The sequence below is a fragment of the Cydia fagiglandana genome, chromosome 11 (assembly GCF_963556715.1).
Source record: "Cydia fagiglandana chromosome 11, ilCydFagi1.1, whole genome shotgun sequence".
NCBI classification, from domain to species: domain Eukaryota; kingdom Metazoa; phylum Arthropoda; class Insecta; order Lepidoptera; family Tortricidae; genus Cydia; species Cydia fagiglandana.
Genome location: NC_085942.1, coordinates 16,880,311 through 17,148,511, shown reverse-complemented (window position 1 = coordinate 17,148,511; position 268,201 = coordinate 16,880,311). Strand labels below are relative to the sequence as shown.

Sequence of the window (268,201 nt, the reverse complement as noted above, 5' to 3'; positions counted from 1 at the left end):
CACGGTTCGTGAGATACAGCCTGGTGACAGACAGACGGACAGACGGACGGACAGCGAAGTCTTAGTAATAGGGTCCCGTTTTACCCTTTGGGTACGGAACCCTAAAAATATCATCTACTAATGTTATTGTTATGCACAAGCAGAAGATATTATAGAATCTTGTTTATTTACAAGAAGATGACATTTTTCTCCACATACCTATATATTTTTGAGAAAAATATAGCCAGGTATTTTAGTTTAAAAATCATTGTTACAATAAATATAGGCTTTTCCAGAGAACATTTACCGAAACGAAAGCAGAATTCACAAGGGTTTTCGGTGGACGACCGTAACGCGAATGATTGTTTGGACTGACCTTTCTATAAATATATAAATGTATTTTATTGTGTAATAATCATAATAATTATTAAGTTATATTAAATCTGGGAATGAAATTATATCAGAAAGGAGATTCTTAAATGAGTAGGTATACTCGTAACATGCTTTGTGCATTAAATATACCTCCCTCTAATATTGAGTGAAAATAAAACAAAATACACAGGTAATCTGTGTTGCGGTTTTAAAGTGCCATCTGTTACACCTTTGACAAATTAAAAATGATTGCTTGTCAAATGAAGTCGCCATGTTAGAATTACACCGATACTATCAGCATCACTCACACAAACAAGCAATGAGGCAAAATTTTACCAATATTCAAAGGCTTTTTTCTTAATAATTTTAATCAAAATCTAGTATTTTTTTACGTTAAGCGAAGACAGAAATATATATACTACCCAAACATTACATATACAAGTGAAGAAACCCTATATAATAGGAGCTAGGGTGCCAAGAAAGTTGTATGAAAATCGAGCAAGGAGAACCACCTTAAGGCAGTATAAAGGATGTGTAAAAATTGTGCCCCTGAGTTTGACAATAAAGTAGATGACACTGTGTAGTCAGTATCAAAATGATAGCGACGGCATAGAGAAAAATATAGTAAGACGAGTGCTCACTCCATACATCAGTTTTGGTACGACATCTAGCATCGAGTAGCGGAATTATCAGTACTGCTACTTGACAATAGATGTAGCGGCGACCGAAAAGTCTAATGCTCAACAATTTTCAGCTAATATTATAAACGGATTAACCGGGACTCTATTTTCAACTCCTTCTGCTTCTAATATTACTTGTAAATTGTTGTTTAATGCAATTTTCGTTGGTCACCACTTGAGAGACATCTGGTATCGAGTAGCGGTACTGATAATTCCGCTACTCGATGCTAGATGTCGACTATGAAAATACTCATATTTTTGGTACCAAAACTGATGTATGGAGTGAGCACTCTTGTCTTACTATATATTTCTCTATGGCGACGGCCAACTGCGGCGGCGATGCGACGGTTCGGTCGTAACAGTATATTCGGTGCTGACTGTACGGAGCCATATATTCTGTGACAATTGATTTGCCAAACGTCAACTTTTCACAGCCAGAGATCATCACATAATATATGAAGCCGTACGGCGCCATCTACATTAGCTGTCAAATTCTAAGTGCGATATTTAAAAATAAAATACTTAGTAGATGATAGATAGATAGATAATTTCTTTATTCATACCCACAACATACACGGCATTGAAAAAGTACAAGACAAGAACATGCAAAACAACTTAATTACTAAAAACTATTAACTATTACACTAAAAAATTATGAAGCCATGTGTCTTAGTAGAAATTAAATCAAATTGAACTAAAAATCCATGCTACTAAATGTACCATGTTTAAGCATTTTACGTCAAAAATGTGACAGATACGTACGAGTATTAGGCAGTGGCGCCCTCATTAACTTTCTACTATTTTATGTCGCACTATACGTCTAAGACTTTAAACATTACCAATGAATCTTTTTCAATAGTCAAATATCTACTCTGACCACGCTAACTGTGCATAAAAGTTTATGAGCCAGTAAGAATCCATATATACGTACGAGTATAAACTCTATGACGTAACACTTGGCATGAAAACTTAGCGTGGTTTGACTCTACCTACTTCTTTCAGTGTTATGTGACTTATGTCCCATTCATATCTCTCAATCGCTCACATAGCAACAGATTGAAAAAATTCCAAGATGATTCGCGGGTTATCTTCCTGGTGTTACCAATTAACCTAAATTAATTGTTTAAATACTTATTATACTCTATCTGTGCATGTTGGGACAGTGTTAAATGAATTATATAACATTTTGATGGGTACGAAGTTCAAATATTAGTAAAAAATAATGTTTTTGTCACTTGTTGCTAAGTTTATCTGTCTCCTGGGTCACCTTTTAACCCCAGGAACCTTATCGACCATGGACCTGGATGCTTAGCCTAGATGCCAATTGGTTACGCTCCGTAGCGTAGCGTAGTCATTATATACTATCACTCTTCCATATTAGTGTGACGTGAGTGTGACAGAAACATTTGCTTATGGTTCGCTAATACGAAGCGTAAACGATTGGCACGTTGGCTAGACACGCTGATAGCCTAGCCAAATGACAATCGTTGATAGAAAACGCCAATCGAAACTGAAATATGTAATGTGCCCTGTACATTGTTACTTAATTTTCGATGAAAATCATATATCGATTACCTACGTTTGTAACATAATATTAATAATATAATAATGAATATGATTTTTTTTATTTCAGGTAACTAGTGGCCCATACATGAATACCACCATAATACCTACACACCCTCCGAATCTGTTTCAATGTCATTGATGACGCAACGTCTATGGGGGTGCGCTTGTAGTGACGTCAGGGTGGCTTCCCATTCCTTACCAAGAGCGGAGGAGAGTCGTGTTGATACGAACTTCTGCTTTGCCCTAAGGTTGACTGGCAGAGAATGCCTAAGTGCCTGACTGGTTAAGTTCGCCTTTTGTACATTATGTTATTCTTTTGTGCGATAAAGTTTAAATAAATAAATACGACCAGTATAAGAAGACCTCTATATCTTCTTTAACTAGAGATTACTAGAGGTACGAGAAGTCCGTCTAAGCTAACTTTGCACCGATTTGAATATAACAAAGTGAGGGAGTGTCATTATAAACATCACATCTCATATTTTGACCTTTATGATGACATTGCCACACAGATGGCAAACGCCATGCAGTTATATTGGTTCGACTCTAAGCACAACAGCGACGGCGCACCATCCCACTAACCCGGGGTTAAACCTGGAGTTAAGATGGTTTCCAGTACAATTTGACACTGGTCGTATAAATTCGGCCTCTAACGTTCTTGACTGGATAAATTGGAGTGACAGAGATGAAAGAAAATCGAATATTGTGGTGACGATGACGTCATGAAATCGACGTTGTCAAGCAATGACGTCGAGGAGAACGCTAGTTCGCAAATCGCGGGGATATCTTTCCCTTTTACTCGAATGAAGACGTAATTAGATTAGAGTGATAGCACTGAGAGCAATTTGCCAAGTTCGGCGTTCGCGGTAGGCCGTCGGAGAACATATTATACTCTCTGGTGACTCTGGTCATCGCTTATCATTCATTATCAGCGAGGTTCTTCAACTTATCAATTCATTTAATTGTTGACACTTCTATGGGGTGTGTCCGGGTCAAATTTAAATTAAAACTACCGATAGGTAATATCGATTACCAATACCTACTAATGATTGATGTAATGGCCCTAACGGGATTTTAAGCATGCTATAGTTAGACGTAATGTAAAAAAGATGTAATGAAAGCATACAGAAAACGATACTTTTCAAAATTACTTAACATTTGTCGTGTCGTGTTTGTACCTATATTTGTGTTTGTATCTATACTTTTTCGGCCCTATAAAATAGGTACCATGTCTTAATAATTGTATAACTTGTAGATTTACGCCATAGTTTGAAAGTTGGATCAGCTGACTAAACTAACGCATTTTGATTTGTACCGTAACTAATCGAACTCGTAAATGTCATAATCATTCACTGTAAAATAAATAGACTTTAACTTCTATATTAATCTCCTTTTTCGCCAGTAGGATAAGCAGTTGATTGAACTATTTCTACATTAAAAGTTGCATCACGCTTATCATAACATAACAAGTTAGTTTTAGTGTTTATATTTAGCGTAACTTAGCAACTATGTTAACGGGACATCAACTTAGCACGTAGATGTCTCTATAATTAAATTAAACTCAGTGCGTGTATGGTGCAACTTCACATCTTAGTTATTCCCGAAAATACGAGTGACGCAACTATTTCACCAGTTTCATCCTTTATTTATATTCTTACAAATCCTGTGCAATGAACACCTATCCTGTGGTAACAGTATTGACTATGTTGCGCAACACCCACTATAGATAACATCTAAACTGTAACGTAAACATTACTTATCAAATCAAAGCTGACATACCGACACTAGTGCAAAGGTTATCGAGGTGCGATTGACAATAAGACGCAAGAATCCGCCATTACTGTTCGAACTAGGGGTCCGGGACGCGCGCATGCGTACATTAACCGCAAGCCGAATATATACCGACCCGAACTCATCGCGCCGGCTGTCGTAAATAGTCCTTCGAGCAATTTTTAATAAAACATAAATTAAAAACTGTTTATTCTTAAAAAGTTACGAGTGAAAAATGCCCGGGAAAAGTAATGGACCTGGAGAACCCGGCGAGACCATAGAGCTATTGGACAAAAAGGTAAGTTTATGATTAAGTGATGTAATGTCATGGAAAGGTCATGTGAGTTTGAAATGTTGATCCTTATCTTAAGTAGGTAAGGGTTGTTTTCGCTCGGTATGGTTATGATTTTTTTTGACATACACGATCCGGTTAAAGGTCATTATTTTTTTTTAACAAATTATTTCTACATACTAGTCTGTATACTGTTATGGAAATTTACCTGTTTCTGTTATATCAGTAATAACAATAATACAATTAAAATGCTCCTCTACTACTTGACTCTTAAAGTTTTCATTAACATTTTCCTTCAATAGAAATACAAAACGTTCAATATTTTGTACATATAATCAATTATACGGAGTAAATAAAAAATGTAACAATAGTTCTGTAGAATTAGCAAGTAGATAAATCAAACCATTATTATATGTAGATTATACTCGTAGTATCATGATAATTGTCTCCCTCTTATTTTCTTCAAGGCGTTGACCTTTTTGATCCCGTAGTCCCACCCAGTTCTTTATTCCACAAAATCAGCCCTGTTATTAAGCGTCTCGTGTCTCCAAACATCTCTTTAGGCTTCATTTAGATGATGCGAGAACTCGCATGGGAGTTTCATTACATTGCGGGTTTTGTTCGGTCGGTCGAGTTGGACGTAACCAACAGTCCGCATTGTATATCAGCCCACTCTCCCTTTCTAACTTAGTCAGTGGGTAGCAAGATCTGGTTTCACATATATACGAGTATCTATAGATGAAATAGCTTGACTTCTGCCTACGTCTGAACTTTTCACTACTAATCTAGGAATCAAAACAAACTGTAGTGAAGCCTTACAGCTAGTATACTTGTACGGTCGAGTTCACAATAATTTTAACAAGCCAGCGTTCCAAAAATATACACACATAGACAGTACATATGGTACTAGTGCTACTTTACCACCCTAGTGTCGCAACTAGCACAATACTTACGTACGTATGTCGAAAATTAAAGGGCCATAATGTCCTGTAAAACGTTGTACAGTACAAGTGCGCAAAAGGTAATTCGCAACTCGCGTATTTCCTACTTTTCGAACTAGTATCGTAATGTTACACACCTTTAACACTGACAATAAAGTTGTGTAAACATATTTTTGGAACGTTGGCTTGTATAGATGTTTGCGAACAAGACTGTACCCCTTCAAATGTGTACATACGAGTATCTAGGCGGAATGTTTCGGTGTTTCAAAGGCAGACCTACATAACCAAGGTCGCGTTAATTGTATCTGAAACCTATATTAGTCTCATTAATGGTTTATAATTGGAATTGTTTACATGCGGTTAGCTATAAACAATTTGTTACATTGATGTCAGTAAGTCACATAAACATCAGATATGTATTACGGCCCGATTCGGATTATGAAATAGACTTCTATTAGACATCTTTTAGACATCACCAAGATACAATAACGATATGTTTTAGATCTAACCTGTTAAATTTGACATTTGCGCGATTCTGGAGATACTCTTGAACGATTTCCACACGATATGACTTATTAGAGATCTAATTCACATCTAATAGATATCTTACTCTATCTAACGTAAAAGTGACATTGGTTGCCCGAATTGCGCTGCAAAAGTGAACTAATTGATATCTAAACTATAACGTATCTAGAATGGATCTAGTACGTGTCGTCTCTTGTGAATATCTTGAAGTTCGAATACGGCAGTCAATATCTATTTCATCACATCATCACTTCGCTAGACTAAAATTCTAGGAATCAATTAATTTGTGACCGATATAGGCAACACTCACAAAACTGAGTGACAATAGGTAGCTACTTAATTGTAATTTGGTTGAAATCAAGTCAGGTACTTATATTTCATGCAAACATTGCTGGCTCAAAAAGGCTACGGGCTACGGCGTAGCGCTATGAACATAGTTTAGCACTACATCCTTAAGGCTTTAGAACGATGCCGTAAAAAGGTTTTCATCACACTCGCTCAGTAAATGTGGAATTGCACGCAGGTTTAGCGGGAGTTATAGAAAAAGCGTTCTCCCTAGGGAGTTATGAAGTTTTTAGTGCCATAATTAACAGTTTTTTGTCTTTATACTTAATTTTTGTATCGCTAGTGTGATGAAAAACATTGTGTGTAACTCGGGGCGTAATAATATTGCAAACTCGAGTCTATAAATCGCTCCGGCAAGCCGTCGCGATTTAACTTACTCTCGTTTGCAATATTCAACTTACGCCCCATGTTGCACAATGTACTATTCCATCCCATAAGAAACAAAACACTATTGCACAAGCAAACAATAAATGATGGTCATAACATGCGGTCATACAGCTACTAATCTAGATCTTTTTGACTGCAGGCCTGCAGGGAGTCCATTACCTAATTAAAACACCACTGGTTTTTCGTTTAATTTCTAAGTAATTACCCCGTGAGTTAGTTTCAGTAGAATTTGGGTTAAAAGCGACCGACATTACAAATAATATGGGCCGGATTCGGATTCTAAAATATACATCTATTAGATATCTTTTAGACATCACCATGTTTAAGATCTAAACTGTCAAATTTGACATTTGCGCGGTTCTTGTATTCTTGAACGATTTCTACAGGATATGACTTAGAGATCCAATTCACATCTAATAGATATCTTACTCTATCTAACTTAAAAGTGACATTGGTTGCCCGAATTGCGCTGCAAAAGAGAACTAGTTGACATTTGCGCCCTATTTCTAAACTATAACGTATCTAGAATGGATCTAGTACGTGTCGTCTCTTGTGAATATCTTGAAGTTCGAATACGGCAGTATGTGTGTACTGAATATGTAGGTTCCCCATTCAGACGATTGCTACGTTATCTCTATGTTGAAAGAATAAAACGTCAACAGAAATGGAATTACTTCAGGTCATTTTATCTGAACCCTCCTTTAAACATCTCAAGGTCATATATAGGTCATTCAATAGTAATAGATAGTAGTTAGTATACAATGGATAATAAATAAATACAAATAATTATACAGAAATCAAGCACTAAATGCTTGTGCTGTGTGCACCTGCAAAAATATTAGCGGATGATATTACGCGTCAAAAATATCTATCAATTTCTCTGATAGCTTTATTTAAACATTTTAAACAGATACCTATATCTCTATGTCAGGCGTGTCTCACTCCGCGATTTCGTCCTTTGCTACAGGTAGCTAAAAGTACATCCGTTCGACCCCAATTTTGGGGTTTGCCATAAGCCGCGCGTGGCGCTGTAGCCACCTAGCGGCCATATCTGTCCTGATCGTAACAGACGCGTTTTATAAGAGAGTGAGTCTTCTGTACCTAGTACTATTATTTATTCTGTGTCTGTGTATAACTAACCAAGACTTGTTGATACTTTTGAATGCATACTGTAGAGATTCCGACATCTTTATAAAACTGCTAAAGAGCGTACTATAACTTAAATCATAAAAATAAGTGTGGCATGTATTTTTAATGCATTGACGCTGAGTATAGGTACTTCTACCTACCAACAAAGACTAATAGAAACTAACAGAAGGATAACAAAGAACCCCCCACAACTTAAAGGATCTTAAGACGATCGATCCCTGTCTTATTCTCCTTATCTATATTTAGTAAAGTACATAATGGATGCTGTAACCGGCGGGATGAGAGACATCCGGCGTCGGAGGCCGGAGGCACGTAGGTGTGACCACAGTGACACAATTGGGATATTTGGGATGATGACAAATGTTGAATTTATAAAAACAAATTAGAAATTGTAGAGATAAAAAATTATCAATTTATAACAATAAATTGGACACTAAAAACTTTTTGATAATACTTAAACATCAAAATTTAAAAAAATCGGTTTTATAAACGGATCCATATATATGCGGCGATTAGGTACAGTGATAGAGTGATATCTCAGGTGTCAAACTAGGACGCATCACTTTTTCTAGACTACATCTCTTCTAAGACCTAAAAGGAGATGGCGGGACGACTTGGACGCATTTGATCCGGATTTGCAGAAACGTACAAACGACAGGGTTGAGTGGAGGACTGGAGGAAAGACGGGTAGGCCTTTGCCCAGCAGTGGGACACTAAACTAGGCTTTAAAAAAATCTACTTTTGATAATTATTTTCTTCAATTTAAAATACCAAAAGTTTTTCTAAATGCTCCTCAAACGTGTACGTTACCCCTTCAACAATCTCTTAAAAGCTGCAACACGATCTGACGTCATGAAAAGCTTTCCCGCGCGAATCGGAGCGTAACTCGCAGCCAAGCTTTCTTTAATAGCCTTTCCACCCGGCAATCTCATCGAACTTCGATTTTCCCTGGCGTAGAATAGGAAATGTGATTTATCCGTAAACGCTGTGAATACAAAGATTGCACTGGTTGATAATAACGATACCTACCTACACTGTATTAAGTCCTGAGTAAGATGCTTGTGAACCCGACCATACCTTAGGTACTCTGTCCTATCGTATACAGTGGCCCCAAAAAACGTTGATAAAGAATATTTAGGAATATTTTTCTTACTTACACTTCTTTTACGAAATTTCATTAAAATTAAAACAATTAATCATTTAACTAATACAAAACATATTACCTTCAAAATATTACTATCCTTTAGCTTTGGTATACAAAGGTAAACGTTATATCGTTAAAATTATCAACAATATGAGTCAGTAAAAAAATGACAACTTTGTTTCGGGCCAACCTGCACATTTGATTAGTTAGCGCCACTTGCACCATTCTTCTAACCCGGGGTTAACCCGTTAAATCTGGAGTTACCATGGTTACCAGTACAATTTGACACTGGGTTAACGGTTTAACCGCTTTACCCCGGGTTAGTGCGATGGTGCAAGTGGGCCTTAGTAAACTTAGTTGGTTCATTAGAAAAACCCCATAAAATCAACAGACACGTCCGCTGCGGTATCGGGGCTATTCGGGGCAATTCAACCCTCTGCAATATAGGGATACTTATCTAACACCTTCCCTGCGGTATGGGGTCGCAAGAATTGGGTACAAAAGACCCAGTGCAGTCAATTGCGAGCGAAGGTGTTAATTGCGATTGCCATCAATGTTATGGAAAATTATACAACTATGTCATCAATAAGGAAATAAACGTAAGACAACGCAAGTATAACATAATATTGAATGTTCGTGCGGACGTAATCAATTGCCATCGGATTTCCGACACGCAACGTTCACCCTATCTCATTAGCAGCAAAGTATTTTGAAATCGTAAGTTAATTCTCAGAATTCTATTATGAGAATTGCCTAGTAGGAAGTATATTTTCGCAACGATTGATGCTGGAATATTTTTATTGCACTAAGCATCAGCATCTCATCGCCATATTAGTCTTGCTTAATGCTTAACTTGATATAGAAGCAATTTTTACTTAGCAAAACACGAGCTGACTTTTATTTATTTTTTATTATAAATCAAGTTAAGCATTAAGCAAGACTAATATGGCGATGAGATGCTGATGCTTAGTGCAATACAGTACTTAGGGCCACTTGCACCATTCCACTAACCCGGGGTTAACCGGTTAAATCTGGAGTTGCCATGGTTACCAGTACAATTTGACACTGAGTTAACGGGTGAACACATACATACATTTTTACATAACATAAAAATTTTATTTTTGTTTTGTTTTTGTATGTTTCATGTAAAATTAATTACGTGCAATAAAGTGACATACATACATACCTGTTACCCCAGGTTATTGGGATGATGCACGTGGCGCTTAGTGATATTGTTGTTTACTACCTCAATAATCCTCCAAGCAATTAACTAAAGGAAATTTTATAAAAAAAACATTTAATTCCTTCCACTCATCCTTGTAACATATAACGCTGTTATCTTAAAACCTATTAATAATTAATCCGTATAGTTTCTTCTCATTAATCGATATTTAATACTAATCCCAATAAGGCCTAGTTTACCCTCTGGGTTGGAAGGTCAGATGGCAGTCGCTTTCGTAAAAACTAGTGCCTACGTCAAATCATGGGATAAGTTGTCAAGCGGACCCCAGGCTCTCATGAGCCGTGGCGAAATGCCGGGATAACGCGAGGAAGAAGAATCGATATTTAATACTAAGATGGCCTATTGGCACAGTGGTTTCCTGGGCATACGGGTTACTGGTTCATAACATCATAGTTAGGTCGTGGCAAGTCTGCGTTCAACTTCTGACAGTTAATTATTTAAACGTAACGATTTGTTATTGCCGTGTGACGCTGGGGTCGGTGCCGGTTTATCAAAATCTGACGAAAATAAAAGTACAAAGAAAAATATCGGCTCAAGTAGGTATTTTATGCTCTACCTACTCTAATGATTATATTCTCTTTGTACCACTTACCAGCTGTGTAAATTTTAATGTATTTCTATTTATAAATTATCAGTACATACAACAAAACCTAATGCTACCTGTTCCTATTAAGTAATCAGTCAAAAAATAAAATAAACAAACAAATGTTTTACTTAATGTATCTTAATGTACTTAATGTATTTCGCCATCTATCTATCTTAATGTATTTGTAGTTTTAGTTTATTTTAATAAGTTATTTTATGAATTTTCTGTATCTTGTCTTCCATTGGCATTAAAGATGATGCTTTGTAAGATTATGTATTTAGATATATAGGAGCGGCCAGGGTGCTTACTAATATCTGAACACGCCCCTGTTGTCAAGGCGTTAGAGTGCGTTTTCAGATATTTTTGAGGACCTCGGCCGCTCCGATATATCTGTTTTATATAGTACCTACATTAAATACTTACGTTTTCCAAGTTTTCCAACTGAAAATACTGCAACAAATATTGGATTCACAATGAATTTCAACATGCGAATCAAACATGCGTGACCGTAGCAATGTAAACAATTGCACAATTTCCAAGTAACTACACTGCCTGCTATACCTAGCCGGTCAGTGAGCTGCAGCCAGCAGTGAGAAAACCAATGATTAAATGTATTGAGCGCGTTAAATCAATCTCTCTGCGTTAATGGAAGTTTTACTGTTTATTTGGGTTAACCTTTTCTAAGACTCGCGCCAGTCTTCGCGCGGGCTACACGGCGAACGGGTTTCCCGCTCTTGACTTTGACACTTCGTTTGGCGGGAAAACTACCATAGACAACACGGCGCCCAGTGAAATTTAGTTTTAATTTCCGGTCAAAACACATGGAAGTGTAAAAACGGCCAGTATTTTTTTTGGTTATTGGTGTTTTTTTTTAAATATGATCAGTGATAAGATTGGATTTATTGTTGAGAGGAAGGACAAAGAAAAGTGCGGCTACGACAATGCGGGGTTCATGTATACGGAGAAGGAAAAAGTCCCGAATAAGGTGAGTTATTTTGACCACAAATTTCGCACTGTGTTGAGTATTTCTTCAATAATTGACGCAAGGATGTTAAAATGCTAAATTAGTGTTGACCTCGCCGCTTACCGCGCCCCCTGGTGCATGACGGTTTAATCAGATCACTTACCTACTTAGTAAATTTAACAAAATACTATAGGTACTATAAAAATAAAAAAATATTTCAAATTAGAATCTGTTATCAGTGCTCCATTCTTACTGCAGATGTTAATATTTCTACATTTTGTACCTTGAGAAAATACACAGCAAAAAAAAATACAGCAATAAACCGACTAAACTAGCTCAGTAAAAAATTAGTAATTAATTCAATAGTTGGTCGTATAGTTTACTTATAATATAACTTATAAACGAGCTCGAGAATTTCGCGGAATTTTACATAAGTGTAGTAAAAAAAGCGTTTTTTTTAAGAACGCGTTTGCGGAATCCTGCTTTAATAGCCATGTGAAATCAGGCAACACGTGCCTGCAGAAACGTGATGCAAAGCTAATTGCACTGTTTGTGTTTACGTAGGTATGCGATCTGGCCAAAATCATTACCTTCATTACAGTCATTACAAACTAATGACAGTGGAGGTCTTCTAACATAAACATAACCAAGTAGGTAATTTTTAATAGGTACGCACCCGTAAAATGTAGATTAGTTACTATATTCAGAATGAGATGGAGAGAACTGACATCAGTTTTTTTTTATTTTTTTTTATTTTATTCAGGCAACTTTACGACAGCAATCGAACGAAAAAGCACGCGACTCCTTAAAAAGTGTTGTGGATTTAAACTGTTTAGACGTCAACGGTTTCACTCACTTGAATTTTTAGTCGCTATTGGCGACATAAAAACAGTTTATATATGTCTACGAAAATTTAATTTCGAGTATAAGATTTATATCATTAAATAATATTTACATTTAGTAATTTCATAAAAGTTCATTTAGATACCTGCTGGTTATATTCGTCTAAATGTTACCCACGTTTTCAAACAAACAACTAAAGAAATTTTCTTGTCAATGTATTGTTAATATTGTTATAATGAAAAATTAGGTGGCGTCCATTCATTACGTGAGGGATTCAGGGGAGGAAGGGGTCAAGTCGAATCTCACTAAATCTCACGTGGGAAAGAGGAGACGTATAGGCAAATAGGTACCTACCACGTAATCCTCAAACGCCCCTACTATAACTTAGACTACGACATAATTCTAGACGCTCCCTTACCTTAGCGGCTAACATTTCTCAATAATCTCAGAATATGTTGTTACTAAAATAATTTATATTTATGGACCATACGTTGTCTTTAATAAAGAAATTTTAATTAATTAATTTAATAAAAATAACTCCGAAACATTCGAGGTATGTTCTTAAAATAAATACATAGTGGGTTTCTTAGTTGCTTCCAGAAGATCGGAAAGTTTCCGTACCTAACAACTCACGTAGGCCTAGTGCTAATGGGCCGTAAGCCGTAATGCACAAACGAGCTGTTATGTCAACAGCGATTACCCACTTTTGACTATCGGACATTATTTTGCAATTTATTCTGTATCGGTTTCGGTTCTAATTGTTTAGACACTTTAGAGCGTGAAGTAACCTTGTAATGTATAAAATTAATTCGTCACAATTAGGTCATCGAGTTTACTTGTTTGCTTAAGTTTTGGTAGGTTGGATTATGTAGGTATAGCTTATCGATATAATTTTAAGCGGCAAGAGTGTGCTCTACCTCGAATAATAACAATTATAACAAAGCCTTACATGGCTTTGTTGTTATTCGAAGTAGAGCACACCCTTTTACATTGTAAAAGTGTCAAACGTAAAAAGAATCGATGGTAGCGGTTACTGATACTAGGTGGCCAATATGAAAGTTGAAAACTTCTTTAATCTCTTCTTATAGGGTCCGTTTTGATCAAAATAGGATAAGTATTTCATCCCAAAAATAAAAAATAAACTTTGACCTTACCTACTCGCATGTAATTGAATCACATCAAATTAATCTATTTTATTTTAATATTCATTACACCTAAAGTATTTTTTTTGTAATCAACACTCAACACCATATTTATATTATCTTTTTTATAAATAATAATAATTAGATAATCTTTAATGTCTTGACGTATGTCTAATAAAGAGATAAAATAAATAACAATCACATTTCCGTCACTAATAAAAGATACACTCATGATTTAAATAAGTCGGTTAATCAAAGCACTGCGCAGTTTGCGCATATCTTTTTATACAGTTTTTTCATGGTATTTTGGTAACGGAAATAGTAAGTCCGGCTACATTTATCTGCGAATTAAAAAAACAGCACAAAGATAAAATGAGAGTAATCTTTTATTTTTTGCACGAGCTTGGCGTGTGATTACTGGCCTCATTAAAGTTCATTATAACGAGTCATTAAATACAACATAAAACTAAAAAAAAACTCAAAAGTGATTTTTATAAGTGCATAATTTTGTGGGTACTTAAGTTGGTACCTATTATGTCTTCTGGTCAACACATTGTAACAAACAGATTGTAACCCACCGAGGGTTCCGTACAAATTTAACTAATTACATATATAGATAAGTACATATAATAAAATAGCTAATCTACGAATTTTCTTTATTATTAGAGAGCTTGCCTGCGCCCCTTTTCATCTCGATGTGCCCTATACGTTGGGGGGGATAGTGAAAAGGTTAAAATACATCTTTACAATAATGATAATGTGGTTTTATTCATTAAAAAATGCCCCCTGCAGAAATGTAGGTGTGGTACCAAAGATGCTAGATGGCAGCATTTCCGCGCTGGAATGTTAAGCTGATACGTTAAGCTGCGAGCTCTTTGGTCTCCTGTGCTGTTATCTCAAAGACGCCAATGTAACTTCTTCTTTTTGACAGCTGACTGGGCCAAAAGTCATTGACCCAAGCAAGTAGAAATGCTAAAGTCCTAATAACTTGCTCGCATTGGCAGTTCATGATTAATTACTGGCTTAATGGATTGTTTGCAACAATATAGCGACCAACATGGAATCAAACGTGTGTACCGTGTGAATTAAAGGCGGTCGGCAAAGTAGGTTTACAGGTAAATCGAGAGTAGGTTAGATTTGAATCTGTACCCAGTTAGTGTTTAAACTTTAGCACGACACCTTCCAATTATCGTGAAAGTTATTTAATACTGATGATTTATCAAATATTAACTAAATACCTAATAGTGGCTTTCTGAGCTGTAAGTAAATGACGCCAATTCTCAGCGCTCAGCTAAATTGCAAAAGTCCTGAAATTAAATAGAAATAGACTAAACATAGGCATAGTTATTGAACCAGCAAGCCTATTATGGACGGCTTGATCCAAATGACAAAATATCCGTTACTTTTTAACAGAGCGCGATTGAAGGTGACGGACACCGTTTTATCACGCTGTCACGTAAACAAGAACGACCAATATCAAGAATCGATTGAGAAAATGCTGCAAAGACATACGAGTATGAAAGCATTTTTGCCTGAGCTGAAACAGAGGCGCTTTATACTCTCTCGGTCAAAAATAAGTAATAATATAATATACAGATTTAAAAAAGTATTTCTCATGATAAATATAATGAAAGAAAATAGGAAAAACATCCGGATTACCATGCCGAGTGTAAACATCGATGAAGATTGTGAAGTGACGGTGAAATATTAGTCGAAATTAGAATAAGTCTCTAGTATTCGGAATATTTCGATAAATCGATCTATTTTTAAGAGCCAACAGGAGTGGTCATTTCTCAATACAAACGTACTCTGTTTCCTTCGTGGGTTTTGATGCTAGAGCAATGATTTTTTCAACACAGATTAATATTGTCAATATCTGTGTCGGACCGTTTTGCTTTTTTTGATATTTTTGTTTTTTTAAGGCGCTAGAACCCTTCAAAAATGGCCAAAATGGCCTAATTGACTATGCCGCAATGAGAGGCGTAGTATTCAAAACTGATATCAATTAGCCAAAAAAGCAAAACGGTCCGACAGAGATAATTTCATAATCATTTAGATTTCTAAGTTTGGTTAGGATTGGTTAAGTTTTGGAGGAGGAAACAGTCGAGTACGAAACCTCGATTTTTGAGATTTTTACGCGGGAGTTTTCGCCTTGTCCTTATCGCACTAGTTTTAGGAGCCGCTTCCGTTAGCGAAACGGGTATAGTTACCTAAAATATTTAAAACACAGCTTCTGTTTCGTCTTAGGTAATTAATAATTCACAAAACACGAATTCTTAACCCACGCCACTAGTGTACCTAAGACTTTAACACTAAATACCTGTTTAAGGCTGTTTGCACTTCAGACTGCGTCACAGTAGAAAACACCTATAAATTAATTGTGTTCATTGGTTTGTTTGTCCTCGCCAGTTACTGGAAGTGTAATTTTATAGTGTAAAGTTAAACTTAGATAAACCGAATGGAACTATAAATAGATTGACTATTTATTGATTATTTTGCATTACTCTTTACAGAGCTAGTAGGTACACGTTATTCATTATTAATGACTCTATCTAGCATAGTTTATTGTTAAAATTGTTATTGAAGTTTAAAAATTGTATTTAGTTCTATGACAACTTACCAATATATTGTACGCTTTTGTAAGGCAGGATATGGAGGACATAAATATTTTGTACCACCTTTGTAAACCTCACCCATAACCATACAATAAATATTTTTTGATTTTGATTCATTTAATTTGGAATCGATGGCACAGTGTTCTTACGCTATTATAGGATGTTTACGTACGAACTGTGGTACGACGTAAAATTCTGACAGTGCATGCATTTGAATATATTACGTGGTTTAATGTTGTTCGCAGAACAGAATATCATAAAATATTTTCTACGACTGATTTCTTTCTATATTTTAGATTATTTAGTGGACATGGTACAATTCATTCACAATCAAAATCGCTCAAAACTTAGGAAACAACTTAATAACAGTTCAGGCACCAGTGAGTATTTTAATCTCGTGATCAATTGAAATCTATAATTTTTAACCTTTACATAAGATTAGAAGTCATTTAGAACCCAATTTCTGAACTCCAGGCGCGGGTTAATTTCATTCTTGATTCACTGAGAGAAAAATCATCACCAGGAATTAAAAAACAGTTCTGTACTGGGGGAAAAAATGAAGTTTTAGTAATAATTATGGACGTTTCACTATTTCTGTAAAGTTTATTTATTTCTACAAACAGCTCAGTAATCCCAAATATAATTTCAACAAACAGATAATAGAACTTGCAAGAACTAATAGAAATTGCAAAAGTCAATTTGTTCCTATTAGTTAACTCTCCTTGTCCCCGGATTAAGTTTATTTTTGTAATTCTAAGTGTATTTTTGTTGTACTTTTCTCTCAGTGTTGGATCAAGACTTAAAACTAATCTGTATAAAATAGAAATAGAATCTGCATAAAATAGAAAATAAAATTTACGCCAGGTGCAGGATCTCGCAAGGCTCTCTCTCTATTCACGGACACACTAATTAAGCTACCGGACTTACCGGAGATTTACAAAGCAGTTTACCACGTTTCACGCCTAGGGTTGCCAGATGGTCGGGATTTGGCGGGATTCTCCTGATTTTTAGCATGTGTTCCCGATTCCCGACAAAGTGAAACTTGTCCCGAAAAACAGCTTCACGTTATAAAACAATAATTTCAAGTTCCGAACTGTCGCCGAGCAAGCGAGCTGACTTAGTGCCAATAATGTAAAATATCGTTGTTTTTGATATAATCACTATAATATGAATGTATTTTTTTTTCCCGAATTAAGTCCCAAAATCCCGAAAAATTGATATTGTTTCCCGATATTAGCGCCTTTCAATCTGGCAACCCTATTCACGCCGGATTCGATGACGTTCGATTTAATTAGCAAGCGTTAACGATATCGAAAGTAAATTTACGCGGTAGGTACAATAATCGCTTCAGGATTTCCGTGTATTTCTGTGAAACTTACGTTAAGTATATTAAGAGTAGTTTTTAGGAAAAAAATAATCGATGTCACAGTTAGGTTAGGTATTAAATTAAATTAATGTTACGATTGAATAATTTTACGGTTTAAACTGACTTGTTTTTAGTCACTCGCGCGCTAAGCTCGCGCGACATGTTAATGTTAGTATGTCTCACAACAGTTTAAAATCGATTAATGTTACGATTGTTCATTGTATGTAACAAAGTTGTTGAATTTCGAAATAATGGAATTCAAGGCAGGCATCCTTTATAAGGGGTACTTAAATACTAACTGATCACTCTTATTGAAGGTCGTACATAATTAAATAAACATCCGGTATAGATGTACAAGCACAAAGTTTGTAATATCACGTTATTTCACAAGCAACTTACCTCAACTATCATCACCATTGTCCATAACTTGATCTCGATTTTTCAATTAAAAAAAAATATTTACAAACAAGATATATACAAGATATATAGTGGTATTACTAAAAGAAATTACTAGCTTAAATCTAAAATAGGCCCTCGTGGCATTGTACCAAGGATGCTGGCGGCATTTTCTCGCCATATCGCAATTCTGATAAGTTGTCCGAGGTAGCCGCCAGCTCTTCGGTAAAAATAGTTATATTGGAGATCACATTTCTGAGGCAATCATTCGGCTGGCAATCATTGGCAAATTAGTTATTCGTGGCGTTGGTAAGCTAATTAGGCACGTGTCAGGCCGTGTTTAGTACCAATTGATATTTTCCACTTGAAGTTTGCTCTGGACATTAGTCGGGGTGTGTCTAACAAGATCCTTGTTATGTGTCACGGTGCTAATTCCATTAGTACATGCGAATATGTGAATAATATTTGTAAACTTGGTGACTCTGATGGAGTAGCTAAGATTATGTGTCTGTCTTTGTCCTGCCATGCAACTTTAGGCACTACACGGGTATTGATGTGGAATAAATATTGTGGGATCTAATTCGATTTCTAAATACTAAATACTGACTGCTTTAGGAACAAACATAATATAACTTCGTGATATTAATTTAAGAAATTGCACATATTAAAGATTGTTAATATAATAATAGAAAAATAAATACTATTTATTGATTATATTTATATATTTTAATATTTCTCATCATCATCATTATATTTATATGTTTCTCGTCTGAAAAAAAATAATAGAAATTCCCAAATAAAAAATCGAAAACAATTACAATAAATTTTAAATATACAGTTTGATACTAGGTCATGGACCCAGGCGGTTCTCCCAATTAGGTTTGGGGGGCTCGGAGTTCGCACTTCGGCCAGCTCGGCTTTACCTGCTTTTCTGTCTTCCGTGTACGGCTCGCTGTCTCTCATCGGTGTCATTCTAAACCTTCCACAGATACTCGATGATGAGGTAGCGAGCCTCAGGGAGGCCAGAGAAGCATGGTGTCAGTCATGCCCGAGTGCGGACATCCCAGACGCCAGGCACGTTCAACGGGCTTGGGACTCCCCTCGCCTAGAGGTAGTCCATGCCACACTCATAGAAAACAGCCCGGACGACTATGATCATGCGCGAATTCTGGCAGTTTCGGCCCCCGAGTCGGGCCACTGGTTACAGGCCCTCCCTTCAAAGGCGATAGGCACGGTTCTGGACCCAAGCAGCCTAAGAATAGCAATAGGCTTGAGGCTTGGGTCCAGAATATGTGTTCCCCATACATGTGCCTGTGGCAAGAGCGTGGACCAGCTGGGCCGACATGGCCTATCTTGCGCAAAAAGCGCCGGCCGCATATATCGCCACGGCACTATCAACGATTTGGTCCGTCGCGCGCTTGCCACCGTCTCTGTGCCTGCAGTTTTAGAACCAGTGGGCATGGCTAGAGACGACGGCAAGCGTCCCGACGGAGCCACGTTAGTGCCGTGGAAATTAGGAAGAGCCCTGGTGTGGGACGCGACGTGCGTTGACACGCTTGCACAGTCCCACATCGGGGCGACCCGCATCCAGGCTGGTGCTGCGGCTGACCAGGCCCAGATTCTCAAGCGTCGCAAATACTCGACGTTAGTTAACGATTATGAGTTTGCGGCGCTCGCAGTTGAGACTCTGGGACCTTGGTCATCTGACATGAAGGCATTCATGAAGGCTTTGTCGGCGCGGCTGGTCGATTCCACAGGGGACCGTAGGGCTGGCGCGTACCTCTCTCAGCGAATCGCCCTAGCGGTACAGAGAGGTAACGCCGCCAGTGTAATGGGGTCCTTGCCGCAGTCCGAGCTGTTAGACGGGGCATATCTGTTATGATTGGGTTAAGTTTTTATACTGTAAATATTCTAGGTAGGTACTAATTTATTATTAATTTTTAATTCTAAGTTAATTTATAGTATTTTTTTTTATTAATTTCTATTGTTCCAAATGTTATTATTGTATGTTTAATAATAAAGTCACTTCTGTATAGAAAAAAAAAAAAAAAAAATTACAATAACTATTAAATTCAAAATTAAAAAAAAAACTACGCTATAGGCCAAAAAAATCCATCTTATGCCAAAAATGCCTTACATACTTTTGGAAAAGAGCTGATACTCTTCAAACTGCAGGATCCATTTCCTAAGAAATACCACAAGGAAACTGGGTTTCAAGAAAAGCTTAAAAAAAGAAAAGGTTTATCCGTTGGAGAGCTACGATGCCACAGACAGACACACAGAAAGATAAACAGAAATTGGCGTTAAACATATTGTAATATGTTGCGTATTGCGTCGGGGATTAAAAATGTATTCGATCGAATTTCGGTAACAGTTTCAGCACCCAAAGATACTTTTTTATACTTTGCCCTCGTGTTGTACTTGTACTTTGTACTTATCTAAATCTGTCGCAAATATTTTCATCATAATAATTATTGTCTTTCGATCGCGGTACCCAAGGACGATTCAGTGTCCCAATTGTAAGAGAAAACTAGAACGGAAGGTTCCCTTGACCTGTTGCTATCAATCGAATGTTTGTTTGCCCATGGTTGTAGTTAGTTAGTATGGAAAACACTACATTATGTCGGAAAAAAATGTCTGTTAAGTATCTACTTACTGTATTTATACGTATATACACGGTGGCTAAAAAATAACTGCATTCCCGTTGCCAGGGAGGTTTTAGGATTATACTGAGCAACTCTTACTAACCCCGAAATCGAGAAAAAAAAATTACTGTCCCACAGAAAATGGGCCAGTCAAAATTTATGTTAAAGCCAATTTTTTTTCGCGTTTTGGGGTTTGGTCCCTTAGTAAAAGTTGTTCAGAATAATCCCAAAACCTCCCTGACAACGAGAATGCAGTTATTTTTTAGCCACCCTGTAGGTATGTATTTAGGTTCCAATCTGCGAGAATACTGGTGTCCGATACAAATTTAACAATTTATTATGGTTTCAACTGGTTTTGATACGACCTTAAACGATCGTCTTGGTGATTGGCGATGGCGATTTTCACTTAAATTCGCATGCACCAATCAGCGTGAGCGTTCTTCATTGTCGTACCAAAACTAGTTCAAGCCCATAAAAAATTGAAAATCTGAATCGGGATCGGACACGAATTTAGATGTAATAGTAAATAAGTATATTACAGAATGTGGTCCCAATACTTCTCGAAAACATGGAAATATTCCACACAAGTTCTGAGATTTATTCAACAAAGAGTATAAGTACTTTAATAATATTGTTAGACACAACAAACGAAAAAGAAACATTTTGCTAAGAATAATATCAAAACCCAAGAAAGAAAACTTAGCATCATACTATTAACTACTTTGTCTATCTTAATGAAAATCTACATCATGAATCAAAAGGTTGAAAAGCTTTTATATACTGCATTAAAACTAAATTGATATGCTAAGCGAAATTAAAGTAATTTTCTTAAAATGTCATGAATTTATTTATCATACTAATTCCAATTACGTCCTATTAATAGTATTCATAGAATGATTTATGCTATAATTTACATGAGTGACGTCACAGCTTGTTATATGTCATTAAAGTCATTATGCGCCGGCCTTGACACTGACACTGCAAGTGGTTCGCAGCCACCGGTGGAACGGACAGACGTATGTACGCCAAAGTTTAGTCGTAGTTTATTAGGTAACCCGGCAACCTTCAAATCAAGAGTGAACAGGCACCTTCTGGGCGAGCTCGCTCCATCGTAGGCCACGTCTACGCCTCGGCTAGTCTGTGGCCATGAGTAAGCCCATTCATAATAATTTAAAAAAAAAAGGTATTGGAGTTATCTTAATATTATGATATTAGGTACAGTAAGCAGCAGAAGCTGCTAAGCGGACGAGATGTTCAAAATTACCTTGACGTGCTCTTATTCTCTTTATTCTTTAAAGTTTAAATAAATACAAGTATAAGTTTACAGCTCTAGATATGCCAAAACACTTAACTCTTAATACATAGTCATAAATAAATTAAAGTCTCGTCAATATCATTTTGAACACCTCGCTCGCTTAGCAAGTATTGCTGCTGACTGTACTACAATTATACTAATTTGTTGTAACGTTTGTTTTTTTATTAATTCTTATTGCGCAAATAACTTAGAGTGCCCAAACCTGTTTATAATATTACTAAAATATCTCTTCTCAAGTCGGCTATTATTAAATTCACTGTAATATTATATTCATAAAACGCTTTAGAATATTTCAATCTACTAGTTGTGTGACGTCACAGCTTGCCTACTGTGTGTCATCGACGTCATTATGCGTTGGCCTCGACATTGACACTGCACTGGTTCGTGGCCACGCGCGGAACGGACAGACGCACGCTACAACGGCCCGATTCGAACTTTGAAATAATTACGTCAAATATTACGTCTAAACCATGGTATAATAATATACTCCGCCTGGTACTCTCTTCCCGTCCTCTCTAGGTCACCTGACTGACACAAGCCTACGTCATCAAGCGACAGCGCTATATATAGCGGCCATGTTTTGTGACGTAGGCTTGTGTCACTCTGGGAAGAGAAGACCATGTTTTATTAGACTATGGTCTAAACTGAAAACCGTAATTCAAGACCAAAAAAAAGTAAGACAATGTTGCCACTTTTTACTAGCGCGTCTTGTATTTATGTAAAATAAGTAGGTAAATAAAAGTACTTTTTTAAATCGTAGGAGTAAAATTACCAATAAATAGATTATCTATTAAGCGTGTTTATTTATAAAAAAGGAATTTACTATTTTACAAACAAAACAATGTATTGCAGTGGCAACATTGTCTTACTTTTTTTGATCTTGAATTACGATTTTCAGTTTAGATACAATATTGATTAGATATATCAGTGTCAAAAGTGACGTCTCTTCAAACAAAAACGTCTAGATACGATATTGATTTTAGATATTTTAGTGTCAAAAGTGACGTTTCTTCAAACAAAAACGTCACTTTTGACACTTTTGACACACAAAGTGACGTTTTTGTTTGAAGAAACGTCACTTTTGACACTGATATATCTAAAATCCATATCGTATCTAGACGTAATGTTTGACGTATCTTAAAGTTCGAATCAGGCCGCAGAGTGACTAGTGTAATGTTGTACCTAAACTGTAACAGATGTAGTAACCATTTGAAGTTAAATAATGTACAATAATGACAGGATGTAGGTGTTTCAGACGCTCTTTGTCTAGTTACTAAATAACACTGTTGTTGAATAAAAATATCTATACAGGGTGATTTCTGGGTCGTGATTCAGAACCACTTTTCCTGACTCTGTAAATGATCCACATTATCATATTTGATTAAAAGATAATTACTTTAATTGTTCTTATTTTTCAAGTAAAATTAATGTTATACTAAGTAATTATGGTCACCCTATGACTTTTGACATACGCTGTATGGAAAGCGACAAGACGTCACATTGAGTAGGGTCACCAAATTGTATGCAAAAATATTTATTCCTACTTGTCATCTGGAAAATAATCACCATTATTGGTGATAAACAATAATTAACAACATCATTAGAGACTCATCTTTGGATTCTGTATGATGTCTGGCTCTCTTGCTCCACGACCCCGAAATCAGCCTGTATAATGACAGTCGTCAGTTTCACACAGAAAAGTTGTTTTTCTATGAGGAAAAAATTGAACTGGCAAACTACATTCGCATGTTGACATTATTTTGTGGCAATCGGCCATAAAAGTAGATTTGATTTTTTTATTCTACTGCGCAAATGTAAAGCTGGTGCATCTAATTTCTTTTAATTTTCATTATGTTTTTAGATATACCTACTGTCTGAATATAAAGTATTAGGAAAAATACACACAATACAAAAATAATGGAAAGGCGGCGCAAAGGTGCCCATCACACTCGCTGCATTGCCCCTTTGAATTTCAATGTATAATAGCAATGATAGTTGCAATTGATAGCTTTTGCACCGGAAATCACACATTAATTGCATAATCACTGCTTGCATTGGCAATCCGTTTAACAAGGTAAACATTGCCAAAGTGATCATCACAAATGACATGTAATTATAATACGATACCCATTATTAAGAATTTATTACAGGTAATGAAGTGGTAACCGTAAATTAAGCGAAGTGGCGATTGTTCAGTCGACGTCAAAGATATCTTTACACTTTTGCATCTTACTGCAACGGAATAAGGTGCAAAAGTGTAAAAATATCCTTGACGTCGACTGTTCAAAGGATTCAATTTTTTTTTCAATAACATTTTTTTTTATGTCGTGTCCTTAATTGTTATTGAGCTAATACCGACAGTTAACTGATCATTGACTCCTCTGTGTTTACACATTTTGTATCTTAAGGGGCCCACTGATTAACAGTCCGCCGGACGGTATCGGCCTGTCAGTTGTTCGGAACTGTCAAAACTTTGTTCTAACTGACAGGCCGATACCGTCCGGCGGACTGTTAATCAGTCGGCCTCTTAATACAACGAATTGTCAGTTAATAATGTGGGTAGTTATTTTTAGGAAGCCTGATTGAACTCACGAACCAATGATGTGACTAGCGTCGTTGAACTGTTGAATCTTCATGAATAATTGCATTGTTGCAAAGGAACGGACACATTTGCTAATTTTAACCAATCGAAAATTACAGTGCCAATCGAACGACAGCAAGACGTTGTAGAGCTTTAATTCCCTTCTGTGACCATTGGTAACAAATCTTTTTCTTCTTCTTTCTCTGTCTCCACAGTGTGCGATCATAGGCTATATGGGTCACGTACTGCATGTTGCCGCCAACCACCCTCTTCACAACATCAGACCATCTCGTTGGTGCTTTTCCTCGCACTCGCTTGCCCGCTATTTGGCCCATGATAATCTGCCTTTCTAGGTCGCGCTTTTTAGACCGCATGATATGACCAAAGTAGCTGATTGCGCGTTCTTGACATATTGTAGAGAGCCGTGTGGTGATTTTCAGCTCTTCTAGGATGGACTTATTGGTATAGCCGTCCAGGGTATGCGTAGGAGTCTTCGGCAACACCACATCTCAAAAGCTTCGATTTTTGCTCTCTCGAAAAAAATAAGTAAAATTAATGTTCACTGACTACACTTGCACTGCACTTCCTACCTTTTGTAATAAAACACTTTCTTGACAACTTAATACTCATTTATGCCGAAATCAAATTGACTATATACGGGGCGGTGGATAAATCTTAATAGCGCGAAGTAGCCGACAGAACAGCGACATCTACCGTGAAATTGGGCAATTATAAAAACTAAACATTACTACATTCAACAATGAAATAATAGCACAATTTTATTATTATCAACCGCAAGGGTGTGTACGTGACTGAAATCCAGTCACAGCACAATCCCAGTCTGCGGTTTGGGTGACGTCCGGAGGCTCGTCGCAGTTGGCCCGCGTTTTGCGTACAGCTAGGAAATCAGGACCAAGAGGAAAACGACCTAAACCGACTAGACGACTTCTTGGTATCTTCGGCTAGGTAAAATGGGTTGTAAAAGAATCCTTTTACCCGTTTATAAATAGTAGGTTTCTGTTAGCATCTCGATAATAGTGTGATATACTAATCTAACGGAAAAGTGGCTACCTAAAGGCCCACTTGCACCATTCCACTAACCCGGGGTTAACCGGTTAAACCTGGAGTTGCTATGGTTACCTACCAGTACAATTTGACACTGGGTTAACGGTTTAACCGCTTAACCCCGGGTTAGTGGGATGGTGCTAGTGGGCCTAATCTGTTAGGTTTGTTAATGTATGTGTTTGCATGCATACATATTGTCAAATTAATTCAAATGCGCTTGCAAATAAAATTGTCATTCATGGATTTCATATTTCCAATTCAATGTTAGCCTCGAATACTCGTCTGTGGGCAGCTTTAATAACATTTTGTTGAAGTGTTCATGGAATGTGTCAATATTTAGAATGGTAAGACGTTCACAACCGGTGACTGTATACCGTCGCGCGCACTCGCGGTGGAAGACTCAGGGTATTTTCGAAAATTACAATATCCATAACGTGTTTATAAGGAAAACGGACAAGATATAAGCTTATGCGCAGCCCGCTCGGGTCCATTTGATTCTGTTCCCTATTCTAGTGTGTTGAAGTGATTTGTGAGTCATGGAGTTTGATAATTACGGGTTGAATTTGAAGACGTACAAGATTTATGAAGATCCTGAAAAGGAGGTAGGTTTTTAAAGTTTACATTAGGATACTAGTTTACATTTATACCTATTTACATAAAATAAAATAAAAACCAAAAATCGGACAGCAAACAAAGGGCAGAACTGCATATACATTTCTTTCCACGACAAGAAATCTTCAGTGAAAATTCTAAACTTTTCTTTTTAGATTTACATAACTTTGTGCATGATGTAATTAATATTTAATTACTTTGCATGAGCAATTTTACTCATTTCCTATACATAATTAGTAATTGTTACTCAACTAATTATTTCTCAGCGAACTTCAAAATTGAATTTTGTTGAGCATTTTTTTCACATGATTTCGGGTTATGTCCACCCGGGAAGAACTGAAGTTGCGAAAGTCCGGTTTTGAAAATAACGGATCGGAATCCCAGGTCTTAGCTCCGAACGCTAAAATAAATGCCGAGCCACACCGGCCTGCGTGTGCGTGACGTGCGCGTGTGCGTGCGCTAAAATGTTAGAGCCGCACACGCACACGTCACGCAAGCGGTGTGCCATCTCTCATAAGGATCTGTATACTACAAACTACAACGCCGCACACGCACGTGCACGTCACGCACACGCAGCCGGTGTGCACAGGCCTTAAAACTTAGCAATACTCATAAGGACAGCGGCTTTCAAACTTTATTGGTGACGGAACCCTTTTGGAAAGCGAAATATTTGACGGAACCCCAAATAAAAAAAATCGTTCGTGACTGTGACCAGACATATCTATAGATTAAATTGTTACAAGGATTATCACGGAGCCCCAACAGAGGCTTTGCGGTGCCCTAGGGGTCCTTCTCTAATGCAGCAAACTATGAAATTTCCCACGACAGACAGATCATTACATTGTTAGTTTAAAATATCATTATCCAATCATCAGCGCAACACGTGCCGCTCACGTGAACGAGCGTCACTCAATTCAATTGGCCAATTCATTTTAATTTTCACGAGTCAATCGAACAATCACCCGAATTCAGAAGCTTGTAAACTAGGATGACCTCGGGTCACTCACATATTTTAAGTCGAAAAACGCTCCACATGTTTCACTCCGTACCGAGGAATGTGAGATTGGCTAGTCAGGATCTGATGACGGGATCTAGGAAAAGTGGAGGAAAATCTTCATACGCATTTTTTTTTAATTTATTGGCTCTAGGAAAGCATTTTAATAAATAGTTGAATTGCAGGCGAAGGCACACGAGGTATTTACAAAGTATTTTTCGTAAAATATTATAAACGGTAAACTAATTACAATTAAGTAGGTATTGAATTTGAAATGCACAAAATACATATATTGTAGATACTAATCCACTCTCTGGGATTCCCATGGCACAAAATATCTATCGACATCTGATTAAGATGCAGAGAGCGCAGCAAAATTGTGGTAAATAGATTTAGATATGTTAAACACCCGGAAAACGCCGTTCCGTGGATAACTTTAAACACTAATATGTTGCACTACTTATTACGCAATTCCATGTTACTATTATGTACCTGCATATAATATACGTACTGCAAATAAATTTAGGCGTTTGAACGGTTCCGAGATTTTCCGCCACCTTTCACAAAACTCTATATCTAAAACCTACATAAATACTATTTTGAATACTCAACTAACTATTTTTAACTAAAAAGAAGAGAAAGCAACAGTGATATCCAGAATTAGGATTGTTCATTTTTTTTCAAATGTTCTATTTCGAAAACCATTTCGAGATATAAGGTCTTTAAACAGTTTCCGACATTTGCTGCGATATAATAATTGAGGATTGAAGATATTTCAACAAATATCCTTATGACCTTAGTTTGACCTTCTCCTGGGCTGAATGTAAAGTCATTGCATAATAAAAGTTATCGAACCATAGTATAATCCGTCACTCACGTATTGTCAAAGTTATCATTGTCATCGATTGTCATAACAAAATTTTTCAGTTAAACCGCTGCGCTTGTTTGTTACAATTTGATTTATACCTAAACAGTAGATTTCATTGCTTAATAATATATCAAAAACCTTGTTCCTATGTGTGGGAATGATTCACAAAAATAATAGTTCGAATCCACGAAGACCTACGACGTGAAAGATGGTGCCGTGAATTAAACTTGGAATACCTACCTACTTCACGTGTTACACACAGTATTGCTGTGAGAATCACGTCGATGTAAGTATAAAATTAATATTAATTTACTACAATTAAGTATTTAAAAGCTCACTTTATTGGTAGGGTCGTGGTATCTATTTATTTTCTGTGGTAATGTAGCCAGAGTATCTAAAGGCAAACCGTTAAACAGAGATGGTGCCTACTAGAAAGAAGGAATATACAAGAATACATAGCCATACTCAAAATCAGCCTGAAACTGCTTTAAAAAGATATAATTTCTAATTTCCAGGTACAAGTTGCAGTTCAAGCTGCTGATATCATGGTGGACAAGACTTAATAAAGAGTTGTGAATAATAAAACATGTTTTTGTTTACCTACTTTTTTATTAATTTGGGAAATACGTTATATATGTTTCCAAAAAAAAAAAATACCTTTACATTAAATGTATGTTTATCATGTTCTGCACGAGCATCTGACAATGATGGCTTCTTGTTGACCATCCAGAAGAGAAGTGTATAGTTTGTTATTTACTCTGTTCCCAGGCATTATTTACGGTCGTAAAGTATTACGACGATTAATAATTAATATGACGTTCGTTTCAATACAAAATGCTCAACTTTGTTCTGGGCCCAAGTGCAGTTACATATCTCACAGCTGTATCTAAATAGGAATCACGATGACCTGAAATAATAGGATATAATTAGCAAAATTGGCATGTTCCTAATATAGTAGTATAAGTATGTAGTACAATATCCAAACAATGGTGACAAGCCGGTAGAAAGCACCCACTGGGTGCTAAGCTACCATTAGCAATGGACGCTTGTAACCATTTTATGAATCCAATCTTTTTACAAATCGAATCAGTTAAAATATATATGATGTAGGTAACTTACATTTGTATTTTTGCTCCCTTGATTTCAGCCAAGTTATGGTTGGAGTTGGATGCTATATGGATACATACTCCAATAAAACTAAGTTATATTATACAGTGAAACCTGGATAAGTGAGACTTCAAGGGACGAGCAGATTTGTCTCACTTAAAGAGGTATTTCACTTACCCAGGTTCTCAGTTAGCCAGGTACAAATACATTTCTGTCTCATTTATAGAGGGTCCCATTAATAGAGGTGAGAATAGAGGATATATCTCAGTTATAGAGGTGGTAAGATAAGGTATTTTGTAATTATGTTTAAATGTTGAGGTAAAATAATCCTTGTCCCTAAATATTTTTTAAGTCTGTTTAAATATTTCTTTGAATTTATTTTGAATGATTTTCCAAAGGATAGATTTTTTCAATTGAATTTGATACTGACTTCATTGTGTCTTAGAAATTTATTAAATGAAAATCTGTTTATTCTTGTTACTTATAAAGAGTTCAGCTTTCGTTTCGATAGTTTTGAAAACTATATAAAGTAACTAAATGAAACCTGAAGTCGTTAAGACACTATTAAGCAAATGCGGATTTGTGGATAGACTAAGAGTTAGTAAGAATACGGAAATAGATCAATAAAGTCCAAGTTAGAGAGGTCATAGATTGACGTTATCTCAGATACAGAGGTAATTCGTATAAAATTATAAAAAAAACAATTAGGAAAATGTAGTCTTATAAATATAGTCTCAGTAAAAGAGGTAAAATACAGTCTCTGTCTCAATTATAGAGGTAAATGTGACTATAAAATCACAACAACTAATCCCAGTTATAGAGGTTCGTTTTTTCTCACTAACAGAGGTAATTCAGTGCTAAAGTGTAGGGACCGCGCCATGAGTCCCAGCTATAGAGGTTTCTCACTTATCCAGGTCCCACTTAACCAGGTTTCACTGTATAACTTAGGCAGATTTCTGGAATCAGCTTTCTCAAATTTATAGCGTAGGTATTTTGAAATTAATGATTCAAAATAAACGAGTTTTCCATTCCAGACGATTGTTATTTATAGAAACACGTGACACTGACATTGTCGACAGGTGACATTAAAATCAATTGACAATGACAACTATTTTTTTAATGCTTGTTGTTGCTTGTGCATTAACCTAATCAGCCGACGACATGTAATTTACGAGAAGTCGTATCTCATATTTTCAATAAATTATAAATATTCAACCGAGCCACGAATTACTAAATCATTCAAATTGGTATCTTAAATTAACCTATATTTTCAGAAAATAAAATAAAAATGGGGGTTTAAAAAAAATGAACAATCCTAATTAATAAAAGCCAATATATATATAAATTGACAACAGTTTGAAAAAAATATTCTGCATTTTCGGCATTGATTCGTAGAAAGAAAGCTTTTGGCATTATGTCCGCCTTCCGTACGATAAGTTTTCTTTTGTGCAATAAAGTTTAAATGAATAAATAAAGACAAATTAATATTACGTAATTCATAAAATCATAAAACATCGAGAATTTGTATCATAAAGTTGCCATCTCCCCAAAAGGCCACTTTAATCGAATGTTTAAGGTGACTTTGGATTAAGTACCATTATTTATATCAGTGGATTTTCTTTTTCCATTTACTTTACTTTTTTTGCGTTATACTCTTGTCATGATTTTCATCCTATTGACGCTCTAGCGTGGTTTAATGTGACTCGCCTCACTCGCCCTACTACCTCACCTGCGATAGGCCGATAGACTACAATGTAGTGACCTCACCACTCATTGTGCAAGGATCATTACCGTGCCGTGCACGTGGCCACGTGGCCATTGACTACTGTGCCAAAGTCAGGGTCACTAGAGTCAACGAATGAGATCTTTCCTAAGGAGCCTAGACAATATGACAAAAGCTATCTTATATACGAGTAGAAAACAATCTTTGTTTTCTTTACAGTATTTGCGTACCCATTTTTTATGTGATGCGTACATTTATTGCTATAGAAAAAGCACCATTTGGTGTAGTAAAATTGCTAATGAAAACCGCAAAATGCAGGCATTTTAAACATTTTAAACATTTTTGTGTCAGCATTTTTTTTTTTTTTGTAATTAAGTTATACCTACCTACTTAATGCCTTAAAGATATTGTCAACAAGCCACGGAATGCAGAAACGCTTTTGCTGCAGCAAAAAAAGATTAAGGGTTTAATTTAATACTTTATTCTTAAATGTAGGTATTCAGTTTTTAGCTATAGTTCAAGTGTTGAAATCAACTAAATCATGTCATACATAGCTATGTATGAGTGTTAAAATCACCTATTCGGAGCATTCCATGAAATTGTCTACCGTTTGTCCTGTACAAACGAGAATTTTCTGAAGATTAGCAGGTATAAGAGTTACTTTTCTATGACAAATGGTCAAAATTATGCACAGAAAAATAATCGTATATTAATCGTATTACCTTTAAATGCCGAAAAAAAGTCGCAACACAGGAAATAAAATGCGTTTGTATGGGACAGCCCATGGAATGCTCCATTCATGTAACATTTATATTACTTCTTAATTACATCATTGTTTTGTTAATAATAAGGATAAAACAATGGAAGAATCTGCTAGGTAAAATATTGTGGCAGACATACTCGTAGACCATTCTACCGGTTTTTTTTATTAGAGGAAAATCAACCACGGAAATGGTCCATTTGCGTACGCTTACGACATAATATATCAATGTGCATACACATGTATGTTATTAATAATAATATAGTGTAGGTTCTTTATTGATAGAAACAAAGAAATAAATTAACAAACATAATAAAACTTACAAAAACTATAGGTAAAAAATTTGCCCCAGATCGCCGTCAACGGGCAAGGTGCCCAGAAGGCTGGCCGTATTTCCCCGCTGTATAGCGATGCTAATACGCTGGGCGAAATAGTGGCCAGCCCTCTGGTCACCAGAAGCCTCTAATAAGCGCGCCGACAAGTCTTTGTACAGTCGACGCGCACTTGGCCCCCACGCCCCCAAAGTTTCGACACCAAACGCCGCAAATATGTAGCTGCTTCCCAGAGCGGCATATTTGCGGCGCTTGAGGCTTTCGGCTGAGGAAGCCGCAGCGCCAGCAGAATCCTTGGTGCTTGGAACATGGGACGGTGCCAGGGTATCAACGCAGGTAGCGTCCCAAACTAGCGGCCGACCCATGCTCCAAGGCACCAGTGTCATTCCGTCGGGCCTCTTGCCGTCATCCCTGGCCAGACCGCTGGGCTCGAGGACTGCAGGTACTTTGGCACTAACAAGAGCCCGACGGAGGACATCATTTATGCTGGCATGGCGGGGGATCCTGCCAGCGCTTCGAACACATGAGAGGCCATGGTGGCCAAGAATGTCCACCGTGGTGCCACATTGACAGCGATGTGGCTGATTGGTAGATGCCCCGAAACGTAAGCTAGTGTAGGTACATTCTATAGAGTTTTTTTTAAAGATGATCGTGAATTAAATGTACGGGCACTGAAAATAAATATGTATCAAGTCCAGGATCGTATACTTAAAATCCGAATGCATATCATTTTGCCGCAAGGCAGCTTTTATACTCTGAACTAATGGGGTTGACCGGTCGAAGTGTGCTAGAACTGTGTCAAATTCTTGTTTATTTTTAATTCAAATCTCACTAGAGACAGGGAAAACCTATGCTGGCGCCATCTATGCAAATATTTCACAGTTGCCATCCCCATTGCTACTATTCCCGTTAAAGACATAAAATTAGCAAGATTCATTTCAAGACGTAGCTATATAGACATAAGGGTTAAATTCCTCTACATTTACAAGATTAGTAAAATATTAAGTAGAACAGATAACATTTTATCTTCACTGTATTTAGCTAGTAAAGCAATTGCGTAGTTCGACAAACAAGTAATAAAGATTACTTCGACACGCCTGGGGAATACTAACTGCTGCATTATAAGTATATACTCGTACTATTTCTAACTATTAAAAGTAATGACAGTGACAGACGCACCAACGACTTTGTTTGTAAGTACAAAGGTACACACATACGTAAGCGGTTATTCTATGTCCTCATACAAACAGCAACAGTCCTAACTGGACATCGGTGGATCTTATTACAAAGGATCCACCAATGTTCAAGTACCAGTGTGGGCGATGCTACAGGGATACAAAACTAGAAACAATCAAATAGGTGGGTACCGTAATAGCGTAAAACCACCCAATTATAGTCCGAAAACTAAATCAAATAATATATAGTCCGACAAGATTGAACAAAATTATTGTGAGCGCCACGTCCTACGTAACTGTCACATTTTTGACGTAAAATGCTTAAACATGCCAACAATTTAGTATGGATGTTTTTTAGTTCCATTTTATTTATTTCTATTTTTTACTTCGTACAAGTATAAATATTATTTCAAATATTATTGTCAGGCCATTAGCAGAACGGAAAATAACGCATGTTTGTATTATTTTTCCAAAATGTGGGCAAGGAAAATCTTATTTAACGTCTCTTGAAATTTAATCTTGATCTAAGTGTGTTTTTTGTGATCATGCCCTTTTATTTGCCAAGTAGGTATGAAGTGTATTCATTAGTCATTAACTTGACAAATTATTTCCCTGTAAGCTTTAATAATTTTCCTGTTATGACTCTTCAATCCGTGCAGTAAATAAATACGTATGTAATTAATTATGATGTTCGGGTATAAGTAAATTGATTGCTTTAGAAATAGGTACTTTGCAAGGTTGCATTTCTTGAAACGCCATACTTATTGCATTCAAAACATTTTTATGGTGATGTGATGGCGTGACGACTTGAGAATGTAGTTAGTTTCAAACAAGGCGGGTTCATGAGAATGTTGGTTAGTTGCGAATATGCACCATATTACTCGTACAAATACCGGTAGTTTGTTAGCAAAAACTGATTTGGCAACAAATAAACATATACGTGTCACAAAATTCAACAATAAGCTGGTACCAGAAGATGGACCTGCTCATAACTACTCGAGGAATAAAATAAAAAAAATTGAAAAAAGAAAGTTAAAAAATTGTAGACATGGTCGTTAAAAATACCACTAGGGGTGTCGTTATTAATTTTTTTTTGTAATTCCATAATAAATTGAGATATTTTTTTTTCTTTTTTTTTCCTAGAGTAGTCATGAGCAGGTCCATCTTCTGGGTGCCAGCTTATCGTTGAATTTTGGGACGCGTGGTGTACATACCAAAAATATATATTTTTCCATTGGTTAAGTAAATAATATCGATTAATTTCAATGTTTTTGGAAAATTACTGGCATTGTTGATAAGGCCATGTCTAGCGTGAGCATAGTTTATCTTCGCGTAGAACGATAAAGCGCGTTTTCGGTACTCGCGACGTGCGTTACCGGCGAACACGCAGACTCGCTTCGACACGCGCCAAAGACACATGTTAACAGCGTTGATTAACTGCCTTACAATACTTAGGAAAATTATATATTAATAATTTTGTTAAATATATAGTTAAAAACGAAAAAAATAACATAACAAGTAAAAAGAAAGCACCTTTTATAATTAAGAAATTTTAAGGTTTGTTATAGAATCTAAAAATAAAATCTAACGATGCATTTTCATTATATCCATTTTCTTGAAAAACAAAACAGCATCTATCGACACCGCGCAAAAAATCTTAAAATAAAATTCCAGTTAAAATGATGACAGTATTCTGATTATTCTGAAGCTAAAAATTTTCACGCTACTATATTTGTCACTCTTTTATTTTCTTCGCATTAGACACACCATTTCTGACAAATGGCAGTTCGCGCACGCGTCGCGCGACATATGGCTATTGTGATACAATTTGGAAACCATTGGAGTTGCGTTACGTACACGTATCATAACAACATTATTATTTAAATATATGAGGACGGGAAAGTATGGTTTAAGACATTTATTCTTTAAACTGGATATTGTCTTTAATTACCGCGATATGGAAGACATTTTTCAATCAATCAATCAAAATAATTTATTTCGAACAAAAGTCCATAATATGTTAGTAACATACTATGTAATAGGTACTTAAATCTAGGGTTAGTACAAACATAACATTAAAACAATTTTTTACACAATGGGACATGTAGATGCACCCAGTGCTTCAGCCACAGTGATAATCTGATAATAATCCCACCAGTCCTGAGTGGGACCCACGGAATACAGTAGACGGTGCAGGGCGGAGTTTAGGCAGACCGAAAAGGAGATGGCGGGACGACATATTCTACCCCAAATGGTGGGAAAATGCCGATGACAGGGTCGAGTGGAAAAAACGAGGGGAGGCCTTTGCCCTGCAGTGGGACACCAAATAGGCTAGAAAAAAAAAATCCCACCAGTCGGCCAACGTGACAGGATGGTATTGGACTTTTATAGGCCTCTGCTTTTGAGTTAGAAATGCAAGATTTTTTGGCCTACAAAATTAGGCTCTCATCATCATCATATCAGCTAGAGGATGTCCACTGCTGGATATAGGCCTCCCCCAAAGAGTGCCACAATGGCCGGTCTTGCGCCACCCGCATCCAGCGGACTCCCGGGACCTTTACCAGGTAAATTTGGCTTTACTCGAAGCGAATGCTCCTGGTATACAAAAGTACAGTAAGTAGTGTCATGTGTTGTGCTTGCTTGACAGTAATAATGGCACCAGCGTCTGACGTCGTTTAAACCACCTTTCTGTATGCGCAGGCCCACCCTTATGTGTTTAAGCGCTATTTGCATATTTGTGCCCGCGAGCATAACAGGGCGGGTATCAGGATTCTGAGACCAAGCCTTAGAATATCAAGGACCTTTACATTACTTCCGTAGGTAGCTGTATGGGTCATACAGCTAGTTTTTCTCCTAAGGAAAAATCCACAGAAAAACTTAAAGGAGTCTCTTCGGTTCCCAATAAACAAAGATAGATAGTGGAGCCTAATTTCAGGTTGTGACTTATGGCTTTAAAACGGTTCCGACGTAGTTTTGTCATTGTATCAAAAAAAATAGTATTTGCTATTATCCGTCAAGTTAGGTCAGAACCTTAGAAACCTGTGTGTGTGTATTCATACCTACGAAACTTTTCTGCTACATTATATTGAATACCAACCCACCCATACATCAAATTATACAAGTATTTTAGATTACTTTCATAGTGTTTTTATATCAGGTGTGGTAGTACCTAAAAGGCATTCTGAATTATTACTAGCCTAAAAAAGCCTAAAGTTTTCAGTCTGTGAGTCAGTGTTATTGTGGGTAGTTTGACATTTTAGCCAAGTTGAAATGGGTACCGTAAAACGGGGTGAGTAGATTTCGCGGGGAGAGTTGGGTTATGAATGGGGAGAGAAGGTTTGAGAGGGGGTTGAGAAGGGATTTTATTAAGGCTACTGCTACTACTGCTACTACTGCTACTAAAATAATAGAGCTATATGCTCCAGGGGGGTGGAAGTGTTAAAGGGCATAACGCCGCGAGTAACTTCGGAGAAAGCGCAGCACCACCTCTCGACACCCCTGAGCCGCTCACGCCGGTGTTGCGCCTGGCCGTCTTTATGATGGCGCATCAGGTGCCCATCTAACGAGTGGCGAGTCACCGCCTGTCTCGATAACTTGTGTAAGCAATGTTATGGCAGGTGTCCGGACTTCTTTGCAATAGCCCAGTCTTTTTTCCACCCAAACTTAAACCATAGACCAGTATTCTGACCATATTCTTTAAAATAGCTTCCAATGCCTGCTGAAACCGGTTCACGGGTATTTATTGATGTACCCGTGAATGGGTTCCAGCAGGCGTTCTACATGACACCAAATCTCTCCAAATGGCCTCTACGTGTTGGATCCATATCCCCACGCACGCCTTATAAATGACCGGGCTCGAAAGACCCGAGAGTTTTAAAACGTATAATAAAAAAATCGATCCAACAACAATCTTCCAAAATCACCTTTGTATGAAAAACCCTCTCACCCCAAATACGAGGCACTACGGGGTGAGGTGGGTTTTCCTCTTTATCGTCAAAGTTATGAAAGGGAACTACCCAAAATAAAATACAAACTAAAATACAAACGTCCGAACCACTTATTATATACACCATTCAGTTTTCACATGTAAAAATAAAATATTATCGAGGTTTGAAAGTCAAATTTCACCCAACTCACCCCATTTTACGGTAAATAATTTTTATTTAAATTTTATAATCATTTCACTGATATTTTTACATTTCCTTGACCTTTCTCACTATGATCGATACTGCATAACATTCAACATATCGTCCTTGACTCTGAACTAGTACTATAAATCGCTGCGGAATAAATTGTAAGCATATTTTTACATTATAACTTAGTTTATCGCGATCGTTTCAAGAAATCGATTTAAAAAGGAACACCCGATACCAACATACTCCGTTTTCAACTACCTACAAAATTTAAATATGAGAAAAATATCAGTGAAATAACGTAGGTACCTAACTATTGAAATTGAAAGACAAGAAAGTCTACCGCGAAACCCGAAAGTCGAAATTTCTTCACCTGCCTTTCTATAGATCGCTCGAATATACAAGAGCAATAGAGGCAGTTAAGATAACGTAGGTAATTTTGATTTTCGTTTTTCGCGGTGGGCCCTCTGTTTCCACTGTGAACACCTTGTTTATCAATATCCACTCGACAGCTCATTGTGAGCTAAGAACTGTTAACAAGCATTCATGTACGGATGCAAAAAATATGTAAACAATATTCACCCTATAACAATGGAATAAGGTGCAAAAATGTAAACATAACTTTGACGTCAGCTGTACGTGTGTGCACTCAAGTATAACATCGTATCTGCAAATATTTTTCTAATTGGTACGATGTTTGATTTCACATTTAGACAATATGTATGTAAATATAAATGAGTATGAGTATTTCTTCAGTATACAAAAAATCTATATTGATAGCTACATACTTTTTTCTTGGTTCACATAGAGATATAATCCTATATTGGAGCTATGACTGCCTATTGTCTATACCCTGTACTTCAGAAAAAGTGCTAAGTCTAGGAAGTGAATTATAAGAGGATAAGTAACTGATCAATCAACCAGTAGTGATAAAATATCCCTCGAGTAAATAGGTATTAGGTAGGCCCCATTAAATACGATGTCAGAGATAAATACTCCATATATGACATGCACTGTATCGCTCAATTGAGGCGTACCCCGTACCGCGGTCAGTGTTGTCGCGATCTTCAGGAAAATAGGCCGCCGACTGGCAGCCTTTGCCTGAGAAAAAAAATAAAAATCGAAAGTTTACTTTTTAAATAGTTCGAGTTTATTCGTTTTTGTTTTAATTGTAAACTGCGGTTTTGTTTTTGGCCAGATATATTTTAATTTGTACCGGCGTTTTTTACTGTGATTGAGTTGGTGAGTAATTTTACACATGTTTCTTAGATAGTCTTTTCTTTTTTATTTTGTATTTTTTCATACATATGCATTTAGAAATAACCGATTTAGGTTAGGATTTGTTTTAAGTAAGGGATGGTTTTTAGACCTCGGGGGGGGGCTGCTATAATTTGTCGGAAGGTTTATTTTTAAATTTGCTTGTTTAACCTATGTATAACCAAAATCTTGAATTTAATCATGGATATATGTGACGGAAATGAAAAGATTAAAAACGTAATCCATTTTAATCTTAATATCGCATTAGTAAAGAATCCAAGATAAACGTTTAAGAAACAAAGAGATTACATTTTGTAACGGTTAAGATAAAATAATTCTTAGGTATTTCAAACTACATACCTACGTTAGATACATGTCTGGCAGGAAATAGTGCAATTAACTGAATAAAATCGGTGGAAAACGGCGAAATGTGCTAATTTTTGAAATACGAGCGATAGAAATTTGGAATAGAGTGGTATTGACCACTGGTTTTTGATTCTATTAGTAGAATTTTAATATCTAGTAGTGGAGATATTATTGAAAGGAATACCTACACGAAATCGAGCGGTCGAAATTCAAAAATCGGCCCCCTGTGCGGAAAGAGAAGAGTCGTTGAATGTATTGGACCCCAGGATACATTTCACGACTCTTCTCTTTCCGCACAGACTAGGTATATAAATAACATCTACCTACGTAAACCGATCTTTTAATGATAGGTATCCTGAAACATATAATAACAACAATACAATTAGGTAGGTATATTTATTTGACAAGAAGGCGACAATGGAACTTTTACATATTTAATTTAATATTTAAAAAAAAACAACTAACTTGGCCTAGGTATCGGGCGAGACCAGCGTCGATGAGCCAACACGCGCACGGATAGATATGTATTAAAGCTCCTGCGAAACTTATGCAAATTTCAAGTCCGAATGACGCATATGAGTTTTTCATTCCCAACTAAATAGGTTGATCGATCGGCTGGTCCCTCTGTGACAAGACAGACAATCTCGTGCCAAGTATGTACCTAATGTAAATATTTGTTGCAAACCATGGTTATACATTGGTGTTACAAATATGAAAAGTTTCATGTGGACCCCGATGGGTTGTAGCAATAGGGAAGTTTCCTATACCTAAATAAATTATTTCACACCTTGCACGAAATAGCACGAGAAAGCAGTTATTTTTTAACACAATTTCTATTTAATAAATCGGATAGAAATATAAAAAGTAGGTGAGTTGACCGTGATGATTGTTTTATTTGTGATAGAAAGACTTGTAAGTTATTTTGAGTTCTTTAACATAGACATTCATATAAAAACTATAATACCATAAACAATACGGCCAGTATGAATCAATGATGTCTCTATACTCGTTTTCATATAAATTCCATATTAGCAAATCGTTTTGACAGTTCTAAAAAAGAAGCTGATTTGACTAGTAGGAAGGACAGTAATCCTTATTGTTGGTTATACAAACTTTCTCTTCAAATGTACGATCACGCTCCAAGATTGTTGCGCTATATAGGGTCCTAGCTAAATTGGTTGTTCAATACTTACACTATACAATTTCCAATTTACCAAGAACCCTAAATAGCATAACAATTCCGTGTGGTGACTGTACCAGTGTACCTACATAGGTATCTACATTCAAATGTACCTACATCCAGACAACAGCGTGATAACAGCCGAGTACCAAAGCAAGGCCAAGGAAGGTGAAATAAAACTATTTCACAAGTACTTGGTATTTGTTATTGTAGATAGAAGGATTAAAGCAACATCTACTTACATATACATATATCAATAACACAAAGACCATAAAAATTATACGACTTGCAAGATTTACACGAAGCAATAACCATGACGAGTGATGGTGAGCGAACATAATTTTAAAAATAAATATAAAATAAACAATATCGGGGGGCATTTTCATTTAACTTGTACTTTAAAGCGCGACTTAAGTCGTGTTTCAGTAACGTCTAACTGTTACATTCCTGACCAAATGTATGGGATTTGACATTGACGGTCAGTTTTGTAACGATTGCTAACCGGCCGTTAAAGGTGTTCAATTAAGTGAAAATGCCCGTGGAACAAAACGACGGATTTTTATACAAACGGGGATTTGTTTAGGCTACGTACTTTAACTTTATTTTTCACTTATTAATCACGTTAGTATTTCTAAAAGTTTCTGAGATACAGTTTGTTAAACATTAGTGCAAATATCTGTATGTTTCAACTCAAGCATATAGATCCTATGAAAGACAGACATGTGTTAATTTAAAATGTAAATAACTTTGTAGAGTTGTTACTGATATAAAAAATATTTCATTTTAATGATTTTGTTTTACTTTTTAATCCAGCCAATTTAGTACGATTATATATATAATAACTCGATTGTAGATGTAGATCATTTAGAATACTTAGATAACACTATCCTTTCAGCTCAGTCTCCAGAAATGTTCCACCATATTTTTGCATTATTATTGTACAATGAGCCATTCAATATCAAGCAGTAAAGCGATTTTGTAAATTTTTACTGAAATTTAATCTATAATGTATGAGTTTGATCAATATAATTGAGCAGTAAAGCGATATCAGGGGTGCGACTCCTGACTTCGGCCAAACTCGGCCCCGCTCGGCTCAGCATTGCTCCGAGCAATTATTAGGGTTGGCACCACATGACTTCCTTTTGCGTGCACGACCACAGATAAGATAATCACTTGCATTTTGACACCCTAAATCGCCGAAAGGGATAGTGCCATGTATTAGAAAGGGATAGCATTGTTTGACCCTGAACCGCTGTCAAACTTCGGTTTTGTAGGAAGTTTCCTTTCTGTACAGTAGTACTATTATTTTATCTGCGGCGATATGTTAGGATATAAGTTATGTGATAAATAATGTGAATGTTTGTCATAGCGGGCATATCGACGTAAACAAGTGTCCGTTTCAAGTCTGTTTTGATTTAGCGTGCACAACAAGAAATCATGAATAAGGATGGCTCCACACTCACGTATAAAAATAAATAACAGAACTAATCAATAATAAAATTATTGTATCTTATAATATTTTAAACTTTCGCGTTTTGAATACATATTAACTCACATTATAGACGGGTCTAACGCGAATTATATTCAATTACCTTTATCTATCTATCTTTATCTTTATTTATCTTTATCTTTATCGTATCTTTTTTATTACTGTTCCATTATTCAAGTCAAATTATTCATATTTAAAAGACATAATGGTCCAATTATTATTAGTTTTTATTTTTACTAAACCTACATTAACATTAACATAAACCTACATTGTATTGACCCGGGTATGTCCTTAAACTACGTCCAAGACCACCGGTGGACGGGCAGCAGCGTCCCTCAAATTCGGTGTACTCGACTGCGATCGCCAACCCGCCTGCCAAGCGTGGCGATTATGGCATTCACCCCCCAAAAAAGGGGGAGGCCTATGTTCAGCAGTGGACGTCTTATGGCTGAGATGACATTAACATTTTAAAATATTTATCTTAAAGTTTAGGTTTTAGTTTAAAGTAAAATATATTTTTAGATTAAATAATCATCCATGCCATCGTTATTTTTAAAGTTCTATAACTTTTTTCTCAATGCTCCGGCCAGTATCGACAACAGTGGGTATGTGCACCTAGCATAAACGTCGCACGGTGTCATTGATCCGAGGGCCTACTACGAAGTTCGCAAATAGCGGGCATCTTTCTCTGTCACTCTAATTACGCCTTCATTGGAGTAAATGAGAAAGATCCCGGACCGAAACTTCGGTGTTCGCGGTAGGACCTCTGTTTATTGCGATCGCAACTGTACATGTATACATGTTTATGACGATCGGAAAAACTGATGAGGGCCTACCGTGAACCACGTTCGACGTGTTGCCTCTCTGTCGCACTTGTAAATTGGTACTTTAGTGTGACAGGGACCCAACACGTCAAACGTGATTCGCGGTAGGCCCTCTGCATGCTGTATTTAAGTATTTAACTACCGAGTGAAGGAAAGGAATTTCGGCGCGACCGGACATGAGTAACAATTTACTCGTAAGTGCAGTGGATTCCGAACCTTGCATGCTAGGGCTGTCAAAAACATACATACTTACGACTTTTTTCTGTTCAAAAAGTCGGGAAAGCATTTAAAACATGCATAATGTGAATGTAATTTTTTTTAAATTGCAGATACAATTTTTATCAGCGTGCACTAATTTAATATATCAGAGTAACATTAATATTATTGACATGCAAACTATCCAGAAATAATGCACTTTTTATGTACCTATACATTTTTCAAACAAAATTAAATGGTTTTTGCCCCAAACCCCCCGCTGCTTAAAAATTACATTTTAAAAAGTTATATTAAAGATTAGTCTAGGTACATAAATAGTCGGCTGGTGGTTAAAATATAATAGTTGTACTTAAATTGTTGGATTATTATTTTAATTATTTTATGATGAACCATTATCGGTATTTTGTCAAGCTTGTATCAACTTTTATTTACTCGAAGGGGATTATTTTAATGATGTGTGAATGATTTTATTGGCCAATGATTTCCATATTGATTATCGCATCTTATCGTTTACAATACTTACAACGATATATGTAATCCGATTAAAACGAAATACTCGTAGCATAATTAGCTAGCTGTTAGTAATGTAACTAATGGGGTCCATATTGGGTCACATAATAATTAATTGTCCTAATGTAATGTTACGCATAAAACTCATTTCGCATAATTGTTATTGTGCTGGAAATATTAACATTTCTGAAAAATTATAACACAAACCTAACCTAACCTACCCTATTCTACACAGCCTATGCAAAATATTTTCGAAAATACTTTCTGTTTCAGCTGGAGAAAAATTATGCGAAAAGAGATTTATGCGTAACATTGCATTATGACAATCAATTATTATGCGATGAGATAGGATCCCGTAACTAATGTCACCAAAAAATATATTTCAAACATCACCTAAGTATTGTTTATTCATTTTTTTTATCAAGTAGTAGACCAGGTGCCTATATTATTTTCAAATTCATTTTTTTGGAGCTTGTGTAGGGAATACAAATCGGTTATTTTTTGTATGGAAATAATCGGTTTTTAACTGAAACCGCGGTTATTTCCATACAAAAAATAACCGATATGCATTCCCTAAGCTTGTGACATCCCTGAAGCCTTGACTAGGTACTTGTCTTTTTAAGGAAAGTAATTTACTATAAGTTTAAAAAGATAACAATTCGCTCTCAATTTTAGCTCTTATTGAGTTGGCATAAAGTCGGTTACTGTTTAATACTTTCTGGAGTACGAAAGGTCATTGACCTTTTGATTTAAGGTTACTTTTAAGTACCTATTTACCTACTTAAAAACGTCTTATCAATAATATCAATCCGGATATCAAATTTATTACAGGATACGTGTGAAAAAAGAAGGAACTTGATGCTTGTTGTTGATGAATGTTGGATAAAGAATCACGTACAATTTGGTCTTTATGCTTTAAATCACTTTTAAAACATCGGAAGTATGTAAAGGGCTGTAAATTTTTATTGTTATGGTCTCATTGTTGGATGGTCGATGACAAGCCTTTGTGAAGCCTCGCCTGTTGTCATTTACAATTGAAATAATCTACTACGTTGTAAATAAACACCTACTTTACTTTAATTGTTACAAAATAAAATAGACAAGCTAAATCGCGAAAATGTGTTTTCAAAAACCTGCTTGATTTATATTTGCAGATAATACCTGCCTACTGTACTACTTACGGAGGGCGATTTTTGAATTTCGATCGCTCCATTTCGTCACTCGAAAATGGGTGGAATACGGTGAAATGCTAATTTTTGAAATACGAGCGATAGAAATTGTAAATCTAATGGTATTGACCACTCGTTTTCAATTCTATTAGTAGAATTTAAATGCCTCTAGTGGAGATAATTATTATTGTGCGAAATAGGTACCTACACGAAATCGGACGGTCGAAAGTCAAAAATCGGCGGCCTTGGCCGTTTGTGGTCATTTTCATGGTAGGTAATCATAATCACTTATACATTTTGAATACCGAGATCGAATCTAATGCAAAAGAATGTATAGGTACTATTTTACATAAGATAACAGATTTCGAAGAGCAAAAAAATCATGCATGCTAAGTCGTTGACTTTCCTCAATCCTTTAAAAACCCAATCTGACCATAAAAATTTACAAAAATATGTAAATTGGATCATCAACACTTGTCCAAAACCCCGTCCAAACCGGTTCTGATGACATGGATACAATTGAAATTACATGAGTAATCAAAGTTATTATGTGATAAAAAAACGCAGGGAAGAGCAATTTGCTATAAGTACAGGGCTATTTACGGCACGCTTTAAGGATGACTCACGTTAGACCAGGCCGGGACCGGGCCGGGGCCGAGCCGGAGCTTCCGGCGCTTCGTTTCCTATGGAAAACACTAACGTGATCAACGATCAGCCTTCATAGAAATTGACATGTCTGATGCCTCGGCCCGGGCACGGCCTAGTTTAAATTGAGTCATATCCTTTACTCAGACTGCGCACCTCTGGCAAGCCAGTAGGTAGATAAGAAATCCCTAATGAAAGGAGAGACTTCAATCATCACACAACACACAGGCGAAAAATCAATAAAAGTGGGACAAAACCTAAACATTCAGGATTATTATAGAAATCGTATTAATGCAGGTTTGCCAACTAATAAAAACAAAATTACAATTATATTATGACATTTTATTAAATTTTGATCATAATATCTTCTTCTAAAAGCGAAGCTTCTTGGGAAGCGACTTTTTACCACCCAATTTTCTTAGTCCTGTTATATAAGGATCGGAAGACACTAAAAGTCTCTTGAAAGTGTCTTCCATAGCCATTTGCCTAAAAAAAAATGTCGCTTAGTCACATTTTTGATTAAACTAGTCATCGATTAAAATGAAAATTTTGTTAAAATGTCGCGTAAGGTCGCATAAAATAATGGTTGTATGTATGTTAAAACCCAAGTTCTGTAGTTTCTAAAATTGATAATATCAAAACCGGATCTATCAGGAAGTTGTACTTTTCTCCTTGGTGAAGTTGAACAATGTGCAAAAAATACAAGACATTACACTTATTTTTATTTTATAATAAACAAGCAAGCATAGCTATCAAAAGTAACTATTAGTAATTAGGTTATTACCTCCTGGAAGGGTATCCATCATTAAATCACAACTTTCTGAAAGCAAACGATAAATAAGTAAGCACATAAGTAACACTTCGCAGAGCACTAAAATATTCGCCTTTGAACAAGTCGAACTTTGGAATGAGAACGTGTCGCGTAGATGACTCTAACATGAAAATGATTATGCGAGTAGCGTGCACTGTTTATTGGACTACCCGCTAAGATTGGTTTTTGCCTGTTGGGGCTACTTAGAAGTTTTTTGGTTTTGTCCGACTTTTATTGATTTTTCGCCTGTGTGCACAAGTATATTGATTCGGAAAAGTTATATAGGGTGTTACTGACCATCGGGCTTTAAATCCAGGGTTCGATTCTACTCGCTAAACTGAGCTACTTTTATTATGGCACCAACCCCGAAATCCCGATTTTTTTTAACGTTTTCATACGTTTTGTCTGATCAGATGTCGACGTTTTCTATGGAAAAGACAAAAAATCTTCCCCGATTTTAGGGTTGGTCCCATAGTAAAAGTAGCTAAGTTTAGCGAGTAAAATCAAGCCCTGGAATTAAAGCCCCATGGTCAGACACATACTGTATAGGTATGCTGTAGTCGGAATAACAGGCCACCTCGAAATGTAACCTAATTTTTGAAACAGGAAATGCAATTTGATAAACCAAATCTAGCTCTGATAAGATGTACTTAAGTAAGAAAGTGGCATTTTTTCCACAAAAGTGGCAGTCTTTTTATTTTCATGAATATGCAAAAATATTTAGGTTCATTTGCTTCTCCGATTGCTGTCTAGATGCCATTTTGTAGTTTGATATGATTTTCATACCTACTAAATAATATATGTATAGCTCTATATCTACCAGTGGCGGCGCGTCAAACATATCCATAGGCAAGCCGGGGCTAATTTGACATATACATATTTCCTTTACAACTCTGTTCAAACGTCCAAAAGTAGGCAAGCCGGTGGGAATCGGCTTTTATGGACGCGCCGCCACTGATATCTACTATATAGCTCTTTTTTAGGGTTCCGTACCCAAAGGGTAAAACGGGACCCTATTACTATGACTTCGCTGTCCGTCCGTCCGTCCGTCCGTCTGTCACCAGGCTGTATCTCACGAACCGTGATAGCTAGACAGGTGAAATTTTCACAGATGATGTATTTTTGTTGCCGCTATAACAACAAATACTAAAAACAGAATAAAATAAAGCCCCAAGCTCCCATACAACAAACGTGATTTTTGACCAAAGTTAAGCAACGTCGGGAGTGGTCAGTACTTGGATGGGTGACCGTTTTTTTTTGCTTTTTTTTGTTTTTTTTTTTGCATTATGGTACGGAACCCTTCGTGCGCGAGTCCGACTCGCACTTGCCCGGTTTTTCTAGAGTTTCTGTCGGTCATTTCAAACAAACCTATCGTCTCAAGCTGTCCAGCAAAATCCCTCCTTTGAGCGTTATCGACTGAGTCACATATATGAGCCCGAGTAAACATTGACAAAGCCCATTGCGATAAATTAAATACCACCACTTCGTTAAGTACCTATTAGAAGTAGATTTTTTGAACAATAAATAAAAGAGAACCATAGAAACGTTCGTTAAACATGTAGATTTTTGAGTCCGCAATTTTACCGTAGATAGTACAGATATATCGGAGCGGCCAAGGTGCTCACTAATATCTGAACTCGCCTCTATTGTCAGGGAGTTAGAGAGCGTGTTCAGATATTGTGAACACCTTGGCCGCGCGCTCCGATATATCTGATGGCGACTGTACCTACCCGAGGGATGCTACCGTAATAGACAGGCGATTGAAATTTTGACATAAGTAAGTAAATAACTTAGTGTATCATTAAGACTGATTTCCTGTTAAATTATAAAATTAATAAAATCTAAAATTTTGAAGTCAGCAGAAAATGTTCGGAAATGTGGAATCCCCAGAGCTCGAGTGCGAAATGCACTCGGCCAATTTATTTTATAAGCAGGTATACCTATACTATACCTATAGCAGGTATACCTACCTAGGTAAACAACGCCTTTTGTAGTGTACATAAGGTCTTTTCTTTTGTGCAATAAAGGTTAAATAAATAAATAAGCAATTATAAGGCAGTCAGTTATAAACAAATCCAGTTTTTGTCTGTGACGAGTAAATTATCAAGACAATTTTTTATCCGTCATTTTTCTTTATTGCTCCGTCTTCTGTTAGGAACGACTTTTTGCCAAACTCGTTTTAATAGAAACAGCGGAAGCCCAATTATAAAGTAAACAGGATAAAAGTGCAAGGCGGACGCGGATGCAACAGAGGTCGTCCTTACTCGGTCTACATGTCACCACATCACATCACGCGACAAATGCAAGCGCCTTAAGGTGACAGTCCATTTCCAACCAATTTTCTTTTTACTATGAAAATCGACAATAACAGCGACGCGTTCAGTACTACGTAGGAGTGCAGCTGCGGTTAGAAATGGAATGTTAACATTACGCGCTCTTACGCGATGATTAGCGAGTAGCGACATTAACATAATGTTGCTAATGCATAAATGTGGTCATCGTAATAAGCATTAGTTAAAATACAGGGTGCTTGTGAGCTAAACGCCTTGTGGCTGGAAGTACCTATTCCTTGCTTAGGGACCGCGAGGGGCAGGAGAACCGATGGGTGGATACGAGTATAACGACTGCTGTCAATCCTATAAAAAAAATTCAACCTTCTTGTATAATATGTATAGGTTGATTCAAAGTGCTAGCTTAGATTTGTACCTAGGTACTTACTAGACCGGACTATCAAAAATTTCACTTAATATCCGCGCCAGATTTCGTGAATCAACCTACCTATAAAGATATTTCGCAACTGGAATTTACTCTGCAATTTTGAGAAATACGTTCAAGAATACCGACAAAATTTGAGATAAACGGCAGTTGGACAAGAATTTCGAGTGCTATTTTTATCCTTAGGTACCCTAGTTCTATAAAATACTACTAAATATAGTTCATCTCACTGGAGATCAACTGATAATACACACAGCAGAATAGAGAGATTTCAAAACACATATAATCTTAACTACGTAAAGATATAATTTAATCTTAACTTGATGATAACGTAGAGGAGTTTCTATCACGACTGACAGTCGTACTGATAATCGTTTTTATCTTATTTAAGATGTATAACGTAAAAAATAAAAATAAACATTTGTCAAAAAAAGACAATTCGGGTACCAAATGTAATTCAAACACCCTAAATACGTTCATCCTTCTCAAATTAATCTTGGAAAATAACCCACTCAACATTTTCGATAAAATTGATAAACGAGTTAACTTTAAGACTGAAAATAATGAATGCATGAATTTGGATAACTACTTAGTTAATAGCTAATAGCATTATTTTTATTTATCAATACAATTAACCACCGTTTTAGTATAAATAGGTTTAGGGAAGTTGTGGTATAATCGATTAAATTTATTTAATTTTCAATATGGAATGTCCAATCGCAGAGATACCAAAAATTGCCTGGGGTATACCGGGATAACGCGAGGAAGAAGAAAGGTTTAGGAAAGTTGTGGTATAATCGATTAAATTTATTTAATTTTCAATATGGAATGTCCAATCGCAGAGATACCAAAAAATGCCTGGGGTATACCTCGCCTTAACTGGGATGTATGGATCTAAAACTGATCTAAGGATCCCTAAAACACTCACACAAAACATCATAAATGCAATCCATATCTCATATCGCGATGTCAAAACTTCTACATTTCTACTGTAATCGCATCTGAAAACGATATAATCTTGAAAATAGTGTCAAGAGTGTTTAAGAAATTCAAAAGTATTTTTCATAGATTATTGAGAAGTGTTTACAATGTTTGGTCAATTCGGGTCGGATGTGGGGATTTTGGGGACCGCGGCCGTGTTTGGTGCCCCCGCTCTAGCTGGGGCATTAGTGGTTAGGGGGACTGCAGGAGTGTTTAGCGGAACTATGGGTGGCATGTGTTCTGGATCCAGTTCATTGGTAAATATATCTACTTGTAGTATCCCGCTATCGTAATTAATAGTCGTAGAATTCATAGACCAAATTATAAACCAAAGAAAATTTATATCGCACCAACAATACCTAGATTATTTCTAAAGTAGCTACCTGGATGATAGAGAAGCACCCCATATAAATATACATATAAGGTGAAGGTACTTACTGTAGGTACATAATTAATTTCAATTAACTCAAGATTTCAGATGTGCGTCTTAAACATAAAGTTAAAAGAGCAAACCAAAATAAATAGGTACCTATTAACTATTTTTGAAATATGATCCGTGTAAGAATAACGTTAATGTATTATTTATTTATCAGTTATCACCAATTGTGCATTACAGGTAATTAATACAGATGTCAAACAATTTTGTTCCCTGTAATATATCTTGCGACGTACATTGATCTTAGTTACCGTTCATGCGTGTGTGAGAAAAGCGAATTACAATAGCTGTCTAAGTAAATAAGGAGAAACCCCACTTCCATGTAAATAAGCAAATTTAAATATAAAACTCAAAATGGATAATCAATATTACTTCTATTCCCATTACTGCCTAATAACACTATGTTTGGCGTATAATTTAGGCATAACTTGTCGTTATTTATTTATTTACCTTGGTTCAAAGTATATACAACTGCTAAAACAATCACTGGTTGTTATTGGGGTTATAAGTATCATAAATAAAATAATAAACACTACATGTGTTGAAAATAAAACTGTTTATTAAAGTCAATCATCCTATTTATTCACCTTATTATCAACAACTAATAAATATAATTACTAAGAGTAATTATTCACTAAGAGATGATTGAATTAATTAATCCATCTAATTAATCAAGTAAATACTTAATTATTATAATACATATTATTAATTATCAACATAGTATTTACTTAACTTTGAATATTCCTTTGGCGACGACTAACTCAGTGCTGATGCTCAAAGCAGACTGACCCAAATGAATTTGGTCGGGCCCTTTTATGCCCATCGCTAGCCAACCACTTGCACCTGGTTAATTATGCCACTTGTCATTCCACAAATGACGTCACAATCGTGGTTTCTCATGTACCTCGTCTATTTATCAAAATATCCAACACAAAATGATTATAACATCTTTTCATTAAATTCCGTTATACATAATTACTAATCAGTAATATAAATACATAATAAATCACTTAAAAGTAATGTACAAATCTTAGTAGTAGTTTAACTACTATATTATTATTAAAGTTACCACTACCCCTGTTTCTCTTATCTACCGTGGTTTCGTATCGTACCCACATAAATCACCAATTGTGTAAACTTCACGTGAAGTTGTGTTTAAGTGTTTAAATAGTGCAATATATTATCAACATTGGACTTCAAAGAGAAACAGGTCAGTTTCATACGTAATACAATTTGTACATAGGATAATAATATTCTAACACATAGGTAGTAGCGTAAACTTAAAATAAGAAGGTAGTCCTTTCTTTTGAGTCACGCGTCACGTTTTGAAAACGTCTTTTAGCTTTCGCTATCGTTTCACTTCAGCGGAAAAACCTCACACAATAACAGTTTACCATGACAAAAGAAACATTCTACCTAAGACGATATTTCTGAGGATATAAATACGGCTATTGATTTCTGCATGTTGTTTTGAACACTTACTCGTACCTATCATGAGGTTTAAAATTGTAGAAGACGAGTGAATGGTTGCGAAATGCTCTCGTTATCAAACGAGGTCGCAACCCTCGAGTTTCTACTTCAAGTTAATGGCTGTCATTATAGGTTTTTAGAAGAAAAGCTAAAACCTTGTTGGAGCAGAATTACAATAGGTAGGGTATTGTACCTATTGTACACACACAAAAAATAATTATTGCACTAGTTTCTAAATAATAAATTGCATGTCAAATTTCTACGTCGTGTAGCTATAGCGCCCATAAACTTATTATTATTACTCGCGTAATATTATTATGGGCGCCACGTGTAACCGGGGATGGTCAAAGAGGTCCTGTGATTTACACAAAATAGCTAAGAAAAGGATCACTCACTGAAAATAATTATCATGAGGTCGCGTGCGTTGCATCTCTATGCGCCAACCGAATCGGACTGCTATCATGGCGCACGCGAGGTGATTGAGTGATTGGTTGAGTGAATATGATGAATGGTGAGTGTATGAAGATAAGGGGGTTCACAGACGTGTGTATGAGGGTGTGTCTACACGTCTGTGTTTGAACTAAGGGCTGTGCTACAATTTCTTATAATTGAAATTATGTATTGAAATTGCATAGGTAGGTAAATACGAGTAATACAATATATTCATAAAAATTCGATAACAAAAGAGTCAAGAGATAAAGAGGGGAATTTTTATGTCGTACATAAACGGGATTAGGTGAAAGTTACACAACAGTCAGAAGATAAACGACGATTATTATTATTAAATACCCCCAATACACAAACACCAATAAGCATGATACTTAGTCACTTTTATCGGTTATCGCTAGCGATAACATATCACGCGTTGACAAATGTGTCAAGCGCGAAACTGGCATGCATTTCTACATTTAAGAAGGTAAGCTTAAGTACCTCTAATTCCCTAAAACGGTAGTTACAACCAATTACAGAACATTTTTACTCGAATCTTTAATATTCTTCAACCTACCTAAGAGAAATACAACATTTCGACTAGCCGCAGAACCATCGTTATGACGTTATCCACCCAAAATAAGATATTACCTGCAACAGCAAAACTCGCTTAACTGTACGTCGGTAGACCTTATTACAAAAGGTATAAGGTCCAGTGTGGGCGATGGTACCTACCTATAAGGAAGTGCCCAATTTGCGAGTCTGGCTTTAACTGTTCATATATATGTTTCCTATGTCATGTCCATGTCATATTATGCGTATTCTAGGTATGTTGTTTAATGCAGGCACACAATGGGATTTAATAACACGGAAGACAATCATATATATTACGATGCCAATTGAAGGTATTTAATTTAACTTCATAAAATCGTTAGAAAATCTCGTCCTCAATTGCCACTTGCTATCTTGACAATGACAACTGTTATTGTAGTATTACCCTAGCCTAGGCCCTAGTATAATAATTATGTTAAACATACGCCTTTTTCAGAAAGAGATGTATCGAATGAGATCCCACCATTTGGTCATCAATGTAAGGATGTGCCATATTAACCGTGTCAATTTTTAGTGTTCCGTACAAAACTTTGTTTACGGAACACTTATGGGATCACTTCGGTCTTGTTTGTGTTCGGTCTCTATATTTCTCTCTAAAGCCCCCCCCCCCCCCACATCTAGCGTCTTTCGATCGTCGGCGTCTGGTCAGCGCTATGGAAAATGACGTCGCTGTGCAGTTGCGCCGACGTTGCGTCGAGCAGCGGCCATAGAGTTGTAGACGCCGACGCTCGAAAGACGGTAGATGTGGGCTAAGTGTAGAGTTAGTGAACTAGACTATAAAAATGTACAATTCTTTGATTGGCATTCAATTGACTACATCAATAAACAGTCACGAGTCAAGAAGCGTGCCTGTTGCTCAACTACCCGCGGTCGTCGTAATATTATGGAAATATAACATTAAATTACATAGTGCCTACTCAATAATGTTTCAATGAATACTGTGAATGATCTTCAATTGACTATATTAACATAACTTAATTCTTGCACTAAAGGATGAATAGTTCAGTTCAGTTGTGCAACGAACTGTAATTAAAATGCATACACAGCATAATGAATAAATGAGACGTTAAATATTTATTTTTATTTACAATGTAGAACGTGGCAATAACATTTATGGCGTAACGACTGTGGTGTTAGTTTTTAAATGAGATGGAATTGGAAAATGATTAAGGAATCACTATGCTAATCTAACCTAAAACTTAAGCAGTCAGTTTTTAGGGTTCCGTACCCAAAGGGTAAAACGGGACCCTATTACTAAGACTTCGCTGTCCGTCCGTCCGTCCGTCTGTCTGTCACCAGGCTGTATCTCACGAACCGTGATAGACATAGACTAGACAGTTGAAATTTTCACAGATGATGTATTTCTGTTGCCGCTATAACAACAAATACTAAAAACAGAATAAAATAAAGATTTAAGTGGGGCTCCCATACAGCAAACGTGATTTTTTACCAAAGTTAAGCAACGTCGGGCGTGGTCAGTACTTGGATGGGTGACCGTTTTCTTTTTGCATTTTTGCGGAACCCTTCGTGCGCGAGTCCGACTCGCACTTGCCCGGTTTTTTTTCTCTTGCAGTGATTCGCGCGCCCAGTATTGCACTACATATTTAAAGTAAGTTAATAATTAGCATAAATAAATAAACCCATCGCCTGCGGTGTTAGGGTTGCGTAGCCAAAATGACAACAATGGAATACCTGCCTACTTAGTAGTGCAGCGTAAAAAAAAAGATGTCATAGATCCTGTAGCCTTGCAGCATACATACTTTTAAATTACACAGCGAAGTGAGCTAGCTCTAATGACCGAGTCAAGGGCGAAGCGGTGCAGTGGCAATGGCAATGCCAATGTCAAGTGCGTGCGACCACCTGGCAGAACGCCTGGGGCCCTATTCTGGGCTATAATAACCGCGAAAATCGAAGTTCGCAAATTGCGGGCATTTTTCTCTGTCACTCTAATTACGCTTTCATTGGAGTAAAAGAGAAAGATCCCCGCAATTTGCGAATTTCGGGTTTCGCGGTAGCCCCTCTGCCAAGATGAAAATCGTACATCGACAAACGCCAAACGAAAAGAAAAAAATGTATCGGGATGACAGATGATACGAAAAGTCGCGTGATTATTTCCATACATTATTTAAGTAGGTATCTATTGGCATTTTCTATAAGAAATTGACGATTGGCATCTTGGCCAGGCATCCTGGGCGTCAGCAGACAGGCATTATACGTAAACTAGACATTTTTCGTCAAAATTTTAACACAATTTCTTACAAGGCTAAATATAGGTACTTAGCTGGTAGTTTGAAACCAGTAGGGCTACCGCCAATACCGAAAATCGTCAATTGCGGGGATTTTTCTCTGTCACTCTAATTACGCCTTCACTGGAGTAAAAGAGAAAGATCCCCGCAATTTGCGAATTTCGGTTTTCGCGGTAGCCGCCCAGTTCTCTAGAAACAAACACTCTGGCTAGCTATATCTAGCTACTCGTACCGACTTAATTTTATGTCCCGTGTTGAAATTGCGAATTTTATGATCACAAGACGAATGTAACTCTAAGCTATTAAAGTAGTTGACAAAGTACTTACTTACCTACTTAAACCTTACTCATGTGCTATTGTTTTAATGTATTTATGTAAAACAGTAAATATGGCTAGGTATGGTGCTGCAATCCTTGGTAGTAGTGCAGGCAATATACATAAATAAGGCAATCATATTTCACTTACTTATGTAAAATCACACGATTCACACGGGACGACGGGATGGAATGTTTCTTTTTACCTCGTCATATTCACGGAGTAATTTAGTAAATTTTTCCACGAAGCCAATAAATTAGCTAAAAATAATGCTAAAATAATAATGCTAGAAGCTAATAATAATATTTTTTTGGCCAATAAATGTGAAAGAACTAATATTCATGGTAAATACCCAGTTATAATGTAAAAGACCATGTTAGATCGAAATCGTACGTTTCCTGAGCGCCAGAAAATCCTGTCTTTACAAACTCCAGCTCCACCATTTATTGCTATTACAATTTTGTAGGCGTTTTACTGTGTGCGTGGTTTTGGTTTGCGTCACTTATTAAGTAAAGCCATATTTAATAAAGAAAACATGCAATGTTTGGAAATAGTAGTTTGTGTTACAAGGGATCAAAATGATATATTTCCGTCAAGGGCGTACATTGAATCCTGAGCGTAATGAGGGATTCAAGTGTGAACGCCCAAGACGAAATAATTTTGATACCGTGTGACACATACTGCTTTTCACATCAACTATGAGGAAAATAAAGAAATCTTAGTGTTGACACGATCTGATGTTTAAACAGATTATTTAAGCTAAAAAAAATAATGTACAAAAAAATGTAAAAATAGTGTGCTTGAACAGAAAAGTGCTACTTTGATCCCTCCCAGCAGGGAGGAAAAGTGCCACTTTGATTCCTCCTAGCAGGGAAGAAAAAGCCCATTTCCGAATAGGAGGTGTGAGAAATAAATTCCGAAGCAACGCATCCAAAATAGGTTTACCCGTTTTACACTTTTTGTGCGCGGTCCGGTCACACAGACACCAAACTAATTTCTAATTTCACTGCCAACATACAAATATGAAAATACCGGTTTTCTCTAGTCTAGTCAATCCCTAGTAAGTATAATACACAGACAACTACCGCTTCAGAGGCGTTTTTCTACTTGTAATTTTCTGTCCTGCCTGAAATTTTATTTTTACAAGCAATCACCAAACTCAACGTCATTGACAAGGTCACTTTGACAGCTTGTCATTGGTTGCTCAAAGTAACATTAACATTATCAAGTAGTAAAAGAAAAGTCATCTCTGTGTATAAAAACACAACATAAACACAGTCAGCTTTGTTATTGCGAATTTTATTTCCGTGCAAACGCAAACGAAACAGTTTGCATCAAGCAAATACACGTTATAGACGTTTGTTTCACAGTGCTAATACAATTATCCATTTAAAATGAGGTCGTCTCTATTCAGACGTAATCATGTTGTTGATTCTGAGACGCAGCCACTTTTGTCCGCAATTCCCGCAGTGCCTGGACCCAGCATCATCCAAAATGAGGTATTTGCGCCACTGGACCGTGGAAGATTCCATAACTTTTAACCTCTTTTTATATTTTCCATTGCCACGGTTTTTTGTGAATTCATTAGCACAAACAATTTTTCTAGGTCATTTCAATAGCATTGTTTAGCGAATAATGGAGTGTTTTATTGGGTTTCAATGAACATAAGTAGCATGAACAGAATAAGATTATGTTTTTGACTCATAATAATTGTTACTCAACAACTGGAATTCATATTACATTAAGTACTAGGCAATTTGTGTTTTCATGTTACAATTTTAGTTTATCTTCTTATCTCATAGATAAAACTGTTTATGAATATTTTAGATACAAAACAACAGAGATCAAAATTTTGGATGATATTTTAGATACTTACAAAATAAATATTTGTATGAAAAAAATGATATTAGATACTTACACTAAAGTGTTATTGGTCTATAAATGAAATTATTTAAGACACAATAGATATAAGTTAAGCTATAATTTACTTACAAAAAATGGGAGTTGACAGAACAAAGTAGCTTAGAAAACTGCATTAATGCATCAGATATTAGTTAATCAGCTTTCAAGGTTTGCGAGTAAAATTTGCTCATACCGACAAACATATACCAATATGAAAAGTCCCATTTGTCTAAACTTCAACCATACTATGTGCCCCAGATTTCAAATGGGTTCCAAAATCAAACTGAACAAAGGTACCAAAGTGAATGAGGAATTTTTTTTTACTTTAATCAGATTATGCTACAAGACCCATGATCATGTTATTAATTTTATTTTTCATTTATTGTAGCGCACAGACGGGATGGCGAACATTGGCGTGTCCCATGATGTGCTGGTGGAGTCCCGTGACACCGGTCGCAAGCTGCCGCAGTACATCGCTGCGCTAGCAGGTATCTACTCATACTCACTACAACAGTACTATTGGTGTTAAATGTAACACTTCATTTTATTGTAAAACTTCATGTTATTGTAACACTTACCGCCAAATAGATCATTTACAATTATGTCCATGACAGTTTTTGGCTTTGTGCCATCAAATTTCTATGCAGGGGGGGTCAGTTATCTCTGCAGCAGACTTACATACATATACAGACTGTATAATATATATTGGGTATATGTAGTATTTTTGATAAACAGTTCAAATGCAATGCAATGTTAGGAACCTGACGATTATTTTATTAAAACTACCAAACAGACCTTTTTTACAAAATAGAATATACTTTCTACTCATGTGTTGGATTTTTTTTTTATCTGTTGCTATTTGATTATAATGAGTGGAATGTTTATCTTTGGTTTTACATGAACTAGATATTTGATCATTTGCATTGAATGGGTAATGTGATATATAAATGGGGTGGTGCCAGATGTCACAGATTTTGATGTTTTTCTTCCTAATCTAACTTGTCTGGTGACTGTGAAGCATAGCATTCATAAGTAAACTTAACATTTTGAAACATTTTTATGATCATGATTATGACTTCTTTAACTTTAAAATGCATTCACAAAATCATAACTTAATTGAGAGTACTATGAGAGTGATTGAATAGGTACAGTCAACTGTAAAAATATGGGTGTAGCTAACTTATTCAAAAATATGTCCCATAGTTCTTAATTCGCTGACATAAGAGCTATGGGACATAATTTTGAGATGATTTGTGCACCCATATTTTTACAGTTGACTGTACTAATGGAAAAACACATGGCTATAAGGCTATAAAAAGAAACTTAATAACCTTAATTTGCCATTGGTGTTTAAATACGTGTTAATGCGGGTGATATACATAATAATAGTCTTACAGTATTCGTTTTATTTTATAAATATTCTCTTTGCACTTATTATCATGTAACTTTAAGTAGCTGTATAAATGGATTTGTATTTAACCTTACATTTGTTATTTCCAGCGACCCTAGGCGCGCTCGCGGCCGGTACCATGCTGGGTTGGTCGTCGCCCGTCATCTTCAAGATTAAACAGGAGAACAGCACCGACTACGACTTTTCAGTCTCCGAGTCGCAGGGCGACTGGGTCTCCTCCATGGTCAACCTAGGCGCTGCGGCTGTTTGCTTCCCCATAGGCCTCATAATGGACTCTATAGGCCGGAAGAAAACCATGTTGTGTCTAGTAATACCCTTCACTATCGGCTGGCTGCTGATCATCTTCGCTTCGAACATAGGTATGCTGATGGCGGGTAGATTCATCACCGGCATAGCCGGAGGAGCCTTCTGTGTCACCGCGCCGGCGTACACTAGCGAAATCGCACAGGATTCCATCAGAGGAACGCTCGGAAGCTTCTTCCAACTGATGATAACTGTCGGTATCCTATTCGCCTACGCCGTGGGAAGCTACGTCTCGGTACTAGTGTTCAACGTTCTCTGCGGCTTAATCCCTATCATCTTCGGGGTTGTCTTTTTCTTCATGCCAGAGAGCCCAAACTTTTTAGTCGTCAAGAATCGCCCCGACGAAGCGCGTGACGCCCTAATCCGACTCCGCGGCAGGAACTACGACGTTGACACGGAGTTGAACAACATGCGAGCGAAGGCTGAAGAGTCGAGAAACAACCCAGTGTCTTTTACCAACGCTATCACTAAGAAGACTGCGTTGAAGGCTCTACTGATCTGCTACTCGCTAATGTTACTCCAGCAACTGTCCGGAATCAACGCCGTGATCTTCAACACGTCGGACATCTTCGCGGCGGCCGGCGCGGCCATCCCGGCGGCCATCGCCACCATCATCATCGGCATCATCCAGGTGGTCGCCACCCTCACGTCCAGTCTCGTGGTCGACAAACTTGGCCGACGAATCCTTCTGCTCCTGTCTGCACTGGTCATGTGCCTGTGCTCGACCGCTCTGGGCGTATTCTTCTTCTTGCAAACGATTCATGGAGCGGACGCGCCGATAGTGCAGCAGATCTCGTGGCTACCTCTGCTGGCGCTGTCCCTTTTCATTATAGCGTTCTCGCTCGGATTCGGACCTATTCCCTGGATGATGGCCGGCGAGCTGTGCACCATCGATATCAAGGCGTTCGTCGGCTCGACCGCGGGTACCCTTAACTGGTTGCTCGCGTTCACCGTGACCAGCACCTTTAATTCCCTGAACGCTTCCATCGGCCGAGGACAGGTGTTCTGGCTGTTTGCGGGCATCATGCTACTCGGATTTGTATTCATCTTCTTCATTGTGCCAGAGACCAAGGGCCGTAGTGAGGACGAGATCCAGGTGCTGCTCGGCGCGGAGCCGCGGCAACGCGTTGAGGAGAAGAAATAAATAGACTGAGTTCACTATTTTGTACTAACTTGAGGCGATTCACCGTCGAAGACCGCTCTTAGTTTGAATTAATTTCTAACCTCGAAATGCTTTTGGATGTATTGAACTATTCTTATTAAAAAACAATCCCAGATGACCATGCTATGTTAAATGTTTTGTCTCTAAGTGTAATGGGAAATAGCATATAGCTTAAGAAAATACATTTTGAGGTTATGATTTTATCAGACGTGGGTGGTTAGCTTCTTTGGCCAAGAATGTTTTTAGTAACGTTTATTTATTCTGTGCGAGTACCAAAGACTTGTCCCCTTGGCCCCTGCGCCGCGGCCGCTTAATTAAGTCCGATGTTGAATTTATTTAGTTTTAAAGTATTTATTATTGAAATACATATATATAGTGTATGTTGTTTGAATGTTTGGCAGCTTGCTGTTTGTGTCAGTTGTGTGGTGTGTAATATGAAATTCGTATATAAAGTAATTTTTTTCTCTGGTCTTGTTTGGTTGTTATCTTGTTACTAGCCTCAAAAAGCAATACTTTTGTTAATTCAACTAGTTCTTTGTGTGTCACTGAGCTGTGTATAAATGAGAAAATAGCTGTTTTAACCAAACACTAGCCAAGGAACGTCCATTTTGAGGTTAATTGTGTTTCTAAATAAGTCAAGTAAAAGAAAATGTGAGAACATTGACAGAGCAGAATTCTATAGGCATAATTTTATTATACGTGACGCAATTTTTTTATAAGGAATTTTACTTACCTTTATATATTATGAAAAAGAAAACTAGGTACTGAAGGAATTTAGTAATAGTTTTTGCGTTAAGCTAAGCTTTAAAAGACCAACGACAGGCCGTAGGAATCATTCCATACCACCTCGTTGTTACATCAAGGCGATATTGTACTGTACATTCATATCATCAAATATCAATACAGAAATATGTACATATAATCAGTAGACCCACTAGTGTTGTAAATTGTAACAATATGCAAATTATAAAATCCTAAAAAAACGCTATGAATGTTCATTGTAGTTTTTTTATATAAATATAGAGGAAAGGTATTGTTATAATAATATATTTTGAGATAAAATTATATTTCAATAATGCTAATAGGGAAATATTTAAACCTTATAGTGTAATGAAGGAAGCGAAAGAGGTATGTCAGGATCGTAAAAAGTGGAAATCCGTGGTCTCTGCCTAGCCCTCCGGGAAAAAGGCGTGATTATATGTATGTATGTTATAGGGTAATGTATTAATGATCACAAGTGATTGATATTATAGTTATGTAATTTATATTAGTAATATTATAATTAATTTTTTGTGTCTAAATATTATATAAACTGTGTGTTGCCGCTTTTATCTAAAAGTGAAGAAAAGAAAATAAAAACACGTCTATGGCGCTATACGGGCATACACCCAACTACTAAATAAAGCGGTAGAATGTGCTCAAAGAGGTCTTTTGGTCCTTGTTTCACACTATTGTGCATTTGAGAATTTTAACATGTTGTCTATGTAAAAATTAGCCAAAGAGTCAAGATCAACTTTGACTTTATTTTACATCATTATTAGTATTTATTTTCTTTTTATCATACGTAATTTTTATCTTGACTCAATGGCCGAATTTAAAAAAAATATTTAATGGTATGTTTAAGAATTACTATTTAAATCGATGTTCGTTTTAGTTGCACAATTGCCAATACAATTTGCCATAGCAACAAACACTTGCAATTTGAACATGTGTAATATTTTAAAAGTTATGACAACGATTTCATACTTTTGTACTTTGGTTTGAGTTATTCGCCTAAATTTTGAGATTTATTTGCGAGTTACTTTAGCGTTAATATTAATTTGACTATACCTGCGTTAGTAACTGCATGCTGTGAGTTAATTTAATTAGATGTAAGTTAACTACAATTTATTTACAAAATTAAAATGTTGAATATGAAATTATTCTGTTGTATTATTAAAACAAAATAAATCTCAATATGCAAGTCTGCGTTAAGATTAGAGGCAATTCATATAACGCTACCTACCTATACCTCCTTCAGAGTTAGATACGACTGGTCGTCGGCAACGTGCACGTGACGCCACATTTACATAGTATGCTAAGTTTTCCGTTTGCCTTATGTTTCCCCAATTTATCACCCTGTAGGTAGTGTAGGTATTTATATTGACCAAAGTGTGGTGACCATACTTCGACGGTATGCATAAAAATATCATATATAAATATGTAGGTATTAACTTAATAAGTTGCCTGTGTAGGTAAGCGATTCATCATCATACTGCTTAAAGCTGATTCATTACAGTGTAGAGGTAGGTATTGATTCACTTAAGTAGGGTCGCTACATGAATAAATCTGCTTATTCATTCATTCATTATAATCGCATAAAATTATCTTGATTGAAATTATCCCGTGGAACCTAAGGTAAAGTAAAACCTAAGCTGGCAGTAAGTTTGTTAAGCCGTCCACTAACTAATGGTTCTGTGAGCTGTAGATCTTGCGAACCCCCATTTTGGAAAGGCTCCAAAAATTTAATCGACAAAGATCAATATAATTGAACCTTGTTTACGAACAAAGTTTACGAAAATCGGTTGAGAAAATGAGGATAGAACAGAAATCAATAAGTAAATTGAATAAATATATCAATCAACGTTCAATAGAGGAGAACAGGTATTCGCTTCGTCAATTTCAGTTGATAATTCAAGAAAATTCCTATTACTGTAGACTGTAATTAATATTACTTGCATATTGGGTGGCTATAGATTACCCACACTGTAACGACAATCACTTTTGCAATCATGCTAAACCCTAAACCTATCTGGGGTAAAGGTTCGGATTTCAAATGCAATGAGTCGTTCAACTCTACTTGCATCGGATGATAATTTTTGTAAACTCGTACCTCGTTCAATTAACATGTTGCAAAATGCGCCTTTTCTCAAAGCATTAAGAGTTAATTTGAAGTAACTGATAATGGCTAGGTGATGCTGATGTAGCACTAGCACATTTCAGCTCTGATTACGGCCCCGGTGTGCGTTACTGTTTGTCAGAAATCTGCAACATAAATTCAACCATATTGTAAAAACGGTAAGGTCTAAATTTAAAATGATTTATGGAGTCGAACTTTGCGATTTATTATCGGTTGTAACCGGAGTCAAACACAGATCGGTAGGTACAAAAATAGGTATATTTCTAGATAGGATAGGAATAATACATTTATGACTTTCCCATTGTTCTGTTAGGTATGTTTATATTAGTAATAACATGCTCTAGTTTGAAGAATTAGAGAGTTATATTACTTATATTTCAATTTTATAATTATGAATTATAGTGTATTATGTAACCATCGTTCTTTCCCTATTTCGAAAATATAATAATTTGAGGAAATATCTTGAAAGTTAAGGTACATATGGGTAGAAAAGCTATCTTACATTTTTATTTTAACAAAAATAAAACTAAAATTGCTTGTACCATTTCCAAAACACATACTAACATAACATACAATAAAAAATCCATGTACTTTCTCCAAGTCGCACTAACAACTTTTAGAACTATTCTTGGCGACATTAAACAAAATACATACATAGTACATAGGTAATATGATTTGTTTATGTAACAAGGTGGTCTGATCTATCATGCAAAAACATTCTCGATTTCTTTAACATGAAATAGATGTAAGTAAAAATATTATTTTGATTAAAAAAACATGCACAATGCAAATATGGAAGATAGGTAGATCCTAATATTGATAAAATGACGTGAGGAAATACAACAACTCTAAAAGTTTAGTTTCTACCATAATTCATGATATTTTATGATGGAACTAAACTATGTACATTATTCAATATATTATAAAATAAATACATTTGTTTGTTGTGTCTCATCTAACACAACAATAATAATGTTAAAAATATGATACCAGTAGGTATTTGAACTACATAGTGTCATTCTTAAAATCTATATTTTCGTTCATATATTTATTTCATCTATGCAAGATTTTAATTTGACTAAGATAGGCAAGAAATAATCTTCCTTTGGTAACTAAAGTTAAGTACAGTCAGCAGAGAATACCTATGTCTATACAGATGAATGTTATGTAGGTATATTTTGAACTGATTTGAATGTTCAGATAAATCTGCTATTGACTGTACCAAAAGCCCTAAACCTTAACTTTGGGATTTCAACACATCAGCCTCGAAGCTACCTCATAACTGCCCTAATTTCTAATATGATTGCGACATATACAGATAATCTAATATCATACAAATACTTATAGATAATCAGAGGCTAGACAATTATAAACAGTGTCAATGTTAAACGCTAATTCGTGTCTCTGAAACAGCAGATTCTAACTTGTAGTTAACCTATGGTCACATATTTCATGTGTTTTTTATGGGTTCCTTTAGAGGTTGTTTTTGTTATAATATTGACACTCTTTATAAATACATTTCTCTGATAATATAACTATGTACATTCGTTAAAAACAAGTTTAATAAATATCTACAACAGGTTTAAAGTGGATCCGCCCCCTTCTATCTTAGAGTATGCACTTCGGTAGAAGTTACAACAAAACAATGAATTCATAGTAGCATTGAGGGAAGTCGAACTCTGCGTGCGGTACAGCCCAGATGACACGTCGTCGCAACTTGGAGCACCCATGAATGTATGCAAGTCACTCTTAGGGAAACCGTCCTTATAGTACTGTTTAATAGTATCATATGCATCCATAATAACTGATATAAACAAACTCAGAACAACATATATGTACAAACTGATAAACGAGTACAGGTATATGCGGCTGAACCACCAAAGTAAGTGGGATTTCTTGGACATGACTGAGAAAGTAGCAAACATATCATCTCCGTTTATCAAAGAGAAAAGACATTCAGAGGTGGTGGCAAGTGATCGGAACTTCATGTGATACGGACCTAGTATTAACCATCCACAGAAAGTAAAACCTGCATAAAGGAGGAGTGCACATATTGAGAATCTGAATATCTTAGGAGCAGCTTTCTTTAATGTTAGGATGACAACATTGTAGGTCTTGAAAAAGCCTAAGTATCTTAGTACTCCGAACCAAACCAACAGGTTTCCGGTGCCTAAAAATAAGGAGCAGACATTCCATTGGTCATTGGTGAACTGGTTGCGCTCTATTTGCTCCTTGATGGCAGAACCCATGATAATTAGGATATCATTGACAATGATCATGATGTACCAAACATTTAGGAATTCAAGTCTTCCGTCCAGACTTAGTTCCTTATTGTAGGCCTGCCGGAAGAATTGGACTGTTAGCTCTTTTAAAAGTTGAGCTCGGTAAATAGCACGACTGCACAGCATGAGTGACATAGAGCAAATCAAAATAACTAGGATGTTGAGGATGCTTCGTAATATCTGATCTATTTTGTTGTCCGTCACATATTCTTTGTCTCCTTTACAAACTAGTTTATATGGTTCAGCTTCCAAGCTTAAAGACATTTGCCCGTCATGGTCTTCATTGTCAAAAACTACAGCCACATCAAATCGGAAGCAGTCCGGTGGAGTTATGGGGCCTGCAGCTCTGAAGTTTATAGTTTTAATAGAAAACATCAGTTCAGCTCTTACTAAGGATGCAAAATCAACTTCCAAGTTGGATTCTTTGATGAACTTTTGAGAACTGAAGAGCCCTTCAGTTTTAGTGAAATTAACACATGAGGTTACTATTTCTGCATTAAATTCGTAACTTTCATTGAAGCCGTTTATAATACCTCTTTTGTAGTTGAATTGGCAGAACACTGGAGGGGGTGGATTATTATTTTCATCATTGTAAGAGTATGGTCCAATGGCATTGGAAAGATTATAGTATCCAGCGTAAGCATAATCTAGTGCATTATAGAATTCGTCCAATTTGTAGACAGCCAGTGGGCCTGCGCCCGGCGGGTACGCGTTGATCTCGCGCGTAGAGTCCCAGCCAAGAAGAAATAAATGTGAGAAGCTCACCCTGTTATCTTCAGTATAGTTGACGTGATTGTATCTGTTGTGAGCAAACAAACACAGTTGAAACGTCACCAGCACTATCTTGATGAGTTGTATGATGAACTTGTATGGAAACTTCCGCTTCGCGTGCCACTTCTCGATCGGGTTCATAAAGAAAAACTGAAGCTTGCGACGCATTTTTTCTTCTAACTGTGAAATGTTCACGGAAGAGGTCGCTTGAGGAAAACCTTGGTCAATGTGATTTCCTGGTGATGGTGTTTCTCTGGTCATTTTTCTGGCTTCCTCCCCTTCAGAAGCTGTGTGCTCTTCTGGCGATGAGCTTATACCTTCCATTGCTATAGCTTCTATTATAATTACGCAAGTAAACAAATATCAGATTAAACTTTAATGTCTTTGTTTGGACGTTAAGCTCGATCCATAAATAGATCTATACGGCCCTCACGTTGACAAGATAATGAAGAATTATATGTATTATTAAATTGATTTGTTCTCTGCTGTTCAATAAATCACTACATTTTCCGATTTCTTTAGACACTTCAACACTGCAATGTTCAATCACGCACAATCGAAATAAAGCAAGGTAAATCACATTCTGTCAAACTGTCAGTCTGTCACCCAATGGTTGACCGTCACCCATTTCCATTTTCCATTCAACAGATAAATACTATACTAAAATGCTAACAGCACCACGTCCGCCAACGTCATACAATAAACCGGTAACACCTTTGTTTTTGGTACTACACTAGAAACGTCAAATTATTAAGAAAACACATTTTATACCTTATGGTCCATATTGTACAATACATCACGTACACGATTTATTTGACGAGAAATTCGAAATTATTCACTTTTAATCATTTAATAAAGTAGTGTAAGCTTTAGTAATCTACAGTTTATGATCTCAGTTTTAAAACCATGGCTTTAACTGCGGAGAGGCTTAGGAACGACGAAAGGTACTGCCCATTACGTTCGTTCTACTTACGTATCGAATGATATTGAGGGAAAGTTTGCAATAAAATTGGCTATTGATCTTACGTTCTATATTTACAGTGCCCAATTAAACGACAGAGTGATAAGAGTGTTTATTTTCAGGTTTTCTGGGGAGAACGTTACGCAATTTCTCCTTTTTTTGCCATTTGGACTATGCCTGTTTGTGGTACGGACAATTTTGGCTTTAATCTTATGGGTGGCTTCGATAATATTGCCGAACAAATCGACGGTCAGGCAGATGCTGTCGACGCTCGCCTGCTGGACATTCGGTGAGTAACACAAACCCTTGTTATTGCATAAACAAGTTACTGTAAACACTACACATATTGTCCTCGCATTTTGTGAGTCGCATATGTTTCGTATTACCTCGGGTTTAAATGAGGATGTCCTGTTTGTTAAAATATCGGAGTGATAGTGATTATGGAGAAACACAGGTGTTGTGATATCCTATAGTCTATGTGCAGTACAGATCATGTTTGTTTTGTTCAGTAAAATAGATTTCAATTTCAGGTTTTTTGGACATGTTATCATTTTAATCTAATCACTGGATAATTACTTTAATCAGAATATCATTACGAGTGTGGGACGGTATGAAACATATTTGTAAATAAATAATAATGATTAAAATTAGTTTTTTGTTACTTAATCAAAACATAAATTAAGGTCTACTGCAAATAGTAATTAATGAATAACAATAAATAATTGAGGACAATCATAGAGCAATCTAGGCCCAAACTATGCAAAGCTTGTGTACTATATACATGCTTATAGTTAACATCCATAACTCAGCAATAAATTTTTGTGATAAAAACACAAATAAATGCCCTCACCGGGATTCAAACCTGGACTCCATGCTTTGAATGCTTACAGGGTCACTACCAAATAGGCTAGGAGGCTGTTCATATTATGTTGCCTTTGTTGTTTTTATTGAATTTTGGTCTTAACAATTTTTATCAATATTGTAGCATGATAACGAATACATTTATATAACCTGCTTTCTTAACCTTATCTATGAGCAAGATGTATAGTGTAATAATATTACTATTAATAGAATTATTATCAGAATATACTATATACACTCTGTAATTTGTTTAAATATATACAAGTATATATTTATTAATATTGTGCTGGGAACTTGTTAATATTTGAGCATATATAATACTGCATCTCTTGTTTTATTGGTTGAAAATAGAATACACTTTGTAACCAATTATAATGAATGGCAATTATTTTATTGTACAAACAGACATATACACTGTAAAACTTATGATTTGGAAATGTCAGTAGAGAGAACTGCATTTAAGTGAAGACTGCACTGGTATATGGGAAGTTTAGAGGTCACCCGCCACCAAGAAGAAGCTCCCATACAATCTAAGTTAGGGTTTCATTTTAAAATAATATAAGTACTTAAATAACCTGAAAGTTCGCATGAGAATTTATGTACCATATATGTCTGGTACTACTCTTTGTACCTAAATATATTATTCAAACTTTTTGTATGTAAAATGTATATTATTACAATTTATAGTAATGAAAACTGATGACAGCCATAGTACGGCTATTTTTAACATGTTGTAACATATCCTGTACATTTGAGCCAACTCATTTGCATTGAATGAATTGCCGCGAAACATTGACCCTGTCTTAAAATCATTGTTTTCAACTTGTTTTTCTTGTCACATCTTTTGAGACAGGTTACTTTGAGATAATTTTGTGAATGTCACAATTTAAGCATATTACTTGTTATTCAATATCTCAGTAACTGTTATTGTACTCGTATGTTTGACTTAAAGTGTGTGATTGAACAGTAAAACCATTAATAAAACTGAGTATTTTTTAATATACATTGACTATTGACACACATATTTTACACAGACTCCTATACATTGACGTAATTTTTTCATGTTTGATGTAAGGGGATTCCCCTAAGGCTCTACAAAAATATGTATAAGTAAGTAAACAATTCTCTATTTCAAAACACGACATCTATAAAAGTTGAATAAATTAATATGTAAATGGCTAAATATACAAATAGAAACTTAACTAGAATATGGAATATAATATTGTATTTTTCATACACCAAGGGATATAAATTAATATTATAGGTCATTATTAATTACACAAATTGACCTAGTCCAAAAAACCTCAATAAGGCCGGTCATAGACACCTGGTGTTTTCGCCGGACAATTGTCTGGGTTCAGCGACGATGTTAAGGCTCCTCTACACGATGGGCCAACGCCGGCCACTCCAAGGGACGTAGCCATGCGGTAGAATGAGATAGCAATATCACTTCCTCCCTCTAACGCATTAATGCGTCCCTTGGAGACCTTGGAGTGGCCGGCGTTGGCCCATCGTATAAAGGAGCCATTATGTTTTCTTGGGTACAACTACGGTTGGGTGGCTACAGCTGTTGGTAGCCAGTAGCATCCATAACTGTACATACAAAACTGGAAGTCGTTGCGTAACACGGTCCCGTTTCCAAAAACACCGGACGTCTACAACTAAGGCTTCTATTATAAATACTAGGCAATAACACATAGACAGGCGTGGCTCGCTCCGCGATTCGATACAAGTAGCTACAAGTACATCCGTCCCACACCAATTTTGGTGGCTAGCCATAGGCAGCGGTCATATCTATCCTAAGCGTAACAGACGCGTTTTGTTAGAGACTGAATCTTCTGTACCTAGGACTATTATTTATTCTGTGACATAGATAATATGGCGGTCGCAATGGTTAAAGTTGCTGCTGGATGTAGGTGACTTGCTTAACCAAAGTGTACACGTTTAACAAAGTGGTTGTTTGCAGGAGTGTATGTGAAGGTGAAGGGCCAGCGTGACCCTCGCTGCAGCATGCTAGTGGCCAACTACGCGTCCTGCCTGGACTCGCTGGCCGCTGCGCACGCGCTGGGAACCATCAGTGTGAGTATAGTTATTAACAACGAACTGGAATGCCTATAGAAATCTGACTAGAGCTCAAAAATGTCCGCACGTCTCTGCAACTCAACTGTACCAGGCGTGGCTCACTCTTGGATTTCGTCGCGTTGCTACAAGTACATGCGGCCCACACCAATTTATCTGTATTTACGGAACGGCCGCCTGCTCGCGCTTGCGTATATGAAACGCGTTTTGTTAGACAGTGAACCTTCTGTACCTATAGTTCGTTTTTTTAGTATTAGAAAGAACTTGAAAGAAGGTAAGCGATCTTGAAATGTCTTTTAATTGAAAAACGCTTTTTAAAAATCAATAACTATTATTTATGAAAGCACTTGAAAGCAGACAAATGATCGTATTAGATTCATAAATGTTACATATTTGCCGTAACTTATTTATAAAATGTGTTTTTCAATTAAAAGACACATCAAGATTGTTTACCTAATTTCTAATGCTAAATAAAACGAAGTATAGTACTATTATTTATTTTATGACCGTACTGAGCGCAGTTTGACGAAGTCAAATATTGTTAAGAGGTTTGTCCTAAACCTAGTTTGTAAACCTACCTTAGATTACAGATCTAAAAAAGATCACGGAAAAATGATTTTGGAGATGAATGTTTGACGACCTCGCAAGAGTTTTTAAATGGTAAATTATAATTGTTGTAATATGTGGCTTTGTCTTGCAACAACACATACCTAATGAAATGCGTATTCGTTGACGTCACAATTAATGCAACGCGGAAATTAACCAATCTAAACACAACATTTGAATAATCATAAGGTAAATTAATTGTAAGTACTTATTTAAATGTATAAAAATAATGGAATATGGATGTTTCAGCTACGGAAGTGGAAGGTGCCGCCATTTTTTGCGTCAACACTAGGCATCAGGAACGCAGCCCAGTTTGTTAGAAAGTGAGTACCTAATACACGCCTTTACTCACAATTTTTTAAAGATTATGAGGTGGATCCAGTATTATGTAAAGACCAAACCCCGTTATCAGTATTGCAGTTCATTGAAAATAAGCATTAGCAAAAATACGTACCATAACTTCGTATTTAGCAGAAGTTCTAAGGTCCTGTTTTCTAAGGGGACCTTGCATTTTGGAGACAAAGCAAACCGCTTGGAACAGGTGTTTCTGGGGGTGATCTGAGCCGATTAAGCCCGGTTGCCAAGAGGTTCCACCCAGCAGGTGGGCAGGGGAGGGGGGGCAAATGTGGCTCCGGCGCGCCTCACTCTAAGCTATATATCTGCATACATCTAGCAACTATATCAAGTTTGGTGTCTTTTTCGTGTAATTCGAGGATGAAGAATTCATTTCTGTGACTAAATTTTCACTCTTCCATACAAAAAAATCGAGAAATTAAAAATTCCAAAAAAATCTTTTCACTTCTTTTTTCGAAAATCTTCTACAAAATTAAAACTATGAGGATTTGCTCTAGAAAAAAAATACCTGTGAATAGCCCAGTTATCCTACTATATAGAATAGTAAACTTGTTAAACATTTTTTTATCATAACTCTGATAAAAAAAAAGTTTTGTGTCGCGCGGCGTACCTGCATTGTAAGAGCGGTATGCAGCGTTTAGGATTTTTAAGTATGTTTCGATGGTTTCTGATAAGTTGTTATTCTTCTGGTTGTAGAAAATTACTTCTGGACGTGATATATATACAAATATAAATTAAACGTATAAATATAGATGTTGGGAAAACTTTCGCCAATAGAGTTATTATAAATGTGATAAAATTAACAAAGCAGATGTTTGATTAAAATGCGGGTTAAAATACGAGTAAGATATATATTGTTCGCAATTGCCACTACATGCCCATGGGTCCGTGCATTTTAGTTTTTTCTTAACGCAGTTGCACCTCCCTGCCCATTCTGTTTTGCAGCGGCAACGAATAAGCTCTAAACAAGCAGCAGCCGCCGCAGGTAGGCTTGTACATATGGGCTCCCAATAACCATTTTGTTTGGACCAGCTCCAGTCAGCAGGACATGGAAGCTGTTGCTGAGGGGCTATAATCTGTCCCCAAACATAGCCTCCTTGGTAAACTGCACGGAGAAATATGTTTACGTGGGTAGGGCATCTTCCATTGGATGCAGATTCTCTAACTGAAGATTTTTTTTTGTAAAAAGTACTTTTCGGCACTCTTTTGCACTCGTACTTGTACCTGATGTACTCGTAAAATCAGTAACAAAATACTATGCATTTTGTTAAAATAACGTCTAGGGGCCAATTCACACCTCGTAATTCAAATCTGTCCATACTTACTATTGTAAGACTCTTACTTGCCATACAAGACAATAACAATTTTTATCAATATTGGCAATGCCTGCTCAATATTGCCTTGTTTGCCGTATTTAAACCCCTCCGTTACGGCAGGATATGCGCTCCAAGCTTGAAATACGCTTTTTTCCCTGTCCATACAGAAAAGAAACAGTGTCGCAACCTGAAAAGGTGTGGAAGAATGACAAGACTTCTGACCTTTCTGGTCCTGTAAAATAAATTATATATCTATGCGTTACAAATAAAATCATATATTTAAAGAAAGTTTGCAGCACTTGACCAATTGCCCTGGTGAGCTGTCTCGTATACTGCGGTGACATATTTATTTTATTTACAATTAATGGAGGATTGGCACAGGAAAGAATCACCTGTTCCTCTCGTGCCATGCTATTGCATTTTCTTAAGCTAACGTTTGTAGTTCTTCCATTAATTGTAAATAAAATAAATAAATATGTCACCGCAATAAGAGACAGGTCAACTGGGCTAATGGTCACGTGCTGCAAACATTCTTTAAATATATGATTTTATTTGTAACTCATAGATATATGATTTATTTTACAGGACCAGAAAGGATAGTAGTCTTGCCATTCTTCCACGCCTTTTCAGGTTACAACACAGTTTCTTTTGTGTGTGGAAAGGGAAAAAAACGTATTTCAAGCTTAAAGCGCATATCCTGCTGTAACGGAGGGCCTTCTTCTTCGTTACACTCTTGATAGAGTGGTCGTGGCCATTATGAAAACTTTTGAGCGACTCATTTAACGACACGTCGCCATTCCTCCCGTAGAGCTGCTTTCCGTAAGCATTCGCTTACTGTGACCGACACACTGATTTGGTTTGGTCAGTACATCTCATTAGAGATCTTCCCCTAGCCCTGTCACTTCCTACTCTTTCTTGCACAACTAGACGTTCTGTCGAGGTTCCGTCTCGACGAGACACGTGTCGAAAGAAGTTGAGTACCGAGTTTTGCCCGTAGAAAGCAACCGCTCTTTAATGCCAAGCTCCTCAATAATTGATGCTCAGTCCATGATATGCCCAGCATTCGTCTCCAGCACCACATCTCTAGTGCATTCACTTTCTGTTTTTCGGATGCCCTTAGTGTCCATGTGAGACATACAGCATACAGAAAAGTGGGAAATATGAGGGATCTGACAATCCTGGTTTTAGTGGTCCTTGTAATGTTCCGGAGGGATTTAAATACGGTAAACAAAACAACATTGAGCAGCCAATTTTGGAAAAAAATGTTATTGTCTTGTATGACAAGTAAGAGTCTTACAATATTAAATCTGAACAGATTTGAATTACGAGATGTGAATTGGTCCTTAGACATTATTTTGATACTATGCATTGTGTTACAGTGTTCGGATCAGGTACAAGTACAAGTGTAAAAGAGTGCCGAAAAGTACTTTTTACAAAAAATAATCTTCAGTTAGAGAATCTGCCTCCAATGGAAGATGCGCTACCTACGTAAACATATTCTCCGTGCAGTTTACCAAGGAGGCTATGTTTGGGGACAGATTATAGCCCCTCAGCAACAGCTTCCATGTCCTGCTCACTGGAGCTGGTCCAAACAAAATGGTTATTGGGAGCCCATATGTACAAGCATACATACCTGCGGCGGCTGCTGCTTGTTTAGAGCTTATTCGTTGCCGCTGCAAAACAAAATGCGCAGGGAGGTGCAACTGCGTTAAGAAAAAACTAAAATGCACGGACCCATGGGCATATAGTGGCAATTGCGAACAATATATATCTTACTCGTATTTTAACCCGCATTTTAATCAAATATCTGCTTTGTTAATTTTATCACATTTATAATAACTCTATTGGCGAAAGTTTTCCCAACATCTATATTTATACATTTAATTTATATTTGTATATATATCACGTCCAGAAGTAATTTTCTACAACCAGAAGAATAACAACTTATCAGAAACCATCGAAACATACTTAAAAATCCTAAACGCTGCATACCGCTCTTACAATGCAGGTACGCCGCGCGACACAAAACATTTTTTTTATCAGAGTTATGATAAAAAAATGTTTAACAAGTTTACTATTCTATATAGTAGGATAACTGGGCTATTCACAGGTATTTTTTTTCTAGAGCAAATCCTCATAGTTTTAATTTTGTAGAGGATTTTCGAAATAAAAAGTGAAAAGATTTTTTTGGAATTTTTAATTTCTCGATTTTTTTGTATGGAAGAGTGAAAATTTAGTCACAGAAATGAATTTTTCATCCTCGAATTACACGAAAAAGACACCAAACTTGATATACTTGCTAGATGTATGCAGATATATAGCTTAGAGTGAGGCGCGCCGGAGCCACTTTTGCCCCCCCTCCCCTGCCCACCTGCTGGGTGGAACCTCTTGGCAACCGGGCTTAATCGGCTCAGATCATCCCCAGGAACACCTGTTCCAAGCGGTTTGCTTTGTCTCCAAAATGCAAGGTGGTGGACCTTAGAACCCCAGCTAATTAACTAGCATTAAATCATAGTTCCACTATAACTTGTATCAATGTCTGTTTGGTAATTCAACATGTAAAGGATATGGAAAAAGCTTTTGTATAATTGCAACATTGTTAACCGGGGTTGGTAGAGATAATGATAGATTTATGCCAAACTGATTTGCTTTTGTGTTAGTCAATGAGCACTTCCGAGTATCTTGCGCCTATCTTCTCGAGGCTGTTAGAACTGTGGTAGTTTTTAACGTTCATAAGTTTCTAAATTGATTTTCATTTTTATAATAATATACACCATTCCAGTGACTTGAGCGTGCGCGAGCAACTAACTGGAATCGCGCGGACTAGTATATGTAAATAACTTGTTCATATCACATAGTTTGCGAAAGTAGTCCGCGCTGTTACCTACTTTACTTGTTTGCACCTTCTAGAAATACTGCGTATTGCTGTTGCTGCTTAAAAAAAATGTATTGCTGAATGAAATATAGAATTTTTTTGAGTGAAATATCGTGTTAACGCAGAGAACACTTTGGCGACTGCACGAGTGCGCCGTTGCTTCTACAGCCGGAGGGCGGGCCGGCGAACGGCCGCGGTCTACTCCGCTTCGCTGACTGGCCCTTCCCCGTCGCCCAGCGAGTACAGCCCGTCGCCATTGGTAAGTCTATCTACGCAACCAATTCTTAATACATTTGCCATAACTTGGTGCGTTTTAGGTTAGCCTGAAAAAGGTAGGCGTGAAGTTTCAATCTCTTATACAAATGTTGACACCGTCGGAATGTAGACGTATTTTGTGGAAGTGCCACACAGAATATTTAAATTGCTTGCAAAGTCTATCTGATTAATTTATTATATTTACTTTTTTAACGTTTTTTAGAGGTGGAACGAGCGTTCACCGCCGTGACAGTACACACGGGTCACGGCGCCGGTTTTCCGTGGCGTGACGCACTATGGTTCCTGCTGGCGCCCGTCACCGTGTACAAGCTGACACTACTGCCAGCTACGAGTGACGTCACAGAGGTGGCCGGCGTCATCGCTGAACACTTGCAGGTTAGTGTCACACACCGTGTACAGTCAGCAGCAGAAGTTGCTAAGCGGGCGAGGTGATTGACGCGACTTTATAGTTAAGAGAATAAGAGCGTGTCAATTGAATTTTGAACAACTCGTCCGCTTTGCTGCTGACTGTTTGCTGTTGCTGTTGACGCTACTCTCAACGTCACTGGTGACGTCATCGAGGTGGCTGGCATCGTTGAACACTTGGAGGTATATGATATCAAATACGTGGTAATAATTTTAGATAACATAATTAATTATTTTCTCTTCCTGTTAGTTGCTACGGTTCGTTAGGGTGCTTAGGGTCTGTTTCAGGGCTCGGAACCGGTATTGATATACCGGTTAATATCGTTCATAAACCGTTATATTATTTCGTTCATTAATAAACCGGTTAATTGATGGAACGCGAACTTTAAAATTTAGTTCTCTCTTCTAACCGGTTAGTTGAGAGAGCGAAATGTTTTCGTTCTCGAGGAACGATATAATACCGGTTAATCTCAGCCGTCTACAATATTAATACATTACCCGGCTACCCGCTCTAAGTACTCGATCTCGATGTTGACTTGACGGTGCTGCTTGCTGACTGAATTGTTTATTTTTTATACTTTTTGGGCGTGTGAGTTTAGACTGTTGGTGTTGGTGGTGTTTTGTTACATTTAAAATGGTTTCACAAAGTTGTAAATATGTTCCGGACAGTCAACCATTTTTCAATGAAGAAGAGACGGATAATTTCGATTCTGACAACTGTAAGTAAAATAAGTGGGTACACATTTTTTTTGATAATCCTAGTCTGAAAGGATATAACGCTCCGAATTGTATTAGCAGCTTCTCCTCCTCTCCTCCTTGCATTTTGTATGCAAATAAAAAAGAATATTAAATGTTGGTGGACGTCATTAAGCAAACAATGTTGACACGCTGGCGTGCAAATTATTTATTGTCTATAGATATTTATTTTGAATTTTTTTAATCCTTTTATATGACCAATTAGGATAGATTTATATTATAAATTCCAGATGTTCCATTGAAGAAGATCCAAGAAAAATGGAAGATCATTTTGTGACCCAAAGACGGACATGTACCGTAAACAAACGAATTTTAAACATGGGGCCACTTTTAGGGGGTCAATGAGAAAATTTAAAAATAAAATAGTTCAAACTAAATCGTGTTGACATCGACGCCCGAAAGCAAACACGTAGTAACCCACAAAAACCAAATTGTTCACCAGAGACGAAAAACTATTCGAGTTTTGAAAAAAAAATCATAACTACGTTGTTTATTATCATAGCTAACTCAAAATTGGATGCAACATTCAAAATTTTTTTGAAAAATTAATTTAATTAATTTAGCCGCAAGTTGTTACAAGACCATATTTTGTGGGTTACTACGTTTTGATCTTTTTTACACAGTGCGCAAACTCGTAGTAAATGCCAGTACCAGTACAGTATGGGATAGCATTTCCTTAAAATTTGTATGGACAGAAAAAACGCAGTAATCCTCCTGAATATGACAAAAGATATCCGTAATAAAGTCGTAAACGTTGTGGTTTAGAAATTTTGGGTGAACAAAATGCTGTAACAGTATTTTTTTTCTTGTTGTAAGCAATTTAGAATGCATTAAATGTATTGCCAAAAATTTTACCACACCCTTAAAAATGACTTTAATTGCATTTTAAGTTAATTGCATGACATTTCAAATGTATACTTATAAAATGTGAAGATGTTTTCGAGATTCATAAACGAACATAACACATCTCACATCTATTATGATGATTTGAACTATTAAAATCAATATAAGCATTCTTAAGACCAAACAAAACACATAACTTTTGTTTAATTTTCAAGAACATAATTAAATCTTATAATAGTTATAGTAACAGCACCAGTCATGGGACATTTAAGAGGAAATTTGGAGTATTTATGATATTTCCCTTATACATGTAAATGGTCTACCGCTTAGCGTGTTAAAAGATGAAAGTCCTATCCGTCTTTCATGTTTTAGGCGTGTTGTATCAAAGATAATGCAATTAGTTTCCACATATTTAACAAATTAGAGACAGCTCTAGGACTCTTATGTATGATAACATACAGCCAGTGTTTATAAACTACTTTTAGATACTTGTTTTAGAGGAATTATGTTTTTTTGTCCCATTACTGGTTCCACGTCCATTATAGGGTATACTACTATATAATGTTATTGTAGAACCAACTAAAAAATAAGAAGTCCACTTTGGAAAAGACATAACGTGATGGAAGATCAAAATCTAACCAAAGTAGAACAACGACTTTTGATTAAAAAAAGTGGTTTCTACATCCTCTTATAAAATAAAAGTCCACTTTAGACAAAACAAACTTTCATCAGATACCATAAGACCAAATTTTATTTAAGTCCCATAAAAGCATAAAATCGATACACACACCATAAATATTGTAATTTTACATGCTTACAATTGAAAAAAAAACTTCCTTTCTTAAATAAAAATAATCACTTTATCCAAAATCCCCGTAATCTTTTACTTGATTACAAACACGTCGACTCACTTTCACCCCCCGAACCACACTGAGCGACGGCGCAAACGTTCAAGTAATGGCCGCGATAGCCGCGTTAAAACGAAATGGCACGTATTTAACCGGTCAACTAATTAATCGAAATTGGGTAGTTTAAAAAAATTGAAATGGGTACTAAAATTAATAGTTTGGCAACAAAAACGGAGCCTAAAAATATATCAATATGAGTTGTATTTTAATGCCGTTACAGCTTTTGATTATTTTTAGGCAGGTACCAAGTATTTATTTGGCAACTGAATTATTATATTGGAGACCATTTATGAAGCACATTTTAAAAAGAAAACGGCTATCTAGTAATTCAAAAATAAAGTTCTTTTAAAATATTTTGTTTGGTCACTACACGGTCAACCTAACACGCTCCTCCTCGCTTAGCTCGTCGTCGCACCTATCTGTTGACTCTAGCAGAACACAGTGGTAACTATTGAAATTAGTAACTAAACATTTAAAGATTTAATGGTATAATGGCCATTAGCCGTTTCATGATTAGAAATTTCGACTATAAGTATACTGACTATTACGTATTGGTAAATTAATTTGAGGTGTTTTGTGTAAAAAGTGACCAATATCCATAAAATTTAACTGCTTTTGTGTTAAAATACTACTTAGCTGAAACGACATGCTCAGTTATGACTATAGTTGATTACTTAGGTGTGAACAACTAGATGTCAACTAAATTTTATGATCGCTTTACAATATTAGTTGCCAATTTATTATTTTAGGCGCCAACCTAACACTTTAAGTTTCCTATAAATTTTTGGGTGGCTTGATTTTGCTTCCAGTTTTTAGGGTTCCGTACCCAAAGGGTAAAACGGGACCCTATTACTAAGACTTCGCTGTCCGTCCGTCCGTCCGTCCGTCTGTCACCAGGTTGTATCTCACGAACCGTGATAGCTAGACAGTTGAAATTTTCACAGATGATGTATTTCTGTTGCCGCTATAACAACAAATACTAAAAACAGAATAAAATAAAGATTTAAATGGGGCTCCCATACAACAAACGTGATTTTTGACCAAAGTTAAGCAACGTCGGGAGTGGTCAGTACTTACATGGGTGACCGTTTTTTTTTTGCTTTTTTTTTGTTTTTTTTTCATTATGGTACGGAACCCTTCGTGCGCGAGTCCGACTCGCACTTGCCCGGTTTTTTAAATAATATGATGCTTATATTTGAGGCTAATAAATTTTATTTGGCGCTAAAATATTAATGCACAGCCAAATTATATTATTATATGCCCAATGAAAGTTTCTTTTTAATATTTTAGTTGCCCGGTTAATAATAAGCCAAACGAAATAAGGCGCAGAAGTTTAAACCTTACGCCCTACAACAGTGAAGTAATTATTACGTGGTTAGTTTTACTTGATCCTTCTAAACGTAGTAAAAGACATATCTCTCATATTTTAATAGTGTGTGAATTTGTGTTAAACCACTACTCGACTAAACATTATTTCCCACCAAATAGCGTAACTGCAAGACATTCACATTCATGAGCGGCAAACACGTAGTAACCTACACTTGCGTCAAACCAACGGAGGTTGTAAATGACAAAAGTATAAATTATATGGAATTAAAAATGCTGTAAATACAATGATTTACATTATTGAGTGTTTTTGCTATTTACTGCGTGTTTGCTGAGTACATTTCAAGAAAAACGAGAACTTTTTGTGTTCCTATTTTCCCCATTTTTCATCGTATTGGCACGTGGATTCGACCTATCGACGCAGAAAAAATTGGAGATTCCAAAAATGCAATAAAAAATTTTTGACCTTCTGTGGGTTACTACGTGTTTGCTTTCGGGCGTCGATATGTATCAAATAAAAGAGCTCATTGTGAGAATCCAAATATATTTTTTTTATAATTTTAGGATCAACATTTTAGAAATGTGCAATCAAGCATGAGTCGGACTTAATTACTTCGTTTTTGATCCGACCCTACGAGTTTTTCACTCACGTTTCACATAAAAATACATTGTTAAAATTGTGTAATGTTACATTTCTAATGTACGAACGGAACCCTTGCAACACGAGTCTGACTCGCACTTGGCCGGCTTTTTTTAATTTTCAAGCAGATGGGCTAATTGATGGTGGCAAATACAAAACTGATTCGTTTTCTTGTATAAATAAATAATTGGTTAATTTTAATAAATAATAAAAATAATTAATGATACCTTCTTCTATGGTCATTCTAAAGCTGCTATAAAAAAAATATTAAATTAAAATTATAAAATAAAATATCGGAAACTATTTATTAACAAACAGGAAAAAACATGTAACAAACATACACTAATTAATTAATAAGTAGAAAAGTAATAAAAAAACAATAAACAAAAAAAAACATATTTCTGCGCACACAGCGTACTGCAGGACGCAAAATGATTCCTACGCAGCGATACGCTTCGCTTTTTCGAGGAAAGCACTGATATTCTGCCGGTTACAAATAATAATACTCATTTTATCTTGCTGCGACGTTTTCAATTTAACCGGTTTATTTCGTTCCTCAAGAACGAAACGAGAACGTAATTGGTGTAAACCGTTATTTCAAAAGAACAGTTCTTTAACCGGTAACCGCAAACGGAAACGAAATCCATTTCGTTCCCGGGCAAATGAACGAAACCGGTTTGAGCGTTGAGAACGGTTTCCGAGCCCTGGTCTGTTTATTAATTCTAATTGGTTCTTCAACGGAGACGATATGCACAAGTCAAAGACGTCATTCATTTGTTATGGAAGACGATTATTGTTAGTTTTTGATTTTCTCCGCTCGGGCCGACAATAAAAGTCAGTCTATCTGAAATTAAAAAAATAGTTCTTCCGCTTTCGAGAGTCAAGAATAAGTACATAGTCTGATTTCTTTTTATATAGGATTACTTGCATCGACTTTATGAATTTTTAATTTTCTGGATCGGAAAATACAAATGATTGGTGTATTTAACAAGTTACGGAACTTACAGATAGAAGCAACAGACGTGGAGTACTCTGCACTATGCCTCGCGCCGCCTGTGGCGCCGGCGCGCGCCGCGGGCGGGCCGGCGCGCGAGCTGGCGCGGCGCGCGCAGCAGGTCAAGGAGGTGCTGCCGCGAGTGCCGCTCGCCGACATCATGAGGGACCTCGGTGACTAACACATTATATTATTCGGTTTTGACGACCGGTCTGGCCTAGTGGGTAGTGACCCTGCCTATGAAGCCGATGGTCCCGGGTTCGAATCCTGGTGAAGGCATTTATATGTATGATGATATTGATGATACAGATATTTGTTTCTGAGTCATGGTTGTTTTCTATGTATATATTATATATATATCGTTGTCTGAGTACTCACAACACAAGCTTTCTTGAGCTTACCGTGGGGATTAGTCAATTTGTTTAAAAAATGTGCTATTATATTTATTTATTTATATCCTAAACAGCTATGTAACCTGTAGACCTCGCGAATCTTAGGTCAAACATTATGAATACTCGTACTGGAATAGAACTGTGCGACACAAAGGTTTTTGTACTAAAATATGCCCGTGCTGCACAGTGCCGCACACGGTGGACAATGCGGGAGCATTAGTTTTGACCGATAAAACTATGAATATACCTGGTGGTTAAAAAAGAACTGCGTTCCCGTTGCCAGGGAGGTCTTGAAATTATACTGAGCGATTTTCTATAGGGTCAACGTGGAAATCGCGAAAAAAATAATTACCCTCGCTTAGAAAATGGACCGACCAAAATATGTATATGAAACAGCCAAATATTTTTTCGCAATTTCGAAGTTGGGCTTATAGTAAAAGTTGCTCAGTATAATTCCAAAACCTCTCTAGCGACGGGTAGGTATGCAGTTATTTATATAATCGTCCCAATAGTTAAACAAATCGAGCACCTATTATACAAGTTTCTATTTCTCCAGCCATCACCCGCAGCGTCGACGTGACAGTTACGAACTTCCTCGAAGGTGTGACCCCCTACACGCCAGAGCCGATTCAGCAGGCTCCACAGGCCCCCGCCGGCCCCGCCAACCCCCAGCCCGGCCCCTCGGCCCCGCGATACGTCACTCCGCCTGCTCAGGTAAGGGTAGATGACAGTTCTGGAGCCATAGCCAAGATGACAAAATCCAATCAAAAAGTGAAAATGAATTGGAACTGACAGATGCTACTAAAAATCACGTGACTATATTTCCATACATTATTTGTTTCGATAAGTTTTATGTTTTATTTTAATCGACTCGAAGAAAAATATTGTATGTAATAGTGATATAATCAAGCTTTTCAACTCGTACCTTACTTAGGCCACTCAGCAAGCTTCATGGCATTACGTATTTATAAAATTTATTGTGTACGAAAGTAGTCTAGACTAGACTTTCATTTTCCCTTTCAGGCCCCCTTCCCAAAGAGCGCGAAGGAGCGCCAACTCAGCTTCCAAGAGCGGAAAGCGCAGATGATCGCCGACGCACGCCAGAGGTATATAGAGAAACATGGGCTCAATATCACTATGACAGGCTAACGATATACATTGTTTTGATATATTTTCTTATATAATTTTAGTTCGAGAGCTTTCTGTCAATGTATGAAACCCAATTATTCGAGAATGCTAGGAAACTGAATGTAAATTATTTAAGCAAAACCAGGCGTGGGTCACTCCGCGATTTCGTTGTGTCGCTACAAGTACATGCGGCCCACACCTGTTTTGGTGTCTAGCAGTAGTAGTTGCCGCGCACCGCTACAGAACGGACGCCTGCTCGCGCTTGCGCCTCATTTCGGTCATATCTGTCGTAAAGGGGCCCACTGATTACCAGTTCTCTGGACGATATCAGCCTGTCAGTTAAACGCAAAATTTGACAGATCCCAACAACTGACAGGTTGATATCGTCCGGCGAACTGTTAATCAGTGGGTCCCTTAATAGACGGGTTTTGTTTAAGTGAACCTTCTGTACCTAGTACTATTATTTATTCTGTGGCAAAAAGATGACTTGTCGGATCAAAAATCGGCTTCAACATTCGGCACAAGCGGTACAGTAGGACGCTCCTAGGTCGATTGACTTTTTGATGTATTTCACTCTGGTAATCTTTTAGAAGAATCGGCTACAACATTTGAAACTGACGTATTCGCTAACGTTTGTGTAACTTGCTTTCTATAAATCTCGCTCGCACTAAAATGCAAGCACGAACGAGATGCGTAGAAAGTAAGTTACGCACACGCTAGCGGACATCTCAGTATTATCATTGTCAAGCTCGTGGTAAGGCTACTAGAACATGCTTGGGAAGTTATCTATAAAAATGCGGATTGAATGACCCTTATTAATATTTCAACCGCTGTCACATATACGTGACTGAGATAATAGTGTAAACAAATAACTAGGGTAATTCGCCAGTAACTGGCCACCCTGAACTAAAAATGAATTCTATTCACCTATAAATAGAATTAATTTTAGTATAAAGTGGCCAGTTTTTATACCTTATACTGATATAAATTGTGTTTATAGGTGAAAAGAATTCATTTTTAGTTTAGGGTGGCCAGTTACTGGCGAATTACCCTATATTACTTAATTTGATATCGTAAATGATTCATATATTTTTGTTCTCATTTTTAATAAGGAACAGCGTAGTTGTTGACTGATCACAATTTAAACTTTTCTTTGCATAGTTATTATATTTATATTGTGATAATTTTTGGCGTTTATTCTTGTCGGTACGGTCAGCCAAGAAAGTGGTCTACCACTTTTCGACTCTATCAATCAGATGATAGAGTCGAAAAGTGGTAAACCACTATCTTGGCTGACTGTACAACACCAATATATGTAAGGTTTGAATTCCCGAGTAGTATGGCATAGCGTTCATAGGGTTAATACGTAAATGCGATTATGAATTTGTGGGGATCAGAGTTAAATAAAATGACCTTTTGTTTCAACCCTTTTGGTGGTCCATTTGACTGCGAAAACAAAAAATGTTATTTGGAATATTTTTTTTATTTCATGGTGGTTAGAAGGTTAAATAACAACTTTAATTTTATTATTTTTTACATGTTTTATTGCTTCTTTCGCCTCCAGTATAATAGTGATCATTTTCTGCTGTCAATTTCTATTCCTCAGTAAAGTACATTTTACGTTATAGTTCGTTTTTTTAGCATTAGAAAGAACTTGCAAGAAGCTAAGCGATCTTGACACATCTTTTAATTGAAAAACGCTTTTTAAAAATAAAAAACTATTACTTATGAAAGCAGAAGAATATAAATGATCGTATTAGGTTCATAATTGTTACATATCGTATCTTATTTTTAAAATGTGTTTTTAATTAAAAGACACATCAAGATTGTTTACCTAATTTCTAATGCTAAAAAAACGAACTATAGTTTATGACTAATGTTATTTGGTTCCTTATATTTTATTGTATTCTTCATTTCTTTGAAATATCTCTTCGTTTTGCCTCGCATGAGACTTGAAATGAAAGTATATATGTATAGCTATTATATTCCTACAGTCAAGACCATTAACATGTATTAAATATGCAGTTTATTGCATACGAATATTCGGCCGAATGTTCGGTTCAAAATTTACCGAAACGAAAATTCGGCCGAACTATTCGGTTCATCAGTAACATCCTTATTCAAAGTTTTCATGTTACTGGGGTTGAATGTAGGGAAATATATTACTTTCCGTCTTTGAATAAAAAGCATTAAATATTGTTCAAATTTATATTAGAAATATCTTAATTACTCTCTATTCAAGAGATTAAATTGAAATTAAACTAGATGACGAACGATAATAGGTCTACATTTTACGTATGCAAATAGCGACCATACGTCCTTGAAATAAGGTGCATAATGTTTACGTCAAAATGGGGACTTATTATCTACGTGATTGTACTGTACCTTGATTTACATGAGTTATATAAATAAATAGGATGTTTCCTACTGTTTGTCTCAATCGATATCCCGAATTATTTCCACTGTCAGACGAAACATTTTTAGCTGTGTGTTTGCACACGGCGCATGGCTGGAGTAAGTAAAATGCGGCGACTTGCGCAAGCATTTGTCCTAGCTCACAGTTACATTAAGGGCCCACCCCACATCTAGCGTCCCTCGAGCGTCGGCGTCTGGTCAGCGCCACTCAGCGTTATGGAAAATGAAGTCGCTGCGCAGTTGCGTCGACGTTGCGTCGAGCAGCGGCCATAGAATTGTAGACGCCGACGCTCGAAAGACGCCAGATGTGGGGTGGCCCTAAGGTTCAGTCGCGCAGACCGCGCGGGTGGCTCGCGCTGGTAGATTCTCATGTCACAGGACTCTCATTCCATAGAGTTAGACCAAGATAACTCTGCAACGATTGTGACAGCACAAATAGGGTATTTCCCTACCAGTCAAATCAGTTACTTTTTTAGAACTGTCAAAACGATTTGCTAATATGGAATTTATATGAAACATTACGTAATGTCACGGTCAACTCACCTACTTTTTATATTTCTATTCGATTTATTAAATAGAACTTGTGTTTAAAACTCCTATCTGTTTTTTCCAATAGTTATCTGGTGTTTTATTTCATGCATGGTGTGACTTAATTTATTTTAACCTTTTTGACGCTGTGTCAAACACAAAAGCTGTCACTCTGATGCCACGTCACTGAAGTGTCAAAACTGAAATTGAACTTTATGCATATGCACTATGTCTGTGTGCTGTGACTGTCTATGTTGCTCTGTGGTCTGTGACGGATTAATGTCTTTGGCGTTGGACCTGCGGTGCCGATATATCCGTCATTGGCGTCCAAAAGGTTAAATACAGTATAATACCCTATTGTGCAAGGGTTATTCGTTGTAATTTCATATAAGTTTAGACGTTTTAAATAACATTTGCACAGTCTGGGCTATCAATATATAACTCTGCAACTACTTAAACGTTGTTTACACCATGCTTGTAACCTCTGAGACAAAATGCCGTTACATGCGCTACCTACATGCTCCATGTGCAAGCAAATAACGTTTTAAGTTTTATGAATAAGAAGGTTACTTTTTTCCCTTTTGACCGCCACTGTCCTCTATCATTACAGTTTTTAGACATGAGTAGCGGTTAAAAGGGTTGTAAATTTCGGCTGTAAAGTATTTTTGGCTCATTAATTAATGGTTAGATAAGATATGTCAAATACGGACTTTAACCCTTTTCCAGGCAGCACCTAACTACAAGGTTTAAAAAAATCCAAATATATTACAATTAATCCAGCCTTGATGATTAATTTCATGACATATTTAATTACGCAAACGGGTCTACCGCGATATAATTTCATTGTCCACACCACCACACCTGGTGACCACACACCACCACACACCACACACACACCACTCACACACACAGCTGACCACAGCTGGTGCAACTCAGCTGAAACGTCGGAATTAAAGGCAAAAACAATGAAATTATATCGCGGTAGACCCGTTTGTGTAGTTAAATATGTTGTACAAAACGCGAGGGTTTCAAGTGTTATAATTTCATGACAAACATTTCCAAACGTGCAATCTAAATTGAACCTTAAATGGGAATGGTAAAGTTGAAATTCTATTGACGCCTATGTGGCGGATAAATCGTATGCCTAGAAAAGGGTAAATTCAGCGCTACTTTTTTCATCACAACATGCTATATCTACATAACTTAAATAAATATTTTTATGAGAGATAAATGTTAGCTTTAGTATAACATGTGCCTAAAATGCTAAGATATGTTCATGGGCGTACTATCGTCAGGTGAGGAGGCTGTAGAATTAATAAATAAATAAGTATATGTAAGTTAGGTATATGTATTCCAAATTCTAGACGGTGACGACATTGATTAACTTCCATTTTGTAAATAATATATGTACTTCAAACTTATACTTAGTTCGTTTTTTTAGCATTAGAATAAAGGTAAAACATCTTGACGTGTCTTTTTATTTGAAAAACACTTTTGAAAAATAAATCGCACGGCAAATATGTAACAATTCCACTTATAACATACACACACAATATGTACATATACATAGGTACATTTTTTTGCTTTCATATGTAAAAGTTACTGATTAAAAAAAAGCGTTTTTCAATTAAAATACACATAAAAATCGCGTAGTATTTTTCTAATGTTAAAAAAATTAAGACATGAAATGAAGAAAGAATGTGGCAGTTTAACAAAATTGATTCCAATGATTAGTTGAAGATCATAATCACGTGTTTATATCGTTTTTATCACTATTTTCAATTGATATGTATCTGGTTACATCTTCGAAAGGTAGTTACTAATTAAATGTATTAGACTAATATTATATTATATTATTAGTCCACGAACTGGTTACTGGTTATGGGTTACCGCAACACCCATCATGAGTAACCTTTAGAACGCCAAACGGCGCATCCATTTGCCGTGCCACTGACGCTATGGGGGTAATATTTGGATGTGGTTTTGTGAATAAATAGTGCCAACCTAAAAGTGGGGTGTTTTTCAGTAGAATTTCATCAAAAAACGTGAGTTACATGTCGTATTTGGCGTCGTTGCCACGATTTTGCGTTGACGTCAATTGCCGTCTGTGGCGTTCAAAAGGTTAAATGATTGAATTCTTAATCAATCGTTCGCGAGTAGCATTGACTATTACACACGGTTCTGTCAAAAAATATTTTAACACTGCCGATTAGACCATTGACGCGCGACATACACGTACAATGTACAATCACCATTAAGGCCCCAGTACACAATGGACCATCGCCGGCCATTCCAAGGGACGTGGACAAGGCAAGTGATATTGCTATCTCATTCTACCGCATGGCTGCGTCCCTTGGAGAGCCTGGCAATGGCCCATTGTGTACTGGGGCCTTTAGATATATCAGAGCAGCCAAGGTGTTATCAGATATCTGAACACGCCTCTATTGTCAAGACTAGAGCGCGTGTTCAGATATTATAGAGCATCTCGGCCGCTCCGATATATATGATGGCGACTTTACGTGTAGATATTGTGATTTTGTTTACGTGTATTGTTACTCAAGTATGGATTTATTGATTATAATAAAATAATTTGTGATATTCTATTTTTTCTAACCACAAGACAACTACTTGACCTGAATTTGTAGTCATTTTTTTGCATTTTTCGAGAAATATTTTTTCTGCTCTATACCCTACAACCGAGATTTGAACATGCGGTTTTTGTTCATACACATATGAAAGGTTAAACAAATATTGACAAAATGAAATGGTCGTCTGTTAAGTCGGTTTACTGGCGATAATTTTGCGTGATAACTAGTGTCCGACCGAAGGTTCGGTTTCGGTTTCGGCCAGTTTCGGCCAAAAAATTATGTTTCGGCTGTAGTTTCGGTTTCGGCCAAAAAACGGCCGAACCTTTCGGCTGGGCCGAAACTTACGAAATGGTACTTCGGAATAAGACCAAAAGTTGGGGAATAAGTAGGACAACAATATTAATACCTCTAAATATTATACTGATTCATGTATAGGTACAGAAATTAATTGGTTTATTATAAAACACAATTCCACTAATGAGGGCGCCACTGGACGGTCGACGCAGTCTTAAGAGGCTGTCAATACCTATAACGCACACACTGTCTGATTGTTTCGGAGTGAATGAGTGATTTTACCTCAATTTACTATTAGTTAGTGTTCCACATGTCCCCTACATCAGCTTAGCCTTTGGCCTCGCTGCGCCATGCTCGGCGTGTGGTCTCGCTTTTTAACACAATGGACATTGGTTGGAGTCTGTACTCAACTACTTATCCTGAAGCCTGAAGCACGGCTTTGACTTCGCATGAAAGTTCGCCTCACTGGGGCACTTCGGACTTTTAGGCCCAGGTGAAGATTGGTACCCGGCCTTGCAATATTGTCAACAAAAAATTTCGCGCTCGCGGTTTTGGTTGGCCCTGTATCTACATGTTAACTTGACTGGTGAATGAATAGAGTTAGACCAAGAAAATTCTGCAATGATTTTAATAGCATACGCAGTGCAACTAGTGCAAATGTTATTTATACGTCATAATTTCATAGAAGTTTTGACGTTTAAAATAACACTTGCACTGCGTGTGTTATCAAAATCGTTGCAGAAATATCTTGGTCTAACTCTAGTAATTTTCTTAAAAAACTGCTTAAGTAACACCAATTTCAAGGATATTGGGTGTTGACAGCCCCATAATATGTGTATAAAAGGGGTTTTGACATTTTTGCAGCGATTTTAACAAGTCTACAAAAGTTTCGGTTTCGGTTTCGGCCGAAACTAGAGCCAAAGCCGAACATTCGGTTTCGGTTTCGGTTTCGGCAAAAAAACATGTTTCGGTCGGACACTAGTGATAACGTCATATGAAAATATTGATGAATAATAGCCGTAACGTTACCATGGAGATCTGTCCACAACGTTACCATGGATATCTGTCCACAACGTGACACTTTTTCGTGCATGCTACCGGTGTTCATCGATTTATAAGACGTCTTATCACGTCAAAACAATGAAATGAGAGTTGGAATTTTCTAAACAAGACTTCTGTAGTAATACGGCGGATTATACGATCCGACTGCGACATTTAAAAACGATAGGTACACAAAAATTACTTGTATAATACGTTATTTTAAAGATATACTTACAAGACGTACAGTATCTCGTAGTGTAGCCATAAAAGACTTAGCTGTTCAAGTTTATAACATGATGAAATAAATAAAATAGTTTTGTTCAGTAAATCATGTTTTATTTCGACCACTTAAATAATAAGTGATAATTAAAATACATTGTACCTTAATGTAACATAGAGTAAGTTTCTACATTGACGTCCTGAGTTTTCGAAATAAATAAAGTCAAATTATCCGAGCCAACATTGTTTTAAAAAGAGTTCATAATTACAAAAGTAAATAAAATAATACAAAAAGTAGGTGAAAGTGTTGTCAACAATTACTTAAGAATTATTCTAAATATATGGACAACTCGCATTCCAGTTGTTTTTTTTACCTGTATTTATGTAAATTAAAAACAAAGTTATGCGTATGGGCTTCCAGTTTCCTATCTTCTGCCATTTTTTGTCGAGTCCAAGACTTAAGCTTTTAATGTACTTACAGTCGGGAATAAAAGCAAGTTTATAAAATATCATTTTTACCTATAACTTTTCCTTATATTTATCCTAGATTCCGAATCTCGCCGGCGTGCGCATAGGCGTACTTAGCCCAGGTCTGGCGATTTCTTGCTTGATGGGAACGTCTTGGTCCTTCAACTTCCTGTCTTCTGCCATTTTTTGTCGAGTCCACGACTTTCGGGGTGTAACGTAGTCGTTAATGACAGTTTTTGTAACATTTTTTAGCAGAAACTTTTCCTCATATTACCCTAGATACCAAATCTCGCTGGCGTGCGCCTCGGTGTGGTGATCTCCTGCTTGATGGGAACGTCTTGGTTTTTCAACTTCCATCCTTCCTGAAACTTCCAATTTTTGTCGAGTCCAAGACTTTAGTGGTGTACAGTAGTAATAACATTGTATCATTTTTTAGCACCTCGCGTGCGCCTCGGTGTGCTTAATCCACGATCTCTTGCTTGATGGGAACGTCTCGGTCTTTCAGCTTCCTGTCTTCTGGCAGCTTTTGTTGAGTCCGAGATTTTAGGGGTGTAGTTTGTCGGTAAAAAATAGTTTTTCTGACATTTTTAGCAGAAACTTTTCCTCATATTATCCTAGATACCGAACCTCGCAGGCGTGCGCCTAGGCGTACTTAGCCCAGGTGTGGCGATTTCTTGCTTGATGGGCACGTCTTGGTCTTTCAACTTCCTGTCTTCGGCCATCTTGAGTTCGGCTGCTTTCATCTCTTCCTCCATGCGTTGGAGGTGCACTGCGGCTTCTTTGCGTTTGTCGCGGTTTGACCTGCAATTAAGATATAATAAAATAAGAGTTAAACAAAGAATAAAGAATAATTTCAAAGATTCACCGCATCAAACAAGATTCTAACGATCGCTCTAAGTCATCGACGCAGACACGACGGTACCTAAATCAATTCAATTCTAAATCATTCCAACACTTATTTTTTGCACACTTTAAATACTTCGAAGTCGAGTCATATCGGGAAACCATCGATTACCCAGTTTTCTAGTCGTGCAAAATCTTGTAATTACTCTTTCAATTATAATACTTTTTGTATTTTCTGTGACAGACGTCTCTTAGTAACAAAAAACATAATTAATTTAGGCGGACGAGGTGCTCACAAATATCTGAACACGCCTCTATTGTCAAGGCGTTAGAGTGCGCACTAGCGCTTTTTGGGCACGAAAGAAAATTGTTTTTTAATCAAATTGTTGTTTCGGAAAACAATTTTATATGAAACTGTTTCATCCATCAGATAGATGACACAACCACCACTATTTAGTAAGCAGTTATCGTTGTGTATTGCCAAAAAGAATAGATAGTATAGAGGGGTCCTGTCATAGTAAATGTTGTAGTCACTGTAAATTTACTGCCATCTATTGACACACGACTGTAACTCAAAATAAACATGTATAAAATTATCAAAAAAATTAATATATATGGATAAATGATTTTATTATTTTTATATCATTTTGACCCATGTTCATTCACTGATATTTATGCGTTAAAATTGTTAAATATGAAACTGTGTCGTCACGCCATCTAGCCGACCAAAGGTGCGTGCGCCATCTATCCGAGAATGACTTTTTCTTGATTTCCGAGGCACGTTTTTTTCTTAGACTTTATTCATCTTCTCTTCTTCGTCGTAACCTCATGACTGAGGGTCGTGACCTCCATAAGTTGCGTTTCCTTGGATTGCTCTCCAACCTGGCCGATCTTCTGCCTTCCGCATAGAGCCCTGGAACTTGACGCGTGTGACTGCCTCAATGGCATCAAACCAGCGAGTTATTCATCTTATACGAAGTTAAATATGTCTTTGGTATTGCGTTACTCACTTGCCGGTCTCCTTGACGGAGAAGAACATCGGTCCCAGCTCGGCCAGCCAGCGCCCGTCCACCGCCGTCACGCAGTGCATGTACTCCTGCGAACATTAGTTACAGGTACAGTTAATATTAGTAGGTACAGTCAGCACCAGATGTTGCTAAGCGGGCGAGGTGTTCAAAATCACCTTGACACGCTCTTATTCTCTTAACAATAAAGTCGCGTCAAGATCATTTTGAACACCTCACCTATTGGCAACTTCTGCTGCTGACTGTGCACAATCATAACATCAAATATGTATTTTCTGTCAACCATTCTTAATAAAATTAATATAACCGACTGCTCTTTTCTATCAAAAGTCATCTACTTACTCATCGAAACGATTCTAATGCAAGCAAATTACATACTATTGGATAAAACTATAACTCTTCAAGTCCTTATCATGGTTACGTAGCTTCAGTTTCAAGGCATGGCCTGCTGCTCTGGGGCAAATCAGGCGACATCGAAGGAGTGTTTATTACAAAAAAGTGCAGCGTAAGTATCCCACACAAATACAAAAATTTTATGGTGACCCAATACACAATGTAAGCAATTTTACTCGTGGTTGACGTCATACAATCAAGCAAATCACTGAACCCGAAGAGCGTCAATGTGGGGGGGCAGGTTGCGTGTGTTGCGGTTATCAAAGTCAAATCACGCTAAGGGTGATATTCCACTTGTCCAATGTGCATTGCGTCTCACTCACTCATTAAGCAAATTGCAAGATGCAAATACACATTGGACTAAGATATTGGACAGATGAAATACCACGTTGAGCTTTTATAATAAGTGCCAGGTAAATTATAGCGCTCCTATCGAATATGTGTATAGAAAGTATACAGTCGACGCCAAAGATATGTTTACACTTTTGCACCTTACTCACGTCGGGGTCACCGCGCACCGCTCGTTCAAGGGCTAGGAGACTAGGTGGTGACCCATTGAAAATCAGAAGTACTAATTATATTATTTATTTACGTGTTCACACAGTTATGGTAAATCAAGACGTGGCAAGGCTCGTGAGAACATACATGGACGCTAAACTCCCTGCGCATCGATTCAATATCGTTGCGTAGTGGGATTAGCAATCCAAGTGTATTCCCACACTCCTTTGTAATAAGGCGAAAAGTGTAAACTTTGACGTCGAATGTACGTTATGTAAGCAATGTAACCTTGCTGGTCATCATGAGCTCGTGGTACACGACGTAGTCGGGCGAGTCGCCGAGGCCGAAGAGCGCGGTGGTGGGGTGCAGGTGACACGGCATGCCGGTGCGGCTGTTCACGTACTCGCCTATACCCTTCAACCGGGCCGCTTGTTGGAAGTACGCTACTTTTCGCCTTATTACAAAGGAGTAAGGTGCAAAGTGTAATGTAAGCAATGTAACCTTGCTGGTCATCATGAGCTCGTGGTACACGACGTAGTCTGGCGAGTCGCCGAGGCCGAAGAGCGCGGAGGTGGGGTGAAGGTGACACGGCATGCCGGTGCGGCTGTTCACGTACTCGCCTATACCCTTCAAACGGGCCGCTTGTTGGAAGTACGCTGTGGACAATAGGGAAAGGTTATTAGTACAAATGTTTCATCGATCGTTTGAACCCATTCAGTACAAATCACAACCCAAATCTGGACTTAGCGGAGAAAGATTTTGGAGTTTCGTAATCGATAAGATAAGGAAACCTCGCCATTTTGACGTCTCAATTCAGATTGAGCATTGGAATTTAGAGTGGGATTCACGTCAATAAAGCGGTAAAAAACTTTTTAAAATAGGGAGCCTCTGCGCTTGCATGATGTCTTTGAGCTGTTGTCTAACTTCGCACACTATTGTAATAACACTAATAACTCACCAGAACAGATACATTTCCGCACAGTGTCCCAGTCTGTGCCGCACGACTCTAGAGGCAGCCTCTGCGCTTGCATGATGTCTTTGAGCTGTTGTCGCACTTCGCACACTATTGTAATAACACTAACAACTCACCAGAACAGACACATTTCCGCAGTGTCCCAGTCTGTGCCGCACGACTCTAGAGGCAGCCTCTGCGCTTGCATGATGTCTTTGAGCTGTTGTCGCACTTCGCACACTATTGTAATAACACTAATAACTCACCAGAACAGATACATTTCCGCACAGTGTCCCAGTCTGCGCCGCACGACTCTAGAGGCAGCCTCTGCGCTTGCATGATGTCTTTGAGCTGTTGTCGCACTTCGCACACTATTGTAATAACACTAACAACTCACCAGAACAGATACATTTCTGCACAGTGTCCCAGTCTGTGACGCAAGACTCTAGAGGCAGCCTCTGCGCTTGCATGATGTCTTTGAGCTGTTGTCGCACTTCGCACACTATTGTAATAACACTAATAACTCACCAGAACAGATACATTTCCGCACAGTGTCCCAGTCTGTGCCGCACGACTCTAGAGGAAGCCTCTGCGCTTGCATGATGTCTTTGAGCTGTTGTCGCACTTCGCACACTATTGTAATAACACTAATAACTCACCAGAACAGATACATTTCCGCACAGTGTCCCAATCTGTGCCGCACGACTCCAGAGGGAGCCTTTGCGCTTGCATGATGTCTTTGAGCTGTTGTCTAACTTCGCACACTATTGTAATAACACTAATAACTCACCAGAACAGATACATTTCCGCACAGTGTCCCAGTCTGTGCCGCACGACTCTAGAGGCAGCCTCTGCGCTTGCATGATGTCTTTGAGCTGTTGTCGCACTTCGCACACTATTGTAATAACACTAATAACTCACCAGAACAGATACATTTCCGCACAGTGTCCCAGTCTGTGCCGCACGACTCTAGAGGAAGCCTCTGCGCTTGCATGATGTCTTTGAGCTGTTGTCGCACTTCGCACACTATTGTAATAACACTAATAACTCACCAGAACAGATACATTTCCGCACAGTGTCCCAGTCTGTGCCGCACGACTCTCGAGGAATCCTCTGCGCTTGCATGATGTCTTTGAGCTGTTGTCTAACTTCGCACACTATTGTAATAACACTAATAACTCACCAGAACAGATACATTTCCGCACAGTGTCCCAATCTGTGCCGCACGACTCCAGAGGGAGCCTTTGCGCTTGCATGATGTCTTTGAGCTGTTGTCTAACTTCGCGCACTTTTCGCATCGCCTTGCCGTGCACGAAGTGTTCCGTGCACCAGGAGCTTGAGTAACTGAAATATAAAAAAATAATATTTAGTTAGTTATTATAAAGTTAGTATAAAGTTGTGTAGTCTCGTTCTTTTGTATACAATGATTTGAAAGGGAGGCCACTACAGTGTGGCCTTTTTTAATTTCTACTCTTTTTGCCAGGCTGTATGAAGCTTATCAAAGAAGTCCGAAGAAGCAAGTGGTCATTTATCACTTACGGATCACACATGTGCTGAAATTTTAAAAATACAGCACCGGAATCGATATGGTCGCGTAAAAAAATCAAATATTATCTATGGCAGCGGTATTCGATAATTTCAGGCTACATATGTGAAGTGCGTCTATGTGGCTATAGATTGTTTTTTTAGTATTAGAAAAAAGGTAAACAATCTTGACGTGTCTTTTTATTGAAAAACACTTTTGGAAAATAAGTCACGGCAAATATGTAACAATTCTTTTGCTTTCATAATTTAATTAATTTCACTGATTTTTAAAAAGCGTTTTTCAATTAAAAGACTCGTCAAGATCACGTAATCTTTGTAATCACGTAATACTAAAAAATATGGCTGTCTGTAAAGTCGGTTTACGGACGATTATTTTGCATGATAACGTCATAAGAAAACATTACCATTACATTACGTAACGTTAACATGAAGATCCGTCCACAACGTTACCATGGAGATCTGTCCACAACGTGACACATTTTCGTGCATGCTACCAGTGTTCATCAATTTATAAGACATTATCACGTCAAAAACGAACTATAACTGGGAGAGAATTCACCATACACAAGCCTAATTTTAACGAACTAGCTACTATAAGGACGTCAGACAGTTTGGTACAACAGGTTCTGATAAGCTATAATATGATAGCTTACTTGTTAGCTTTCCACTGGTTGTATAAATGCAGCAGGGTGAGATGGTCGGACTCGGGGACTTGGAACTTCTCCTTGACTGCGTCAGCTTCCTCCTCGCGCCCTTGTGGCCGGTAGAACACGGACGGCACAGATAACATTGACACTGGAACACAAGAAATTCATTTTTGGTACAAGCTTTTATCGCTGACTGTACTTTTCTTACGACAGACAATTAATACTCATCGAGACAATTCTAAAAACCCCTAACACAATTAGGTTACGTTGTTTCATCACAGAGTTCCTATGGCCACCTCCTGTCTCCATCATCAGATCAGCTCGATGGTACCATAATATTGCATTGTCATCCGATTTATACATGCATGCAAAATTTCAGCTCAATCGGAAACCGGGAAGTGGATCAAATTTAACTTGCAAGATTTGATTACACACAAACAGACATACAACGGTCAGGTTCAAGTAAATAAAAGCTTGTAAAAACTGGTCAAGTGCGAGTTCGGACTCGCGTTTCAAGGGTTCCGTACATCACACAATTTTCAACAATTTTTTTTTGTACATGAAACGTGACGTGAGTGAAACGTCTTGAAAAACCCGAATGGGTCAATCAAAGAAGTTTTCTGGTGTGGTGGCTTATATCTCTGCAACTATGCAAAGTTGCTAAGATAGGAAGATTAAATGCCGAACAGTAGTACAAGTGTCCAAATGCGAAGACTGAAGACCGAGCTCCGCCTAGGGCTGATAGCTCGGAGCGTCCGACGACGGGTAGCGCTTCCTAATACAACTTCCGCAAGTGTTTTAAAAGCGAAGGCCGAAGAGAGATAATACCTACAGGGTGGCCAAAAAATAAGTGCATTCCCGTAGCCGGGGAGGTTTTCGGATTATAATGAGCTTTACAACTTTTACTATGGGACCAACCCCGAAATCGCGAAAAAAATGTATCCTCCCATAGAAAACGGACCAGTCAAAATGTATGAAACAGACAAATTTTTCCTTGCAATTTCGGGGTTGCACGTTGGCAACGGGAACACATTTAGTTAATTTTTTGGCCACCCTGTATAGTGCTTTTTAAAATACGTAACAATCAATAGTAACCTAATCAATCAGTACTACACTTGTACCAATGCGGCTGTGTGCCAGATACAGCCTATAGTCACACTAATAAAAGTCTGCAGCGGATTTGATAACCCACGCAGTGTAAGTGTTATTAATACGTCATAATTTCATAGAAGTTTGATGTTTAATATGACACTTGCACTGCGTGGGCTATCAAAATCGCTGCAGACTTTTTACGGTCTAACTATAGTCGCATTTTTTGTCGTCATTCAGATTAACGCTTGAAGTTAGCTTCAAGCGTGAGTCGGAATGGCACGCCTCTTCGGGACGCTTCGGGCCTTCGGCCTTATGCGGATATCAGCCTAATAGCTGTCTACATCACGTTTCACTTAAACCATTGCGGCTGTGTCCCTAAAAAACCTAAACCGCATTTTTGTTCTTAAATCCGACTCACGCTTGACTGTAGATTTCTAATAGGTTTTCCTGTCATTGTTAGGTAAAGGACTATTTTGTGTATTTTTTTCAGAATTTTAGACCCTGTAGTTTCGGAGATAGAGGGGGGGGGGGGAATGGTCATTTTTTGTCTATTTTCTTGAATAACTTCTAAACTTTTTATTATAAATTTATAAAAAAAATATATTTGAGATTCTCACAATGAGCTCTTTCGTTTGATTTGTAACACGATATAGTTTGCAGAACTTTGTTTTTAAATTTTATCATTTACCCCCCAAAAGTAGCCCTTATGTTTAAAATTCATTTGTTGACGTTACATATTCGTCTTTGGGTCAGAGACTTACATATGTGTACCAAATTTAAACTTAATTGGTCCAGTAGTTTCGGAGCAAATTGGCTGTGACAGACGGACGGACAGACAGACGCACGAGTGATCCTATAAGCGGCAAATTTGAAAAATGTAGGCGCGAAGGGATAGCGTCTCATAGAAAATTTGAATTTCGCGCCTTTTTCTACTGACAAGATTTGCTTGACCATCTATACTTACATTTTAAGACCTGTAAATGTTTCTTTTTTTGCAAATAAATTATTGTTTGTAAACGAACGCGACTGATGTGTACGGAGTATCCCCAATACCCGCCAATGCCCAAATTTAGATTAAATTTGATCTGTATAATAATCCAATATTATCATGGAATAATATTAACATCAATAGATTGCTCTGATAATTAGCTTAAGACAATATGTATGTAATACATACGGACGTTAATAAGTACTTGTTGCTAGCCTACATGAATAAAGTAGGTATATTTGACTTTGAGACGACGGCCCCTGAGCAATTTCAAGGGGCCCACTTCGCCCAAGGAGGCTTTACGTGCACGAATATACGTAAATATAAGATGCTTATAAGTAAGCACAGCGACACCCACAACATCAAGTATCGTATCTGGCGTTGTACTTAAGAATCAGTTTGTTTTTAGATATTCGCTACATTTACTTGTCGCCTAATACCTTTATAATGAGCATACACGGAGCAAAGACATATGTAACTGCGTATAAGATGAATAAAGTCTAAGGAAAAAACGTGCCTCGGAAATCAAGAAAAAGTCATTCTCGGATAGATGCCGCACATACCTTTAGCCTAGCCTCGGCTGGATGGCGTGATGACACCGTTTCAGATTTAGCAATTTTAACACATAGATATCAAAGAACATGGGTCAAAATGATATAAAAATAATAAAATCATTTATCCATATACATACATATATTCATTTTTTTGATAATTTTATACGTGTTTATTTTGAGTTATGGTCGTGTGTCGATAGATGGCAGTAAATTTACTGTGACTATAAAATTTACAATGACAGGAGGAGGAGGAGGAGGATAGAGGGGTCTATACTATCAATTCTTTTTGCTAATACCTTTATAATGAGCATACATGGAGTTTAGGATTGTACGAGTATGTCCTTTGTATGAAGTTCGCTGAGTTCACCTTACCTACGATGAGCACCTCCGCGCTGCACCCCATCTCGGCGGAGACGATGAGCATCTTGCACTGCGGCGGATCCAGAGGGAACTCCGCCATCTGCCGCCCCAGCGCCGTCAGCGCGCCCGTGCCGTCCAGCGCGCCCAGGATCCACAGCTGGTACATCGAGTTCAGGATCGTGTCCTGCCAACAATACAACAATTGTTAGTATAATCAGCATCCATCATCAGCAACAACCTATCTCTTGAACTATAGACGCGAGTATCTGGTGTGTGTACTGTCGCTGTGTGTAGAGGCAGAAAGCTTTGTAAGTACCTGTGGCGGCGGGTCCATGAAGTGGAACGCTAATAGATCCTCAACTCCTAAAGACTTGAGTAGGAGAACTGTATTAGCCAAGTTAGTCCGTTGTATCTCAGGCACAGTGGAGGCGAGTAGCTCGTGCGTGTACTGGCGCTGCGTGTAGAGGCAGAAAGCTTTGTAAGTACCTGTGGCGGCGGGTCCATGAAGTGGAACGCCAATAGATCCTCGACTCCTAAAGACTTGAGTAGCAGAACTGTATTAGCCAAGTTAGTCCGCTGTATCTCAGGCACAGTGGAGGCGAGCAGCTCGTGCGTGTACTGGCGCTGCGTGTAGAGGCAGAAAGCTTTGTAAGTACCTGTGGCGGCGGGTCCATGAAGTGGAACGCCAATAGATCCTCGACTCCTAAAGACTTGAGTAGAAGAGCTATATTAGCCAAGTTAGTCCGCTGTATCTCAGGCACAGTGGAGGCGAGCAGCTCGTGCGTGTACTGGCGCTGCGTGTAGAGGCAGAAAGCTTTGTAAGTACCTGTGGCGGCGGGTCCATGAAGTGGAACGCCAATAGATCCTCGACTCCTAAAGACTTGAGTAGAAGAGCTGTATTAGCCAAGTTAGTCCGCTGTATCTCAGGCACAGTGGAGGCGAGCAGCTCGTGCGTGTACTGGCGCTGCGTGTAGAGGCAGAAAGCTTTGTAAGTACCTGTGGCGGCGGGTCCATGAAGTGGAACGCCAATAGATCCTCAACTCCTAAAGACTTGAGTAGGAGAACTGTATTAGCCAAGTTAGTCCGCTGTATCTCAGGCACAGTGGAGGCGAGCAGCTCGTGCGTGTACTGGCGCTGCGTGTAGAGGCAGAAAGCTTTGTAAGTACCTGTGGCGGCGGGTCCATGAAGTGGAACGCCAATAGATCCTCAACTCCTAAAGACTTGAGTAGGAGAACTGTATTAGCCAAGTTAGTCCGCTGTATCTCAGGCACAGTGGAGGCGAGCAGCTCGTGCGTGTACTGGCGCTGCGTGTAGAGGCAGAAAGCTTTGTAAGTACCTGTGGCGGCGGGTCCATGAAGTGGAACGCCAATAGATCCTCAACTCCTAAAGACTTGAGTAGGAGAACTGTATTAGCCAAGTTAGTCCGCTGTATCTCAGGCACAGTGGAGGCGAGCAGCTCGTGCGTGTACTGGCGCTGCGTGTAGAGGCAGAAAGCTTTGTAAGTACCTGTGGCGGCGGGTCCATGAAGTGGAACGCCAATAGATCCTCAACTCCTAAAGACTTGAGTAGGAGAACTGTATTAGCCAAGTTAGTCCGCTGTATCTCAGGCACAGTGGAGGCGAGCAGCTCGTGCGTGTACTGGCGCTGCGTGTAGAGGCAGAAGGCCTTGCCGGGCCCCGTGCGGCCGGCGCGGCCGGCGCGCTGCCGGGCGTTGGCTTGACTCACTGGGTATATCTGTAAATATTATATTCCTTAAATTTGCAGTTCGTTTGGTCATTTACAACCTAATTATGTGATTATTTTATTAATTTTGTGCTGAAATGATACAAGTTAGGGCAATCAAACTGTCATTTTAGTGTAAGTAGGTATATAAAAAACAACAAAGATTATATAGAAGGATAGTAATATTGTCAGTCATCAAAATCACGGAGTTTGAGGTAAAAGCGAAATATAGATGAAAGAAAACGCCATGATTATAATTATGTTATACTTATCGACGTTGCACACTAGCCTCTTTCGAGCGTCGGAGTCTAGTCAACGCTATGAAAAATAGCGTCGCTGCTCAGTTGCGTCAAGCAGCAGCCATTGAGTTGGCTAGACGCCGACGCTCGGGAGACGCTAGTGTGGAATGCTATTGGAACGTACCTGTAGTGCGTCCATACCAATCCTAGGGTTGTACACTTTCAGTTTACAGTAGCCGCAGTCGATCACGTACATTATTCCGTCCACGGTCAGTGAGGTTTCTGAAACAATAATTACGACTCAATCTATATAGCACTGGTCCCACCGCGAGCTAGTAAGCTATGAGCTATCGGCTATAAACACGAACAAAAGATAAGCACTCCCGTGTAAATAAAAGAGACACGGCGATATTTATAGCTCACCGCTGGGCGAGTAACTATAAATATCGCCGTGTCTCTTTTATTTACACGGGAGTGCTTATCTTTTGTTCGTGTTTATAGCCGATAGCTCATAGCTTACTAGCTCGCGGTGGGACCAGTGCCTAACTGCTACTATACTTAAAATAGGTCGCGGAATTCGAGGATACGATGTAAGAACAATAATCGATCCGGTTTAAATAATTCTATTTCTCTTTCTGAATTTTGAAATTGAAATTTTTATGACTTTAAATAATGTATACGATTCTCCACGATAGGTACTTGACTTGCGAAGCGCTGGTGGCCTAGCGGTGAGAGCGTGCGACTTGCAATCTGGAGGTCGCAGGTTCAAACCCCGGCTCGTACCAATGAGTTTTTCTGAACTTATGTACGAAATATCATTTGATATTTACCAGTCGCTTTTCGGTGAAGGAAAACATCGTGAGGAAACCGGACTAATCCCAATAAGGCCTAGTTTACCCTCTGGGTTGGAAGGTCAGATGGCAGTCGCTTTCGTAAAAACTAGTGCCTACGTCAAATCATGGGATTAGTTGTCAAGCGGACCCCAGGCTCTCATGAGCCGTGGCGAAATGCCGGGATAACGCGAGGAAGAAGAGGTACTTGACTTGCCTATAATACCTACACAAAACGCACTATCAAAATTCTAACAGAAACTCCGACCATGTAACCTTGACTGGTTTAATTAGGTACAGTCGACATCAGATATCTCGGAGCGGCCAAGGTGCTCACAAATATCGGAACACGCCTCTATTTTCAGGGCGCTAGAGTGCGTGTTCAGATATTTTTGACCACCTCGGCAGTTCCGATATATTTGATGGCGACTGTACATACTTACCGGCAATTTTAGAGTCTGTGCGGAAAGAGAAGAGTCGTGGAATAAAAGGGAATGACTCTTCTCTTTCCGCACAGACTAGAGACAGTGCGTCTGTGTGTTCTTTCCATAACCCTTTAGGCGCGCGCTAAAAGATCTTGGCCCGCAGGTCTGCTGGTAGTTGAGAGTGGGTTGCAGCACCTTTACCGGGAAATTAGATTATGAGCCGTACTTACCGGCAATGTTGGTTGCGACGATACATTTCCTTAGCCCTTGAGGCGCGCGCTGGAAGATCTTGGCCTGTAAGTCTGCTGGTAATTGAGAGTGGGTTGCAGCACCTTTACCGGGGAATTAGTTTATGAGCCGTACTTACCGGCAATGTTAGTAGCGACGATACATTTCCTTAATCCTTGAGGCGCGCGCTGGAAGATCTTGGCCTGTAAGTCTGCTGGTAATTGTGAGTAGATTGGCAACACCTTTACCGGGGAATTAGTTTATGAGCCGTACTTACCGGCAATGTTAGTAGCGACGATACATTTCCTTAATCCTTGAGGCGCGCGCTGGAAGATCTTGGCCTGCAGGTCTGCTGGTAATTGAGAGTGGGTTGCAGCACCCTTACTGGGGAATTAGATTATGAGCCGTACTTACCAGCAATGTTGGTTGCGACGATACATTTCCTTAGCCCTTGAGGCGCGCGCTGGAAGATCTTGGCCCGCAGGTCTGCTGGTAATTGAGAGTGGGTTGCAGCAGCTTTACCGCGGAATTAGTTTCTGAGCCGTACTTACCGGCAATGTTGGTTGCGACGATACATTTCCTTAGCCCTTGAGGCGCGCGCTGGAAGATCTTGGCCTGCAGGTCTGCTGGTAATTGTGAGTAGATTGGCAACACTGTCAGAGGAGGGGCGCTGTCCAAGTCAGCTAAGCGCTCTGTCAGGACCTGGAAAAAGAAGTAAAGGTATTTCTTGGTGGGTGACTATTGACTAAGGTCTTATCCTGACTTGTCGTATTGAAGGAGTATGCCACCGAAAGTATCGGGTATATACGTGACACTATATTTTAATACTTTTGATAAAGCCTCAGAAGCTAACTTTGTTTTAATTCTACAGAAAATAGCTCAGAAAACCCACGGTTTTTTTCGGAGCTATATTCTGTAAAATTGTATTGCGTAAAAAATGGTTAGACCAACACGAAATAAGATTTGAATTTAAAGTTTCAAGTTTCCGCTAGATTCGTATCAAATGACTTTCAGTTGAATAGTGACGTTAATTTTGTGTAAAAACAATATATTTGTTGGCAGACGATTTATAAATTAATATTCACCTCGCAAGTCACTTCGATGTCCTCTTGACCGGGCATGAATATTAGGATATCACCTTCATCCGGTTGAAGGTGGATTTGCAGGGCCTGAAACAAATATACAAATATTATTAAGGTGCTCATTGAAAAAAACACTTTAAAATATACGAATATTATTAAGGTGCTCACAGAAAAAACACTTTAGAAATACATATACAATTACTAACGCGCTCACTTGAAAAAGCACTTTACAATAAACAAATATTATTAAGGTGCTCACTGAAAAAACACTTTAAAAATTCACACAATAAATACACCGGAAATACGTCTGAGAACAATGTTGACAAAGTTTTATTGGAGGCCGGTGTGCGTAATGAGAATCAGTGTATTGCGTACATGACAAAATCTTTGTTTGTTCATAATCTACCCGCTTCCCTAGCTTAGGAACTATAATCCATTGAGATCAGGCTATTTACAATACATACACTTCGGTGGTAACTCGCCTCTAATGTGACATTATCCTTGGTTTGTTATTATACTTAACAGCAACTGAAGTAATACGTATGTATTACTTTGTATTTAAATGTCTACATATGTTTCGTTTTCATTTTTCTTATTATGTTTATTTATACTTTATTGCGCAATACATGATAGTACAAATGACGGGTTTAATGCCTTAAGGTATTCTCTACCACACAAGTAATGGGATAAACCAGTAGCTCTACTATGAGTTCCGTCAAGTTCCGTGAATGACAGTCGATAGTGAGAAAGTTAAGGAAAATGTATGGAGTAATTGTACAGAGCCTCTACCGGTCACCTAAAGAACTAAAAATTTCAATTGGTACCATGAGTTATAGACGTTTTTACGCGAGTTTTCCATACTTGCCTAACTTCACACCTAAAACGCTCTCTTTCTAATTATATAATGAAAACTGAGCCAGAATTATTCTGCGTAAATACTTTACGCGAGTAAACGTGACAGATGTTATCGAAAAATACGTGCGTTTCCAACGTGACATTTCTGTCAACTTGTAAACACAACAAATACGCAGATTTTTCACGAGTATTAATGCAATTTTCAACGTAATATGTATAAATTTATAACAGTACGTGAACTTCAAGCAAAACTTTAAGGGGTAAATCAATTAATAGCTCGATAAAAGGCTGATTTAGTACAAAGGTAATGAGATATACCTTACATCATATTTTCCTGTTTCTACTGCTACATTTGCGAAGATCACATTGCTTACGAGCAGTTTTTGGTTTTAGGCAAGAACCAACATTTCCATGAAAATCCGGATGGCATCATGTATGCATGCGTATGCATGTATGCAATAAGAATTAAGGCTCATTACAAGGAGCGGTACGATATGCTGCTGCTTTTGTTGCTGGGTGCACACTGCACATAACACATATAAGAATACCGCAAGACCTATTATAATATGTACGCAAGAATTCCTACGTATTTTATTAAGTATTATCATCTTACATAAAATAAAACATACAAATGTTCTGTGAGTTTATTTATTTTTCTTTAATAAGTAAGTATAGTTTATTTTCCGATGTTCAAATTCTTGTGTTTGATACCTAGGTAATCGTTTTTCATGTTAATTTGGTAACAGGAAATATAAAACTTTCTTCAAAAACTTTTCGTGGTGGTTTAGAAACTGAAAATTTAAATAAGGTTTAAACACATTTATTGCCAAAAACCCGCTGCGTGGGTTCATTTTGTATTGGAAATGGGGCGCTTGGCACTGAAATATACTCGAGATCATTTACTATAAAATTAAGATCGCTATTAAGTTCAGGGTCTGTGCGGAAAGAGAAGAGTCGTAGGTATAATGTATGGGCTCCCCTACATTTCACAACTCTTCTCTTTCCGCACACTCTATTTGATAATGGTACTTAGCAGTAGGAGACGGCCGTTGTTATGATGCGGACTGAAGCGGACCATAATATAATATATACCTATTTTAGTATTTTAAGATTTCTTCTCATGTGTGTACTATTTTCATCATAGGTAATAAATATGTAGCCAAAAGTAGCCTGTATAATCGCGCCATATACTTTGCTTCCTATTTTTTAACACGCAAAGTTATAATTTTAACTCGTTAATTAATGATGTTTACGTAATTATCATATTTTGTAATTTTTTTCTTGAATACAATATATTTTATTTTATACATTGTTTACTAATATTGATGTGTTTATTATTTTCGTAACTATGGCAACGTCAAATCTTAAAAAAAATTAGAATGAAGGTTGAGTCAGTAACAAAGTGACAAAATTGGTCTTAGAGCATTTAATAACTGGAGTGGTCATTGAGTGCTTACTGTTAGGATTAGGGTTCCAAGCAGGAAAAAAAAGCTTGTTTTAACACCAAATAATGTTTCTTAATCTCAAGCAAGACTACATAGTAATGGCGTCTCATACAAGAAGAAAGAACAACTACATTTGTTTTATATTGACAACCGAATAAATCAAATATCATAGGGCCCGATTCGGATTTTGAAATAGATATCTATTAGATATCTTTTAGACATCACCATCAAGATACTCGTAGGATAACGATATGTTTAAGATCTAACCTGTCAAATTTGACATTGGCGTGATTCTGGAGATACTCTTGAACGACTTCCTCGGGATTTGACTTAGAGATCCAATTCACATCTAATAGATATCTTACGCTATCTAACGTAAAAGTGACATTGGTTGCCCGAATTGCGCTGCAAAAGAGAACTAGTTGATATCTATACTATAACGTATCTAGAATGGATCTAGTACGTGTCGTCTCTTGTGAATATCTTGAAGTTCGAATACGGCAGATACCTAGTCTATATTCTTTATTTTTTTTGTTGACAATATTACTCAAAACTTGCACAATTGTGCAAACTTTTGTATGGACTGACATGGCTATTTGTACGTTACGTACAAATCATGTAGAAATAGCAATACATTTGACGTCCCCGCGTTTTATCAAGAAAATGACAGCGATGACATCTCCTTTCTAAATGCTCTAAGTGGCGGGTAGAGGTAAAGGAATACAATCTCCATGTAATTAATTAATGAAAAAGTCTCCGTCAAAAACCTTAAGAGGGAAGTATACTATAGTAGTACCAATAAAAGTCTGCAGCGGATTTGATAGCCCACGCAGCTTAAGTGTTATTAATTTCATAGAAGTTTGACGTTTAAAATGACACTTGCACTGCGTGGGCTATCAAAATCGCTGCAGACTTTTTACGGTCTGACTATACGTCGTAATCGTCCATACAAAAAGAGAAAACGTTTTTCCACTTCTAAATACGAGAAACTTCTATTCTCCATGATTTTTAGTATGGTATTGATACAATGAAAAACTAGGTTTATGGGTTTTCTTTTTTCGCTACTCTGGAGAGATTTAGAAAAATTATAATAGCTGACAGCGTGCCCAGTTTTTGCAAATATTCTCCCATAAAGGAGTTTTCTCATAAAGTCATAAAGGATTCTCCTTACCTCTACCCTCCATATTCACGGCTACCATCAGTATATGTAACATTACTTTCTGTGCATCTCACTTGCACTAATATGCGAGAGCGAGATGCATAGATAGTAAATTACGTAGACGTGAGAAAATGTGTCAATTTTCTTATTTAGTTCTTTAAGTGAGTCCTAGAGGCGCTGTATAAAACTCCGATATAACTCTTGCTCAGTTTTTTAGTATACTTAGAAAGGGACAGCATCGTTTGGAGTGGAGTGAAGTTAGGTACATAAGACCGTAAAGAAACGTAAAACGTGACACACGGCACGTTTATTCACCGAGTGTAAGTGAAAAATACTCTGCCAACTGATAGTAGAGCTACAGAAAGATAAAGGTGTATAAAAAAGCTAAGATATAAATAAGCCGAAGAAAAATAAACAAATGAATAAAGAGTCAATTATGATTTATTAAATTTAAGGTTCTCACAAAAAAAATTTTCATTGACTGCAATTATACCTATCGCACACAGGCTGTATTTAAATTGGTCTATCTGTAGTAAACTGATCATCGTGAATAATTCCAGCTCCAATAGGATTACGGTTGCACTGCAGTGACGTCAGAGCAGGCAAATAGGTATTACCGGATTAGAGACAGATCGTGATACCGGGGATATATGGCATGTTCGCTGCCTTGATACAAGTGAGCCTTTTGGTTAACAAAGATGATCAATAGTAAAGCAAACATTTAGATATACTTACAATAGCTATATGGTATGCGTACGCTGCGTTTATACAACCGAGCCTTTTGCAAAACTCAGTATGTATAAAATATCCCATCAAAAACATAAATGTAAAAAAGGAGAGCCAAGTTCAATACAAAAATTATGCTTGGCTGTGGGGTTCGCCGCAAAAAGAATGGAGATTTAAATGAGTGCCAAGTTCTATGCAAAATCCAAATATGTATTTATAGGAACAAAATAACATTATAAACAAGTATTAAACTCTATTTCTTTGCTTTATTGGATACCTATAACAATTGCTGTTATTTAAAAAAATGCGAGATCTTAAAGCAGGTTAGATTTGACTTGGCCAGTTTTCATTACATCAGTCATTTTATAAAGTTATTCAACATATATATTTTGTAATTCTGATAAAAACTGGCCAAGCCAAATCTAACCTACTTTAAGATCTCACATTTTTTTAAAATAACAGCAATTGTTATAGGTATCCAATAAAGCAAAGAAATAGAGTTTAATACTTGTTTATAATGTTATTTTGTTCCTATAAATACATATTTGGATTTTGCATAGAACTTGGCACTCATTTAAATCTCCATTCTTTTTGCGGCGAACCCCACAGCCAAGCATAATTTTTGTATTGAACTTGGCTCTCCATTTTTACATTTATGTTTTTGATGGGATATCAATACTTTTTGTAAAGAAAACTAGGCAGGTATTGAGATTTAATGTTTTTTCTTGTGTTTCCGCTGCATGTTTTTTACTTCTGTTCTTTGTATTAATTATGTGGTGCCGCGCGCCGCCAACGACACACCGTTGGCCGGTTGTTTAGCGCGTATTACAGGTTTTTTGTATGGGGACCCCCCTATTTTTTAACTTTTTTTATTTTTAGATTTTTTCCTACGCTTACACACAATTACCGAGCTGGATTCCAAATTTCATCCTTCTAGGTCATCTGGAAGTAGGTTAGGTTTAGGTACTATATGTCAGTCACAATAAAAAAGAAATTTGTATGGGAACCCCCCCTATTTATTAACTTTTTTTTGTTTTTAGATTTTTTCCTACGCTTACACACAATAACCGAGCTGGATTCCAAATTTCATCCTTCTAGGTCATCTGGAAGTAGGTTAGGTTTAGGTACTTATTAGGGATGTACCGACTAGTCGCCGACTAGTCGGGAAAGCCGACTATCCGGCCACATTTGTAGTCGGCGATTAGTCGGCGACTAGTCGGCAAAAATGGCCGATTAGTCGGCACTTTATTAGTGAAAGAAAAACAGAAAAAAAGAAATCAACAGTCAATATTTACCATATGTTTTATGTCTATTGTACTAAAATACTTCTTCAGGGTGCATACAAAAACTTTTGTTCAATATAATTGACCGTTTGGTCGTTATTGTATGTAGGTGGGCTGGTGTTTTCCTCTAGGGGGCCGATGTTTGAAATTCGACCACTCAATTTCGTGTATTTCGTTAAATGATATCTCCACTACTAGGCGTTTAAATTCTAGTAATAGAATTGAAATCCAGTGGCCAATACCACTAGATTCCAAATTTCGATGGCTCGTATTTCAAAATATTGCATTTCGCGGTTTTCCACCGATTTTCGAGTGACGAAATCGAGCGATCGAAATTCAAAAATCAGCCCCCAGGTCGATCTCAATTCATTCTCGTGTAATTTCATGGCCAAGTTCGATAGTTAAATGATTTTATCATTATTCAGTTTTTTTTAATGGTGGAGACATGGAGAACTCTTCATGTTATTGCAAAATTTAGAGACTTAGTTAGGGCACGTTGTTCGTAAAGACGCCGACCACAGGGAATAGGTTATTAACTGGCGACTACGTACGGGAAGGGAAATAGAGCCTTGGAAATACCTCCTACAAGCTGTACTGACAGTCTGCTCAGGATCCCAAATAAAAGAAAGACAGAAATTGAACGAGGATTCTTGTAATAGGTCTTTGAACCTGTAGAGAATACCCTTTAGCTAATATGATGAATAGCGCAACCAAAGGAGCAAAACTATTGTTTTTCACCTGAACTATATCACCATATAGACTTGTTTAAATCATATAAAACTGTAAATAAGTATGTACCTACTATTGTGTGCCTTTACAGGGTGTTATGAACTGGCCTTTTAATTTGTAACACCTAATTACGTACATGACAATGCAATATTGAATAAATTACTAAATGACTAAACTTATACGAATGATCTGGCCGACTAGCCGACTAGTCGGCCGACTAATCGGCCATTCGAGCGCCGATTAGTCGGCTAGTCGGCTAGTCGGCCAAATCAATAGTCGGTACATCACTAGTACTTATATGTCAGTCACAATAAAAAATGTTTTTTTTGTATGGGGACCCCCCCTATTTTATAACTTTTTTTAATTTTTAGATTTTTTCCTACGCTTTCACACAATAACTGAGCTGGATTCCAAATTTCATCCTTCTAGGTCATCTGGAAGTAGGTTAGGTTTAGGTACTTATATGTCAGTCACAATAAAAAATGGTTTTTTTGTATGGGGACCCCCCCTATTTTATAACTTTTTTTAATTTTTAGATTTTTTCCTACGCTTTCACACAATAACTGAGCTGGATTCCAAATTTCATCCTTCTAGGTCATCTGGAAGTAGGTTAGGTTTAGGTACTATAGGTATGTCAGTCAGTCTTAAAATTTACGACTTTTTGACCTTCATATCTTTATAACCGTTTGAGCTAGCTTCATGAAATTTGGGCTTCTAGATGTCCTTATGGATATAATTAAACACACGTAGTTTTATGTGTTTACGTTAAAGATGTTTTGAGTTATAGAAGGGTCAAAAGTGGCACCAAGTGGTTCGTGTAATATTACACTTGGCGCTGGCTAGCCAGTTCCTTTGCTTGAACTTGGCTTGACACGCTGCCGCGTGTCTAGATATGACGCATATTTTTGTCGACCGGCGGTTTATGAAGCGAGCCGATAGGCGAGTTGGTAATACATATCTAACTTTGTTGTAACTTTGCCTGCTTGTTTGTTTTGTTGTTGTTCTACATAGAAAGGGTAGCCTAGCCTAGTCGGTAGTTACCTTGCCTACAAAGCAGAACGTCCAGGAGTTTATTATGTAGGTATAATAAAAAACTATAACTTTAACTATGAAAAGAACCTCGCACTCGCACATCGAGTCGGCTCCCGCCGTCTTCGTCATAACTTTCATAACTAAGATTGACAGTTAACGATGAAACCTGAACATTTGATGTGCATAAAGCTGAAACGAAAGCGTTGACTAGTTTTCTCTTTAGAATGGTGGCATCTAATAGTTATTTGCTTTACAAGGGGGCAAAGTTGTTGTTTAACCGTTCGTGCTAATATTGATACGCGAGCAAGCAAAAGATTCCAAAAAATGGAATCTTGAGCGTTGCGAGGGTCTCAAAGCACGAGGGTTAAACAAAAAGTGCCCCGAGTGAAACACAACATTTTTCACCACACCAACCCGAAGCAAATATTAAATGTAATATACCAAACAAAATCAAACGAAATAAAATACAAATGAATGTTATTAAATATTTATCATCCAAAGTCATCATTTAGAAGTCGATTCTACCAGCAAAAAGAAGAAAATAAACTCAAAATTTGCATTTGATTACTTTGCCTCACATGTGAATAAAATGCAACTTTGCTATCAGTTTTTGAAGTGCAAAGTAAACTTTCCGAGCTGGTGTGGTGAAAATTTACTTTCGACCTTCCATCATCCAACGTTATATATATTCACCGATCCACCAATATAAAAGGGGACATACGAGTAAGACACGCCCTTGAGGTAACCCTGACCTGCACCACGTTTATTGACTTTCCTTGGAGTTCTGTAATTAAACGTTGGGAGATTTAGATCCGGTTGAACCAAACCGTCTGTCACCGTTAAAGCGTTCGCTAAATTTTATTGTACCTATACACTTCGTCACTTGTTGAGTGACGTTGATCAGTCCGCTAAATGTGGTTGGTGCAACCGGCCCTTAGATTAGCGGTGAGTCCAGTTTGTAAAACAACCAAACGAACAAGCAAACTAAGTTGCCTATCGGCTCGTTTCATTCCCACGCTCGTATTTTAATGCCCTTTTTTTATGTAACAGTCACATAAACTACTACTATAATATAATATAAAATAGGCTTTTTATTGACCGCTTTTATAAAACCATCATTTAAAACCCTTTATTGCGTTTTGATAATAGCCCGTCGCCAATACGTTAATGGCTTAAGATACAGTTATATATAAAAGGGGAGGTAGGACACGCCCTTGAGGTAACCCTGACCTGCAGTGCACGATTATTGACTTTCCTTGGAGTTTTGTAATTAAATGTTGGGATTTAGTTTAGAGGTGAGCTCAGAGTTTATAAATGCTTTTCAAAACTAATTAAGGTGTCAAGAGCAAAAGAGCAAACATAGAAAAGTATTAAGCAAAATAAATTCAAGTTTGAGGAGTTTGTAAACAAATTGGAATGCTTCTAGTAGACTAAATAGTATCTTTTACACCAAAAAGGGAAACTTAAGTTTGCATAAATGTAGGCTGAATAGGAATTCGATAGAATCAAACCTTTATGCTTAAAGTGACTATGTTATTTTTGTTATTACATTATTCTTTATAAGTACGTAAATTATTAATTGGTTGGTACAATATTGTTTGGTTTTTAATATTGTGTTTACTAAATATTGACAACAAACAGCCTGTGCCGCTACATAAAAAAAATTCAAGGGCAAACGATTTAACTTCACGCAATATGGCTATCAAGGGCTAGAAGTTTGAGGCGCGTCACAAACAGGCCTTACTTAAAATCACAAAAGTCCTTGACCGACGCAATGCCTTTCACAGATTTCCCCAGAGATCCCTAAGTAAAAGTGTAGCATATTTTGTAAAGCTAGTTTTAAAAGTAAAGGACAGATTCAGTTGTGCTCTTGAGGGCAAATCACGAGTTACGACTAACTGAAATACACTAATCTAATAAAAATATTTACTATAATTAGGGAAAGGCCTTTGCCTAGCAGTGGGACACTCAAATAGGCTAAAGAAAGAAAGAAATACTAAAATGTGTAGGTATGCTTAAAGTACACAAGCCTTAGGTTTCATTTGTTAAAAAAAAAATGATTGACGGAAATACTTAGATACCTCACGACATGAAATTACCTCTTTGGGTTAGACTGAGTAATGCAATGAAGCGCATCAAAAAGTAACAAAACCTTTAAACCAGAATATTCTACTCCAAACCGGATATAAACCATCTTTAAATAGCGTGCTTTTAATGTTATGGTAGAGTAATTTGATTAGCCTCCAGGTTTACAAGCCTTTATTGAGCTGTTGTTGTCCATCTTCTGATTAGAAATGGCTTTTAAAATCTATACTAAACATTTCCCACCCTTTTGCGACAGTAAAGTTAAAATGTACAAGTAGGTTACCGATATTTCATAAGTTCTGTCCAAACCTGGCAATATTATGATTTATGAAACTCGTGATAAATAATACAGTAAATTTATACATTTAGCGTTTGCGTCAAATCCGTTAGTTCTGATTTTTTGCAGACTTATTTATGTTGGTCCAATGAATAATCCAAGTTGGTGACCTCGAGCGCCAAACGCAACTTTGTCAAAAATCGAAAAACCTGCGAAAATTTCGGTTTTGTTTAGTTTTGGGCGATTCTAACCCTAAAAGACTAGTTTTTGATAGTACCTTCCTTAGGCGTTTTTAGAGAAGACTAAGTTGCGTTCGGCGCTCTAAGTCACAAACTTGGATTATTAATTGGGCCAACATCGTGAATAAGTCTGCAAAAAATCAGATCTACCGGATTTGACGCAGAAGAGCCACGTTACAAAATTCTATAATTTCACTGGATTAAAATAACAAGGTGAAAAACCAAGGCAGAAGACCTGCCGCTGAAGTTTGAAAATACAACGAATACGAATACTATACAGGATATAAAAATACTTTACAAAACAAAACGTCTGGAGAAGGCCCGGAGTCCCCGGAGAAACCAATACGACTGGAATGAATTTATAATATTTGGACATAGTGTGCATATGCTAAATTAGGAAACATAAACACCGGTAGGTGCATTCAGCGATTTAATATTGACGTGACGTTAATATTGAGAATATTGGGATGCGCCTACAAGTATATACTCCTAGGCGGACCGTTTCCACCAGAGAAACGATGTCAACATTATAACTAACCTTTCCTACAATTGGAAAATAACATGTGAAATTTGCCTCGCCTCGTCTCGCCGGTGCTATTGAGCAGTTTGTTGTCAGTGTCCATTAGCTGATTACAAACGGTAGCTTTTGTAGCACTCTGTTTGAAAATGGAACAATAATATAAAAGGTTCTCAATAGCTGGACGCGAGAGAGGATTGCAAAGTTTTTGGAAAGTTTGCTAAAAACTAAATCAATCTAGTAATGACTTAACAGAAAATGAATTTAAAGGAATGTTCTGAGAAGCTTAAAGCGGAACAAAGAACTGCAAAGTTAAAAACTGTTTGTATTTATAAGTCTTTGTAACATGAAACGGAAAAAAAAATAGGTATTTGCACGGTTGTTAAAGTTGTTGTCTCCCATTTCACCAAGGGTTATTGAAACTTCATTCCAGAAAACATTAGACTCTAGATTCTAGAAGATCACAGAATCAGAGATTTTAAACCTTTTCTGTAAAAAATAATAATTTTACAGATGAATTATAACGGCTGTACGACTTTACAGAAAAGCCGTTATTATCGTATTAATTTTGCGGTTTACCAGTGGTATAACATCAATCTGTAGATTTCTCCACTACTCCTCAGTCCTCTCTTCTACAGCTAACTAGAAACAAGATGCATTGAAATGTAGACATAAACTATCGATTGTATAGTACCTAATTAAATTTGTACTATGTGTACCTTGGTCGAGCGTTGACCTGCCAAGCCTGCAATGTACATATATCTACCACAGATCGTTTGCTCTCATATGTGGTGGTCAAAAATCGTAGGCTCAAATCTCGGTTGTGCTTTAATATTCGTTCTCGAAAAAATTCAAACTGATGGGCTTTTTAAGGTAGTTTTAGTGTCTTTATTTGTTTTTTGTTATGTCTATTATGTGCATATACCTTTAGTTTTAGATTGTAAGGTTTGACATGTATTGACACATCTGTGATTTACTGTTTTAAATATATTTTAGTAAAAGATGGTCAGGATCCTTATTATACACAGACAAGAGTTTAATTTAATTAAAATTTAGTGTAAGAATGCACGTAACGTTAACGATGACACGCTGGTAAATAACAAAAGTTCAAGTGTAAACGTGGTCTATACTTCTGTAGTATTTCCTCTGCCATGGAGAGACTTGTTGTCCAGGGACGGGTTCTTGGCTGTAGGTCAAGAGGACGTTCCCCAATGCGTTAGACGGATCAGATAAAAGCCCTTACCAACACCCCACTTTACATATGTGCCAGAGAAGCATCTGCCAGGGAGAACTGGCGTAGAATCGTTCGTCGTTCAACGTGACCACGACTGCTCTGCCAAGAGTAATTCGACGGAGAAGAAGAAGTATTTACTCGTAAATTAGTGTAATTAAGACGAAGTGCTTGAAAATGGTGATCCTCTCTTATTCATAAAATTTTACTGATGCCGTGCTAATACGCATCAGTATGATAACGGAGTTAAAACGACACTGTGCGTCGATATTGATATCTTGCGGAATTTGCTAATGCATCACAAATCGGAGTCTGTGGATGGTAGTCTGTGTAACAGAGAGACATTACCTTCACAAGTCATTACGGCTGATGTATATTGACAGGTTAAACAGCTTTGCAGAAAACTCAATTAGTAACCAGACACTAAAATGTATCGACGAGGCCAAGAGGTCAGAGTTTCTAATGGCACCTTGTGCTGTCGCCATCAGATAAATCGGAGCGGGCAAGGTGGTCAAATATATCTGAACATGCACATTAACATATTGATGATAGAGGTTTTGTTAAGATATTTGTGAACACCTTAGCCGCTCCGATGTATCTAATGGTTTGTAAACTACTAACTGTTGTGACATTTATCATAAAATTTTACTGAGAAATCTGTTATTGTTGCAAAGAAATTCACTGCTTCAGAATAGTTACAAAAAGAAAATCTACTGAAGTATTTTATGAAGCTCATTTCAAAGTATTTCCAGCGAATATGCAATTTGCATAATTTTATTCTTAGCACTGCAATTCATATTTGCATGCAATAGTCTCATTTTCTATAACGAGTGCACTGAGATTTAGAAGATCACAATGTCTCAATTTCTCATTTTTAACCCTGGAGGATTATTTTATGAAACTGCCGTGTGTATTTTTATTTGCAAGTTCCGTTTTAGTAAATAAATAATTATTTGTATGGCCAAGATCCTCGGACGTTGCGCCACAGCAGTAAGTATGTCTAAGCAACATGGCAATTGGCTATCATAGCAATAGTTTGAGAATACCGAAGGAGCGTGAGCGTGAGGAGCCAATATAAATAAAGTTGAAGTTATGGAACCGTTGCATAATAGAACATTGTTTACGTGATATTGTTAAAGCAGAACAAAGACTGAGGCCTTGCGGTTCATTGACATCGGCTGCAGAGTAGAACAGTTAGTGCATTTGGTTATAACGTCCAGATTTTTTTACTGAGCCCCAAGGAGCATAAGAGGCGGGTGACCTCCTTTTGTCGGCTGTACACACTCGTCGACAGGCTCTTGCCGAGAGTCTCGGCATCGCTCATATCCAATCGGAGATGCGCGAGACGAGAAGGGAGCAGAATCTATGTGTGTACATGCTGCTCCCGGGTACAGCGGCAGCAACAACGGCGCCACAACAGTACCTAATGCAGCTACAGTTATCATCCGAATGTCACCGTTATGAGGTGAGCATGTACACATCACATACATTCTGCTCCCTTTTCGTCTCTTTGTCTCGGGGTCTCTCGACGAGTGTGTAGAACCCGCATTATGTATTCTCGCTTTTCCTCATAACGGTGACATTCGGATGATAACTGTAGCTGCATTAGGTACTGTTGTGGCGCCGTTGTTGCTGCCGCTGTACCCGTCAATTTCTTTGATAATACGAGTGACGTTCCACCGCAACAATATGCTGCTGCAGTTGATATCCAAACGTGACCTTAACACGTAAGGCCCACTTGCACCATTCCACTAACCCGGGGTTAACCGGTTAAACCAGGAGTTGCAATGGTTAGCCATACAATTTGACACTAGGTTAATAGTTTAACCACTTAACCCCGGGTTAGTGGAATGGTGCAAGTGGGCCTATGAGACGCGAAAGACAGAATCCGTTAGAGGTATATACAATTGTAAGTATAGACTATTCGATGATGACCGTTCATCATGTGGGAACGATTAGAGTTTATAATGATAACCGGCCATGTTGTTGTGCTCTGGCATCAATAGCTAAAGTGCAATCTATGCATAACGCGATAACGGTTAGCGATTACTTATCGAGTGCAACCGATAGATGGCGTCATGAGCAAGTTAAAATAAAGCAAAATGGAAAAATTGGATAAAAGACCTGGTAGCCTAATGGTAAGAGCGTGCGACTTTAATTCAGAGGTTCGCTGGATACTTATATTATTTGGGTAAGCTTGATGCTCAAGTTAGGACAAAGCCTTAGAGCTCTTTCCAAATGTTAAGATAGTGTAGCAAAGTGATTTACAAACTAGACCGAATAAGATAGAGTTGTGTCAGAGCCGTGATGAAGTAAGGTTAACGTGGAAAGATTTAAAAAATATTAAGCATAGAAGATGGATTATACGATTGGAGCTAAACAGCCAGCAAAAGCTTTGCAAAGCAGATTGATTTAGTTCGAGAAAGATATAGACATAAAGATTTTCCGGTACAATATTAAGACTTTCTTCAATAACATCATACACATAATAAAAAGTTATAAATACTGATTTCTTTGATGGAGCGAATCAGAATCATTCTCAAGACGCTACTATTCCATTCATTCATTAACAAAACACTATCACAAACAATAGAAGATCACACGTCAATCATGAACAAAACTACCTATGTACATAAACTCAACATCCACACATTTATACATTGAAATGCAAAGTCACGACATTATCTGCACCATGTGTGTTGTGTGAGCTTGATTGATAACAGCAATGTATACAATGGACACGGGTTGATCACGATGTGCAGTTTAAAGATTATGTCAACTGGATTACCTACTGCAACAGAAGTTGATAGTCATGATCATGGCACATATGTGTTTTGAGCAGTATCGCAACTTAATACAATGAAAATATTTAAATAGCTTACACAATCGTGTGTAATGCGATTTTCGGTAGGTAGCTGCCGACATTGTGTTATGGTGGTTATTCAAGGCATAACGGGAAGTTTCAAGAATTAGGCTGAGAAATTGAGAATGCTATTGTACTATTGCTAAATTAATAAGAGAAGATGAGTAAAGATCGTAGAAGATGTCGTGTGAAGGATATCAGTAAAAAGAGGTCGAGACTAAGTAATCGTTTCAAAATAACCTATTGTAAATAAGCAGTTACATAATGTAGAACCTGATAACTGGCTTGATTATTTTAACAAGGCTGGAAAAAGCCCTCTGCTTACAATTACGAACGCCTTTGACAAGACACTGCGAAATGAACGTGATTTTAAACTGCTTAAGAGACTGCAAAAAGCGTGCTAATGGAATTCTATAAACAGCAATTAACCTGAGGACGTTCTTTAGCCTTTGCACAAGATAATTTCACGTTTTTGTGATAAGGGTTGGAATGAGAGAACTCGCGAAGAGGCTATTGAAATATGGATCTTTTTACTGTTAACAAACGGTTGACTTTCGGTCGTCGAATAGATTGCGTCTCTTACTGTTACTATGAAGATCGGCCTTCGAACTTTATAATACTGATAATGCAGTGCAATGTCAGATATGTGGGTCAGATGTGACCGCACAGAGTAAAAATATTTACTATCAATTTATTTTAACATCACAAGGTGACATTGCAGACCTGTAGATTCTTGATACACTACGAGAACTTAATAAAACGGACCTTAACAAATCGATAGAGCTACCGCTACATTGCATAGGACTGTGAGGCCTGCGTGGAGGATCCCTGTCCTTAACTTTTCATCCCGTGAACGCTTCGATCCTGCCTATGAAGCCGATGGTCCTGAATTTGAATCCCGGTAAGGGCATTTGTTTGTGTGATGAGCACAGATATTTGTTCCTGACTCATGGATATAAGTTAGATAGTTGACTGCTGAGTGACGTTGATCAGTCCGCTAAATGTGGTTGGTGCAACTGGCCCTAAGTATTTGTATGTTTATATCGTTATCTGGTTAGTTGATTACCCAAAATACAAGCCTTCTTGAGGTTGGGACTTCAGTCTATTTGTGTAAGAATGTGCCTATACCTATAATATTTTATTTATATTATTTTTTATGGGTCCGCATGACTATACCCTTACGGTAATCTTGTTTGACACCAACTAGGTAAAAAACTCTGAATTCCCAATTGCCCAATACCATAAAAAAGACGTTAAACTTTATCGACCTCAAAGATTAATGGTCAATTCAATTTCTCTTTCCTTCATGTTTGCATAACGCGACAGCCGGGTTACGTTACGTACTGTCATCGATTTTAACCGTCGGTTAATATAATAACCGTGGGTTATCGGGCCCGGTGGAGCGTGGCCGCTCTTCCTTATTGCTGTAGTTTAGTAATCTATACATTGTTTATAATAAAATCACAGAAAGTGCCTGATTTAACCCGGTAGTCGACGATTTATGGAATAAATTTAACGTACTGTTTTTATGTACGTAGCGATAACTTTTAGAACACAAAGGTGTGACTATAGGGGAGGGAGGCTTATAGCGGGTATTGCACTTAATTTCGTAAAAAAGCGCTTAGTGCTTTAGGCTCTTCTCCCCTACCTGCAATCCCTTCATTATCGGTCACATGTGGAGGCTGATTAACTGATAGTTATTAAAAAAGATTTAATAGAAGACAGATTAAAGTTTCTGTGAAGTTTCAAAGTGTTGAAGCTACGTTATGTAACATTTCTGTAGTTATTTGACATCAGTAAATTTTGCGTTAAGCCCGCTATGAAATAATATTAGCCGTGGACAAATTTATCAGTTAAATTTAAAACACTATGCCGTTTTGATAAAATGGTGTTACAACCTTTTTTCATGCCGATTAATACGGATCGGCTGATAATACGACGGTATCGGTAGGTATACAGACTATAGTGGTTTTTTACAACCGATATACTTCCCCAAATAAGTTTAAGAGTAAGCCAGGTAATTATTAGGAAAAAAGAGTCGTGCCCAGCGCGAATCTCGTGGCAGAAGATTCACCTTCGAGCGAAATTTTACCTTTTATCTCAATAACTCTGAAAATAGACTCGTACTTCTGTTTAAAAATTAGCTCGTCAGAGCCCTAGGATATAATTATTACTAGCTATTTTATACTAAAATTATACTGATATGCACCGCAGGGTAAGGATAGGCCTACAACTGAAAATAAATGAAACTTAGACATGACATCGTGGTTTTTTATACAGCCATCTTAATCCTTATAAGGGTTTTGGTTGGAGTTTGCTTTTGTAAATACCTAGAACATTCGGGCCACGGCGGCATGGGTTGAATTTTCTCAATTATAAGCAATCTCTTAAGGGCCCACTCTAAAATAGAGTATATAAATATTTTCTATTAACTATGACATACCTGTTTAACAGCGCCATCGACATAGTCCTCGCAAACGTTCTTCGCGAAGGTCTCAACGAGGAAGGTCCGTCCGGGGATGGTGAAGGTAGGCACATTCCCGAAGAATATGAAGAAGTTTTAGAAGTCTAAGGTGCTGTTTAAACTTAAGTACATACATACCTGTTTAACAGCGCCATCTACATAGTCCTCGCAAACGTTCTTCGCGAAGAAGGTCTCAACGGGGAAGGTCCGCCCGGGGATGGTGAAGGTAGGCACATTGCCGAAGAATATGAAGAAGTTTTAGAAGTCTAAGGTGCTGTTTAAACTTAAGTACATACATACCTGTTTAACAGCGCCATCGACATAGTCCTCGCAAACGTTCTTCGCGAAGAAGGTCTCAACGGGGAAGGTCCGCCCGGGGATGGTGAAGGTCGGTACATTGCCGAAGAACGAGGAAAACTTTGAGGAGTCCATGGTGGCGGAGGTCACGATCAGCTTGAGGTCGCTGCGCCGGGCTACCACCTGCGGACAAACGGAATATTCAATATTAGCTTTTGCCCGCGACTTCGTCTGCGTGGAGTTAGTAATTTGGGTAACTTATTTTTTAATCTTCCACCCCACTTTTCACCCCCTTAAAGGGTGATTTCCGTGATAAAAACTACCCTATCTCCTTCCTCGGGAGTCTCGGGACTCAAACTATCTCCATACCAAATTTCAACTAAATCGGTTCAACGGGTTAAACGTGAACTGGAAACAGACTGACAGACAGACAGACAGACACACTTTCACATTTATAATATTACTAGCTTTTGCCCGCGACTTCGTCTGCGTGGAATTAGTAACAGCAGCTAAAGTAGGTACCTATAGCGCCTCGATAATGCTAATAGCAATCATTCAATTCGCGCATTGCTTACTTCAATTACTAGGCAATTCATTAACTCTTTTAATTCCACTCCCTTTGCACTCTCTCCGGGGATGATTTCCGACTTAAAAATTATCCTATACCTATATCCTTCTCCTGGACTCAAATCACCTCTATACCAAATTTCAACTAAATCGGTTCAGCGGCTTAAGAGTGAAGAGGTAAAAGACACACTTTCGCCTTTATAATATTAGTATGGGTGGATCAATTTTATTTGCTGTTAATCTGGGGTGTCAGCCAGGCGGCAATAGTAGTAAACTATAGTTTGTTAAAAAATGTTATGCTATGTTCCATTGTCAAGGATACTGATTTGCAGTGGAAAAGTTTCCAAAATTGCGAAATTTCCACATGGTGAAAATTCGGAATCTTCGCATATTTTTGTATGGGAATCAAAACTGTCCATCTTAGTCTAGAGAGCCCAAAAAATCGGAAATAAAGGTCAAAAAATAAAATCGCGATAGACCCAGTTTTAAAATGTATTCAAATCATTTAAGTTTTCAATGTTATAGAGCCCAGAAAATCAACATTCCAACATTGTAAGAACATAACAATACAGGGTAGGTATTAGCTCCAAGTAATTGTATTAAGTTAATTAACAAAATGTCGTGCTGTGAGTCGTCTGTCTTCTTGCCAATTTGCGAGTTAGCCGTTTATTTAACTTTAGCCATTTAAAGTTCAAATACCTCGTGATCTTACTCTTAAGCAGGCCACTGACGAGCCTTCCAAATGGATGCCGTTACAATGGATTCGTCCAAATGGACGGCATCCTAATATTAAACATTGTACGTTTTTGACATTCACGGAGCGATTTTGGATTGCAGCCACGCTATTTGGACTGTTGGAAGGCTCGTCAGTGGCCACCTTTACTCGTTATGGGTTATAATTATAAGTTACAATGATGTAATGTAAGTTTTTATCAGAGTTCATGAAAAATATGGACAGTTGAAGTACTGCTTCCTTCAGGCTTAAAAAACTATGGCCCGTTGACCCTTATTTTTGGCCTGCGGAAACGAAGAAGAAAAACCAAAGGTCATACAATACGGCCCATGCAAAGAAAGATGGTAAAGCTATAGGCCTGTCGTGGCCTTTGGGTGAAAAGGTTTGGAAACCCTTTTATCATAGTAGAAGAAAGTCGACACTTTCAAATCAAACTAACTGATGGTAACTTGCTTCGCTTTTTTGCAGTCCATTCTCCATCTTCAAAACTCTCCCAACACACACGTAACATCACCTTCTACTTATGATACTAGCTTTGGAGTATTATCAAGACGTTTAATTTATCGTATATGTAAACCTTATTGCAAAGGCATAGGGTCCACTAACAGTCGATGTGTACAACGGTACATGTGTAAGAGATGTGTTAAGTGTAGAAACTTGAAAAGGCGTTAATAATAGCAATTACAATTAAAGTACAATTTCACGCTCCGTCAGTTCGCATTCTATTTGCGTAATATGGCTGAGTATTCCATTATGTTTACAGAGCGCTGGCGACTCGAAAGTTTAGGTAAGTAATATATATTGTTTCACGCTGAAAATGTTAATACACTGTTGGAAATCTGATGCTAACCATAATTTTTTTCATCCTGATACATTTTTAGTGTTCCGTACAAAACTTTGTTTACGGAACACTTATGGGATCACTTCGGTCTTGCAAATCAGTTAAATACGTTTTTCTTAGAGACCGTTTGACATAGATACCTAAAATTTGGAACAGTTATAGCAATTACCACCACTCATATTGTAAATAAGTCAAAACTGCTTATTTCTTATTCAAGGGGGAAATTTAGGGGGTTGAGAAGGGTAGGCTGAAACTTTTTTCATTTGTAAGAATCGTGTGGGGTACCATTAGAAAGCTTGCAAAAAATTGAGTCGACGGACTGATTTTGACTTCATTTTAGACTGCAATAGTTTCGTCAAAAAATGCATTTAAAGTTGCAAGTTTTCATACAAAAATTTTCACCTCTGTCCTGGCGATTTTCGCGAAAACTATAGCTAACAGGCAGCTGACCAGTCAATACCCAACTTAAAGAAGCATGGAGACGGCGGGAAAATTATCAGCTTAACTTTATCCTTATTAGTTTTTCAACTGCAGCTTGACCTTTGGTTGCTTAGGGCTAGCTAACTGATGCTTACACTGGTCAATTCATATTAGGCGAGAAACATCCTTAGTTAAAACTTGGGCATTGAAATTTATGACTTATATCTTTGACACAAAGTTTAATTCTGCTTGCTTATTTTTGTGGGATATTTAATTTTATCTCAATAGCCTACTATAACTACTATAAGTATGAGAGAGATCTACAAAATACGACCTTATTATATTGCAAATAAGTTTCAATTTCGAACGGGCTTTCCAACCAATGGACTAGGCATCTCAAAAATCTGAAAAATTCAAATTAAGAATTCCGTTCTTGACTGTCGTTGTGTTTTTTTTTCCACAATAGGACACATAGAGTTAGTAAGGCGTATAGAGGTAATAAAGTCATTTAATATTTATGAACAGCTTTGGCCTCATGTATAGATTTTATTGAGAGTATCTGATTCGTCGAAACAATATACACAATATTCCTTTTCATTAAGTAGTTACCATTACATTTCTGTATTAATGGTATAATTATAATATCTATTAATTATCATTCAGTACTTATAATATGTATATTTTTGAACGGATCGGTGAGCAACAAGATTCAAGGCTATAACCGCGAAAATAGAAGTTCGCAAATTGCGAGCATTTTTCTCTGTCACTCTAATTACGCCTTCATTGGAGTAAAAGAGAAAGATCCCCGCAAAATGCAAATTTCGGTTTTCGCGGTAGCCCCTCAGTCCTGTTACGAGAAAATAATTTTGGAGGACATTATAGACCGGGAGATAGTGACACATTTTACTGGGTCATTTGTACCAGTATGGCGGTTCGTCAGGGGTGCGAATCGTTTAGCAATAAAAAAAAAATTAACTCCTTTGCGGCGGATGGTGGTCATTTGGAACCATCCGAAAAGTATGGCATGGTGATCAGTGTTGCCAACTCGGATTTTGAAAAAATGCTAGACTAACGACTAGATTATGCCAAAATTATGCCAAAGTTTTTTTAAATATGCTAAAAAAAATGCTAATATGTCACTTGAATTTAGACATTTAAAATAATATGGTGTTTAAAAATAATCAGTAAAAAACAATTAATTGTCTGATCAAATCTGCAAAACGAAACTCAAATATGTCAAATGCACGAAAATCAGAGGTAAATTGAACTGAATTTATTTGCTATTTTACAAAAATTACACATATATAGTCCGTTGAAGTCCATCCGCCCACAAAAGTCAAAATTCATGGGAAAATATGAACCACATAAGGCGATGGCGCATATTGTTGCTGACAAGTTGGTGCAAATTTGGCTAGACTAAACTATGCTAAAAAATATGCCAGATGCTAAATGGAAAATTTTGGTGCCAAAGCGAGTGAAAATATGCCAGATCTGGCATCATTTATGCCAAGTTGGCAACACTGATGGTGATGTCCATGAATGGCTGCTCGACGATGATCACCTGTGCAAAAATTAGCTTGGCACAAATGATTGAATTGTTTTTTTTTTAATTAATGTGTTCGCCTCGGTATGGCGGGCTGTAAGTCACACCGGAGAAGTATGGCATTACGCTACCGTCTACTTCTTTTTTTATGGACTATCGAATAATACGAGGATTTTTGTGGAACAAATCGTTCGACACTCGTATTTTATCCGACACGTTCGACTAACGCCCACGCGATTGGGCCGCCGGTACCAGCGCTATGACTATCATTTTTATTTCGTTCATTACGTACTTAGACCCCTGACGAACCGCCATACTGGTACAAATGACCCAGTAAAATGTGTCACTATCTCCCGGTCTATTAATAGTATATGACAGTTAAATATCACAGTTTTTAGAAACAAAGGTAAAATTGACGAAATATTTAAAGTAAGCCGATCTTGTTTTTTAGCAGTTCTAAATAATATTAAGAGCCAACAGGAGTGGTCATTTCTCCATACAAACGTAGTCCTCGTTTTCCTCCGTGGTTTTTGAAGCTAGAGCAATGATTTTTTCAACACAGATTAATATTGTCAATATCTGTGTCGGACCGTTTTGCTTTTTTTTATATTTTTGTTTTTTAAGGCGCTAGAGCCCTTCAAAAATGGCCAAAATGGCCTAATTGATTATGCCGCAATGAGAGGCGTGGTATTCAAAACTGATATCAATTAGCCAAAAAAGCAAAACGGTCCGACACAGATAATTTCATAATCATTTAGATTTCCAAATTTGGTTACGATTGGTTAAGTTTTGGAGGAGGAAAAAGAGGACTACGAAACCTCGATTTTTGTCATTTTTACGCAGGATTTTTCGCCTCAGCTGCAGTTGTCCCTATCGCACTAATTTTAGGGGCGGAGTCAAGTTTCTAAATACGTACACAGCCAGAAAAGTGATGGGCAATAGTCGACATTTAATGTCGATAATCTAGTGATGTAAGAAACTAAGAAGTTATCGATAAACCGTCTTGTGTGAAAATATCTAGATCCTCCTAAGACACGAGGGGTTTTGCGTTGAGAGGGAACACATTTTTGTAGTTACATAGGTAGGTACAAACTATTTTGAACTTTTTGATTGTAATATTTCAAATTAGAAATCAAAATCAAAAATATTTTATTGCATGGTTATGGGTTTACAAAATTTTTAGGTACAGTCACGCTCCGTAATTGTCGAGCAATTTAAGGTCCTAGCTAGGGAATGCAATCTCGCACCAAGATTGGCGATTCGAGATCTCGCACGAAAAATCCGAATCGAGATTGGGTGTTTCGAGATCTCGACAGTCAGATTTTCGGGATCGAGATTAATATCTCGACGAGATCGAATTTGACAAAGTAACTAAAAATGTGTTATTTTAATCAATAATCTCTAAGAATTCCATAGATATATAGACATCGTAAAATCGGGCGTATCGAGATATTCCTAGGAATATAATGAAACGCCGACATTTCATGATCTGCCTAGCGAACACCAGCCATTTTGCGCAAACCTCTCAAGGTGTGATATTCTGATATTCCTATAGTCTATACGCAAATTAAACAAAAGTCGTCTTCTTCACGATTTTCGTCGACATCTCTTCTAAATACCTAAAACTGGTATGGACGTGTTCCTCGTGGTCTCCAGAATATGAATAAACCGGTTTTTATTTTATGGAGGGGGGGGACGTGTCGAAAAAAAGGAAGGAAAAAGTGGGCGGCCGACCAGCATTGATATTTGTTCACGTCTTTAGTCCTATGGGACCGATCGGTTCGTGTGAGATGGCGATTGAAAGAGTATTAAACGTGCAATTATTGTTTTATAATAACCGTAGTCATAACTGTAGTCATTTACAAAACATTTAAAATATATGATTTTTTACCGTGCATGCATGGCATAAGTACTGACAAAACATGCGTCTAACTCAATAAATTATAACTTTACCGCAATTAATGTTAATATAAAATATACGAAAAATTTCATTAGCTTTCCAAAAACAGAATTTTTATTGCTGTATGATATTATATAACAAAGTAATGATGAATTTTGTTCCGTCACGTAAATGGCGGGCGACCGACCTCAACTGATCATTATTTCTCGGGTTCTATTTTACTGATCAATTGGTGATGCATACCATTAGAAAGAATATTAAACATACTATAATTGGTTTCTAATAACCGTAGTCATAACTGTAGTCATTTACAAAATCATTGAAAATATGTATATGATTTCTCGATCAATTATTTTACAATGCGCCCGCTATGAAGCTAGGAATATCAAAGAATGCATTGCTCTGATGGATCTGCCGTCTCTTTCATAAGGAAGATCGTGATATGCCTGGGTTAATATTAGATCAGGAAATGGTGGCGTTTCATGATACGCCAAGGATTACGATTTTTCGATATGCCGCCGACATACTACTTATTTAAGGTACCTCATGTTATATTTTGAAAATAACAACAACAAATTAAATATTTAACATAAAATCAATTTAAATTTTTACTTTACTTCTATGAAATGCTATCGATGTTAAACCACTATTTACCTTTACTTAGAAACTGCGTAACAATAATAGAGCTAAAGCCGGACACATAATAGCACTGCCTGAACAACATGAATTTAAGGTCATAATATATATTACTTAAAACAAAGTATTTCACTTTCAGTCTTGTTCGAGATCTCGAATATATTAATCGAGATCTCGACCAAGATTGCATATATCGAGATTTCCTGTCAACTAGGTTAAATTTCGAAAATACGTGCAAGATCTAGCGAGATCTCGAAATTGCGAGATCTAGATAGCATTCCCTAGTCCTAGCTGAATTGGTTGTTTCATACACTTACTCTTACTCTATAGAATGTCCAATCCTGCCTTACAAAGACGTTAATATTTATATTTGTCATGTCTATACTTCGTTTCTGAGCATTATTGAAAAAAAAAAACTTACTTGATACTAGTATTAACCACTAAGCTAAGTACATAAATAGGGTAATTCGCCAGTAACAGGCCACTATTAGTAACTGGCCACGCCAAACCAAAAATGAATTCTATTCACCTATAAATAGAATTCATTTTAGTATAAGGTGGCCAGTTATTGAAACCTTATACCTACTAAAATGAATTCTGTATAGAGGTGAATAGAATTCATTTTTAGGGTTCCGTACCCAAAGGGTAAAACGGGACCCTATTACTAAGACTTCGCTGTCCGTCCGTCCGTCCGTCTGTCACCAGGCTGTATCTCACGAACCGTGATAGCTAGACAGTTGAAATTTTCACAGATGATGTATTTCTGTTGCCGCTATAACAACAAATACTAAAAACAGAATAAAATAAAGATTTAAATGGGGCTCCCATACAACAAACGTGATTTTTGACCAAAGTTAAGCAACGTCGGGAGGGGTCAGTACTTGGATGGGTGACCGTTTTCTTTTTTGCTTTTTTTTTGTTTTTTTTTTGCATTATGGTACGGAACCCTTCGTGCGCGAGTCCGACTCGCACTTGCCCGGTTTTTAGTTTAGGGCGGCCAGTTACTGGCGAATTACCCTATTCGATATCGAGTTCCGTAAACGTAAGCCGGGTAAGTAAAAAAGTTCAATCGCAATAGGGTAATTCGTCAGTGGCCACCCCAAACCAAAAATTAATTATATTCACCTATAAATAGAATTAATTTTAGTATAAAGTGGCCAGTTATTGAAGTTATTGAAACCTTATACTAAAATGAATTCTGTTTATAGGTGAATAGGATTCATTTTTAGTTTAGGGCGGCCAGTTATTAAAAGTGGCCAACTACTGGCGAATTACCCTACTTAGTAGTAGCAGTAACAAAAAGTGGCAATGCAAATTGCAATCAGTGAGGTGCGCGCCAGCGCGAGTACGCGCGCACCGCACGCGTCTGTGTGCGTGCATTACACACACAAATACAGTCTCTCACGGCGCGGTTACGCCCCGTCAGAGCGACGGGTATATTCAGCTTGAAATCTCAAAATTGACTTTTAGCTCAGCTCCCGTTTCGTCTTAAAGTCTATATATATGGCATATAGAACTAGAAACAAAATCAAATAAAAAATAATAATGAGTTCTAAATTCAAATTGAAGGAGTATACATTTAAGGTATTATAGGCCAAGCGCGCACCACGATATTAATTTTTGCGACACGATTTTAGAATCGCGCTGTAATATATCGCAGAAAATTCACTGCGCGCACTGCGATGAAAAAGTCGACGATTTGTTCATTCTCAACATGGATTTCGTACCAGTCGCTTGTCATGAAACGTGTCTTTAATATGCGATTGCTGTATGACTTTGAGCATTTATAACACAAAGCTGATCCCCGTCTATTTCCATAATTAAATGGTCAACATCTAGCGTCTCATTTTGAGACTCCATTGGAGATGCAGGTGCCGAGATGTTGGGGTTTGGAGAGCGAAATGCCGAGTGAGGTCCGGCCGGGGTGCGATTTTATTATCATAGTGCGCGCGGGGCCACACAACTCCGCATGCTGCAATTCACTTTGCGACAATCGCGTTGCGAACAATCGCGGAAAAATGTGACAAATCACAATTTTAAAATCGCTGCGATTTTTTTGTCGCATATGCGCGCACTAACATATAAACACATACGTTGCATTTCTGCGACAAAATTATCGCAAGACAAAAAATCTTGGTGCGCGCTTGGCCTTACTCTAAATTATTATAATACATCAAGCATTCGCGAGATGCTCGACTTCGGTATTCAAACACAAAGCAATAGTACAAGAATCTAACTAAATGCAAAGGCCGAAGGAGCGATTCGAAGATCCGAAGCGTCCGACAGACGCGCGCCTCCCGTAACTTTTCCAAGTATTTTTAAGTACAAGTGTCTAAGTCGCAAGATCCAAAGGCTGAAGTGGCATTGGGCCGAAAGCCCGAAGCATCCAGGAGGTCAGTTCTAAACACAGGTAATTAATACAAGTGTCTAAATGCGAAGGCCGGAGGCCGAGCTTCGCGTAGGGCCGAAGGCCCGAAGCCTGCAAGATGTCAGTGGTTAAACACAGAACTGACAGCCTGTGGCCTATTTTATAAAGCTACAAGTTACAATTTACAAGCGGAAGTCTCGTTCTAACACATAGGGTTAGAAAGAGACTTCCGCTTGTAAATTGTAACTTGTAGCTTTATAAAATAGGCCACTGGACGCTTCGGGCCTTCGGCCCTACGCGGAGCTCGGCCTTCGGCCTTCGCATTTAGATACTTATACTATTGTTCTGTGTTTAAGTACTAACATCCTGGACGCTTCGGGCCTTCGCGGAGGTCGGCCTTTGGCCTTCACATTTAGACACTTGTACTGTTGCTCTGTGCTAAAGCGATGACATTTTGCTAAAGCTCGGCCTTCGGCCTTCGCACTTAGACACTTTGTACTATTGTTTCAAATTCAAATTCAAATTCAATTTCTTTAATGTCAAAATAACACATGTCAAACAAAATCACAATAGAACTACAAAAATATACAACTAAAACTAAACACTCAACTATTACAAAACACTAACACCAAAATAAACACACATAATCAGATCAAGGAAAGAAGAAGAAATCATTAAAACTTATACATTACAAATGTCATTATTTACGAAATTATTTAATGTTAAATTTACTGTAGAATTCCTTAACCGTAAAAAATGCCTTATCAATTAAATAGGCTTTCAACTTCTCAACAAACAGGTCATAAGAAGCCGCCTCTTTAATCTCACGGCTCAGGCTGTTAAAGATTTTAATTCCAACTACCCCCAATGAGTTGGATGTTTTCGCAAGCCTAACACAGACAGACTTAATGTCCCTATCAGTTCTCCTTTGTTCAGGTCGACGCATCACATATTCACTTTTGTGTTTATACATGTACTTTGCCACTTCAAAAATATATAACGAGGGCACCGTTAGAATTTTTAATTTGCGGAAATATTCTTTAGTCGGAGTAAATGGCGGCACCCCAGACAACATTCTAACAGCCCTCTTTTGTAGCAAAAATACTCTGTCCCTATCGGCTGCCAGCCCCCAAAGGTCAATACCGTACGCTAATATTGAGTTCACATACGCATAATATGCCATACGGAGATTCTTACATGATAGTGCAGGAGCAAGCCGAGACAGTGCAAACGACGCTTTAGTAAGTCTACTGGTAAGTGCATCAATATGTTTGTCCCATTTCAAGCCACAGTCAAATACAAAACCAAGAAACCGCGTGTTCTGCACCTGTGGCAGTGTAGTATTATTTACCGTTATGCCAAGGGGGGTCGGATATAGTCCTCTTAGCCAGAAATGCATTATAGATGTCTTGTTTAAGTTAATCAAAAACCCATTTACTTGGAACCAACTTGTCAATTTTACTAATGTATATAAAATGTTCTCTTTTAGTTCATCGAAGGTATCACCAGTAATGATGGCACATCCATCTAGACGTGTGCGCCGCGCCGGCGCGCCGCCGCCGCCGGGCTTTTTGACCACGCCGCCGCCGCCGATAAATGATCGGCGTGAAATCGGCGTGACCTTGAGTGTTGTTAATTAGCTATTCTAAGTTGGTTTTTGGATTACAATATAGATTTTTTGTATTATTTATGTTACAGTTGTCAAATATACATCAATCATTAATTAAATGAACCTGAATAGCCAGTTGCAGAAACTATTTGACACACCAATTAAAGTAACTGAGTAACCCTAAGTATTCACCGTCAACCGTTACAGAACGAAAGAAGACAGCTGCTAGTGCTGCTTATACCTTGGACAGCTAGAAGAACAAACTTCTCCATTCTGAAATAGCTCTAAATTTCGCCACTCCTCTATTCCAAACATGCCATGGGTGAGCCCTTAGCTTCTTGTGATATATTATCCAACGCATGATGTGGAGAAACACATTAATTTAAGCCGAATGAATGGCAAAAGTGCTCGAGTTGGAGCATGTGTGAGATGGTCGAACGCTATGAAGAGGTCGGCTTGCAGCAGTCTGCACCGTGCAGTCCATGCAGCTTATGACTGCACGAAATGGAGACAAATTACATGTGGTCGCGAGCCTCAGCAATGAGAAAACGAGAAAGAAGATACGTCTCAGTGAGCCTGGTGCTTGTACGACAAGAAAACCATTAAAAAGAAGCCATAGCGGTGTACTATGTCTAGCAAATGTCAAGGATATATGAAGTTCTGTTTTGTTAAAGTAAAAAGTACGTCATTTTTAATAGGATAAGCCATGGAAAGCTTGAGAAAACGGAGAGTTACAGATTGGATCGAAGATCATTGGGAGCAGGAAACCTCTTAATGAAAGCCAGTTACTAGGGAAATCAAGTTATTATACCTATCCTATATTCATTTACAAACCATATTTTGCTCACAGCATATTCAAACTAAACGTAGTTTGACTGACCAGCAACCTGCATTGATCAAATTTTCCAGAAAAACAAAAAATTTATGATTTTTCTTAAGAAACTTGAAAGTCAAGGTCACGCCGATTTCACGCCGAAAACACGCCGCCGCCGCCGATTTTTTGGAAAACGCCGCCGCCGATCATTTTTTACTCGGCGCACACGTCTACATCCATCATCAGCAAACATTGTAAAATCGCCATCTTGAAATAAACTAATGAGGTCGTTAATGATCACCAAGAAAAGGAAATTTCCAACCGCTGAACCCTGAGGGACAGAACAGTCATCAAGGGTCCTCATCTCAGATTTAATTGCCCCCCCATCAACGGACACAACCTGTTCCCTGCCCTTTAAAAACGATTTAATAAAATTTAGAAGACTACCTTGTACACCGTACCTTTGCAACTTATGTAATAATAATCCGTGATCAACTAAATCAAACGCACGTGACAAGTCACAAAAAACTGCTGCAACCATTTTCTTTTGGTCAATATACTGAAGGACACGCTGATAGACCGCACGAGCAGCATCTACCGTAGACCTGCCGTGGCGGTACGCATACTGGCGATCGTGAAGTAACTTATTAGCTTCAAAGTAATCCATCAACCTATTACAAAGGCCTAGCTCAGCAACTTTCGATAGAGCCGGTACTAGTGATATGGGACGAAAGTTTTTTATTTCCTCTTTCAATCCCTTCCCCTTGTAAACTGGGCTAACTTTGACTATCTTCAACGAGCTAGGATATTCCCCAATAATAGCACATTGATTAAGCAGTGCACAAAAAATATCTATGACATTATCAGGTAATTTCTTTATAAGGTCGGCCGACATATCATAAATATCTGTCGAATGTTTGGATTGTTCTGTGTGTGTAGTTGAATACGGTATCCTAAAAACAAGCAAACAACCTCTGTAAAATGTAACGATGCGAGCGGTACGGCTACCATCAGTTTGGCATTGACATAAACGCTACCGTGGGCGTGAACGTAATTTACTTTCTATGCATCTCGCTCGTACTGACATATTAGTGCGAAAGAGATATACCTATAGGAAGTAAATTACGTTCACGATATCGTTTATGTCAATGCCAAACTGATGGTAGCCGTACGGAACACTAAATGCCTCGAGCTATCTCGGACTTGGCCAAATTATTTCTTTTCGTTTAACGTTTGTCGATGTAAGATTGTCATCTTGGCTAGGTTCTTTCTTTGGTAGTCTCTACCCGATAGCCAAGGATAGATCTCACTTTTTCTGTTCATATAGCTTTGCTGCAGTGGTCTAAAAATGTTGACCCCAGGGGCCACGGCAAGGTGTTCAGCTCTCCCAATTCCTTATCGTGGATCAGATTGTGTGGCCGTACACATTTCCGCTTCCTGTCCGCAGGTAGGTAACTGGTCTCAAAAATACATTTGGTCCACACAAAAAGAACATGCTCGATTGAGGACCAAACTATGACCTACAGAAGCTTACTGTGTTAACGGGATCAGTAGCAAATTGCTACTAACTTCTAGCAACTACATATAATAATGTGTATTTCGAGGAGCGGACTTAGTGGTTGAGTAGGTGCGCTCAGTGCTCAAACAACAGCATCAGAAAAACCTGCATTTACTTTGTATACTTTACCTTTAATAAAATATGAACCTTAATATAAACGGAATTAAGTTGCTTTGGAAATGAAACTTCAAGAATGCAAAGTTATTCACATTGAAAGTACGCTTTTGTGTTTCTGTATAAGATTTTTTTGCATTTTTAATCAAGAGCCCTTTGTGGTGTGAAAAGCGACTAATTTTCTTTTTGAGTGATTTTTTAGGTGCAGATTTTCTTGAGTGCGCATTTGACCACACAAAGAGTTTACTGTATAGTACGGTACAACATGTTTTACGAAGCTTATCAGTATTCCACAGACCGTATAGGCTTCATTTGTTCGTTTGATTACATCCTATTCAATATCCCGGGCTCAGGCGGGGATATCACGGCAATTTGAACCTAATGAAATAGATGATTGGGTTCGTTTTATCATGACACGCCAGGCAGGATTAAATGGTTTTGTGGCAAGATTTCAAGACGTAGGTATTAGTTAGGATTCAATTTGAGATGGCCGAGTGGTTATTGCCCACTCAGCAGCAGCATTTTGTCCAATCTACGAGTAGAAGATTTTATTAAGGCGCTCTTATAGTTGAGTTTTACGTTTCCGAGGGGGTGAAGCAGACGAGTGGTAGAACAGGCGGGCGGGCGCCCCGCGCACCCCGCCGCACCATTCCCGCGCAGCACGTCTACATCCTTATTCTGGCGCCATCGGTATTCTGAATATTCTGATTTGTCAGTTCCGGGATTTTTTCCGGCAAATAATATCGAATAAGATTTATTAGCAAATTCGTAATTTAATGAGTACTTAATGAAATTATATACAATATGAGAGTATACCCCGACAAACTAAGAACCTAATCAAATTATACCCAATTACCAGAGAGCGCAACTTTGGTGCCGATGACAGACGTATGACGTGAAGCTAAATACAGAGTGTTGTTATCTAGATTATAGATACTTAAACAAATAACAATTTATTAGCCTCTTTAGTTTACTGATATTGAAACTTGAGAGTTTTTATACGTACTGGCCACGTATAAACACATAACTAACTGTCTTTGTCATGTTAAAAACAAGATTGTTGGAAATGACAACCAATTACTGTTTACTTATTTTTTTATTAGTAAAATATAACCGAAATATTATTGTTTGAAGTCGCTATGAAGTCTTTGCAGCCGTATTTGCAGAAATTTCCTTTTCTGATTGTAAAAAATGAAAAAATGTGACCAAAATTTAACAGCAAAAGCAAGCAATATAGAGAAACATTTGAAAACAACAAAGCATATTGAACGAGAAGGAGATCGTTTCGTATCGTTTTTTAATGTTTACATTATTTTTTGTGTAAATTACCAAGCATTTTTATAAATAAAGAATTATATATATACATATATATATATATTATCATTATTAAGAATCATTGAGGTGTTACAATGTTGTTTTAAAAAAACATCCTATATGCGACTTAACGTCATAATGACGTCATCGGCACCAAAGTTGCGCTCTCTGCCAATTACTATGAGACAGAAATTAGTACTTAAGTACTTACCTTAAAAATATAATAGAGTTAGACCAAGAAAATTCTGCAACGATTTTGATTGCACACGCAGTGCAAGTGTTATTTTGAACGACAAACCTTCATGAAATTATGATTAACACTTGCACTGCGTGTGTAATCAAAATTGTCGCAGACTTGGTCTAATTCTAGAAGTCAATTTCGGGCAAGTAGGTATTGAAAATAAGGAGGAATAGGAATACTGTAGTTCGTTTTTTTTAGCATTAGAAAGTACTTGAAAGAAGGAAAGCGATCTAGACAGGTCTTTTAATTGAATGGCGCTTTTTAAAAATCAGTAACTATTACTTATGAAAGCTTATTTTATATATTGGGACTTTTATTTTATATAAAATCAATCAACATTTGGCATGATGTGTCACATCCCCGTAGCTGCAGGCGTCCATAGGCTATGGTGAATGCGGGTCGTATGCTGGCTTGCCACCAGTGTGGTATATAAACAGCATTTTTTGGAATAAATTTCCATATAGCACGGTACGGACTTGGCGGAAATAAGGTAGAAGTACTAGTGCACAACGCTGCACTAGTATTCGACACGGGCACTTTATGTCAAAGTGACAAGAATTAAATTTGAATACAGAAAGATCGTCGCCGTTCAAATTTAACCTATATTACTTTGACATAAAGTATAGTGTGTAGCTTTCAAATAGAGCTCAACGGCTAATCCTATTGTCTATTGTTAAGTAAAACCGCACGTGCTACTTACGTGCAAAAAAGGGTCTTAATTATTTTATTTGGCACCTGAGCGCCGGCTAGGCCAACGCTCAAAAAACCAGTGTAGGTGCGCTCTCCGATAACGCGCCTTTGTGTCATCTCGATGACACATTTTAGACTGGTTCTGTAGCGTTCGACTCGCCGCACTCAGTAACCGGAGTACGTATTTTTTATGCAGGTGGTTGTGGCACGTGGCATGAGCGGTTTTACTTAACAATAGACAATAGGAGTCTGTGGCCATGAGTAAGCCCATTCATAATAAAAAAAAAGGATTAGCCGTCGAGCTCTATTTGAAAGCTACACACTATACCCATGTCGAATACTAGTGCAGCGTCGAGCACTAGTACTTCTACCTTACCTAATATTAAACACAAAACCATTTTAGGCATTTTTCGACCACTTCCCTTAAAACGCATGTAGGTAACTCGGAAACTAAAAGCGGTGAAATGGTTAGGTACCACTCGGAAGCCGGTGTTGCTCGAAGGGTACCACCATACACTAAACACTCCCACATAGGTATTTGAATCCCGGACACATATGTTTAAAAATGATTCAATTTGAAATAGCCTTTAATAAAATTTGTTTACACAATTTATCAATCGTGACTGAATTCCGGATTGGTTAGACGGGTGTGTGCCTTTGCTTCCCAACTTGTTATAAATTGACAATATGACGGGCGAATGTCTGAAATGTCACAGTAATTAAGAATTATTTTGCTTTTCTTCGTAAGAATGTTGAAAAACATTGTGTGTATAACATATTTGCATATTTATACAGTGGTTACCCATTTTATGAAACGTCCACTAAACTAGCATAGGTCCGACGCTGGCAGTGGCCACGGGCGTACTGGCGCGGGGAATAGGCGCAAGGTATTGCCGCGTAGGGTGTAATTTAGTAGGCAAAAGTTGAATTCATAAAATTATGAATGAAAAGATTAACGTATCGATAAAAGGACCAGCAAAAACGAAGATTTACTTAAAAGCTATCGAATGAGGTAAGTTTCATATCAATTTTCGTCGTAGTACTTCTAAAATATGGATCAAAAGACAGCTTTAAGCATGTTTTCAACTTAAGATTCTATCGAGAAAATAATGAGCCGTTGTGTTTCTGACAAGCAATAACGTAGTTCAAGGACTAAAGTTATACATACTAGAAAATAATGCATGAAATCCTTGTAAAAGTCTGTAAATATGGTTACAAAAAAGCGCATTTTACTACACACCGCGCCTTAAATCTTGTGACCATCAAATTTAACTGGCAATTCGTCAATTTGCTTGTGTTGTGTTGCTGTTATATTATAATAGTATTCTGTATGAGATATTCTAGAGAAGAATTAGGCTAAGAATTTTCGGTACTGTAACGACTATGTATGCATGCAGAACCTACTGTCATTCAAAGAACGCAGCAAAGGGTTAATTTGGGTAAGGATACAAATTCGTTATTTTCCAAACCGTAGAAAATACGACGTAGTTTGTAATTTCATTCATCTATCATTCGCTCCATTCGTTCGTCTCATCTCAAAATGAGACTAGAGAATGGGTAGTAAATTCTGACACTTACTGTAGCTTGCCTACTAAAGAACTTGTTGCATTTGTCAAGCGGACCCCAGGCTTTCATGAGCAGTGGCGAAATGCCGGGATAACGCGAGGAAGAAGACTGTAGCTTGCCTACCTACTAAAGAACTTGTTGCATTTTTTACACGCTGTGAGTGATCTCTAAAGCTTAGCATTTCTACCGCACTACTAATTTCGCAAAGCGCTAAAGTTGTCGTAAGTTGCGAAACAGATATAGATAAAAGTGCGTTGACCAGAGATGCGCACGCGCAGTAAATTGTCGCAAGTTGCAAAATATGCAGGCCGGTGACTGCGGAATGGGGACTGTTTGCGATGATGACACTGCAGGGAGTTAAATACCCTTGCCACAGACTACAAATAAGCACTCCGCATATGAAGCGTTTACGAAGAACGCGAGAGAAGTTTAAGATTACGAACCATTTTTACCAGCCGTGGCTCACTTCGCAATTTCGTCGCGTCGCTACAAGTAGTGTACCTACTTGTGGTGGCCACACCAGTTTTGGTGTATAACAGTAGTAGTTGCCGCGCACCGCTATGGAACGGATGCTCTCGTAATAGACGCGTGATAGAAAGTGAACCTACTGTACCTAGTAATATTATTTATTCTGTGCTTTTACTTGTTAAATGCTTCGTTGCAGTACTGCCGTGTTACATCCTATAGCATTTTATACTTCAACAGTCCATGTTTACCTGCCCCTAGAAATACTTTAAACAGATAGTTTTAATTTACAAGGATGCCACTGAAATGACGGGTCGTATTTTCATATTAAATCAGTAAGTCAGCATCTAAATATTTTTAAAACACTTAACTGACAGAAAATTTCTATTTGTGTAGGTAGGGGCAGCAGTTAATAGCACCCACCAGTCTTTCAACGTATTTCTAATCTGTCACCATATAATGACACCATCATGTCAGCGAAAACAATTCATCTTGTGTTTTACCCATTACGAAACAGTGAAACATGACGTAACTTATATCCAGTGTCATGTCATTGTATCAAGTGACATCGTAGAAAGTGATACATTCCCATACAACTGTCAACATGTTGAATGCATTGTCAAGTCATCTTACATATTAAGTCCCAGGCCCTAAAATTTACTCTGAGTTTTCACTAATTTTGTGCCAAATTGATTCTTATTGCGTAGAAATACAATATATTACAAGCAGATTTAGGTTTGTAGTGTTGGAAAGTTGGACTGTATGTACACCCTTTAAAGAAAATACACTTCTTTATTTAGTCTGTCTATTTAGTCTGTAACATAAACTGACATCTGTCAATGTCAAAAATTATACTGTCCTCTGTGTGACCTCTCTCTGTCTCAAGCCGTCCTCATGTAAGCACGTAGGTGTCTTGTAGTTAAAATATTATTAAAAAGTGAGTTCTCCAAATCCGTCTATAATTTAATATCCCATCAACCACTCCGCCGCGCTCTGCGAGGCACAATTTCCAATAGGTTATCGGCCCAGAGTAGCGTAAGCCCTGCGCAAAATAGCGGTCAAGAATGTGGTTGATTTGGCAGCATGGCGGATCGCGTTTCGAGCAGTTCCGGCCGACACAAAGAGGGCCGCGTGTCGCGATACTCGTGATAGCAACCATTTAAGAAGGTAACCTAAAAGTTTCTCGGTTACACTGTACAAAGGGGCTGTCAACGTCAACGTGCTTGCTTAACCTAACTTTGTATTTTTTTTTCAACGTGAACCATGAACTTTGGAAGCTTGGTTTCGAAGACGGATTGTTTATTCGCTTGCGAGTCTCACGCTGCTACTCTATTTTGCTAAGACTGCACTTGCTATAGACCATTAGCTTGCCTGGTTTGCCTTGCATTGAGGGCACAGCTTTGAATTGATTGTTCTTTGGTCATAAGGATATAGAAGGATGCCAATGTGGCAGTGGGCGACCACATGACCTAGATATATAATACATTGACATGTAAGTTGCTGTAATGTAGCCTGGACTGGTGTGAATCTTCGAGAGGGATAATTGTGTGCCCTGCTTTGAACAAGTATCCATCTTCGAGAGGGACACTGGTGAGCCCCTTCTCCGGATCAGCGCTGTTAAAGTGTAGTGTCAGTGGTGGTGCGCTCATGTATGACTTTCTTTTCTTTTATGGTGGTGCTAGCTTTTGCATTTGTCAATGGTAGCTTATTTTACTAACTAATTTAGTAAGTTAGCTCTTTTATCCAAATTTCACATGGTACTTAGTAATGTTTTAATATTTAAAGTTTGGCATAGTTACCTTGTCTCTCGACAAATTTAAATTTAGTTTGTATTGTCAAACGTAAGTAAATTTTGTGAGAAGACTATCTGTGTAATGCTTTAGTCTTTACCTGTGTACTTTTAAATGCCTTTTACTGAAACTTGTACTATGTATGTGCATTTTATTTTGGATAGGGTTAGGTGCTTCTTACGTTCCACAGGTGGTGAGTGACCAGGTTGTGCCCATGAGGATGTGGTGCAAAAGGTCTGCCGCCCCACAACTACAGATGTGTACACCCTATAAGGTATGGTGTCCAGTGTTATGCTTCACTCTCGGAAGAGGGGAAGCATACTCACTGATGGTATGTCCCTAAGGGGAAGCCGCTGGTGCTGGACTATTTGCCTGGAGTTTGTACAATTGGATGTGCGCAGTCCAATATTTGTAAGTTATTTTATGGAACAAGAACTTTACCACCCAAATAACTTGTTGGCGAAGATCTCTTAGAAAGTGCTACTAGCATTTTGAGGTATGTCAAAGTTTTTTTTTGTTGAGCTACTTACAATAAAGAGACGGTTTATTTTTAGAGACTAGAGAGCTATTTTATATGTATGGATGTTTTTGATTTGATCATTTCATATATTTCAGGGATTTTTATTTAGTGATATTAATGTCTATAAGACACAGCTGATCGTTAAAGAAATGCCATATTAAATTTGTTTTTATTTTAAAGCTTGAAACATAATTTGATTTTTAATATAAACTTTTTGGCTTTGTCAGTTTTGATTGTCTTGGCTCCTATGTACCATTTACAAAGATTGGACCTAAATTAATATTTTACCGTTTGGAAAAATAATTTGTCCCAATATCAGTTATAATGTGCTTTTGGATATTTAGACTTAAAGCTGATAACCATTAAGAGTTTTTTTTTAATTGCTTTTATTTTTTAGATTGCTAATTAATGTTTTTGGGCATGTTGGTTTTGAGGCTTAAGTTACTTTTTGCATTTTTTTTTTTGAAGTCTTTCTGCCTATGACCATGTGGCCCATATAAATATTGAGAAAGCTTTGTCTAAATAAAATATTGAGCCTGTCACTTTCATGTTGGTTGCTTTATGCTTTGTCTTTTTGATGACAGTAAGCTAAATAATCATTACGCCAAGTCAAATTTATTTATGTAAGTTTGTTGGCTATCTATGGCATTCTACACGATTTTAGTAATCTAGTCCCTGTCCCTTGCAAAAATGATATATGTTTTTATTTTATTTTATTTAATGATAATTTGACCAAAACTTTGATATATTAATCCATACTTGTGTTGTCCATCCTATGACTTGTTTTATTGAACAGTCAGAAGGTAATTTTAAATTTTAATGAGTTGTGACATTGATATTTTAAATTAATTTATTATTTTTATTTTTATTTATTATGACTTGAAAGGAGTCTGTAATAATTAATTATTAATAATATACATTATCAATGTTAACCCATTATAATTTTAATTAATGAAAGTAAATTATTAATTTTGATGCTGTTTTTGAGCAAGAGCCTGAGTAGTTGCACAGTGATTGCTATAACTCTAGGTCAGTACCACTGTTGAATATTAGTAAACGATGTAGGTATTGTTATTGTGCTCAAGTGGTTATCATCATCTCATAAGGTTAAGTACCTATGCTCTAGTAATAACCTAAGTCTAACGGCGAATGCTGTGATTTGGTTCTTACCTGATTAAATTTATATGCTGTAGTCGGAGAATGAGTCTAACAGTGCCAGCTGTGACTCTTTGTCATCATCATCATACTCGAAAGCATGTAAAGTTCGAGGGGAAGGATGAAGTGCTCGACTCAAAGCTTGTGTCTCGCAGCTTGTGTTGCGAACGTTACATGCGTAGTGTACAGCACCATGGTACAGGTAAGCAGAGCTCAAGGAAATTATGAAATTCCACAGTATCCAGTATATGTTATCTATCATGCAGACTCTAATCAATGTCATGCTTTTATTTTATCTTTCATGTCATGATCTTTCTGAGTGTATGTATATTTGTGTGAATTTTAAATATCTAACTAAGTACCTGTATAATTTAATTCCTCATTTTAACAAATGGTATTAGTCATCATGATCTGTGATTCTGTAATATTTTATTATTTTATAAGGAAATTTTATGTTTTGATGACTTTATATGAGGGTTTTTTTATGTATGTCTATACGGGTATCTTGTGAGAGAGTAAAATATTTATTTAATTCCTCATTTCTAAATAAGTGATAAAATTCTTTTAGATCTTGTCATATTTATGTTTCTTTTAATGAATGTATTGACTTTTTTATGAAGTTAATAATTGGTGTTCTCAGTACCTATATCTGAAGGGGAAGTTATTACTTATTTTATTTGTTTTGAATATTTTAGCTTTTATATTGCATTCAAGTTTTTAATGTATTTTTTTTCTTTTTAATGATTTTGAATGTGTAATGCTAAATATATTCCCCTTCCAACTAGCATGTATTAACATTTTGAGACGGAGAGTAATAACTTGGTTATCAATATAAAATTTGTTTTTCAAAATTTTAATATGCTTCTAACTGTTCTAACCACTCAGTTATTTAGTCAGTTATGTTTTCTGTTTATCTCTACAATAGTAAACAATTTTGTTTCTAGTGGTATAACAGTTGTTTGTTAATATTGAATAACAATGTAAATTGTTTTCTTAAATTTTTTATTAGGTACTAATTAATGTTCACTGTTTGGATGTCAGTCTGGTGTACTTACTTACCATTCCTTCTCATGTGTTAATGTAATTTTTGCCTACACCAGCAGGTTTTGAAACATTTAAAACTTTTCTTGTTTTTGCTTTTGTTATATTTACATTTAACTTTTTCTTTGGTTTTAATGTAATGTATCATTGGCCAACTGAAAAGTTTGCATTATCTGGTTGCGACAATTGATTATTGTCTTTAAATGTTAAAAATGTATTTTTAACATTCAGTTCATTGCAAGTATGTGCTTAGCCAATGATTTGAATGATAGCAATAGTTTTTGATAGATATAGCTTTTGGTTATGAAAGTTGTCAAGTCTTGTTTTATCTTGAATTTCATTAGCGAAATTTTTATGATAAACATGTTTGTTGTACACTATAATTAGGTAACCAAGGCATTTGAGACTCTTGTATCTACATGTACTCCTGTATTTCTTTGTAAAGTGTGAGGGGAAGTGTTGGAAAGTTGGACTGTATGTACACCCTTTAAAGAAAATACACTTCTTTATTTAGTCTGTCTATTTAGTCTGTAACATAAACTGACATCTGTCAATGTCAAAAATTATACTGTCCTCTGTGTGACCTCTCTCTGTCTCAAGCCGTCCTCATGTAAGCACGTAGGTGTCTTGTAGTTAAAATATTATTAAAAAGTGAGTTCTCCAAATCCGTCTATAATTTAATATCCCATCAACCACTCCGCCGCGCTCTGCGAGGCACAATTTCCAATATGTAGGCCCTTTTAGACCATGAAAGGGATGTAGCGCTCTGTTTGTTATCGCTGTATAGGTAAATACGACATACAACAAAAGAGTTATTGTTTGATGGTAACTTTTAGTTAGTATTTGTATGAAACATACGAGTGCCAGATTCTACAATGGTCAGGTCAAATTCGCAACAGTTGAAAGCAGGTACTACGGCAGGGGCAAATCTGCATTATTTTTTAACACTTTTAATAATTACGCTGTTTAAAGTAAGTGTACATATGTGTATTTAAAAAAAAACTGTATTTAATTACTAAAATTGCTATCGTAAAATACGTATTATTTTTTTAAATATTAAGACAGAAGCAACAAATATGGGAACTGAGACGTAGTGTAGCAATTTTGAACATTTGTTGTTACATTACATAGGTACCTACTTAGATTGCTTTTTACCGCCTATTTTGAGCCCTGACTCAGTCAGTATTTTACAAGATTGAAAACAAGTCCTGTAAGTAGATACTAATATGCAGCGATAAATTGAAAGCTGCTACGCATGATTGCTTTTGGCTCACGAAACTATGTAGTCCATTAAAGAGTTATAAAAATCTCATGTCACACATTTGAACAAATAATGTCACGTGCTCTGAAAACATCAAATATTGGAGCAAACGTTGGACTATCAGTTTACGTTGGAAAGTTGATCGAGTAATCAAATTTAAAATAAGAACATTCCGAACCGACGAGCCCCCAGGCACGTGACATAAACGTTCGAAAAACAAATGGCGGCGTCCCATTGGCGCGTTTAAATTTAGAACGGATTCGTTTATTGCTCGGCAGTTTGCCGAACCGAATGTCGTCCTAGGTGCGCTTTGACATATTTTTTACGAAGTGAGAAGCTCTGTTGAAAAATAAATAAAATGTTAACTTTAGGGCCCCCCCACATCTGGCGTCTTTCGAGCGTCGGCGTCTACAATTCTATGGCCGCTGCTCGACGCAACGTCGACGCAGCGTCGACGCAACTGCGCAGCGACGTCATTTTCCATAGCGCTGACCAGACGTTGACAGACGCCGACGCTCGAAAGACGCTAGATGTGGGGGGGCCCTTATTGAAAGCAATAAAGCTTATTTTATTGAGTGACCTGGGGGCCGATTTTTGAAATTCGACCACTCGATTTCGTGTATTTCGGTAAATGATATCTCCACTACTAGGCGTTTAAATTCTACTAATAGAATTGAAATCGAGTGGTCAATACCACTAGATTCCAAATTTCGATCGCTCGTATTTCAAAAATTAGCATTTCGTCGTTTTCCACCGATTTTCGAGTGACGAAATCGAGTGAACAAAATTCAAAAATCGGCCCCCTGTTCGTATTTCGATAATGGTTTTAGCATCCAGACGATCATTATTTACAGACGAGCCGTGAATTTATTGATAATGATATACTTATTGTTAGTGTAAATAAGTCCACAATTAGCTTAATACACATATACACGTTATTATAATAATTCGTTTCATTGAGCATTATAAGATAGATTAGACGTATATTATATTTGATTGATAAAAAGGACAATTTTCTGGTCCTCTATTTTATTTAATACATTATTCAGAATTGCTACTAGAACATAATATAATGATAATAAAATAAAATAGGTACATCAAAAAGCAATGAAATAGAGTCAATTTGTAAGGAAACAAGCATAAAAGTAAGTAACTTTTATTGCTCTTGAAGAATGTAAAAACGTAATAATATATCGCCTTTTACGTAACGGCTGTGAAACAAGTATTTACAGGATTCATTGGAACACAAATTATTTGGAATTCTAGCCAAAATCAACTATTGTCAATCGATACAGTTGGAAACCCAATGCAAATAATGGCTCCTCTACACGATGGGCCAACGCCGGCCACTCCAAGGGACGCATTTATGCGAGTGATATTGCTATCTAATTCTACCGCATGGCTGCGTCCTTTGGAGTGGCCGGCGTTGGTCCATCGTGTAGAGGAGTCATAAGATGGCGTTATTTAACTTACTCAACTTTAAATTGTTCTTGACAACAATATTGTTAACGAATACTTTATTTTAACTGTGCACATAGCAACAGTTACCTAAATTTAAATGAAGCACGAATGAAAAGAATGTGACGTCAATATGACGTCAAGCGTTCGTGACATTGATACATCGTGTGGGGATAGAATAACACCAAGTGAACCAGAAATATGCTAGTTATAGACCAACAAGAAATTGTAGAAATTAAAAAGTGGCAACATCGTAGTGTCGTCCCTTTCAAATCAATCTAAGAAAACGGGACGACACTACGATGTTGCCACATTTTAATTACTACAATATCTTGTCGGCTTATACTTACTATTAATAACGATTAGATTAGTTAACGGAGTAGATGTAGAATATTTTTATGCAGAAATAATTGCCTGTTGATTTGCTGGTTTTTGTGACAACTTGACAAGTCGCCCTTTGTAAAAGCCTCCATCTTTCTTTCTTCTTCTTTTTTAACCGACTTCCAAATCTCAAAGAAGGAGGTTATCAATTCGGTTGTAGGGTACATCGCCAATTATTAGCCAGTTTTCAATTACTGGCCACCTATACTAAAATGAATTCTGTGTATAGGTGAATAGAACTCATTTTTGTAAGAGGCGGCCAGTTATTGAACGAGTGGGTTGTGGATAAATTTCAGTTACTGGCCATTTTCCTTATACTGAAAATGAGTTTTATTTATCTGTAAATAGAATTCATTTTTGGAATAGGTGGCCAGTAATTGAAAACTGGCTAATAATTGGATTTTCGTACCTTATATACTAAAATGAACTTTGTTCACCTATAAATAGAAATCAAATTAAGTGGCCAGTAATTGGGGGGTGGCTAGTAATTGGCGATGTACCCTATGTTTTTTTTTTTAATTTCTTTTTTTTCGGTCGGAAGTCGGTTTTTTTTTCTTAAAAATTATTCTTTGTAAAGTCGCCTTTCATGTCTATTTTAATATTGTAGAGGTAAAAATAAGAAAATGTACGGGTTACAATTATGAGTTAAGCTCGTTGTGCCATCCTTACTTAATTTATAAAAAACCGTGGTCAGATGTCATATGCTCAACTATAGTTAATTATTGATGTTTTGAACTAGTTTTCAGAAAGTTTCTGCTTCCAGGTCTTTTAACTCTAAGAGAAAAGAAACACTTATTTTTTGGATTAAATTTGGATTACTGATTTGGCGACAATTGGGACTGTTAGAATATCGTTCTTATTACGTTAAGAGTCACACATACATTCATATACGGTCTCGTTTATGTTATAATCCACGTTAATTAATAACAGAAATGTATGCAACAATACGGAACAATGAACTTGATAAAGACAAAGTAAGCATAATTAAGGGAGTTTAGGTAATTATGATGTCTTTGTTCAAAGCTGAGACGCTCTGGAATAAATGACTTACAAAACTTGATGTACTTCGTGCCTACACGGAGGTGTTACAAAAGTACAATATATGCACCTACGAAAATTGTAAATACTTAATGTTGTCAAAGAGAAGGCGGAGGACCGCCAAACATGGAAATTGCTCCACCGACAAGAGTCATACTCTTAAATATATGATGATGATGAATGTTGTACGTAAGACTAAGTAAATAACCGTTCCGCCATCAAAATAAAATAAAAATACACAATGGTCGGACAGACAGACGGACGCACGAGTGATCCTATAATCCGTTTTTTCCTTTTGAGGTACGGAACCCTAAAAATTGGCTAGAGTTAGACCAAGAAAAGTCTGCAACAATTTTGATAGCAGAGTGTTAATTTAAACGTCAAACTTCTATAAAATTATGACATAAATAACCCTTGCATTGCGTCTGCTATCAAAATCGTTGCGGACTTTTTTTGGTCTAACTCTAAAAGCATGTCGGACTATGTTTCGTGACTTTCGTGTTCGTGTACCTATATTATGTTAAAAAGGAATTCAAAGGCCTTAGAGAGATCGAGGAAGGTATAAATTGGTGTTATAATTGCAGTATGATACCCGACAAGTATGTTTCAAACACATTATTATATGCGTAAATATTATAATTATTTTAAAAATAAACTATGAAGATTAACTTTGCCTTAATCACCTTCCTGTCATTAAATTTAGGTAAGATTTTGTTGTAGCGGTGTAGAGCGTTTTTTTAAGTTGTCTAGAAGGGATCTATATTTAGCGATAAGACTTCCGCCCGTCTGCCCACCCGCAGCTTAGAATATTACAGACACCATTTCCTACTAAAAAAGTTGTGATTTGTTAGAAAAGTTTTGATTGGCATTAGAAAATACTAGGTACACGATCATGACGTGACTTTTTATTGATAAACGCAATTACTTATGGAACCAAAAGAATGTCAATGAACAAAAACACGCATATAATTATTACATAAAAACAAACTAACTTATCTATAAAATAAAACTATTATGGACCCTAAAATAAAACTAAATTAAAACTAAAAACTAATTATTACATATTCGCTGATTTTGCTGTGACTTGACAAAAGCGTTTTTCAATAAAGAGACACGTAGTTTTTTTGAATTGCTAAAAAACGAGGCATAGAAAAAACAATAATATGTCATAACTTCTTGCGCGGTATCGTATCCCACATTTCGCTTGTGGCACAATTGCCGTATGGTCATTTTTTTATATTTTTTTATTTTTATTGATTCATAAAATTTACACAGCATTACAGCGGACTAATACACTGTGAAATTTATAATAGACAGTATTTATACAAACAAGGTACATGATACAGTCTACAAAGGAAAAACAGAACAAAATGTCAGAAAGAAAAACTAATACAAGACAGATGATTCACGCTTATCCAACGCCTCACAGAACTTCGTACATTCTTTACACAGATCCATCCAACTACTTGCAAATACATCACATTCCGGTGCTGGTCACATTTTGGAGCTCTAGTGAAACTTCTATAGTTATTTTAGGTCGTTGTTAGTATCAAATAAGGTGAAAACACATTTTGCAAGATTGTCTACAAGTTTTATGAGGTTGTAGGCGTTATGAGATTAAACCCGTATTAATATCTAGCCAGCTTTCCAGACTGGTTCGCTTACTGCGTGGTACGTTAAGTACTTACTAGTATAATAATTCTTCTACACAATCATTAAAAAATCTCGTTATATTTTAAGTGACAAGATAATTAATAAAGTCACAATTATAAATAAATAAATGGGAAAATCTTACACAAATCGATCTATTTAGTAAGCTCAATAAGGCTTGTGTTGTGGGTATTGGACGACGATATAAGGACTGTATCGTTTATTATAAATACAGATAAAACCTGGTCTAACTGTTGACGTGTGTATTATTTTGTATTACTATGTTCTTAAGGTATAATCTGGGGGTATTTTTAAGACATATCTGATATAAGAATGTTTTACATTTATTTTATTTTAGGGACTTTATGATGATTTTAATACCTTCTAGCAAATGTAATTCGGACAAGCCTATCGAGCTTAATTTGAGACTATTTCACCGATTCCTTAGTACGATTTAAAGAAACAAAAGGTTAATATGCTGCCAAAATATGCCATCTAAGTGTCCTTTTCATGATTGCTCAATTGAACATCCACAGAATAAATGTGGTGTATTTTATCTTTACATGAAAACGACTTTTTATGCAACATTTTGGATTCCCGTCAATTTCTGACGCCAGGGAAATGACGGAAACAGCTAAAAGAATCTACCGAAATCCAAAGCCTAACGGACATTCATGGCGTTGAACCATGGCTAGAACAGGTCGATAGAAACGCTCCATGATGGTTATATTGTATACCAAAGTCGGGGTTGTCGTAAGTAACATGCCATATTTTCAAAAAGGCCACCAAGCACAGATCCAAAACTTTTTTTCCAACTAAAAGAAATGATTAGACTATGCCCAGATGTTTCGCTTTACGAATCATATGTAATTGCTGTTTACATAGTACGATTTTTTTTGTGTAATACTTATCTTGTTCGCAAACCGTAAATTTTCTTGTAGTATTTGTCCGAAATCGTTGTAGTTACTCGGGAGGATTGGGTAAATATTGTCCAAACCATATGCTTTACGTGATCTCCCAGGACGAAATGTTACTTATTATTAAAGCACTAATTAAACTATATGTGTAATTTTTTAATAAAAACATAATACCAGAAAAAACGGCTAAGTAAAGTTGTATTTATAATAAACGATACAGTCCTTACATAATATATAGATATACCTAACTCAGGAACAAATATATGCTATTAAAACAAATAATTGCCCGTACCAAGATTCGATTCCTCGTAGGCATGGTGACCACGCGTCACGTAACAAAGGTTGGGATATGAAAACATCGCTGACAAATAGAAAATCATCGTAGTGTCAAAATGAAAAGTATTAACAGTAATTCCAACAATCATTAATATTTATATTAAACAACATTTTCTACCTAACGAACATTCGTTAAGGTACTTATAAGAGATACAGGTAAGGTAGAGGTAGAATTGATGATACTTTATTATGCTGACTACTGTCAACTGATTGTGATTTACCGTGGTATACAGGTACTTTTATGCGTGTGCTTGTGTAAATTTATTAAAATTTTACTCATAAGTACATAAAACTATAAAAACAAATGGCATTCTCTATTCTCTATGTACTAGACAGTTGGAGAGACTCATTAAGTCAGTGCAAGGAACATATCATCGTAAAGAGGGTGTTGACACACAACACAGACATTCTGAAATAATATATGTAGCAGACGACACAGTAAATGTTATTACATACTGCACTAACATGACAATTCTCAGCAAAAGCACAGAATTTGAATCTCAGAAAGAACAGCACAGCACAATACTAGTACATTTTATAGGGCAATATTATTATTTCTTGCATTTAATATAAACTCGTATACATCGAGTATTAACTGGAATCATAACATAATGTTAACATATGAAGTTTTTGTGGCATAAACGAGTATTTGAGAGAAAATGGAACATCGATAAATATTGTTATCCATAAAGTTTGTAACAGATTAATAATTAAAAGACGAAATCAAAAGAAAGAAAGAAGGTTTATCTGTTATATTAAACACAGATATTTCCTTCACTCATTCATTTCAGTCGTGCCAGCTTTCGTTAGTCGACCTGTAAGTCAATTACCACAAGCAATACCATACAAGAGATTAACTAGCAAATATGTCATGCATTTCACAATCAGGTCGCGATCGATTACCGATGGGACATTGTATGCGCACGTAACGCGAGCATGCAAATACTATTAACCAATATACAACCTTATAACACCGTGATAGGGTCTACGTATAGTCAGTTAAGTGGCGCTTAGTATAATTACCATTTCGGTGTACAATCGTAACTGATTATTTGTGAGCTCTATTGCAAAGACTTAAAGTTCATCGATGGTCAGTAAGTAAAGATGTATACCGGATTGCACAGGTTAACACCAGTTACCTGCGGAATGCATTGTCGAGGAAGCAGGATGTGTTGATTGGTTTTTGTGTTTGGTTGTAGGGTGTGTTTATGCATTAATGTTGCATTCAGATTTAGCTCAATAGTGGGACCGGATTTTTGCACTAAAAGTTTTGATAATTCTAAAGTTGAAAAAGTGATACTTATCTGATATAGGACATATTTTTAAGCATATATGCTATATATGATGAAAAGTTAGAACGAGCGTTAGATATAAATTAGGTATTTATATATTTTTAGTAATGATTTTTTAATATTGAATTAAAGTGCAATGTTTAAGTTCCATTGTTTATAATATGTATGACGCTTTATAATGTAAAATTATTAGAAATTTTTTTAACGTGCTTCTTTGTCAAACTACAAGTAGCTTATTATTTTGTCGATATTGAATTAAAGTTTAATAAATCCACAACAACATATCTAAATTTATAAGTTAATAGGCAAGCTAAAAAGCTAGAAGAATAAGATATATGCTTTAGAATTAATATACGTTTTTTGTCCTATAAGATCTAATATTGAATTAGAGTCTGTAAAAATAAGTCTATTACTATAAAATAATATACGCAGCCATATTATGGAAAGTAAGAAATTTCTGTGTGTAGCTTGCATTGTAATAGTAAAATCTAGTTAAAAAGGCGCGAAATTCATACATACGCCGCGCTGGTCCGTCAGTCGCCGGCGCGGCGCTCGAGAGCCTATCATAGCATTCATAGCCTACCTATACCTCGCCCCTCGCCCCACCTCCCGCTCAGTAACACTGTCTGTCTTTTCTTATCATTCATTTGTTTGTTTACCGTGCACGTGCACATATATAAATTAGATGCGGACATTACGTGAAATTAAAATATCTTATTAAGTAAAAATACCTACAGCTGGTAAATCAGATCTGGTCAGTAGAAAGAGGCGGCAAATTTGAAAAATGTAGGTGCGAAGGGATATCGTTCCATAGAAAATTTGAATTTCGCGCATTTTTTTAGTGACAAGATTTGCTTGACCAGCTATATTTCATTATCTTGACTAATATTGTAATAAAAATGTACAAGATATTCACAACTATTTTTTACTATACATAGTTTGTCAAAGGACTGTCTCATTTCAAACATAGACAGGGAGAATCATCATACTATCTTTGACTTACACTAGTACTAGCACCCAAAAGAAAAGGATGAATATAGTTTTTTGTTTTTATTTACTGACAAATTGGTTTGACCAACTATACCTATTTCTGGTTCCTATTGTCATGTCCTGTCCTATTCAACGTCAATATCATAATATGTATATTATAAACCAACTGATCAATATTACACGGTATACATCCTGAATATACAATAAGGTAAGTGGCCTCACTTACCTTATTGTATATTCCGTGTGGGCCGTATATGCCTATATACAGCCCACCTTAAATTAAAATGGTTTTTTTTTAATAAACAGGATATGAAGTATGAAAATCTCACTCAAATAGGTTTCTCATTTATTTAAGTTTCTTCATTATACCAAAATAGTTATAAAAATATTACGATACTCTTGGAAAATATACCTTTTATAAAAGTCCTATTATGGGCCTTATTGAACACTACCAGTGTATTACTTAATCCCGCAAAAAATAATCATTTTGACAGTAGGTAATAACAGATTTTATTGTTTTTAACTTAAGAGTTATACATATACAAATAACAATATTTGATACTTCATAACAGGAGGATTTATTTATAATAAGTGAAAATAATTATTTTGGGTCTTAATAACTAAAGATATAAAAATTGTCTAGTTTACGCGAAAATAGTAGGTAACTAAACATAAATCTTTATTAGTTACAGTAGTCTCATCTTTTAACATCTGGGGGCACGGCAGTGCCCCCGCCAAGACGAGAAAAGCGCAAGGGCACTATCTACCTTTTCTCGAAGCGCTTCGTCGTTTTTTGGAACCCTCATAACTTGGGGTTGGATTATACCAGATAAACAAAGTTCTCGGACTTATTAAGCATATCAATTGCATAGCTCTTATACTTTAGATTTTATTCATATCTAAAAACTTCGATTTCGTCACTGACTCACTCACTTGATGATCATCAATACCGGGTACTTCCTGAAGTCCTCTAAGAAGCTGAAATTTGGTATGTAAGATAGTTTTAGTACACAAACAACAAATAAATTAAAAAAAAAATTATCCCTAAGGGGATGAAGATGGGGTTTAATTTTGTATGGGAAATCAATAATCGCTGAACCGATTTAGTTGAAATTTGGTATGTAGATAGGTATTGTCATGGGGAAGGATATAGAATAGATTTCAACCTCAAAGTTTACCCTTACGGGGTGAAGGCAGATTTCAACCCCAAATTTTACCCTTACGGGGTGAAGGGTTATATGGGGAACCAGTAAGAAGTACATTGTGTAACAGATGCCCCCAGATACTTATTTCAGGATTTTTAATAGTAAATCACCCCCAACCCTTTAAATTAGGGGATGGAAGATTGTCATAAACAACTTACAAAAAGAAGTGAAATCCCATCAAAAACATTTTGATGTACAATGTTGCCCAAACGAAACCATAAGGCTCGCACTGTCAAAAAGTTATCAGATCTCTTGCCAAGCTTCTAACTCTACAAGCCCTCTAACTTTACTAGCTCTACACCAAAAGTGTGTGGCTTGGCCGTTTCGTTTCTACAAGAACTATTGTATGTAAGTATAATACAAAAACCGCCCAAATGCGAGTCGCACTCGCGTTCCAAGGGTTCTGTACATCACAATTTTTAACAATATATTTTTTTTAGAGAAAAGTGAGTAGTCTTTAAAAAACCCGTAGGTATCGGAAAACTAGGTACTTAAGTCCGACTCACGCTTGACTGCACATTTCTAATAGGTTTTCCTGTCATCTATAGGAAGAGAGCTAATATGTGTATTTTTTTCATAATTTTAGACTCAGTAGTTTCGGAGATAAGGGGGGAGGGGGGAATGGTCATTTTTTGCGTATTTTCTTAAATAACTTCTAAACTATTTATTTTAAAATTATGAAAAAATATACCTGAGATTCTTACAATGAGCCCCTTCGTTTGATATATATATATATATATATATATATATATATATATATATATATGTATATTTATATATTTTTTTAATTTATTGAACAATAAGCTAAATTAAAAAAAAAAAAAAAAAAAAAAAAAAAAAAAAAAAAAAAAAAAAAAAAAAAAAAAAAAAAAAAAGCGCTGGTGGCCTAGCGGTAAGAGCGTGCGACTTGCAATCTGGAGGTCGCGGGTTCAAACCCCGGCTCGTACCAATGAGTTTTTCGGAACTTATGTACGAAATATCATTTGATATTTGCCAGTCGCTTTTCGGTGAAGGAAAACATCGTGAGGAAACCGGACTAATCCCAATAAGGCCTAATTTACCCTCTGGGTTGGAAGGTCAGATGGCAGTCGCTTTCGTAAAACTAGTGCCTACGTCAAATCATGGGATTAGTTGTCAAGCGGACCCCAGGCTCCCATGAGCCGCGGCAGAATGCCGGGATAACGCGAGGAAGAAGAACAATAAGCTAAATAAAGTACATTATTATTACAAGACCCATCGTGGGCAAAACCTTGAGGAGGTTTGTATGCCGATGGGGAGCTCGAGAAAATTACATGACAATATACATATCTATCTTATACTAATTAAAATTCTAACAAAATTCTCTTATATTAATTCATATTCTAATTCTCTTATATTAATTATAACAAGATATAGTTTTTATTTCTTCTATTTATCATTCATCTCAAAAGTGACCCCTTTATTTGAATTTCTATTATTTACTTTACGTGTATGTCCTTGGGCTAGAGACTTACATGTGTATACCAAATTTCAACTTATTGGTGCAGTAGTTGCGGAGCAAATAGGCTGTGACAGACGGACAGCCAGACACACGAGTGATCCTATAAGGGTTCAGTATTTTTCCTTTTGAGGTACGGAACCCTAAAAATAATGAATTTAATAAATTTTTCACCTTATGCCCATGTGGCGGTAGCGAAACAGCCAAGCCACATATTTTGACTAAGGTGTAGAGTTAGTGAAGTTAGGGCTTGTAGAGTTTGAAGCTTGGCTCGACAAGAGATCTGACAACTTTTTGACAGTGCGAGTCTTATGGTTTCGTCTTAGCAACAAAATTTACATGAAAATGTGTTTGGTGGGATATTTTTTTACAGTAAAAATATTTATTCGTAACAGTAAGTATTATCTTTTAACATAATTTTTACAGTACATCTGGTGCTACATTACGACCGGTGCTATAATAAGCACGTTAAAACACTCCCTTTGACCGTGTTTTAAAATTCGTCACTCGTTGCAAAATATCTATTTTTCGCAATTCTATCGTAAAAGAAAAGAAAACTAACGAAGAGGTTTTACGCATACGAGGGCCACACTGAAAGTTTTGCGTAACTTTTGAATAAAATCATTTATAACCATAATAATACATTTATTGCTTCTCAAAATGTTTCCCTTTACATTCTATGCGCATATTCACTCGCTCAGACCATTTTTGGAAGCATGAGGCCCAATCACTTGACTGCATGTTTTCGACGTGGTGATGAAACGTAGTAACTGCCTTATCCGGGGTCTTAAATGTCAAACCCCAAATTAAATCCTTAATTTTGGGAAATAGATAGAAGTCACAGGGTGCAATGTCTGGATTATAATCCGTATAAGAGACATTTTCCACGTTTTCGTAATTAAAAAATGTTTTTGCCTTTATTGCGGTATCGGTGGACGCATTATTATGACGCAGGAGGATGCGGCTTCTCGGTCGTCTCTCGCGGTCTTTTTCAATGACTGCGGGCACACAAATGGTAGTGTACTACTCAGTATTTAACGTTCTTTTATTATTTAAAAGTACGGTACAAAAAAGTCGCGTTTAAAAAAAACAGACGATCAAAATGTTTGGCAACGCTTTTGGCTTGTTGAACTTCTATGGGCCTCCTGTCACCTTCGAAAGACCCATTGACTGGACTAATGCCTTTTTTCCGGATCGTAGCAGTAAATCCAGATTTCATCTCCTCTAACGATGTTATATACAGCATTTGAACTTTCTTGCTTGTACTTACGCAGCATTTCTCGGCACCAGTCAAAAAGTACCTGTTTTTGGACTGAAGTTAATTCGTGAGGAATCCAAAGACAACAAGGCTTCCCGACTTTTAAATATTCTTGTAAAATCTTTTGTATTTGTCTCATACCTATCCCTAATTGTCCTCAAATTTCGTCATAGGTGATTCGTGGGTTTTCTTCAATGAGTCGTCTCACAGTAGCCACGTTTCCTTGAATGATCGCCGTGGACGGTCGACCTTCACGAAAATCATTATCTAGAATAATACTGTCTCTACTAAATTCACCATACCAACGCCTCACGATGCTCAGATGTGGTGCTTCAATCCCAAAAGCATTTTGAAGGCAAGCACTACACTCTTGCGGAGTAAGCGAACTTTTAAAATCATAACAAAATCATAGCTCTAAAAATATTTTCGCGTTAAAGCCACGTTCAACGCACTGACTTACTTTGACAAGCCATTAAAAACAAAAGACGATCGATTTGTCGCCAACATTTGTCACATTCCATAATCAAAAGCCTGTATTTTTTTAAAATATACAATTCATAATTTAAATGTTTACCAGTGGCCAGTAGTGCAAAACATTCAGTGTGGCCTATGTAGTAGGAGAGAGGAGGAGTTTGTTAAGAACTATAGACAATAGAAGAGGAAGGATGCTTGGGCACCTGATACGACACGACGAATTTATCAAAAATATCATAGAAGGGAAAGTTGAAGCAAACAGGAAGAGGGGAAGACCAAGGAGAGCGTACATGGATCAAATAAAGGAAAAGATCAAAGTCGTGTCGTATCGGGCTGTCAAAGAGAAGGTGGAGGACCGCCAAACATGGAAATTGCTCCACCGACAAGAGTCATACTCTTAAATATATGATGATGATCGTAAATACCTACCTATGTATTAACAAAAAAAAGTCACTTGTAATTAGTTACTGCCTTTAAAAAGTATAAGTGCCTCAATGTTATTAGACTTTTTGATTCTTTAAAACGTCTTTAGGTCAATAAAGCAAGTGAAAAATTATTAGAGTTAGACCAAGAAAAGTCTGCAGCAATTTTGACAGCCCACGCAGTGCAAGTGTTATTTATAAGTCATAATTTCATAGAAGTTTCTTCAAATCGACCTTGTTAATAAGAGATTAAAAATATTGAAAAATATCTTAAAATATTTTAATCTAATATTTCATCTCATACGTTCAATAAGGCCCGGGACTAGACCTTTTTACCTGCACTGACAGTGGGCCTTCTTAGCAACAAGTACAAATTCAGAATAATTGGGAATAATAGGGAGCAACTGCTATTTTTGAATGCTGGGCCTTGTTACCCGCCGGGCCTCATATGCCTGCACCTCATCTACCTTATTTATTTGTTTTACAAGGGGAAAAGTTGTTGATTAACCGCTCGTGCTAATATTGATACCCAAACAAGCGAAATTTTTTTTTTATTAAATAGGAGGCAAACGAGCAGACGGATCATCTGGTGGTTAGCGATTACCGCCGCCCATGGACACCCGCAACACCAGAAGGGTTGCAAGCGCGTTGCCGACCTTTAAGATGGGGGTCTTTGAAGGTTTGAAGGTCGTATCGGACAGTTCATTCCACAGTTTGGCTATTCGAGGCAGGAAGCACATTCACAAATTCAAACATTCTAAAATTGAACCACGAGCGTAGTTAGTGGTTCGTAAAGTTGAACCTTGAGCGTAGTGAAGGTTTCAAGGGACGAAGGTTAAATAAAATTTTCACCACATCAGCTCGTAAAGGCCCTCTTGATTGTTCGTAACGGATAAGAAAAGTGGCATTTAATTTGATGCAAATTTTGAGTTGTTACCGTAGGTAAATTGGATCAGTTGGTTGGTAATATTGACTTTAAAATGATAAATATTGAATAACGTCAGTTTGAAATTGATTTTATGATAAAGTAAATATTATCGGAGATGATCGCTCTTAAAAAATATATGTCGCTAGTCATTTATAACCTAAAAGCGCCAAATTACGCAAAATTATATTGAAATGACACCTGTGTATTGAATTTGAAGAATACTTTAACAAGGGTAGTTATCTGTATGACAATGCACCTAAAATAATTTTCAAATGTATCTATTATTTCTGTACTTAACACGATAACGAATTCTACGTAAACGAAACCGCGGGCAATCCCTAGTACATATAGAAATAAATAAGGGAAGGTAAGTTTCCATTAGTGTACTGTGTAAAATAACTATTTACCATTGATAATAATTTTATAAACGCTTTGCGTATTTTTAAGGGCACCGCGCTAACCGCTAGCCCGCGACCGTTGATCGCTGCCTCCTGCCACGGCGCACAGCGCGGCGCGCGCAAACGCCGCGCGTTTGAAATGTAACTTAATATAAGCTCGGAATGCATACTTACGTATCAGTATTTAGTGTCGCCGTGATTTTATATTTCTAATCTTTTGTGTGAGAAGTAAGATCTTTATTATGACCGTGTAATATTAACTCTACAAACTTTAATTCAATATTGGCTATACTGCTTAACGAGAAATCAATATCTAGACAAGCACATTGTCTACATTTCTAACTTTTTACATGTATACTAAGTTGATAGATAATATCGTAATTTTGCAATATCAGCTACTCTTAATTCTGTATTTTCATAATAATTCCTGTTTTTACGTTCACCAGAAAGCAGCTGTTCCAGATTTCTAAAAACCGAATAGTGTGAATAAATTAAAGTGTTATTGAATATGTTAAAGTTTTTTGTAACTTTAATTTTATATTTACATAGTTATTTAGCAAAAATTAAAAATTTAAATATGGCCGAACGCTCCACCTAAAATTTTCTAACTTTTTACATGAATGTTATTTAACATGCTTACAATAACATATCAAAAAAGAAAAAACTTTAATGTTATCAAAACCCATTTTTGTTCCACCGCTGGTCTAATTGCAACTGTAGTGTTTCTATGAAATGCGTTGCTGTCGTTGCCGCATTGCTGTCACTTTCACTATTTTGGCGACAGAACGGCGCGGCTCCATTGAATTTTCTGCACTTGTGTCGGATACGGCAGTTTGTACATACATACAAATTTATTGTACATAAGGCAGGTTAAGATACAATTAAAAGAAAGTATACAATGTACAAAGGCGAACTTATCCCTATAAGGGATCTCTTTCAGTTTGGCCCGGAACCTCCGAAATATGACACCCTTCGCCCTTCGGCCAGAAGTCGGCCCACTCGATGTTGCAGCCGTCGGCACGCACACCACAAAAAAGTATACTACTTCTTGTCTACTAGTTGCTGTCGACTACCTTGATGCGAATATTAAAATCAATATTTATGTCTAGAATATTGACTGAATGCTGCAGCCATGCAAACGCAATCGGAATAAAACCTTTAACAGCTGACAATCAATTGCGACTAGCTAGTTTTAATAAGGTGCAGCATAAGGAATTACCATTTCGGTACATGTCGGATTGGTCTGGTCAATACTGGCTTAGACTAATAATACTGGACTAATTATACTAGTACTGGTTAAGCTTGGTCTATGTGGAAGTAATGGGTGACTGATTGGTGTAGGAAGCGGGTATTTGTTTCATTGCACGTTGTTTGCGTTGAGTGCTGACACATCTTGTACTTAGTAGTAGTAGTAGTAGTAAAACACTTTATTGTACAAAAAACAAAACAAAACAGGAAAAATAACATTCGTCATTAGTACAAAGGCGAACTTATCTCTTTAAGGGATCTCTTCCAGTTAACCTTAGTATACCTGAAGTAGATAATTTTCAAAGAGAAAGCTAAATTTTACAATAAAGGCTATCAAATCTTAAATTAGTACAGCTGTAAGGCAGTAAAAAATTCGAAAAGGAATAGTTAGTATCGGTGCATTGCAAGGCAAATATAAGAAATATGATCATTCGATTAGTTTGTGAAAAGTAACATTGAAATCCGATTATATTATGCGTCTGGGTCTCCCGAGACAAAGTGGGTGGGTGGTATTTGATATTTGATCATATTTAAGAGATAGCAATTTTGCAAATACGTAATTTTCTGGATTTGGTCGAGTTTTAGAGATATTGTCACCCTAACATTTTTCTTGTATAACCTACGCCACAGAATAAAGCAGTAGTACCACGTACACGTATGTTGTACTGATTTATAAATAGCAATTGCCAAGACGGATATACATACATGCCGCGTAAATATAGCACCTCCATTTATGCGTAGGTATACGTTGACGCCTACCTTATTCATGAGTCATTGCATTGCGGACGGATAGTATGTATGAGCTACCTATGTTTTACATAGTCTACTATAACTAGGCCGGAAGGTAGGAGAATATATATAAAACTAGTCTACCGTCACAAGGTGACCAACAAAGCTTCCGACGGTCCAAGGTCACCTTGGACTTGGGCAGAGAGTAAGGGCTTATCTAAAATACTGCGGGTTTTGATCGGTTGGTTGAATTGGACGTAACGAACAGTCCACAATATAAGTAAAATCGCATGCGAGTTCGCGCGTCGTCTAAATCAGCCTCTAAACTCGAGCCCAGCTCGAGCCATAACTCGACTAAGGACAAAATATTCTTCCCACAGGATTTGCGCTGTGTCCCACTCCCACGGGAACAAAATCCAGTTTTGCGCACTCGGAGCATGGCGGAATGCTGGTTCGACACTCGGATACAAACAGATTATCATACGGCTCCCATGATTGTTATTCAGTATCAGCCTGCATAGCTGTGTTACGAGTTATAAGCGGTTGACTGGTTGATTGGTAATTATTCGTTTCATTAAAAACCTAGAATTCGATTCATTTATTCGTGTATTTATTAGAGATGCAACGGATAGTTGTTTGGCCGGATACCGGATATCCGGCCTGGACACTGGCCGAATATCCGGTATCCGGCCGCCGGATATTCGGCCGGCGGAACTATACCTACATTTCGGTTTTTCAGGTGCGCATTCTGCAGGTTTGACCGGTTTCCTAATAGTAAACGTTCGCGCGGACTCATTTCTAGGTTCGAAATGTGTGCGCGTGCAAGTCAGTGAAATGATTAAATTGTTTTAAAATAATAAACAAGTACGATTATGACCGTGTCTGTTTCTTAAATCCAATTTGTTTACTCCGAAATCAAGCAATGTTACTATCCGGTATCCGGCCGGATAGAAGGACACTATCAGGTATCCGGCCGGATAGTAAAACTATGGCCGGATACCGGATAGTAACCGGATATCCGGTGCATCTCTAGTATTTATCCCTAAGATTTGTTCCTGAGTTATGGTTGTTTTCTGTTTATTTAACTATATCCTCGTCAAGTATATACCCACAACACAAGCTTTATTGAGTTTACTGTGGGTCTAGGTCAATTTGTGTTAAGTTATAATATTTATTTAAATACATATTAAAGTGAATAATAACATATTAAAGTGGCAAGGAGACAGACATATCATGAATCATGATGTTCCTAAAATATTATTTAGTGCGTTTTTTCTCAATTTAATGAGCTCGATTAAATGACAAGACAACATTATTTGTTGCAAACCAATGGCTAATAATTCCCATATAATCTTAAAGATTTATATGTGCTATTATACTTAAAAGTTGGTCATCGCTTTCGCTCATCACGTGCAGTAGTGGTAAACTGATCCAATCTGCAGCAGTCATCCGACACCTCATGTATCACCTTCTTCATTATACGCAAGTAAATAAATATATCAGCGGATTTCTCTTTAGAGCAAAAAAGTTTTAAGATGGCGCCGGGGGCGGTCAATAATTCCATTTTTGTTTTAATATAAAAATGTGCTCTTTTTAGAGAGTTCAGCAAGCAGCGAGTAGTGATCTAATGCGACGTTCGCACATCTTTGCTGCCCGCGGGATAGGCAATTAAACCAAACGCGGCGAGAAAACTGTAAGTACACATAGTACGAGGACAAACCTGGCCCTGAAAACCAGATTTCACTTGACTGCCCTGCCCAGTCCAGTCGTCTTCCAGTTAGAATTCATCTATCAGCCGTATTCGAACAACGAGATACGTCAAATACTAGATATGGAATAGATATGTCAGTGTCAAAAGTGACGTTTTTGTTTGAAGAAATATCAATTTTGGCACTTGTTTGACACTGACATATCTAATCCATATCGTTTCAATATCTAATATTTGACGTATCTCATTGTTCAAATACGGCTGTATGTATTTTATTACAAGGCTCTACAAACTGTAATTGCCATTGACACCAGCTAAGATAGACGTCCAAGTGCCCGTCTGTACTGTCCAAGTACATGTCATCTTTAAACTTCACTTTAAAGTCATTATCAAGAGAGGTGACAGCAGGGTGACATCTATTGGGAATATTAGCATGTTAAATACTTAGGACGTTAACCGTATACCCCGGCCACATAATATAATCGACGAGTGGCGTGGGTAGTAGGCAGAGATGGAATGTAGCTGCGTACTCGTCATCAGCATACATCGGGGTTTTCGGTGCGGGAATGATTTCGTGTATTTATGCAATTTCTCATGCAATAAATGTCGGAATTTGGCTTCGCATTACGGAAACTGTCCGGAGGAAGCGATCTCCTTATATCTTTGTTTATTGTAAAATAATTAACAAAATATGAATTAAAAGTACCGTTTTTTACAGTTGTTACCTGTTATTTGGCTAGTGTAAGACATTCCCGCACCCGAGAACCTCGATGTATGGTCATCAGCCGCCATACGTCCCTGCGTACTTCCCTCACTACTTCCCATGTCACTCGTCGAGTGTGTGGCCGGGGTATTATACTTGAATATATTTTTAAATCAGTTTTTTCTGTTGCTTTGTTTATTTACTTGTTATCAGAACCAGTAGCGTAAAAGTATTCTAAAATATGTCATTGACCTTAAAGAATCAGACGTCTGTATTACTCCCGTCGTCTCGTGACGTTTCGTATTGTTGAAGCGTACAATGTCGGAATTTGGCTTCTCATTATGGAAACTGTGCGGAGGAAGCGATCTCCTTTATTGTGTAGACAACATTTAATTTAACGATAAGGTCACTGTGAAGACTATGAATTCGATCAACATCATCTTTGATTTTATATCCCGTTGGGTGGATGACATTCGGAAAATCGCGGGGCACTTTTGGATGAGACTAGCCCGGGACCTGGATAAGTGGCGTACACGAAGAGAGGCCTATGCTCATTGCTCAGCAGCGGGCGACTGAAGGCTAGAATGATGATGATGTATTATAAAGGGACGGGTAGAGTCAGACCAAGATGATATATATGAATATGATAAGGTAAGGAACTGCCATCATCCATGTCAAACTTCTATACCATGACCATAACTTAGTTATGAGTTATGACAAATTAATTAAAATCTGGTTTAAGAGTTACACGAACCCGCTCATAAAGCCGCTCCCATACAATCGAAGATACGCTCTCATTTTAAAACAACATGCGAATAATGTGACAAGAAACTTGGTATGAACATTTAGGTAATATATATTATATCTATGTATGTCCGGTACTAGTTTTAGTTTCTAAAAATTTTATAGAAGAAAGTCGTAATGAAAATTGACACGACCACATAGATGCTTTATGGATAATAATGGATATAGATGTTAATAAGAGAGAAAATCTTCTATTAGAACCTAACTGCCTAAAGGAAGGCAATCCGTCAGAAACGAGAAGGATTGAAAATATTTCTACTTCTTTTTGTAACGATATTCAATACATATGACCTGACATCATTGCCTAGGGTATAATGCCAAACATTTTCTAGGTTGTCAACATTCTCTACTAAACAGTTATTTAAACCTTATTCCTAATAATGGGAGAAAGGTCACCATCATTAATAACGTCTATATCTAATTATTTATAGACATAGACAACTATTTGTTAAAGAATTGCTGTTTTCTCAGGCTAAGCAATTTTGACCAAGTTCATGGTAATGAATCTAATATTTAATTAACTTTCCTCTATCGTTCCAAATTCAAAGATGAATGACACTCGATTAGGAATCGGAACCGATCACCTCCTCGGAATGCGATGAATTTTCGGCAGGTTTGGCAAGTAAGTTCGTGACGTCACATTCACATGCCACGGGCACTGTGCGTCAACGGAAGTGGGTGGGCGATCGTAACTAGAGAACAATAAGAATTACAATGCTTAAAGATACTTAAGAGACTTTACGTATGTAAGTATCGTAAGAGGTGCAGTTGATAATACGTATTACAATACCTATGTTAGTTTGTTCTTAGATCAGAAGACTAAACTCCTAAGACCAAGTTTTCATTCAAAAGCAACGTATTATATCGGGTAGAACAGAATGAAGAACTTTTACAAACAAGGAATTGTTTAGGCTTATCTTTTTTCAATTATTAATCACGTTCATGTTTCTGACCGTTTGTGAGATAGTTTGTTAAACATTAGTGCAAATATCAGCATGTTTCAACTCTAGCAAGAAGCTCCGAGCATCGAATGTAAAGTCAAGTTTGTCTTTGTGTCAAAATTTTCTACTTTATAAAATGTATAATAAATCTTCTTTCATTAGCCCAATTTTAACTATATCTGGCGTGTCGAATAATGATAACCATGACAGTTCATTTTTATACGGACCAACTATCACGTAAAATGTTTGTAGACATTTTTTTGGGAGTATACATTCATTTACATATTTAGAAGTTACCTAACTGACCAATCCTAATCCGTATTGCAACTACATAAGGTCGTCTAATGGTCAGTCAAGCGTATTTATTGTTAGTACCGTTTTCCATACGAAACTGAAGGCGCTTCATTACGCTGATTAAATTGACATTTGAAATGGGTCAACAGTTTTATTAAGACTGCATCGAGCAAAATCAGCGAAAAAGGCAGTCACCGTTTAGTCGCTAGCGTTCACATCTCTTGATAAAAAAAAATATAATAAATGTCATTATTATCCCAAAGAGTGTGTTTACAACGAATCACCCTTGAAAATCTGAAATGTTTTACAATATAATAAATACACTTATGCAAAGTTGTACCTAAAACGTGACGAACGAGTGTCAGCGTTTAGTAAAATTTGTATAAAAAAATCGATGCTGCTCATGCTATAAAATCGAGTGATTTCGAAAGCCAGATAACTGGACTACAACGAATCAGGCTTTTCCTATTTTTCCTCTTAAAGGCTACAGAGAAATTCAATCGTAAACGTAAACTTTCGTATAATTTCCATACATCCGCCATATCTGTCAAATTCTCCTTCTCCTCAGATGCCCGCTGTGGGCCGTTGGAAGCGGACGCTTACTTCTTTCTCCCGAGTTGACATTTCGATTTGGCATATATATTGACAGAAATTCATGTCCGTATACGAATGATGATACCAGTGAAAAACTGTGTTCAAAATAAATAGGGTAAATAAATAACGTCACACGGAGATCTAGAGTCATTAAAATTTCGATTTATTTTTATTCACAAGTCATAATACTTAAAAAATATGACAAATTATTTAATAAAATATATTAATACAACCAAATCAGTGTAATTACCTTCTTCCTAATTCACTTAAAATGAAAAAAGTTTGAAGATTTGTTATTTATTATTGGAATAAATTTTCATTGTGCTGGTATTCATATTACGTCATTTTAAAAACATATATGACATAATGTCAATATACTAGGTAAACAATTTATCAACAAAATTCTTCACATTTTAGCCTAAACAATATAAACTATTAAAATTTTATTTATGAAGACGAAGCAATGTTGTTCACATAATTTCAGCAATAAAATTCTTAGTTTCAACCAGTTTTGTTGCTATTCTAAGAGCTATCATGTGCTTTGAAAGTTAATGCAATGATATATCATCAAGAAATTGAAATCAAGACTCGACCTGCAGTTTCAGCGGGTTTTTGTGGCTATATCATCAGTTGAAAGAACGATATTTAAAGCCAGTAGCATCGCAGTGGTCTGGTTTACGAGTACCTATATTGGTTTCATGTGACGATGTTTATATAAATGTATCTATCAAACAACAACGTGCTTTTATTTCATTGATATTCGGTGCAAAACGATAACTCAGTAACGAAATAAAATTATCAGAAATGAATTTGGGTTTTTTCAGTGAACGTTTATATTTATGAAGTCGTTTATGAGGTCTTATGTCTTATCGGTGTGGCTTTGGCCTTTGGACATTTTTGTAATGCTTTGTAATAAGGTAGGTGAGGTATCTAAATCCCTAATTGTAATAACTTTTTTTGAATGAATTACAATTTAAATAAAAAAGTGGTCCACAAACATACACATCCGCTTGGTCCGCTAAAATAATTTAAGTGCCCTACATAATAGGTATATTTAAGATTAACAATCAGTAAACATCATTAATTACGCTCAAATGCTTATGTTTCAGTACAAATTGGGTGAAATATTTCCGACATAAAACCTAAAGGTAAAAGTACAATTTGCTAAGTAAACTGTCAATCTAGATTAATTATAATAGATAGACTCTTATAAGTTAGCTTACTGAAGATTTTGAACAACATATAGGTACTAAATAAAATACAATTTGTTTTTCCATGACTCATGTATGTAGGCCGTATTTTACTATAGACCATTTTAAATTTAAGATGAAATTAATTCATGATAAAAGCTAATAAGGCCCGGTAGTATTTTCTGTTATTCTTGAACTTGTACTATGACTAATTGTAAGAAGGCCCACTGTCAGTAACAAGGCCCGGTTCCGAACCAACATGGTATGTTTTTTTTATAAAATGGATTTTTCAAAAGCGCCGGAATATTTTTATAACTATTTTGGTATATTAAGAAACATGAACTAACTAACTAACTAACTATTTTGGCTCATCGATCCAAAGAGAGTCTTGGCCTCCGAAACGAGAGCGTGCCACCTGTCCCGATCCTGCGCAACTTCCTGCCAGTTACTGACGCGAAGCTGAAGTAGATTCGCCGCCACACTGTCTTCCCAGCGATACCTGGGCCGACCCACCGGACGGCTACCAGTCGGTCGTCCCAAGAACGCCTTCTTGACAGCCCGATCCTCTCCCATTGAGAGTAGGTGACCGAACCAGCGAAGTCTGTGCGCTTTCGTTTCGCCGATGATATTGGGTTCGGCCACTAACTCCTCGATCTCGGCATTTTTCCAGATCCTCCAGGTGCCGTCATCTCTCTGAATAGATCCCAGGATCTTGCGATAAACTTTTCTCTCTGCTACCAGGAGCTGACCTTCTTCTTTTAGTGTTAGGGACCAGGCCTCACAGCCATACATTAGGATAGGCCGTATAACGGTTTTATATATCCGTAACTTTGTATGTTTGCTGAGAAGCCCGGACACCAACACTTTGTGGAGGGCTGCACTGCACCGCAGGGCGTTTTGGATGCGTATTTTGATCTCCTCCTCTCTGGTGTTTGTGTCGGTAACAGTAACAGTAACAGTGTAAGAAACATGAACAAATGAGAAATATATATTGAATTGGTTTGGTCATAATATCCTGATTATTAATAAAACTATTTCAGTTAATATAAAGGTGGGCCTTATATGCCTCACCTGACCTTATTCGTTCACATTTAGATCCTATAACTATATTTGGTCACTTTGGCCGTCACTATCTATTTGATGCCGATTGTACTAACAATTAAAAGTACAGCTCATATGTACTTTTACCTGTACTGAAACTTAAGCATTTGAGCGTAATTAATAATGTTCACTGATTATTAACATTACGTGTTAAAGAACTGTGTCCCGATTTGGGCCATGGTGCGTCCATTAATGAATCGCATACTAACGGATAGAGGTTTACGAGTACATTCTCAGAAAAATGATTATAGGCAACCCAATACTAGTGGCTTAATTGCCGTTTAATGATTCTGAATCTGAAGATTCTTCTTGGATACTGTCAAATCTTATAAAATATGTCACCCATTTCTGTTCGTGGAGGTTTTATTAGTTGTGTTAGATGCCTTGCATACCGTTATTACCAAATAATGGGCTGATAAGGCCCGGTAGCAACGAGATCGTACCGTATACCAAAAATAAGGGAAGAGGGGAAATGGTCGGCTCCCCGGTCCAATCTATGCTATATTTCTTCATGCTCTTAGCAACTAGGGCAAGTTATATATCATTTTTGTATAATCTAGGGACGAGGAATTCAGTTTTTAAATAATCGTTATAGGTATGTATAACGATTCATACAAATAAACTGACTTTTGCACAATAAATAATTATTATATGTATTTTTTTACAATCACAGTGTGGTGATTTGTACTAAATAAAAAAATTGTTAAATTTTGCTCATTTATTCTCCATTCTAAAAAGTATCACTTTAAAATAGGCACTCATATATTTTTTCTGAATAATAATTGTGGCACCGCATGTGGCAAGTCAAACATTAAATATTGAAATAAAATTAAATAAAATAATCATCTGGCATTTGAAAAGTGTGAATACAATGTTTTTATATTTTACAGATAAATTACAGGTGATAATTTTACAAATGAAATGAGTTTCTGCCACCAGTGCCACCCTATTATAAAGCAGTAGACTTTTTTACTAATAAGGTATGCCCACCAAATACGCTCATAAGAACGATATATTCTATCGATATAGGCTATGAACTATCTAATGATATACAGGGTGTAATCGTTAAGTGTAGTCAGGCTATAATTCCGTAAATATAACAGATATCAGAAAATTTCGAATTGATATAGAGAGCGCGTAATCCAATGAGTAAAATACATTAATTTTTTTTTTTCATAAAAGCAGAAATATCCCAAACATTAACTTTAAACCCTCCCATACATTTAGTACGACGACTCACCCCTCAAAGAACGTTGGTGTCGTAAGAGATAAAACTGCTTGAGATTCATTATTTGCGATAATAAACTGTAATAAAATAATAAAACTACCGTTTATGAAATAATAAATCCAACATTGATTTTTTAACTACACCGCAAAGTTCATTTAGAAATATTTAAGGGGGCCCGTCAATGTATCGCACAAGAAGGGCGTCATTTGGAGAAACTCCTGTAAACAAAAAATGTACTTCCTTTAAAAAGAAATGTTGGATGTATTATTTAATAAACGGTAGTTTTATTATTTTATTACAGTTTACTATCGCAAATAATGAATCTCAAGCAGTTTCGTTTCTTACGACACCGACGTTCTTTGAGGGGTGAGTCGTCGTACTAAATGTATGGGAGGGTTTGAAGTTAATGTTTGAGATAATTCTACTTTTATTTAAAAAAAGTTATAAATGTAATTTTACTCATTGGGTAATGCACTTTTGATATCAATTTGAAGTTTTCTGATATCTGTTATATTTACGGAATTATAGCCTGGCTACACTTAACGATTACACACTGTATAAGTTACTTCAGAACGCGTCATGGACCAGAACCCATACTATCCGGGACACAGTTCTTTAATATTATGTAGGGCTAAAAAGGCCCTCTGTCAGTGCGGGTGACAAGGCCCGGTCCTGGGCCTTATTGAACGTATGAGATGAAATCATCATCATCATTTCGGCCTATATACGTCCCATTGCTGAGCACAGGCCTCGTCTCATGCGCGAGAGGGTTTGGGCTATAGTCCCCACGATAGCCCAATGCGGATTGGGATGAAATGAGATGAAATAGTAAATTTATATATTTTAATATAGGTAATTATGAGTTATTTGATTTCCCAATAAGTTTTAAGTAAGCATCACTTACTGACTTACAAAAGTATAAGTGTAGTACTTGAATTTTATTAGATGTTTTTAAAGCTTTATTATTAACAGAGCTTTAAAAATTAAGTTATAAGTGAAATATAATAAGCGTCTTTAGTTGTAAAAAAATATGTTACAAGACCTATAAGTAATAAAGAGATAATTTTAGATATAGTCCACTTTTTTCGAGTAGGTAAAATAGATGATTTCTTATATCTTTAATAATAAATCTCCTAGGTTTAATTCGGTCTGTCTACAAACCGCATACCTACCATTGCCCACCACCACACTGTTAACTGACAGTCCGTAAACCTTATTACAAAAGGCATAAGGTCCACCGATGGACAGTTAAGAGCGTCGCCGTTTTGAACCTATCTTAATACAAAAGTCAACAACGAAAATAATTAATTACCTAATACGTCACATACCTATGACATGACATGAACAAACAAGGAAAGCTATATATAAAAAGTGTTTTTTCTCTGTCTTCTCACAAAGGAAAGCTGTGACAGTTTGAATTCCTCAAAGAAGGTTAGTAGTTAACACTAAACTCGAAACAGCACCTTTAAAAAAACATTAGGGGTCACTGACCTGTCCCAGTAAATTGAGGTAGTGTGCGTGAGCTGCGTTTGTGTGTGAAATGGGGTAATTTGACAGAATCTGAAAATTTACCCTCATCTACGCCCTCTTACATTACCCTGTCGCGTGCAAAATAGGAACATTTGGTTAATTCATTAGGGTGATAGCTACTGAATTCGTGTCGCGTATTTAACTTACCTTAATGGGACAAGGTTACTGCCATTATTGTTCAAATTTACTTACAATGAGTAACAATTACCGATAATAAGTAAAACACTAACTTTCTCACCTGTATTTCCAAAATTATATGTTAATTGGTTTTGGAAATACAAGTGAAAAAGTATATGGACTTAGTATTTTCGACAAGCTCAGTAAATGCGTTCAATATGACTAACAGGGGCCCGTGATAACGAAGTATGAAAACTTTGTACCGGACGATAATAAGGTACTACGTGGTACTACGTACATATCTATAATTTGATGCGTATTAGTGTTTCCAAATTTCCAATCTGTAAATTAATAGAAATTAGATCGCGATAAGATAAAGTAACTTGATAAAGATAAGTAAATAAAGAAAGATAGGCCATATCATTAACTGATATGAAGTTAAATGGACTTTTGATTTCGGAGTAAGGCTTTATAAGAAGCTTGTCTTCCTATCAATAATATTTAGTCCTCACAGGGCTCCAGGCACCAAGATAAGTCCGCAATGCAGTATACGTACCTACCTATAAATAAGGGCTCATTAAGACGATGCGAGAAGTCGTATGCGAGTTTCATTACATTGCCATTTATGATCCTTCGGTTGAATTAGAGTAACCAACAGTCCGCAATGTAACTAAAATCGCATGCGAGGTCGCGCGCCGTCTACATCAGCTCTAACACTTGCACTGCGTGTGCTAAACATCGTTGCGACGTATCTTGGTCTGACTCTATTTATCATTATCAAACTGCACAACGGGACTTAATCGCGTATTTAACATTTCGCGTTGTGCAGTTTGATAATGTTTAATAATCGTGAAAGTTTAAATCAGTGGTCTGACTCTATTTAGTTTTCATGCATCTTGTTCTCGCTTTGTCCATATACGAACAAATACGAGCGAAATGCACAGTACATATTTGAATGACATAAGTTTAAAGTTATATAAATATGTATAGTATTTATGTTTATGTAAGTCTATTTGTAATTAGTATATGTGTAAGTTTATATTCATATAGTGTCTTGTTTACAAATTCATTTACTTTAAAGACACTGCACCTACTTAATCTTTCTGGTTTGACCCATTGGTTGACTGGTAGAGAATGCCTTAAGGCATTAAGTCCGCCATTTGTGCAATAAAGATTAAAATAAATAAATAAAAGTTAGATGTCAGTTTCGTGGAAAGGCCACGAGAACTAGTCCAGTGTCGATATTCGAGACGGCTCGTTTTCAGTCAAGGCTGCGTCCCATTTCTCGAATGTCTAACCAGATGTACTAAAATATGGATTGGCTTGTTCAAATACTTTGGCTAGACGCTTCAATAATAAACAAGTAAAACTAAGTCTCGGTCGACCTAAATATGACGACGTGTAAAATATGGCTGTTTTGAGTTAGTTCGGTAATAAAACTTTAGTGGATTTCTTACACTAATACTAGGGCTCAATCAATCCTATTTGTTTTGGTCAGAACAAATAGGATTAGCGTAATTAAATTTCTTATTTAAATAGTTTTTATCGTGGCATATTTTATATCGACTAACTATAATCTTGTATTAGAATTTTAATCTGAAATAGCAAAAGGAACAGACGAAATTCTGTATTTCTTAATCTTAAAAACAGTTCAACAATGGCTTAAATAAACGAAACGTCATCTCCTCTTTTCTCGATTTACTTATTTAAATGTTACTACAACTAGTTTATGAGTACAGTCACCTACAATAATATGTTACACAACAAAGGCTGCAAAAACATCTGACAAGATCTTATTTGTAGAGCCATAAGAGCGTGTCACATATTTTTGCGGCCTTCGAAGAGTAGGTAACATATTATTGCAGGTGACTTTACCTACATTCATTGCCTGCTAGTCTACTTATGCTAGGTACTGATACACCCAAGGTTTCGCCTCAGCTGTGTTTACAACATAGTCTAATAAAACATGATCTTCTCTTCCCAGAGTGACACAAGCCTACCTCACAATAACATGGCCGCTATATAGGTATATAGCGCTATCGCATATTGTCATATAGCGCTGTCGCATGATGACGTAGGCTTGTGTCAGTCACGTGACCACGAAAAGAAAGGAAGAGAGTACCAGGCGGAGTATATTATTATACCATGCTTTACAAGAACTTATCCGTGTACCGTCATGTTTAGAATCTGAGGGCCTACCGCGAACCACGTTCGACGTGTTGCCTTCCTGTCACACTTACGTTCGAATTTACAAGTGGAACAGAGAGGCAACACGTCGAACGTGGTTCGCGGTAGGCCATTTGATAGGACTCACGTATGAAACGTGACGCTACGCCCGTTTCGGTGACACCGAGAGTAAACCTTGAGGTAGCCCATAATCTTACCTACTAATTGTTTAAGTTATGAGATAAGGTTGACGTAAAGGATTTCACAGGTGATAACGTCATGGAAACTGTATTTTTAGGGTTCCGTACCTCAAAAGGAAAAAAACGGACCTTATAGGATTTATAGGATCACTCTTTTATGAAGAGCAAACGACAGAAAAAATAACTAGTTTAAGCTATTTCAAAGAGCTAATTTGTATACATCTTGATTATCTTGTATGTTGTCAAGATAAATGAGACTATATACCATTTGGTAAAGTGAGTCAGTGTCGCGAATCATTTAAATTAAATTATGGCGCTTCAGTCACGTGTGGACGCACGAAACGAGAACAAATTAAAGCTCAGACATTGCTATTTATATTTGCAATTGAATCGTTTAAACATGCAAAGTGTATATATGATTTCATACTCGATATTTATTTCAGGAGATTGAATTGCTTGTACAGTCAGCAGCAGAAGTTGCTAAGCGGCCCAGGTGTTAAAAATGATCTTGACGCGACTTTATTGTTAAGAGGATAAGAGCGTATCAAGGTAATTTTGAACACCTCACCCGCTCAGCAACTTCTGCTGCTGACTGTATTAATGTTATTATCCGAAACCGAAGTATTGTCAGCATTTTTGGTAAACCGTATATTCTTTTTAATTTTTTTCGTAACCGTCTCTGTGCGAATATGACTTGCACCTTTAAATTTTCGCATCTCACATTTTTTTTAAAGTGACGACCACGTAGATAGACGACACAAGTGTGATCATCATATCATCATCATCATCATCATTTCAGCCTATATACGTTCCACTGCTGAGCACAGGCCTCCTCTCATGCGCGAGAGGGCTTGGGCTATAGTCATATAGGCCAATCAAATTAGATCAATAAAAAGCGTTTTGAAGAATTAATTCCTAGCAAGCTGGAAGTCGTTTCATTCATTTCGTCATAAATGCGTTTAATCCGAGTTTGCGCAATTCCAGAAGGTGTCTAATAGAAATATTAGAGTAAAACAAGAAACCTCGATATGATGTCGACATTGAGACAAATGTTCACTTTGACGAGTCATATGTGCATCTAATTTACGGAAATAGCTCCAATAATAAATCTAGAACTGCCTATATCGAAGTCATAAAACGAATCGCATACTTGACAGTTACGATGGCTATTGCATTGCAGAACTGGACCGGAGCAATCATTCCATCACCCCCGTTTACTTTCTTGACAGTTGCGGATTGCCAACTGTCATTATCTTAGCTTTCCGCCTAACCATTGACCCGAGTCGATAAACGATAGCGATAAATTTACAGTAGATGAATTTATCTGTCTATCACGTCCATCTGAATGGTATTTTTTCAAGAAATCGTCAACAATATATGTCGCAAAAATTCTGATAGATTCGAGATTTATTTTTGTAAGACTGAAGCACGATCGCGGGGCACTTTTGGATGAGACTAGCTCAGAACCGGGATAAGTACACAAAGAGAGGCCTATGCAGAGTAGAATGATGATGATGATGAGATTGAAGCTACGAACTTCGGAAAAAGCACGTTATGAATAGATACCAAGAAAACAATAGAATTCGCATGAAGAAAAGGGCATCCGATCTTCGCTGTGCTGTTGTTCATAAACACTCCTCTAATATTATATATTATCTTCGTCTGTCACTTATTAATTTGCGTTTTCAAGAGACACAAGTTATATGCAATTGTATACAACTATACATGTTGCACAATGATTTGGTAACAACTTGTATGATTTAAAGACAGCTATTAAGCTTACATGCATATAAATAAATACTTCCCAAGGACTTTACAATATTCAAGGTAAAACTTTATTGAATCGATCAAAATAATGGGTTGGGCATAGAAAACACGTTAGATACGTGACTAAGAACGTAGACACGCGGGCCGAGTGCGGTCACCGGCAGCGTAACTGTGTCACATGTACCTATTGTAAGTCATTTGGTTTTCCATGCCCTTGCACCGCCGTACGCCGTACGCTATGTTATTACGCATTAAATGTCAATAGCACGTTAACCTTCATGTCTTCAAGTAATAACTTAAAATTGACATAGAGCATGTTAGACTTATATAAAGGATTGGCTTTTGTCCACGATTTCGTCCGCATAGAACAAAGTCGCACTTCGTTGCAAACTTTGAACCACATTTCTAATCCCTTCAGGGATTGCATCATGGCTTTACAATCTTTGAAGAATACGATCTTCTTCCATATTTTAAAGAAATGCTGCATAATCTGAAGTTTGATCGATGCCTGAATATTTACTCATAATAAACATGTACATTAAGGCGCAGAGATAACTAACCCCCCTGCATAAAAAATTGTTTGCACCGGGGTCAACTATCTCTGCAGCTGACATATGTAAGTTTCTAATTTGTCCAGACACCAATGACACCCTGTAAGTCAATTCACAAAGTCCAATCAATTGAATCAATTCGTACCAGCTGTTGTGAATTAACCTACTAGTTACTGTTACTACAAATCGGCGGACATTCGATACGCCATGCGCTCGAGTATCGAATGCCGGTCACGCACGTGGCTTACAGCGTGGGCGCCGTCTGGACTGACCGTCGTCAAGTCCCCTTGGTACTCGGGATGTTTGGGTTGAGGAAACTTCTTGGTTGTATAGTAATAATGTGTAGTAATGTTGTCTTCCAATGGTACTTTCGCGATCTCACGTTACGCTTCTTGATTTCCAGCAGGGCTTTTAGCGTTTGGTTCGTCTGAACAGCTTTAAGTTCCTTAACCTTGACAGAGCTTCAACAGAGCGTCACTGCGCTTCAGAAAGCCCTACTGTGACTACTTTTAGCGACGTTAACTACCTATACCGGCGACTATACTTGAGACCAGTGCATCAATACTTCAGCAGATAGCCCTATCTATCTCTATTTGAACTTTTTGTTGTAATATTTAGAAATAGTAAAGAAAGCTTCCTCCCGGATATGACCACCAACTACAACAGGAGCGTTTCTTAGTTTTACTTCCTTTTTCTTGCCCAAGACACTGGTGTTATTGTTCCGTGAACTCAGTGAGTAGCAAAAACATGCATGTATTCATATTGCCCTGTAAGATAATTTATTACCTACAAGATATTTATTTAAATGCGTAAACAGATTAGAAACTATACAGGCGCATAATTCATCACAACGTAAATGAATAGCCACATAATCACGACTTTTTCTCCACGTTTTATATTCAATTTATTCAAAACGTGTTTGTATACTAATGCTCAATATAAATCACAGAACACGACAATATGAATCATTGTGTAAATTATACGGTATTTACGAGTCGTATATTTGATTAGCCGATTACCAGAGACACCTGCGTTTGGTTGAGCTTGAGCCCTTTGAAATTTATATCACTTTCATATACACCGGTTCCGCTTTTACATGTACCGTTACATATGTACACATCTAAAGATGGCGTAGCCAACATGACTATAGTTCATAGAATATTCACGTGCTTTTTGGTTTTTGGTCATCCCGATACATTTTTTCTTTTCATGTTAGCTAGGTCCCCAGATACCTTTCATAGTTTCGCAAACAACGAGTAAAACTTCTAATTTTGCCATGTCTTTTTCGACTGTCTGTCCGTCTATCGATTTATCTCTCTGGCCGCGCTTTAGCGGCGTCCAAAGTAATGTGACAGGGGTTGGTCATACACAGAAACTAAGGTTCACATCTATCCTGTAGACATACGAAAAGTATTTTACATAGATTTTTTTATGGAAGTTATATACACATCAATCGCATAAATCATCAGAGTGTACAAAGTTGTAGTAAATGCTGTAACTACGATAATTTTCTTGTAAGGATATTTCAAAATATCCGCTAGTGTGCAATCGAAACACGAAACCGTACCTACATGCTTAAATATGTAAAAAATGTTGATTATCTACACCACTTAGTCATAAATTAAGTAATCTCAGCCAAGATTCATTAAAACATTAAAATATTAAGATCCAGCTTAATAACATAGGTAGTATGGGTTACACAAATTAAGAGGTTTTAGGCATAAGTAGGAGAGACGAAGAGTTTGTTGAGAACCATGGAAAACAGAAGAGGAAAGATACTTGGACACCTGCTACGACACGAAGGATTTATCAAAATAATCATTAAAGGGAGAGTTGAGGCAAGGCGGAGGGGGTGACCAAGGAGAATGTACAAAGATCAAGTAAAGGAAAAGCTTAACGTCGTTTCGTATCAGGATGTCAAGGAGAAGGCAGAGGACCGAAATACATGGGAATCGCTCCACCGACAAGAATTTAAATATAATATGATGATGATGAGTTGGTGAGTTATGTTAGAAGGAGTGATACTTAAACATCAACAAATAGCTTCCGAGTTACTACATCATACGGTCAGCAAACAATACAATAATACCATACGGTTGCATATAAATATAAATAGTGGCTTATTGTGTAATGTTCAAGGATCATTTTTCTTGGAGTAAATAATGTTAATTATATATAAGTATATAACATAGCTTTTAACATTCATTAATGCATGCAATGCATCAGTTGACCGCGACAGAGGGTTAAAAATAGATTTCTGTTTGTGTATCTGCGTGCGTCAAGTGCATTTTAATTATTTGTTCTTAATAAAGGATTGTGGTTTTCCTACATATAAGCCACTTACGTACGAATTGTGATAGTTTCAAAATGGTTTTGCTAGACATCTAGAATAGTGAAAATATTAAAGAGCTAAGCATGTGGCAAGTATTTCTAAGGCATTTTCTCTCATGTCAGTCACTGAAGGTATCATGTCATCTCATGCATGCGGCAATACGCACGATAATCTAAGCACTAGTTATAACACATTGATCTAAGTGCCTATTAAAATTATTTTTAAACACGTTATCACGTATATTATATTTGATTATCCCTCAACATATTTTTGGGGATCTTCAACTGAGATCTAATAAATATTAAGCAGACATTTCTCTCGAGCAGAACGTAGAATGAGTTATCTACCATTACGTTATGACATGGGGTTCTTCAAGAAGCGAGTACTCAGGGTTCTCAAGTACGCGTAAGTGGCTCTTTTGATGTTGCTAATATACAAGAAGATATACAAGAGTGACGATGACTGTTTCCCATCAGTCGACTCGTTTGTTTATTAGCTGATTATTAAAGTACTGTAAGTGGACAAAAAACAAATTCGAACCGCACTCATAGTTTTAGAGTAGGTAAACATTGATCTACTACCTGCTGTCTATACTAAGTATACAGGGTGTTTGGTACATCGTTTGCCAAATTAAAACGGCAGATAGGTTGAGTAATTTGCTATCTGCTCATGTCTAGAAAAAAAAATAGGCCATGTTTTTTTTACTACTGCTCAAGTAAAAATTTGAAACTTATGAAATACTGCCATAGAACTGAAAAAAAAAATATTGCGCAAATTTAAAAATTTTTAGGCCTCAGAAGATAGCAAATGACTCAACCTATCTGCCGTTTTAATTTGGCAAACGATGTACCAAACACTCTGTATTTACGTGAAATTGAGAAGGGCGTAATGAAGATTGATGATAAAATATGAGGTCTGTCTGACAGGTGTTTCCGATCAGTTGCTGACATTTTGCCTATGGTATATACAGACAATGCAAAAGTGGGTGTAACAAGAGCATGCGGAAGACAGATCGCATTGCACCTTCGTCCCTTCACGTCAATCATTTCATTAGTACATAATAAAAGCAAGGAAACTGCGGAACCAGGCTGTTTCTGTGAAGGAAATACACCTGCAACGGGAATATTTTCGGTGTTCTGTGATTCCACATATTTACACTAAGCTGTATAATTTGGCAACGCCTACGTTATTCAGTAATTGGCATCACAAACAGAGATTAATTTATCGATTGTCATTTTACCACGCAATTTATCGCCCTAAATACCAAGTGACAATCGACATCAGACCTTAAAGTAAATGCAACAGAAAATTTAATTGAATAACCATTCGTAATACGACGTAAATGTTAAACCAGATTTATTTGGACGTGAGTAAATAAACAAGTGGGTTATTTAGTTAATATTAAGGAAAATAGCGAGTAATCAGAGCAGACATATTGTCTTTATGTTAAGAGCGCTCTTACAAGAAAACTCGAAATAATGCAAAATTGATGATACTAGTCGACGAAATTCAGGACTTTGTGCTCATTATTAGAAACAATGAGTACTTGTTCCAGTAAAAGCGTCTTCTTATCTTTTTAAATATCGTTGTAAATATTAGAAAAAGGACTTATTAAATTAGTAATGAATTTTTTTCTGATGGTCGTTTCCGAAAAACCCCGTGAAGCACTGAACGGCAAGCTCTTATTTGGAATTGTTGAGAAGTTTACTCTGCTAAACCTGGCTATTTTGTATTACTAATACCCTGTACTTTAGGCATATCAAACGATATTTTTCCTACATACCTTTGAGAAAGAGAAAATCAAAGTAAAACGAACTCAATTTTCTCTCCGAAACAAGTGTCAATTTCTACGAAAATCTACTTAATATCGAAGTCATTTTCATACTCAAGCAATCTGCAACGTTTGCTTATTCTGTTGGTATACATTAGTGTTTATGAAATTCTACTATAATTTTATGGCAATTTTTTGAAAACTACTCTATATTACCGATGACGCGCGCTCGCCAGCTCAGTGCCGCGGCAGAGCTTGTACAGGTAGGACGTGTGTCGGTCGGCTCCGCACATTTTCAACGGCGACGACGAGGTTTTTTATCATTGTGTGCGGCGGGCGCCGTGTAAAACGCTATACTGTGTGCGTGTAAACCGCAACGAGAGACTTTGATCCTAGCACTGTTTTTATAGTATTATAATTTATAATGGTACAGTTTAATAAACTACCGGACAGGATTAAAAATATTTGAAACGACCTGACATTCTATATGTATTTATTTGACTCAAGATAGTACCGGGTCTGATGATGGAGCCGGAAGGTGGTCACCGGTACCAATCAACCATGCAACTAAACCACTTCGTGTTTAGGCTCGTTTTATTCGTCTTAACAAGATCTTTGACACAAAATAGTACTCAGGGTCTGATGATGGAGCCGGAAGGTGGTCACCGGTACCAATCAACCATGCAACTAAAACACTTCGTGTTTGGGCTCGTTTGATTCGGCTCAACAAGATCTTTGACTTAAGATAGTACTCAGGGTCTGATGATGGAGCCGGAAGGTGGTCACCAGTACCAATCAACCATGCAACTAAACCACTTCGTGTTTAGGCTCGTTTTATTCGTCTCAACAAGATCTTTGACACAAAATAGTACTCAGGGTCTGATGATGGAGCCGGAAGGTGGTCACCGGTACCAATCAACCATGCAACTAAAACACTTCGTGTTTGGGCTCGTTTGATTCGGCTCAACAAGATCTTTGACTTAAGATAGTACTCAGGGTCTGATGATGGAGCCGGAAGGTGGTCACGAGTACCAATCAACCATGCAACTAAACCACTTCGTGTTTAGGCTCGTTTTATTCGTCTCAACAAGATCTTTGACACAAGATAGTACTCAGGGTCTGATGATGGAGCTGGAAGGTGGTCACCGGTACCAATCAACCATGCAACTAAACCACTTCGTGTTTAGGCTCGTTTTATTCGTCTCAACAAGATCTTTGACACAAGATAGTACTCAGGGTTTGATGATGGAGCTGGACTGTGGCCACGGGTACCAGTCTACCATGTAACTGAACCACTTCGTGTTTGGGCTCGTTTGATTCGTCGCAACAAGATCTTTGACACAAGATACTACTCAGGGTCTGATGATGGAGCTCGAAGGTGGCGACGGGTACCAGTCTATCACATAACTGAACCACTTCGTGTTTGTGCTTCGTGTTTGGGCTTCGTGTTTGGTTTATCACCTAGTGTCAAAGATCTTGTTGAGACGAATCAAACGAGCCTAAACACGAAGTGGTTTAGTTGCATGGTTGATTGGTACCGGTTACCACCTTCCAGCTCCATCATCAGACTCTGAGTATCACCTAGTGTCAAAGATCTTGTTGAGACTAATCAAACGAGCCTAAACATGAAGTGGTTTAGTTGCATGGTTGATTGGTACCGGTGACCACCTTCCGGCTCCATCATCAGACTCTGAGTATCACCTAGTGTCAAAGATCTTGTTGAGACTAGTCAAAAGAGCCTAAACATGAAGTGGTTTAGTTGCATGGTTGATTGGTACCGGTAACCAACTCCCAGCTCCATCATCAGACTCTGAGTATCACCTAGTGTCAAAGATCTTGTTGAGATGAATAAAACGAGCCTAAACACGATGTGGTTTAGTTGTATGGTTGATTGGTAATGGTGACCACCTTCCAGCTCCATCATCAGACCCTGAGTATCACCTAGTGTCAATGATCTTGTTGAGACTAGTCAAACGAGCCTAAACATGAAGTGGTTTAGTTGCATGGTTGATTGGTACCGGTGACCACCTTCCGGCTCCATCATCAGACTCTGAGTATCACCTAGTGTCAAAGATCTTGTTGAGACTAGTCAAACGAGCCTAAACATGAAGTGGTTTAGTAGCATGGTTGATTGGTACCGGTAACCAACTCCCAGCTCCATCATCAGACTCTGAGTATCACCTAGTGTCAAAGATCTTGTTGAGATGAATAAAACGAGCCTAAACACGAAGTGGTTTAGTTGCATGGTTGATTGGTACCGGTTACCACCTTCCAGCTCCATCATCAGACTCTGAGTATCACCTAGTGTCAAAGATCTTGTTGAGACTAATCAAACGAGCCTAAACATGAAGTGGTTTAGTTGCATGGTTGATTGGTACCGGTGACCACCTTCCGGCTCCATCATCAGACTCTGAGTATCACCTAGTGTCAAAGATCTTGTTGAGACTAGTCAAAAGAGCCTAAACATGAAGTGGTTTAGTTGCATGGTTGATTGGTACCGGTAACCAACTCCCAGCTCCATCATCAGACTCTGAGTATCACCTAGTGTCAAAGATCTTGTTGAGATGAATAAAACGAGCCTAAACACGATGTGGTTTAGTTGTATGGTTGATTGGTAATGGTGACCACCTTCCAGCTCCATCATCAGACCCTGAGTATCACCTAGTGTCAATGATCTTGTTGAGACTAGTCAAACGAGCCTAAACATGAAGTGGTTTAGTTGCATGGTTGATTGGTACCGGTGACCACCTTCCGGCTCCATCATCAGACTCTGAGTATCACCTAGTGTCAAAGATCTTGTTGAGACTAGTCAAACGAGCCTAAACATGAAGTGGTTTAGTAGCATGGTTGATTGGTACCGGTAACCAACTTCCAGCTCCATCATCAGACTCTGAGTATCACCTAGTGTCAAAGATCTTGTTGAGATGAATAAAACGAGCCTAAACACGATGTGGTTTAGTTGTATGGTTGATTGGTAATGGTGACCACCTTCCAGCTCTATCATCAGACCCTTAGTACTGTCTTGTGTCAAAGATCTTGTTGAGACGAATCAAACGAGCCTAAACACGAAGTGGTTTAGTTGCATGGTTGATTGGTACCGGTTACCACCTTCCAGCTCCATCATCAGACTCTGAGTATCACCTAGTGTCAAAGATCTTGTTGAGACTAATCAAACGAGCCTAAACATGAAGTGGTTTAGTTGCATGGTTGATTGGTACCGGTGACCACCTTCCGGCTCCATCATCAGACTCTGAGTATCACCTAGTGTCAAAGATCTTGTTGAGACTAGTCAAAAGAGCCTAAACATGAAGTGGTTTAGTTGCATGGTTGATTGGTACCGGTAACCAACTCCCAGCTCCATCATCAGACTCTGAGTATCACCTAGTGTCAAAGATCTTATTGAGATGAATAAAACGAGCCTAAACACGATGTGGTTTAGTTGTATGGTTGATTGGTAATGGTGACCACCTTCCAGCTCCATCATCAGACCCTGAGTATCACCTAGTGTCAATGATCTTGTTGAGACTAGTCAAACGAGCCTAAACATGAAGTGGTTTAGTTGCATGGTTGATTGGTACCGGTGACCACCTTCCGGCTCCATCATCAGACTCTGAGTATCACCTAGTGTCAAAGATCTTGTTGAGACTAGTCAAACGAGCCTAAACATGAAGTGGTTTAGTAGCATGGTTGATTGGTACCGGTAACCAACTTTCAGCTCCATCATCAGACTCTGAGTATCACCTAGTGTCAAAGATCTTGTTGAGATGAATAAAACGAGCCTAAACACGATGTGGTTTAGTTGTATGGTTGATTGGTAATGGTGACCACCTTCCAGCTCTATCATCAGACCCTGAGTACTGTCTTGTGTCAAAGATCTTGTTGAGACGAATCAAACGAGCCCAAACACGAAATTATTTAGTTACATGAGAGACTGGTACTCGTGGCCTCCTTCCAGCTCCATCATCAGACCTTGTGTATCTTCAGTGTCAAAGATCTTGTTGAGACGAATCAAACGAGCCCAAACACGAAGTGGTTTAGTTACATGATAGACTGGTACCCGTGGCCACCTTCCAGCTCCATCATCAGACCCTGTGTATCTTCAGTTTCTTGTAACTTGTTTCTTGTAAATAAGCGAGTACCTATAATTTCTTTCGAGTAATATACGTTCATAAGTACGAGTATGGGGCTATTCATAAATTACGTCGTTTCAAATGGGAGGAGGGGTTTCTAATATCTAACATCGGATGATGGTAGCATGACGTAGGAGGAAACAGAGTCATCCGAAGCATGATTTTTGGATGATTTGAGGGATGGGGGGGTCAAAAATAGATGACGTAATTTATGAACAGCCCCTATGTACATTTGCACTGCATTTAGTATTTTCGTACTTACCAAATAACAGTTTTAGGACTTTATAAGTTAAGTACAGTTAGTGTTGTTATGGTTGATTTCAATATGCTTCGCGAAGGATCAAGAATGTTTAATCCATCATTGTAGTGCGAGTGTGGTAGAAGGGATCGGAATACTGAGCTCGCACGGCCTGCCGCAGCGCTTAAAATACCTAAACTCGCTCAACCCCGAAATGTAATAGCACTCTTAAGGAAAACAAGAGTGGCGTTCGAACTTCAAACATCTGATGGATTAGATATGTTTCTTAGATTAGTACTTCTCACTCTCTCTTTTATACTGCCGCAACAGAGATTCACATACATGGTGTGTCTGACCATGGGGCTTTTAAATCCAGGGCTTGATTTTACTCGCTAAACTGAGCTACTTTTACTATGGGACCAACCCTAAAATCGGGGAAAATTTTTTGGCTTTTCCATAGAAAACGTCGAAATCTGATCCGCCAAAATGTATGAAAAAGTAAAAAATTTTTTCGGGATTTCGGGGTTGGTGCCATAATAAAAGTAGCTCAGTTTAGCGAGAAGATTCGAGCCCAGGATTTAAAGCCCCATGGTCAGACACACACTATAGAGTAATATCCAATATAATTCATGTTTTTAGAGCCCAGCTACCGCTCCTCTTGTTTGAGGATGCGTAGTTTCCGGCGGGAGAGATCTAGTCCGGATATCCTGTCGCGAAAAAGCATTTGTACTAGGACTTAGTTATGTAGGTCAACATCATGAGTTACAAATATGACGATACTTAAGATAAATAAAGTATTTATTTATATTAAATCACATCCTAAAACACATTTTTATAGAAGTGGATGATGTAGATTGGAACCGTGATAAGGTTTTCTGGTTTTGATCATTTCAAGAAATTTCATTTTGGAATTGATGAATTAGAAATTTTAGAATCAATTCTATAACAATTTATTACTTAGTGCAAAATAAGTTAGGTTAGGTTTGACTTTTTAATGATGTGGCCAACCGATCATTTCATGGAATGATTGCCAAATCATGAAATGATAAATTTTAAGATCTGGCCACGATAGATATATGATAGTAGTTTTATCGAATATCTCGAAGCGTTACTCTCAGAACAACTTACATGCACATAACCTTGTAAGACCCAAGCCAATGTTTGCGCTTTTGAATTTGGAAGTTTCTTTTATTTCTATAAGAATTTATAACTCGAATTTAATTTGTACTCGTACAAGTACGCGGGGACTTACAAGAATAAAACAACTTTTTATACCTATACTTAATAACGGTATCGTCTTGGGTCGTCTCATTCGTTTTTCGTCTAGTTCTTGAATTAGTCAAAAAAAATAATTAAAATTTTAAAATTTAAACTGTTTATTATAAATAAAATTTACAATTTTTTTAAGGACTAACTTAACCTAATCTACATTATAATAGATTATTAGCTAAGTGAGAGGTTTTCTCATAGTTACATCATTGACATTATTATTACTATATTTTAATCTAATTTATATAATGTGTATTTATTTTAAATTAGCTTTTGACTAAATTAATCAGTTCAAGTATGTAGTACTTTTTTAATATTAGTTTCAGCTTATGAGGCTTATCTTGTAATTTATCTATTATATGTCTAGGAAGACTATTTAGGATGTGTGGCAAGTAACTCGACCAGACTCTTTGTCCATAATACTCGTAGTTGTTACTACTTGGTATATTGAAATGTTTTTTATTTATCAGTACTCTAAGGTTATTTGGCCTATCATACCTATTCAGACTTCCCAGTTTATGTCTATATTCTAATATTATCGCTAGCTTCACTTTATCATATACATTCATTATTTTACAATGCTGAAATAACTCTTCATAATTATGTTTATATTTATATTTAATTTTTAGTGGTACAATGGATTTAAGAATTCTTACCTGTAGGCTATATATTCTTTGTAGGTGAGTTTTGTGGGTTCTACCATAGCTAGATATCCCATAATTTATTACAGAGTCAGCCATAGCCATGTATATCAGGCGGAGTGTATTATACGGCATTTTGTTTTTAAGTATTGTTAGATTACTGAATACAGCTCTTAGTCTCTTACATACATGGTCAATGTGCGGGCTCCAGTTAAATTTATTATCTATAATTAGTCCAAGGTATGTATGCTGTTCTACTATATCTAAAGCCTCACAGTTGCAGCTCGAATCTGACCCATGCAAACAAGAGTGTTTGTGTGCTATAATCTTGGGTACTATGTCAGTTTTGATGTAGGGTGACCTTATATGCAGTATTTTGGTTTTTTGGTAGTTGATGGTTAATCCTGCGTCATGGGACCATTTGACCCATTCTTCTTTCGTCACTCATTCTACATTGAAAGCCACCGACGATTGTGACGAATGTAGAGTGAGTGACGAAAGTAGAATAGGACTAATTTAAGAACTTGACGAAAAACGAATGGGACGACCCAAGACGATACCTTAATAACTAAACTGCTGTAGAGAAGTACCTGGGGTGACGTACTTAGGACAGGGTTAGGGCCTTAGGGGTAAGGTAAGTTAGTGTGCAGGTCAAACTCCCAAGCGACTTAGTTATCCACATTGTAGTTATATATATTTATTAAATTAAAATCAAGGCCATTTCAAACCTTATCTCATTGAAATAAGGTGGTCACTAAATTTCTTAGTTGATACGTGACCGAGCTAACGATAAAACGCTTTTCCTTGAACTACATTTGTAGTTTGTAGCCTTCATATAAATATTAAAGTCCTCAGACCCGCTTTTAGATGGCATTACGAGGACATTTACGATAATTGATATACATGGAAAATGCCCTGGACCTGTTGGTCTGCAGGAATGTTCCAGTGTAAATTCTTATTTTTCAGGCCATTTTTTATGCAAGCTGACCAGTGATTGACTTTTAAGTTTCATTTGATACAGCTTGGCAACAAAGAGTAGAAATTAAAAAGTCGCAACACTGTAGTGTCGTCCCGTTTTCTTATGTAGATTGATTTGAAAGGGAAGAAGTGTTGCCACTTTTTAATTTCTACTCTTTATTGCCAAGCTATACAGGTACCTACAGACCGTCGACAGCCCCGGACGATGTAGCTTATTGAAGAGACCTAAAAGGATAGATAACCCGTCTATAACGTACGTAACGTAATGGAATGATTGTGGAAAGTTTAAATGAAAAAATGGGCCCAATGGGTTGAAGTCAGCGTTTGCGCAGTACCTCCGATATGACACAAACACTTTAATAGGGAAAACGATAGTTAGCCGTTATTTAGCTATTCACTGTAATAACTAAAGGCCGTGGCACAAACAACTTGCTGCTATTTTCGTGTCACGTGAGCATGTAATTTGAGATGAATGCATAAAAGATTTATATCAATTGGTTGGATGACGTGGCAAACGTATTGCAGTCGTTTGTAATAATACCCAATACGATGAATTCCACAACAATATCTAACATAATAAATATAATAATAAAAACAGAACTTGCTAAGTTAATAATATCGACGATGAGAGAGGAATTTGTTTTTTTTTACTTCTTACTTTGGGACTAAGTGAATATTGCCTTAAACTCCGTTTTAAGTGAAATACGAATTACAAAACTTTTCCTTTTGGGTCAGTCTACATTATAAAACAATTGAACGATAATAATAACAAAAAAAAAATATTGTGAAATAGATATGCAATGCATGTACTGAGACCACATAGAGATGACAATGGGTTGTGGTAATAAAAAGAAATCCCACTCAATATGTAAAGCCCCTAATGATGTCAAGAACGCAACGTAACCAAATTTTATTAATCCCAAAGCATGTGACTAAAGCAGTACAGACGGCAACGCAAGCTACCACAAATATACCTTAATGTATTTACAATAAGGTATACTAATGGTCAGTGTATGTGTTGTCGACGGTACGTGCTCCGAAATGTGTACGTGAAGTTATCTGGCTATCTGCCATGTGCCCACGCTTTACTATACTTCAAACAAAACAATGCAAAAGTAACCTTAACCATTAGGTTTTAAATTAGAATTTCCAATGGCCAGTAATGGTGTTTAAGGTCTTTTTATTTTAAGTGAAAGGAGATACACTCGTGATTTTAAAGTAATACTCTTGTTTTTGCACATTTTTTCAGGTTCAATATATTTTTAAGTGCAAATAACGTCCATTGTCAACGAAAATGGCCTTGCCTCTTAAAGTAGGTGCTTACAAAAAGTCGTGAAGTTTTTGTAGATCACCAGTTTGATTAGATTTAAAAGGTTTTCAGAACGGGAGTTACTTGTTTGCTTAAAAGAGGTAAGTTCTTCTTCAAAGAGAAAATACGAGTACCGAAAAATGGAAAAACTGAAGTAATTATAAGTAGTATACTAATTAGACTACTAAATAAAATACAAACGACATGCATTTTATTCAAAGATGAACATTACACAAAAAGAATGTAAAATTATGAATCATCCACAATCATTATTAGGTGTAGGTGTTTTGGCATTTATGTCCGATCCATTAGAATCTTGGCACAAATCTATCAACACTCCTTGCCTTTACTTTCTTTACAAAATACTTGAAGAAAATATAATTGAGTGTAGTTACGAAAGCGTCAAAACAATTCTGGCTCGACATTGACCTGACACTCATCTTTTGTCAACGAAAAACATCGCAATTCTTCAACAATTTGTTCAAGATTATGAAAGAACAAGACAAAGTAAGCATCATGTTGCAAAATAATAATATCTTCACCAAAACTTTGTATAATAACTTTGGCCATTGCAATATGAGACTAAATGTTCCAATCAATAAAATTACTAGCGTGTATAATTACAGACCTAATAAAGAGCCTTGGGGAACGCCAAAGTCACATACAAATTACTATAAAAATGAGATCGAATTTGGCTACATCCTAACTAGGCCGTAATCATGTGAGGTTTGAAAAACAACATTTTTCTGACGCTTTATTCCTGGCATTTAGCCACCAACGCCGGGCGCTCGCTTGCAAAAATAAAGATGTCCAAGAGTACGAGCCCGTCTAGCCTAGCCGATACCGTAGTGATTGTGGTGCCTGCCAAGTCATTAACTTAGTTCCACAAAGTCCTATAAAACATGGTGATGATACTAAGATAGGACTTTGTGAAAAAGATCAAGTGGAATGTGCGTAGTACTGCAATGCTAGCGGGAATGCAATTGTTACTATAAATGGACTACTCGCACTTCGCAATATTTTTATTGCATTGGCACTAATGTGGCAATTGTTGACATGGGTAATGTTGGTTTGGAATGTTGAGCGGATTTGAGCAATTAAGTTGCGACGAATGGTTTAATTGAACAATATTTTTGTGTAATTAAAGACCAATAAACATGTTGATACAAAACAAAAATCAAAGATGCATCTTATTGCAAGCAAAGATATAGATTAAGAAAATAAACGGACATATAGTGCCACAATTCGGACTCCAAAACGTATTTAAAGTAAAACACATTACATTCCATTCCAAGAGGTCAAATACAACATTAAAACGGGGTCAATTAATGTACCGGTCTTTCACTTAGTAACTGCATCGGAGTCACAAAAAAAGATGTGAACAGTATACTCGTCTGTCTTTTAAATGTTTAAATTCAGTTGTAATTAAGATTTACAACTTTATGAGACTGCAAACCGGGGTACTAAAGCGTGGGTGACGCTGACGCGACACAATACGCGCATTTTCAGAAATTCGTCGGTTTCACAATGTAAGGTGCCACAATCTTATTAAAATTGAAAATGGTGCAGACATAGGTGTTTCCCTCGTACAATATAGATTTTATAAAATTATAAAACATAAGCTTGAAGACTTTATTGTCAGCAAAAGTGTGTTGAAGCTTAAATTATACATTTTTTGTTTTCTGGGGGTAGGGATTGGGGCAAAAGAGGGCGACAGACTGGATATGTCCTGGAAGGGAAAAAAGTTAGAGAACGCTGGAATAAATGTTCAGCTCAAGATCAGGATAGACGGCTGCAATTGGAGGAGTATTTTATCCAGGAAGGGGTGCTAAAAAATCAAGAAATATGTACGTAACAACTATATTTTTGTGTAGTAGAAAAAGGCACGTTATATTATATTAACGCGTATAAAGTAACTACGCCGAACATTTTATTTTTACATACAAGACTGGTCGAGTAATGGTGTGGTCAATTAGGTAGGCATTTCATGGCCGAAGGAACTAAATGCCTGCACCGTAACCGTAACTGATAAAAGATCATTCGCACCTAATATGAGGTTATTGCCCCCAACTACTGTCCTCGGCAATAAGTAATTTAACGACGATATTATCAGTAGACACTACTGACCTGCCGGGTTTGAAATTGATTGAAATATATATGAAGATAATAAGATAACAAGAGATAGCGGTTAATCCGTACTGTCGGTATTAAAGAGAAGGCTGTGGAAAGAGAGCATAAGAAATCATGGTGAAGTACCTAATAGATTAGATGAAGAATGTAACAAATAGCAGTGCAATAATTTTGCCTATTTTGTACCAAATCCCACATGTACCTGTACCTAGACAATGCAAAACTCTACAAAAGATTTTTTTTTAAAGAATGTGGACATGTTTTCGCTGTAAAAAATATTATGGTTTTGAATGAAATAAAGAATTTTGAATTTTTTTTGCTCTAAACTCGAACAAAAATCATATTCGTACCTAATTTTACTTCTCGTTGTTACTGTATTAGAAAAGAATCTCGCAAAGTTCACTTTTATCTTTATTACTTATTACAGGGCTAACTCGAAAAATTTTGTCCAGTTGGTTTGTTAATACGAAAATCGACAAGGGTTCCTTGTGATAGTGTTTTCGCGAAGTTCATTGACTTTCGGCATCGTTCAGCAAATTAATACAATATGTACATAATCGAGGCCTAAATGAGTTCATCAATATGTAAATTGTAAATTAAATGGAATCGGGTGTGTACGTAAGACATGGATTCTTATCCTAATTTTAAAAGAAAGTTTTCCTAAATTTTCTTCGGAGAGAGTGTGCAGATTGGAATATTTGATAGATAATTAAAACACATACCTACTGATGTTTACATATTAATGTTTAATCAATGATAATCATACATATACTGATTTAGTTATAGAAACCTTGAAGGCTTTTTACAAATGTGCTATACAATAGGTAAATAGATTAGGTAGATTAGATAAATATATGTATTTATTTCTTAAAGGAAAAGACGCAGTATTTTACACAAAAGGATAAAACAAAGGCTTTCACTAAAGATAGATAAGAGACGGTTAAAAACAGAAAAGAAAAAAATAAAAGAATATAACATATAAATATAAAAGTACAAATAAAAATAAAATAATAAAACAAACAGAGTGAAGAAGAAAATCTCTTCGCAGGAAATCAGTCAAAAAGTAGACTGGTTAGGGACGCACAGTTTGGCAGTGTCTCAGCACAAATAACTTATGCTGTTTTCTTCACAATTTGTGTTGGAAAATAAGTTTAAACATAACCAACAATACACAACAGCACTTTGACATTCCCCGACTATCTTTAAACACCCCATCCTGTGAATATAATGTAATATCTATTTTTAAACGCATAAAACAGCACTTGTATCACGCTAAATAAAGGCTCCCTTCAAAGCTATTTTGAGAGTTGCTTATTTATATTATTACGAAACCTTATTGCAAAGTGATAAGGTCTAAAATGACTTAACTTCGTTTATACCAAACAAGGACACGGACCGCATTCTGCCGCGACGGCAAGTGACCGCCATAAATGGAGTTAAGTGAATTACACTTAAGTGTTAGACGGAACGATTACGCTGAGAATACGAGTAGTTAGTGCTCTGATTATGGTTTTGCTTCTGAGTGAAATAAGAGCTGTTGCAGTAGAAGCTGAGTAAAAGTACGATATGATGCTTTAGGGCTGTAAAACTTTTCAAAATTTACTTTCTATACTTACCAAAGTTGTATTCATTATTTTTAACGTTGTTAGAATAAATTATTATTCCGCTAAAGTACTATTTTCAGATTTGATTGATATTTAAGTATAAAATGAGGAATAAAGAAAAGTTATTTGAAAATGGCCCTCTACTATTAACGTTAGGTACTTATTTATGAAGTCGAAAAGTTTTACTTCATTTTTTTAAGCTTTAATTGCCGTTTACTCTATAAAATACCTAAGTACTCACTATTGAATTTACCTTGTCTGTATGTATTCGTTTGTCCTTTAGGATATACACGTATTTATAAGTGAATATATAATAAGCATTAAATGTAGGGTCCGTAAATTTGTTGCAAAATTAGTTAATTACAAATATGGCAATGTAGTTAGCGGGTTAACAGTCCCATTTACGAGTCTATGATCCAAGTCCACATTGTTCTAAACGTGTGTTAGTTTCTAAACCCAAGGATTTTAGAATTAGAACTGCAAAAACATTTACAAATTTTCAATGACTTAAGCCTCTCTGGCTCTCAGTACTGTGTTATATTGAAGTGACGCTATCAATATCCGATAACTGCATACTGGACTTGCGATAATTGAATTAATAAGACAGAAGTGGGACGCGCGAGCTGTTTGTTTATTGGTTCAAACTGCCTACGATCTGAATAGCAAATCCAACTTCAATGTTTGTGGAGAAAGTGGAATTTCACAGAAAAACAAGTATGGAATTTTATCCATTAGCTTATAGACATAAATATTCTTAGATTCAACATTCTTGTTGTCAAGTGGTATGTATCTACCTACCTACGTAGGTATAACTTGCAGGCTATTGCAGCAAACAAGTAAGTAGATAAGCAGCAAGTAAGTAGTAAGCAAAAAAAGACTACAACATAAAAGGCTTAACACCCCCCTAATCGACAGTTTGCAAAACATCGGTCGAATAATATTCGAAGACACATCCAGAGAACAATATAGTTACTACGTAGTTTCAAATCTTTGCTCAGTGCTCTGTACATATACAAATTAAGTCTTATGAGTAAGTATCGTGAAAGCTTTATAAAAATAATACACTACAGTAATGTAAAATGGGGACTTTTACAAATTACCTGACCCGTTGTCAGTCACTACTCGCTACATCTTTCGGAGAATCTGTTACGTCTCCATTTGCACTCAGGACAGTTTTAAATCGATCAACGTCGTACTTACTCATATAACCGGTAATTGATATCACCCTTGTCGATAAGGTATCGGCATTGCTGGTGTAGTATAAATAAATTAGAAAGTGAGTACCTATTACAAGCGCGGGCAGACTGGTTGGAGGTTGTCGAAGTCTCCAACACACGGTAGATGCTGTCAGTTTTATCTTACGTTGTCAATATGTTTCAGACATTTTTCAAGGGTTTGTAGTTATCTAGGCCATTGTTTCTGAACTTGGGGGTAATTATCCCCAAAGGGGTAATCCTGTCGGGATAACAGAGTTGTAGGAACCAAAAATAAAATTGCTTGTAAAATTTTTAATCGGGTAGGTATAAACGGTCTCCTAAATAGGGGTCCTGCTGCTTATCAACTACATATTTTGGTAAAGCAAGTTTATTTTTCAGCTCACTAATATTTAGAAGATATTGCTAACTGATGAAATGATATCTGGTGACCGGATCAATATATGTAGTTGATTAGTTAAGATTGAATGTCTAAAGGGTACTTAAATATAATTAGTTTCGCTAGCAATGTGAGCTATGTGACAACGAAGTGCATGTGATTAATTGGTATAAAAGGGTTTTAGAAAGTGGTTAACTGGTTATTAACGTAGGCATAGTTGAACATTTTTAAGCTGACCGTTTAGAACTATGCAGTTCCTATGTGAGGTGTGGAATAAAGAGTATTGTATTGTAGTTCTCATCATAGTCTTAAACGGTCAGCTCATACAATTTCAACTATACAAGAATGAAATTTACTGTCTTGTGATACCTTACTTATTTCATCCTGGGAGTAAAGGGCTGGATAAAAAAAAACCGGGCAAGTGCGAGTCGGACTCGCACACGAAGGGTTCCGTACCATAACGCAAAAAACAAAAACAAAAAAAAAGCAAAAAAAACGGTCACCCATCCAAGTACTGACCACTCCCGACGTTGCTTAACTTTGGTCAAAAATCACGTTTTTTGTATGGGAGCCTCATTTAAATCTTTATTTTATTCTGTTTTTAGTATTTGTTGTTATAGCGGCAACAGAAGTACATCATCTGTGAAAATTTCAACTGTCTATTAGCTATCACGGTTCGTGAGATACAGCCTGGTGACAGACGGACGGACGGACGGACGGACGGACAGCGAAGTCTTAGTAATAGGGTCCCGTTTTACCCTTTGGGTACGGAACCCTAAAAAACGCACAGACCAAAAAATAGTTTTAAGTTTACTGGGAGTCTAGGGGCTGTATAGATTAAGAAAAAAAGTTTTTATTACCAAATTTAGAGTAGGGCATATGTACAGGTAAATATCATAGATATTATCGATAAAAGTTTCCGAGTAATAGAGAATTTTAGAAAGGGCTACCAATTCCATATCAACCAAGTTAGAATTTTAGTTAGGCCAATCGTCGTTGCGCTTGTTAATTTTGATACCTACGTGATGTGATTTTTTAGGGTTTCATTTCGATTTTCAATAATCGAGCAGATGTCGGAATTTACAAGCGCAGCGTGCTACAATTTCTAGGATTTGTTCGTCCCTAGCTTAAACCTAATAAGAAAATGGGCTACAGGAGACTATCTCTCCAACAACTGCTTGTTACCACGTGAAGTCACCTTGCCTTGAGCGCACGTTGACGCCCTAACATAATAACAGTCACGTTGAAAATGGCCTTTCAAACTATGATTTGAAAATTTTACGGCAAGCAATAAAACCGAGACTGTCACACTGTTGCAGAAAACGTGTTACTATGTAAGAAAACGTGACAATAACTATAGGTAGCTATTAAAAAAGAGGCAAGCCAAGAGCCAATATCCCAATACCTAATAAAGTTTCGTTCATTAATTCTTTCACGTGAATGTTACAGAAATATTTTGCGATTTGTCGGCGTCACTCTTATAATATCGTCCCACATTCATTCATAATTTATCATTCAACAATGGTCGTTTAGGTTGTTCTAGAAATACTTGTATGCATCTTCAACTTGTAGATTATGAATGAAATAAGTACCTAATCGCATATACCATCATGATCAGTTGTTACTATATTTAGATCTCAACTGTTGTCATCCAATCCATACTCGGTTACCGAAATACATATACATGGATGTTTATAGGTACCTCTATAAACATCCATGTATATGTATTTCGTCACAAGCACAAACAAGTGTCAAAAGTGACGTTTTTGTTTGTAGAAACCTCACTTTTGACACTCGTTTGACACTGACATATCCGATCCATATCGTTTCCATATACAGGGCGTCCCACGGCTATGCCGCATGTAGGGAAAGTACCCTGAATATTGTAGATGGAACATTTTACTGAAAGAAGACATTATTTTAGTTTAAAAAACTATTTAAACTGCATTCATAGATTTTTAAATAAATACATGGTTGAACCAGGAATCGAACCCGCTACACGAGAAAAAAAATCACCTGTAGCTTTATCATACCGATCGAAAGGCTTCATCATAAGGATTATTTTTTGCTAAATAACATAGTGCCAAAAACAAAAGGATGACCATGAATTTTAACATTTGATGTGTAATTTAGTGAAATAATCAAAAGAGTGCGGCTTTGTATTCAACAGTAAGAGACTCATATTGACATTTGATAAATTAAATTGATTAATTTTGAATTAAAAATGTTAAAATTCATGGGCTTCCTTTTATTTCTGACACTATGTTATTTAGCAAAAAATAATCCTTATGGCGAAGCCTTTCGATCGGTATGATAAAGCTACAGGGTGGTTTTTTTTCTCGTTTAGCGGCTGGATTCCCGGTCCAACCATGTAATTATTTAAAAATCTATGAATGCAGTTTACATCGTTTTTTAACTTAAAATAATGTCTTCTTTCAGTAAAATGTTCCATCTACAATATTCAGAGTACTTTCCTTCCATGTGGCATAGCCGTGGGACGCCCTGTATATTATTTAACGTATCTTAAAGTTCGAATATGGCTGAAAGTCTACAATCGTATCGAAAGCAAAACTAACCACAAACACTTGTTACTTGTAGAGTATACTCGTAAATTGTTATGATGTCAAATGTTATCGCGTGCGTTTGACCCGTTCAATATAAATAGAATTTATTGACTGTCTGATAACAGCTACAACAGTCTAAATGCAATTAATTCTAGAAAGAGTTAAACGCCAGCATATTTACAGATTAATACTACATTTTAAAATAGTGCAAAGTACCAGCAACGCCTAGCTTAAACAATCAACTGCATACTAATAACAGTGAACAGAAAGGTGTAACTATCATGTATTTTGAACCTAAATACGCCATTTTAAGCAATGAAACACTAGTTACAAAACTGGACCAAACGGATTCGGATTTACGGAAAATTCCTTAACAGTTGAGGGTAAGTCGTCATTTAGTAGCCCCCAAGATTTGATGCGCAAATGATAATAATACAGAATCCCTATAAATAATTAGAAGTTTCCCCAGTAAACAGTGCCATAACCGTAAACGATTGCAAAAATAGCAAAGTATGTGGAATGAAATTTGATTTCGATTCGCAGAAATGATTCGAATACCAAGCGAACTTGGCGAATTCGATTGAATTGTATTACTCACGGAAACGTTGCCAACCGCTCCACGTAGTCCACGTGTACTCGTATTGAATGGCACTTACCTGAAATGAAAAATATGACTTTAGCATGGCGTTTGAAATAGTTTTCCAATTGTATCAATTCGTGTGAATACAGAATGGAGATTGAAATACAATGAATCGAAAGAGGAAAATATGTACTGTTACACCGTTATAGTGTGTGTATAAACATATATCTATAGTTCTCAGTACGTAACTTATTTTTAATGCTGTGCGTGTTTTTTTAACTATCTATATAAATGAATAAAAAAACCGTTGACTGATTACAATATTGTGTACAGCAAATAATGGTTAGAATCTTCTAGTAGGTTAGTACAATTATACTTGTGGCAGGAGATCACTCTCCTTACAAAAATGGCAAACAACACAAAATAACCTAGCCTACTTAAATATGATATTAATCCGGATTTTTTAATCTGTTTCTGTTAGCACATAATAATTACACTCGCCAAATGGAAACGGATAACTCTGTGACGTTATACTCCGCCTAGCTTTTTGAACTGCAAGGTGTACGAAAACAGAAATTATTTCTAAACATTCGAAATAAAAATCTAGATCAGCGGTACAAGTATGATCAACATTCTTTTTCAGTACGACAAACTGTTTTTATTCATTTTAGAACTCAGAGCAATAAACAAGTGCCAAACTGTCTTACATCAGAATATTTTCATCCCTCGTAACACTTGTACACGTATTCTGTCCATGCAACATGGACACATTATCCACATTGAACTACTTGGATTGCTTCCAACGTATGTCTTAATTCCTCATCAATTGTCCAACTCCCGTGACATTTGATGGAGTCTCATTAAAACTGTATGTAAACATTGTTCCCTAAATATCTGCTATATTTCACGACGCAGCAGTGCCAAATGGGCAGTCTGGGCTTATTCATAATGCTTTGTGAACATATCGCCCAGTTTGAACCAGTATAACATCGCCTTTCCATCACCTTCGACAGATGTCAGAATCAGTCAGCTTTAAAAATGATCAGCAAGCTTTTTAAAAAAAAAACAGTCAGCCTTTAAGTAGTCATCATCAGATGTGCGAATTTTGAAAGAAGGAACGTCTATAGATATAAATGCACCAATGGTAGCAGATATTCGCTCAGCTCCAGGTTCAGGTTGATGGTAGGCTTTCTCTCCTTACGCTGCAATTTTGGGTCCCTACGAATCCTACGTGGTTGCAACACAAGAAACATTCTGCTCCAGTAGACCTGTTCTATGAGCAATATGGCTAAGTCAAGTAACTTCTGATGTATGCCGTCGATCCTTATTTCTAATTTGATTGCTGATTCCAGGATCTCAGGCTGATGGGTGAACCAATGCATATCCAGTCTTTATTGTAGTGATTTCTTTACCGATATGATTGGTACTGGCGGGAGTGACTAGTGATGGTACATATGTATGTAACAGTCGCCATCAGATATATCGGAGCGGCCAAGGTGTTCACAATATCTGAACATGCACTCTAACGCCTTGACAATAGAGGCGTGCTCAGATATTTGTGAGCACCTTGGCCGCTCCAATATATATGATGGCGACTGTACGTATTATTACAGATGTGATGGAGTTAAGAGTACGATTAAACACGCTCATTAGTTGAGATGCAATGCTTTGTGAATATGATACTCTTTCATAATCTTTAAGGTTGCAGTTGTATATTCGTTTAATTGGTAGTTACGATGTTTTGAGAATGGGACGATGCATGGCGCACCTTATATTGTTGATAAACAGAGCATAATGGATTGGCGACATATGTTTCTAAGCCTTGACCTAAAATAAGCTACTGATAGGTAAATAAATCTAATGCGTGTAATTATTTGTATTTGCCCAACTACTGGTACAGTCGCCATCAGATATATCGGAATGGCCAAGGTGTTCACAATATCTGAACACGCACTCTAACGCCTTGACAATAGAGGCGTGTTCAGATATTTGTGAGCGCCTTGGCCGCTCCGATATATCTGATGGCGACTGTACTTAGGGAGAGTAATTTTCAGTTATTGGGCACACTCCACGGCCTTTAAGATATAATAATCAACATGTATAATCCTATCATTTTTAAAATTGTAATACTAGTAACTCAGACTAGGAATTTAGAGTTTTTTTTACTCGTGATAAGTACCTAAGTATTTAAAATGTTAAAGTAAGCCAGACTTGGTTGATTGGAGTTATTTTCACTCGTTTTAAGTATTATATGTAAAAAAGGTGTGTATTTACACAATGTCTTTGAAATGTCAAATTTATAAATAATACGATAGGTAATTTAAAAAATCATTGTCAAAATGTTAAATCAACATTTAAAAACATAATACTTAACCTTGAGAAATTATCAAAATACTCGTAGCGATAATTATAATGGTGATAATGTTTACCATTGTTACCCTATGATAAACTTATATAATAACATTATATAATTTGTTCGCAACTGATAATGGTACACCTATATATATAGTACATTATTGTCGAGGCTCGGAAGTAGCTACTTGCAGGCTGAGGATTCGTTTTAAACGGACGACCTTGGGAGTCCGTTTAATTGAATCCGAAGCCAGCAAGTAGCCTTCCAGCCGAGTCATATATAGTGCTTTTCTCAAAAATGGTGCAAGAAACATAAATATCATAGAAACATTTTACAAAAGCAACGTTCTTACGTATATATTTTCACAGAGAAAAGCCCTTGCCGCCTTTTTATTTTTTTAATAAAAAAATAGAAGTGTATTTTTCTGCCGAAAATACGCCAACCTATTTGAGACAACTAAATAGTCGCGGTACTAATCATCTGTTTGGCTGTGTAATGGGCCTGTGCCTTCATTTGATATGGCCATTTGAACTTTTAAAAAGTTTGGAACTCGACAAATAATGGAATTTGTATGCAACATTGCAGTCCCAAAATCGAGACTGCAATGTTTTTAACTTTTTAATTTTTGGTTGACCATAAACTCCGCGCTTCGCGACCTATTTCTTAGACGGCAAAGTCGACTTTGCCGTCCATTTTTGAGAAAAATAAATTAACCTTCAATCACATGTTGCGCAATCGATCTTTGACATCGACATTGATTGGCTTCATGGTACGTTAACTACATGTTTAAAAAATCATTATGTAACTCTCTTATTATTACTAGCATGTTTCGAGTAGATTAACATATAAGAACCTATCTTACATGGCTACTGGCTACATGTCAGCTTCTTTGGAACATTTCATACTATTATGCACTATATAAGCAACTATGTCGATTTTATTAAATAAAATTCCGAAATGTGAACTTTTCATTAATTTATAACAATGTATAAACAAAATATCACAGAGAGCTAAAACGATTTAATACAGTAGAAAAACAATTCCTTATTGTTGTTAAGAATGAACATTTAGACTAACTTGCATTTGAATTAACAAAGTCAATATTTGTATTTCTATAACTAAAATAAGAGGATTCGATTGGTACATAATTAATCAGGTATTATTCGTAGTCAAAATGTCCATATTCGCTATCAGGTTATCGATCAAACACTTAAATACAGTCACGTGTAGTATAATCCGTGATATATAAAACAACAAATTACCATACCGAATTGCAGATTTTGAGTTAGATTTTTAACATTTTAACGACCTACTAATCTAGTCAAGTAGTCAGTATAGGGATCCTGCCTACACAGCTGAATATTCTGGGTTCGATCCCGATAAGGACATATATTTGTGTGTATCACAAACATCTGTTCCTCAGTTATGGTTACCTTTATATGTATCTAACTATGTATTGATCTATTTATGTATGTATATGTATTGTCGTGTAGTACCCATAGTACAAGCTTTGCTTAGTTATATCTGTGTTAGATTGTACCGAAATATTAAAGTTAGTTAAGGCCACAAAGAGCGAGTTTTAGCCAGAAGCGCATTACTAATTGTTAGTCATTGTGACTAGAATCTAGATATCTGTTTCAGGACATGATTCAGATCTAGACTGAGATCATCCGATACGAGCGATTTCTGATATCGATATATATGACGCGCATTTATATATATCATTAATTGTTATTAATACTGATGCAATTTTATAAAATAAATACGACATATTTACATGAAAATAAAATAGACGATAAAATAAATATGATAAATAGCTATCTAGACTTAAAGATAGGTAGTAAAGCTAAATTAAATGTGTTTGCAAAAAACATGAATGTGAAAGTTTGCAGGTTTAGATGTCTGTTTCAAAATGAAGAAAACTTGTATGAACTATGTAATTTTAAGTAAAGCTCTTTAATTTCTAGTGGTTAAAATATTTCTATTTGCAGCAAAGCTGCAGGCAAATGCTAGTTAATCACATAAAAGATTCCTGAAATTTGAATAGAAAATAGCATTTTATGAGTATAATTCAATTTAAGAATTTAGGGTCATTAATACAAATAAAATCACATAAAATGATTTCTTTTCTTAATGGGATTGCTAAGAAGAACTCTTATTTAATATGCTGATTTGATGAATAATAATATTAATAAAGGGCTTGAATTTAAGCAAGTTTTATATTTCAGTCGCCCAAGGTTATTTAAGTAAATAATTTATTTAAAATTATACTAATAGTAAGTTGGTTTATTAATCAATTTAAATAAATTTTAAATATAAATCTCCTGGGCTGAATAGAAATATGTAATAAACAGTTTAGGCACTTATGTATATCATTAGTAAGAATGTTGGCACAACAGCATTTGCAACTTTTCTTATTGTTCAAAAGAAGAAAATAATTTCTATAGCGACGCCCGAATTGAAACATGACATAAATTAAATAAAGAAAAACATGTTATCCGCAGTGCGCCAAAGCAAACAATTAGATAGGGTAAAGTACCCAATGATTGGCAACGAAAACTACCCGCTTTGACACCTGTTTTCGTAAGTAAGGCACCACTACTCTTAGCCGCCGCTTCAAGATGCCAACTATTGATGGGGAGCTGACGTCTTAAGACACACATACTTGCAGATGGAATCAACACCTGACGCAGATAAAGCAAACAATAGGGAAGACAAAAACATATTAGGACTTAATTAAGAACCGAATATTGAGTCGCGGAAGTCCGTACACGAAACACACCTGTGCCAGACCAATATTGGACAATGCCATCGCCAAAGTAGAATGCGCATTTAAGAAAATGTTTGATCCAATTTGGTGCTAGGGCTAAATCGGGCTAAGCCAAGATTGTTGAGAGTGTAAGGCGACAAAATACTAAAAGCTTGAATCAAAATAATCGGTCCGTTGGGATAATAAATACGGTAGAGATGGCATGACGGAGGTGGACTCTTGCGATCCAGAAACTGATGAAAATATTACCTTTTTGGAGCGTCAGGTGGGGTTTGAAAAGGTATTCCTAGACCTATGTACGGCTACCTTATTATTGAAAGTCTTCAAGATGATATGAGAAATAATGGTTTGAATTGATTAAATGTTAAAACGACCATTGAGCAGTTAATAGTTCCCAAACGGTCGCCTAGGTCAAGAATTTAGGAGAACATTTTCAAACATCTCTTAGTTTAGATTGTCGAAACTAAAATCAATATGTATATATTATTCCAGCGGTCGGCAACCCCTCGCTTGCGGCCCGCGAGCCTCTCTGGCTATTTTGCAGAGTGCGGCCCGCGTCAATTTCGTTAACTACTATATGGCCCTTGGCTGCTAAAGGGTTGCCGACCGCTGTAATATTCAATCACCTCAGAAGGTTTGATGCACTTAGACTGGGAAACCCTGATATTACTTTTACTAATATTCCACTGCACTAATGACAAATGTTAGCTCAAACGTTATCAGATAAGACGAAGGTCAAAAATGCAATGATGCGAAATGCGCAATAGATAGCGATAGACGTGTTAATTATAGATGTGCCACTCGTCATAGGATAACGTGTGTGCATGAAGGGCGTTTGTGACGAGAGTATGAAGAAAACAATTTACATTATACAGTACACACTACACTAGCTACTTTGAATGTACATGTATGTTTAGCTACTACATCACTACACCTTACAAAATAAAGTCCCCCGCCGCGTCTGTCTGTGTCTGTGTTTGTATGTTCGTTCGCGATAAACTGAAAAACTACTAACGGATTTTCACCTATCAATAGAGTGATTCTTGAAGAAGGTTTAGGTGTATAATTTGTTAGCCCGTGCGAAGCCGGGGCGGGTGGCTAGTATGATCAAATTTGTAAAATCGACATTAGCAAAAAGCTTAATATTCACTCAAGTAAATTTTAACTATAGTTGAACAATTGTGGCGCCTTGGCGGCTAATATGACCACCATAGCGCTAATAAGAAGTTCTGCTAACTACGTACTTCACAGAAATCATACAGCAAATTTTCACCAAGACTAGCAATATTTACGGCGAGTTATAATTTTTGTGCAGCATACAATACATATCAAACCCCTTAAACTAATAAGGGGGGAAAGTACGGAACGGACGCTGCTCCAAATTTTGAGCACACCCTAAGTTTCAGAATGCCGTAACTACGCGATATGCTAACAACCTTAGCTCGTAAAATGCCACAGAGGTGTGACCGTGTTCCGCGAATTGTGCGGAATTCCATTTCAGATCCGGTTCGAAGGACCAACGTCGTGAATGATAATCAATATCATATCGGTTGTACGGTGATAATTTCTGCACTTAATAATTATCATGCACATTCTAAACTGACGGAATATGTTTTGTGGAAATCTATATAAACCGTTTCTGTTTTCGTTTAAAAAAAGAAACACGATTCAGACGAATTTAAATTTCATTTTTGCAAAGTATTTAAAAATATCGCGTAAACCTTAAATAGTCAATGTATTTTCTTTTAAATACAGTACCTAATTTTATTTCAATATTGCCATATAAAAATTGAAATTATAATTTGTCGTCAACAATAAAACCAAGACCGGGGAAGATAGACCCTTGACTCTTTTATAAATGGATTATACGGTCCGTATTCATTTACCTATAAAGGATTACAATAGTGATTGATCACGATTATAGTACATTAATAAGGATTATCCACGCTATCAATTATAAAATAGATTACATTCCTGACGATAGTAAACACACGTGCGAATCGAGAAAATGTTTGTCAATTTACCTACTGGTATTTCCCGATATCTTAAGAGTGATAAGCTGCTGAGCTGGCAGTTTTTTCCCTTATCTTTGGTTTCAGCTAATAGAAAGTTGAAGTACAGTTTCAGTTGTTTTCCTTATCGATAAGGTTTAAGAAAATTGGCAGATCTGGCGCTTTTCAATTCACCAAGTAAATGTCCTCACGGAATCATACGTTAATCTTTGTTTAGCGGTCAGTCGTTTGTGTCGAGCTAACAAAATTATGGCAATTAAGTTTAGAGTTAGCGGAAAAAACAGCATCATATATTAAACGTCAATTGGACAAATGCAGTATGACATTGAAGAGCCACATAGCTGAACGGAAACGCTTATCAGCCGTGGGCGTGACCACACTGACAACATAAACAAACTCTTACACAACAATACACGCGTATAAGTGTTAGTGTGACGACCGAGATTGACCCTTGTACGGTTGTAAAGATAGATGTACGTATAAATTGTACATTCGTATCTAGTAGTAGTAGTCACCACACGGCTCTTTACAATATGTCAAGAACGCGCACTCAACTTTTTTACTTATAACATGCGGTCTAAAAAGCATGACCTAGAAAGGCAGATTATCTTGGGCCAAATAGAGGGCAAGCGAGCGCGAGGAAAAGCACCCACGAGATGGTCTGATGTTGTGAAGTTGGCAGCAATATGCAGTGCGTGACCCATTTGGCCTATGATTGCTGCAAACTGTGGAGACGGAGCACCGCGATCCTCAGCACTGAGGAACTGAGGGAGAAGAAGTAGTAGTAGTAATCACTTTGTTGTACACAACACAGGTTTACATAAAATTTACAGAAATAGAGGTACAAAGGTGAACTCGATCTAGTCTAGGGGTAAGTTCAAGACGTTTGAATGGCGGTGCATGACGCGGGCCTGTGCAAGACGGGAGAGATTGACCTTCGTACGTTCGTACACAGATTATTGAGGATAATAAAACTACTGATAACCGGCGTTATGATCCAGGCAAGGACACCACTAGCGTCACATCTCTATGGTCTAACCAGACTTATCAGATGAGTATGGTTCGCTACTGCCGGCGTCGCCATAGATGTTACCAAAACTATGAGTAATTTCTGATTTGAAATTTATTAAATCCTTTAATTGAAGATGACTGAGGTGACTAGTATATTAATTCAAACAGTTACAATACATTCATTTAAATTCGTGTTTCAGAAAGACCAACCAATCATGACCTTCTTTGAAGGGTTTTCTCAAATTAGTCAAAGCTGACGGTGACGTCAGTACTCGGTCTCGGTTGATACTAGGGGAACAATATTAACATCATATTGTCTTTATGTTATTTATATCTCAAAGTTTTGTTATGTTATGAACTTATATTTAAACTCAAGTTCTATGACGATGAATACTTACAGAACTTTGGCGTTTATATTACCTACAACAAACTGTTTACAAAAATAACAGAGACTATATCTCAAGTGTTTATAAATCTTGATATTTAGGTAGACGGTAAACACTTAAAGTTAACGTTAAGGAAAAACCGTGTATGTATATAAGTCATAGCAAACCGATACCTATTCGCATATTTTCCTATAATCTCATTTTCTATTCAAGGAAAATGCAAATTTTGTCGGATAACAAAATCCCTAAGCAGGCACAAGGGCAACATCATGCAGGTTTTGTGGAAATAAAGCGATTATAGAAAACACGAAAAAGCCGTGTGAGCTAAGCAATAATGGGCCCTTTGCCAACGCTTAAGGGTTCTGTTGTTATGCAAAATTTTTGTGGCCCTGGTGTACGAAATATTCGAGGAACTGAAACCAGTAGATTTAGGGAATAAGAAAATAACTTTATGGAAATCAACAGATAGGACCTAGGATTTATAAGATTAGTTGGTCATGTCCATAACTAGTTAGGTAATATAAACGTTACAATGGATATTATCCATAGGTATTGTACATATATTTCACAAGCAAGCATCCTAGTCAGATGTCTACGTAACACGGTTGTCTTCTCCTATCTCTCCTTCTTTATTTTCTTCTGTAATGGTTTATAAGAAGATTAAGAAGTTGTCTACATCAATTATTCAATTATCCACTAATTGCGGATGAAATGAAGCAAATACTTTCGTGCACCTATACCGTGTGTCAGTATTATCAGGTACATTGTACCAAGTACAAATTTATCAGGGATTAAGTATACATTCTTTAGATGTGTTGTTTGTCATGTTTTTGGAATTAATCTTATCGCAATATTCTAAAACTGGAAAATCACAAGTTACAAATAAGTATTATTTATAAGTTAGCACACAGGATAAGGCGCATGATATACTTATATAATATCAATATTTTTTGCTGTATCAATAAAAATATTGGCATTTTCATTATTGGATTGTTTATTTAGTGTAACTGTCAATCATCTTCTTCAGCTTATTATTGCTATAGAACAAAGGCCTTTTTTATTATGCTATTCTTCCTGATTTTGAGCTAATATAGTATTAGTACTATTGAGCTTATCCAGTAGTGACCAGCGATCGTCTGAATGTCGTCAACTCAGCCTAGACGCGTAGGGTTACAATAGATTAACGTTTAAATATTGACAATCAATTTTTTGTTGCTTTGCTTTAGGCCAGAGTGAATGGATTTCGACCAAGCGTAGAATGGAATAATGTCAATGCAAAAATTTGTATTAATATGGATTTTTGTTAGAGTATTTTGTATAACGAAAGCATGCAGGTGTTTATTATAATTAAATGGTTTCCTTTTAAGGTTATCTTCTTCAGAATCGAATATATCCCAGGAAGCAATGGAAGTTGCGAAGGGCGGAAATCCGAGTTTGGTTACAAACTGACATTTCGCAAAAATATTTAAGAGACGTGTTCACTGCATTAACGATCATTTAAAAGTTCTTCGCATTGTAGCAATATCATATTGATTCAAATTTGTTATCTGATGCCGTAACTGGACATAAGTTTAGACAAAAATTTACATGTTTCGGAGAAAAAGTATTAGACAAAACCAAGCTTCTGCAAAGCAATAAAACATTGTTTGCTAACCGACGTTTTCGTGGCTCATTCATACGTACAGTCGCCATCTATCAGATATATCAGAGCGGCCAAGGTCTTCACAATATCTGAACAAGCACTGTATCGCCTTGACATTAGAGGCGTGGTCAGATATTGTGAACAACTTGGCCGCTTCGATATATCTGATGACGACTGTACTATAAGTTCAGATGAGAGCAAAGAAAGTGCGTCAGGGTCAGGAAGTCATGACGTCAATCCTACTGTTCCATATAACGGTTTAGTAATAAAATAGGCCCAAACTACAACTCCGAAAATAGACCTACCGGAACGTAAATAAGCCATGTTATTTTCCCCAAGTCCCTAAAGGCATTGAGGGAGACAAGTCTAGAAATAGATAGAGCTACAAACGCGGACAGATTTTATAATAATAGTAGAGTTATACCAGATATTTATAGTCTAAGAGCTACATAATAGTCTATGTCTTGCATAGTAATTTTATTGTTTTGCATAAAAATATACATAATACAATTCTAACGAAGATTGAAAGACATCGTGCTATGGGAACTTAAGAAAACATTGAGTAAAAAAGGAATTTTTAGTAAGTATTGATTTCTAGTTATACAATTTTTGAGAATTAAATTTTTAAGTACCTATGATTTAAAAATAAATTTAAAATTAGGTGATAAGTTTAAATATAAGAATTGTCATTAAAAGTATGACTGCTTTAAAAAGATGTCCCCATGTAAAGGTAGGTAGGTATACTGAGATGTCACGGCATTTTTATATGATTGAAAATGTTTTTTTTAATTTTGAATTATTTCTTCTTAAGTAAATGCATAACCTAGGTCACGTTAATCTAGATAAGATGTAGTATCAAGGTGCAGATTTCTTATCGACTCGTATCTTAATAAGTTAAACGTGAGGATTAAACGATCCCCATCTTATCACGTATCTTCTAATCTTATGAGGACGCTTGATTAGTAGGTAAGTACATTTCCTTATGCTAGTGACACTACGAGTGGTTCAGGCCCGGATGTCATAGGTTCGAATCCTGGTCAGTAGGATATGTTTCATCAACAGCCCGTTTCAGTCCACTGCTGGAAATAGGCCTCTCCCAAGGTACGCCACGTGGCCCGGTCTGCCGCTTTATGCATCCAGTCGCTGCCGGCCCTACTGTGCAAGTCATCCCGCCACCTGGCCAGAGGGCGTCCCACGCTACGTTTGCCCAGACGCGGTCTCCACTCCAGAACACGCTTTATCAAGCTTTAGGATATGTTTATCAAGTATAATTACAAATGGTTTATTAAAAGAAATTAATAAAAACACTAAAGCAAAACCATGTACCTACCTATACCTAGGTATGCATCTATCTACTTCAGTTGTCAGTAAATACCCGAGTTTAGAAAATCACTAGCATATATAAAACTTAAACCAATAATGCTTGAAAACCTTGAATACTGCTAATGGGATTATTTACCAGACAACCTTGTATTGATAAAGGCATATATATTTAAATGGTAGGTACTGCTAATACCATATGTAAATGATATTATTCAATATCTATGCAACTCTTGAGGTCGATGATATTGATAAATAAAGCAATTATGCTATCTAATCAGATTCCACACATTGTCAGATATAAACATAATATTTATTAACTCAAAACGAGTTTAACTCTTTTCTTGACCTCATTAAATTTGACATTAGCTAAAACATTTACAAAATAATATAATGAAAGTTGATACGATTTTTTGATATAACAATGAATTACTAGAAAGACTGGTAAATAAGCGATTGCTTGTCAGCAAGTTAAGGAAAAGATCCATAAACCAGTAAGTTACATCAAACCATATTTAGGCAATTATTTCTTGAAACTTGCATCCCAGCACCTCCACCATAAATCCATAGAGGGTCGATTTACTTGTTACATAAATAAATACTCATCTCATTGAATAATGTAATAAAAATTGAAAGAAACCTCAAAAGGACACGTAGAAATAAGTAGGTAAATAAGTGCAAAACACTGAATATTTAACCCAATACAAATTCAAGTGGTATATTTATATGTACACTAGACGTTACGCAAATAATAAACATTCTTCTCGCAAAATAAGATTGTTTAGAACAAATATTAGATGTCTACGCAAATATTGCATTTTGTCGAAATCAAACAACGAAGTGCAATAAACATTGCCTGACATAACATTAGCTACCTATCCATTTCTTTTTTTAGCCAAGATATTTTTAACGGAAAAAACCGAATGTCCTGAGTACATTGATAGAGTAAACGTGATACGTGTATATGGTTGGAGGTTAGGTACTCATAGTAGGTAGCTTAACCTCTAGATCTGAGTCAAAAAATCGTTCTATCAATGAACTTGGGCTTAAGGTCATAGTCTCAGAGTAGTTCAGAATACGTCTCAGGGAACGCCGTAAGAGTTCTTCTTCCTTGTCGTATCCTCATGGCTGAGGGACGTGACGAATGTGGACATTTTTCACCAGCGCTTTCCAAGCCGCTCTGGGCGCTCTGTCTTGGACCCAGTGCATATCAGCCTGCAAGAGGCGTTTGTCTCTGACGTTATTAAGAGTAAGAGTTATTCCCTCTAAAATCTACCAAAAAAATATTATCTTTATATAAATAACGTTATCTGTGTGCTATTAGTTCTTCCCAATTATAAATAGGCTGACGGAAAATACCACTTTTGCTTTATATCCAAACTTTGACCCGGCATATCACAAATGGATAGCCAAGTGCCGTTAAATGTTAAAATGATAAGTACTGTTTATCACCGCGGGTCATGTTTACTCGTACTCAAATTATAATTCAGTATTTTGCACTCCGTATCAGTAGAAAACATTATATAAAATTAGTATAATTCCAGTGATTTTTTTTAATAGCTTACTTTGGTGTCCCACTGATGGGCAAAGGCCTCCCCTCGTTTTCTCCACTCGACCCTGTCATAGGCATTTATATTGTGTTCCGACTAGTTCCGAGGGTCACACTCAGTACTATTCCAGTGATGGGTGTTATGATTATCACAATAAATTTGAATTAAATTGGTTCTCATTCATTTAGAGATATGCCCAGGGTAATATATATTATCCCTACTAATAATATAAGTAAATGCGAAAGTACCTCTGTCTGTCTGCCTGTCGGTTTATACTTCTTCACGCTTTAACCGCTGAATCGATTTAAATGAAATTTGGTATGGAAATAAATCGAGCCCCGGAAAAAGACATAGGATAGTTTGGATCTCGTATTTCGTCCCTCAAGGGGATGAAACGGAGGTGGAATTTACAATATATAAAAATACAAATAGAAAGTAAATTAATTAAGTGGTATATAGAAATACTAAAATACGCCAAAATTTTCCATATATCGTAAATCGCAGCGTACTCTCATCTCGTAACATTTGTTTACACTCAGTCTCGACATTTACGGGTGATTGAGGAAGGTCGGACAGAAATAAATGCAGGTTAGGGACAGAATAGCATACCTAGCGAGAAATGTCATTCGTGACGTCATACTAGGGGGACATCTGTGATCACTTGATCAGTGAGTGAGTTTGATTAGCTGTGACGCAAACTTGTGCATCAAATGTTACTTGTTCTGATAAATTTGGGATATTGAGAAGGCCTTTGTAGATCTCTGTTCATATTGGAAACCAAATTTGAGTCAAAATTATCGTATTGTAAACAAAATACGTTACTTAGCATTTATGGACCACCAAAATAAAAGAAAATGGAGTAAAATTTCTAACATTCGTTAGGATTAGTTTTTAATGAAGTAAAATTTCTAACATTCGTTAGGAAGTCCTCTGACTTATCAAGATCTTGCATTTTTAGTGTCTGTAAAGCAATAAAAACAGTATTCGAATTGATTCGATGCATTATTATGTCATCCTCATTACATTACAATACATAAGTACACGTGTTTACGGTCATGTTTTCGCCCTTGATTTGTTTGCATACATTATACGCTATATATCCTAAACGTTATTGCTGCTAACTTGGAATTGTAATGTGGTATTCCTTGGTTTATTGTAATGAATATATTTACCTATACGTTAATATGCCTACAAAGAAGTGTTTTATACCGCTACAAGAGGAAGATTCTACATGATTTTATAAAAAAAAAAACACTTCATTATAATGTATCTGTTCGGCGAAAGCTTAAACATTACATAATTCTTTGATTACAATATTTGGACCTTATCCGTCTTTTAATAGTAATACCTCTTCACAAAAATAGATAAACAATTTACTAAAATTCTACATCGTGATTAAAAATAGAGAACTATTTATGCATGAATGGCAAATTTACATTAAAAACAAGTTTTTATAATCTGACGCCTGCGGTCTAAGAGGCGCAGCGATTCGATACACGAGACTTTAAAAACAGTTTTTTACGGTAAAAAACAACCAATGGTATGTGAATTTAGGTATCATATAACAAGGTCGTGTAGCATTCCAGTTTTTATATAATCCCCTTTGAACAAAACAAGTTTGCAGTACCACTGAGTTGAGTAGGTGTGCAAATATGTTTAATATTATTGTCACTTGCATTGAGCTGGTCACTGATAAAAGTGAAAAAGTAGGCTTGTGTTGTGATAGCTTACGAGGAAAGCAGATTTTGTACATTATTATAGATGAACAAATTTTTTCGGAAATTTAAACTTATTATATAGTCAAAGACATGTTAACGAAGAAAAATGTTATCCAAAAAAAAGACAGAATCTACACAAAAAGAAGATAAAAGCGAGGATAGTAATGGCAAAGAACGCATTCATTACGAAGCTTGAAGATACGGTTTAGGGATGTAGACAGATAGATGTAGGATAGAAAAAAAAATAGATGCGGCTGAAACGGGTGACAATCGTTTATCGAACATCAATAAATAACATACAAGATTTGTCTCATCGTTTATTCCATCAGTGTATGACCTGAGTTGACCCAGTTTCGACACTCTTATTATAGCTTTCAGTCAATACAGTGATTAAACATTCAATAAGATAGGTCAGACGACACCCACGGAATTCCATGGTAAGTAGCGTTCTATTTTCCGACAGACGGCCTATAGCGGGTGGTAAAAGTCAATCTAACTTGACATTTAATTATTAATGTAAGGTTGTCATTCCAACGACATAATAATAATAATAGAAATGACGCATGCCACCCGAGAGGTGATATAACAGGTATTGCAAGCACAGAAGCTGTTCCATTGCTGATACGAAGCGAGTACTGAAGAGTGAGTTTTTTCTTTGCTTCTTTAAAAGTTCTAAAAATAGCTTTAGCTAACGCGACTAGGGTAAGTAACCTTGTTACAACACTATGGTCCAAACCAAATTTACTTGCGTACCATAAATAGGTAGTGCAAGTGATTTAAAACTTCAATCATGAAGAGTCATGATTCGTCAATAATGAACGTGCAAAATTGGAACATAGATGCAGTTTTTTCAGTAACTAGACATTTTCATATCATCCTGCAGGCGTATTATGCATGATATTATCAAGTTATCCACGTGATAAAAATAAATAACACTGCGAAATTGTAAGTGACGGACACCGTTTTATTACGCTGTCAGCACGTAGACAAGAACGACCATCATATCCACGGAAGAAAGAATGAGCGCGCCGCGATCATATCCATGTTCTCTTTCACTATCTTTTACAACTTTACCTTTCTGCGAGTTTTTGAACCGTATAGCCCCAGGTAATTACACAGAGGTACAAAGAAGCGTCCATTTTGCGAGCACACCTGCATTCAAAGCTTTTAATAGCACGTAATCGTTTGACACGTTAGTGACCCACTTGCTATAAGTGTATGTGGGGCAAAGCATAGCTTTATTTGGCATAAAAGTTTATGGGCTAGATGTATGTTTCAAGACCGCGATATAATTACGTTTAATTTAGATGATATACGTAATTACGTACCTATAAATTTCCTGTCTGTAATCATAGGCTATTATAGTTTACGACAGTATTGTAGTTAAAAGAAGCCATTAATTGCTTGTAATGTCTCTGTCTCTACCTCTACTCTCTTGTTTGACAAATAACAAGTTTAAAAAGTTAACTGAGTAGGTATGGTTTTGTTTTTGTTTAGTGTCCTATTTTTTTCAGTCAGTCATAAAGGTAGCCTTTGTCACTTAAGCCACAAAAACGAATTTAAACATCATTTGTCATAAAAATGTTACAATAAATTTGTCATAATTTTACATAAGTACTTTATCTCGAGGAAAAGATGATTATGTATTATTAGGGTTAACTGGAAGAGATCCCTGAAAGGGATAAGTTCGCCTTTGTACTAATGATGTGTGTCTTTCATGTCTTATGTTTCTTTTTGTACAATAAAGTATTTTACTACTACTACTACTATTATCTTTTTCTTTGCAAAAAATCTAAGAATTGAGGACGAATGTATGAAATAAATATTTTCCTCTCAATCGCTATGAGTACTCCAGTACAAAACACTTTAGATATTGGCAAGGCTCGGCTTAAACCCATTCATCATAAAAAATATAGTCTACAAATTGCCAAACCAACTTAGTCCAAAAGTGGGAGTCCATAACCTTAACGAAACATGACAACAATGGAATACCACTTTCGTAGGTCATCATTCATGCTGCCTAACTTCAAATAGAAAAACTATCCCCCTCTTAACAAGATTAAAGGACAAAAACAAACTAACCAACGTCTCCATTGCAAATTCAACCTTCAACCTTCATTTTAAAGTTTATTTTAAAACGGGCTTTTAGTTTAGGGATCGTTGGCAGCTTACGTGACTAAAGTCACGGACCGATATGCGTGCTGCTCACGATCCGCCAAAATGCGTAATTTGGTCAACTTTTCTGTAGAACCGTTTCGTTCTAAGGGTTTTGATTACATCGTTTAATGGCTTTTTATTGTTGTTGGAGCGATATGGTTTTATAGAAGTTTGGCAGTAGGTGGTGGCTGTAGGTATATTTGTACAGTCGTATATTATTGTCTTTGTACAGCCTATCTTGTGCCATAAATTTGTGTTTTGTGTTTTGTACAATAAAGAGTTTATACATACATACATATTAACCAATATTGTGCGTAATAGGTATTGCTACTTTCTAATTGAAATGATCTACATGTTTTAAGTAAGCGAAGTAGCTACCATGCTTCTTAAAAGTACATTTACTGATAAATAAAACTTTACAGGTCCAACTCTGGGACTATTTTGCGCGTCGAAGTGTCAAGTGTTTAAGACGACCAAATATTTTGTAGGCAGGGGCCTATTTTTCAAACGATATTAGTCTAATATTATTAGTGTGTTGTCATGCCAACCCATACGATTTGACAGTTCGTGGTTCGTGAATCGAGAGAGAATAGACGATATCGAGAATCGAGAGAGAATAGAAGAGATCGAGAAATGGGCCCCGGTTACACTACTATTCTGACAAGTGTAATAAACCCATAAATAAGTTCCATAGCCCCATTATAGAAAATTTGATGTAATAATAACTACGCAACTAAGGTAAGAAACTAAACTTGCCTAAAGGCATTAAGTCCACTTCAATTAAGTTTAAAATAAAATAAATAAATAGCTAAACTATTAACAAGCGTGTTATAATAATTATCAAGAGTTATGTCAGTATCAGTATTGTAAAGTCATAACGGTTTTATCATAATGATAATAGTACCTACCTATAGGCGCCAGTAAGCGTGAGGTATGTTATTGGTAATTGGTATCTATTTATATATTTATAAACGAGTATGTAAAACAGTCCCGTTACATAGATACTGAGAGACAGCTAACAGGAATATTTAAAATCAACTTGTTATTTGAAATATATGTTCTTCAAATGTTATAGCGCTCTACTAAATAAGGAAACTATGGGTGAAAATCGAGTTAAAGAAAGGTTTATAATATAACTTTACACGGGCGAAATCATTGTATTAATATCATCAGCAAAACTAGTCTGATATTATTGTTCTAGACAATCTAGAGTATGATATATTACTTACTGATTTATTTCTTATTATACTCTGAGATGATCAGGTAGAGACTTGATGTGTAGTCATACTAGCTGCTCAAGTTAGTAATAGTAATAGCCTTTATTTCATGCGCATTTGTTATTTTTCATTGATATTACATTTTTTTTATCTTATTGTTTTTCAATTTATTTGCATTTGCATGCTGCGTGTTCGGAAAAGGCCTCCCCCAGTTTTCCCATTCCTTCCTATTCTGTGCTGTTCTCCACCAGTATCTATCGAAATTTCGTAGCTCATCTCTCCATCTTGTATTCGGTTTTTTCTGTTTTCTCGGTGTGTCTATTAGTAACCATTCTGTGACATGTTTGGTCCATCGGTTATCTGTAGTACGACATACATGGCCAGCCCAGGTTATCATAAAATAAAACCCCAGTGACAGGTATTCCCTAGCCTGGTATACATACAAATTGATTCATTAGCCGTTGCAAGTAAGTGCAATATATGTAGTTTATATTTACTTCGATTGTTGTGGTACTTGTGGTTATGAATCATCGAAATGATTCACAAGAAACGTGTCGTGTATAATTATTTGTAATAAGATAAGATAAGCCATATTTATTTGAAGTAAATGACTAAATATGTACATAGGATTTTTGGAACAGGGGATTTATTGATTAAAGGAGAAATAATATCATAAATACTCGGAATGCTTATCCACGTGAAATCAAATGTACTGGTACGGTTATCTCGAAAATAAATAAGGATCTTCCTTCAATGAATAGTTAAAATGAATACTTTGTTCGAGTTGTGGAGACAATTGTACCTATTGGCATTTCCCGAATATACTCACAAATGTGTCCAGCTGCAGCAACATTAAAAAAAAAAGCTCACGGAAATTCCCAGTTTCCAGAGTTTTTTAAAAGAAGAAATCAAGTCTCCATTCTAGAAATGGATTATCTTCATACAAACACGTGAGAAGATTCTAATCATTCTCTATCGATTCATGTGGAAAATTTTTCTATTTCGGAAACTTCCGATGTCAATCGGTAAACACTTCTACAATAACATTGAAAATCTTAACGTATCTCGCCCTACATACAAATCTAATCACAATCTATCCGTCATATGACCATCTAGACTGCAGCTGTTATCAATGCGACCACATAGGGTTTGCGATGATTAAAGCTATCTTATCGTATGTCGATGATTGATATAGCTCTCATAGTCGACGGAACTTTCTAGGCTTACAAAATATTAAATAGTCGATATGTGGAATATGATTTCGTGGACATGGTATTCCGAAAAGTTGTTTCCGATGATATTGAGGGTAAGTGATGTGCTGAGAAATAAGAAACATAATATTATAGGCCGAGTTGTGTGGCAAATAGTTTCTGAGACCAATTAAGTGAATTCCTTTGTATAGGTAGTAATGCTAATGTAGCTAATCGCCTCTAAACCAAAGGATTTCAATACTAAGCCATCATTTTGTACTAAGCAAAAAAAGAAGCTACACTGAATTTTCCGTTTTAATTTCTAACATCTTTTCAAGGGATGTAATACTCGTATGAGTACCATTATCCTTATAAGTGTGAGGTCTAATTTAATTTTAAAATACGGTTCAACCTTCTCTCCCCTCAAGTTTAAGTCCCAGTTTCTCCTAAATTGCAAAAAAAAATGAGTGTGGAAGAATGAATGGGAGAGCCCATTATTAATAAAACACTTTTGTAACGTGGTGTTAAAGATTTTCCTATAAAAAGCTAACATGTATCGTTAACACAGAAATTTGATCGCTCGTAAAAGTCGTAAACCTTATTACAAAGATTTAAGGCATAGGTACAGTTGATTTAAAGTGTTGCTTACGTGTATCAATCTGTCTTCCGTAACGTTATGTGACGTTGTTTGATGTTTACATTTTGGAGCATTCCACGGGCTGTCCCGTACAAACGCATTTTATTTCCTGTATTGCGACTTTTTTTTCGGCATTTAAAGTAGCCAATTATATTTCAGCGCATATTTTTGACCATTTGTCATAGAAAAGGAAACTCTTGTACCTACCTGCAAGTCTTCAGAAAATCGCGTTTGTACGGGACAAATGGTAGACGATTTCATGGAATGCTCCTTTTATATAATAGCATGTTAAATTGTTAATCTGACCGTTATGTCACTAAATCATTTCAGTGATGCGGCTCTACGTATCATTTACGCAAAACGACATGTCGCTGGGCCAATATTACAGGGTTCTATGTTACATTTTCAAGAAAGTTGAAATTCGACTTAATGTCACTATGACAATGTTCAAATTTCAGTTCGATAGAAGTGAAACATAGAACCCTGTAACATTGGGCCAGCGATGTGATCAGATGACTAACGAAAAAATGCCATTGGTTTGCCAATGAAATTTGATACAGACTTGCCCCTGTATGTACCTAATGTCAGACTACTTTCAATTGTATGTTGCTTAATATAAGTAACAAGATGCGAGTATTCGAACACCTGTGAATATTGGCGTCACACAATTGAAGACGTACGTTGTTGACGTCAAAATTGTTTAGGTTTTTGTACCTTCTTGGATTAGGCACCTCCAGATTTCAACAAGGAAAGGCGTAAGAAATTCCATATAAATATCGCCAGGGTAACATGTGCGCCAATGGTGTTTCAAGTGAGAATACTGACGAAGACCGTGTGAAATTTGAATCTGGAGAAAAAATACCACCAAGCGCGACCATTGGCTCTAAAGCAGTAGCTAAACTGCTGCTGAGATAAACGATACGATAAGATAAAAGGCAGAGAGTAGTAAGAATCTTTTCCACAAGTATTAGAGTAGGTACCTTCGCATTCAAAACTAACGATTCCTACAAATATTTGCACAAACGGTACAGTCAGCCGCATAGATAGATGACCCCCTGCAAACAAATTTATATGCAGAGGGTTAGTGATCTTTGCAGCGGACTGTACATAATAGTTCAATATTGCCAATAGAATTCAGTACTAAGATACCGAGAAAATTCTTCTGGTATTCCAAGTTCAGTGTAGACTTGTAGAGAATAAAAATCATGTTTTACATATATTTTTTAATAGTTATCGGCTGCTGATACTGCTCCGAGATTATTGTTGATAGATAAGTCAGATTGTCTAGGACAGCCAGAATGTAGGATTGTTGCGTCTCGCTTTTATATATCTAATCATTACATAGATATAATAGACTTGTTTTGATGAAAAAACTAGTTCTTATCAATACTTTGATCCAGCTAATCTGATAACACCGCATGGTATGCCAAAGATAATGATCTCTTATAGGTTTGGACACCCCCTAATTCTTCCACGGAATTGTGATGTGAATCCATAACAAATAATACGTTATTATCAGTCGAATGATAAAATACATTTTAACGGACTTCAAAAGGATCCAGTGCTTAGTTCGTCGGTATCTTTGTGGTTTTGCTTTGTAATTAATGTTTTGGACTGGAGCGATTTGGTTTTTGCAAGGGTCAGGTCAGGAATAGGTCAGGATTGATGAGGGCACTGGAGAAAACGAGGGAACTCTTCAAATAATACTTAAGTATGTTCTCGAGCATTTCCTCTCGAAAAGTGTCGTTTGGCGAAGTGGAATTGCTGATGAAGACTAAATTATAGCACACTGCTTTGTGAAGTCATCCTTTTGTTATTATTCACTTTGATATTGATACTATCTACAAATGGAATTAGCAATGTCTGTTACAATATGCTGCAAACCTTGAACCGTCTGCGTAAAGACGCATACTGGTTTACCTTGATCTATTCTATTGGGTCTCTTGGGGCTCCATATTTCTTATTCATTATTTCCTCTTCCTTAATAGTATCAAAATTTTCGTTCTCCATTTTGACCGCAGGAACCATTTAGGTACTGTGGGTTGGGATTGGGATGATACGCTTCTTTTTCTCACTTTTGCCAGATTTTTTGAGCTTTTATCTGTGGGAATCAGGTTGTTTACATTTGTGTTAACAACAATATGTGAATAACTTATGTAATCCTTGAACTGACTAAGAGTACCTACCGGTTAACCTTGAGCTATTGGGGCTCCCACGTCTCATTTAAAGTTTTATCTTTATTGATAGTAAGTACTTAATCTGAATAGGCTTCAATACCTTCAAGTGGAGTCGCATCTTCAACTTTCAATTAATGGACATAGTATTTGACTACAGATGCTGTGTTCCTTTTCTCATTGTGCTCGATAGTTTGAGCCCAACCAGTGGGAACCAGGTCACAAATATGTTTAGCACAGTCTTCAATATGCGCCAAGCCTTGAACTGACTGCGTAGAGGCGCCTACTGGTTCACCTTGGGCTATTGGGGCTCCCACGTCTCGTCAGACATAGTTCCGGACGACCTTCCTTGTAGGTATGAAATTTGAAGTTAATGCTTGTCATATAATGTATGTTAAAAGAGTTGGAAACAAAACTCAAAGTACATTGATATAAGGTTGTGATTTCAAATTCCTGGTTGTTTATTTGTGTTTAGTCTGCAAATTGTTTAGATGATTATGATTATGTTTAGTAATCTTATTGTTCAATATCGGCCCTTGATGACCGTGACATATTGTTGATTATCATTTGTAGATTCATATCAATATATTTAATAGGCTCGTATTAAGTAATTCATGCTTTATAAAAATTATAGTTTATGGGGCAACCTTTAAAATCATGTATCACTGTGCCGTTTTAAATTGTAACTTAAGTATTGTGTAGTAAGGTCTAGTTAAGAACTAATAATAATTCTATTGGGAAACCGACGAGCGAATGAAATTTATGGTTTGTTTGTTTGATGATTAAGAATTATTAACCGTTTCCTGTATTAAGTTATGGTGTCGTCCTCAGTAGGTATTTGTTTACTACATATTTACTTAAAATGTAACAATTTTATAACTTATTAAATGTGGGTAAATACATTATAAATCACGGGATCCTGGACGCTGTCATGACATTTTGGACCAAAATTTTAAGTAGACGATGCTCAACCTTTTAATTAAATGTACTCAAACGCTAATAGCTAACTTCCCTTAGCTTAGGCGTGCCTATGCTTAGTGTATAGTTAATGACTGAAAGTTCCTAATGTGAAGTAAATAATTAAGTATAATATAAGTTAGTTAAGTGCCAAGACGCTGCGGCAGACGCTGGATGCTGGTCGCTTCCAACTGGTACGTATGGAGGTCCAAGGGGGAGGCCTATGCTCAGCAGTGGGCGTCTTATGGCTGAGATGATGATGATGATGAAGTAGTTAAGTTAGTTTAATAACATATTAAGGGTGAAACACAATTGTATGAGACTTTATCCTTTTTAAGTTTTCGGTAGGTACTTTTTGGGCCCAGCAAGGATCTATTAAGCCTTCGTTGTCTGCTGTCCGTCCATCTGTCAGCCTATATGACAGGAACCCGTAAAATATATATGTCTCATTTTTTATGGACTATTTCAGTCCGCTATTTCACGTGAAAGCACCACGTGCATAACAAAGCTTACAGCAAAAAACCGTAATAAAAAGTCACGCCTCCAATTTAAACTAAGCCAATTTAAACGACTTTCAAGTCGAAATTTATCTATTTCTGTTGTTAATTAATATTGTCACAGTTTAGAGCTTTTAATGAAGCACACCGGATCATCCCACGAGGCAAAGATGGAAATAGCTAATTAATTAATGCACTAATGAACAAAGTTTATTGAACAAATGTAACGAACGTCGATTCCTCGAACTTGAGTGGCAATTAGTGATTGAAAACTGGAAAAGAAAAAATTACTTGTTGTAAAAATACTTTATTCTTTAGATAGCAATTAATTGCTGGTTATTGAAAATGTAAAAGGGCATTTTCGCGAGAAAATATCCAATCAGCTATTTTTCTAAGGTAGGTTTTAATATTTTTCCTACTTAGAATAACGAGCTCTTTAGATCTGGGAGAAAAAATGTCCCAAAATTTTCAGTAATTTTACTTACTCTCCATTTTGTAACCGCCGTACAAAGTGTTTGAAAAATGGTTAAGGATTGGAAAAACTAAATTAGAACGCTTTTTTTTCTTCTAGTAGGATCGAAAGAACTCATGATAATGAGTAGAAAAAAACATTTATAATTAAATTTACCTATTTTTGAAATAGTTGATTGGATCTCTTTTCGCGAAAATGCCCAAAAAAAAGAGTTCCTGTTCAAAAAACTGTTTTTTCCCGCGATTTCGTCTGCATGGGTTTCAAGCGGTTTAAGCTTGAAGAGGTAACAAACAGATAAAAAATAAATAGTGGCATTGAGAGGTGTACACCTTGCGAACCACCCATGGCTCTGCCAAATTGAAAATTTTCCAAAAATGTTTCGTCACGCGAATTGTTATCCAAGTTTGTATTGATTCGTCAATGTAACATTGTTGTTATGTTTTTTTTCAGACAGAACCACGCAAAATATTTGCCATGATATTATTGCAAGAATTAAAACACCGACGAAAAAAAAGTAAAGTGTAGGTAAACTCCATATAACGTCATTCGATATAACGTTTCACTCCCTATAATATCGAAATTTTTGGATCTAATTGGTTTACTTCCATACTAATTTCTCTCTATTTAACGAAAATTCTCTATAATATCAAAAAGTGTCCGGTCGGTCCCTTGAGTGTCGCTATAATAGAGTTTACACTGTATTTTAAATCAAAATAAACTATTCAAATTGGGCCCTAATCTGAAGGTCATCAAAGTCACCTTTGTACGCAGTAAGCCGCGTTTATTTACGCAGTAGGTACTATATAAACATGCATATAATATACAGCTACCTATATCCAAGGGCCTTTTGTCCAATTTTGGAGGAGGAAATGATCGAGAGCCAGACTTTAATTGTAAGGTTTTCATGAATAAAATATCAGCTCATTTATTTACGCGGGTTTCGAGGGTTTTTTCTTGAGTATGTATGTGTCAGTTTATATGTACGTATGTTTTCCAGCTTATGTTCCTTTGTGTTCATTATAATGAGAGTTTAAGGGATTTAAATTTTTTATGAGATGTCATTAGATTCACTTCAGGTTTGGGAATGACGTGTTTCGAAATTTAACACAGACACGTTTGTCTCTTCAATCTATTAACCAAGTAGCGGTTTTTTGTAACAGTTTAGGTGCAGTGTGAATTGAAAGTTTAGGTTCTTAGATTTTATCTCACCAGATAACGTTGCACACAAATGGCCTAACACGCTCAGTTTTATACTTAACTTAGACGGAACCTTAAGGCATCATCATAAACTGTATTCAATAAAGGGCTATGAAAACAGAAATTACGGCAAATTAAGATATCTACACCTAAAGGAAGTTCAATCTTTGAACAAACATTCTTGGTAGACGGTTATTTCATAACACAAACAAACAGTCTGAGCATTGCGAGACTTGCAAAGTATATCATCACTTAGCAAATCGTGCTCACGACAAACACATTAACATGTTATATTGTACAAAGTGGACTAATGCATGTTAAACAGAGGCAAACAATATGTAAAACTGTGTATTGCCTTGATATGAATCTAACACGAAAATTTACGAATTCTAATGATACTTATCATAAGACTTTCTACATTTGTATGTAAATGTAAAAAAGGATGGGCAGATTTGTACGGACACTGGCCTATGAACCAATAAGAATAAGCGACATACCTACAATTGGAAAGATTTTTATATACACTTCATTTTTAGGGTTCCGTACCCAAAGGGTAAAACGGGACCCTATTACTAAGACTTCGCTGTCCGTCCGTCCGTCCGTCCGTCCGTCTGTCACCAGGCTGTATCTCACGAACCGTGATAGCTAGACAGTTGAAATTTTCACAGATGATGTATTTCTGTTGCCGCTATAACAACAAATACTAAAAACAGAATAAAATAAAGATTTAAATGGGGCTCCCATACAACAAACGTGATTTTTCACCAAAGTTAAGCAACGTCGGGAGGGGTCAGTACTTGGATGGGTGACCGTTTTCTTTTTTTCTTTTTTTTCTTTTTATTTTGCATTATGGTACGGAACCCTTCGTGTGCGAGTCCGACTCGCACTTGCCCGGTTTTTTTATGTATGGCGAGACTTGTCAAATATGTTTTAATAAAATTATGACACCTAATAAAAACATCGTGACACAAAATCATCCACAATAACCAAATCTTCATGATCTGCAACATAGGAACTTAGTATTGAAAAAAAAAACTATACAGTCACATTTCAACTCACACTACTTTTTGCTAATAACTTTTTTGATACAAAGATTTGGGACTACCAGCCATAGTAAAAGTTTTACAACATAGAAAAACCTATCCGGTGACATAATGCTTGCCTTTATTGGTCAAATGGGCCAATTTGCCCACCTTCTTTTATCAAGCAATGACTTGGTCTTTGGTCTGCTCGTTAGCTATTACCTACCTATTAATAAAAAAAAGTTTACACTTAGGTATTCCAAACCATAGTCCAATAAAAACTGGGAGCCAATCACTGATACTAGCACATTTTGTGGCGTAGAAATTTGTCCTTAGCAGCGGTGCTCCGAATTTGAACAAGATCATATTTCGCCTTTTTCAATTTATATGCTAATGAAGAACATGTTCTGACATAATATATTGAGAAAAAATAGTGTTTCAAGATAGCCTAGCCTGTAACGCTTTCCGAAAACCTTATTAAAAGTAATATAGGTCATAGTCGGACCTCTATCAGCCTGTCAAGATGACTGATAGAGGGTCTCGATATCTCGAGACGCACATTCAGTTACTGCGCAAAAACGGAGGGGGGGAGGGATTAATGATGGAAGGGTGCGAGATACAAAAAGAAAGGAGATTAATGTGTGTCCTTCTTTGATATTCTTTGATATATGAGAATCGTATTGAAGGTTGTTCGAAATCTGTCATAATATAACTTGGGTAATATTTACATATAAAGTTTACACAGCATTTCATAAGAAGAGTACAACTATAAACACCATTTTTACCGCCTTTTTTTTGGTCTGCCGATTTTTGGCGCATTCATGATAGCCATTTTTACTAAGATGGCATACCTAGATCTTATGCAGTACAAGCTTGTAGTTTTAGATTTAGTAGGCGCAGTATTTGGTACGAGTATTAAAGTTTTCAATGTAACTGATGGTGCGGTACTGATAATTTCTTAAAAACCGGATAAGTGCGAGTCGGACTCGCCCACCGAGGGTTCCGTACTTTTTAGTAGGTATTTGTTGTTATAGCGGCAACAGTAAATACATCATCTGTGAAAATTTTAACTGTCTAGTTATCACGGTTCATGAGATACAGCCTGGTGACAGACAGACAGGGAGTGGAGTCTTAGTAATAGGGTCCCGTTTTTACCCTTTGGGTGCGGAACCCTAAAAATGAAGAATGCCTCTAAGCTGTGTTAAGTTCATTTATTAAGTAGTAGGTTTTTATCCGCAATGTTTACAAGTGTTGGATAATACATTGTTCGTCAAAGTCAATGAAACCTAACATGACGTAAAACCAAGTTTGCATAATAAATTAGTAGACTATGTATACATAATGAACACGTGAGGGCATTTTTAGCGGGCGCATGAAAAACACGTCAGAAATAATGGGATCTAGCGCGTGACAAAACAAAAGACGATAGAGAAAACACACCTAAGGTAAAGACAGCATTATTTTGAACCTTACTATAATACAAATGAGGATGAATATGTTTAGTGTAAAGGCGTTTAGAACATGGATATAATTGGAATTGCAAAGCGACTCTAGTGCAATTAACACTAAGTCGCCATTTACTTTACGGTGACATTCTAATTGACTAGTTGTTGTAATATTTCAAGCATGAGGCATTGTTATGTTTAGTAACTAGTTTTCAGGCTGATGTAATGACAAAGACTCTGGACTTTAAATGCTGCATACTAAAAAATTGAAACTAGAGAGTTTTTGTTTGCACTATCACGCTTATTTAGAAAAGATTAGTACATAGATTAAACAACTCTAATTTGTTTAGTGTAAAATATACCTAAGTTATTTATAGAATTTATTGCTTAAGGGGCCAAAACTAACTAACAAGAACAACGCACGAGACTTTATTTACGTAGCAAGAATAATTAAGGTCAAAAGAGTCAAGAGAAAAATCAGCAGTTACTAAAATATTACTCAGCGTAGGAAGCCCCCCATTCGTCATCGAAGCATTTAGGGATCCTTGACGAAGAGATCCTTGTTTTATTGAGCAAAAGACATCGTTTGATTTACTGTCCTTAGAACCGAACAACCGTCTTAGAAGGAGGCTGAGCCAGTTTTAAAAAACATGAATATTTTCTAGCAAAACTGCAAAGAAAACATCGTGGAGATGCACAAACGGCGTTATCAAAATCTTTTAAATGTTTGCGTTTAGAGAATAGACTAAACAAAGTGTCTATCGCGAATTACATAGTTTGTTTACGTTTTGCGTGCTTAACCGGTCATGATTGCGGATTATCTCTTCGTCTACCACCTAGCGTTATCCCGGCCATTGTCAGGGTCCGCTTTCCTACTTCTTTCTCCACTTTGCGCGATCCTGGGCGTCCTCTCGTGTGAGCCCGTTTATTCATACCTGCTTTCACGACATCGAGCCATCGCTTTTTTGGTCTGCCGCAAAGTCTGTAATAAGCCGCGTAATTTAATTCACAATAAATAATATTCTATTAGAAGGTGCAAAAAACCTATAAGGTCCCAGACGATACCTAATCGTAGTAAAGTTTGACAAGATTTACGCGTCATAATGTCATGCAGTGGCTTGTGCAAATACGCATTTCGTCGGGGGTGACCGGACCCGGCGACCTCAGGATCTTGTATCAGGAGAGTCGGATGTTCAGAGAAACCAGCACGGACACAATAACAACAATAAATAGACGTCCCATATAAATAAATGAATAAGTCGAACCATCGAAAATCGATATTTCAAAGTATCCAAGAGCGATAGAGAATAGAGAAGCAGATAATGAAAATGAAGTTTACGATGTTCACTTCTTGCAAATAAAACTAAGAAATACCACAGAATAAATAATAGCACTAAGTACAAAAGACTCACTCTCTAACAAAACGCGTCTGTTACGATCAGCACAGATATGGCCGCTAGGTGGCGACAGCGCCACGCGCGGCTTATGGCAAACCCCAAAATTGGGGCCGAACGGATATACTTTTAGCTACCTGTAGCAAAGCGACGAAATCGCGGAGTGAGACACGCCTGGAAATACATACAGAGGTTGGACACTGGCTCCTGAAATTTCTCGACTCGTCTGCAATCGGTAAGCACTGGGAACCAAGTTCAATGCAAGTCGTCGAACTTCGAAACTCGTAAATTACAGAAGTTTTTGAGTCATTTATTGTCGATAGGACGATGTGATGTGTCTTTTATAAGTTTTAAATCATTGGAAAGTGATTAAAGTTCAATAATGCTATCTGAAAGAAGTTTCATTTCGTTAGTAATTTTGAGATTCGACAAAATAATATTTTTAAGATCCTGGGAGTCGTCATTTAAGTAATGGCGTATACAGTTTTATTAAATAGTGTTATACTTAGTGCGTGATAAGGATCAAAGTGTAGTACTTACATAAGTACATCAGTTGGTAAAACTACTACATATAATCTGTGCTACTACCTACAGAAAATGATTGAAAGCGTCTTAATCGTAATAAAGTATGAAAACGAGTTGCAGGGTACACTGGTCCGTGCAAAATGGCGTATCACGCAGGAAATCGTATTAAACGTGTTCTTATTAAAGCGGGTACTATACTGTTTAGCTTTTGTACCAAAAGTACGTTCTCATGTCATAATATACACATAATTATGTAGTAATATAGTTAAGTATGTAGTTGGCACGGTGCATTTCTTCCGAGTCCGTGTTCATATCGGAAGTGTGACCTCGGTCGTCTGATGGATTGTCTGCGTTGCCTTTGCTAGTATTGCTTATTATGCTTGATATAAGCTATTTATAGGCACACGTAAAGGCACAGGTAATATATTTCCCATCTGATTTTGACCTTTATTTCAAAATGATAGGGTTCAATTTTGCATTATTTCTGATTCCCTTAAAGGGTTAAGCTTAAGCTGTTCGTGATTTTTAATGTTCCGCAGCAATATTTCGGTAGTTTTGGAACAGATTTTGTACTAAATACAAACTTCTTTTGTGAGTAGTCATTTCCCATCACCTACAAATATTTAACTCTTACAAAATTCGCTCTGAAACTACAGAAATAATGCAAGTGGACCTTTCAAAACCTGGCTTCTTCCCCGCCACTTACCCACCTATCAGTTGTATACATACCTTACGTTGACTTAGATATGTGGTGTTTGATATAATTATATTATGCTTGATGAAAATGTATGTTTTATTGAAGTACCTACACTAGGTACATTTTCTTTTTAACCTTTAAAACAAAATAATTTATTTTGATACAAGTTTGATCGCCATGTATGTAGGTTCCTTATTATTCCTTATTGGCCTTAAATCAAATGAGCAATATGTTACTAGTATTATAGTAGTATTATAGATTTTGAAATAGACATCTATTAGATATCTTTTAGACATCACCAAGATACCATAACGTCCATAACGCTATGTTTAAGATCTAACCTGTCAAATTTGACATTTGCGCGATTCTGGAGATACTCTTGAACGATTTCCACAGGATATGATATGACTTAGAGATCCAATTCACATCTAGTAGATATCTTACTCTATCTAACGTAAAATTGACATTGGTTGTAAACTATAACGTATCTAGAATGGATCTAGTACGTGTCGTCTCTTGTGAATATCTTGAAGTTGGAATACGGCGAATGGAGTAAGCGAATTATTTTTATTACGCAAATCCAGACAATGATAGAGTCGAAATATAAGTACGACGCGACGTCTCAAAGCTATCATCATCATCATCATCATCTCAGCCATAAGACGTCCACTGCTGAACATAGGCCTCCCCCTTAGACCTGCATGATGGGGGGTGAATGCCATAATCGCCACGCTTGGCAGGCGGGTTGGCGATCGCAGTGGAGTACACCGAATTTCAAAAATAAAATTTCTCAAAGCTATAAAGCAAGGATTTGAAGAGAATCACGACATTGCCTTTGCCACTAAACTAAAATAAACCATAATATTTTTATGCTTTTTAGGGTTCCGAACCCAAAGGGTAAAAACGGGACGATGTGTGATTTCAGGGTTGCTCTGATAACAATTGCTTGGTATTGATTGCTTACAGTTAGTACAATCGCGTATACCGGGTGTGGCCTGTAATATGAGTAAAAAATTTAACTGTAGGCTGTACTCCTCATACTGATCACCATTTGTTCAGCGACTTTTGAAAATAACTTGTAGTTTTATTGAAATATTTTTTCTTTATTAAAATTTTTTGACACAATACATAATACATCTTAAATAATTACGAAAGTAACTATCCGTCAAAACCCGTTCCTTATCGCTTCCGGGGCAAAAGTGCCCTAAGGGTCATTCCATGTGATTTCAACAAATTTGAATTAAAAAGTGTGCCGCATGATTTTTGATTTGCATAAAAAAATTGAGGATATATTTCATGGTGGCAGAAGTGCTGAACCACCACCAGTTTATTTTTTTTTATCTTTTAATTTCCAAGTTTTGCCCATTCGAAGTTAGCAGTGGGGTCAAATTCTTGCTTGTACAAGATCAGACCTAAATTTTTTTCTATAAAAGGTAACGAAATAATTATTACTTTTTTTGATTAGGTAAGAAATGTGGATATTATACTGTATGACAAAATTTATCTGAATTAACTACAAAAAAAATGGTGACCACCAGAAGTGTACACCTAATTGGTCAATTATTGCAATTTTAAAATGGTTCTTGTGCCAACCCTGGTGCATATCAAATATTACTTTTTTCTGAAATATAATGTACTTGCCGTGTTCATCTTGTAAAATAAATATAATTGTGTTAGATCAATTACTTCTAATAGAAAAATGTAAGTGAAAATTGAGAAATTCGAAAAATGCTCGTGTTTGACTCTAAAAAATCCATGTGGAAGATAAAATAAAAATTTGATTATAGTCAGAAAATATAGCTGATAATTTCGTTAATTAGATTTAGAAAAAAAAGTTTTGTTATTTTGCCTATTTTTTGAAATATGATTTTTTTTAACATGCTAGTTTTTACAACTATCGATACAAAATGTTTTATGTTATAAATTAATAAAAATGGGACGGTAATTGGTCATACGGATATTATTTACGTTTTTTATGTTCAAATATTTTTTTTGACATGGCATTAATTTCATTTGTAAATTTAATGAGGGTAGAAATTCGACAATGCACTGTTACCTGACAAGGATTGTGAATCACTTGCGAATGTTTCTTAATTTAGCCGTGTAGTGAATAACCGACGCCTCCTGACTTGTTAACAAGCTTTATTTGCATGTTAAATGGCTAAATTACGAACATAAGTAAACGGCCCAATAATCTTTATCGAAGTTCTATAGGAAATCGTATTTATCTAGGAGATAATGAAGTGGTGCAAACTCTTTATAGTAAGTGCTTGTGTTATTAATAGTTGACTGTTCAAATTCATGGGATCAAGTTCTTTTTCGTCTCAAAATCAGATGTCGAAGAAGCTGAGGTATATCTATCAGAGTGATTTAAAAATATAAGGACCATAAAAAATACACGTTCTTATCATAGCTTCGTTCCCATTTCTCAAAATGAATTAAAAGTGCGACGTTATTCAACTTCAGAAAATTTTGAAGTAGCAAAGGTTTGCAAATGATTTTTTTTTTATAAATATATAAAGTAAATTTCAATCGTCTGGATTTTATTTATATTTTTCCATCGAATTCATTCATATTTATAAGTTTCATATGTACATATTTTAATCTGCATAAATACAACAAGAGCGAAAATGTATGAGACGAGCAGTTTAAAAAATCATATTTCAAAAAATAGGCAAAATAACAAAACTTTTTTTTCTAAATCTAATTAACGAAGATATCAGCTATATTTGCTGACTAAAATCAAATTTTTATTTTCTCTTCCACATGGATTTTTTTAGAGTCAAACGCGAGCATTTTTCGAATTTCTCAATTTTCACTTATATTTTTCTATTAGAAGTAATTGATCTAACACAATTATATTAATTTTACAAGATGAACACGGCAAGTACTTTATATTTCAGAAAAAAGTAATATTTGATATGCACCAGGATTGGCACAAGAACCAATTTAAAATTGCAATAATTGACCAATTAGGTATACACTTTGGGTGGTCACCATTTTTTTGTAGTTAATTCAGATAAATTTTGTCATACAGTATAATATCCACATTTCTTACCTAATCAAAAAAATTAATAATTATTTCGTTACTTTTTATAGAAAAAAAGTTAGGTCTGATTTTGTACAAGCAGGAATTTAACCCCACTGTTAACTTCGAATGGGCAAAACTTGGAAATTAAAAGATTAAAAAAAAAACTGGTGGTGGTTCAGCACTTCTGCCACCATGAAGTATATCCTCAATTTTTTTTATTCAAATCAAAAATCATACGGCACACTCGATTTGTTGAAATCACCTGGAATGACCCCTAAGTAACTTGTATTTTGATTTTTAATACACTTTAAAAGTTATTCAAAGACACGATTTATTGCGAATTTTGTTATGTTTAAGGCTAGACAAGCAACGTCAATCACAATGATATGGCGTGGCGTGGCGATGGTGTCCATTGAATAAAATATTTATTTTGTATGAAAAATAGGGAGTCTAAATACTTCATAATTTTTATAAGTTGTTGAATAAAAGTGTCACCGTTTGAGGAGTACAATCTATGTTTTAATTATTTGCTCATGTTACAGGCCACACCCGGTATAAAGCTTGTATTACCTAAAACATAATACCCCGTAATATTGATTCTACGACATTAGTCAGAAACACTTGAAAGGTTTTTACAAGCACGAGTTAGATGTCAAGGTCACGGGAACGATGACCCCTATAAAAACAGGCAATTTTCCCTATCGCCAGATCAGTCCCACGCATTCAGTAAAGTTAGTATAGATATCGGCGGCCGATCGTAAGATCAGGCTGATCGTAATGTTCCTGCATGATGTTTTGACGATAGTCACATTAACCAATATATTATATACTAGGTAGGATAGGTTCGTTAGGTTGCTTCAGATGCCAGAAGGGCAAACTGCCCAGAAATATGAGCTTAGCGGGGCTCCGTCGTACAGGTCAAAAATTTTCACGTTTCACGATATGCCTAGAAATTTCACGATATGCCTGATCTTACGATCGGCCGCCGACATACATATAACAATCGGCTTCTTAAGCCCCTCAAGGACTTATCACAGACAACAGAGTAAATCTATATATATAAATGCAGGTGTCCTGACTGACTGACTGATTCATCAACGCAGAGCCGAAACTACAAAAGCCAGAAAGTTGAAATTTGCACACCAGATTGCATTTATAAAGTGTACAAGAGATAAGAAGCGATTTTGAGAAATTCAACCCCTAAGGGGGTTAAAAAGGGGATGAAGTTTGTATGGGGTTAAAGTTTTCTTTTAAGCTAGGAATTTGAAACTTCGTAAAAAGATATATTATTAAAATATAAGAAAACTAATTTCAGCGTATTTGAAAATTCATCCCCTAAGGTGGTGAAAAAGGGGTTGAAAATTTGTATGCAAATCAAAAATTTTTTCGAGTGGTGGACTTGAATATTTGTATTTAAGGATATTATTAGAAGACATTAAAAGTAATTTCAGCGTTTTGTAAAATTCATCCCCTAACAGGGTTAAAATGGGTTTAAAATTTTGAATCCATTACTAATGCTTTGAAAATTCTAAGAAAGGCATAATAGCCGATTACAAAAAAAAGTAATTGCAACGTTCTTGGAATTTCAACCCCTAAGGGGGTTAAAAGGGGATGAAAGTTCGTCTTCAGGTGCAAATTTTATTTGAAGCTAGGAACTTGAAACTTTGTAAAAAGGTATTAAATTAAAATAAAAGAAAACTAATTTCAGCGTTTTTGAAAATTCATCCCCTATGGTGGTGAAAACGGGGTTGAAAGTTTGTATAGATATCATACATTTTTTCGAGCGCGGGATTTGAATCTTTGTATTTGGGGATATTATTAGAAGACAATAAAAGCGATTTCAGCGATTTGTAAAATTCATCCCCTAACAGGGTTAAAATGGGGTTCAAAGTTTGAATCCATTACAAATGCTTAATAAAAGACATAATAGCCGATTACAAAAAAAAGTAAGTAATTGCAACGTTTTTGGAAATTCAACCCCTAAGGGGGTTAAAAAGGGATGAAAGTTCGTCTTGGGGTGTAAATTTAATTTTAATCTAGGAACTTGAACTTTTTGCAAAAAAAAAGGTATTAAAATAAAAAAACATGAAAACTAATTCAAGCATTTTTGAAAATCATCCCCCAAGGTGGTGAGAAAGAGGTTGAAAGTTTGTATGGAGATCAGATATTTTGTGAGTGCGGAACTTGATTCTTTGCATAAGGGCATAGGTACCTATGATGAGAATACAAGAAAATTAATTTCAGCAACCAACATCAAAATCCACTTGACTTAAAACTTCATACAACTTGCTAAAAAAGAAAAGTACTTAATTTCAACATTGCTTGGATATGTACTAAAGATGTAAAATGTTGAAGATAAGATTCCACGCAGACGAAGTCGCGGGCAACAGCTAGTAATAACAGAAACGAACAAAGCTCGCATAACAGTACGCTAATATTTTATGGTATTCATCAGCAGTATCACTTTGTTAAATTTAAATTTCAGAACGGAATTATAACAAAAAAAAATAGGTACCCTAAAGTGCCCTAAACAATAAAGGTGTACTTATAATATAATATATAACAGGTCTTCATATTATGAAGAGTTCCCGCGATTTCTCCTAGTTCCTGATTTCCAATAAAAAAAAAGTATTTTCCAAATCGGCTGCGTCGTAAAAGACCTAAAAAAAATCTGACAAATTTAGAACCTCGTCCTTGGACACTCTGAAGGTTAAAAATGCGACACCGATGCGACACAAACATAACATAAATACATAGTATGGATTACCAAACGCCTTACGATATGTCGCATGTCTCTTTAAAAAAATATTGAACATTTTACTGGGATTAATCGATGAAATAAGTTCGCCGTTGCATTTTCATGTTAATTTATATTTTAATCTAATCTATGTAAAGGCGACTCGAAAGAGACTCATAATCGTCTATACAATATACTTACTTAACATTTCATGCCATCCTTGTTTATTTACAAATACTGTCATACCATAACCTACTCTCAATTTCGCGCCCGTTATCAAACACCGGAACAGCTTTTTTACTATTTACATAATTAATCATAATCACTGCGGTACGAATAGTGAATTTAAAAAAAAACTGGCGCCGGCGAGTCGGCGGGAGGGGGGGGGCTTGTGAGGTCAGCCTCGGTGCAACGGAACGCAGGGATGAGGGAAGGCGAATGTCGACAGTATCGACAGGTATCGATGTGACGTTGACGATAATTTGTCGACAAATATAATACGTATTTTAATCATTAGGAATAACTCAACATTAAAATTTAAACAATAATGCATATAAATAACAGCGTCATATAAAAAATTAAAACGTAAGTATGTAAGAATAAGAAGCATGACTGCTGTATCACAAAATTCACAAATCCTTTATAAAATGACTCAAATGCTTGATAAGCAAATAATTTCATAGATAAAGCCCTAACTTCAATAACTAATCTGATGGCCGTCGCTGTCGTAAAAACAAGTGCCTACGCCATTTCCTGGGATAAGTAGGCATCAAGCGTGGCAAATTGCCGGGATAACGTGAAATGCATTATTTAATTTAAATTACGATATATATTGTTTGTAAGTACTACAAAAAACCATTTAAGCACTCAGTTTTCTTTTCAATCAATGCAGTAGTTTTTGCGCCTTTTGTGAATACCGACGATATGCAATCGCATTAATTAAATCAATTAACCTATTAAAATTTGTTAATCATTAAAAATAATTGATTGTTACTATTTTTAGGAAATATTATCAAAACTAATAGCTCTATAATATGTATGTACGAGTATGTAATCAAAACTAGAGCACTGTGATAAAAATATAATTAAGAATAAAATGTTATATTTCGCCAAATGTGAGTAGCATAACATAACTTAAACAACAGCAAATATAAGATTCAACACTCATCAGGCAACAATCAATAAAATCTTCCAGCAATTGATGTCGCAGTCACAACCTTACATTACGGAATCTAGATCAGAGATAAAAGTCGAAGTGTATCATAAAATATTGTAAATTAATTGAACTGAATCCACGATATATTGCCCATCACTAGAGAGGTCAGGCAGTGGGAGGGTACCCCCTCCCTCCTGCTCGGCGCCCCCTCCGCCGTATAAAACCCGGCCCGGCCACGCGCGCCGCGTCTATTTGCCGCATCGCCGCCGTGTAGTCACAACTCTTGTAAACGCGATCTCACGCGAACAAAATTGTGAAAGTGTTGCATATAAAACGCGATTTCTCGACAGCGAGAGTACCGCGCCTACGGCATTTTAAACAAACAGTGTTGGTGGGAGTGTGAATTGGAATTGTGAACTTGGTAGAGGGTTCAATGGAAGCGAGGTTCGTGACCTGCCGGAGCTTCCAGCAGATCAAGCCGCCAGAGAAGAGCCTAGCGCCGCCGCCGACGGTGAAGGGGCTGCTGTCTCGTTTCGGAAGCCAGGCACAAGCTCTCTTCGCGCCGAAGAAACCCCGCTTCGGATCTTCGGTAGCGATCCACAAGCTCCGCGAAACCAAGTGGTTTAAACATGAGGAGCAGAACATATTGTGTGCAGTTCTGGAGACCGGATTCATTCTCGAAGTCCGAGCGGAGGATCCGCTACCGCCAGACTCCTGTCTTTCTCCAGACTACCATATGTACGCCATCGCCTTGTGGAAAAAGGGTAAAGGTATGTAACTATCGTAATTAAATAGCATTATATTTCTTAAAAACGTACTTGAAATAGCAGTTTATCATTGTAATTGGGACATGCGATAACGTTCACGTCGCGTGCCGCACTGGATTTAGTTTAGCACGTACGCACCGCCATTGTAAATAAATCATGTCGTAACATAACGAAATCAACAGATGAATGGCGAACGATGTCCGGACAAGCAGGTATGCTTAAGGTCAAGAAAACTCTTTTAAAATTATTTTGTTTTATCTGCAGAAAAAACAAAAAACCCGGAACAGATAGAGGTGTTCACGGTCCAACAGAAAGGTGTAAGGAAACGTGTCGTGAAGACAACCCTGGGTGCATTCTGGAAGAAGGACTCAGTGATCCGCATCAATAATGTGGACGACAAACAGGAATCACCGAACAGCGAAAAGGACATTCGAGCAAAGGTAAACTAGTCGCGACGAGTTTCCAATTCACTATGACTTCTCACATGTCTCTTGCTTAACGGAGTCATCGTTCTTACGTCCTTGATTAGTCATCTAACGGCATACCACACGCGGCTTAAGTTTCCCAAGAGAATTTTATCGAATTTTTATAACCGAACGGCCTTCAGTCGATACTACTTTCAACTCTGTAAATCGTTGACATTTACGACAGAGTAATTATGCGCTCTGTTTTCCAAACAATCCCTCGGTTTACACTAGTTTCGAAAACACGCGCCTCGAATCGTAAGATTCCGTTTCAATTGAAGCCTCGTTTTAAATGCAAATACGCAATGACCTTATTACTGCAGACGCGTCTAGCCGATGTAATTGTTATGCTTCGTTTGCCTTATATAGGACATCTGTTTCAATACGGCACATTAAGCTCTAATACATTACTGCATGAACTAACTAAACTTCTAAACCTTGGATGGTTTCTTCAATCGAATTTCGAAGTTAGGCGTGCGACGTCAGAATTGGAAAACTCTCTTTTCAGATTGCGAAAGCCTCGCGCTTTTGCTCTTTGGAAACTGTGGGAACAGTTTGATGGGAGCTACTAAGGAGCCTTCTCCTGATTGCAGCTGGACATGGCCACTAAATCCAGGTTCGAGAGGAACTGGCATAATACCCTGCACTTCGTCCACTGGTGCCGGTACGGGGAGACACCTCAAGAAGCTCGCATGAGACAGGTAACCAAACCCCTACTAAGCATGAAAGTAAATTTTAAATTTCGATCAAGATTCTAGAACCAACAATATAACGGTCTTTATCGGTCCGCGTAAATCGATTTACGCCGATGTGTAAACGTAATTATGTATCGACGTTTCGTTTATTTTCGATTCTAGAATGTTATTTGTGATTGCACGCATAAACGGGATAATTCAACAGTCCCTTGCCCGTATGCATGTAATCTTTTCTATTTTCTTTTTTTATCGATGCTTATTGTGATTGTCTATACTTAAGTTTACGTCAATGTTCAATCGGGTATTCATTGGAAGAAGCGGCGATCATCGGGCACAAAAAGCATGGGGCATCATCAGGCATGGAAACTGGGATCTGAATAAAAATACGAGATCGCACAACGTAGCCATTCTGTTACAGATCAGCTTAACGACGTCGAAAACACCCATGATTATCATCTTTTGATGGTAATCGTTGAGGCGCTTTGGACTCTCAGCTGGCAACCTAAGACACCGGTGAGGTTTTATTTTTATACCGATTGGTAATTCAGGATGTGCCCCTTATATGTGTATGTGTTTTATCTAACTTAGTTTAGACGTATCTACTAATATTTGTTGCGTGCCCCGTGTATCGAGAGAAACGTGTTTAAACACGATAATCGGACTTTGCATAGTTTCTTAACTGATAATTATACCGATTACAAAAGGATTCGCATAATTAATCAATGTTATTTACCGTAATCAACTTGCATATAATCAAAGGGATGACATTAATTTAGATTTATACGGTATATAATTAATAATATAGGCCCCAACGGAAACCTAATGATTTAAAAGCAAATTAGTCATACATACCTAAACCAAAATTATTTGCGAAACAAAATTATTATAAAAGCGTCAGGTATTCGCCTTGGATTGAACAATAACGATGTTTGATCAGCTTGGTGTGCCTACGTCATTCCCTCGATTTTGTCCTTTAGTGCGCCAATCTTTGCAAATAAAATATTTTATGACTCATGTCTAACTTCAAAACATTTTCATTATAAACATAAAAACTAAATAATGATCCTCTTTTCAAAAAAATAACAGTACTCAAGACTGAATCACTCATAATTGATTGACCGAAGTTCTTTAGACCTTCAAAATTAAATATTTGCATTATAGCTCTCTTAGATTTTGTGTAGAGTTCAAAGTTTCAAGAAAAGCTGCTTATAATTCGACAATACATCATTTTCAATTAGTATTTAGGAGTATACCAAATGTTAAAAGGTTTTAAACTCATTGTACATAAAACTACATTGTATATGTGCATAAAATAAAGCAAAAAACATCATAAAAGGGTATAATAAACTCTACAACTTTGCATTTACGTCACGAAGAACTCACGACTGACTTTGTTAAGGAAAAAATAACCTTTTTTTCCTTAGGTTTTTTTTCAATGGACCAATTTGATACTTTGATTTCTATCAAGACGGGGTTTACGAGTAATAACTTAGTTTTAATACGTCCGATTTTTAAAATAAACCTAAATCTTACTGGTTTATGTTTAATTTTCAGTCGTAAGTATATTATATGTATTTATATATGGTTGTACCTGTTTTTGAGTTAGGTATTTTTTTTATAAAGAGTGTGATATCTTAATTATTATATTTGTGACGTATGGTGGCAGGGGAGTGTGTTTGCGGTTAATTATCTACCATTATTTAAATGTAGGTACCGTCAGGTTTTGAAAAAGTTTTCGAGTTCGATACCTAGATAAAATTTTGAATTGTGGGGTATGAACTTGAAATATATGTGTATCTTTATGTACTGTTCAGCTACTTCATCTAAAAAGTTAACGTTCTTTAAAAAAATCTTTACATTGACTCTGTCAAAATATATTTTGACGGAATTAGCAACGTAGACTTTGCAGCTGTCTGACAGTACAGTTCAGCTCATTTCATGGAAACAAAATCGAATTAAAATATCTAAATTGTTAAATGTCAGGGCTTGACTGCCAAGCCAATTTTGCCAGTACAAAAAATAGGTAAATTTCAAAAATGTAGGCCCATAGGGTAGAAAACTACACAATTTTAGTTTCGCGCCGTTTTCTATTGCCAAATAGGTTTGCCAGACTATATTAATAGAAATACAGTTTCCCGTTTTACGCTCCCACATAAATAGCCTTGGCTTTGCCGCTATTTATAGTACTTATATAATACGAAGGTTATCATAGTTATCGGTCAAAATACAGCGTACACGGATACTTAATACGTAACTAGATACTTTTGTTTATTTGTATTAGTTTTTGCATGATCATATCGGTGTTAATAACGGTAGTTTTGACGTAAATAGCGTTATCATATACATACATGACTGAATAGTTAAATAGCTGTTTTATTACGTTGTTAATTGTGACGTTATCTATGTCTTATTGTCGATGGCGCTTACGCCATTCTTAACGATGCTCCGATATAAATACAACGCCGCGCGACGCTGTGCGGTGTAAGCGCCATCGACAATAAAGTCCCTTTTCATAGATAATGCCGCAATTATACTTTAAAATTAAACTTACAAGCAGTAGATATCATAGTCTATTTTTAAGTGTCATTGACATTACAGTCGTTTTATTAGTTTGTCTACATTATACTTTAAAATTATTCTCATTAGCATCTTTAGGTTGACGTACAACTTCTATTAAAACTAAAAGCAACTAAAAACAAGTTTTTGCGCGATAAATAGAAGTCACAGTGTCGATATAAAACTGTAGTCAATAACAACTAGATTGTTCAATCTAGTAAAGCCTATGTTAATATTACTTCAAATTTCAAAGTGTTTAAGAATTAAATCGGAAATGTATTACGTTTGAATGGTATTAGCAAGATATGTTATGTAACAAGTACGTTGTTTCAATTAACTTCAGACAATAGCCAGATCAATGAACATATAACTCGCATCAAAAGAGAATGAAACCGGTTTACTAGTTAATGTCTTAATCACTATTGTTATAGGTGGTCTTACTTAGTCTTATCCTCCAGCCGCCCATACGTCAAACCTCGCCAAGCAAAATGATATTTTATTTTGTCAACACAAAGTTCAAATTAGAATGGAGCAGGAGACCTTTTTATAGGTCTCTGGGCGGCTAGAGGTTAATATGCGTAGTTTAAAAACACTTATGAGTCATTATCAACTATAATGTACAGTGGCGTTCAAAACTGAATGCATAGATGTCAACCGTAATGCCTCAATATTACGGTTGAAACATCATATGCACTTTTGAACGCCAGTGTACCTACTAGCACTTTGTTACGTAATAGTTTAAGTATTGGTATATATATAGATTCCTTTACGGGCTGTTATCAGTCGGCGTCTTTATATATTAAGAATAAATCTAATTAAAAGATAAATACGGTTTATCGATTCTTTTCGAGTCACAAGAACATTTTAATTCATTGAAAAATTTGTAATCAGATTTAATAAATAGTCTTTGGCATTCTATTAGTGAACAAAACTGTCCAAAATAATCACACCTAGGTGCAGTGGACAATTTACAGGTGTTATTCGTACAATTTAAGATATAAAGTTATACTTATAGACTACCAGCCGGACTAAGGCACGATATAAATAGCGTAGTTGCGTTCAACAGCGCATAAGAAAAAATAAAACAAGACTATAATGATTATTTCCTTGTTGCAGATAAGCGAGTCGCTCAAATGGGGTAACATCGGAATGAACATGGGCGTTATGCTCGTCAGACAAAACAACGCCCGGGCCAAGGCGAAGTCGGTCTGAGTGCCGGCCGCCAGCGACACCGCTGGCAACACCTGTTTCTGCTTCTGGCCACCGAGAAACATTGACCATGTTTAAATTAGGAACGCGGCTCAATTCGGTTCCTTTTTTGGATTTTATGTTTTTTCAAACGGTGTCTAAAATCGGAACGAAGCCTTGGAGCTATCAGTTTAGTTCCTTTTGTTGATGTTTTTTTAATGGCGGGAAACATCGTCTGTGTTTAAAATAGGAACGTTTCTTTTAGTTCCTTTTTGAACTTTAAATCTTCAGTTTTCAAGCTCCTTATGCAGTTCCTTTTTTATTAAAAAGGTTTCATAACAACTGCTAGAATTTGGAAACATTGACGGTGTTTGAAGTATTGAGCTCTCAATTTAGATTCTTTCTTTGAATTACAAACTTTTTAACAGCCAGTATTTCGTAATATTGAGGGGGGTTAAATTTGGAACAAGTATTACGAGCGTGTTTCTTTTTCGGGCTTCAATTGTTTATTTTTATCAACTGCCTGTATTAGGCTTCTTGACGCTTTTGTAACGCGTCTTCGGAACTGTTCAGTTCCTTTTTTAAATTTCAACATTTTTTTATTGACTGCCAGTATGTTGCTCCACGGATTGGAAGCTTTATTTTTATTAGAATTTGTAAAAAAAAAACGTGTCAGACATTCCTGAACTAAGACAGACCCGTGATTAACTGTTGACATATTTTCTAACCTAAAATATAACTGTTTAATTATGTCTATATAGTAAAATAGGCTATAATTTATAGATATATCTTGTTGGTCTGGGATGATACCCTAGTCTTATGTCTTGAGTATATGTAAACGTTCATTTCTGATCGAAAAAGACTGTTCTGTTTTTTGTAAGAAAATTATAAAACCGACTATGAACTTAGAAATTAAATATTTAAGTGCTGTTTTTTGAAATCTCTAATCAATACAATTATTCACAGTGGCGTAGCGAGAACCAATCTAGCTGTAGGCGAAAACCACATCTGCGAGGCCCTTTTCAATGTGTTTTCCCAAAGTAATAAAAAGGTTGGCTTTGCGAGGCCTCCCTAAGTGCGAGGCCGTGAGCGTAGGCCCCATTCGCCCACGCCCATCTACGTCACTAACTATGTATTCGTTTTTAGACTTGTGTAGACTGTTCATACTTGTTAAACTCATATATCTTCTATTCATAGTCGGGTAAAGTTACGAGAGTATTTTGGCGAAGTATGAGAGTATTTATATTTATTTATACCTGCATACTAGGCCTAATGTTTTTAAGAGTATTGTAATTTAAATGTCCTATTTATAATGAAGCATTTTTTATAAATAAATAAGTACAAGATACTAATTTGTATTATTTACAATATAACCCAATCACCAAATTTCAACGTTACCAAATACTTATAGATAATAAGTTAATTATAATGAGTAGGTGTTTTGGAAGTCATGAGGAAACAGATGAACATACATACACACCCACATAAATACCATAGCCATAACCCTGCTTTTGCTTTGCCGTAGTCGAGTATGAATAAATAACATAAATAAATATTAGAGGACATTTTTACACAAATTGCAAATTAAATTAATAGTATAAATAAATATACGTTAAATTTGACAGGCATAAGTACCCACGGCATGATAATTATCACCTTTCCCTCTCCTTCATGAGAAAAAACCTGTGCCTAGGAGCATGACGAAAATAACCTATCGCTAATTGGTAGAATATGAAATTTACCTTCATTAACCTTACCTAACCCCAACGCCGACGACAAATACATCTATTCAGGCGTAAAGGTCACATCAAAGGTCATCAGTTTCATTTTGTATTATAATCGAAGAACATCAAATTATTAACCAATTAAGAAAGAGTAATTAGCCGTCTATGCCAAGGACCGGAAAACCCCTCTTTACGCTTAATCCTATCAATTCGGTAACCCAATCGATTCGGTTACCTTATCATTCGGTAACCCTATCATACTGTTACCTGATTGTAATGGTAACCTTATTGAAACGGTAACCCTATCTTTGTTAAGGGTTTTTAACAGGTTTTCATTCAGTTAAGGTAACCTTTATTATCGGTTGCTTGGTTTGCTACATTTAATAGTACATTATTGTCGAGGCTCGGAAGTAGCTACTTGCGGGCTGAGGATTAGATTTAAACGGGCGACCTTGGGAGTATTTATTTTATTTACTTTATGTATTTTAATTAATTAATTTATTTTATTTTATAATTTATTTAGTTTGTTTAGTTTGTTTAATTTGTTTAATTATTTAATTTATTTAATTTATTAAATAAAATAATTTAAATTTATTTAATTTATTTAATTTATTAAATAAAATAATTTAAATTTATTTAATTTATTAAATTGGTTAAATTTATTTAATTTATTTAATTTATTTAATTTATTTAATTTATTTAATTTATTTAATTTATTTAATTTATTTAATTTATTTAATTTATTTAATTTATTAATTTATTTCATTTATTTCATTTATTTCATTTATTTGATTTATTTGATTTATTTGATTTATTTGATTTATTTGATTTATTTAATTTATTTAATGTATTTAATTTATTCTATTTATTTTATTTACTTATTATTTTAATATAAACTAAATAAATTAAAACTAAAACTAATAAAATAAATAAATAAAACTTACCCACCTACCTTAGGCCCCCAGATCTGATAATAAGATTTATAATAAGAACACACCACACAGGTAGGTATAAAGATAAACAAAGGAACGGCAAAAAAACTTGTTTGTGCTGGCTTCATAGACCGCCCATGCCAGCCTCGGTTATTCAATAACAAGTTGAATTTAAGTGTGCGTAAAGATTACAATCGTTTGAACTGGTCAAAAACCTTATAATGAGGTAACCGAATAGACTGGGTTTTTATTTCGGTTACCGGTAACAGAGGTTAACCGTATCTGATACGGTTACCGAATCAAAGTGTTACCTTTTCAGACGGTTACCGTTATGGTAGGGGTTTTTATAACCGCTTCTAAAATAACCCTATGAAAAACCCCGGTTAAGGTAACCGGTTCCTGTCCCTGGTCTATGCTCTAGCAAGAAATGTTGAATATAATTGGTCTTATCGAATCGTTTTTACACCGGTTTCTAGAAATTATTCTTAACAACACGAAGCTAGCGACATCTAGTTTTCAACGAATAAGTTACTACAAAAGCGCGAACTGCTATGGAGTGGGTTACCGTTTTGATAAGAGAATAATAGATGGCGTTGTAAAACTTAGTTACGGATGGTATTTCACCTGTCCTATTTCTTTACCCAATATGCATTGCATCTCACTCTCTCATTAAGCAAAATATGAGACGCAAATACACATTGGACCAAGATATTAGACAGATGGAATAGACTGTTAGGCTAGATTCACACGGCGTTAATTTTTCCCGTATACCGTAAACGGCATTTTATCGAATACCGTAGTGACAGCAAAGTTTGTATAGAGACCTTCAAAATCATTCAGACGGCTAGACGGCTTTCCCGCATAGACGCCGTGTGAACGACTTTGAACGTTTCCTTACAAATTTGGCTGTCACTACGGTATTCGATACGGTATACGGGAAAAAATTACGCCGGGTGAACCTAGCCTTAGACGTTCGGATTCAGGACAACAAACTTCAATGAGGCATCAAACGCGAAAGGTGTTGGGTTAAGTTTCCCTTTGCTCACATAATGCCGTGTACTCCCAACAGATGGCGTAAATTATCACTTATCTCAACAGGCCAAAGAGCATACCTATCCATTGACAGCGACCTCTCGCGAGCCTCATCCACAATGCTTGCACAGTACTTGTCCAAGTCTAGTTTGCGTAGGCCGTAGGCCTTCCCTTCGTCGACCGTTGTTGGTCAAAATATTTTAATTGCTTATTGCAACATTACCTACCACCAGAGATATATATAACTCCGTATAAGATAAATAAAGTCTAAGAAAAAAACGTGCCTCGGATGTCAAGCAAAAGTCACTGTCGAATAGATGGCGCCATATACCTTTGGCCTATTGTCGTTTAGATGGCGTTGGCGACACCGTTTGATATTTAACAATTTTAACACGTATCAGTGAAAGAACATGGGTCATTGTGGAACAATAAAAATTAATAATCATATATCCGTAAACATATTTTAATTCATTTATACATTTTCAATTTTATTTTAAGTTTTAATCGTGTGTCGATAGATGGCAGTAAATGTACCGTGACTACAAAATTTACTTTGACAGGACCCCTCTATACTATCTATTCTTTTTGCCTACCACTAAATGTAAGACTGATACATATTCTTTTGACCATAGTTCCACATAATCTCAATAGATGGCGCTGAAGTTATCACTTACCTCTCTCAACAGGCCGAACAGCATATCCGTAGACAGCGATCTCTCGTGAGCCTCGTCCATAATGATGGCACAATAGTTGTCCAAGTCTGGTTCGCGCAGACCTTCTCGCAGTAATATACCGTCAGTCATGTATTTGATGACGGTGTTTGGTGAAGTACAGTCCTCGAAGCGGATTGCGTAACCGACTTCGTCTCCTGAGGGAAAAAAGATCATAAGCAATACCTTAGATATTTTTATAGACAGCTTTTAAAAAACGGGACCCTATTACTAAGACTGCGCTGTCCGTCTGACGGTCTGTCTGTCTGTCAGTCACCAGTCGTCGTATATCTCATGAACCGTGATAGCTAGGCAGTTGAAATTTTCACAGATAATGGATTTCTGTTGCCGCTAAAAATAGCAAAAATAAATAGTTAAGTGGTGCTTCCATAAAATAAACGTGATTTTTTGCCGTTTTTTGCGTAATGGTACGGAACCCTTCGTGCGCGAGTTCGACTCGCACTTGGCCGGTACAGGGCATAACTTACCCAGCTTGGTGTTCATCTCGTCAGAGACTCGTTTAGCGACGGACATGGCGGCGACTCTGCGGGGTTGCGTGCACCCGATCATGCCGAGACGACTGTACCCCTCTTCCTGGAGGTATTGAGATAGTTGGGTCGAGAGAGAGAGAAAGAGTACGTAACTTACCCAGCTTGGTGTTCATTTCATCAGAGACTCGTTTAGCGACGGACATGGCGGCGACTCTGCGGGGTTGCGTGCACCGGATCATGCCGAGACAACTGTACCCCTCTTCGTGGAGGTATTGGGATAGCTAGATCGAGAGAGAAAGAAAGAAAGAGAAAAAGAGTAGGTAACTTACCCAGCTTAGTGTTCATCTCGTTAGAGACTCGTTTAGAGATAGACATGGCGGCGACTCTGCGGGGTTGCGTGCACCCGATCATGCCGAGAAGACTGAACCCTTCTTCGTGGAGGTATTGGGATAGTTGGGTCGAGAGAGAGAGAGAGAAAGAGTAGGTAACTTACCCAGCTTGGTGTTCATCTCGTCAGAGACTCGTTTAGCGACAGACATGGCGGCGACTCTGCGGGGTTGCGTGCACCCGATCATGCCGAGACGACTGTACCCCTCTTCGTGGAGGTACTGGGTCAGTTGGGTTGTTTTGCCGCTGCCGGTTTCACCTGAACAGATTTGAAAATGAGCGCTTTAGATAGGGCATTTAATTTATACAACAATATTTTGTTTTAAGAGCGTCCAGCTGGCGATCACGGAGCGGGCGTATGCACGCGAGTGCCATAGTAGGTAAAGCCAGTTGCACCGCAGAATAAATAATAGTACTAGGTACAGAAGACTCACTCTCTAACAAAACGCGTCTGTTACGATCAGCACAGATATGGCCGCTAGGTGGCGACAGCGCCACGCGTGGCTTATGGCTTTCCCCAAACTTGGGGTGGAACGGATGTACTTTTAGCTACCTGTAGCAAAGCCACGAAATCGCGGAGTGAGCCATGCCTGGTTGCACGCATCTGCGCCAGTTAGGGTGGTATTCCACTTATGTGCAATTTCTTTGTCCAATGTCAATGCGTCCTAACTCTCTCATTAAGCAAAATGTGAGACGCAATACACATTGGACCAAGATATTGGACAGATGGAATACAATACACCCTTGGTATTCCGAATGCATGCAGTAACTCACAATGTATGTCTTGACTTAGAAGTTAGGTAATAGTTTTCTGCAAATATTACTAGACTACAAAACTATACTACAGTTAGACCAAGAAAAGTCTGCAACGATTTTGACAGCATACACCCTTTAACCCACTTGCACCTTCCTACTAACCCCCGGTTATTAGGTTTAAGCGCTTAAACCTAATAACCTAATGTCAAATCGTACTGGTAACCATGGTAACTCCAGGTTTAACCGGTTATCCCCGGGTTAGTAGAATGGTGCAACGGGCCTCAGGTGGTGGTAACACTGGTAGAAATCTTCTTTGCTCCTGTATCGTCTTGTTCCTAACGAATGAAGACTTGGATTCCGGCTCTTTAGCGTCTTTACTTTAAAATTTACTGATTGAATCTTACCAACTATGATAACTACGTTGTTCTCACGTATGACTTGCATCAACTCCTCTCTCACGGCAAATACTGGTAGGAATCTTCTTTGCTCCTGTATCGTCTTGTTCCTAACGAATGAAGACTTGGATTCCGGCTCTTTAGCGTCTTTAGTTTCTGAAATAAGTAAATTTATATAAAATTTAAAACTTTCGCGTTTTGAACACATACTAAACTCACATTTATAGATGGGTCTTTAGCGAATTTGTTTTATTAACTTTTAGCTACCGACATTTCGACACAGGTTTCACTGGTCGTGGTCGCGGCTAACTAAAACACATGTAAATAAAGGTAATAAAATAAATTCGAGATAGACCCGTCTATAAATGTGTTATAAAGTAAAGGTCCCCGGACAGTATGGAAAATGTGGTTTCAGTTAAATATCTTGAGATTTTGATATGTTATAGATTTCAGAGTCCTGAACAAAAGTCTCTAGGGGTGCTACCACTGTTTCCGAATCCCTTTCAGGGTTTCGACTGATTCACTCGTGTGATACTATTATGAAACTCAGTGGGTTCGTTTCATAAACCCAGACTCGAGTTTTAATGCCTTTCATTATGCACAGTCACATAAACGACTATTAAGTATGTATTTTATGTATGTTTGAAGCACAAACATTAAAAAAGAAAAAAGTAGAAAGTCTTACCGCTGTCCACATGTTCGGCGTACTTATAGGCCTCCTTCGTAGGCCCGTCCTCGGGTTCGTCTTCTTTCTTTTGTATTCCCATGATGTTTCCTGTAAACAAAATGTATTATTGTTAAACTGTACCGATTAATTAATTTTTCCTACACAAGAGCCCGAGAAACTTAAGTTTAGAGTGTGTACTTAGATCCTATATACGTCTCACTCATTGCACAACAAACCACTGTTAAAACCGGCCAAGTGCGAGTCAGACTCGCGCACGAAGGGCTCCGTACCATTTCGCAAAAAAAAACGACAAACAAATCACGTTTGTTGTATGGGAGCCCCACTTAAATATTTATTATATTTTGTTATAGCGGCAACAGAAATACATCAACTGTGAAAATTTCAACTGACAGACAGACGGACAGACAAACGGACAGACGGACAGCGGAGTCTTAGTAATAGGATCGCGTTTTTGATTTTATTTGATAGTATTTTCTGAACCAAAACGATTTATTTTGGTTCAGAAAATACTATTACGAAATTACTTTCCAAATATCTTGTAAAGTCCGAGTTGCAAAATTGCAAAAAGGTGTTTAAACGTGAAATATTAAACTTACCGAGTTTAGTGCCCTCGAGTTTCCAGTGCTTCTTTTGAGCCTTCCGCCTTTCTTTTTCCAGCCTAAAAGCCTTCACCAGCGCCGAGCCTTTGCGCGCGTTCAGCGCCATGTCAGACGTAGGATCTTTCACCTGCAAATGGGTTATAAAATAAAGTTATTTATGATACTATGTATAAGTGACCCGTCCCGGCTTCGCACGGGTTGACAAATTATACACCTAAACCTTACTCAAGAGTCACTCTATTGATAGGTGAAAACCGCATGAAAATCCGTTTAGTAGGTAATCGCGAACAAACATAATCGATCGATCTCCGAGCAACACCGGGAAGGGAGTCGGCATTGGCACTATTTCCCCTCTGCCGAAGCACATGACCAATTGGGCATGCGCACAACTATAGCGCGGTGCGTACTCGCCCGTACACAAAAACAGATCGCGGTGTGCAAGATTAGAGTAGTCTTTGATGTGTGTATTTGTGTCGTCATTACAGATTGGATTTTGTACGTAGTGAGTGAGAAGTGTGAATGTGTGCACGCAAAAAATGGCAGAATGATATGTACGGTAAGATATCACTTGGGCTCCTCCCTTCCGACGTGTCGGAAGCCGGTGTTGTTCGAAGGTTTCGATATGTTTGGCCACTTCGGCTAAACTGTTTGATGCTGATGGTGACTTGTCCCACCGCCGACGATAAGCGAGTAGAACGATAAACTAGAAACGAGTGGGCGAGCGGCGAGAAGCGAGTGTTAGCTCCAATAGTTTTGTCGCTCGGCTATTGGCGAGTGTTCGAGCACAAAACAGATAGGTACAGAAATCAACCTACATACAAAGCGCGCTCGAGCAACGCACACATAGACACTGCTCACGGACACGATATCTCGGACCAGTTGGGACCAGTGCGAGCGCGAGTACCATCCGCTTGAGACACGCGTCTGTGAACTTTTTTGTGCAATAATGGAGAAACAAAACAAAAAGTTATTATAACTGTACAGTGGACGGTTGTTTAAATTCAACATTAAACGGTGAATTGTCGTTTTTTAAGCTACCAGTGGTTTCAGAGAGAATGCGTATGCGAATTTATTACATTGTACATGAGAATGCGAATTTATTACACTTAAAAATATAATAATCGTGTATTTCGCCAATCTCGGAATCATCGCAAGATAGTTTCTGTGGCAAATTTGTAATATAACAATGACATTAAAATTAAAATTCCTATTTGAGTTATTAATGTTATTATTAATCTATATTTCCATTCTTCCCGTTTCATCCTCAACAATAAATCAAACAACTAAATACGAGATACGATATGATAGATACGAGTGCCTACCACGATAGTTTTTTGTGCATAAGTCATAGTTCGCAACAATCGCAACCCTAGAGCGACCGCCGAGCGTAGGTATGAAAAGTAAAGTACATACATGTGATTGACTTCTGTACTTATCTATTTTGTGGTTCGAGCGAGCATCGCCGAGCTAGTACCGCTGAGCTAGTATTCTCTTATCGCGGCGACAAACTAGTTGAGCGAGTGTTGTCGCCGGCAGTGTGAACAGCCAGCGATGAACTATTAATATATGTGTCTCTTTTACTAACACAGGATCCTAATCTTTTGTTCGTTTCTTGGGCGAGAAAATCGCCGATAGTTAATCGCTTACTCGCTTTTGGTGGGACAAGTATGAGGCAATACTCACCGGTATGACAGGTTCTGGCTGCTTTGTGAAGACGATGCGACCGTCAAGGAAGGGAGGCACGATGTTGTGAACAAGCAGATGTACTCGGTCTACGCTTTCCTGTAAACAAATAAATAAATTTACAGAAATTACGTTTTTCGCCTTATTACAAGGGAGTAAGGTGCAAAAGAAATGTCTTTGACGTCGACTGTATATATGGTGCTACTTTACCCCACTAGGGCCCATTTGCACCATTCTACTAACCCGGGGATAACCGGTTAAACCTGGAGTTACCATGGTTACCAGTACTATTTTACATTAGGTTATTAGGTTTAACCACTAGTAGAAGAGCCGGCCGCAAATTTTCTAACCGACTTGATACCACGATGAAATACACAATGGGAAACCATAAAAGTGATGCTAAGTCCGAATTCGATAGTCTGCCACGGCGGAACTTGCCGAAAGTACGAAAAAGAAGGCCACTTCCGGTGCGAAAAAAGGGGGCTGATTTAACCCATCTGATACCGAAATAATAGTTATGGCAGCAGTTAGAAATTTACATGTAGACACATAAAAGCGAAGTCTGCCAGTATTTTTTTTGCCGGAAGTGCTTGGCAGACGCTCTCAAAGGTGGCCAGCGGGACCCCTAATTTAACCCATCTGATACCACCATGAAACCAATTCCAGTCGGTAGGTATGAACCCTCATGTCAGGAATATATAAGTCTGCCAAGGCTTTTCCTGCCGAAACACCTTGGCAGACGAGATTATGTAAGCAAGGTCGGCATCGGTTACCCTACACTAACCCATCTGATACCACCATGAAACCAATTCCAGTCGGTAGGTACGAACCCCCATTTTAGGAATATATAAGTCTGCCAAGGTTTTTCCTGCCGAAACACCTTGGCAGACGAGATTATAAACAAGATGACCATCGGTTACCGTACACTAACCCATCTGATACCGCCATGAAACCAATTCCAGTCGGTAGGTATGAACCCTCATTTCAGGAATATATAAGTCTGCCAAGGCTTTTCCTGCCGTAACACCATGGCAGACGAGATTATGTAAGCAAGGTCGGCATCGGTTACCCTACACTAACCCATCTGATACCACCATGAAACCAATTCCAGTTGGTAGATATGAACCCCCATTTTAGAAATATATAAGTCTGCCAAGGTTTTTCCTGCCGAAACACCTTGGCAGACGAGATTATAAGCAAGATGACCATCGGTTACCGTACAGTAACCCATCTGATACCACCATGAAACCAATTCTAGTCGGTAGGTATGAACCCTCATTTCAGGAATTTATAAGTCTGCCAAGGCCTTTCCTGCCGAAACACCTTGACAGACGAGATTATGTAAGCAGCATCCACATACGAGGGATCCGTATTTTGGGATTATACAGATTACGGACATTATTAATAGCTGTAGGCTTATTTATTACTTTATGCTTATACATATTTGTATATTATTATGTTATTAATAAAATATATTTATAATTTATTAAACCTAAACTTAATACATTGGGAATTCATTACCTGCTTACGGCAGTAGTAGGGATAAGTGGGTCAGTTCTGGCTCACTGAGCCAGGCCAACAGTCCCTCCCCCTTTTTTCCCTTGTTGAGGCCCTGCAACCTTGCCTTGAACCCAAACTAATGTCATTGTAGCTCGAATCTAACCTAATCTATTTTTATTGCTTTTAGAATATTTCAATTATCTACTTTTGCAAAGTTAAAGGTTGAAATCTCTATTTCGCAAAATGGAATTTTAATGTGACTTTAATGTATGTGCAGTCTACTTAGTAATTGGGTTTAAAGATATAAAAACACACATTTATTTCCTATCCTAAGTATCCTATCCTATGTTTATTCAAATAATATTCTGAACATATATAGTAATTAGACTGGTCATATTTTTCATAAAATCTATTTCGACTGGCAAAGCATATAACTTTTTGGCAACCGGGTTTTTTAACCTAATTAGATCCCGCTGAATCCGAATTTGCCGGTTGCTCGATCGAAATCTTGACCGGAAGTGAGATATTTGACATTAAAGGTCCCTTTTTTTCGTTTTTCGTAAATAACTCTTAAACGGTGGCACATAGCAAAAAATGTTCTATAACATAAGTATTCTGCATAAAATTGCCTACAAGAAAGATTCAGTACAATTTTTCGCTAGGATCAATATTCAAAGAGATTTTAACGCGGGAAATTTAATTATAATCACTTCTAAGGTCCCGTTTTTTAGGTTTTCGTAAATAACTCATAAACGGTGGCCAATATCAAAAAATGTTGTTAGACGTTAATAATCTACACAAAATTTTGAACAAAAAAGATTCAGTATACTTTTCGCAGGGATCAATATTTAAAAAGATAATAAAGAGGGAAAGTTAATTATAATAAATTCTAAGGTTCCTTGTTTTTATTTTTTCGTTAATAATTTGAAAAGTATGACTCATAGCAAAATAAAAACTTATACATAAATAATAAACGTAAAATTTCCTACAAGAAACATGCAGAACACTTTTCGCTAGGATCAATATTTAAAAAGACAAAGCAGCGGGTAAGTTAATTATAATCAATTTTAAAGTCCCTTTTTAGTTTTTTGTAAATAACTCGTAAACGGTGTCCCATAGCGAAATAGGTTTTTAAGAATAAATTATCTACATAAAATTTCCTCCAAAAAACATCTAGAACACTTTTCTCTAGGATCAATATTTCAAGCGATATTAAAGGAAGAAAGTTAATTACAATCAGTTCACAGGTCACTTTTTTTAGTTTTTCGTAAATAACTCGTAAACGGTGGCCCGTTGCAAAACAATATTCTACATAAAATTGTCCACAAAAAAGGTTCTGTACACTTTTTCGCTACGATCAATATTTAAAGAGATATTAAAGGGGGTAAGTTAATTATAATCAATTTCCAGGTCCCTATTTTTAGGATTTCGCAAATGACTCGTAAAATAAGCCTCATAGCAAAATAAGTTCTTAATGTTCTTGTAAATAAATAATCGATATAAAAATTTCTACGAAAGACATATGGAACGCTTTTCTCTTTTTAGGGTTCCGTACCTCAAAATGAATAAAAACCGGCCAAGCGCGAGTCGGACTCGCCTTGCAAGGGTTCCGTACATTACCCAATTTTTAACAGTGTATTTTATATGTTAAACGCGAGTGAATTGCCTTTAAAAAACCTGTAGGGATCGGTTCAAAAACTAAGTAATGTCCGACTCGCGCTTGACTACATAATTCTAATAGGTTTTTCTGTCATCTATAGATTCTATTCTGTATATCTTTTCAAAATTTTAGACCCAGTAGTATCGGAGATAAAGCCCCCTTCCCCAAAATAAAACATTAAAATACAAAAAAATACCCCCCCCCCCCCTTTATCTCCGAAACTACTGGGTCTAAATTTTGAAAATAAAATAAAATAAAATAGTTCTTTACCTATATAGACGTAAACCTAAAAATAGGGACCTGGAAATTGATTATAATTAACTTACCCCCTTTAATACCTCTTTAAATATTGATCGTAGCGAAAAAGTGTACAGAACCTTTTTTGTGGACAATTTTATGTTTAATATTTATGTAGAATATTGTTTTGCAACGGGCCACCGTTTACGAGTTATTTACGAAAAACTAAAAAAAAGTGACCTGTGAACTGATTGTAATTAACTTTCTTCCTTTAATATCGCTTGAAATATTGATCCTAGGGAAAAGTGTTCTAGATGTTTTTTGGAGGAAATTTTATGTAGATAATTTATTCTTAAAAACCTATTTCGCTATGGGACACCGTTTACGAGTTATTTACAAAAAACTAAAAAGGGACTTTAAAATTGATTATAATTAACTTACCCGCTGCTTTGTCTTTTTGAATATTGATCCTAGCGAAAAGTGTACTGCATGTTTCTTGTAGGAAATTTTACGTTTATTATTTATGTATAAGATTTTTTTTTCTATGAGTCATACTTTTTAAATTATTTACGAAAAAATAAAAACAAGGAACCTTAGAATTTAGTATAATTAACTTTCCCTCTTTATTATCTTTTTAAATATTGATCCCTGCAAAAAGTGTACTGAATCTTTTTTGTTCAAAATTTTGTGTAGATTATTATCGTCTAACAACATTTTTTGATATTGGCCACCGTTTATGAGTTATTTACGAAAACCTAAAAAACTGGAACTTAGAAGTGATTATAATTAAATTTCCCGCGTTAAAATCTCTTTTAATATTGATCCTAGCGAAAAATTGTACTGAATCTTTCTTGTAGGCAATTTTATGCATATTACTTATGTAATAGAACATTTTTTGCTATACACCACCGTTTAAGAGTTATTTACGAAAAACGAAAAAAACGGACCTTTAATGTCAAATATCTCACTTCCGGTCAAGATTTCGATCGAGCAACCGGATCGGATTCAGCGGGGTCTAATTAGGTTAAAAAACCCGGTTTCCAAAAAGTAATATGATTTGCCAGTCGCATCAAGAAGGAGAGCGATTTTGAATTTTTTTGTCTAGTCTAAATATCATTACTTATTCTGTGTACAGTGGAGAAAACGAATGAAATTATGCAATTTGATTTTGCTATTTTTAAATAAAGAGTAACTAAACAGTATTTTCCACAGTTGTTGGTAATGATACCATCTCTTACAATTTCTCTTCATGAACATTTTATGATACCTAACCTTCCAGTTTTCGCCCGAATTGATCAAAAAATTCACCAACTCCATTTACACCAACCAAATAGAAAACGGGTCCGTGTCCGAATTCGTGATCTCGAGTCCGGGTCCGCGTCCGGGTCCAGGTTCAGGTAGAAGTCGAATTCAAAATCTTGCTTGTTTTGCCAGTGGGGTAACTTGCTTAACAATCAATTAGAAAAAGACAAGTCGTCGAGGAGTTCCGTTCTGATCACCATCAGCAATACCACTTCATCAAATGCCACTGTTCTTAATGTAAATCCTTGTTTGCCTGATGAAAATACAAGAGTCACTATACAATGCCATTAAGATTTGTAGAGTTCCCTCGATTCCTTATGGATCCCATCATCAGAACTTGAGCTTCACGAAAATATGACTTAAAAATCTAACGTGCTTAACAAACATAACGAAGACACATCCCCAAACATGAGCTATGCGTCGTTGAAGAGTTCCATTCTGATCATCATCAGCAGTTTCACTTCATCAAATGTCACAATTCTGAATGTAAATGCTTGGTTTGTTTAAAATACACCAGTATCACTATATGTTAGGGTGGTTCAAAAAACATTTTTTTTTCCTAAGGGGCACCCCCTTATTTTGTTAGACTTATTATGTTGATAAATTGAGATTATAGTTGAGATAAATTAAGAAACTTGGTGTAAAAGTTTCTTAATTTGTCTCAACTTTACTTCGTTTTTTTTAGCATTAGAAATTAGGTAAACAATCTTGATGTGTCGTCTGCTTTCATAAGTAATAGTTTTTGAATTTTGAAAAGCGTTTTTCAATTAAAAGACATGCTAAGATCGCTTACCTTCTTGCAAGTTCTTTCTAATGCTAAAAAAACGGACTATACAATGGGAAGGAAACCGCATGAAAATCCGTCCAATCGTTTTTGAGTTTATCGCGAACATACAAACAAACACACATACAGACAGACGCGGCGGGGGACTTTGTTTCATAATATGTAGTGATATATTTCATAACCATAAAACTACCACATTTTTAACAAACTAAGGAGAACAAATTCAATATTTTCACAAGTCATTATTATATAGAAGTGACTAACTTACCACTTCAGATAATTTAACAGTAATATCATCAATATGATATTAAACAAAGCACCATTCGCTCCGGCCGCCGCCGGCTACATTTACATTTCATTTTTTCATGCAAAAGGCACCAAGGAAGATCCGCGGGTAAATTTAATGGCGAAAACGATGTCCATATTTTGTTATTTTGGTATAATTATAAGAATTATCACTAGGTATTAGGTATTAGAGAACTAAAATTAGCTACAGCGACGTACGAACGAACAAAATAAATAAAAATATGTCACAATCATAATTTGTCAGTCCGAAGTCGTTTACAAATAATGTTAATAAAAAGTATTGCAAATTCAAATCGTTATAATTTACATCTACATGTTTATTTTAAATAAAAAAATAAAATAAAAATCATTTATTTCGGACCACAGAAATCCATAACAGGTTAGTAAACATGTACATGCAGAGCTTGTAATTTAGACTATGTTAGTACTTAATTTATTTGATACCTATCTACCTACTACATTTCATCATAGGGAGCTAAGGAACGGTGCAGGTTCGACCAGTGCTGCATATAGCGACTATCGAGCCTACCCGCTATCACACTCAGGATACTGTTGCTACTGTCAAGCACTCTGCGACGCGTCGCGGCGGCACGCTTTCTTATTAGCAGAGAAGCTGTCTACCTGCGCGTCCGCGAACATGCCTGACGCGCTGCAGAAGCGTGGCAGACGCAACAGCACCCTGAAGGCGTTGTTAAACTGAACCCGTAGGGCGCTGATCGATCTTTGCGAATAATTAGCCCACAGGCTGCAGCTATAAAGGGAGGTACAGTAGGCTCTAAAGAGTGTAATTTTGACCTGAGCTGTACAGCCTCTGAACCAACTTTTACCTATGCAAATTATACTTACTTTTTATTTAATAAACTTGAAACTTATTGAAATGATCATATATTGTGTACGCTACAGTATTATATTTCAATAATATTTTAGTCACTAAAGGATTACTGTTTATAAGCAAGCTTCGTAAATGCCTGTCTGGTATACAGAGTGCGTACCGCGATCCATGTTCGTCATGTTGCCTCCCTGTCACACTTACGTACAAATTTACAAGTGCAACAGAGAAGCAACACGACGAACTTCCTTTTGGTGACTGATTTCTCGCGCCATTTGTCAAGTAAGTTAGGATCAAAAAGGCTTAAGATGTATGAAAGCTTGCAGCGCTTACGCTTGTTGTCTTTCGTGTTTAATTTTTAACGTATTTTCGGTGGTGACGCGAGGCGATATTGAAGTACGGCGCGTGTCTGTCTTACTCCCTCTTTGGGTATTTCTAATTCATTGTTTCATTTTGAAAGGATTTTTGAGGTGTTGACGTCACAGCGAGGCAGTGAATGGTACAAACTCAACGCATTTCTCGGTGGACCTTTTGTCGTTGCAATAAGGTTTGTAGTTCGGCAGTTGACAGTGTGGGCCATTACTCGTTTCTTCATTTGAGACATTTTGAATTTTGTATGTCGGCGAGCAGGCGAGCACCTAGCGCCTCGTGCCATCCAGGGACTCTTTTGCAAGTTGTGAGGAGCGTTGAGTTTTTGAGGTTCGCGAGTGAATTTGAAAGGATAAGAGTTTTTTTGAAATTTGAAGTGTGTGAATGATTTGTGTGGCAAGAGGTGTTTGTGATGCGCGCGAGTAAATGAGTAAAATGAATAGAGGAGTGAAGTAAGACATTTTTGCGGTATGAAGTACTGCGACAAATTAACAAAATGAGTGGTACAAATGAGGTGCCTCGCGAGTGAGCGACTCAACACTAATTTCAACGTGGTTAAGCACCACCTTGTATAGTATACAAGGTGGTGCTTAACCACGTTGAAATTTTGTATGTTGTTTGAAACCCAACAAAAAGAGTAATTATGATTCAGAATTTTATTTAAAATATCTGGTTTCACACTATTTGCACATGTGATGTATAAGTTTTGAAGTAGAAAAACATTTTCTTTCAAAATAATATCTTTTAAATCACACTTTCAAATAATGTGAAAACTACTACTTACATAAAAATCAAAAAAATAGTAACTTATATATTTTTTTGATTTCATACAATTTGAAAAATTTCAATGTGTTTGAGCACCCCCTTGTAGTTAAGATTGCAAGATGCTTGGCGTATTTTGTCAACATAATAAGTGTAACAAAATGAGGGGGTGCCGCTTCTTCTAGCTAGAGTTTGAATTTTTCCCATACAAACGTGAACCACCCTTACAAGATTTGAAGAGTGCCCTCGATTCCTCATAAATCTCACCATCAGAACTGGGTTTTGACAAAGACGGAACCAATCTGTATGTATATACTTACAAGTTACAACTCAACTAAAAAAATATTTTTCAATATCGATCCCAAAATGACGGAGATATCAAACATTAAAAAACCGAATTAATATCTCCTTTTTAGGGTTCCGTAGCCAAATGGCAAAAAACGGAACCCTTATAGATTTGTCATGTCTGTCTGTCTGTCCGTCCGTATGTCACAGCCACTTTTTTCCGAAACTATAAGAACTGTTGAAACTTGGTAAGTAGATGTATTCTGTGAACCGCATTAAGATTTAAACACAAAATTTATGTATAAGATTTTTTTTTCTATGAGTCATACTTTTTAAATTATTTACGAAAAAATAAAAACAAGGAACCTTAGAATTTAGTATAATTAACGTTCCCTCTTTATTATCTTTTTAAATATTGATCCCTGCAAAAAGTGTACTGAATCTTTTTTGTTCAAAATTTTGTGTAGATTATTATCGTCTAACAACATTTTTTGATATTGGCCACCGTTTATGAGTTATTTACGAAAACCTAAAAAACTGGACCTTAGAAGTGATTATAATTAAATTTCCCGCGTTAAAATCTCTTTTAATATTGATCCTAGCGAAAAATTGTACTGAATCTTTCTTGTAGGCAATTTTATGCATATTACTTATGTAATAGAACATTTTTTGCTATGTGCCACCGTTTAAGAGTTATTTACGAAAAACGAAAAAAAGGGACCTTTAATGTCAAATATCTCACTTCCGGTCAAGATTTCGATCGAGCAACCGGCAAATTCGGATTCAGCGGGATCTAATTAGGTTAAAAAACCCGGTTGCCAAAAAGTTATATGCTTTGCCAGTCGAAATAGATTTTATGAAAAATATGACCAGTCTAATTACTATATATGTTCAGAATATTATTTGAATAAACTTAGGATAGGATACTTAGGATAGGAAATAAATGTGTGTTTTTATATCTTTAAACCCAATTACTAAGTAGACTGCACATACATTAAAGTCACATTAAAATTCCATTTTGCGAAATAGAGATTTCAACCTTTAACTTTGCAAAAGTAGATAATTGAAATATTCTAAAAGCAATAAAAATAGATTAGGTTAGATTCGAGCTACAATGACATTAGTTTGGGTTCAAGGCAAGGTTGCAGGGCCTCAACAAGGGAAAAAAGGGGGAGGGACTGTTGGCCTGGCTCAGTGAGCCAGAACTGACCCACTTATCCCTACTACTGCCGTAAGCAGGTAATGAATTCCCAATGTATTAAGTTTAGGTTTAATAAATTATAAATATATTTTATTAATAACATAATAATATACAAATATGTATAAGCATAAAGTAATAAATAAGCCTACAGCTATTAATAATGTCCGTAATCTGTATAATCCCAAAATACGGATCCCTCGTATGTGGATGCTGCTTACATAATCTCGTCTGTCAAGGTGTTTCGGCAGGAAAGGCCTTGGCAGACTTATAAATTCCTGAAATGAGGGTTCATACCTACCGACTAGAATTGGTTTCATGGTGGTATCAGATGGGTTACTGTACGGTAACCGATGGTCATCTTGCTTATAATCTCGTCTGCCAAGGTGTTTCGGCAGGAAAAACCTTGGCAGACTTATATATTTCTAAAATGGGGGTTCATATCTACCAACTGGAATTGGTTTCATGGTGGTATCAGATGGGTTAGTGTAGGGTAACCGATGCCGACCTTGCTTACATAATCTCGTCTGCCATGGTGTTACGGCAGGAAAAGCCTTGGCAGACTTATATATTCCTGAAATGAGGGTTCATACCTACCGACTGGAATTGGTTTCATGGCGGTATCAGATGGGTTAGTGTACGGTAACCGATGGTCATCTTGTTTATAATCTCGTCTGCCAAGGTGTTTCGGCAGGAAAAACCTTGGCAGACTTATATATTCCTAAAATGGGGGTTCGTACCTACCGACTGGAATTGGTTTCATGGTGGTATCAGATGGGTTAGTGTAGGGTAACCGATGCCGACCTTGCTTACATAATCTCGTCTGCCAAGGTGTTTCGGCAGGAAAAGCCTTGGCAGACTTATATATTCCTGACATGAGGGTTCATACCTACCGACTGGAATTGGTTTCATGGTGGTATCAGATGGGTTAAATTAGGGGTCCCGCTGGCCACCTTTGAGAGCGTCTGCCAAGCACTTCCGGCAAAAAAAATACTGGCAGACTTCGCTTTTATGTGTCTACATGTAAATTTCTAACTGCTGCCATAACTATTATTTCGGTATCAGATGGGTTAAATCAGCCCCCTTTTTTCGCACCGGAAGTGGCCTTCTTTTTCGTACTTTCGGCAAGTTCCGCCGTGGCAGACTATCGAATTCGGACTTAGCATCACTTTTATGGTTTCCCATTGTGTATTTCATCGTGGTATCAAGTCGGTTAGAAAATTTGCGGCCGGCTCTTCTACTACACTTAACCCCAGGTTAGTGGGATAGTGCAAGTGGGCCTAGTGCGATAATTGGTACATTACGTGATTATGTCGAAAATTTAAAGGCCCATTATATGTACTGTAAAACGTTGTACGATACCTGTGCGAATAGGTAATACGCAACTCATGTTGATTTTAAACACCCCCTTCGATCGTGTTTTAATTAATCGCCACTCGTTGCTAATTTCCTATTTTTCGCACTTGTATCGTAACGTATGTACTATAACGGAATACGTAGTATTTATATGGCGTGTTGAGGAATAATTTCAGTATACTGGGTCAAATTGACCCGGTACATGAAGAATATAGCGGGCTTAGAGACTGTACCGGGTCAAATCGACCCAGTAAATGATCGTACCTCGTCCATGTCACTGTTAACATTAACAGCGTGCACAACTCCACTAGTCAGCATTCTGTTCCGCTCCCACAGCTCGTTGTCTCTGTCGCTCTGCTGCCGTTGGGCGGACACTTTGCGATTGCGTCTCTTTTCAATCTGCTCTTCTTTCTTGGCTATGTATTCGGAGCTCGCGCCAGCGAAGGGGTCGGATTCGTCGGTTTCGCCTGTCAACAAACAAGAATAACAGTAGATTCGTTAGTCAAGGGATGAAATGAGTGCTTTCATCTGATTTAAAACTATCTAGTATTCATTTAGAGTATGAGAAAAGTAAAATACTTACATGTGATGTGAATTTTACAGAACATAACTAAGTATAAACTTTTAGTATTTCTTGAGGTAACTTTGACTTAGCAATTGAGTCAAAGGATAGTTATTTATGGAATCCGGAGTTAAATATTAAAATATAAATTAGCTTCTACTAAGTCTTATAAAACTTGCTAACTAAAGTCCCTAGTAAATTCATCATTTTTGACAGTTCCAATATGGCGGTTTGTTTACATAGTTAGCAAGTTCCATAGAATGACACTTTATAGGAAGTTATGTATGTAACTATGCATGTACTAGGTACACAATTTTTTACATATCTTCTGCAGTCTATACTGCAATGGTTCTTTTAGCATTCCCGGAAACCATTAAGACTTATCTCAATAAAAAGGTTCCGTCACACAGGCGCGTTTTCCGGGCGGGGTGAGCGTTTTATATGTAAAAGCGGCGCGCCGCCCGCAAAACGGGCCTGTGTGACGGAGCCTTAAGTGAAATGCATCATACCTTCTCCCATGTTGTACCATTCACGGTCGAGTTTCTTCTCCGCCTCCTGCCAGTCAGGGTCATCAACATCCATACCGCGACGAGAGCTCACCCATCTATAAAAATGAAAAGGAGAATTAATTCCTCAACCGCAAACTCTGTTAAGAATCCCCAGCAAGGCCGAATTTTACCTGCCCATACAAACGCCATAATGTGCATTTGTATTAAGTACCCATCCCATGATACTTATTGTACGATATCTGTTTAGTGTACCTAATAAAGTAAAATAAATAAATAAATAAAACGCAGTTTCGTTCTCATTTTAAAACTACAATACAATGCAAATACTCTTTATTGCACACCTCATTACAGAAAACAATACAAATAATACAGGAAGAAGAGGTTAAACAACAGGCGGTCTTATCGCTAAAAAGCGATCTCTTCCAGACATCCTTTAGGTAGCGGAAATTAATAAATTTATGTCGTGTCAGCAGGAGTTTCTTATTCAATATAAGAATTATATAAGAATTTAATATACAAATAAAAATAAAATAAGATACATATACATACACATATACAGACAGAACTACGAGTTGGATTGCAATGAATCTATATCTATATCTATAATCTATGCCTGTGATCAATTTAATAGCTCCAGTTTATAAAAAAACGAATTAGAGCAAGAACAAGTTTTGTATGAATAACTTAATATCACTGTATATTTTTAACTATGGTTTCGAAGCTACATAAACTATATAAAAGGCATACATAAACCTTGTCCTATTGTAGGTATATAGTTTCAGATCTAAGCTAGTCGTTTTAAAATGAGAGCGTAATTACGTTTGTATGGAGAACCGAGCTTGCTGAGCTCATAAGGCATTATTTAGTAAGAAAGAAAGAGAATATACCATGCATTTGGGAGGGACAGCATGATTTATGATTATTATGAATTTTATTTGTCCCTGCTTTTGTTGGGCAGTGAAAATTCTGTATTAAATACTCCTCATGTCGCCCACAACATAAAATTATAGCCAAGAAAGTTAGAATCTTGTATTTTTATTGGGTTGAAAATTATACGAGACAAATGAAATGCTACCTACTTAGTTTTTAATTAAGGTTGACATTCCATTGAAACTGTGTGTAGGTACATCCTAATGTACACTGGGTGCAACGAGTTTAAAAGTACTTACTTGTGAGGAGTAGCTCTAGGAGTATTCTCATAAGGCCGTCCCTTGTAATCTCTCAAAGGCCTCCGCTGGGATCTCTCGGAACTCGGACCCAGGTCTCTCGGCTTGGGTGTTGGGAAGTCCCAAGTGGATTTGCGCGGTGGCGCCCTGTCATCATCATCATCGTCCCAGGCTGTGCTTTCTGGGGGCTTCAGGACTTTCAAGCTGAAATTAAATTGGGAAAATTTAAGGAGTTGCATATTACAGGAAAAACATTAATAATTCCAAATATGTACTTTATAATGTCTGATAAAACATGGATAAAACTGGAAATGGATTCTAGGTTTCTAAAATAATATGATGATTTCTAATTAAAAGTTCATATGGGGATTGAATAAACTGCTAAAATGTAAATTGCAGTCATCTTTTTTTAAATCAAGTTAGGCCAAATCCTAAGACAAATTCCATTTCCATTTGTTTGAGAAAAAAAAAGATAAATAATTCAATGGAATGGAAGATTTTTGTATTTATTCCACTTTTTTATTTATTAAGGTTATATCAAATTTTTACCTGTGTCATAATTAAAATATAGTTATACATATATAAAATTGAAATATTTACTTTGGAGTCCTAGGTTCATCTTTGAACCGTGGCTCATAATAGCTCCTCCTAGAGCTATCTCTATTACTCCTTTCACTATCTCTATCCCTCCTGTCACTTCTATCACTTCTGTCACTTCTATCATAGTTTCTCCTCTCACTATCTCTGTCCCTGTCTCGCCTGTCGTCTTTCCTTCTATCTCTATCTTTGTCTCTTCTGTCGCCTTTGTCACGGTCGCGGCGGTCATAACGGTGACGGTAGTATAAATCATCTTCATCTTTTGAGCGAGACTTTTTCTCCTCCTGAGTGGAATTGTGGACTCCTTTCTCTTTTGACTCTTTTTCTTTTCTGTAATAAATAAATTACAGTTTACATCGGTAATTTTAAACCTTTGAATAATATGGAATGTCTTTGAAATTCATATTTAATCTTCAAAAACGTATAATTAGCAAAATTCTGAAAGGGAATTATATGCATTTATTGTATATTCTAATTCTATTGTCTCCAATACCCAAAGGTTGTCTAGAAGAGATCGCTTTTAAGCGATAAGACTGCCTGTTATTACTTCTACCCAATTGTTTTTGTTTATGTTACTGTATATTTTTGTAAACTATGTGAGGTGTGCAATAAAGAGTATTGTAATAATCTGCAAACTATAATCTATCATAATATCTGATTAACAGAAATCTATTTAGTCGAAATTAAAGATTAAAAAACTAGGATTTCGCAAAAATCTATTGCATTGCACCACGAAAACAAACAACATAACCTCAAAGCAAACAAACAAAAACGTGATTTACCTTTGAGTTCGTTCTAATTGCCTTAAAACAGCCGCCTCCGAGATACCACCAGTGTACGTCGGAGTTTCCTCATTATGTTTCCTATATTTACGTTCTTTTACACCAGAAGTAGCAGGTTTCTCATCCTCTTCATTTTCATCTTGTTGAAAGGATATTAGCCTGTTTTGCTTGCGTTTAGCTGCTGCTAGCTTATCTAGACCTAGCAACGAAGGCCTTGCAAACTGGAATTCTGCTGGTTGGTCCTTCTTTTTGATGATTAAGCCGCCAACAGTATCGCCAGACGTGCCCTCTAAACGATGAAGGTTTTCTTCATTGTCCGACATCTTGAGATGTTTTCATCAAACACAATAATTTATGAAAGCCGGCAAATGAGAATTACATGGCTCGATTGATATTGAATTATCAGGTTATGGTACAAAAATACAAATAAATAAGCGCGGAAAAAAGACGCAATCTTGGTTTGACGCGTTTGACGTTTGAGTCGACTGGCACGAGTCCGGTTAATACACGACCAAATAATGTACAGCCCAATAATAGGCGTCCACTTTTTTGGATGCGTATTATTGGGTTGTACACTACTGCCCTGTTCAAAGAGTGGCTTCGTATTATTGGCACGGACCGAGCTTGTACACCCTGATAACGCTCAACCCAATAATACACGACCCAATAATACGAATCCATTTAGTGGACGCCGAATATTGGTCGCATATTATTGGCCCGTACCGATAATGTTCGACCCGGGATTGCTCAACCCAAGAATGTACAGCCCAATAATTGGCGTCCACTTTTCGCTCCACACCACAGACTATAAATATTTGACACATAGAGTGATATTCTAGGGATGGGGCGACGATTTTTAAGTTTACGATTCAGTAATGTTGCCATGCGCAAAAAATAAGCAGATAATGGTAAGGTTAAGTAGCTAACATATTATCGCACCGCACCGCGATCTTGGTGCATCGCGCCCATAAGTAAGAGCGAGAAAGAGATATATTTTTCTTCAGCCCGCTCCAGACTATGCGCGTGAATCGCGGGCGAAGCCGCGAACGCGAGTGTGGAGTCGATTTCGCTGTCTGCGAACATCGACGCCACACTTGCGTTCGCGGCTTCGCGCCGCAATTCGCGCACGAGTGTGGAGGGGGCTTTCCAGACGGAAACAATTGTTCGATCCATGAAATGTATACTTGGTCAAGCAGATCTGGTCAGTAGAAAAAGGCGGCAAGTTTGAAAAATTTAGGCGCGTAGGGATCTCTTCCCATAGAAAATTTGAATTTCGCGCCTTTTTTTATTGATAAGATTTGCAAACCAGCTATAATTAGAATAGAATGACAGAGAAAGGTGCCTGCAATTTGCACGCACCGCGACCCTTCGCACCGGTAAGTGAGGGCGAGAAAAAGATATCTGTTTCTCGCTCTCATTCATGAGTGCGACGCACCAGGGTCGCGGTGCGGTGCGATAGTGTGTTAGCTACTTTAAATGAGTATAGTTTTCCTGGTTCTTAGGCCCCGTTCGCACGACAGCTTTTTCAACGCGCGTTAAAAAAAGCGTTTGAATGACACAAATGGATAACCATTTATGTATTCACACGACAACGGTGACGCTTTTATTCAGTGTTGTTGGATTTTAGACTTTAAGCTTTGGTCGTTAAGTCGAATTTAGAGTGCGACCAGATTCAAGCGCTTTTTTAACGCGCGTTGAAAAAGCTGTCGTGCGAATGGGGGCTTACTGACTGTCAAATTGGTTTGACCAGAGATACATATGTTTGACGAACTATAATTAAGTCTTCGTCACACAGGCGCGTTTTACGGGTGGCGCGCGAGCGGGGCGTGAGCGTTTTATATGTAAAGTAGCTATAGGTGGTCAAGCAAATCTTGTCAGTAAAAAAAGGCGTGAAATTAAAATTTTCTATGGGACGATATCCCTTCACGCCTACATTTTTCCAATTTGCCGCCTTTTTCTACTAACAAAGAAAAGAGATATACGTTTCTCGCTCTCACTTATGAGTGCGACACTCCAAGGTCAGGGTGCGGTGCGATAGTCTGTTAAGCCCCCCATTCACACTCTACCTTGTAGTTCGCCTCGTAATCCGCCTCGTTGGGTAGGATCGTGTATGGGGGTTGCGGACTACGAGCCGTCCTACAAACTCAAGTAGGATGCCATAGTACTGGTGATGGACGGCAGAACAGAGGGCCTACCGCGAACCACGTTCGAGGTGTTGCCCCTCCGTCGCGCGTGTAAATTCGTACGTAAGTGTGACAGGGCAGGGGTGCTGCCTAGCACGTCCAACGTGGTTCGCGGTAGGCCCTTAGTACCGTGTGTAAGCTATTTCTTGCTCCGTAGTCCTGTGAGGCGGACTACAAAGTAGGATGGTGTGTGAGCTATATCTTACACCGTAGTCCTGCGAGGCGGACGACAAGGTAGGAGTGTGAATGAGGGGCTTTAGTTACGCGGCGCGCCCCGCTCACGCGCCGCCCGGAAAACGCGCCTGTGTGACGAAGCCTTTACAGAGAATTCTTATTAATAGTTTTTAACAGAAGTAGACCGTTGGATCTGACCTAAGTTTCTGAGTTACACACTCTCTTTTTGTATTATTTAACGAAGACTTCCTTATTCCTTCGGGACTGATCGAATCGGTCGATTTGATCAGTAATGAAATTGGCGTCAATCTCCAATTTTAGATTTATGGTGATATTAGAGCCCTCTTAATTGAATAAACGGGTATGTCCTTAAACCACGTCCAAGACCACCGGTGGACAGGCAGCAGCGTCCCTCAAATTCGGTGTACTCGACTGCGATCGCCAACCCGCCTGCCAAGCGTGGCGATTATGGCATTCACCCCCCAAAAAAGGGGGAGGCCTATGTTCAGCAGTGGACGTCTTATGGCTGAGATGACGATGATGATGATGAAATTGAATAAATGCCCCAGAACGAAAATACTAACCTCACAAATTGGTATTCTTGCGTCCGCACCTCATTTTATCGGTAATATCGGTCATTATCGGTGGTTGAATTCGGTGAGCCAAATTGGTATTTGCGTCCGCACCTCCTGATTCGATCGGGCAATTGAATCAGATTGGCGAAAAATTGACTAATCTGGATATGCCTTTAATTGACAAGAGTTTAAAGGATATCATACAAATACGACGGAATTAAAATAAAAGGTAACTTGCTTATACTGTTGTGTATTGCTATTGAATATAGTTGTTTTTTTTAGCATTAGAAAGAACTCCACAGAAGCAAGCGTGCAGTCTTTATCGGGCTCTTTAATTGTTAATAATTATTGAATTATCTAATGTAGCATGGTCAATACATATAATTTACTTCAAATTATTACCGCTGAAAGTGCCGGATTTGGAACCAGAAGCTTACTTCTGCGAAGTTCTTTCTAATGCTAAAAAAAACGGACTATAGCTTGGATTGCTCATGATAAAATTAATCTTGATTGAATTTCTTTCAGATCAAAAATCAAGCCTCAACATCGCAATCCCTCAACTCAAAAAAAAGATTCCGATTGTTGACGCCAGAGATATAATTATTTCCAAAAAGCGTGCACAAATAACAGATGCACGTGAAATATTAGCTGAACTAGCTCACAGATTAATAATATGTGTCTACAGATTAGTATAGCCGCCCGTCATACTTTTTTTTTCTATTTATTTTTAGAGCTTGTCACTGAGGTGAACATGTCGCTCCATAAAAAACTACAAATTTATACATTCTTACAACTAACTTATTCTATATACTAATAAAGCCTTTCGTACAAGCTGCAATAGCATCCGACGAAGGAGCAGCCAGGACACTATTGCAGCCCCCAACATAGCATTATGGCTTACGCCCGTCATACTGGGTCATACTGAACAACTTTTTCTATCGGACCAACCCCGAAATCCCAAAAAAAATATTGGCCTTCCCATAGAAAACGTCGACATCCACTCGATCGAAATGTATGAAACGGCCAAAAAAGCTTAAGTGATTACGAAGTTGGTCCCATTATAAATGTCATAACTGAAAAATTTGAATTTGATTAGCCTAGTAGCCAATCAGGTAGCGGTGATTGCTAAAGGGGCTTATACATAGAACACGGACCTAATGTAAAGCGCCCTCCAGACTATGCGCGTGAATCGCGGGCGAAGCCGCGAACGCGAGTGTGGAGTCTAGTTCGCTGATATGCGAAATCGACTGCAGACTCGGCTTCGCGCCGCGATTCGCGCACGAGTGTGGAGCGGGCTTAACGATGCATTTTTACAAATCGGTCGTTACAGCCGGTCGCAGCGACGGACTCTAACGCTACGTCTTACGTAGGCGAACAACGCGCGAACGCGGCGCGGCGCGGCGCGGCGAAAGCGTCCGCCGCCGCGCCGCGCCGCGCCGCGCCGCCTGACATTCGCGTGCAAATCGCGCCGCACCGCGTTCGCAACGAGATCGCTTACGTAGGACACTTCTATGGGCATCAAAGGATTGATTTCGCCGCGCCGCGCCGCGCCGCGTTCGCGCGTTGTTCGCCTACGTAAGACGTAGCGTAAGCCCCCATTCGCACGAGAGCTTTTTCAACGCGCGTTAAAAAGCGCTTGAATCTGTCCGCACTCTAAATTCGATTTAATGACCAAGGCTTAGGTAAGTCGAAAATCTAACAACGCGTGATAAAAGACCGTAGTTCTGTAGAAAGCGACCAACTTTTTATATTTGTCAAAGTGACTTACACCCTAACTCAGTAGCTTTGGTCTCTTTCTGCATTGATAAAAAAATTGAGTTGGTCGTTTTCTGCATAACTACGGTCATTATTTAGCGCCACCGCTGTCGTGTGAATAAATACACATGTATCTATTGGTGTCATTCAAACGCTTTTTTAACGCGCGTTGTAAAAGCGCCCGTGGGAATGGGGGCTAAAGGCGTATCCTGACCAGATCCTGACTAGTAAATTTTTCGCCAATCTGATTAAATTGCCCAATCGAATCAGGAGGTGCGGATGCAAACACCAACTTGGTTCGCCGAATTCAACCGCCGATATTGACCGATATTACCGATAAAATGAGGTGCGGACGGTTGAATACCAATTTGTGAGGACTGACGCCACACTGTGGGCTGAAATTAGGCTGTCATTGACATAGAAACCGAAGTTATTTTTATGTTTTCTTGATTGAAATCGGTTTTGCTAGGCATTGTTATAGTAACCTATGAATTTTAGACGATTAGGTATGAAAGTTGTGGAATGAGAATTACGAATTAAAAAAAAAATCGGGGTGCACTCCTGGGGGCCGATTTTTTAAATTCGACTACTCGATTTCGTGTATTAAATTTCGTTCAATAATATCTCTACTACTAGGCATTTAAATTCTACTAATAGAATTGAAAACGAGTGGTCAATACCA

At 36.9% G+C, this 268,201-nt stretch overlaps 6 protein-coding genes across 11 annotated transcripts; 3 read left to right on the top strand and 3 right to left on the bottom strand.

The window, feature by feature from the left end:
- Positions 1-4,278: 4,278 nt before the first annotated feature.
- LOC134669074 (facilitated trehalose transporter Tret1-like) lies at positions 4,279-61,984 on the top strand. Of its 5 annotated transcripts, none has more exons than XM_063526597.1 (3): positions 4,279-4,665; positions 57,577-57,676; positions 58,689-61,984. In XM_063526597.1, the coding sequence occupies exons 1-3, from the start codon at positions 4,603-4,605 to the stop codon at positions 60,044-60,046; spliced, it is 1,521 nt and encodes a 506-aa protein (XP_063382667.1). In that variant the 5' UTR covers positions 4,279-4,602; the 3' UTR covers positions 60,047-61,984. The 5 variants fall into 5 exon arrangements, with proteins under 5 accessions (XP_063382667.1, XP_063382664.1, XP_063382666.1 ...); XM_063526594.1 differs by lacking the exon at positions 4,279-4,665 and adding an exon at positions 11,554-11,964; XM_063526596.1 differs by lacking the exon at positions 4,279-4,665 and adding an exon at positions 26,359-26,513.
- A 1,159-nt stretch (positions 61,985-63,143) lies between these two features.
- Positions 63,144-66,569, bottom strand: LOC134669073 (mucolipin-3-like). The gene has a single exon (XM_063526593.1). It carries the CDS (start codon positions 66,338-66,340, stop codon positions 64,535-64,537), a length of 1,806 nt encoding a protein of 601 aa, XP_063382663.1. The 5' UTR covers positions 66,341-66,569; the 3' UTR covers positions 63,144-64,534.
- Positions 66,570-66,768: 199 nt separating this feature from the next.
- On the top strand, positions 66,769-85,163 carry LOC134669072 (lipid droplet-regulating VLDL assembly factor AUP1-like). The gene is made up of 9 exons (XM_063526592.1): positions 66,769-66,960; positions 67,100-67,266; positions 69,805-69,917; positions 70,773-70,846; positions 75,194-75,327; positions 75,547-75,719; positions 81,230-81,389; positions 82,165-82,322; positions 82,632-85,163. Exons 1-9 carry the CDS (start codon positions 66,923-66,925, stop codon positions 82,755-82,757), a joined length of 1,143 nt encoding a protein of 380 aa, XP_063382662.1. The 5' UTR covers positions 66,769-66,922; the 3' UTR covers positions 82,758-85,163.
- Positions 85,164-89,901: 4,738 nt separating this feature from the next.
- Positions 89,902-244,243, bottom strand: LOC134669104 (pre-mRNA-splicing factor ATP-dependent RNA helicase PRP16). Its single transcript, XM_063526639.1, has 13 exons — positions 244,118-244,243; positions 243,594-243,787; positions 120,918-121,097; positions 103,716-103,799; positions 103,182-103,332; positions 101,332-101,429; positions 100,693-100,920; positions 99,199-99,370; positions 96,199-96,340; positions 95,184-95,344; positions 93,550-93,704; positions 92,143-92,228; positions 89,902-91,090 (listed from the first exon to the last, which is right to left on the bottom strand). The coding sequence occupies exons 1-13, from the start codon at positions 244,197-244,199 to the stop codon at positions 90,904-90,906; spliced, it is 1,920 nt and encodes a 639-aa protein (XP_063382709.1). The 5' UTR covers positions 244,200-244,243; the 3' UTR covers positions 89,902-90,903.
- LOC134669096 (uncharacterized) lies at positions 233,799-240,579 on the top strand. Of its 2 annotated transcripts, XR_010098855.1 has the most exons (5): positions 233,800-234,331; positions 234,593-234,768; positions 235,386-235,493; positions 235,906-236,000; positions 239,160-240,579. XR_010098855.1 is itself a non-coding variant. In XM_063526629.1 (4 exons), exons 1-4 carry the CDS (start codon positions 233,995-233,997, stop codon positions 239,253-239,255), a joined length of 717 nt encoding a protein of 238 aa, XP_063382699.1. In that variant the 5' UTR covers positions 233,799-233,994; the 3' UTR covers positions 239,256-240,579. The 2 variants fall into 2 exon arrangements, 1 of the variants encoding a protein (XP_063382699.1); XM_063526629.1 differs by lacking the exon at positions 235,906-236,000 and having other exon boundaries at positions 233,799-234,331.
- A 284-nt stretch (positions 244,244-244,527) lies between the features above and the next one.
- On the bottom strand, positions 244,528-263,155 carry LOC134668680 (pre-mRNA-splicing factor ATP-dependent RNA helicase PRP16-like). Its single transcript, XM_063526121.1, has 10 exons — positions 262,833-263,155; positions 262,054-262,380; positions 261,457-261,657; positions 260,288-260,382; positions 259,481-259,683; positions 248,629-248,727; positions 246,943-247,072; positions 246,344-246,433; positions 245,668-245,814; positions 244,528-244,766 (listed from the first exon to the last, which is right to left on the bottom strand). The coding sequence occupies exons 1-10, from the start codon at positions 263,153-263,155 to the stop codon at positions 244,528-244,530; spliced, it is 1,854 nt and encodes a 617-aa protein (XP_063382191.1).
- Between the last annotated feature and the right edge of the window lie 5,046 nt (positions 263,156-268,201).

What these genes read in the sequence shown, in the direction of transcription:
- LOC134669074 (XM_063526594.1), top strand. Translation starts at nt 11,857, where the DNA reads ATGATCAGTGATAAGATTGGATTTATTGTTGAGAGGAAGGACAAAGAA. An exon ending in AGGAAAAAGTCCCGAATAAG is followed by an intron (nt 11,965 to 57,576) that starts GTGAGTTATTTT and finishes CATTTATTGTAG; the next exon opens with CGCACAGACGGGATGGCGAA. An exon ending in GTACATCGCTGCGCTAGCAG is followed by an intron (nt 57,677 to 58,688) that starts GTATCTACTCAT and finishes TGTTATTTCCAG; the next exon opens with CGACCCTAGGCGCGCTCGCG.
- LOC134669073 (XM_063526593.1), bottom strand. Translation starts at nt 66,340, where the DNA reads ATGGAAGGTATAAGCTCATCGCCAGAAGAGCACACAGCTTCTGAAGGG.
- LOC134669072 (XM_063526592.1), top strand. Translation starts at nt 66,923, where the DNA reads ATGGCTTTAACTGCGGAGAGGCTTAGGAACGACGAAAG. An exon ending in GCTCGCCTGCTGGACATTCG is followed by an intron (nt 67,267 to 69,804) that starts GTGAGTAACACA and finishes GGTTGTTTGCAG; the next exon opens with GAGTGTATGTGAAGGTGAAG. An exon ending in ACGTCACTCCGCCTGCTCAG is followed by an intron (nt 82,323 to 82,631) that starts GTAAGGGTAGAT and finishes TTTCCCTTTCAG; the next exon opens with GCCCCCTTCCCAAAGAGCGC.
- LOC134669096 (XM_063526629.1), top strand. Translation starts at nt 233,995, where the DNA reads ATGGAAGCGAGGTTCGTGACCTGCCGGAGCTTCCAGCAGATCAAGCCG. An exon ending in AAAAGGACATTCGAGCAAAG is followed by an intron (nt 234,769 to 235,385) that starts GTAAACTAGTCG and finishes TCCTGATTGCAG; the next exon opens with CTGGACATGGCCACTAAATC. An exon ending in AAGAAGCTCGCATGAGACAG is followed by an intron (nt 235,494 to 239,159) that starts GTAACCAAACCC and finishes TCCTTGTTGCAG; the next exon opens with ATAAGCGAGTCGCTCAAATG.
- LOC134669104 (XM_063526639.1), bottom strand. Translation starts at nt 244,199, where the DNA reads ATGATCGGGTGCACGCAACCCCGCAGAGTCGCCGCCATGTCCGTCGCT. An exon ending in TCGATGGCGCTGTTAAACAG is followed by an intron (nt 103,800 to 120,917) that starts GTATGTATGTAC and finishes TATTTGTTTCAG; the next exon opens with GCCCTGCAAATCCACCTTCA. An exon ending in TCCGTCAAGGAGACCGGCAA is followed by an intron (nt 91,091 to 92,142) that starts GTGAGTAACGCA and finishes TCTTAATTGCAG; the next exon opens with GTCAAACCGCGACAAACGCA.
- LOC134668680 (XM_063526121.1), bottom strand. Translation starts at nt 263,155, where the DNA reads ATGTCGGACAATGAAGAAAACCTTCATCGTTTAGAGGGCACGTCTGGC. An exon ending in GATGAACCTAGGACTCCAAA is followed by an intron (nt 261,658 to 262,053) that starts GTAAATATTTCA and finishes ATTTAATTTCAG; the next exon opens with CTTGAAAGTCCTGAAGCCCC. An exon ending in ACTCGAGGGCACTAAACTCG is followed by an intron (nt 246,434 to 246,942) that starts GTAAGTTTAATA and finishes TTTTGTTTACAG; the next exon opens with GAAACATCATGGGAATACAA.